Below are 288,358 nucleotides of genomic sequence, written 5' to 3' on the forward strand. Positions count from 1 at the left end.
GTGAGAGAGGACAAAAACAATCACAAGGTGAGGCACTAAAACGTATTTTTTTGTGGTAAATTAGTGGAATACTGTCTTCAAATATAATTTGCAACGAAATATATTATTCGGGTTTCATATTTGTGTTAAATATTGTATTTTAACTTTCAAAATGGCCGCCAAAAGACATTGACTGTATTATGTGCAATCGATCTGGGAAACCAATTTTCACATGAGTCAGCACCATAACATGCATATAATTGTGATTTAAGAGTAAAATATTGTCTGAAAACATAATTCCTAACAAGATATATCATTCATTCTGCCAGGTAGGTGATAAATAATGTATTTTGAAAGTCAAACTGGCCGCTACAGGCCCTAACGGTAGGCCTATTATGTACTTTGTGAATGGGAACATATAATTTAAACAGAATTTGGCTTTGCTTGACTAAATGGTGTTGCATGTATGAGTGAAATATCGTCTGAAAATATGATTTTGTAACCAAATAGATCATTTCTTATGTTATTTAGGTGATAAATGCTATATTTAAATTTCAAAATGGCTGCAATATGTTTCTTTGTGGAAATTATCTTTCCCCATTCAAATTTTACATATTAAGATAAGGGACTATGGCGGCCATTTTTAATTTTTAAAAGGCTGCATTCATCACCTTTATGACACAAGCTATGATATATTTCGTTAGAAATCCATTGGGTTTAGACAATACTTAACACTTACATCAAAATTAAGCCATTTTCATAGTAAAAAATTTGTCAAAATTATCAAAATATCTAGCTATGGCAGCAATTTTGAATTTCAAAGTAATGCCTTTATTACCTTCTCAACCATTATGTGATGTATTTAGTCAGAAATCATGTTCAAGACCAAATTTTACCTATACATCACATAGTTACGTGCGTTTTTGGTTCTCATTTTGGTGATGATTAGTTTCCCTATACGCATATTACAGAATTTGTAGGGGGTTGTGCGGCCGTTTTGAAAGTAAAAATACAGTATTTATCACCTATGGGAGAGGAAATGTTATATTTCATTAAAAAAATCACGTTTTCAAACAATATTTTCTTTATACAACAGAATTATATGGATTTCATAGTCAGGCAAATCCTAATTCTTTCAAAAGTATTTGTCCCCATTTACATTGTAGATAATACTGTAAGGGCCCATAGGGGCCATTTTAAATTTTACAATACAGCATTTATCTCATGCATGAAAAATGAAATGATATGTTTCGCCAGAAATCATGTGTTTAGACAATATTTCACTCGTATAGATTACAATTACATTCATTTTATTGTTTTTACTCTTGTGAAAATTAGTTTCTCCATTTGCTTTGTTCATAATACAGATAGGGCCTATGGCAGCCATTTTGAATGTCAACATGCAGCATAATTACCGAAATTGGAAGGGAAATGATATGTTTCGTTAGAAATCCTTGTTGTCAGACAGTGCTACACCAATATTTCGCAGTTATTGGCATTTTAAAGTCAAACAAATTCAAAGGTTGTGAAAATTATTTGTCCCCTTTTATATATTGTACACAGTATAAGGGGTCTATGACAGCCATTTTGAATATCATAATACAGCATTTATCACATTAGATAGTATACAAATGACATAGTTTTGTTAATAGTCATGTTTTCAGACAGTAGTCCACTCGCAGGTCACAATCACATGCAATAATAGTGCTCTTGTTTGAAAAAATATTTTACCCATTCATATTTTACATACTAAAGTATACAGGGGTTATGGCGGCCATTTTGAATATCAATAAAATAAATATTTTGTCAAATATCGCTTTTCCAATTGGTATTTCACTTCTGCACAACAACTACATGCATTTTATAGCTAATGTGTTGGCAATTTTATGATTTTCATGGGTAATTTGCATATTTTGGCGGCCATATTGGATTTTGCCAATTTGCGGAAAATGCTCAAGGTTACAAGAGTGGCATCATTCAGATTCGGAATCAGCACCCTCGAATTGACAAGAAACTATCAAAAAACATTGTATATCTAAAAAAACAAGGTTCGACCCCTTGTCTATGGGGCCTATCCTGGACTACTAAATGGCATAGTTAACTCTTTCTTAAACGGACTCCTGTCCATACCCTTAACCGTCTTATTATAATCTGGCACCATCACTGTAGCCCGTAATCTATAGGCGGAGGCTGCGGTTATTGTCTTTGTTGTTATGCTGAACAAAAGCGATACGTCTGATGTGGCAAAGACTACGAGTTGTGAAACAGCCACAATTCGTAGTCTTTGCCACATCGCTTGCGTTCGCGGCATAACAGCAAAGACAATAACTGCAGCCTCCGCCTAGATTATAGGCTATATAGCAGCACTCAGGGCACAGTCTTACTTATCAAAGTTAGCTTCCATACTTTTTATATTTTATATAGGCATATAGCATCATCAAACTTGATCAGCATCAATTCAACAAGCGTCAAAATATATTTTTTGAAGATTTTTTAAGAGGATCATTTTATTTATGAAATATTACAACATATAAGAGTAAATTTAATCAAATCCAATTCAAGAATTCATTTATCAAGTTCCATTTTAGTCGTGTAATCAAATGCGTTTATTGAATGAAAGTCTATGCATTCATAATCGAGAATATCGCGGAAACAGGGATTTTTTGCTCCGCGGCGCACGACAGATTTAAGAGAGGTCTTTGTCGGAAATTGGAAAATCGGAAGGGCAGATTCCGTTCTAAGTTTCGACGCTGACGAAAAATTACAAACGTGTCGTTTGTCCAGGGTCCAAGACAAAACTGCTCTTTTAATTCGCACATTTTCGACAGAAAATTCCTGATTGTTGTTCTTTGTCATGAAGGAAATTTGGCAATACATTTTCTATGTTCTTTAATTCGTCGTGTGTCGTCAAGCGACAAATCTCTATTATGTGTAGCGTGAATATTTTCCGTGACTCTTCATTAAACTACAAGCAAACTTTCAAATAAAAATCGGGAACATGCTTATTCTATGTGTATCCGAACCTATTCCGACGAAACGGTTGGTCCGTTTTGGGGTGTAAGAATTGACCCCTTTATTCGACAAGTGTGTCATTTGGGTTATGGGACGACAAATTAAAATAAAAATATCGAAATCAATTACAAAACTGAAACGTTCGTTTATCTTCACAGCTAAAGCTACTGAAAATTAGCTTCCATGGTTATCCTATTTGTATTTACACGGATGTTTTCTTGAATAATGGAGTTATGACCTGTTGTAAGTACACATAACGAAATTTTGGAGTTCTCATTATTCGAACGGATTATTACGGTCGGCGCGGCCAAAAATACTGCGGACGTTTCATAAAAGTTGTAAGTACTGACAGGTTGTATTTCTCCGATAGTTACTATAGTAACAGTCAGAGGCCATAGTACCTCTCAGCCAATCAAAACAAAGGAATTCACTGATATTGTCAGCACCGACAATTTATTCAGTTTTGATAACTTTCATGAAACACCCCTAGCTGGTGGCTGCCTGAATTTAAATCAGAACTTAAGACGTGTCTTTTTAATGAAGCATAATTTAGCCATTTGATTAAGTGATGTTATTTAAGTGTTTTTACACTGTTCTAATTTATATTTGTATAATTTTATTTCTGTAAAGCGAAACCTTACAGGTATAAAATGTGCTATATAAAAACTACATTATTATTAAATTCAGTTCTAGTTAATCTGATTTAGTTTCCTCCTCTTCATTTTGGTGAGTTTTCAAATGCCTTGAAAGAGTACAACTCTGTGTAAACCTTTTCTTGCATACTTTACATTCGTATGGCCGTTCACCTGTGTGTGTTCGCATGTGAACAGAAACATTACCAGGATGTGGAAAATGTTTATCACACACGGAACATTTGAACGGCTTTTCACCGGTGTGAGAGCGCATGTGCGAGGTGAGATGCACCTTCGCCAAAAATCTTTTCTGGCAAACCGAGCATTCAAAAGGTCTTTCTCCTGTGTGATGCCGCATGTGCGTTGTAAGAGCATGTCTTTGCGTGAACCGTTTCTGACATATAGAACATTCAAAGGGTTTCTCCCCAGTGTGCGTTATCATGTGTCTTTTGACTCCTCTTCTGTAAATGAACTTCTTCTTGCAGACAGGACACTCGTGTTGGCGCTCTCCATTATGAACTTTCATGTGGTAATGAAGACCTGTCGCAAATGAGAACTGCTTCTCACAAATGCCACACTTGTGCAATTTTTCTCCCGTGTGCGTTACGAAATGACTCTTAAGACTCTCCTTCTGCCCGAACGCCTTATCGCAGAGTGAACGTTTGAAAGGTTTCTCCCCGGTGTGGGTTCGTAAGTGGCGCTCAAGGTGAATACGGTATTTGAATTCCTTGTTGCAAAAGGAACACTTCCGAACATTCTCCATCGCACTCTCACTGGTACGCACTGTTCCCTTACTGTCTATATGTTCAGACGAGCTTGAATGATTCACCAAGTCACTTCTTAGATGTTGAGGTGAACTTGATGGACTGAACGTGTTAATACCTCCATTTTGAGACGAGTTTGAATGATTCACGATGTTACTACCTAGCTGTAGGGAGGAACTTGATGTACTGACCTTGGTACTATCCCCAAGATGTGACGAGTTTAAATGATTCACTATACTACTCAGATGTTGAGGCGAACTTGATGGACGGACCGCGTTAATACAACCTCCATACTGAGACGAGCTTGAATGATGCACGATGTTACTACCTAGTTGTTGGGATGAAGTTGATGTACTGACCTTGGTACTATCCCCAAGATGTGACGAGTTTAAATGATTCACTATACTACTCAGATGTTGAAGCGAACTTGACGGAAGGACCCCGTTGATACTACCTTCATGCTGAGACGAGCTTGAATGATGCACGATGTTACTCGAGTAACTTGATGTACTGACCTTGGTACTATCCCCAAAATGTGACGAATTTAAATGATTCACTATTATACTACTCAGATGTTGAAACGAACTTGATGAACGGACCCCGTTGATACTACCTCCATGCTGAGACGAGCTTGAATGATTCACGATGTTACTACCTAGTTGTTGGGATGAACTTGATGGACTGACCTTTGTACTATCCCATGCAAGATGTGACGAGTTTTGATTCACCATGTTACTACTCAGATGTTGAGGTGATGGACGGACCGCGTTAATACAACCTTCTGCTCTTAAAACACGGTTTGCTTCATGGTGACCTTGGTGGCTGGATGATGCCCCTTCCAAGTGTAACTCCCCTGCTATCGATGTCATGCTCTGTCTTATGGTTGCAAATTCATCTGCCGAAAGAAACGTTTTAACAAAACACAGGAAATAAGAATTAATGCTTTTAAAAACAAATAATTTAGTTTCTAGGGAGAGCAACAGTCAACCGTCTTCCAAAACAATACTAGGGTTTTTCGCTCCACGAAGCGCAACGGATTCAAGAACATATAAAATGTATTGTCAAATGCCCTTCATGATAATGAACATAAAAGAAGTCGTTGTCGAAGATTAGTGAATCAAAAAAGCAGTTTCGTCAAGAACTTCGGACAACCGACATAATCATTTGCAACATTTCGTCACCACCGAAACCTAGGATATGACACCGTTGTTTCATTTCACCTCCCAGCTGTTCATTGTCATTTGATGGGCATTTTCAATACATTACTGTGTTCTTGAATTAGCTGAGCGAAATCTCCATTATGAATTAATTGAGAACTCAAGCCTACGGAACTTGAAGGACCCAAACAACGCTAGAGTCGAAAATTTTCATTTTGATAAGGCATAAGTTTGATAGATATTAGAGGAAACTGGTTATCTAATACGCCCACTGGTTAACGCTAAGGGTACATATTCCTTTCATATAAGATTTTATTTTCATATACTGTACCTCGCGTGTCCCTGCCCCACCCCCCCCCCCCCCCGCCGAAAAAGGGGTTGACGAGCTTAAAGCAAAACAACAAATAATCAAAGAGAGAAATAAATATAAAAACTAAGAAAACTACATCCAGATCAACAATTCCCCTCTCACTATACTTGGCGAATTGGATGTAAAACGCAATAGGACAACAAATCATATTCCAGTATAATTAATGAAGACTTTATCGATAGCCCGACTCATCGGGGATGACAGTAATGGAACTTAGGATGCATATAGCATTGTTTCCTGTTTATTTTTTAATGTTTTTGTTTTGCCTTTCTTTTGTATTTTTTAAAAATCTGATGCGCTATATTACTTAACTCACTGTACTTCTAACTTGATTCGGCCTACATGGCCCAGGGCAATGCGACGACACGCGACTCAGTTTCATTTCCACCCTTCCCCTAGATGTGCTTTTCCCCCTAGGAGCATCGACTCTCTCTCTCTCTCTCTCCCTGTCTGTCTCTCTCAATCGATGGAACTCAAACAATATTATTCCGAGCAAGAGTTGCCTATTTTTCATCTCTCAATAAGGGTGCGTTTATCCGCCACTTTTTCACCCTAGAATCATGATCTGAATCATGATTCAAATCATGATTCTGCAGAATCACTATAGTCGAAATTGAATATAATCATGATTAGAATCACAAACATGAAACACGAAAAAAGGGGCGTTTGGAAAGACGTTTCTGCAGAATCACGTACGAAAATGTTCGAATAAACGATATCGTGATTTGAATCATGATTTTTTTTTAAAGTTTTTTCTCTGATATTTGTTTGTTAAACTCATCTGGTAGTGGTACGATGCAGTGTCTTAGAATATTATTTCATGATGTGCATAATGTATACGAGTTTAAGAGATTATTTTGTTCGAATTATTATTTACAATTATTACTTTGTAAACTGCATTGTATATGAAATTTGATTTGAGAGAAAAACAATAAAACATCTTAAAAAAAAAAAAAATGATTATATGACCTCACTGTGTCGGGCTACTTTCGGTTTGACTCTTGCCAAGCTCAAGGCTCTCTATATGCTCATTGTATGTACATGATTATGTACTATGCATGCATTTCTTGTCATGTTCAAGTTCTGTGTTGGTCATCGCATCGTCCACTACTTTTCATTTTTTGGTCATGTCTTCAACTTCAAGTTCTAGTAAATTAATTAACTGGACAGACAATGATCTCAGTTGTTGTTGAGTATAGAGCGTCAATATTAAATTGGATCTACGCTGAAATTCACTTCCGAACACCATTTTGGATAAACTAACAAGATGAATAGAAGCATATGGACCCTATATGATAGAATTAAACAAAATTAGGTATAGACTGAATTCTGGAAGCAAAAGATTTTTCGAGAGCCGAAACACGTGCGAAAAACTTCCTCTGTCAAACTGCGCACTAGTGATGCGCACTGGATTGGCCCGAATCTGAGGAGAAACAGCATTGGAATGAAGGTCGTCTAAACGCTGATTCTGTGATATCGTGATTCATGTTTGTGTTTTGAATCATGATTCAAATCATGATTCTGGATTGAGGTCGCATAAACGCAGCCTAAAATAAATATAGACATTAAGCTGTTTATCCTATCTCCATTCTACTAATATTCGTATAAATTCTGTGTTGTTCGATTGACTATCGAGATATATTATAATATAGCTACATCAATTACGGGCATTATCATAATTATCTATTTTAACTGCATATATAAGTGAACCTTTTTGGCAAATATATAAAGTTCGGGTATAATGAAAGTACGAAGCCTACATGCACTACCAGACTCGACTAACCATAATAATGCCATGTACAATATCTGTGTTTTTTTTAATCAAAGATAAACTTTAATGAGTTCAATTTTAGCACATTTTTATAATTTTAGCAATTTTTAGTTCAATTCAATCGCTGCTGCTTAACAGAAAACACTATTTAATTACCTTTGACTCTTGATCGTGCAATGATAGTCTGCAAGTGAAGTTTATCATCTTTCTCGAAGTCGTTTTCAGGGTCCAATTCCTTCATACACGTGTCTTCCAATTCTGCCATTGTTGGACAGTAGATCAAGTAGCCGACTTCTTCGGATGGTCGGGGTAGCCCAGCCGAGGCCGCTGCTCTGCTAATGTAGTTCATGTTGGAGATTCTATTAGAAATAAAAAGTACTTCATAAGAACATGTTCACTTCGGAAGGAGACAGATGTAGTAGGTATACCGATGATGGCGAAAACAATGGGCTGGATCTAAATTCATGTCAGTTCAGGGTAAATCAAATCTCGTCACTATGTGATCAAAATCATGATCGAGATAGTGTGGTGGTATACACTTCGCTTATACACACATGGAGATAAACTATAGTTCAGAGTAAATTGCACAGATTATATATAAAGTACAAGTCGAGTATGCACATGCGCACACACCAACGTAAATGGGACATTATTAGGCCACCAAAAACACAGCAGGCCTATACTAATAGAGAACAAAGAACACATGATAAAGCGAATTGTGGCCGTCGTGCCTGTAATCCTCAAATCTCCTTTCCATTCAGCTGGGTCTATTATTTTCCATTATCTTTGGTATCATAAAGAACAAAAGAAGTCTCCCAGGGGTACAATGGTGACCGCGTCTGGGATCCGCCCCACCCCAAAAAAAAATACAGCAGCTGTTCAACCAGCATGCAAAATGTATCGAGGTAACTCACACCCACACCCGTAATAGGAATTCATATCTTCGTGAAGAGAATTTTTGGTCCAATGACGTCGACTTTACCGGTTCCTAACAGTTAACCGATGTCAAAATACTTTTAGAGAGGACGATGCTCTAAATAAACATAATGAGCTAGCATTAGATTCAAACTTCCAATCAAATAACTTTAACAGAAGCAGGGAGTAGGCTTTGATATAAGATTTTTCTTCTTTTCTTTCTTTTGTTATGAATGAGTTATGCCAAACGAATATAGCAGGGTTCTGAATCATAACAATATGGGTATTCCCACTCATTCAATGAACAAGGTTATGATATAACCTTGTCCTCAGTTACATCTCCATGTGTGGCAAAATATAAGGGTGGCAATTTTGGCTTATTTTCTCTTTTTCTATGGGACAAATGCTTGTTTTTCTTACAATGTCAGTTTCCATTACAGCTATTCATCATAAAAATTGGCTCTTATGTAAATTTGATTCTTTAAATTACTTTTTCTTAATTAAAAATAGAGATTGAAAAATAAAATTTTTCTTGCCATATTACTATAATACTTTCCACCAATAGAGGGCGTACACAAAAATATGCCCAAAATTCAAGTTTTTGAGCGCTCTGGTGAATACAAAAACTATTCCCAAGTTACTAATGAAAAATAAATTGCAACTGTATGGAAATTAGTAATTTTGGTCACAAAAGTGATATTTTAATGATTTTTTAAAGTGTGTGCTATGTACAGCATTGGCATACCATAGTCCTACCTGTAGATTCCCCCACAGACAGGATGGTTGCAGTGAACAAGTGGGTATTCCTAACATTCCACTTGGCTTTGACCTTCCATGCGGTACATAATAGGCCTATCGATTTTCTGCTCAGGTGATTTTCGAAAACCCAGCTAAATGCAGTATATACCACTCATTCAATGAACAAGGTTATGATATATACCAGTTTCGAATTAATCAAGTTGATTAAATGAATTGCAATGATTGAATGATATGTTAATAGGACACCACGCAAGTTTCTCAAATTTAATTACCACTATGTTTTTTTGTACCAGAGCCGACCAAAGAAAAATTATATTCTTACAAAAATTCAGTTTTTTAGGGTGTCCCCATCAATCCGATCATTTTGCGCGCATTTTAATGATCTGTCTTCGATACGATGGATTTTGCTTGTGTCTATAATTTGCGCGTATTTTTTTCCTTGTTTTATCTTTCTACTTTTGCGCTTAAAAACTGTATGAAATAGTACACTCACATTTTGTCGGTCCTTGCTTGAATTCAGGTGTCTCGATAACGATGAACCTTACGTGTTCAAGTACATAGCTCGCGGCAATTGAGCAGCATCGTGTCCCTCTGTACGCGTATATTTATAGGCCCATCGAAGTTGAAAAGGGCGCCAAAACGGATCCATTAATAATATGGCAGAACATAACAGGACTCCGCAAGTACAGTATAGTAGTACTAGTAGACAATGCCTGTAAGCAGATAAAGGACGAGGATATTGCATTTTTTTTTGTCCTCTGCTAATTATAGAAGACTTCCTGTCTATACACACCGACTTACATGGGCGGAAATCCCAGGGGGGACGCGTCCCCTATACCAAAACTAGTAGGGGGACACAATATCAAATGTCCCCCTTACTATTTTTGGTCTTTTATGATGGAGAAAAATACATAATAGTAATAGAAATAATAATAGTTCTTGTATAGCGCATAACACATTTAAGTGAAAACCTTTTTTTGCTTGTCAATTTTTTATTAGTTAAAATGACCTTACATTTTGGGTGGTAACCTTTTTTTTTTTTGCTTGTCAAAGTTTCCAGCCAATGAGTGTATATACACCTAATGGACCGACATGCCCTTGCTTACCTATGGGGGGGGGGGGCAGGGCGGCAGTCTGCCCCCCTGACGAGTCACAACCCATGCAAAGGACGTATCCCTGCCCCCCTGATGAGCTTGAAGACCTTTTTGCCCTCCCCTGACGAGCTTGAAGAGCTTTTTGCCCCCCCCCCCCTGACGAGCTTGAATACCTTTTTTTGTGATTGAAGACCTTTTTTTTGCTTGTCAATTTTTTGGCGGACGGTTTTGCCCCCCCCCCCCCCCCTGTGGAAAATCCTAGGTACGCTACTGCCGACATGTACATGTAATCTAAATCTAGTATAATTATGCTAGGCGGATTCACGGGCTGCCCCCCCCCCCCCCCACGGCATGAAAAAACATTTGTAGTGAAAAATATCGAGCATACGTATACGCAGGTGAGGACCTTAATTTTTTCTCGTCAAATTTTCTGAAGAACTTTGACCCCCTTATGGAAACTTCTTGATCTGCCCTGCAAACGCAGACGGCAGTATCGATATGACTGGCGCTTATTACACTCTATTCGAGTTAGAGAATTATTCCGAATTGATTCGGAAGGGCGTGACATCGGGTTGAAAATCACTGAGTCAAAGTGGCATGGGGGAGACGAGTCACTTTGACTTGAAGCAGAGTCATATGACTCTCAACTGGCATCATTCCGATATAAGAATGTATAGTATATGCCTATAAAGGCCTATGTGAGACCGGCAACAAAGGTATTATATGTATCATTTAACTGGTTAGGAATAGGGGGAGACCGGGGAGAAACTGAATAAGACATGGTGAGAAATGAGACACTCTTGTAACTTGAAAAAAAATATCAGCCAATCAGCAAGCCGGTTACATTAGTAAAAAAAAAAGATGTACCTATATAATATACAGACATAGCTCTAAACAGGTTTATCAGTATCCTCTACAGCTCTACACAGTGGCGTAACTACGGGGGGGCATGGGGGGGGGCACGTGCCCCCCCCCCCCCCATCGGCTGGCCAAAAAAAAAAGGGGGGGAAAGGAGAAAAAGAGGGAGAAAGGAAGAGAAACGTAGTGGGAAAGAAGAAATTATTGTTCATTAAAATGTTATATTATAATTATGTTTTGTTATATTACATAAGAAACTTTTTTTTTCATTACTTTATATGAAACATAATTTGCTCAGGGCCTATGTCTTCATTGTTCCTGGTGCTCGCATTGTCTGTTTAACGAGATTTATCATCCTGTTGTACTCAAACCTCCCAATTTCAAGTCAATATAAGCCAAATATATTTCTCGCACTTCGAGTTATTATTGTTTTATATAGTGACATAATTATGCTTCGTTTTCATGACTACTTAAAGTGATCGCCCCATTATAAGGTCTTAATATTAAACATTTCTTGTCCGTGCTTACGTTTGCATCAGTGGATTGGTGAGATGTGTCTGCTCTTCATGAATTCCTAAAATCAGTCCTTAAAATGTCCCTTTTTCTGATCTGAATACCAACAATTTTCAGCTCGCGCTTCGCGCTCGCATAATTTGCTTAGTAAAATACGTATGGTCTTAGTGCATTCCTACAAAAAAGCCTTAAAATGCCCCTCTTTAGGTCTGAATTTCTTTAATTTTCCCTTCTAAAGTCCTTGCAATACTCGATTAGGGAGATGCCGTTGATAATCATGATTACAATGAGTGCAATTGCTTCATGTGTTTAGATGTACAAAATCAGCAAGCGCTTGGTACTCGAATAAGATGACTATGGTGATTGGTGAGATATGTATACTCCTAATGGATTCCTAAAATATAGTCCTTAAAATGTCCCTGTTTGGGGTCAATATATACACAAATTTCAGCTCGCGCTTCGCGCTCGCATTGTTTGTTTAGCGAGACAGGTACGAATCATCATAACAAAAATTTGCTTATAATGTCCCTTTTTTAGGTCTGAATATCAAAAATTTTCAGCTCGCGCTTCGCGCTCGCATTATTTAATCAGTGGGATACATATTTGTTTTATGGCACTGTCCTTAAAATGTCTCTATTAGGTCAGTAAACCTGGCAACTGAGCGCACTCACTAAGTGACTCAAAAATTTTCTGGTGCCCCCCCCCCCCAATGCCGTGACCCACGGTACGCCACTGGCTCTACATGTAAGTTATAAACGAGTTTCTTTTGATATCCCTTCTTAGATGCTTTTTCATCGTTCTTGTGAGTAAAATAAAGTATATCACATAGATATGGTAGGTCCTATATTATGCTATTTAGTAAGTTAATAAATGTGCAAACTTCTGAAGATAAAATTGTTTGATAAAAGACAGGTTAGAAACCGTGACTGCCGTTTGATTTTATTTTTTTATTATTACTAAGGGGGAAATGTCCCATTATTTTCTCCCCGTACTGTCCCATTTCCCCCAAGCACATGTAAGTTCTACTTCAACACCTCCCCTCTTATAAAGGGGACTCATAAGATCGTAAAGCTGAAGTCATTTGTACGTACCGAAACAAAATGGAACTAATATAGTACACAATATCATCTTCTTTTTATCAAGTGACTTACATCATGAATCTGAAAATGAACGAATGCTCTGGGTCATCGGGCAATGATTCTTTTCGGTATAAACTGCCCAAATATGTTACTATAAACTAGTTTATTGTCGGCAGTTGGATATCTTCAATGGCCTATATGCAAGATCTATACCCTCATCTGAACTCTAATATTTGTTATCACTTTGCAAATTTCATGGGCTTTCGACATTATATCTGCTGATAGTCCTATACCAATATCACAAGGGACCGATAAGGCTGTAAGAGAGTATGTTTCTAAGCAATTGATTCAGATGAAAGACCAGATGTCGTCATCGGTAGAGTCATTAACCTCACCTACACAATTAAAGCAACATTAATCAACTGAATGAAAGCCCATCTCATTCCATGGAGGTCACTGTCCCGAACGTCGAAGTAAACAACAGATACGATACTCTACTGCTTGATAACACTGATGATGAAGTAGAAGAAACAATCGCCATTGTAAAGAGATCTTGTGAGCGATTGGCAGATTACAGGCTGAAGAAAGAAATTGACTTCATATGCTAGCAAAGACAGTTGAGAATGAAAGAAGGAAGCTACAACAATGTGATGTTCTCACAATAGGAGATTCAATGATAAAGCCTCTTAATCCATCTACGATGTCCCCAACAAAGATAATTAATTGTAAGACCCTTCCAGGTGCAAAATAGAAGATTTGTTTGAACCAACAAAGAATATGGTTGAAAAGACCAAGGTGATATCTCCTTGAAAAGACCCTGCATAAAGAGGTCGTCATACATGTTGGATCAAATAATCTGGCAGCGACTGACTCGATTACTACTGAAAAGAAAATAGAGTAACTGGCCCTTTTAAGTCCAAGGTGAATGCACTTCAGTAGATGCAATGTCGATTAGTTCCATCATCATAAGCATCAGCATTTTTGCAATGATGGCATACAACTCAGACCTGAAAGAGATAGGCCTATATAATATGATAAACCAGATGGTGATCGAAATTGCGAATCTTCCAGACGATCTCAGACGATAATTAAAGGGGAATCCAACCCAAACAAAAACTTGTTTTTAGAGGAAAAAGGAAAATCAAGTTGATAGGTGAAAGTTTGAACAATATCGGACAAACAATAAGAAAGTAATGAATTTTCAAAAGCTGTGAATATTGGTAATCACTATAACCATGGAGACTTCAAATTGGCCGCATATGTGATGTCTTAGTAATGTAAGGCAAGGACTACTCTTCAATGTACTCCAATACATAAAATGGCTAAAATGACATTTTTTTTCAAAAGTTTTACTTCAAATTATATTTTTCTTTCATGAGGTCATAAAACAATATACTACCTGGGCTTTATTTAGATTACTGCCCCAGGGGAATTGGTAATTAGGAGAAAACCACAAATCACTGATAATAAAGTACATGGCCTATAGGAAAGTTGTCCTTGCCCCTTGTCATAATTTACTTACCCAGTTGCCAATTTGAAATCTACATAGTCTTAGGGATCTCAATTTTAAAACAGCCATAACTTTCTTATTGCTTGTCCGATTGCTTTCAAACTTTCACAATGCTGTTTTATTTATTTTTCTCCTTTCAAACACAACATTTATGACCAGGGCTGGATTCCCCTTTTAACAAAGGCACGAGAATCGTAAAACTTTATCTTCCACCTGTATGCTTCCAGACATCCCTTATCATCACCCCCGCATCCTATCTCCATGACAATGCAGAACCCACATCTGCAACTTGCCATAGATGTATCAAATTAACCTAAACTACAGTATATGGAATCACAAAATGAGTTATGCGCATGTTACCTCCTCCCAAAACTACTCTGGATGCTTTTATTGCGGAGAAACAAATCACAAGTACCAAAACTGCCACTCCGGATAAAAAAAAATCAAGTGCTACCTTTGTAATGAGCTTGGTCACAAACGTGAATTCTGCAAGAATATAAACTACAACTATTACTAAAAATCTGGCCAGGAAGGCTGTGCCGATAAAGATGCGCAGAAGAAACACTTTCCAATTAAACAACTTAAGAAAAACAATAAACACTCGAGACTCTAAAACTTGAAAGTGGCGCATTTCAATATTCGCAGTTTGTTTGATAAACTAGATGAAATCAATTTTAATTTGAAAACTATGGATATTGATGTATTGTGTCTATCAGAGACATGGTTGAACAAGAATATTACTAGTGAAATTGTGAAAATTCAAGGATACTCCCTCTACGTGATAGATGATGACCGTCGAGGCGGCGGTGTCCGTGTATCTATGTAAAGAGTACCCTAACATACATCGAAAGAGATGATCTTAGTGACAGTTCTTTAGAAGTAATCTGACTAGAAATTAAGGCCTGAAATTAGCAAAATTACTAATCTGTTGTATATATAGACCTCCAGGCACAAATGCAGCTTATTTTGAGAAAATTAAAGCACTTTGAAAAAGGCAAATAACACAAATATGGAATTACTTATTCTTGCATGGTGACTTGAATGTTAATTCATAATCCTATTCATTGAGATTGAGAATCTGTTCTTGTTAACGCAATTGGTCACTTTTGGCTCTGTATAGCCCCACTCCCCCTCGACAGTTCCGCAGCCCCTCATTGGCTCGATCTTTACACTATATAGTTTTACTTCTGTTAATAAACATAAATAGCCATGCGGTCGCCCCCGGGGTCGCCCTGACTATTAATACCATATATGCGGCGGAAGCGGGGGGGACGTGCCCTCCCCCCTAAATTTTAGGTGGGGGTACGGTCCCCCCTTAAATTTTTAGTTGATGACCTTTTTTTTTTTTTTTGCTCGTCAAAATTTTTTTGTGGTCCCCCCTAAAATTTTTGGCTTCCGCCGCCAATGATTAATACTAGCCGAATGATATCATTTTTGTTTCATTCCTTAACGCACCATCTCTATGTATGTTGCATCCGTGTATATGTCCCTTAATTGAACTCGTCCTCAATTAATTTCACATTGTAAAGCTAGTATACACTCTCCATCAGTATGTTCAGGAAAGTGGCAATTAGCAAATACGGAGCAGGCTAATTAGTAGTTTGCACAATGGACAAACCGTTATGCACAATGCTGTATTATAAAGAACGACTGTACAGATAGGGTGTACATTCATCAGATGCATGGCTTTGCGGGTACGGTAAGCATGCATGGTAGGGTCCCGCGGGTAAGGTTTAATTAAATTATATGTAGCATTCGAATAGCATACATATTTATGCATGTCCATTTAAATCCAATCCGTATTGAGAAGTTGATATGAATAGGAAGGGAAACAAAATCACATAGGCACATTTACGGCATTTCATCGAAATTGAAAATAAAATAAGAAATTTAAATCGTTTCTTAGTTCTGTTAAATTTTAGTACAGCGCTATAAAATGCGGGGGGGGGGGCAGATCGAGGACCGCGGCAAATTGGTAGAAGCGGACGGTGCGCAAAAAGAAATGAAATACTGCATGGCAAGAGCATGGTAGGATTTAATAAAGGAAAATTTACAGGATCGACCTGAGAGCAATTTTTATGTTTTCCAATCAATGTGATATAAGAATTAGATAACAACTTTGAAACTATTATATTGGAAAATTCGTATCAAGAATAATTGACAATTTGCTTAAACCGTCGTAAAACAAGTAAAAGAAATGTCATTAATGAATGCCGATTTACCTTGATTGGCGAAGAGATATGGCGTAAACTTCTCTAAGTAGCGGTAGTGTCCAATGACAACTAAATAATCATACTGGTGTAAGAAAAAAAATCGAAATCTGGCTCCATTGGCTAATCATAGTCTCACTTGCTTCGTGAGATGGCGCCCTGTTAGACAGCGTTGCCGTATTGGACAGAATTCAGAGTTGCATTGACCATATCATATTCACACTCGAGGTCAATGCCGAGGATCTGGGGCCCATTTCATAAAGAGTTGCTATCATAGCAAGTTGCTATCATAGCAACTCTGGTAGAATAGCAGCTTTTACTTGCTATGCTAGCAACTTGCTATGCTAGCAACTTTGCATTTCATAAAAGCACATTCGCTGGAAAGTCAGCTTGACTTTCCAGCTATTTATTTGAATAGTCATGTACGAGGCTGATTAGGGGGAAATCCCCTTTCTCTCCAGTTTTTTGTTTTCAATTCAAGTCATAAGTTTTGGTAGAAAGCACTGGCGGATCCAGGGGGGGGGGCACAGCCGGCCCGTGCCCCCCCCCCCCCCCCACCTTTGAGAAGCAAAATTAGAATAAGAAAAATTGAAAGAGAATATTATTATTGTTTTTTTGCTTATTAATTTTTTCGGGAGCGAAATTATTATTTAGCAGCTGCAAACAGGGTCTGCAGCATAAGACTAGCAGTTGAAGCAGAGTGATGGCTCTATGGCGGTAGTTTGCAATTCTAGAAGAGAGTAAGAAGAAAATATCTATTTGTCACAGGATGGCATAGCATTGTTTCTCCATTGTGTAAGTTTTCAGAGAATTGATTTCATTTAGCCCTATGCCAGGGAAAAAATTATTTTAAAAAGGGGGAAAATTTATTATTATTGCCGGTCGAAATTTCACCTTCAACAAATTTTCTACCGTACAAGTTTAATCCCAGTCCCACACTTGACTATTTGTGTCGGTAATGCAAGGTTGTATCAACAACAAGGCAGGCGGCGGCCCACTGCTGGTGCAGTGCTGTATGATCACCCTGAAGCAAGTAAATTTGTAGGCTCTAATTATGCATGAAACATCGAAAATGACCTTAAAAGATTATTTTTGTTCAAAATGGAAATGATTTTTAAGTTATCTGTTTCAACGGTGAATAACCATTCAGTAAATGGATTCAACAATGCCATGGCCACAACTTTTTTTTTTTGAGAAAGTCAGAAACAGAAAAAAAAGCAATCATTTTTTTATCGCATACATTCGTAATTCCGAAGCTTCATTATTTCGAAGGTTCGTTGGTCTGAAAACGAAGTGGGTTCGTAATTCCGAAGGTTCGTTAATCCGAAAACGAAATGGTTAACGAACGTTATTTAGTTTTCGGACTAACGAACCTTATTTCGTTTTCGGATTAACGAACCTTCGGAACAACGAACCTTATTTCGTTCTTGGATTAACGAACCTTCGGAACATCAAACCTTATTTCGTTTTCGGATTGTCGAACCTTCGGAATAACGCCACAAATGTTCGGATTAACGAACTCTTTTACGTTTTCAGATTAACGAACATCGAGGTATAGGCAATTTACGTGTTTCGGAATTACGGACCTTCGGAATTACGAAGTGTAACCTTTTTTATGGCCTAGGGCTTTTTTAATTTAGGCCTTGCATTAAACACTTCCACATAATAGATCTACCTTCCTCTATTTTTTCCCACAAGAAAAAAAAATCCTCTCAATTTTTTTTTTTTTAAAGTCTGTCTATAACTTGCCTCCCTTTTTTTCCCTTTGCCTGCCCTGGGAAAGACTGAAAAATTTGCTGTTTCGGAGGAATTTTTAGATTTTTTTTTTTTGGGGGGTAGGTAGAACCAAAAAAAAGAAACAGCATTTCTACTAGAAAGCATTACATTAATATTTTCTTTATTAGCATTATCACAGACATTGCTCTAAATATCTGTTCTCTTGTAAGAGCCCTTTGGGCATGCCTGAGCACAACGTACACCATTCTTAACAATGAAAAACCCTTTACAGTGTCAACTTGACGCTCCCCCATGACCAGCGTCAAATATTTAACCCTATTTGACGCTCCAGTAACCATACTTGTCGCTCCAGTAAAAAGTTGACGCTCCTACTGGAGCGTCAACTCTTTATGAAATGCGCTGCAGCGTCAAATATTTAATTTGACGCTGCAGGTGAAAATTTGACGCTGTTTTGGGACTTGACGCTGACGCTGTACCTTTATGAAATAGGGTTATTGTTAACGAAATTATTGTTAACGAAATTTATTATTTAACATGCCATGTATGTGATAAACCCTGTATTTTGATATTTAATATGACCGCCAAAGGCCCTAAAATTATGATCTACGATGTGAGAGAGGACAAAAACAATCACAAGGTGAGGCACTAAAACGTAATATTTTTTGTGGTAAATTAGTGGAATACTGTCTTCAAATATAATTTGCAACGAAATATATTATTCGGGTTTCATATTTGTGTTAAATATTGTATTTTAACTTTCAAAATGGCCGCCAAAAGACATTGACTGTATTATGTGCAATCGATCTGGGAAACCAATTTTCACATGAGTCAGCACCATAACATGCATATAATTGTGATTTAAGAGTAAAATATTGTCTGAAAACATAATTCCTAACAAGATATATCATTCATTCTGCCAGGTAGGTGATAAATAATGTATTTTGAAAGTCAAACTGGCCGCTACAGGCCCTAACGGTAGGCCTATTATGTACTTTGTGAATGGGAACATATAATTTAAACAGAATTTGGCTTTGCTTGACTAAATGGTGTTGCATGTATGAGTGAAATATCGTCTGAAAATATGATTTTGTAACCAAATAGATCATTTCTTATGTTATTTAGGTGATAAATGCTATATTTAAATTTCAAAATGGCTGCAATATGTTTCTTTGTGGAAATTATCTTTCCCCATTCAAATTTTACATATTAAGATAAGGGACTATGGCGGCCATTTTTCATTTTTAAAAGGCTGCATTCATCACCTTTATGACACAAGCTATGATATATTTCGTTAGAAATCCATTGGGTTTAGACAATACTTAACACTTACATAAAAATTAAGCCATTTTCATAGTAAAAAATTTGTCAAAATTATCAAAATATCTAGCTATGGCAGCAATTTTGAATTTCAAAGTAATGCCTTTATTACCTTCTCAACCATTATGTGATGTATTTAGTCAGAAATCATGTTCAAGACCAAATTTTACCTATACATCACATAGTTACGTGCGTTTTTGGTTCTCATTTTGGTGATGATTAGTTTCCCTATACGCATATTACAGAATTTGTAGGGGGTTGTGCGGCCGTTTTGAAAGTAAAAATACAGTATTTATCACCTATGGGAGAGGAAATGTTATATTTCATTAAAAAAAAATCACGTTTTCAAACAATATTTTCCTTATACAACAGAATTATATGGATTTCATAGTCAGGCAAATCCTAATTCTTTCAAAAGTATTTGTCCCCATTTACATTGTAGATAATACTGTAAGGGCCCATAGGGGCCATTTTAAATTTTACAATACAGCATTTATCTCATGCATGAAAAATGAAATGATATGTTTCGCCAGAAATCATGTGTTTAGACAATATTTCACTCGTATAGATTACAATTACATTCATTTTATTGTTTTTACTCTTGTGAAAATTAGTTTCTCCATTTGCTTTGTTCATAATACAGATAGGGCCTATGGCAGCCATTTTGAATGTCAACATGCAGCATAATTACCGAAATTGCAAGGGAAATGATATGTTTCGTTAGAAATCCTTGTTGTCAGACAGTGCTACACCAATATTTCGCAGTTATTGGCATTTTAAAGTCAAACAAATTCAAAGGTTGTGAAAATTATTTGTCCCCTTTTATATATTGTACACAGTATAAGGGGTCTATGACAGCCATTTTGAATATCATAATACAGCATTTATCACATTAGATAGTATACAAATGACATAGTTTTGTTAATAGTCATGTTTTCAGACAGTAGTCCACTCGCAGGTCACAATCACATGCAATAATAGTGCTCTTGTTTGAAAAAATATTTTACCCATTCATATTCTACATACTAAAGTATACAGGGGTTATGGCGGCCATTTTGAATATCAATAAAATAAATATTTTGTCAAATATCGCTTTTCCAATTGGTATTTCACTTCTGCACAACAACTACATGCATTTTATAGCTAATGTGTCGGCAATTTTATGATTTTCATGGGTAATTTGCATATTTTGGCGGCCATATTGGATTTTGCCAATGTGCGGAAAATGCTCAAGGTTACAAGAGTGGCATCATTCAGATTCGGAATCAGCACCCTCGAATTGACAAGAAACCATCAAAAAAACATTGTATATCTAAAAAAACAAGGTTCGACCCCTTGTCTATGGGGCCTATCCTGGACTACTAAATGGCATAGTTGTAACTCTTTCTTAAACGGACTCCTGTCCATACCCTTAACCGTCTTATTATAATCTGGCACCATCACTGTAGCCTGTAATCTATAGGCGGAGGCTGCGGTTATTGTCTTTGTTGTTATGCTGAACGCAAGCGATACGTCTGATGTGGCAAAGACTACGAGTTGTGAAACAGCCACAATTCGTAGTCTTTGCCACATCGCTTGCATTCGCGGCATAACAGCAAAGACAATAACTGCAGCCTCCGCCTAGATTATAGGCTATATAGCAGCACTCAGGGCACAGTCTTACTTATCAAAGTTAGCTTCCATACTTTTTATATTTTATATAGGCATAAAGCATCATCAAACTTGATCAGCATCAATTCAACAAGCGTCAAAATATATTTTTTGAAGATTTTTTAAGAGGATCATTTTATTTATGAAATATTACAACATATAAGAGTAAATTTAATCAAATCCAATTCAAGAATTCATTTATCAAGTTCCATTTTAGTCGTGTAATCAAATGCGTTTATTGAATGAAAGTCTATGCATTCATAATCGAGAATATCGCGGAAACAGGGATTTTTTGCTCCGCGGCGCACGACAGATTTAAGAGAGGTCTTTGTCGGAAATTGGAAAATCGGAAGGGCAGATTCCGTTCTAAGTTTCGACGCTGACGAAAAATTACAAACGTGTCGTTTGTCCAGGGTCCAAGATAAAACTGCTCTTTTAATTCGCACATTTTCGACAGAAAATTCCTGATTGTTGTTCTTTGTCATGAAGGAAATTTGGCAATACATTTTCTATGTTCTTTAATTCGTCGTGTGTCGTCAAGCGACAAATCTCTATTATGTGTAGCGTGAATATTTTCCGTGACTCTTCATTAAACTACAAGCAAACTTTCAAATAAAAATCGGGAACATGCTTATTCTATGTGTATCCGAACCTATTCCGACGAAACGGTTGGTCCGTTTTGGGGTGTTAGAATTGACCCCTTTATTCGACAAGTGTGTCATTTGGGTTATGGGACGACAAATTAAAATAAAAATATCGAAATCAATTACAAAACTGAAACGTTCGTTTATCTCCACAGCTAAAGCTACTGAAAATTAGCTTCCATAGTTATTCTATCTGCATTTACACGAATGTTTTCTTGAATAATGGAGTTATATGACCTGTTGTAAGTACACATAACGAAATTTTGGAGTTCTCATTATTCGAACGGATTATTACGGTCGGCGCGGCCAAAAATACTGCGGACGTTTCATAAAAGTTGTAAGTACTGACAGGTTGTATTTCTCCGATAGTTACTATAGTAACAGTCAGAGGCCATAGTACCTCTCAGCCAATCAAAACAAAGGAATTCACTGATATTGTCAGCACCGACAATTTATTCAGTTTTGATAACTTTCATGAAACACCCCTAGCTGGTGGCTGCCTGAATTTAAATCAGAACTTAAGACGTGTCTTTTTAATGAAGCATAATTTAGCCATTTGATTAAGTGATGTTATTTAAGCGTTTTTACACTGTTCTAATTTATATTTGTATAATTTTATTTCTGTAAAGCGAAACCTTACAGGTATAAAATGTGCTATATAAAAACTACATTATTATTAAATTCAGTTCTAGTTAATCTGATTTAGTTTCCTCCTCTTCATTTTGGTGAGTTTTCAAATGCCTTGAAAGAGTACAACTCTGTGTAAACCTTTTCTTGCATACTTTACATTCGTATGGCCGTTCACCTGTGTGTGTTCGCATGTGAACAGAAACATTACCAGGATGTGGAAAATGTTTATCACACACGGAACATTTGAACGGCTTTTCACCGGTGTGAGAGCGCATGTGCGAGGTGAGATGCACCTTCGCCAAAAATCTTTTCTGGCAAACCGAGCATTCAAAAGGTCTTTCTCCTGTGTGATGCCGCATGTGCGTTGTAAGAGCATGTCTTTGCGTGAACCGTTTCTGACATATAGAACATTCAAAGGGTTTCTCCCCAGTGTGCGTTATCATGTGTCTTTTGACTCCTCTTCTGTAAATGAACTTCTTCTTGCAGACAGGACACTCGTGTTGGCGCTCTCCATTATGAACTTTCATGTGGTAATGAAGACCTGTCGCAAATGAGAACTGCTTCTCACAAATGCCACACTTGTGCAATTTTTCTCCCGTGTGCGTTACGAAATGACTCTTAAGACTCTCCTTCTGCCCGAACGCCTTATCGCAGAGTGAATGTTTGAAAGGTTTCTCCCCGGTGTGGGTTCGTAAGTGGCGCTCAAGGTGAATACGGTATTTGAATTCCTTGTTGCAAAAGGAACACTTCCGAACATTCTCCATCGCACTCTCACTGGTACGCACTGTTCCCTTACTGTCTATATGTTCAGACGAGCTTGAATGATTCACCAAGTCACTTCTTAGATGTTGAGGTGAACTTGATGGACTGAACGTGTTAATACCTCCATTTTGAGACGAGTTTGAATGATTCACGATGTTACTACCTAGCTGTAGGGAGGAACTTGATGTACTGACCTTGGTACTATCCCCGAAATGTGACGAGTTTAAATGATTCACTATACTACTCAGATGTTGAAGCGAACTTGATGGACGGACCGCGTTAATACTACCCCCATGCTGAGACGAGCTTGAATGATTCACGATGTTACTACCTAGTTGTTGGGAGGAACTTGATGTACTGACCTTGGTACTATCCCCAAGATGTGACGAGTTTAAATGATTCACTATACTACTCAGATGTTGAAGCGAACTTGACGGACGGACCCCGTTGATACTACCTTCATGCTGAGACGAGCTTGAATGATGCACGATGTTACTCGAGTAACTTGATGTACTGACCTTGGTACTATCCCCAAAATGTGACGAATTTAAATGATTCACTATTATACTACTCAGATGTTGAAACGAACTTGATGAACGGACCCCGTTGATACTACCTCCATGCTGAGACGAGCTTGAATGATTCACGATGTTACTACCTAGTTGTTGGGATGAACTTGATGGACTGACCTTTGTACTATCCCATGCAAGATGTGACGAGTTTTGATTCACCATGTTACTACTCAGATGTTGAGGTGATGGACGGACCGCGTTAATACAACCTTCTGCTCTTAAAACACGGTTTGCTTCATGGTGACCTTGGTCGCTGGATGATGCCCCTTCCAAGTGTAACTCCCCTGCTATCGATGTCATGCTCTGTCTTATGGTTGCAAATTCATCTGCCGAAAGAAACGTTTTAACAAAACACAGGAAATAAGAATTAATGCTTTTAAAAACAAATAATTTAGTTTCTAGGGAGAGCAACAGTCAACCGTCTTCCAAAACAATACTAGGGTTTTTCGCTCCACGAAGCGCAACGGATTCAAGAACATATAAAATGTATTGTCAAATGCCCTTCATGATAATGAACATAAAAGAAGTCGTTGTCGAAGATTAGTGAATCAAAAAAGCAGTTTCGTCAAGAACTTCGGACAACCGACATAATCATTTGCAACATTTCGTCACCACCGAAACCTAGGATATGACACCGTTGTTTCATTTCACCTCCCAGCTGTTCATTGTCATTTGATGGGCATTTTCAATACATTACTGTGTTCTTGAATTAGCTGAGCGAAATCTCCATTATGAATTAATTGAGAACTCAAGCCTACGGAACTTGAAGGACCCAAACAACGCTAGAGTCGAAAATTTTCATTTTGATAAGGCATAAGTTTGATAGATATTAGAGGAAACTGGTTATCTAATACGCCCACTGGTTAACGCTAAGGGTACATATTCCTTTCATATAAGATTTTATTTTCATATACTGTACCTCGCGTGTCCCTGCCCCACCCCCCCCCCCCCCCGCCGAAAAAGGGGTTGACGAGCTTAAAGCAAAACAACAAATAATCAAAGAGAGAAATAAATATAAAAACTAAGAAAACTACATCCAGATCAACAATTCCCCTCTCACTATACTTGGCGAATTGGATGTAAAACGCAATAGGACAACAAATCATATTCCAGTATAATTAATGAAGACTTTATCGATAGCCCGACTCATCGTGGATGACAGTAATGGAACTTAGGATGCATATAGCATTGTTTCCTGTTTATTTTTTAATGTTTTTGTTTTGCCTTTCTTTTGTATTTTTTAAAAATCTGATGCGCTATATTACTTAACTCACTGTACTTCTAACTTGATTCGGCCTACATGGCCCAGGGCAATGCGACGACACGCGACTCAGTTTCATTTCCACCCTTCCCCTAGATGTGCTTTTCCCCCTAGGAGCATCGACTCTCTCTCTCTCTCTCTCCCTGTCTGTCTCTCTCAATCGATGGAACTCAAACAATATTATTCCGAGCAAGAGTTGCCTATTTTTCATCTCTCAATAAGGGTGCGTTTATCCGCCACTTTTTCACCCTAGAATCATGATCTGAATCATGATTCAAATCATGATTCTGCAGAATCACGATAGTCGAAATTGAATATAATCATGATTAGAATCACAAACATGAAACACGAAAAAAGGGGCGTTTGGAAAGACGTTTCTGCAGAATCACGTACGAAAATGTTCGAATAAACGATATCGTGATTTGAATCATGATTATATGACCTCACTGTGTCGGGCTACTTTCGGTTTGACTCTTGCCAAGCTCAAGGCTCTCTATATGCTCATTGTATGTACATGATTATGTACTATGCATGCATTTCTTGTCATGTTCAAGTTCTGTGTTGGTCATCGCATCGTCCACTACTTTTCATTTTTTGGTCATGTCTTCAACTTCAAGTTCTAGTAAATTAATTAACTGGACAGACAATGATCTCAGTTGTTGTTGAGTATAGAGTGTCAATATTAAATTGGATCTACGCTGAAATTCACTTCCGAACACCATTTTGGATAAACTAACAAGATGAATAGAAGCATATGGACCCTATATGATAGAATTAAACAAAATTAGGTATAGACTGAATTCTGGAAGCAAAAGATTTTTCGAGAGCCGAAACACGTGCGAAAAACTTCCTCTGTCAAACTGCGCACTAGTGATGCGCACTGGATTGGCCCGAATCTGAGGAGAACAGCATTGGAATGAAGGTCGTCTAAACGCTGATTCTGTGATATCGTGATTCATGTTTGTGTTTTGAATCATGATTCAAATCATGATTCTGGATTGAGGTCGCATAAACGCAGCCTAAAATAAATATAGACATTAAGCTGTTTATCCTATCTCCATTCTACTAATATTCGTATAAATTCTGTGTTGTTCGATTGACGATCGGGATATCATATTATGATATAGCTACATCAATTACGGGCATTATCATAATTATCTATTTTAACTACATATATAAGTGAACCTTTTTGGCAAATATATAAAGTTCGGGTATAATGAAAGTACGAAGCCTATGCACTACCAGACTCGACTAACCATAATAATGCCATGTACAATATCTGTGTTTTTTTTTTATCAAAGATAAACTTTAATGAGTTCAATTTTAGCACATTTTTATAATTTTAGCAATTTTTAGTTCAATTCAATCGCTGCTGCTTAACAGAAAACACTATTTAATTACCTTTAACTCTTGATCGTGCAATGATAGTCTGCAAGTGAAGTTTATCATCTTTCTCGAAGTCGTTTTCAGGGTCCAATTCCTTCATACACGTGTCTTCCAATTCTGCCATTGTTGGACAGTAGATCAAGTAGCCGACTTCTTCGGATGGTCGGGGTAGCCCAGCCGAGGCCGCTGCTCTGCTAATGTAGTTCATGTTGGAGATTCTATTAGAAATAAAAAGTACTTCATAAGAACATGTTCACTTCGGAAGAAGACAGATGTAGTAGGTATACCGATGATGGCGAAAACAATGGGCTGGATCTAAATTCATGTCAGTTCAGGGTAAATCAAATCTCGTCACTATGTGATCAAAATCATGATCGAGATAGTGTGGTGGTATACACTTCGCTTATACACACATGGAGATAAACTATAGTTCAGAGTAAATTGCACAGATTATATATAAAGTACAAGTCGAGTATGCACATGCGCACACACCAACGTAAATGGGACATTAAATTAGGCCACCAAAAACACAGCAGGTCTATACTAATAGAGAACAAAGAACACATGATAAAGCGAATTGTGGCCGTCGTGCCTGTAATCCTCAAATCTCCTTTCCATTCAGCTGGGTCTATTATTTTCCATTATCTTTGGTATCATAAAGAACAAAAGAAGTCTCCCAGGGGTACAATGGTGACCGCGTCTGGGATCCACCCCATACTGTACCCCCAAAATTACAGCAGCTATTCAACCAGCATGCAAAATGTATCGAGGTAACTCACACCCACACCCGTAATAAGAATTCATATTTTCGTGAAGAGATTTTTTGGTCCAATGACGTCGACTTAACCGGTTCCCAACAGATAACCGATATCAAAATATTTTTAGAGAGGACGATTCCATGATACATTAATGAGCTAGGTTTCATCCATTAGATTCAAACTTCAAATCAAATAAATTTAACAAAAGCGGGGAGTATAGGCTTTGATATAAGATTTTTTTGTTTTATTATGAATGAGTTATGCAAATTAACCCGAATACAGCAGGGTTCTGAATCATAACAACATGGATATTCCTAACATTTCACTTGGCTTTGAACTTCCATGCGGTACATCATAGGCCTATCGATTTTCTGCTCCGGTGATTTTCGAAAGCCCAACTATACATGCAATATACCAGTTTCGAATTAACCAAGTTGATTAAGTATGTGATAGGACACCACGCCAGTTTCTCAAATTTTATTACCACCATGCTTTTTTGTCACAGAGCCGACCAAAGGAAGCCTTACAAAAATTCAAATTTTTAGGGTGTTCCCAATCTGATCATTATTTTTTCGCGCATTTTAATGATTTATCTTCGATACGATGGATTTTGCTTGTGTGGAAGTGCCGTGGTGTAGTACGTGGTTCTGAATCTCTCCTTGTAAACAGAGGGTCGTACGTGTGTTCGAATCCCACCACGGTCGACTAGCGTCCTTTGGCAAGGCATTAATCCACACTTTGCCACTCTAGACCCAGGTGCTAAATGGGTACCCGGTGGGATGCGAAAGATATTGTATGTTTGAATTTGCCAGCGCCATAATGATCGAGGCTGCGATGAATGCAAGGAATGCTCCCCAGGGAGTGGAAATTGTGCACTTTTCGTGCGGGATTGAAATGAATCCAATGACCGGGGTAATAATAAGCCGTAACGCGCTTTGATTTTCTTGGAAAAGCGCTATATAAAAATTGGCTTTTATTATAATGTGCGCGTATTTTTCCTTGTTTTATATTTCTACTTTTGCACTTAAAAACTGTATGAAATAGTACACTCACATTTTGTCGGTCCTTGTTTGAAATAAGCCTAGATCCATGCAGGCGTCTCGATAACGATGAACCGTGTTTAAGTACATATAGCTCGCAATTGAGCAGCGTCGTTACCTCTGTACGCGTATATTTATGGGCCCATCGAACTTGAAAAGAAAGGGCGCCAAAACGGATCCAATTGTAGAACATATAAGCAGGATTCCGCAAGTACAGTAGTACTATAGAAGACAAAGTCCAGGCAGATAAAGGACGAGGATATTGCATTTTTCCTCTCCCAAATATAGGAGTCGACTTCCTGTCTATATACGCACCGACTCTTATTCACTGTATATAATACACCTAATAAGGGACCTAAATAATCTACACAGCAAAAACTGTGGTGTTAACCGGTGTACATAGAGGACCACACCAGTTGTTTTACACCGGTGTTAAATTGGTGGTGTTAGTTTTACACCCATAGGTGTTATTACAACACCTTTGGTTGTTACATTTACACTCTTTGGTGTTATGTTCAATCTCTAGGGTGTAATTTTAACACCTCAGGCATGTCAGGGTGTGGTCCTCTATTAACACCAACTGGTGTCAGTTTTAACACCACAGTTTTTACAGTGTAGCATGAATGGAGGGAAGCATCTTAACACCGTGGAAGAGCAGCTGTACATCGTATACTTGACGGATTTACGGGCTCCCCCCCCCCCGTATTAAAAAACATTTGTAGTGGAAAATATCGAGCATATATACGCAAGTGAATACTTTTTTTATCGTCAAATTTTCTGAAATTACTGATTCAAAGTGACAAGGGAAAACGAGTCACTTTGACTCAAAGCAGAGTTGATATGACTCTCAACTGGCACCATTTCGAAATAAGAATTATAGTATATGCCTATATAGGCCTATGTGAGACCGGTAACAAATTAGGTATGTATCCTTTAACTGGCTAGGAATAGAGGGAGATCGGGGAGCGCGTCCGGCGAGAAAGACATGGGGGGAAATGGGACACTCTTGTAACTTGAAAAATAATCAGCCAATCAGCACGCCGGTTACAGTAAAATGGTGTGCCTAGACATAGCTCAAAACATATATATCAGCTACTCTAGAGCTCTATCCAGGTAAGTTATAAACGAGTTTCTTTTTATACCCATTTTTATATTTTTCATCGTTTCTTGTGAGTAAAATATCAAGTATATCACATATTTATGCTGTCTAGTAACTTAATAAGTATGCAAACTTCTGAAGATAAAATTATTTGATAAAAGACAGGTTAGAAACAGTGACTGTCATTTTATTTTATTTTTTGTTACTCAGGGGGAGCTTACTGTCCCATCCCCCCCCCCCCCCATCACGTGTAAGTTCTACTTCAACCCCCCCTCCAAAAGTTCTTGACTCATAATAAGCTGAATTAATTTGTATACGTACCGAAACAAAATGGAACTAATATAGTACACAATATATCTTCTTTTCATCAAGTGACTTTATGTGAAATCTGAAAATGAACGAATGCTCTGGGTCATCGGGCAATGATTCTTTTCGGTATAAACTGCCCAAATAAACTAGTTTATTGTCGGCAGTTGGATATCTTCTAAAATCCTACATTACAAAAATACGGAAGATGAAATGTCCGGAAACGAACATATCTTCAATGGCCTATGCAAGATCTAGACCCTCATCTGAACTCTAATACACTGTACAAAACTGTGGTGTTAAAACTGACACCAATTATTGTTAATAGAGGACCACACCCTGAGGTGTTAAAATAATACCCTAGAGATTGAACATAACACCAAAGAGTGTAAATGTAACAACCATAGGTTTTGTAATAACACCTATAGGTGTAAAACTAACACCGGTGTAAAATAATTGGTGTGGTCCTCTATGTACACCGGTTAATACCACAGTTTTGCTGTGTATTTGACATCATTTTGCAAATTTCATGGGCTTTCGACATATATCTGCTGGTAGTCCTATACCAATATCACAAGGGACCGATAAAGCTGTAAGAGAGTATGTTTCTAGGCAATTGATTCAGATGAAAGACCAGGGCCCGTTGTACAAAGAGTTACGATTGATCCAATCAATCGCAAATATGGAAAGCCAGCAAAGTCAACATATGAAATGCAGGTTTGTTCAAAAATAATTCTAGATATGAATCCATATCCATAATTGATTTTTTGACAATTAGGAGTGTTCTCCTTTGATTACAAAGGACATTTTGCAAATTTCCTGTAGAAAAAATTATGACACTGATGGATTTTCATAGAGTTATGATTGATCGGATCAATCGTAACTCTTTGTACAACGGGGCCCAGATGTCGTCATTGGTAGAGTCATTAACCTCACCTACACAATTAAAGCAACATTGATTAATACTCAGTTGAATGCCAGCCCATCTCATTCCATGGAGGTCACTGTCCCGAACGTTGAAGTAAACAACAGATACGATACTCTGATACTTGATAACACTGAAGATGAAGTTGAAGAAACAATCACCATTGTAAAGAGATCTTGTGAGCAACAGGCAGAAGAATGAAAGAGACTCCATGCATGCTAGCAAAGACAGTTGAGAGAAAACTACAATGTGATGTGCTCATAATATGAGATTCAATGATAGAGCCTCTTAACCCATCTACGATGTCCCCAACAAAGATGTAAGACCCTTCCAGGTGCAAAATAGAAGATTTGTTTGAACCAACAAAGAATTATGGTTGCAAAGACCCTGCCTAAAGAGGTTTTAGGAAATTGGCAAAGCCGATCTCCTAATATAAATATAAAAGTTAGATCCTACCTTAATTCTTGCTCGCCAGATGATAAAATGGGGTCCAGCCGCTCAGATAAATTGCACAAATCCGTGAATAGAAATATATACACTTCACAATTTCAAATATAGTAGAAAAAGGGACAGATGTCACAAAATGTCTCGCGAAGTAATGAGCTCATTAAGTATGCAGAGAATATAGACTTCGAATGAGTGGAAGTGACGGTAAGGAATAAGATTGGAAAATGCAGAGAAATAATTAAGTATAAGTTGATCCTCCACAAGATTTGATTCAATCCTCACTAGCAGCTGGATGAGATGGTCAGCATGAGTGGATAGGACGAAGGCAGAGAGTAGAGTGATGATGTGGTAGAGAAAACAAGTTGTTTTTACCAACATCAGAAAAGATGAGACAAAGAAATAAGCGCCAAAAAGGGAGGCAAAACAAAGTTGAAAAGAACAAAGAAGAGAGAAGCAGACTGTGAGAAAAGCAAACATGCAAGCATCTTGTAGTGATGTTGTATACCTGCAAGTTCATTGTAATAAACAAGGAACAATTAAAGGATATTTGCTCCAAGTCTAGGAACAAAAGAAAGGTTGTTTCTCAATATAAGAATGTGTTTGCCAAGTAGATTTGGGCAAGAAATGAGTTGCCTTGTTCTGTGAATGTACAGTATTGTAGTACATGCACATGGCGTGAACAAGTGAGAATATATGAAATTGGAAATAAAAGAAAGAATTTATATACATATACAGAATGTTGAAATGTAAATGAAAATATATACAAGGAAAGAATATATAGATGTAGATATAGATATAGTCAAGTCACTACAATAGAATGAAAGTCTATGCATTCACAATCGAGAACATCGCGGAACATGGATCTTTTTTGCTCCGTGGCGCACGACAGATTTAAGAGAGGGCTTTGTCGGAAATTTGAAAATCGGAAGGGCAGGTTCCGTTCTAAGTTTCGACGCTGACGAAAAATTACAAACATGTCGCTTGTCCAGGGTTAAGACAAAACTACTGTTTTAATTCATACATTTTCGACAGAAAATTCTTGATTAATGTCGTTTGTCATGAAGGAAATTTGGCAATACATTTTCTATGTTCGTTAATTCGTCGTGCATCGATCGTCAAGCGTAAATCTCTATTATGTGTAAAGTGAATATATTCCGTGATTCTTCATTAAACTACAATTAAGCAATCTTTCAAATAAACATCGGGAATATGCTTATTCTACGTGTATCCGAACCTATTCCGACGAGACGGTTGGTCCGTTTTGGGGTATTCGAGAAGTGTGTCATTTGGGTGATGGGATTACAAATTAAAATAAAAATATCGAAACCAATTACAAAACTTAAACATTCGTTTATCTTACAGCTAAAATACTGAAAATTAGCTTCCATAGTTATTCTATCTGCATTTACACGAATGTTTTCTTGAATAATGGAGTTATATGACCTGTTGTAAGTACACATAATAAAATTTTTTAGTTCTCATTATTCGAACGGATTATTACGGTCGGCTCGGCCAAGAATACTGCGGACGTTTCATAAAAGTCGTTACTGACATGTTGTATTTCTCCGATAGTTACTATGGTAACAGTGAGAGGCCAGTGCCTGTCAGCCAATCAAAACCAAGGATTTCACTGATATTGTCAGCACTGACAATGAGTCAGTTTTTATAACTTTCATGAAACACCCCTAGCTGGTGGCTGCCTGAATTTAAATAAGAACTTAAGACGTGTCTTTTTAATGAAGTATAATTTAGCCAATTGATTAATTGATGTTATTTAAGCGTTTTTACACTGTTCTAATTTATATTTGTATAATTTTATTTCTGTAAAGCGAAACCTTACAGGTATAAAATGTGCTATATAAAAACTACATTATTATTAAATTCAGTTCTAGTTAATCTGATTTAGTTTCCTCCTCTTCATTTTGGTGAGTTTTCAAATGCCTTGAAAGAGTACAACTCTGTGTAAACCTTTTCTTGCATACTTTACATTCGTATGGCCGTTCACCTGTGTGTGTTCGCATGTGAACAGAAACACTACCAGGATGTGGAAAATGTTTATCACACACGGAACATTTGAACGGCTTTTCACCGGTGTGAGAGCGCATATGCGAGGTGAGATGCACCTTCGCCATAAATCTCTTCTGGCAAACCGAGCATTCAAAAGGTCTTTCTCCTGTGTGATGCCGCATGTGCGTTGTAAGAGCATTCCTTTGCGTGAACCGTTTCTGACATATAGAACATTCAACGGGTTTCTCCCCAGTGTGCGTTATCATGTGTCTTTTGACTCCTCTTCTGTCAATGAACTTCTTCTTGCAGACAGGACACTCGTGGTGGCGCTCTCCATTGTGAACTTTCATGTGGTAATGAAGACCTGTCGCCTGTGGGAACCGCTTCTCACAAATGCCACACTTGTGCAATTTGTCTCCCGTGTGCGTTACGAAATGACTCTTAAGACTCTCCTTCTGCCCGAACGTCTTATCGCAGAGTGAACATTTGAAAGGTTTCTCCCCGGTGTGGGTTCGTAAGTGGCGCTCAAGGTGAACACGGTATTTGAATTCCTTGTTGCAAAAGGAACACTTCCGAACATTCTCCATCGCACCCTCAATTGATCTTTTACGAGCACGGAGAGCTTCGTTTACATTCAGAATCGCACACGTATTGCAAGAACAATCGGTTAAATCTTCTACCGACAGTCCTAGGTGATGGGACGTCCGGGCGGTACACACACTGATCTGGGTACACATAGGATTAACTTGACGTGATTGATCAACCACTGTTCCCTTACTGTCTTCAGACGAGCTTGAATGATTCACCAAGTCACTTCTTAGATGTTGAGGTGAACTTGATGGACTGAACGTGTTAATACCTCCATTTTGAGACGAGTTTGAATGATTCACGATGTTACTACCTAGTTGTTGGGTTGAACTTGATGTACTGACCTTGGTACTATCCCCAAGATGTGACGAGTTTAAATGATTCACTATACTACTCAGATGTTGAAGCGAACTTGATGGACGGACCCCGTTGATACTACCTCCATGCTGAGACGAGCTTGAATGATTCACGATGTTACTACCTAGTTGTTGAGAGGAACTTGATGGACTGACCTTGGTACTATCCCCGAGATGTGACGAGTTTAAATGATTCACTATACTACTCAGATGTTGAAACGAACTTGATGAACGGACCCCGTTGATACTACCTTCATGCTGAGACGAGCTTGAATGATGCACGATGTTACTCGAGTAACTTGATGTACTGACCTTGGTACTATCCCCAAAATGTGACGAATTTAAATGATTCACTATGTTTCTACTCAGATGTTGAAGCGAACTTGATGGACGGACCCCGTTGATACTACATCCATGCTGAGACGAGCTTGAATGATGCACGATGTTACTCGAGTAACTTGATGTACTGACCTTGGTACTATCCCCAAAATGTGACGAATTTAAATGATTCACTATGTTTCTACTCAGATGTTGAGGCGAACTTGATGGACGGACCCCGTTGATACTACCTTCATGCTGAGACGAGCTTGAATGATGCACGATGTTACTACCTAGCTGTTGGGATGAACTTGATGTACTGACCTTGGTACTATCCCCAAGATGTGACGAGTTTTGATTCAATATGTCACTACTCAGATGTTGAGGTGAACTTGATGAACGGACCGCGTTAATACAACCCTCTGCTCTTAAAACACGGTTTGCTTCATGGTGACCTTGGTGGCTGGATGATGCCCCTTCCAAGTGTAACTCCCCTGCTATCGATGTCATGCTCTGTCTCATGGTTGCAAATTCATCTGCTGAAAGAAACGTTTTAACAAAACACAGGAAATAAGAATTAATGCTTTTAAAACAAATAATTTAGTTTCTAGGGAGAGCAGCAATCAACCGTCTTCCAAAACTATACTAGGGTTTTTCGCTCCACGAAGCGCAACGGATTCAAGAACATAGAAAATGTATTGTCAATTGCCCTTCATGACAATGAACATAAAAGAAGTCGTTGTCGAAGATTAGTGAATCAAAAAAGCAGTTTCGTCCAGAACTCCGGATAACCGACATAATTATTTGCAACATTTCGTCACCACCGAAACCTAGGATATGACACCGTTGTTTCATTTCACCTCCCAGCTGTTCATTGTCATTTGATGGGCATTTTCAATACATTACTGTGTTCTTGAATTAGCTGAGCGAAATCTCCATTATGAATTAATTGAGAACTCAAGCCTACGGAACTTGAAGGACCCATAGAACGCAAGAGTCTAAAAATTTCAGTTTGATAAGGCATAAGTTTGATAGATATTAGAGCAAACTGGTTATCTAATATGCCCACTGGTTAACGCTAACTTCGCTAAGGGTACATATTCCTTTCATATACGATTTTATTTTCATATAGTACCTCGCATGTCCCTGCCCCCCCCCCCCCCCGAAAAAGGGGTTGACGAGCTTAAAGCAAAACAACAAATAACCAAAGAGAGAAATAAATATAAAAACTAAGAAAACTAAATCCAGATCAATATCAATTAATTCCCCTCTCACTATACTTTGCGAATTGGATGTAAAACGCAAAAGGACAACAAATCATATTCCAGTATAAGAAATCAAATGAAGACTTTTTTTCGATAGCCCGACTCATTGGGGATGACAGTTATGGAACTTAGGATGCATATAGCATTGTTTCCTGTTTATTTTTTAATGTTTTTGTTTTGCCTTTCTTTTGTATTTTTTTTTAAATCTGATGCGCTCTATTACTTAACTCACTGTACTTCTAACTTGTTTCGGCCTACATGGCCCAGGGCAATGCGACGACACGCGACTCAGTTTCAGTTCTACCCTTCCCCTAGATGTGCTTTTCCCCTGGGAGCATCGACTCTCTCTCTCTCCCCCCCCCCCCTCTCTCTCCCTCTCTCTCTCTCCCGTCTGTCTCTCTCAATCGATGGAACTCAAATAATATTATTTCGAGCAAGAGTTGCCTATTTTTCATCTCTCAATAAAAACAACTCAATCGTTTTATAGACATTAAGCTGTTTATCCTATCTCCATTCTACTAATATTCGTATAAATTCTGTGTTGTTCGATTGACCATCGGGATATCATATTATGATATAGCTACATCAATTACGGGCATTATCATAATTATCTATTTTAACTGCATATATAAGTGAACCTTTTTGGCAAATATATAAAGTTCGGGTATAATGAAAGTACGAAGCCTACATGCACTACCAGACTCGACTAACCATAATAATGCCATGTACAATATCTGTGTTTTTTTTTTATCAAAGATAAACTTTAATGGGTTCAATTTTAGCACATTTTTTATAATTTTAGCAATTTTTAGTTCAATTCAATCGCTGCTGCTTAACAGAAAACACTATTTAATTACCTTTAACTCTTGATCGTGCAATGATAGTCTGCAAGTGAAGTTTATCATCTTTCTCGAAGTCGTTTTCAGGGTCCAATTCCTTCATACAAGTGTCTTCCAATTCTTCCATAGTTGGACAGTAGATCAAGTAGCCGACTTCTTCGGATGGTCGGGGTAGCCCAGCCGAGGCCGCCGCTCTGCTAAAGTAGTTCATGTTGGAGATTCTATTAGAAATAAAAAGTACTTCATAAGAACATGTTCACTTCGGAAGAAGACAGCTGTAGGTATACCGATGATGGCAAAAACAATGGGCTGGATCAAAATTCCTGTCAGTTCAGGGTAAATCAAACCTCGTCACTATGTGATCAAAACCATGATCGAGCTAGTGTGGTGGTATACACTTTGCTTATACACACATGGAGATAAACTATACTTCAGAGTAAATTGCACAGATTATATATAAAGTACAAGTCGAGTACGCACATGCGCACACACCAACGTAAATGGATTAGGCCACCAAAAACACAGCAGGCATAATAGAGAACAAAGAACACATGATAAAGCGAATTGTGGCCGTCGTGCCTGTAATCCTCAAATCTGCTTTCCATTCAGCTGGGTTTATTATTTTCCATTATATTTGGTAAAAACAAATGAAGTATTTTCTCCCAGGGGTACAATGACCGCGTCTGGGATCCGCCCCACCCCAAAAAAATACAGCAGCTGTTCAACCAGCATGCAAAATGTATCGAGGTAACTCACACCCACACCCGTAATAGGAATTCATATCTTCGTGAAGAGAATTTTTGGTCCAATGACGTCGACTTTACCGGTTCCTAACAGATAACCGATCGATGTCAAAATATTTTTAGAGAGGACGATTCTGTGATACATTAACGAGCTAGGTTTCATCCATTAGATTCAAACTTCAAATCAAATAAATTTAACAGAAGCGGGGAGTAGGCTTTGATATAAGATTTTTCTTCTTTTCTTTGTTTTGTTATGAATGAGTTATGCCAAACGAATATAACAGGGTTCTGAATCATAACAATATGGGTATTCCCACTCATTCAATGAACAAGGTTATGATATAACCTTGTTCTCAGTTACATCTCCTTGTGTGGCAAAATATAAGGGTGGCAATTTTGGCTTATTTTCTCTTTTTCTATGGGACAAATGCTTGTTTTTCTTACAATGTCAGTTTCCATTACAGCTATTCATCATATAAATTGGCTCTTATGTAAATTTGATTCTTTAAATTACCTTTTCTTAATTAAAAATAGAGATTGAAAAATGAAATTTTTCTTGCCATATTACTATATTACTTTCCACCAATAGAGGGCGTACACAAAAATATGTCCAAAATTCAAGTTTTTGAGCGCTCTGGTGAATACAAAAATTATTCCCAAGTTACTAATGAAAAATAAATTGCAACTGTATGGAAATTAGTAATTTTGGTCACTAAAGTGATATTTTAATGATTTTTTAAAGTGTGTGATATGTACAGCATTGGCATACCATAGTAAGCTGTAGATTCCCCACAGACAGGGTGGTTGCAGTGAACAAGTGGGTATTCCTAACATTCCACTTGGCTTTGACCTTCCATGCGGTACATAATAGGCCTATCGATTTTCTGCTCGGGTGATTTTCGAAAGCCCAGCTAAATGCAGTATATACCACTCATTCAATGAACAAGGTTATGATATATACCAGTTTCGAATTAATCAAGTTGATTAAATGAATTGCAATGATTGAATGATATGTTAATAGGACACCATGCAAGTTTCTCAAATTTAATTACCACTATGTTTTTTTGTACCAGAGCCGACCAAAGAAAAATTATATTCTTACAAAAATTCAGTTTTTTAGGGTGTCCCCATCAATCCGATCATTTTGCGCGCATTTTAATGATCTGTCTTCGATACGATGGATTTTGCTTGTGTCTATAATTTGCGCGTATTTTTTTCCTTGTTTTATCTTTCTACTTTTGCGCTTAAAAACTGTATGAAATAGTACACTCACATTTTGTCGGTCCTTGCTTGAATTCAGGTATCTCGATAACGATGAACCTTACGTGTTCAAGTACATAGCTCGCGGCAATTGAGCAGCATCGTGTCCCTCTGTACGCGTATATTTATAGGCCCATCGAAGTTGAAAAGGGCGCCAAAACGGATCCATTAATAATATGGCAGAACATAACAGGACTCCGCAAGTACAGTATAGTAGTACTAGTAGACAATGCCTGTAAGCAGATAAAGGACGAGGATATTGCATTTTTTTTGTCCTCTACTAATTATACAAGACTTCCTGTATACACACCGACTTAATTCACTATATACATGGGCGGAAATCCCAGGGGGACCAGGGGGGGGGGGCGCGTCCCCTATACCAAAAATAGTAGGGGGACACAATATCAAATGTCCCCCTTACTATTTTTGGTCTTTTATGATGGAGAAAAATACATAATAGTAATAGAAATAATAATAGTTCTTGTATAGCGCATAACACATTTAAGTGAAAACCTTTTTTTGCTTGTCAATTTTTTATTAGTTAAAATGACCTTACATTTTGGGTGATAACCTATTTTTTTTGCTTGTCAAAGTTTCCAGCCAATGAGTGTATATACACCTAATGGACCGACATGCCCTTGCGTACCTACGGGGGGGGGGGCAGGGCGGCAGTCTGCCCCCCCCCCCCTGACGATTCACGTACAACCCATGCAAAGGACGTATCCCTGCCCCCCTGATGAGCTTGAAGACCTTTTTGCCCTCCCCTGACGAGCTTGAAGAGCTTTTTGCCCCCCCCCCCCGACGAGCTTGAAGACCTTTTTTTGTGATTGAAGACCTTTTTTTTGCTTGTCAATTTTTTTGGCGGACGCTTTTGCCCCCCCCCCCCCCTGTGGAAAATCCTAGGTACGCTACTGCCGACATGTACATGTAATCTAAATCTAGTATAATTATGCTAGGCGGATTCACGGGCTGCCCCCCCCCCCCCCCGGCATGAAAAAACATTTGTAGTGAAAAATATCGAGCATACGTATACGCAGGTGAGGACCTTTTTTCTCGTCAAATTTTCTGAAGAAGAACTTTGACCCCCTTATGGAAACTTCTTGATCTGCCCTGCAAACGCAGACGGCAGTATCGATATGACTGGCGCTTATTACACTCTATTCGAGTTAGAGAATTATTCCGAATTGATTCGGAAGGGCGTGACATCGGCCGGGTTGAAAATCACTGAGTCAAAGTGGCATGGGGGAGACGAGTCACTTTGACTTGAAGCAGAGTCATATGACTCTCAACTGGCATCATTCCGATATAAGAATGTATAGTATATGCCTATAAAGGCCTATGTGAGACCGGCAACAAAGGTAGTATCATTTAACTGGTTAGGAATAGGGGGAGACCGGGGAGAAACTGAATGGGACATGAGGAGAAATGAGACACTCTTGTAACTCGAAAAAAAATATCAGCCAATCAGCAAGCCGGTTACATTAGTAAAAAAAAAAAAAGGTGTACCTATATAATATACAGACATAGCTCTAAACAGGTTTATCAGTATCCTCTACAGCTCTACATGTAAGTTATAAACGAGTTTCTTTTGATATCCCTTCTTAGATGCTTTTTCATCGTTCTTGTGAGTAAAATAAAGTATATCACATAGATATGGTAGGTGACCAGTGGCGTAGCTACGGGGGGGGGGGGGGCCTGGGGGGGGGCACGTGCCCCCCCTGAGATTTGATGTGCCCCCCCAGGTGCCACCCCCCTGAAAAAATTGGCAGAGCGAAAAAAATAAGAGGAGGAAGACGAGTGAATGAAATAATGTGAGGGGAAGACTAGCAAAAAAATTTTTTTTCATGTTTCCATATAAAATTTTTGCTTGCGCTTCGCGCCAGAATTGCCTGTTCGATGAGATTCATATCTTGCTCAATAGGCTGATATGGAGCAAGTTTTGAAGTCAATATACAAAACATATTTTAGCTCGGACATCGAGCTTTCATTATTTTTTTTTCATTTACAAATTTAAGTGCTCTGTAAAATGTCCATTTTATGGTCTACATATCAGCATTTTAAGCTCACGCTGCGTGGTCACATTGTTTGATTTGCCAAGTTCATATTGTTTATGTGTATTCCATAATGTTCCATTAAACAATTGCTTAGTTACATACCTATCCCATTTATTAATACAAAAAGTGCTTAGAATGGCCATTTTTATGTCGGAATGTTAAAAAAAAATTTGCTCGCGCTTCGCGCTCGCATTATTGAAATATATACCGTCTTCGTGGGTAACTGTGAGCAGTCCTTAACAGGTCCCTTTTCGATAATGCTAGAACAGTTAATACAATTTTTTGCTCGCGCTTGGCGTTCGCAGTAACCATCTAGTTACATACAAATCTCGTTCAGGATCACACATAACATTGCCCAGAATATTAAATTTTCAGGACAAACTACATGAAAGTAAAAACAAAATCGCTCGCGCTTCGCGCTCGCACTTTTTATAAGGCTTCTGAGATTATTTCATGTTTATGTTGTTTTATAAGAATAAAACTAAGAAGTGACTGATCGGGGAATATAAAGGTGAAGATAATTTCGGGCACCGTCCCCTATTGGCGAAAGTCGGATCCGCCCTTGTGAAACAATCGCCATTGTAAAGAGATCTTGTGAGCAATTGGCAGATTACAGGCTGAAGAAAGAAATTGACTTCATACGCTAGCAAAGACAGTTGAGAATGAAAGAAGGAAGCTACAACAATGTGATGGTCTCACAATATGAGATTCAATGATAAAGCCTCTTAATCCATCTACGATGTCCCCAACAAAGATAATTAATTGTAAGACCCTTCCAGGTGCAAAATAGAAGATTTGTTTGAACCAACAAAGAATATGGTTGAAAAGACCAAGGAGATAGGTGATATCTCCTTGAAAAGACCCTGCATAAAGAGGTCATCATACATGTTGGATCAAATAATCTGGCAGCGACTGACTCGATTACTACTGAAAAGAAAATAGAGTAACTGGCCCTTTAAGTCCAAGGTGAATGCACTTCAGTAGATGCAATGTCGATTAGTTCCATCATCATAAGCATCAGCATTTTTGCAATGATGGCATACAACTAAGACCTGAAAGAGATAGGCCTATATAATATAATAAACCAGATGGTGATCGAAATTGCGACGATCTCAGACGATAATTAACAAGGCACGAGAATCGTAAAACTTTATCTTCCACCTATATGCTTCCAGACATCCCTTATCATCATCCCAGCATCATATCTCCATGACAATGCAGAACCCACATCTGCAACTTGCCATAGATGTATCAAATTAACCTAAACTACAGTATATGGAATCACAAAATGAGTTATGCGCATGTTACCTCCTCCCATAACTACTCTGGATGCTTTTATTGCGGTGAAACAAATCACAAGTACCCAAACTGCCACTCCGGAAAAAAAAAATCAAGTGCTACCTTTGTAATGAGCTTGGTCACAAACGTGAATTCTGCAAGAATATGAACTACAACTATTACTAAAAATCTGGCCAGGAAGGCTGTGCCGATAAAGATGCGCAGAACAAACACTTTCCAATTAAACAACTTAAGAAAAAACAATAAACACTCGAGACTCTAAAAACTTGAAAGTAGCGCATTTCAATTCGCAGTTTGTTTGATAAACTAGATGAAATCAATTTTAATTTGAAAACTATGGATATTGATGTATTATGTCTATCAGAGACATGGTTGAACAAGAATATTACTAGTGAAATTGTGAAAATTCAAGGATACTCCCTCTACGTGATAGATGATGACCGTCGAGGCGGCGGTGTCCGTGTATCTATGTAAAGAGTACCCTAACATACATCGAAAGAGATGATCTTAGTGACAGTTCTTTAGAAGTAATCTGACTAGAAATTAAGGCCTGAAATTAGCAAAATTACTAATCTGTTGTATATATAGACCTCCAGGCACAAATGCAGCTTATTTTGAGAAAATTAAAGCACTTTGAAAAAGGCAAATAACACAAATATGGAATTACTTATTCTTGCATGGTGACTTGAATGTTAATTCATAATCCTATTCATTGAGATTGAGAATCTGTTCTTGTTAACGCAATTGGTCACTTTTGGCTCTGTATAGCCCCACTCCCCCTCGACAGTTCCGCAGCCCCTCATTGGCTCGATCTTTACACTATATAGTTTTACTTCTGTTAATAAACATAAATAGCCATGCGGTCGTTCTTTATAATACAGCATTGTGCATAACGGTTTGTCCATTGTGCAAACTACTAATTAGCCTGCTCCGTATTTGCTAATTGCCATTTCCTGAACATACTGATGGAGAGTGTATACTAGCTTTACAATGTGAAATTAATTGAGGACGAGTTCAATTAAGGGACGTGCCCTCCCCCCCTAAATTTTAGGTGGGGGTACGGTCCCCCCTTAAATTTTTAGTTGATGACCTTTTTTTTTTTTTTTTTTTTTTTTGCTTGTCAAATTTTTTTTTGTGGTCCCCCCTAAAATTTTTGGCTTCCGCCGCCAATGATTAATACTAGCCGAATGATATCATTTTTGTTTCATTCCTTAACGCACCATCTCTATGTATGTTGCATCCGTGTATATGTCCCTTAATTGAACTCGTCCTCAATTAATTTCACATTGTAAAGCTAGTATACACTCTCCATCAGTATGTTCAGGAAATGGCAATTAGCAAATACGGAGCAGGCTAATTAGTAGTTTGCACAATGGACAAACCGTTATGCACAATGCTGTATAATAAAGAACGACTGTACAGATAGGGTGTACATTCATCAGATGCATGGCTTTGCGGGTACGGTAAGCATGCATGGTAGGGTCCCGCGGGTAAGGTTTAATTAAATTATGTAGCATTCGAATAGCATACATATTTATGCATGTCCATTTAAATCCAATCCGTATTAAGAAGTTGATATGAATAAGAAGGGAAACAAAATCACATAGGCACATTTACGGCATTTCATCGAAATTGAAAATAAAATAAGAAATTTAAATCGTTTCTTAGTTCTGTTAAATTTTAGTACAGCGCTATAAAATGCGGGGGGGGGGGCAGATCGAGGACCGCGGCAAATTGGTAGAAGCGGACGGTGCGCAAAAAGAAATGAAATACTGCATGGCAAGAGCATGGTAGGATTTAATAAAGGAAAATTTACAGGATCGACCTGAGAGCAATTTTTATGTTTTCCAATCAATGTGATATAAGAATTAGATAACAACTTTGAAACTATTATATTGGAAAATTCGTATCAAGAATAATTGACAATTTGCTTAAACCGTCGTAAAACAAGTAAAAGAAATGTCATTAATGAATGCCGATTTACCTTGATTGGCGAAGAGATATGGCGTAAACTTCTCTAAGTAGCGGTAGTGTCCAATGACAACTAAATAATCATACTGGTGTAAGAAAAAAAAATCGAAATCTGGCTCCATTGGCTAATCATAGTCTCACTTGCTTCGTGAGATGGCGCCCTGTTAGACAGCGTTGCCGTATTGGACAGAATTCAGAGTTGCATTGACCATATCATATTCACACTCGAGGTCAATGCCGAGGATCTGGAGGGTTATTGTTAACGAAATTATTGTTAACGAAATTTATTATTTAACATGCCATGTATGTGATAAACCCTGTATTTTGATATTTAATATGACCGCCAAAGGCCCTAAAATAATGATCTACGATGTGAGAGAGGACAAAAACAATCACAAGGTGAGGCACTAAAACGTATTTTCTTGTGGTAAATTAGTGGAATACTGTCTTCAAATATAATTTGCAACGAAATATATTATTCGGGTTTCATATTTGTGTTAAATATTGTATTTTAACTTTCAAAATGGCCGCCAAAAGACATTGACTGTATTATGTGCAATCGATCTGGGAAACCAATTTTCACATGAGTCAGCACCATAACATGCATATAATTGTGATTTAAGAGTAAAATATTGTCTGAAAACATAATTCCTAACAAGATATATCATTCATTCTGCCAGGTAGGTGATAAATAATGTATTTTGAAAGTCAAACTGGCCGCTACAGGCCCTAACGGTAGGCATATTATGTACTTTGTGAATGGGAACATATAATTTAAACAGAATTTGGCTTTGCTTGACTAAATGGTGTTGCATGTATGAGTGAAATATCGTCTGAAAATATGATTTTGTAACCAAATAGATCATTTCTTATGTTATTTAGGTGATAAATGCTATATTTAAATTTCAAAATGGCTGCAATATGTTTCTTTGTGGAAATTATCTTTCCCCATTCAAATTTTACATATTAAGATAAGGGACTATGGCGGCCATTTTTAATTTTTAAAAGGCTGCATTCATCACCTTTATGACACAAGCTATGATATATTTCGTTAGAAATCCATTGGGTTTAGACAATACTTAACACTTACATCAAAATTAAGCCATTTTCATAGTAAAAAATTTGTCAAAATTATCAAAATATCTAGCTATGGCAGCAATTTTGAATTTCAAAGTAATGCCTTTATTACCTTCTCAACCATTATGTGATGTATTTAGTCAGAAATCATGTTCAAGACCAAATTTTACCTATACATCACATAGTTACGTGCGTTTTTGGTTCTCATTTTGGTGATGATTAGTTTCCCTATACGCATATTACAGAATTTGTAGGGGGTTGTGCGGCCGTTTTGAAAGTAAAAATACAGTATTTATCACCTATGGGAGAGGAAATGTTATATTTCATTAAAAAAATCACGTTTTCAAACAATATTTTCCTTATACAACAGAATTATATGGATTTCATAGTCAGGCAAATCCTAATTCTTTCAAAAGTATTTGTCCCCATTTACATTGTAGATAATACTGTAAGGGCCCATAGGGGCCATTTTAAATTTTACAATACAGCATTTATCTCATGCATGAAAAATGAAATGATATGTTTCGCCAGAAATCATGTGTTTAGACAATATTTCACTCGTATAGATTACAATTACATTCATTTTATTGTTTTTACTCTTGTGAAAATTAGTTTCTCCATTTGCTTTGTTCATAATACAGATAGGGCCTATGGCAGCCATTTTGAATGTCAACATGCAGCATAATTACCGAAATTGCAAGGGAAATGATATGTTTCGTTAGAAATCCTTGTTGTCAGACAGTGCTACACCAATATTTCGCAGTTATTGGCATTTTAAAGTCAAACAAATTCAAAGGTTGTGAAAATTATTTGTCCCCTTTTATATATTGTACACAGTATAAGGGGTCTATGACAGCCATTTTGAATATCATAATACAGCATTTATCACATTAGATAGTATACAAATGACATAGTTTTGTTAATAGTCATGTTTTCATACAGTAGTCCACTCGCAGGTCACAATCACATGCAATAATAGTGCTCTTGTTTGAAAAAATATTTTACCCATTCATATTTTACATACTAAAGTATACAGGGGTTATGGCGGCCATTTTGAATATCAATAAAATAAATATTTTGTCAAATATCGCTTTTCCAATTGGTATTTCACTTCTGCACAACAACTACATGCATTTTATAGCTAATGTGTTGGCAATTTTATGATTTTCATGGGTAATTTGCATATTTTGGCGGCCATATTGGATTTTGCCAATTTGCGGAAAATGCTCAAGGTTACAAGAGTGGCATCATTCAGATTCGGAATCAGCACCCTCGAATTGACAAGAAGCCATCAAAAAACATTGTATATCTAAAAAAACAAGGTTCGACCCCTTGTCTATGGGGCCTATCCTGGACTACTAAATGGCATAGTTGTAACTCTTTCTTAAACGGACTCCTGTCCATACCCTTAACCGTCTTATTATAATCTGGCACCATCACTGTAGCCTGTAATCTATAGGCGGAGGCTGCGGTTATTGTCTTTGTTGTTATGCTGAACGCAAGCGATACGTCTGATGTGGCAAAGACTACGAGTTGTGAAACAGCCACAATTCGTAGTCTTTGCCACATCGCTTGCATTCGCGGCATAACAGCAAAGACAATAACTGCAGCCTCCGCCTAGATTATAGGCTATATAGCAGCACTCAGGGCACAGTCTTACTTATCAAAGTTAGCTTCCATACTTTTTATATTTTATATAGGCATATAGCATCATCAAACTTGATCAGCATCAATTCAACAAGCGTCAAAATATATTTTTTGAAGATTTTTTAAGAGATTCATTTTATTTATGAAATATTACAACATATAAGAGTAAATTTAATCAAATCCAATTCAAGAATTCATTTATCAAGTTCCATTTTAGTCGTGTAATCAAATGCGTTTATTGAATGAAAGTCTATGCATTCATAATCGAGAATATCGCGGAAACAGGGATTTTTTGCTCCGCGGCGCACGACAGATTTAAGAGAGGTCTTTGTCGGAAATTGGAAAATCGGAAGGGCAGATTCCGTTCTAAGTTTCGACGCTGACGAAAAATTACAAACGTGTCGTTTGTCCAGGGTCCAAGACAAAACTGCTCTTTTAATTCGCACATTTTCGACAGAAAATTCCTGATTGTTGTTCTTTGTCATGAAGGAAATTTGGCAATACATTTTCTATGTTCTTTAATTCGTCGTGTGTCGTCAAGCGACAAATCTCTATTATGTGTAGCGTGAATATTTTCCGTGACTCTTCATTAAACTACAAGCAAACTTTCAAATAAAAATCGGGAACATGCTTATTCTATGTGTATCCGAACCTATTCCGACGAAACGGTTGGTCCGTTTTGGGGTGTAAGAATTGACCCCTTTATTCGACAAGTGTGTCATTTGGGTTATGGGACGACAAATTAAAATAAAAATATCGAAATCAATTACAAAACTGAAACGTTCGTTTATCTTCACAGCTAAAGCTACTGGAAATTAGCTTCCATGGTTATCCTATTTGTATTTACACGGATGTTTTCTTGAATAATGGAGTTATGACCTGTTGTAAGTACACATAACGAAATTTTGGAGTTCTCATTATTCGAACGGATTATTACGGTCGGCGCGGCCAAAAATACTGCGGACGTTTCATAAAAGTTGTAAATACTGACAGGTTGTATTTCTCCGATAGTTACTATAGTAACAGTCAGAGGCCATAGTACCTCTCAGCCAATCAAAACAAAGGAATTCACTGATATTGTCAGCACCGACAATTTATTCAGTTTTGATAACTTTCATGAAACACCCCTAGCTGGTGGCTGCCTGAATTTAAATCAGAACTTAAGACGTGTCTTTTTAATGAAGCATAATTTAGCCATTTGATTAAGTGATGTTATTTAAGCGTTTTTACACTGTTCTAATTTATATTTGTATAATTTTATTTCTGTAAAGCGAAACCTTACAGGTATAAAATGTGCTATATAAAAACTACATTATTATTAAATTCAGTTCTAGTTAATCTGATTTAGTTTCCTCCTCTTCATTTTGGTGAGTTTTCAAATGCCTTGAAAGAGTACAACTCTGTGTAAACCTTTTCTTGCATACTTTACATTCGTATGGCCGTTCACCTGTGTGTGTTCGCATGTGAACAGAAACATTACCAGGATGTGGAAAATGTTTATCACACACGGAACATTTGAACGGCTTTTCACCGGTGTGAGAGCGCATGTGCGAGGTGAGATGCACCTTCGTCAAAAATCTTTTCTGGCAAACCGAGCATTCAAAAGGTCTTTCTCCTGTGTGATGCCGCATGTGCGTTGTAAGAGCATGTCTTTGCGTGAACCGTTTCTGACATATAGAACATTCAACGGGTTTCTCCCCAGTGTGCGTTATCATGTGTCTTTTGACTCCTCTTCTGTCAATGAACTTCTTCTTACAGACAGGACACTCGTGGTGGCGCTCTCCATTGTGAACTTTCATGTGGTAATGAAGACCTGTCGCCTGTGAGAACTGCTTCTCACAAATGCCACACTTGTGCAATTTTTCTCCCGTGTGCGTTACGAAATGACTCTTAAGACTCTCCTTCTGCCCGAACGCCTTATCGCAGAGTGAACATTTGAAAGGTTTCTCCCCGGTGTGGGTTCGTAAGTGGCGCTCAAGGTGAATACGGTATTTGAATTCCTTGTTGCAAAAGGAACACTTCCGAACATTCTCCATCGCACTCTCACTGGTACGCACTGTTCCCTTACTGTCTATATGTTCAGACGAGCTTGAATGATTCACGATGTCACTACCTAGTTGTTGGGATGAACTTGATGTACTGACCTTGGTACTATTCCCAAGATGTGACGAGTTTAAATGATTCACTATGTTACTACTCAGATGTTGAAGCGAACTTGACGGACGGACCGCGTTAATACTACCCCCATGCTGAGACCAGCTTAAATGATGCACGATGTTACTACCTAGTTGTTGGGATGAACTTGATGTACTGACCTTGGTACTATTCCCAAGATGTGACGAGTTTAAATGATTCACTATACTACTCAGATGTTGAAGCGAACTTGATGAACGGACCGCGTTAATACTACCCCCATGCTGAGACGAGCTTAAATGATGCACGATGTTACTACCTAGTTGTTGGGATGAACTTGATGTACTGACCTTGGTACTATTCCCAAGATGTGACGAGTTTAAATGATTCACTATGTTACTACTCAGATGTTGAAGCGAACTTGACGGACGGACCCCGTTAATACTACCCCCATGCTGAGACGAGCTTAAATGATGCACGATGTTACTACCTAGTTGTTGGGATGAACTTGATGTACTGACCTTGGTACTATTCCCAAGATGTGACGAGTTTAAATGATTCACTGTGTTACTACTCAGATGTTGAGGCGAACTTGATGAACGGACCGCGTTAATACTACCCCCATGCTGAGACCAGCTTAAATGATGCACGATGTTACTACCTAGTTGTTGGGATGAACTTGATGTACTGACCTTGGTACTATTCCCAAGATGTGACGAGTTTAAATTATTCACTATGTTTCTACTCAGATGTTGAAGCGAACTTGACGGACGGACCCCGTTAATACTACCCCCATGCTGAGACGAGCTTAAATGATGCACGATGTTACTACCTAGTTGTTGGGATGAACTTGATGTACTGACCTTGGTACTATTCCCAAGATGTGACGAGTTTAAATGATTCACTATGTTTCTACTCAGATGTTGAGGCGAACTTGATGAACGGACCGCGTTAATACTACCCCCATGCTGAGACGAGCTTGAATGATTCACGATGTTACTACCTAGCTGTTGGGATGAACTTGATGTACTGACCTTGGTACTATCCCCAAGATGTGACGAGTTTTGATTCAATATGTTACTACTCAGATGTTGAGGTGAACTTGATGAACGGACCGCGTTAATACAACCCTCTGCTCTTAAAACACGGTTTGCTTCATGGTGACCTTGGTGGCTGGATGATGCCCCTTCCAAGTGTAACTCCCCTGCTATCGATGTCATGCTCTGTCTTATGGTTGCAAATTCATCTGCTGAAAGAAACGTTTTAACAAAACACAGGAAATAAGAATTAATGCTTTTAAAACAAATAATTTAGTTTCTAGGGAGAGCAACAGTCAACCGTCTTCCAAAACAATACTAGGGTTTTTCGCTCCACGAAGCGCAACGGATTCAAGAACATAGAAAATGTATTGTCAAATGCCCTTCATGACAATGAACATAAAAGAAGTCGTTGTCGAAGATTAGTGAATCAAAAAAGCAGTTTCGTCCAGAACTCCGGATAACCGACATAATCATTTGCAACATTTCGTCACCACCGAAACCTAGGATATGACAATGCTGTTCCATTTCACCAATTTTTGACAAACACCTCCCAGCTGTTCATTGTCATTTGATGGGCATTTTCAATACATTACTGTGTTCTTGAATTAGCTGAGCGAAATCTCCATTATGGCTTAATTGAGAACTCAAGCCTACGGAACTTGAAGGACCCATAGAACGCAAGAGTCTAAAAATTTCAGTTTGATAAGGCATAAGTTTGATAGATATTAGAGCAAACTGGTTATCTAATATGCCCACTGGTTAACGCTAACTTCGCTAGGGGTACATATTCCTTTCATCTACGATTTTATTTTCATATAGTACCTCGCATGTCCCTGCCCCCCCCCCCCCCCACCCCCCGAAAAAGGGGTTGACGAGCTTAAAGCAAAACAACAAATAACCAAAGAGAGAAATAAATATAAAAACTAAGAAAACTAAATCCAGATCAATATCAATTAATTCCCCTCTCACTATACTTTGCGAATTGGATGTAAAACGCAAAAGGACAACAAATCATATTCCAGTATAAGAAATCAAATGAAGACTTTTTTTCGATAGCCCGACTCATTGGGGATGACAGTTATGGAACTTAGGATGCATATAGCATTGTTTCCTGTTTATTTTTTAATGTTTTTGTTTTGCCTTTCTTTTGTATTTTTTTTTTAATCTGATGCGCTCTATTACTTAACTCACTGTACTTCTAACTTGTTTCGGCCTACATGGCCCAGGGCAATGCGACGACACGCGACTCAGTTTCAGTTCTACCCTTCCCCTAGATGTGCTTTTCCCCTGGGAGCATCGACTCTCTCTCTCCCCCCCCCCCCCTCTCTCTCTCCCTCTCTCTCTCTCCCGTCTGTCTCTCTCAATCGATGGAACTCAAATAATATTATTTCGAGCAAGAGTTGCCTATTTTTCATCTCTCAATAAAAACAACTCAATCGTTTTATAGACATTAAGCTGTTTATCCTATCTCCATTCTACTAATATTCGTATAAATTCTGTGTTGTTCGATTGACCATCGGGATATCATATTATGATATAGCTACATCAATTACGGGCATTATCATAATTATCTATTTTAACTGCATATATAAGTGAACCTTTTTGGCAAATATATAAAGTTCGGGTATAATGAAAGTACGAAGCCTACATGCACTACCAGACTCGACTAACCATAATAATGCCATGTACAATATCTGTGTTGTTTTTTTTTATCAAAGATAAACTTTAATGAGTTCAATTTTAGCACATTTTTATAATTTTAGCAATTTTTAGTTCAATTCAATCGCTGCTGCTTAACAGAAAACACTATTTAATTACCTTTAACTCTTGATCGTGCAATGATAGTCTGCAAGTGAAGTTTATCATCTTTCTCGAAGTCGTTTTCAGGGTCCAATTCCTTCATACACGTGTCTTCCAATTCTGCCATTGTTGGACAGTAGATCAAGTAGCCGACTTCTTCGGATGGTCGGGGTAGCCCAGCCGAGGCCGCTGCTCTGCTAATGTAGTTCATGTTGGAGATTCTATTAGAAATAAAAAGTACTTCATAAGAACATGTTCACTTCGGAAGAAGACAGATGTAGTAGGTATACCGATGATGGCGAAAACAATGGGCTGGATCTAAATTCATGTCAGTTCAGGGTAAATCAAATCTCGTCACTATGTGATCAAAATCATGATCGAGATATAGTGTGGTGGTATACACTTTGCTTATACACACATGGAGATAAACTATAGTTCAGAGTAAATTGCACAGATTATATATAAAGTACAAGTCGAGTATACACATGCGCACACACCAACGTAAATGGGACATTAAATTAGGCCACCAAAAACACAGCAGGTCTATACTAATAGAGAACAAAGAACACATGATAAAGCGAATTGTGGCCGTCGTGCCTGTAATCCTCAAATCTCCTTTCCATTCAGCTGGGTCTATTATTTTCCATTATCTTTGGTATCATAAAGAACAAAAGAAGTCTCCCAGGGGTACAATGGTGACCGCGTCTGGGATCCACCCCATACTGTACCCCCAAAATTACAGCAGCTATTCAACCAGCATGCAAAATGTATCGAGGTAACTCACACCCACACCCGTAATAGGAATTCATATCTTCGTGAAGAGAATTTTTGGTCCAATGACGTCGACTTTACCGGTTCCTAACAGTTAACCGATGTCAAAATACTTTTAGAGAGGACGATGCTCTAAATAAACATAATGAGCTAGCATTAGATTCAAACTTCCAATCAAATAACTTTAACAGAAGCGCGGAGTAGGCTTTGATATAAGATTTTTCTTCTTTTCTTTCTTTTGTTATGAATGAGTTATGCCAAACGAATATAGCAGGGTTCTGAATCATAACAATATGGGTATTCCCACTCATTCAATGAACAAGGTTATGATATAACCTTGTCCTCAGTTACATCTCCATGTGTGGCAAAATATAAGGGTGGCAATTTTGGCTTATTTTCTCTTTTTCTATGGGACAAATGCTTGTTTTTCTTACAATGTCAGTTTCCATTACAGCTATTCATCATAAAAATTGGCTCTTATGTAAATTTGATTCTTTAAATTACTTTTTCTTAATTAAAAATAGAGATTGAAAAATAAAACTTTTCTTGCCATATTACTATATTACTTTCCACCAATAGAGGGCGTACACAAAAATATGCCCAAAATTCAAGTTTTTGAGCGCTCTGGTGAATACAAAAACTATTCCCAAGTTACTAATGAAAAATAAATTGCAACTGTATGGAAATTAGTAATTTTGGTCACAAAAGTGATATTTTAATGATTTTTTAAAGTGTGTGCTATGTACAGCATTGGCATACCATAGTCCTACCTGTAGATTCCCCCACAGACAGGATGGTTGCAGTGAACAAGTGGGTATTCCTAACATTCCACTTGGCTTTGACCTTCCATGCGGTACATAATAGGCCTATCGATTTTCTGCTCAGGTGATTTTCGAAAACCCAGCTAAATGCAGTATATACCACTCATTCAATGAACAAGGTTATGATATATACCAGTTTCGAATTAATCAAGTTGATTAAATGAATTGCAATGATTGAATGATATGTTAATAGGACTCCACGCAAGTTTCTCAAATTTTATTACCACTATGTTTTTTTGTACCAGAGCCGACCAAAGAAAAATTATATTCTTACAAAAATTCAATTTTTTAGGGTGTCCCCAATCCGATCATTTGCGCGCATTTTAATGATCTGATTTGATTTGATTTGATTTATTTTATTTCCACATTTCAAAACAAAAACAAAGAATATTTTTCTTTCAATATTACATAATAGGCAAATATTTTTTTGAACATAATGAATAATGCACATAAATCATTATAAAATATCAACTGTACTGTGAAAATTATATCTATATATACATTTTCTTTAATTACTGAACATATATATATAGAAATGTGGGAGACCTCCATCTTAAGCTTGGAGCTTGAAAGTGATGGAGGCCTCGAAAGGAAAGGGGATAGAAAACCAGACTGTATAGTGCAATAAAAGAGACTTATCTTTTATTGCACAAAATAATAGGAATATATCAAAAGTGGATAGGGAAGAGAAATTTGATTGAGAGAAGATTAATAACGTTGATAAAAGTGAATGTGCAAGTGATATGTCTTCGATACGATGGATTTTGCTTGTGTCTATAATTTGCGCGTATTTTTTTCCTTGTTTTATCTTTCTACTTTTGCACTTAAAAACTGTATGAAATAGTACACTCACATTTTGTCGGTCCTTGCTTGAAAAGCCTAGATTCAGGTGTCTCGATAACGATGAACCTTACGTGTTCAAGTACATAGCTCGCGGCAACTGAGCAGCATCGTGTCCCTCAGCTCTGTACGCGTATATTTATGGGCCCATCGAAGTTGAAAAGAAAGAGCGCCAAAACGGATCCATCAATAATATGGCAGAACATAACAGGACTCCGCAAGTACAGTACAGTAGTACTAGTAGACGATGTCTGTAAGCAGATAAAGGACGAGGATATTGCATTTTTGTTTGTCCTCTACTAATTATAGAAGACTTCCTGTCTATACGTACACACCGACTTAATTCACTATATACATGGGCGGAAATCCCAGGGGGACCAAGGGGACGCGTCCCCTATACCAAAAATAGTAGGGGGACACAATATCAAATGCCCCCCTTACTATTTTTGGTCTTTTATGATGGAGAAAAATACATAATAGTAATAGAAATAATAATAGTTCTTGTATAGCGCATAACACATTTAAGTGAAAACCTTTTTTTGCTTGTCAATTTTTTATTAGATAAAATGACCTTACATTTTGGGTGATTACCTCTTTTTTTTGCTTCCAGTTTCCAGCCAACGAGTGTATATACACCTAATGGACCGACATGCCCTTGCGTACCTACGGGGGGGGGACAGGGCGGCAGTCTGCCCCCCTGACGAGTCACAACCCATGCAAAGGACGTATCCCTGCCCCCCTGATGAGCTTGAAGACATTTTTGCCCCCCCCCCCAACTGACGAGCTTGAAGAGCTTTTTGCCCCCCCCCCCCCGACGAGCTTGAAGACCTTTTTTTTGCTTGTCAATTTTTTGGCGGACGGTTTTGCCCCCCCCCCCAGTGGAAAATCCTAGGTACAATACTGCCGACATGTACATGTAATCTAAATCTAGTACAATTATGCTAGGCGGATTCACGGCCCCCCCCCCCCTCCCACGGCATGAAAAAACATTTGTAGTGAAAAATATCGAGCATACGTATACGCAGGTGAGGACCTTTTTTCTCGTCAAATTTTCTGAAGAACTTTGACCCCCTTATGGAAACTTCTTGATCTGCCCTGCAAACGCAGGTGGCAGTATCAATAGACCAGTTCGTAGTTACTTCTGGGATAATTTTGGTCAAATGACCTTTCATTTATTTCATTAAGATAGGTAGATTTCAAAGCAAGATATTACGTATGCATGCCTTACATAGCGGGATGAAGAAAATGAATAGACCAGGTGACTAGAATAGCACATAAATGAACACTCTATGAAGTTATTTGTTGCATTTCTACTTTGAATGCATACTAGAGGATGTTGTACAATGTACTTGGCAAACTGTGAAATATACCAGTCATTCGTGGACGCATTTTTTTGTGGATGTGAATGAAAAACACAATTCAAAAGAATATATGAATAATCAAGACATCGAATTTGCTGCTTATCTCATTAAATTTTAAACCACCATGTCACTTTAGTACAAATGACCTTCCTCTGATCATGCGCAGAATCTTCTGATCATGCGCAGAGTGGAACTACGAACTGGGCGCTTATTACACTCTATTCGAGTTAGAGAATTATTCCGAATTGGTTCGGAAGGGCGTGACATCGGGTTGAAAATCACTGAGTCAAAGTGGCATATGGGGGAGACGAGTCACTTTGACTTGAAGCAGAGTCATATGACTCTCAACTGGCATCATTCCGATATAAGAATGTATAGTATATGCCTATAAAGGCCTATGTGAGACCGGAAACAAAGGTATTAATGTATCATTTAACTGGTTAGGAATAGGGGGAGACCGGGGAGAAACTGAATGGGACATGGGGAGAAATGAGACACTCTTGTAACTTGAAAAAAAAAATATCAGCCAATCAGCAAGCCGGTTACATTAGTAAAAAAAAAGGTGTACCTATATAATATACAGACATAGCTCTAAACAGGTTTATCAGTATCCTCTACAGCTCTACATGTAAGTTATAAACGAGTTTCTTTTGATATCCCTTCTTAGATGCCTTTCATCGTTCTTGTGAGTAAAATAAAGTATATCACATAGATATGGTAGGTCCTATATTATGCTATTTAGTAAGTTAATAAATGTGCAAACTTCTGAAGATAAAATTGTTTGATAAAAGACAGGTTAGAAACCGTGACTGCCGTTTGATTTTATTTTTTTATTACTAAGGGGGAAATGTCCCATTTCTCCCCGTACTGTCCCATTTCCCCCAAGCACGTGTAAGTTCTACTTCAACACCTCCCCTCTTATAAAGGGGACTCATAACATCGTAAAGCTGAAGTCATTTGTACGTACCGAAGCAAAATGGAACTAATATAGTACACAATATCATCTTCTTTTTATCAAGTGACTTACATCATAAATCTGAAAATGAACGAATGCTCTGGGTCATCGGACAATGATTCTTTTCGGTATAAACTGCCCAAATATGTTACTATAAACTAGTTTATTGTCGGCAGTTGGATATCTTCAATGGCCTATGCAAGATATATACCACTGGCGTAAATCCCGGGGGGGATGGGGGATATACCCCCCCCCCCACTTTTCGAGGGGGGTGGCCTGTACAATCACCCCCCCCCCCCCCCACTTTTTACGAAAGAAATAAAAAAAAATCACAAGAGATAATTGTTTTATTGGTGAAAATTCTTCCTAAAATACCGCTTAACAAATAAAACAATATTATTGAATCATAAAATGCAAATAAAGAGCCAGTTCACCATTTCCAAACAAAATAATTATGTCCTTATTATAACATTGAAGAGAAACCCCCGTTTCTTCCAATTCATCAATGTTGGGGTCTTTGGGAAGGGATTAAGATGGAATGTCAAAAAATTTTGAATGTAATCTCTAATAAAACCATTAAACAATCATGAGGTAAAAAGATAATAATATTGGAGGGGTATTTGCCATATGGACATATACAGTGGCGTAACTACGGGGGGGGGGGGGGGCATGGGAGGCACATGCTCCCCCCATCGGCTGACAAAAAAACCCCGGGGAAATGGGGAAAAAGAGAAAAGAGGGAGAAAGGAAAAGAAACGTAGTGGGAAAGACGAAAGTATTATTCATTATAATGTTATATTATATTATAATTATGTTATGTTACATTACATAAGAAACATTTTTATGATAACTTTATGAAACATAAACATGGTGCTCGCATTGTCTGTTCAACGAGATATATAATCCTGTTGTACTAAAACATCCCATTTTCAAGTCAATATAAACCAAATACATTTCCTAGCACTTGAGTTATCATTGTTTTATGTAGTGACATAGGCCTATGCTTCTTTTACATGACTCAAAAAGTGATTGCCCCATGTTAAGGTCTTCGTAGATATAAAAACATTTCCTGTCCGTGATTACATTCGCATTAGTGGATTGGTGAGATATGTCTGCTCTTCATGAATTCCTGAAATCAGTCCTTAAAATGTCCCTTTTTCTGATCTGAATATCAAAAATTTTCAGCTCGCGCTTCGCACTCGCATCATTTGGTTAATGAAATACGTATGGTCCAAGTTAATTCCTACAAAGAAACCTTAGAATGCCCCACTTCAGGTCTGAATTATCTAACTTATCTAAATTTTCTGCTCGCGCTTCACGCTCGCAATATTTGATTAGTGAGATGCGTATGATAATCATGATTGCAATGACTACAAAAAGTGTTTCATGTGTTCAGATGTAATTCTAATAAAATCAGCAAGCGCTTGGCACTCGCATTAGATGACTATGGTGAGATATGCATACTCTTAATGGATTCCTAAAATATATTCCTTAAAATCTCGCTGTTTGGGGTCAAAATATACGAAAATTTCAGCTCGCGCTCGCATTGTTTAGCGAGACAGGTAACTATCATGATTACGCAAATTTGATTATAATGTCCCTTTTTAGGTGTGAATATAAAAAAAAATTCAGCTCGCGCTTCGCGCTCGCATTATTTGATCAGTGAGATACATATCCGTTCAATGACATTGTCCTTAAAATGTCTCTATTAGGTCAGAATAACTAGCAACTGAGCGCACTTCGCGCGCTCACTCAGTGATTCAAAAATTTTGCTGGTGCCCCCACAATGCCGTGACCCACGGTACGCCACTGTGGACATATCAATTACAATTCCTTGCATATCTAAAAACATGATTGCAAAAAAAATGCCAAAATATTTCAGTCATCCCCCCACCCCTCAACACGGATTTACGCCAGTGATATATACCCTCATCTGAACTCTAATATTTGTTATCACTTTGCAAATTTCATGGGCTTTCGACATTATATCTGCTGATAGTCCTATACCAATATCACAAGGGACCGATAAAGCTGTAAGAGAGTATGTTTCTAAGCAATTGATTCAGATGAAAGACCAGATGTCGTCATTGGTAGAGTCATTAACCTCACCTACACAATTAAAGCAATATTAATTAATACTCAACTGAATGAAAGCCCATCTCATTCCATGGAGGTCACTGTCCCGATCGTCGAAGTAAACAACAGATACGATACTCTACTGCTTGATAACACCGATGATGAAGTAGAAGAAACAATCGCCATTGTAAAGAGATCTTGTGAGCAATTGGCAGATTACAGGCTGAAGAAAGAAATTGACTTCATATGCTAGCAAAGACAGTTGAGAATGAAAGAGGAAGCTACAACAATGTGATGTTCTCACAATAGGAGATCCAATGATAAAGCCTCTTAATCCATCTACGATGTCCCCAACAAAGATAATTAAATGTAAGACCCTTCCAGGTGCAAAATAGAAGATTTGTTTGAACCAACAAAGAATATGGTTGAAAAGACCAAGGAGATGGGTGATATCTCCTTGAAAAGACCCTGCATAAAGAGGTCATCATACATGTTGGATCAAATAATCTGGCAGCGACTGACTCGATTACTACTGAAAAGAAAATAGAGTAACTGGCCCTTTTAAGTCCAAGGTGAATGCACTTCAGTAGATGCAATGTCGATTAGTATTTTTGCAATGATGGCATACAACTCAGACCTGAAAGAGATAGGCCTATATAATATAATAAACCAGATGGTGATCGAAATTGCGAATCTTCCAGACGATCTCAGACGATAATTAAAGGGGAATCCAACCCAAACAAAAACTTGTTTTTAGAGGAAAAAGGAAAATCAAGTTGATAGGTGAAAGTTTGAACAATATCGGACAAACAATAAGAAAGTAATGAATTTTCAAAAGATGTGAATATTGGTAATCACTATAACCATGGAGACTTCAAATTGGCCGTATATGTGATGTCTTAGTGATGTAAGGCAAGGACTACTCTTCAATGTACTCCAATACATAAAATGGCTAAAATGACATTTTTTTTTCAAAAGTTTTACTTCAAATTATATTTTTCTTTCATGAGGTCATAAAACAATATACTACCTGGGCTTTATTTAGATTAATGCCCCAGGGGAATTGGTAATTAGGAGAAAACCACAAATCACTGATAATAAAGTACATGGCCTATAGGAAAGTTGTCCTTGCCCCTTGTCATAATTTACGTACCCAGTTGCCAATTTGAAATCTACACAGTCTTAGGGATCTCAATTTTTAAACAGCCATAACTTTCTTATTGCTTGTCCGATTGCTTTCAAACTTTCACAATGCTGTTTTATTTATTTTTCTCCTTTCAAACACAACATTTATGACCAAGGCTGGATTCCCCTTTAACAAAGGCACGAGAATCGTAAAACTTTATCTTCCACCTATATGCTTCCAGACATCCCTTATCATCACCCCCGCATCCTATCTCCATGACAATGCAGAACCCACATCTGCAACTTGCCATAGATGTATCAAATTAACCTAAACTACAGTATATGGAATCACAAACTGAGTTATGCGCATGTTACCTCCTCCCTTAACTACTCTGGATGCTTTTATTGCGGAGAGACAAATCACAAGTACCAAAACTGCCACTCCGGATAAAAAAAATAAAGTGCTACCTTTGTAATGAGCTAATGAGCTTGGTCACAAACGTGAATTATGCAAGAATATAAACTACAACTATTACTAAAAATCTGGCCAGGAAGGCTGTGCCGATAAAGATGCGCAGAACAAACACTTTCCAATTAAACAACTTAAGAAAAAACAATAAACACTCGAGACTCTAAAAACTTGAAAGTAGCGCATTTCAATTCGCAGTTTGTTTGATAAACTAGATGAAATCAATTTTAATTTGAAAACTATGGATATTGATGTATTATGTCTATCAGAGACTTGGTTGAACAAGAATATTACTAGTGAAATTGTGAAAATTCAAGGATACTCCCTCTACGTGATAGATGATGACCGTCGAGGCGGCGGTGTCCGTGTATCTATGTAAAGAGTACCCTAACATACATCGAAAGAGATGATCTTAGTGACAGTTCTTTAGAAGTAATCTGACTAGAAATTAAGGCCTGAAATTAGCAAAATTACTAATCTGTTGTATATATAGACCTCCAGGCACAAATGCAGCTTATTTTGAGAAAATTAAAGCACTTTGAAAAAGGCAAATAACACAAATATGGAATTACTTATTCTTGCATGCATGGTGACTTGAATGTTAATTCATAATCCTATTCATTGAGATTGAGAATCTGTTCTTGTTAACGCAATTGGTCACTTTTGGCTCTGTATAGCCCCACTCCCCCTCGACAGTTCCGCAGCCCCTCATTGGCTCGATCTTTACACTATATAGTTTTACTTCTGTTAATAAACATAAATAGCCATGCGGTCGCCCCCGGGGTCGCCCTGACTATTAATACCATATATGCGGCGGAAGCGGGGGGGACGTGCCCTCCCCCCTAAATTTTAGGTGGGGGTACGGTCCCCCCTTAAATTTTTAGTTGATGACCTTTTTTTTTTTTTTTTTTTTTTTTCCTTGTCAAAATTTTTTTGTGGTCCCCCCTAAAATTTTGGGCTTCCGCCGCCAATGATTAATACTAGCCGAATGATATCATTTTTGTTTCATTCCTTAACGCACCATCTCTATGTATGTTGCATCCGTGTATATGTCCCTTAATTGAACTCGTCCTCAATTAATTTCACATTGTAAAGCTAGTATACACTCTCCATCAGTATGTTCAGGAAATGGCAATTAGCAAATACGGAGCAGGCTAATTAGTAGTTTGCACAATGGACAAACCGTTATGCACAATGCTGTATTATAAAGAACGACTGTACAGATAGGGTGTACATTCATCAGATGCATGGCTTTGCGGGTACGGTAAGCATGCATGGTAGGGTCCCGCGGGTAAGGTTTAATTAAATTATGTAGCATTCGAATAGCATACATATTTATGCATGTCCATTTAAATCCAATCCGTATTAAGAAGTTGATATGAATAAGAAGGGAAACAAAATCACATAGGCACATTTACGGCATTTCATCGAAATTGAAAATAAAATAAGAAATTTAAATCGTTTCTTAGTTCTGTTAAATTTTAGTACAGCGCTATAAAATGCGGGGGGGGGGGGGGGCAGATCGAGGACCGCGGCAAATTGGTAGAAGCGGACGGTGCGCAAAAAGAAATGAAATACTGCATGGCAAGAGCATGGTAGGATTTAATAAAGGAAAATTTACAGGATCGACCTGAGAGCAATTTCTATGTTTTCCAATCAATGTGATATAAGAATTAGATAACTTTGAAACTATTATATTGGAAAATTCGTATCAAGAATAATTGACAATTTGCTTAAACCGTCGTAAAACAAGTAAAAGAAATGTCATTTATGAATGCCGATTTACCTTGATTGGCGAAGAGATATGGCGTAAACTTCTCTAAGTAGCGGTAGTGTCCAATGACAACTAAATAATCATACTGGTGTAAGAAAAAAAATCGAAATCTGGCTCCATTGGCTAATCATAGTCTCACTTGCTTCGTGAGATGGCGCCCTGTTAGACAGCGTTGCCGTATTGGACAGAATTCAGAGTTGCATTGACCATATCATATTCACACTCGAGGTCAATGCCGAGGATCTGGAGGGTTATTGTTAACGAAATTATTGTTAACGAAATTTATTATTTAACATGCCATGTATGTGATAAACCCTGTATTTTGATATTTAATATGACCGCCAAAGGCCCTAAAATTATGATCTACGATGTGAGAGAGGACAAAAACAATCACAAGGTGAGGCACTAAAACGTATTTTTTGTGGTAAATTAGTGGAATACTGTCTTCAAATATAATTTGCAACGAAATATATTATTCGGGTTTCATATTTGTGTTAAATATTGTATTTTAACTTTCAAAATGGCCGCCAAAAGACATTGACTGTATTATGTGCAATCGATCTGGGAAACCAATTTTCACATGAGTCAGCACCATAACATGCATATAATTGTGATTTAAGAGTAAAATATTGTCTGAAAACATAATTCCTAACAAGATATATCATTCATTCTGCCAGGTAGGTGATAAATAATGTATTTTGAAAGTCAAACTGGCCGCTACAGGCCCTAACGGTAGGCCTATTATGTACTTTGTGAATGGGAACATATAATTTAAACAGAATTTGGCTTTGCTTGACTAAATGGTGTTGCATGTATGAGTGAAATATCGTCTGAAAATATGATTTTGTAACCAAATAGATCATTTCTTATGTTATTTAGGTGATAAATGCTATATTTAAATTTCAAAATGGCTGCAATATGTTTCTTTGTGGAAATTATCTTTCCCCATTCAAATTTTACATATTAAGATAAGGGACTATGGCGGCCATTTTTTATTTTTAAAAGGCTGCATTCATCACCTTTATGACACAAGCTATGATATATTTCGTTAGAAATCCATTGGGTTTAGACAATACTTAACACTTACATCAAAATTAAGCCATTTTCATAGTAAAAAATTTGTCAAAATTATCAAAATATCTAGCTATGGCAGCAATTTTGAATTTCAAAGTAATGCCTTTATTACCTTCTCAACCATTATGTGATGTATTTAGTCAGAAATCATGTTCAAGACCAAATTTTACCTATACATCACATAGTTACGTGCGTTTTTGGTTCTCATTTTGGTGATGATTAGTTTCCCTATACGCATATTACAGAATTTGTAGGGGGTTGTGCGGCCGTTTAGAAAGTAAAAATACAGTATTTATCACATATGGGAGAGGAAATGTTATATTTCATTAAAAAAATCACGTTTTCAAACAATATTTTCCTTATACAACAGAATTATATGGATTTCATAGTCAGGCAAATCCTAATTCTTTCAAAAGTATTTGTCCCCATTTACATTAAATTTTACAATACAGCATTTATCTCATGCATGAAAAATGAAATGATATGTTTCGCCAGAAATCATGTGTTTAGACAATATTTCACTCGTATAGATTACAATTACATTCATTTTATTGTTTTTACTCTTGTGAAAATTAGTTTCTCCATTCGCTTTGTTCATAATACAGATAGGGCCTATGGCAGCCATTTTGAATGTCAACATGCAGCATAATTACCGAAATTGCAAGGGAAATGATATGTTTCGTTAGAAATCCTTGTTGTCAGACAGTGCTACACCAATATTTCGCAGTTATTGGCATTTTAAAGTCAAACAAATTCAAAGGTTGTGAAAATTACTTGTCCCCTTTTATATATTGTACACAGTATAAGGGGTCTATGACAGCCATTTTGAATATCATAATACAGCATTTATCACATTAGATAGTATACAAATGACATAGTTTTGTTAATAGTCATGTTTTCAGACAGTAGTCCACTCGCAGGTCACAATCACATGCAATAATAGTGCTCTTGTTTGAAAAAATATTTTACCCATTCATATTCTACATACTAAAGTATACAGGGGTTATGGCGGCCATTTTGAATATCAATAAAATAAATATTTTGTCAAATATCGCTTTTCCAATTGGTATTTCACTTCTGCACAACAACTACATGCATTATAGCTAATGTGTTGGCAATTTTATGATTTTCATGGGTAATTTGCATATTTTGGCGGCCATATTGGATTTTGCCAATTTGCGGAAAATGCTCAAGGTTACAAGAGTGGCATCATTCAGATTCGGAATCAGCACCCTCGAATTGACAAGAAACCATCAAAAAACATTGTATATCTAAAAAAACAAGGTTCGACCCCTTGTCTATGGGGCCTATCCTGGACTACTAAATGGCATAGTTGTAACTCTTTCTTAAACGGACTCCTGTCCATACCCTTAACCGTCTTATTATAATCTGGCACCATCACTGTAGCCTGTAATCTATAGGCGGAGGCTGCGGTTATTGTCTTTGTTGTTATGCTGAACGCAAGCGATACGTCTGATGTGGCAAAGACTACGAGTTGTGAAACAGCCACAATTCGTAGTCTTTGCCACATCGCTTGCATTCGCGGCATAACAGCAAAGACAATAACTGCAGCCTCCGCCTAGATTATAGGCTATATAGCAGCACTCAGGGCACAGTCTTACTTATCAAAGTTAGCTTCCATACTTTATATATTTTATATAGGCATATAGCATCATCAAACTTGATCAGCATCAATTCAACAAGCGTCAAAATATATTTTTTGAAGATTTTTTAAGAGGATCATTTTATTTATGAAATATAACAACATATAAGAGTAAATTTAATCAAATCCAATTCAAGAATTCATTTATCAAGTTCCATTTTAGTCGTGTAATCAAATGCGTTTATTGAATGAAAGTCTATGCATTCATAATCGAGAATATCGCGGAAACAGGGATTTTTTGCTCCGCGGCGCACGACAGATTTAAGAGAGGTCTTTGTCGGAAATTGGAAAATCGGAAGGGCAGATTCCGTTCTAAGTTTCGACGCTGACGAAAAATTACAAACGTGTCGTTTGTCCAGGGTCCAAGACAAAACTGCTCTTTTAATTCGCACATTTTCGACAGAAAATTCCTGATTGTTGTTCTTTGTCATGAAGGAAATTTGGCAATACATTTTCTATGTTCTTTAATTCGTCGTGTGTCGTCAAGCGACAAATCTCTATTATGTGTAGCGTGAATATTTTCCGTGACTCTTCATTAAACTACAAGCAAACTTTCAAATAAAAATCGGGAACATGCTTATTCTATGTGTATCCGAACCTATTCCGACGAAACGGTTGGTCCGTTTTGGGGTGTAAGAATTGACCCCTTTATTCGACAAGTGTGTCATTTGGGTTATGGGACGACAAATTAAAATAAAAATATCAAAATCAATTACAAAACTGAAACGTTCGTTTATCTTCACAGCTAAAGCTACTGAAAATTAGCTTCCATGGTTATCCTATTTGTATTTACACGGATGTTTTCTTGAATAATGGAGTTATGACCTGTTGTAAGTACACATAACGAAATTTTGGAGTTCTCATTATTCGAACGGATTATTACGGTCGGCGCGGCCAAAAATACTGCGGACGTTTCATAAAAGTTGTAAGTACTGACAGGTTGTATTTCTCCGATAGTTACTATAGTAACAGTCAGAGGCCATAGTACCTCTCAGCCAATCAAAACAAAGGAATTCACTGATATTGTCAGCACCGACAATTTATTCAGTTTTGATAACTTTCATGAAACACCCCTAGCTGGTGGCTGCCTGAATTTAAATCAGAACTTAAGACGTGTCTTTTTAATGAAGCATAATTTAGCCATTTGATTAAGTGATGTTATTTAAGCGTTTTTACACTGTTCTAATTTATATTTGTATAATTTTATTTCTGTAAAGCGAAACCTTACAGGTATAAAATGTGCTATATAAAAACTACATTATTATTAAATTCAGTTCTAGTTAATCTGATTTAGTTTCCTCCTCTTCATTTTGGTGAGTTTTCAAATGCCTTGAAAGAGTACAACTCTGTGTAAACCTTTTCTTGCATACTTTACATTCGTATGGCCGTTCACCTGTGTGTGTTCGCATGTGAACAGAAACATTACCAGGATGTGGAAAATGTTTATCACACACGGAACATTTGAACGGCTTTTCACCGGTGTAAGAGCGCATGTGCGAGGTGAGATGCACCTTCGCCAAAAATCTTTTCTGGCAAACCGAGCATTCAAAAGGTCTTTCTCCTGTGTGATGCCGCATGTGCGTTGTAAGAGCATGTCTTTGCGTGAACCGTTTCTGACATATAGATCATTCAAAGGGTTTCTCCCCAGTGTGCGTTATCATGTGTCTTTTGACTCCTCTTCTGTAAATGAACTTCTTCTTGCAGACAGGACACTCGTGTTGGCGCTCTCCATTATGAACTTTCATGTGGTAATGAAGACCTGTCGCAAATGAGAACTGCTTCTCACAAATGCCACACTTGTGCAATTTTTCTCCCGTGTGCGTTACGAAATGACTCTTAAGACTCTCCTTCTGCCCGAACGCCTTATCGCAGAGTGAACGTTTGAAAGGTTTCTCCCCGGTGTGGGTTCGTAAGTGGCGCTCAAGGTGAATACGGTATTTGAATTCCTTGTTGCAAAAGGAACACTTCCGAACATTCTCCATCGCACTCTCACTGGTACGCACTGTTCCCTTACTGTCTATATGTTCAGACGAGCTTGAATGATTCACCAAGTCACTTCTTAGATGTTGAGGTGAACTTGATGGACTGAACGTGTTAATACCTCCATTTTGAGACGAGTTTGAATGATTCACGATGTTACTACCTAGCTGTAGGGAGGAACTTGATGTACTGACATTGGTACTATCCCCAAGATGTGACGAGTTTAAATGATTCACTATACTACTCAGATGTTGAGGCGAACTTGATGGACGGACCCCGTTGATACTACCTCCATGCTGAGACGAGCTTGAATGATTCACGATGTTACTACCTAGTTGTTGGGATGAACTTGATGTACTGACCTTGGTACTATTCCCAAGATGTGACGAGTTTAAATGATTCACTATGTTACTACTCAGATGTTCAGGCGAACTTGACGGACGGACCCCGTTGATACTACCTCCATGCTGAGACGAGCTTGAATGATTCACGATGTTACTACCTAGTTGTTGGGATGAACTTGATGTACTGACCTTGGTATACTATCCCCAAGATGTGACGAGTTTAAATGATTCACTATGTTACTACTCAGATGTTGAGGCGAACTTGATGGACGGACCCCGTTGATACTACCTCCATGCTGAGACGAGCTTGAATGATTCACGATGTTACTACCTAGCTGTTGGGATGAACTTGATGTACTGACCTTGGTACTATCCCCAAGATGTGACGAGTTTTGATTCAATATGTCACTACTCAGATGTTGAGGTGATGGACGGACCGCGTTAATACAACCTTCTGCTCTTAAAACACGGTTTGCTTCATGGTGACCTTGGTCGCTGGATGATGCCCCTTCCAAGTGTAACTCCCCTGCTATCGATGTCATGCTCTGTCTTATGGTTGCAAATTCATCTGCCGAAAGAAACGTTTTAACAAAACACAGGAAATAAGAATTAATGCTTTTAAAAACAAATAATTTAGTTTCTAGGGAGAGCAACAGTCAACCGTCTTCCAAAACAATACTAGGGTTTTTCGCTCCACGAAGCGCAACGGATTCAAGAACATATAAAATGTATTGTCAAATGCCCTTCATGATAATGAACATAAAAGAAGTCGTTGTCGAAGATTAGTGAATCAAAAAAGCAGTTTCGTCAAGAACTTCGGACAACCGACATAATCATTTGCAACATTTCGTCACCACCGAAACCTAGGATATGACACCGTTGTTTCATTTCACCTCCCAGCTGTTCATTGTCATTTGATGGGCATTTTCAATACATTACTGTGTTCTTGAATTAGCTGAGCGAAATCTCCATTATGAATTAATTGAGAACTCAAGCCTACGGAACTTGAAGGACCCAAACAACGCTAGAGTCGAAAATTTTCATTTTGATAAGGCATAAGTTTGATAGATATTAGAGGAAACTGGTTATCTAATACGCCCACTGGTTAACGCTAAGGGTACATATTCCTTTCATATAAGATTTTATTTTCATATACTGTACCTCGCGTGTCCCTGAACCACCCCTACCCCCCCCCCCCCTCCCCGCCGAAAAAGGGGTTGACGAGCTTAAAGCAAAACAACAAATAATCAAAGAGAGAAATAAATATAAAAACTAAGAAAACTACATCCAGATCAACAATTCCCCTCTCACTATACTTGGCGAATTGGATGTAAAACGCAATAGGACAACAAATCATATTCCAGTATAATTAATGAAGACTTTATCGATAGCCCGACTCATCGGGGATGACAGTAATGGAACTTAGGATGCATATAGCATTGTTTCCTGTTTATTTTTTAATGTTTTTGTTTTGCCTTTCTTTTGTATTTTTTAAAAATCTGATGCGCTATATTACTTAACTCACTGTACTTCTAACTTGATTCGGCCTACATGGCCCAGGGCAATGCGACGACACGCGACTCAGTTTCATTTCCACCCTTCCCCTAGATGTGCTTTTCCCCCTAGGAGCATCGACTCTCTCTCTCTCTCTCTCTCCCTGTCTGTCTCTCTCAATCGATGGAACTCAAACAATATTATTCCGAGCAAGAGTTGCCTATTTTTCATCTCTCAATAAAATAAATATAGACATTAAGCTGTTTATCCTATCTCCATTCTACTAATATTCGTATAAATTCTGTGTTGTTCGATTGACTATCGAGATATATTATAATATAGCTACATCAATTACGGGCATTATCATAATTATCTATTTTAACTGCATATATAAGTGAACCTTTTTGGCAAATATATAAAGTTCGGGTATAATGAAAGTACGAAGCCTACATGCACTACCAGACTCGACTAACCATAAAAATGCAATGTACAATATCTGTGTTTTTATATCAAAGATAATTAACTTTAATGAGTTCCATTTTAGCACATTTTTATAATTTTAGCAATTTTTAGTTCAATTCAATCGCTGCTGCTTAACAGAAAACACGGATAAAACACTATTTAATTACCTTTAACTCTTGATCGCGCAATGATAGTCTGCAAGTGAAGTTTATCATCTTTCTCGAAGTCGTTTTCAGGGTCCAATTCCTTCATACAAGTGTCTTCCAATTCTTCCATAGTTGGACAGTAGATCAAGTAGCCGACTTCTTCGGATGGTCGGGGTAGCCCTGCAGCCGAGGCCGCCGCTCTGCTAATGTAGTTCATGTTGGAGATTCTATTAGAAATAAAAAAGTACTTCATAAGAACATGTTCACTTCGGAAGAAGACAGCTGTATGTATACCGATGATGGCGAAAACAATGGGCTGGATCAAAATTCCTTTCAGTTCAGGGTAAATCAAACCTCGTCACTATGTGATCAAAATCATGATCGAGACAGTGTGGTGGTATACACTTCGCTGATACACACATGGAGATAAACTATAGTTCAGAGTAAATTGCACAGATTATATATAAAGTACAAGTCGAGTACGCACATGCGCACACACCAACGTAAATGGGACATTATTAGGCCACCAAAAACACAGCAGGCATAATAGAGAACAAAGAACACATGATAAAGCGAATTGTGGCCGTCGTGCCTGTAATCCTCAAATCCGCTTTCCATTCAGCTGGGTCTATTATTTTCCATTATATTTGGTATCATAAAAAACAAATGAAGTATTTTCTCCCAGGGGTACAATGGTGACCGCGTCTGGGATCCACCCCATACTGTACCCCCAAAATTACAGCAGCTATTCAACCAGCATGCAAAATGTATCGAGGTAACTCACACCCACACCCGTAATAAGAATTCATATTTTCGTGAAGAGATTTTTTGGTCCAATGACGTCGACTTAACCGGTTCCCAACAGATAACCGATATCAAAATATTTTTAGAGAGGACGATTCCATGATACATTAATGAGCTAGGTTTCATCCATTAGATCCAAACTTCAAATCAAATAAATTTAACAAAAGCGGGGAGTATAGGCTTTGATATAAGATTTTTCTTCTTTTGTTTTATTATGAATGAGTTATGCAAATTAACCCGAATACAGCAGGGTTCTGAATCATAACAACATGGGTATTCCTAACATTTCACTTGGCTTTGAACTTCCATGCGGTACATCATAGGCCTATCGATTTTCTGCTCCGGTGATTTTCGAAAGCCCAACTATACATGCAATATACCAGTTTCGAATTAACCAAGTTGATTAAGTATGTGATAGGACACCACGCCAGTTTCTCAAATTTTATTACCACCATGCTTTTTGTCACAGAGCCGACCAAAGGAAGCCTTACAAAAATTCAAATTTTTAGGGTGTTCCCAATCTGATCATTATTTTGCGCGCATTTTAATGATTTATCTTCGATACGATGGATTTTGCTTGTGTGGAAGTGCCGTGGTGTAGTACGTGGTTCTGAATCTCTCCTTGTAAACAGAGGGTCGTACGTGTGTTCGAATCCCACCACGGTCGACTAGCGTCCTTTTGGCAAGGCATTAACCCACACTTTGCCACTCTAGACCCAGGTGCTAAATGGGTACCCGGTGGGATGCGAAAGATATTGTATGTTTGAATTTGCCAGCGCCATAATGAGGCTGCGATGAATGCAAGGAATGCTCCCCAGGGAGTGGAAATTGTGCACTTTTCGTGCGGGATTGAAATGAATCCAATGACCGGGGTAATAATAAGCCGTAACGCGCTTTGATTTTCTTGGAAAAGCGCTATATAAAAATTGGCTTTTATTATAATGTGCGCGTATTTTTCCTTGTTTTATATTTCTACTTTTGCACTTAAAAACTGTATGAAATAGTACACTCACATTTCGTCGGTCCTTGTTTGAAATAAGCCTAGATCCATGCAGGCGTCTCGATAACGACGAACCGTGTTTAAGTACATATAGCTCGCAATTGAGCAGCGTCGTTACCTCTGTACGCGTATATTTATGGGCCCATCGAACTTGAAAAGAAAGGGCGCCAAAACGGATCCATTTGTAGAACATATAAGCAGGATTCCGCAAGTACAGTAGTACTAGTAGACAATGTCTAGGCAGATAAAGGACGAGGATATTGCATTTTTTCCTCTCCCAAATATAGGAGTCGACTTCCTGTCTATATACGCACCGACTTTTATTCACTGTATATAATACACCTAATAAGGGACCTAAATAATCTACACAGCAAAAACTGTGGTGTTAACCGGTGTACATAGAGGACCACACCAGTTGTTTTACACCGGTGTTAAATTGGTGGTGTTAGTTTTACACCCATAGGTGTTATTACAACACCTTTGGTTGTTACATTTACACTCTTTGGTGTTATGTTCAATCTCTAGGGTGTAATTTAACACCTCAGGCATGTCAGGGTGTGGTCCTCTATTAACACCAACTGGTGTCAGTTTTAACACCACAGTTTTTACAGTGTAGCATGAATGGAGGGAAGCATCTTAACACCGTGGAAGAGCAGCTGTACATCGTCTACTTGACGGATTCACGGGCTCCCCCCCCCCGCATTAAAAAACATTTGTAGTGGAAAATATCGAGCATATATACGCAAGTGAATACTTTTTTTATCGTCAAATTTTCTGAAATTACTGATTCAAAGTGACAAGGGGAAACGAGTCACTTTGACTCAAAGCAGAGTTGATATGACTCTCAACTGGCACCATTTCGAAATAAGAATTATAGTATATGCCTATATAGGCCTATGTGAGACCGGTAACAAATTAGGTATGTATCCTTTAACTGGCTAGGAATAGAGGGAGATCGGGGAGCGCGTCCGGCGAGAAAGACATGGGGGGAAATGGGACACTCTTGTAACTTGAAAAATAATCAGCCAATCAGCACGCCGGTTACAGTAAAATGGTGTGCCTAGACATAGCTCAAAACATATATATCAGCTACTCTAGAGCTCTATCCAGGTAAGTTATAAACGAGTTTCTTTTTATACCCATTTTTATATTTTTCATCGTTTCTTGTGAGTAAAATATCAAGTATATCACATATTTATGCTGTCTAGTAACTTAATAAGTATGCAAACTTCTGAAGATAAAATTATTTGATAAAAGACATGTTAGAAACAGTGACTGTCATTTTATTTTATTTTTTGTTACTAAGGGGGAGCTTACTGTCCCATCCCCCCCCCCCCCATCACGTGTAAGTTCTACTTCAACCCCCCTCCAAAAGTTCTTGACTCATAATAAGCTGAATTAATTTGTATACGTACCGAAACAAAATGGAACTAATATAGTACACAATATATCTTCTTTTCATCAAGTGACTTTATGTGAAATCTGAAAATGAACGAATGCTCTGGGTCATCGGGCAATGATTCTTTTCGGTATAAACTGCCCAAATAAACTAGTTTATTGTCGGCAGTTGGATATCTTCTAAAATCCTACATTACAAAAATACGGAAGATGAAATGTCCGGAAACGAACATATCTTCAATGGCCTATGCAAGATCTAGACCCTCATCTGAACTCTAATACACTGTAAAAAACTGTGGTGTTAAAACTGACACCAATTATTGTTAATAGAGGACCACACCCTGAGGTGTTAAAATAATACCCTAGAGATTGAACATAACACCAAAGAGTGTAAATGTAACAACCATAGGTTTTGTAATAACACCTATAGGTGTAAAACTAACACCGGTGTAAAATAATTGGTGTGGTCCTCTATGTACACCGGTTAATACCACAGTTTTGCTGTGTATTTGACATCATTTTGCAAATTTCATGGGCTTTCGACATATATCTGCTGGTAGTCCTATACCAATATCACAAGGGACCGATAAAGCTGTAAGAGAGTATGTTTCTAAGCAATTGATTCAGATGAAAGACCAGGGCCCGTTGTACAAAGAGTTACGATTGATCCAATCAATCGCAAATATGGAAAGCCAGCAAAGTCAACATATGAAATGCAGGTTTGTTCAAAAATAATTCTAGATATGAATCCATATCCATAATTGATTTTTTGACAATTAGGAGTGTTCTCCTTTGATTACAAAGGACATTTTGCAAATTTCCTGTAGAAAAAATTATGACACTGATGGATTTTCATAGTTATGATTGATCGGATCAATCGTAACTCTTTGTACAACGGGGCCCAGATGTCGTCATTGGTAGAGTCATTAACCTCACCTACACAATTAAAGCAACATTGATTAATACTCAGTTGAATGCCAGCCCATCTCATTCCATGGAGGTCACTGTCCCGAACGTTGAAGTAAACAACAGATACGATACTCTGATACTTGATAACACTGAAGATGAAGTTGAAGAAACAATCACCATTGTAAAGAGATCTTGTGAGCAACAGGCAGAAGAATGAAAGAGACTCCATGCATGCTAGCAAAGACAGTTGAGAGAAAACTACAATGTGATGTGCTCATAATATGAGATTCAATGATAGAGCCTCTTAACCCATCTACGATGTCCCCAACAAAGATGTAAGACCCTTCCAGGTGCAAAATAGAAGATTTGTTTGAACCAACAAAGAATTATGGTTGCAAAGACCCTGCCTAAAGAGGTTTTAGGAAATTGGCAAAGCCGATCTCCTAATATAAATATAAAAGTTAGATCCTACCTTAATTCTTGCTCGCCAGATGATAAAATGGGGTCCAGCCGCTCAGATAAATTGCACAAATCCGTGAATAGAAATATATACACTTCACAATTTCAAATATAGTAGAAAAAGGGACAGATGTCACAAAATGTCTCGCGAAGTAATGAGCTCATTAAGTATGCAGAGAATATAGACTTCGAATGAGTGGAAGTGACGGTAAGGAATAAGATTGGAAAATGCAGAGAAATAATTAAGTATAAGTTGATCCTCCACAAGATTTGATTCAATCCTCACTAGCAGCTGGATGAGATGGTCAGCATGAGTGGACAGGACGAAGGCAGAGAGTAGAGTGATGATGTGGTAGAAAAAACAAGTTGTTTTTACCAACATCAGAAAAGATGAGACAAAGAAATAAGCGCCAAAAAGAGGACAAAACACAGTTGAGAAGAACAAAGAGGAGAGAAGCAGACTGTGAGAAAAGCAAACATGCAAGCATCTCTGTAGTGATGGTGTATACCTGCAAGTTTATTGCAATAAACAAGGAACAATGAAAGGATGTTTGCTCCAAGTCTAGGAACAAAAGAAAGGTTGTTTCTCAATATAAGAATGTGTTTGCCAAGTAGATTTGGACAGAAAATGAGTTGGCTTGCTCTGTGAATGTACAGTATTGTAGTACATACACATGGCGTGAACAAGTGAGAATATATGAAATTGGAAATAAAAGAAAGAATTTATATACATATACAGAATGTTGAAATATAAATGAAAATATATACAAGGAAAGAATATATAGATGTAGATATATAAAAAGATATAGTCAAGTCACTACAGTAGCTCCCCCCTAGATTTGTACCGAATAGAAATGTAGTAACAAATCGACAAGGGAAAGTAAAAGGGAACTTGGCTATAGAAAACAAGAAAATAAAAGGAGTGGAAACATCAGTGAATTTTGAGAAATGTTTCAACCGTCTCCGAAAAATTGAACGTACTTGGCAGGAAACCTGACATGGCGACCAGAACGGGTCTTACGAATTTCGGGAGGCATATGCTTGTCATCAGGATCCCCTGCCAAGTCCGTGGAGTTGGATTGTTGATGAACTTGGTCAGGTGGATCTTGATAATGAAATGGATGAAAACACAGTTGAGAAGAACAAAGAGGAGAGAAGCAGACTGTGAGAAAAGCAAACATGCAAGCATCTCTGTAGTGATGTTGTATACCTGCAAGTTTATTGCAATAAACAAGGAACAATGAAAGGATGTTTGCTCCAAGTCTAGGAACAAAAGAAAGGTTGTTTCTCAATATAAGAATGTGTTTGCCAAGTAGATTTGGACAGAAAATGAATTGGCTTGCTCTGTGAATGTACAGTATTGTAGTACATACACATGGCGTGAACAAGTGAGAATATATGAAATTGGAAATAAAAGAAAGAATTTATATACATATACAGAATGTTGAAATATAAATGAAAATATATACAAGGAAAGAATATATAGATGTAGATATATAAAAAGATATAGTCAAGTCACTACAAGGTCATCATACATGTCGAATCAAATAATCTGGCCGTGAATGACTCGATTACTATTAAAAAGAAAATATAGTCACTGGCCCTTCAAGTCCAAGGTAAATGCTGTAGATGCGATATCGATTAGTTCCATCATCAAATTTATTTGAATTATTATTTACAATTGTTACTTTGTTAACTGCATTGTATGAAATTTGATTTGAGAGAAAAACAATAAAACATCTTTTAAAAAAAATCAAAAGAAGAGCTTATCAAAGTGAATTTCTAAACAAACAAATACTAATGCTCGACTAAAGTCAATGGCCTTATCCCATGGATGGGGCTTCATCAACAACGACTGCACCGAGTCAACCCAGCATCTATCTATGCAATGATGGCATATATCCCCCGGGGGGGGGGGGGCCTCAGTATACAATGCACAGTGGGTATGTGCCGCGGAGGGGACCCCCATTTTTACACTCAAATTTCCGTTCCAAGGCATAGCATTTTTGTCTTATTGAGAAAAAGAACAGAGAAAGCCTCTCCAAGGCATAGCATTTCCTTCTTATCGTGAAAAAAGGAAGAAAGAAATCCGCTCCAAAGCTTCGCATATTTTTCGTTCCGCCGTTCCGGTCGCATTGATCTGCTACAATAAGCTGCAATTTTGGTGAAAAGCGGCCGAGAGCGCTGTCCGACCATCGTCACGGCGCGAGCGCACTCTTCGGCCGTGCCGCTGGGCTAGCTGCATCATGCACGCATGCCCGTTCCCTGGGGATGCATACAAACTCACACGCTGGCGATCCGTTCCAAGGACCCCCGTTTTTACAAACATTGTCGTTCCGAAGCCCGTTCCGAAGCCCGTTCCGAGGACCCTCCTTTTTACAATAAGCCCGCTCCAAGGCCCCCGTTTTTTGTCTCGCCCGCGGCACGTACACCCCTACCACTTTTATGACATTGCAGAACCCACACCTGCAACTAGCCATAAATGTATCAAATGAACCTTAACTATGGAATCCCAGAATGAGTTTTGCGCATGTTACCTCCTCCCATAACCACTCTGAATGCTGTTATTGCGGAGAAACAAATCACAAGTACCAAAACTGCCTCTATATATATACGGAGAAAAAAATCAAGTGCTACCTTTGTAATGAACTTGGTCACAAACGTAAATTTTGCAAGGATGTAAACCACAACTAAAAATCTGGCCAGGAAGGCTGTGTTAGATGCGCAGAAGAAACACTTTCCAATTAAACAAACAAAAACAATAAAGCCTGTTCGATAAACTAGATGAAATCAATTATCATTTGAAAACGTTGGAAATTAATGTGTATCAGAAACATGGTTGAAGAATAATATTACTCGTGAAATTGTGAAAATTCAAGGATAATCCTAGCTTTACCGTCGCGATAGAAATGATGGCCGTCGAGGCGGCGCGCCGAAGCACAGTCTTACTTATCAAAGTTAGCTTCCGTACTTATCAAAATTGTATATAGGCATAGCTAGCATCATCAAACTTGATCAGCATCAATTCAACAAGCGTCAAAATATTTCTTTTTAAAAAAAGGATCATTTTATTTATGAAATATTACAACATAAGAGTAAATTTAATCAAAACCAATTCAAGAATTAATTTATCGAGTTCCAACTTAATCGCGTATAATCAAATGCGTTTATAGTTTAGGAAATTGGCAAAGCCGATCTCCTAATATTTATATAAAAGTTAGGTCCTACCTTAATTCTTGCTCGCCAGATGATAGAATGGGTTCCAGCCGCTCAGATAAATTGCACAAATCCCATGAATAGAAATATATACACTTCACAATTTCAAATAGAGTAGAAAAAGGGACAGATGTCACAAAATGTCTCGCGAAATAATGAGCTCATTAAATATGCAGAGAATATAGACTTCGAAGGAGTGGAAGTGACGGTATGAAGAATTGGGAAAGATAGAGAAATAATTAAGTATAAGTTGATCCTCCACAAGATTTGATTCAATCCTCACTAGCAGCTGGATGAGATGGTCAGCATGAGTGGATAGGACGAAGGCAGAGAGTAGAGTGATGATGTGGTAGAGAAAACAAGTTGTTTTACCAACATCAGAAAAGATGAGACAAAGAAATAAGCGCCAAAAAGGGAGGCAAAACAAAGTTGAAAAGAACAAAGAAGAGAGAAGCAGACTGTGAGAAAAGCAAACATGCAAGCATCTTGTAGTGATGTTGTATACCTGCAAGTTCATTGTAATAAACAAGGAACAATGAAAGGATATTTGCTCCAAGTCTAGGAACAAAAGAAAGGTTGTTTCTCAATATAAGAATGTGTTTGCCAAGTAGATTTGGGCAAGAAATGAGTTGCCTTGTTCTGTGAATGTACAGTATTGTAGTACATGCACATGGCGTGAACAAGTGAGAATATATGAAATTGGAAATAAAAGAAAGAATTTATATACATATACAGAATGTTGAAATGTAAATGAAAATATATACAAGGAAAGAATATATAGATGTAGATATAGATATAGTCAAGTCACTACAATAGAATGAAAGTCTATGCATTCACAATCGAGAACATCGCGGAACATGGATCTTTTTTGCTCCGTGGCGCACGACAGATTTAAGAGAGGGCTTTGTCGGAAATTTGAAAATCGGAAGGGCAGGTTCCGTTCTAAGTTTCGACGCTGACGAAAAATTACAAACATGTCGCTTGTCCAGGGTTAAGACAAAACTACTGTTTTAATTCATACATTTTCGACAGAAAATTCTTGATTAATGTCGTTTGTCATGAAGGAAATTTGGCAATACATTTTCTATGTTCGTTAATTCGTCGTGCATCGATCGTCAAGCGTTAATCTCTATTATGTGTAAAGTGAATATATTCCGTGATTCTTCATTAAACTACAATTAAGCAATCTTTCAAATAAACATCGGGAATATGCTTATTCTACGTGTATCCGAACCTATTCCGACGAGACGGTTGGTCCGTTTTGGGGTATTCGAGAAGTGTGTCATTTGGGTGATGGGATTACAAATAAAAATAAAAATATCGAAACCAATTACAAAACTTAAACATTCGTTTATCTTACAGCTAAAATACTGAAAATTAGCTTCCATAGTTATTCTATCTGCATTTACACGAATGTTTTCTTGAATAATGGAATTATATGACCTGTTGTAAATACACATAATAAAATTTTTTAGTTCTCATTATTCGAACGGATTATTACGGTCGGCGCGGCCAAGAATACTGCGGACGTTTCATAAAAGTCGTTACTGACATGTTGTATTTCTCCGATAGTTACTATGGTAACAGTGAGAGGCCAGTGCCTGTCAGCCAATCAAAACCAAGGATTTCACTGATATTGTCAGCACTGACAATGAGTCAGTTTTTATAACTTTCATGAAACACCCTAGCTGGTGGCTGCCTGAATTTAAATCAGAACTTAAGACGTGTCTTTTTAATGAAGTATAATTTAGCCAATTGATTAATTGATGTTATTTAAGCGTTTTTACACTGTTCTAATTTATATTTGTATAATTTTATTTCTGTAAAGCGAAACCTTACAGGTATAAAATGTGCTATATAAAACTACATTATTATTAAATTCAGTTCTAGTTAATCTGATTTAGTTTCCTCCTCTTCATTTTGGTGAGTTTTCAAATGCCTTGAAAGAGTACAACTCTGTGTAAACCTTTTCTTGCATACTTTACATTCGTATGGCCGTTCACCTGTGTGTGTTCGCATGTGAACAGAAACATTACCAGGATGTGGAAAATGTTTATCACACACGGAACATTTGAACGGCTTTTCACCGGTGTGAGAGCGCATATGCGAGGTGAGATGCACCTTCGCCATAAATCTCTTCTGGCAAACCGAGCATTCAAAAGGTCTTTCTCCTGTGTGATGCCGCATGTGCGTTGTAAGAGCATGTCTTTGCGTGAACCGTTTCTGACATATAGAACATTCAACGGGTTTCTCCCCAGTGTGCGTTATCATGTGTCTTTTGACTCCTCTTCTGTCAATGAACTTCTTCTTGCAGACAGGACACTCGTGGTGGCGCTCTCCATTGTGAACTTTCATGTGGTAATGAAGACCTGTCGCCTGTGGGAACCGCTTCTCACAAATGCCACACTTGTGCAATTTTTCTCCCGTGTGCGTTACGAAATGACTCTTAAGACTCTCCTTCTGCCCGAACGTCTTATCGCAGAGTGAACATTTGAAAGGTTTCTCCCCGGTGTGGGTTCGTAAGTGGCGCTCAAGGTGAACACGGTATTTGAATTCCTTGTTGCAAAAGGAACACTTCCGAACATTCTCCATCGCACTCTCACTGGTACGCACTGTTCCCTTACTGTCTATATGTTCAGACGAGCTTGAATGATTCACCAAGTCACTTCTTAGATGTTGAGGTGAACTTGATGGACTGAACGTGTTAATACCTCCATTTTGAGACGAGTTTGAATGATTCACGATGTTACTACCTAGTTGTTGGGTTGAACTTGATGTACTGAACTTGGTACTATCCCCAAGATGTGACGAGTTTAAATGATTCACTATACTACTCAGATGTTGAAGCGAACTTGGTGGACGGACCGCGTTGATACTACCTCCATGCTGAGACGAGCTTGAATGATTCACGATGTTACTACCTAGTTGTTGGGATGAACATGATGGACTGACCTTGGTACTATCCCCAAGATGTGACGAGTTTTGATTCAATATGTTACTACTCAGATGTTGAGGTGAACTTGATGGACGGACCGCGTTAATACAACCCTCTGCTCTTAAAACACGGTTTGCTTCATGGTGACCTTGGTGGCTGGATGATGCCCCTTCCAAGGGTAACTCCCCTGCTATCGATGTCATGCTCTGTCTTATGGTTGCAAATTCATCTGCCGAAAGAAACGTTTTAACAAAACACAGGAAATAAGAATTAATGCTTTTAAAAACAAATAATTTAGTTTCTAGGGAGAGCAACAGTCAACCGTCTTCCAAAACAATACTAGGGTTTTTCGCTCCACGAAGCGCAACGGATTCAAGAACATATAAAATGTATTGTCAAATGCCTTTTTGATAATGAACATAAAAGAAGTCGTTGTCGAAGATTAGTGAATCAAAAAAGCAGTTTCGTCCAGAACTCCGGATAACCGACATAATTATTTGCAACATTTCGTCACCACCGAAACCTAGGATATGACAATGCTGTTCCATTTCACCAATTTTTTACAAACACCTCCCAGCTGTTCATTGTCATTTAATGGGCATTTTCAATACATTACTGTGTTCTTGAATTAGCTGAGCGAAATCTCCATTATGGCTTAATTGAGAACTCAAGCCTACGGAACTTGAAGGACCCATAGAACGCAAGAGTCTAAAAATTTCAGTTTGATAAGGCATAAGTTTGATAGATATTAGAGCAAACTGGTTATCTAATATGCCCACTGGTTAACGCTAACTTCGCTAAGGGTACATATTCCTTTCATATACGATTTTATTTTCATATAGTACCTCGCATGTCCCTGCCCCCCCCCCCCCCGAAAAAGGGGTTGACGAGCTTAAAGCAAAACAACAAATAACCAAAGAGAGAAATAAATATAAAAACTAAGAAAACTAAATCCAGATCAATATCAATTAATTCCCCTCTCACTATACTTTGCGAATTGGATGTAAAACGCAAAAGGACAACAAATCATATTCCAGTATAAGAAATCAAATGAAGACTTTTTTTCGATAGCCCGACTCATTGGGGATGACAGTTATGGAACTTAGGACGCATATAGCATTGTTTCCTGTTTATTTTTTAATGTTTTTGTTTTGCCTTTCTTTTGTATTTTTTTTTAATCTGATGCGCTCTATTACTTAACTCACTGTACTTCTAACTTGTTTCGGCCTACATGGCCCAGGGCAATGCGACGACACGCGACTCAGTTTCAGTTCTACCCTTCCCCTAGATGTGCTTTTCCCCTGGGAGCATCGACTCTCTCCCCCCCCCCCCCTCTCTCTCCCTCTCTCTCTCTCCCGTCTGTCTCTCTCAATCGATGGAACTCAAATAATATTATTTCGAGCAAGAGTTGCCTATTTTTCATCTCTCAATAAAAACAACTCAATCGTTTTATAGACATTAAGCTGTTTATCCTATCTCCATTCTACTAATATTCGTATAAATTCTGTGTTGTTCGATTGACCATCGGGATATCATATTATGATATAGCTACATCAATTACGGGCATTATCATAATTATCTATTTTAACTGCATATATAAGTGAACCTTTTTGGCAAATATATAAAGTTCGGGTATAATGAAAGTACGAAGCCTACACGCACTACGAGACTCGACTAACCATAATAATGCCATGTACAATATCTGTGTTTTTTTTTATCAAAGATAAACTTTAATGAGTTCAATTTTAGCACATTTTTATAATTTTAGCAATTTTTAGTTCAATTCAATCGCTGCTGCTTAACAGAAAACACTATTTAATTACCTTTAACTCTTGATCGTGCAATGATAGTCTGCAAGTGAAGTTTATCATCTTTCTCGAAGTCGTTTTCAGGGTCCAATTCCTTCATACACGTGTCTTCCAATTCTGCCATTGTTGGACAGTAGATCAAGTAGCCGACTTCTTCGGATGGTCGGGGTAGCCCAGCCGAGGCCGCTGCTCTGCTAATGTAGTTCATGTTGGAGATTCTATTAGAAATAAAAAGTACTTCATAAGAACATGTTCACTTCGGAAGAAGACAGATGTAGTAGGTATACCGATGATGGCGAAAACAATGGGCTGGATCTAAATTCATGTCAGTTCAGGGTAAATCAAATCTCGTCACTATGTGATCAAAATCATGATCGAGATAGTGTGGTGGTATACCACTTCGCTTATACACACATGGAGATAAACTATAGTTCAGAGTAAATTGCACAGATTATATATAAAGTACAAGTCGAGTATGCACATGCGCACGCACCAACGTAAATGGGACATTATTAGGCCACCAAAAACACAGCAGGCCTATACTAATAGAGAACAAAGAACACATGATAAAGCGAATTGTGGCCGTCGTGCCTGTAATCCTCAAATCTGCTTTCCATTCAGCTGGGTCTATTATTTTCCATTATATTTGGTAAAAACAAATGAAGTATTTTCTCCCAGGGGTACAATGGTGACTGCGTCTGGGATCCGCCCCCCCCCCCCCCAAAAAAAAAGCAGCTGTTCACTACTAGTAAGCAAAATGTATCGAGGTAACTCATACACACACCCGTAATAGGAATTCAGATTTTCGTGAAGAGATTTGTTGGTCCAATGACGTCGACTTAACCGGTTCCTAACAGATAACCGATGTCAAAATACTTTTAGAGAGGACGATGCTCTAAATAAACATAATGAGCTAGCATTAGATTCAAACTTCCAATCAAATAACTTTAACAGAAGCGGGGATCGAGTAGGCTTTGATATAAGATTTTTCTTATTTTCTTTATTTTGTTATGAATTGAGTTATGCCAAACGAATATAGCAGGGTTCTGAATCATAACAATATGGGTATTCCCACTCATTCAATGAACAAGGTTATGATATAACCTTGTTCTCAGTTACATCTCCATGTGTGGCAAAATATAAGGGTGGCAATTTTGGCTTATTTTCTCTTTTTCCATGGGACAAATGCTTGTTTTTCTTACAATGTCAGTTTCCATTACAGCTATTAATCATATAAATTGGCTCTTATGTAAATTTGATTCTTTAAATTACTTTTTCTTAATTAAAAATAGAGATTGAAAAATGAAATTTTTCTTGCCATATTATTACTTTCCACCAATAGAGGGCGTACACAAAAATATGCCCAAAATTCAAGTTTTTGAGCGCTCTGGTGAATACAAAAATTATTCCCAAGTTACTAATGAAAAATAAATTGCAACTGTATGGAAATTAGTAATTTTGGTCACAAAAGTGATATTTTAATGATTTTTTAAAGTGTGCGCTATGTACATCATTGGCATACCATAGTCCTACCTGTAGATTCCCCACAGACAGGATGGTTGCAGTGAACAAGTGGGTATTCCTAACATTCCACTTGGCTTTGACCTTCCATGCGGTACATAATAGGCCTATCGATTTTCTGCTCAGGTGATTTTCGAAAGCCCAGCTAAATGCAGTATATACCACTCATTCAATGAACAAGGTTATGATATATACCAGGGGCCTGTTGCATGAAAGGGTCTTTCGTAGAACCATTCTACGTAAGAACGAGATATCGCTCAACTGTTTCACAAAGCCGATTTGGGCGATACGAAGAATGGTCCTTGGAAAGACACCTCCAGACATGTCCTACGTAGGCATGATCTTCTTTGCACACCGCCCGCCACCGTCGGCATTGAGATAAAATGCGTTTACGGCAAGCCACACTGACATATCACCTTTAAACATTTTTTGGGGTTGCACACTGATGCATTTTATCTGGGATGGCGCCAATTTATTTTTTATATGGGGGCTAGTTGTCATCAATTTCAGGTCGTCTTTTTGCACGGCAAGACGACCAAAAACAGATGTCATTTTAACTTCTCCGGGCATTATGTCCGGGGGTAATGTAGGCCCAAATATTTTTTTAATATGTTTTCTTTAATCTCCGTCCTATCCCCACACCATTTCCATTAATTTTTTTTTTAATATTGAATGCGGCGGCACTATCTCTCTGACCCCTCATGCTTTCTCATTATAGATAATTAAACAACATAAAATAAATTTCTTTAAAAGAAATTATGTAAAGTAAAAAACGTGTTTATAACGTTCAGCAAAAAAAAACACGATACCTAACTAAAATGTTAAACATGAAAAATCATTCATTTATTTCATTTTCATTTTTTTTTTTTGCTGAGATTAATTTTAATCAATGAAAATTAATTGTCGGATTTGGGCTAGCTTGAGATGTGAAACAGTGAAACAAAACAAAAAATCTGCAGTAACAAAATAGCTAATGGAATTTAAGATACAGATTAGGCCTATAGCTGCAGCTTACGAATCCATCACAATTATTACAAATGAAGATAAGCTAGTTCATGAAAGAAAAAAATATGGAAAGTCCATACGACTGAGAGGTGCATTTTAAATCGTAGGGTAGGCCCCTTTCGGCCCCTATGTAATGTTAAAGCAATAACGTAGTCGCTACTCCTCAACTTTGAAATGTTAAATATATATTTTTTATATTCTTAAACCTTATATTCTTATATAAGCTTCCATAAATTAAGTAATCAACTTTAAAGATGACCAACGTTTATGATCATTGTAATATTTAGCATTATTTCTGTAAATAGTATTTTTTCCATTGCGGATTGAAACACTACTTTATCCACTTGGACATGTTTGCAGCAATTTTCATGTTTTCCTTGTCTTCGGTTACTCATCATGCAACTGAGGTATGTTTAAATACTCTAAACACTCACATTTGTATTTCTTGCGTTATATCTGACAAATAAAATAAATAAATTAGATTTTTCACATGCAGCCTCTCATATTTTCCTTTTTAGTCTCATACAATCAGACACTGTTGATTTTGTTTACTCCATTCATTCAAACCCTATTTTTACCTCAACAGATAACATATTAACGCATAATTTGCAAAATTATCATTATATATATGTATTCTAAAAAAATCAGTATATTGAACTAATAAAATGTCGAAATTACTTAGTTAAATCAATTTTTATGTCGGACAAGGGTCTCTTTCGTTGAAATGTCAATGAAAGGTGTCTCTAAAAGGACACCGTGTTCTATATAAGGGAAATAATGAAAATTTCGATTTTATCCAGTTATGTTTGTGAATCTTGAAAGTTTTTTCTCTTTTTACCTCATAAAGTACGCTCCATACATCAATTCTACAATCAGTAATAAATAAAACATTATTTGATCCCCTTTTATTGAAATATATGATTTTATGAAAAGTCGTCATTCCGAAATAAAAGGTTCAGGTGACGATGAAGACTAAATATTTTTCCGATACTATCGATATCAAACGATGTCGCGGACTTGAAAGACAAAGTTGCCTTCGTGAAACGGAAAGCGCTGATTTGTCGCCAAGCTTCCTATCTCGGAAGAATGGTCCTAGGACGTTCCTACGTATCGCTCATCTCGTCATGCAACAGGCCCCAGTTTCGAATTAATCAAGTTGATTAAATGAATTGCAATGATTGAATGATATGTAAATAGGACACCACACCATTTTCTCAAATTTTATTACCACTATGTTTTTTTGTACCAGAGCCGACCAAAGAAAAATTATATTCTTACAAAAATTCAGTTTTTTAGGGTGTCCCCATCAATCCGATCATTTTGCGCGCATTTTAATGATCTGTCTTCGATACGATGGATTTTGCTTGTGTCTATAATTTGCGCGTATTTTTTTCCTTGTTTTATCTTTCTACTTTTGCGCTTAAAAACTGTATGAAATAGTACACTCACATTTTGTCGGTCCTTGCTTGAATTCAGGTGTCTCGATAACGATGAACCTTACGTGTTCAAGTACATAGCTCGCGGCAATTGAGCAGCATCGTGTCCCTCTGTACGCGTATATTTATGGGCCCATCGAAGTTGAAAAGAAAGAGCGCCAAAACGGATCCATCAATAATATGGCAGAACATAACAGGACTCCGCAAGTACAGTATAGTAGTACTAGTAGACAATGCCTGTAAGCAGATAAAGGACGAGGATATTGCATTTTTTTTGTCCTCTACTAATTATAGAAGACTTCCTGTCTATACACACCGACTTACATGGGCGGAAATCCCAGGGGGACCAGGGGGGACGCGTCCCCTATACCAAAAATAGTAGGGGGACACAATATCAAATGTCCCCCTTACTATTTTTGGTATTTTATGATGGAGAAAAATACATAATAGTAATAGAAATAATAATAGTTCTTGTATAGCGCATAACACATTTAAGTGAAAACCTTTTTTTGCTTGTCAATTTTTTATTAGATAAAATGACCTTACATTTTGGGTGATTACCTCTTTTTTTTGCTTCCAGTTTCCAGCCAACGAGTGTATATACACCTAATGGACCGACATGCCCTTGCGTACCTACGGGGGGGGGGGGGACAGGGCGGCAGTCTGCCCCCCTGACGAGTCACAACCCATGCAAAGGACGTATCCCTGCCCCCCTGATGAGCTTGAAGACATTTTTGCCCCCCCCCAACTGACGAGCTTGAAGAGCTTTTTGCCCCCCCCCCCCCGACGAGCTTGAAGACCTTTTTTTTGCTTGTCAATTTTTTGGCGGACGGTTTTGCCCCCCCCCCCCCCAGTGGAAAATCCTAGGTACAATACTGCCGACATGTACATGTAATCTAAATCTAGTACAATTATGCTAGGCGGATTCACGGCCCCCCCCCCCCTCCCACGGCATGAAAAAACATTTGTAGTGAAAAATATCGAGCATACGTATACGCAGGTGAGGACCTTATTTCTCGTCAAATTTTCTGAAGAACTTTGACCCCCTTATGGAAACTTCTTGATCTGCCCTGCAAACGCAGGTGGCAGTATCAATAGACCAGTTCGTAGTTACTTCTGGGATAATTTTGGTCAAATGACCTTTCATTTATTTCATTAAGATAGGTAGATTTAAAAGCAAGATATTACGTATGCATGCCTTACATAGCGGGATGAAGAAAATGAATAGACCAGGTGACTAGAATAGCACATAAATGAACACTCTATGAAGTTATTTGTTGCATTTCTACTTTGAATGCATACTAGAGGATGTTGTACAATGTACTTGGCAAACTGTGAAATATACCAGTCATTCGTGGACGCATTTTTTTGTGGATGTGAATGAAAAACACAATTCAAAAGAATATATGAATAATCAAGACATCGAATTTGCTGCTTATCTCATTAAATTTTAAACCACCATGTCACTTTAGTACAAATGACCTTCCTCTGATCATGCGCAGAATCTTCTGATCATGCGCAGAGTGGAACTACGAACTGGGCGCTTATTACACTCTATTCGAGTTAGAGAATTATTCCGAATTGGTTCGGAAGGGCGTGACATCGGGTTGAAAATCACTGAGTCAAAGTGGCATGGGGGAGACGAGTCACTTTGACTTGAAGCAGAGTCATATGACTCTCAACTGGCATCATTCCGATATAAGAATGTATAGTATATGCCTATAAAGGCCTATGTGAGACCGGCAATAAATGTATTAATGTATCATTTAACTGTTTAGGAATAGGGGGAGACCGGGGAGAAACTGAATGGGACATGGGGAGAAATGAGACACTCTTGTAACTTGAAAAAAAAAAATCAGCCAATCAGCAAGCCGGTTACATCATTAGTAAAAAAAAAAAAGGTGTACCTATATAATATACAGACATAGCTCTAAACAGGTTTATCAGTATCCTCTACAGCTCTATATACACAGTGGCGTAACTACGGGGGGCATGGGGGGGCACGTGCTCCCCCCCCCCCCCTATCGGCTGGCCAAAAAAAAAAAAAAGGGGGGGGGGGGAAAGGAGAAAAAGAGGGAGAAAGGAAGAGAAACGTAGTGGGAAAGAAGAAATTATTGTTCATTAAAATGTTATATTATAATTATGTTTTGTTATATTACATAAGAAACTTTTTTTTTCATTACTTTATATGAAACATAATTTGCTCAGGGCCTATGTCTTCATTGTTCCTGGTGCTCGCATTGTCTGTTTAACGAGATTTATCATCCTGTTGTACTCAAACCTCCCAATTTCAAGTCAATATAAGCCAAATATATTTCTCGCACTTCGAGTTATTATTGTTTTATATAGTGACATAATTATGCTTCGTTTTCATGACTACTTAAAGTGATCGCCCCATTATAAGGTCTTAATATTAAACATTTCTTGTCCGTGCTTACGTTTGCATCAGTGGATTGGTGAGATGTGTCTGCTCTTCATGAATTCCTAAAATCAGTCCTTAAAATGTCCCTTTTTCTGATCTGAATACCAACAATTTTCAGCTCGCGCTTCGCGCTCACACAATTTGCTTAGTAAAATACGTATGGTCTTAGTGCATTCCTACAAAAAAGCCTTAAAATGCCCCTCTTTAGGTCTGAATTTCTTTAATTTTCCCTTCTAAAGTCCTTGCAATACTCGATTAAGGAGATGCGGATGATAATCATGATTACAATGAGTGCAATTGCTTCATGTGTTTAGATGTACAAAATCAGCAAGCGCTTGGTACTCGAATAAGATGACTATGGTGATTGGTGAGATATGTATACTCCTAATGGATTCCTAAAATATAGTCCTTAAAATGTCCCTGTTTGGGGTCAATATATACACAAATTTCAGCTCGCGCTTCGCGCTCGCATTGTTTGTTTAGCGAGACAGGTACGAATCATCATAACAAAAATTTGCTTATAATGTCCCTTTTTTAGGTCTGAATATCAAAAATTTTCAGCTCGCGCTTCGCGCTCGCATTATTTAATCAGTGGGATACATATTTGTTTTATGGCACTGTCCTTAAAATGTCTCTATTAGGTCAGTAAACCTGGCAACTGAGCGCACTCACTAAGTGACTCAAAATTTTTCTGGTGCCCCCCCCCCCCCAATGCCGTGACCCACGGTACGCCACTGGCTCTACATGTAAGTTATAAACGAGTTTCTTTTGATATCCCTTCTTAGATGCTTTTTCATCGTTCTTGTGAGTAAAATAAAGTATATCACATAGATATGGTAGGTCCTATATTATGCTATTTAGTAAGTTAATAAATGTGCAAACTTCTGAAGATAAAATTGTTTGATAAAAGACAGGTTAGAAACCGTGACTGCCGTTTGATTTTATTTTTTTATTATTACTAAGGGGGAAATGTCCCATTTCCCCCATGCACATGTAAGTTCTACTTCAACACCTCCCCTCTTATAAAGGGGACTCATAACATCGTAAAGCTGAAGTCATTTGTACGTACCGAAACAAAATGGAACTAATATAGTACACAATATCATCTTCTTTTTATCAAGTGACTTACATCATAAATCTGAAAATGAACGAATGCTCTGGGTCATCGGGCAATGATTCTTTTCGGTATAAACTGCCCAAATATGTTACTATAAACTAATTTATTGTCGGCAGTTGGATATCTTCAATGGCCTATATGCAAGATCTATACCCTCATCTGAACTCTAATATTTGTTATCACTTTGCAAATTTCATGGGCTTTCGACATTATATCTGCTGATAGTCCTATACCAATATCACAAGGGACCGATAAGGCTGTAAGAGAGTATGTTTCTAAGCAATTGATTCAGATGAAAGACCAGATGTCGTCATCGGTAGAGTCATTAACCTCACCTACACAATTAAAGCAACATTAATCAACTGAATGAAAGCCCATCTCATTCCATGGAGGTCACTGTCCCGAACGTCGAAGTAAACAACAGATACGATACTCTACTGCTTGATAACACTGATGATGAAGTAGAAGAAACAATCGCCATTGTAAAGAGATCTTGCGAGCAATTGGCAGATTACAGGCTGAAGAAAGAAATTGACTTCATATGCTAGCAAAGACAGTTGAGAATGAAAGAAGGAAGCTACAACAATGTGATGTTCTCACAATAGGAGATTCAATGATAAAGCCTCTTAATCCATCTACGATGTCCCCAACAAAGATAATTAATTGTAAGACCCTTCCAGGTGCAAAATAGAAGATTTGTTTGAACCAACAAAGAATATGGTTGAAAAGACCAAGGAGATAGGTGATATCTCCTTGAAAAGACCCTGCATAAAGAGGTCATCATACATGTTGGATCAAATAATCTGACAGCGACTGACTCGATTTCTACTGAAAAGAAAATAGAGTAACTGGCCCTTTAAGTCCAAGGTGAATGCACTTCAGTAGATGCAATGTCGATTAGTTCCATCATCATAAGCATCAGCATTTTTGCAATGATGGCATACAACTCAGACCTGAAAGAGATAGGCCTATATAATATAATAAACCAGATGGTGATCGAAATTGCGAATCTTCCAGACGATCTCAGACGATAATTAACAAGGCACGAGAATCGTAAAACTTTATCTTCCGCCTAGTATATGCTTCCAGACATCCCTTATCATCATCCCAGCATCCCATCTCCATGACAATGCAGAACCCACATCTGCAACTTGCCATAGATGTATCAAATTAACCTAAACTACAGTATATGGAATCACAAAATGAGTTATGCGCATGTTACCTCCTTCCTTAACTACTCTGGATGCTTTTATTGCGGAGAAACAAATCACAAGTACCCAAACTGCCACTCCGGATAAAAAAAATCAAGTGCTACCTTTGTAATGAGCTTGGTCACAAACGTGAATTCTGCAAGAATATAAACTACAACTATTACTAAAAATCTGGCCAGGAAGGCTGTGCCGATAAAGATGCGCAGAACAAACACTTTCCAATTAAACAACTTAAGAAAAAACAATAAACACTCGAGACTCTAAAAACTTGAAAGTAGCGCATTTCAATTCGCAGTTTGTTTGATAAACTAGATGAAATCAATTTTAATTTGAAAACTATGGATATTGATGTATTATGTCTATCAGAGACATGGTTGAACAAGAATATTACTAGTGAAATTGTGAAAATTCAAGGATACTCCCTCTACGTGATAGATGATGACCGTCGAGGCGGCGGTGTCCGTGTATCTATGTAAAGAGTACCCTAACATACATCGAAAGAGATGATCTTAGTGACAGTTCTTTAGAAGTAATCTGACTAGAAATTAAGGCCTGAAATTAGCAAAATTACTAATCTGTTGTATATATAGACCTCCAGGCACAAATGCAGCTTATTTTGAGAAAATTAAAGCACTTTGAAAAAGGCAAATAACACAAATATGGAATTACTTATTCTTGCATGGTGACTTGAATGTTAATTCATAATCCTATTCATTGATATTGAGAATCTGTTCTTGTTAACGCAATTGGTCACTTTTGGCTCTGTATAGCCCCACTCCCCCTCGACAGTTCCGCAGCCCCTCATTGGCTCGATCTTTACACTATATAGTTTTACTTCTGTTAATAAACATAAATAGCCATGCGGTCGTTCTTTATAATACAGCATTGTGCATAACGGTTTGTCCATTGTGCAAACTACTAATTAGCCAGCTCCGTATTTGCTAATTGCCATTTCCTGTACATACTGATGGAGAGTGTATACTAGCTTTACAATGTGAAATTAATTGAGGACGAGTTCAATTAAGGGACGTGCCCTCCCCCCCCCTAAATTTTAGGTGGGGGTACGGTCCCCCCTTAAATTTTTAGTTGATGACCTTTTTTTTTTTTTTTTTTTTTTTTTTTGCTTGTCAAAATTTTTTTTGTTGTCCCCCTAAAATTTTTGGCTTCCGCCGCCAATGATTAATACTAGCCGAATGATATCATTTTTGTTTCATTCCTTAACGCACCATCTCTATGTATGTTGCATCCGTGTATATGTCCCTTAATTGAACTCGTCCTCAATTAATTTCACATTGTAAAGCTAGTATACACTCTCCATCAGTATGTTCAGGAAATGGCAATTAGCAAATACGGAGCAGGCTAATTAGTAGTTTGCACAATGGACAAACCGTTATGCACAATGCTGTATAATAAAGAACGACTGTACAGATAGGGTGTACATTCATCAGATGCATGGCTTTGCGGGTACGGTAAGCATGCATGGTAGGGTCCCGCGGGTAAGGTTTAATTAAATTATGTAGCATTCGAATAGCATACATATTTATGCATGTCCATTTAAATCCAATCCGTATTAAGAAGTTGATATGAATAAGAAGGGAAACAAAATCACATAGGCACATTTACGGCATTTCATCGAAATTGAAAATAAAATAAGAAATTTAAATCGTTTCTTAGTTCTGTTAAATTTTAGTACAGCGCTATAAAATGCGGGGGGGGGGGCAGATCGAGGACCGCGGCAAATTGGTAGAAGCGGACGGTGCGCAAAAAGAAATGAAATACTGCATGGCAAGAGCATGGTAGGATTTAATAAAGGAAAATTTACAGGATCGACCTGAGAGCAATTTTTATGTTTTCCAATCAATGTGATATAAGAATTAGATAACAACTTTGAAACTATTATATTGGAAAATTCGTATCAAGAATAATTGACAATTTGCTTAAACCGTCGTAAAACAAGTAAAAGAAATGTCATTAATGAATGCCGATTTACCTTGATTGGCGAAGAGATATGGCATAAACTTCTCTAAGTAGCGGTAGTGTCCAATGACAACTAAATAATCATACTGGTGTAAGAAAAAAAAATCGAAATCTGGCTCCATTGGCTAATCATAGTCTCACTTGCTTCGTGAGATGGCGCCCTGTTAGACAGCGTTGCCGTATTGGACAGAATTCAGAGTTGCATTGACCATATCATATTCACACTCGAGGTCAATGCCGAGGATCTGGAGGGTTATTGTTAACGAAATTTATTATTTAACATGCCATGTATGTGATAAACCCTGTATTTTGATATTTAATATGACCGCCAAAGGCCCTAAAATAATGATCTACGATGTGAGAGAGGACAAAAACAATCACAAGGTGAGGCACTAAAACGTATTTTTTTGTGGTAAATTAGTGGAATACTGTCTTCAAATATAATTTGCAACGAAATATATTATTCGGGTTTCATATTTGTGTTAAATATTGTATTTTAACTTTCAAAATGGCCGCCAAAAGACATTGACTGTATTATGTGCAATCGATCTGGGAAACCAATTTTCACATGAGTCAGCACCATAACATGCATATAATTGTGATTTAAGAGTAAAATATTGTCTGAAAACATAATTCCTAACAAGATATATCATTCATTCTGCCAGGTAGGTGATAAATAATGTATTTTGAAAGTCAAACTGGCCGCTACAGGCCCTAACGGTAGGCCTATTATGTACTTTGTGAATGGGAACATATAATTTAAACAGAATTTGGCTTTGCTTGACTAAATGGTGTTGCATGTATGAGTGAAATATCGTCTGAAAATATGATTTTGTAACCAAATAGATCATTTCTTATGTTATTTAGGTGATAAATGCTATATTTAAATTTCAAAATGGCTGCAATATGTTTCTTTGTGGAAATTATCTTTCCCCATTCAAATTTTACATATTAAGATAAGGGACTATGGCGGCCATTTTTAATTTTTAAAAGGCTGCATTCATCACCTTTATGACACAAGCTATGATATATTTCGTTAGAAATCCATTGGGTTTAGACAATACTTAACACTTACATCAAAATTAAGCCATTTTCATAGTAAAAAATTTGTCAAAATTATCAAAATATCTAGCTATGGCAGCAATTTTGAATTTCAAAGTAATGCCTTTATTACCTTCTCAACCATTATGTGATGTATTTAGTCAGAAATCATGTTCAAGACCAAATTTTACCTATACATCACATAGTTACGTGCGTTTTTGGTTCTCATTTTGGTGATGATTAGTTTCCCTATACGCATATTACAGAATTTGTAGGGGGTTGTGCGGCCGTTTTGAAAGTAAAAATACAGTATTTATCACCTATGGGAGAGGAAATGTTATATTTCATTAAAAAAATCACGTTTTCAAACAATATTTTCTTTATACAACAGAATTATATGGATTTCATAGTCAGGCAAATCCTAATTCTTTCAAAAGTATTTGTCCCCATTTACATTGTAGATAATACTGTAAGGGCCCATAGGGGCCATTTTAAATTTTACAATACAGCATTTATCTCATGCATGAAAAATGAAATGATATGTTTCGCCAGAAATCATGTGTTTAGACAATATTTCACTCGTATAGATTACAATTACATTCATTTTATTGTTTTTACTCTTGTGAAAATTAGTTTCTCCATTTGCTTTGTTCATAATACAGATAGGGCCTATGGCAGCCATTTTGAATGTCAACATGCAGCATAATTACCGAAATTGGAAGGGAAATGATATGTTTCGTTAGAAATCCTTGTTGTCAGACAGTGCTACACCAATATTTCGCAGTTATTGGCATTTTAAAGTCAAACAAATTCAAAGGTTGTGAAAATTATTTGTCCCCTTTTATATATTGTACACAGTATAAGGGGTCTATGACAGCCATTTTGAATATCATAATACAGCATTTATCACATTAGATAGTATACAAATGACATAGTTTTGTTAATAGTCATGTTTTCAGACAGTAGTCCACTCGCAGGTCACAATCACATGCAATAATAGTGCTCTTGTTTGAAAAAATATTTTACCCATTCATATTTTACATACTAAAGTATACAGGGGTTATGGCGGCCATTTTGAATATCAATAAAATAAATATTTTGTCAAATATCGCTTTTCCAATTGGTATTTCACTTCTGCACAACAACTACATGCATTTTATAGCTAATGTGTTGGCAATTTTATGATTTTCATGGGTAATTTGCATATTTTGGCGGCCATATTGGATTTTGCCAATTTGCGGAAAATGCTCAAGGTTACAAGAGTGGCATCATTCAGATTCGGAATCAGCACCCTCGAATTGACAAGAAACTATCAAAAAACATTGAATATCTAAAAAAACAAGGTTCGACCCCTTGTCTATGGGGCCTATCCTGGACTACTAAATGGCATAGTTGTAACTCTTTCTTAAACGGACTCCTGTCCATACCCTTAACCGTCTTATTATAATCTGGCACCATCACTGTAGCCCGTAATCTATAGGCGGAGGCTGCGGTTATTGTCTTTGTTGTTATGCTGAACGCAAGCGATACGTCTGATGTGGCAAAGACTACGAGTTGTGAAACAGCCACAATTCGTAGTCTTTGCCACATCGCTTGCGTTCGCGGCATAACAGCAAAGACAATAACTGCAGCCTCCGCCTAGATTATAGGCTATATAGCAGCACTCAGGGCACAGTCTTACTTATCAAAGTTAGCTTCCATACTTTTTATATTTTATATAGGCATATAGCATCATCAAACTTGATCAGCATCAATTCAACAAGCGTCAAAATATATTTTTTGAAGATTTTTTAAGAGGATCATTTTATTTATGAAATATTACAACATATAAGAGTAAATTTAATCAAATCCAATTCAAGAATTCATTTATCAAGTTCCATTTTAGTCGTGTAATCAAATGCGTTTATTGAATGAAAGTCTATGCATTCATAATCGAGAATATCGCGGAAACAGGGATTTTTTGCTCCGCGGCGCAAGACAGATTTAAGAGAGGTCTTTGTCGGAAATTGGAAAATCGGAAGGGCAGATTCCGTTCTAAGTTTCGACGCTGACGAAAAATTACAAACGTGTCGTTTGTCCAGGGTCCAAGACAAAACTGCTCTTTTAATTCGCACATTTTCGACAGAAAATTCCTGATTGTTGTTCTTTGTCATGAAGGAAATTTGGCAATACATTTTCTATGTTCTTTAATTCGTCGTGTGTCGTCAAGCGACAAATCTCTATTATGTGTAGCGTGAATATTTTCCGAGACTCTTCATTAAACTACAAGCAAACTTTCAAATAAAAATCGGGAACATGCTTATTCTATGTGTATCCGAACCTATTCCGACGAAACGGTTGGTCCGTTTTGGGGTGTTAGAATTGACCCCTTTATTCGACAAGTGTGTCATTTGGGTTATGGGACGACAAATTAAAATAAAAATATCGAAATCAATTACAAAACTGAAACGTTCGTTTATCTTCACAGCTAAAGCTACTGAAAATTAGCTTCCATGGTTATCCTATTTGTATTTACACGGATGTTTTCTTGAATAATGGAGTTATGACCTGTTGTAAGTACACATAACGAAATTTTGGAGTTCTCATTATTCGAACGGATTATTACGGTCGGCTCGGCCAAAAATACTGCGGACGTTTCATAAAAGTTGTAAGTACTGACAGGTTGTATTTCTCCGATAGTTACTATAGTAACAGTCAGAGGCCATAGTACCTCTCAGCCAATCAAAACAAAGGAATTCACTGATATTGTCAGCACCGACAATTTATTCAGTTTTGATAACTTTCATGAAACACCCCTAGCTGGTGGCTGCCTGAATTTAAATCAGAACTTAAGACGTGTCTTTTTAATGAAGCATAATTTAGCCATTTGATTAAGTGATGTTATTTAAGCGTTTTTACACTGTTCTAATTTATATTTGTATAATTTTATTTCTGTAAAGCGAAACCTTACAGGTATAAAATGTGCTATATAAAAACTACATTATTATTAAATTCAGTTCTAGTTAATCTGATTTAGTTTCCTCCTCTTCATTTTGGTGAGTTTTCAAATGCCTTGAAAGAGTACAACTCTGTGTAAACCTTTTCTTGCATACTTTACATTCGTATGGCCGTTCACCTGTGTGTGTTCGCATGTGAACAGAAACATTACCAGGATGTGGAAAATGTTTATCACACACGGAACATTTGAACGGCTTTTCACCGGTGTGAGAGCGCATGTGCGAGGTGAGATGCACCTTCGCCAAAAATCTTTTCTGGCAAACCGAGCATTCAAAAGGTCTTTCTCCTGTGTGATGCCGCATGTGCGTTGTAAGAGCATGTCTTTGCGTGAACCGTTTCTGACATATAGAACATTCAAAGGGTTTCTCCCCAGTGTGCGTTATCATGTGTCTTTTGACTCCTCTTCTGTAAATGAACTTCTTCTTGCAGACAGGACACTCGTGTTGGCGCTCTCCATTATGAACTTTCATGTGGTAATGAAGACCTGTCGCAAATGAGAACTGCTTCTCACAAATGCCACACTTGTGCAATTTTTCTCCCGTGTGCGTTACGAAATGACTCTTAAGACTCTCCTTCTGCCCGAACGCCTTATCGCAGAGTGAACGTTTGAAAGGTTTCTCCCCGGTGTGGGTTCGTAAGTGGCGCTCAAGGTGAATACGGTATTTGAATTCCTTGTTGCAAAAGGAACACTTCCGAACATTCTCCATCGCACTCTCACTGGTACGCACTGTTCCCTTACTGTCTATATGTTCAGACGAGCTTGAATGATTCACCAAGTCACTTCTTAGATGTTGAGGTGAACTTGATGGACTGAACGTGTTAATACCTCCATTTTGAGACGAGTTTGAATGATTCACGATGTTACTACCTAGCTGTAGGGAGGAACTTGATGTACTGACCTTGGTACTATCCCCAAGATGTGACGAGTTTAAATGATTCACTATACTACTCAGATGTTGAGGCGAACTTGATGGACGGACCGCGTTAATACAACCTCCATACTGAGACGAGCTTGAATGATGCACGATGTTACTACCTAGTTGTTGGGATGAAGTTGATGTACTGACCTTGGTACTATCCCCAAGATGTGACGAGTTTAAATGATTCACTATACTACTCAGATGTTGAAGCGAACTTGACGGAAGGACCCCGTTGATACTACCTTCATGCTGAGACGAGCTTGAATGATGCACGATGTTACTCGAGTAACTTGATGTACTGACCTTGGTACTATCCCCAAAATGTGACGAATTTAAATGATTCACTATTATACTACTCAGATGTTGAAACGAACTTGATGAACGGACCCCGTTGATACTACCTCCATGCTGAGACGAGCTTGAATGATTCACGATGTTACTACCTAGTTGTTGGGATGAACTTGATGGACTGACCTTTGTACTATCCCATGCAAGATGTGACGAGTTTTGATTCACCATGTTACTACTCAGATGTTGAGGTGATGGACGGACCGCGTTAATACAACCTTCTGCTCTTAAAACACGGTTTGCTTCATGGTGACCTTGGTGGCTGGATGATGCCCCTTCCAAGTGTAACTCCCCTGCTATCGATGTCATGCTCTGTCTTATGGTTGCAAATTCATCTGCCGAAAGAAACGTTTTAACAAAACACAGGAAATAAGAATTAATGCTTTTAAAAACAAATAATTTAGTTTCTAGGGAGAGCAACAGTCAACCGTCTTCCAAAACAATACTAGGGTTTTTCGCTCCACGAAGCGCAACGGATTCAAGAACATATAAAATGTATTGTCAAATGCCCTTCATGATAATGAACATAAAAGAAGTCGTTGTCGAAGATTAGTGAATCAAAAAAGCAGTTTCGTCAAGAACTTCGGACAACCGACATAATCATTTGCAACATTTCGTCACCACCGAAACCTAGGATATGACACCGTTGTTTCATTTCACCTCCCAGCTGTTCATTGTCATTTGATGGGCATTTTCAATACATTACTGTGTTCTTGAATTAGCTGAGCGAAATCTCCATTATGAATTAATTGAGAACTCAAGCCTACGGAACTTGAAGGACCCAAACAACGCTAGAGTCGAAAATTTTCATTTTGATAAGGCATAAGTTTGATAGATATTAGAGGAAACTGGTTATCTAATACGCCCACTGGTTAACGCTAAGGGTACATATTCCTTTCATATAAGATTTTATTTTCATATACTGTACCTCGCGTGTCCCTGCCCCACCCCCCCCCCCCCCCCGCCGAAAAAGGGGTTGACGAGCTTAAAGCAAAACAACAAATAATCAAAGAGAGAAATAAATATAAAAACTAAGAAAACTACATCCAGATCAACAATTCCCCTCTCACTATACTTGGCGAATTGGATGTAAAACGCAATAGGACAACAAATCATATTCCAGTATAATTAATGAAGACTTTATCGATAGCCCGACTCATCGGGGATGACAGTAATGGAACTTAGGATGCATATAGCATTGTTTCCTGTTTATTTTTTAATGTTTTTGTTTTGCCTTTCTTTTGTATTTTTTAAAAATCTGATGCGCTATATTACTTAAATCACTGTACTTCTAACTTGATTCGGCCTACATGGCCCAGGGCAATGCGACGACACGCGACTCAGTTTCATTTCCACCCTTCCCCTAGATGTGCTTTTCCCCCTAGGAGCATCGACTCTCTCTCTCTCTCTCTCCCTGTCTGTCTCTCTCAATCGATGGAACTCAAACAATATTATTCCGAGCAAGAGTTGCCTATTTTTCATCTCTCAATAAGGGTGCGTTTATCCGCCACTTTTTCACCCTAGAATCATGATCTGAATCATGATTCAAATCATGATTCTGCAGAATCACGATAGTCGAAATTGAATATAATCATGATTAGAATCACAAACATGAAACACGAAAAAAGGGGCGTTTGGAAAGACGTTTCTGCAGAATCACGTACGAAAATGTTCGAATAAACGATATCGTGATTTGAATCATGATTTTTTTTTAAAGTTTTTTCTCTGATATTTGTTTGTTAAACTCATCTGGTAGTGGTACGATGCAGTGTCTTAGAATATTATTTCATGATGTGCATAATGTATACGAGTTTAAGAGATTATTTTGTTCGAATTATTATTTACAATTATTACTTTGTAAACTGCATTGTATATGAAATTTGATTTGAGAGAAAAACAATAAAACATCTTTAAAAAAAAAAAAATGATTATATGACCTCACTGTGTCGGGCTACTTTCGGTTTGACTCTTGCCAAGCTCAAGGCTCTCTATATGCTCATTGTATGTACATGATTATGTACTATGCATGCATTTCTTGTCATGTTCAAGTTCTGTGTTGGTCATCGCATCGTCCACTACTTTTCATTTTTTGGTCATGTCTTCAACTTCAAGTTCTAGTAAATTAATTAACTGGACAGACAATGATCTCAGTTGTTGTTGAGTATAGAGTGTCAATATTAAATTGGATCTACGCTGAAATTCACTTCCGAACACCATTTTGGATAAACTAACAAGATGAATAGAAGCATATGGACCCTATATGATAGAATTAAACAAAATTAGGTATAGACTGAATTCTGGAAGCAAAAGATTTTTCGAGAGCCGAAACACGTGCGAAAAACTTCCTCTGTCAAACTGCGCACTAGTGATGCGCACTGGATTGGCCCGAATCTGAGGAGAAACAGCATTGGAATGAAGGTCGTCTAAACGCTGATTCTGTGATATCGTGATTCATGTTTGTGTTTTGAATCATGATTCAAATCATGATTCTGGATTGAGGTCGCATAAACGCAGCCTAAAATAAATATAGACATTAAGCTGTTTATCCTATCTCCATTCTACTAATATTCGTATAAATTCTGTGTTGTTCGATTGACTATCGAGATATATTATAATATAGCTACATCAATTACGGGCATTATCATAATTATCTATTTTAACTGCATATATAAGTGAACCTATTTGGCAAATATATAAAGTTCGGGTATAATGAAAGTACGAAGCCTACATGCACTACCAGACTCGACTAACCATAATAATGCCATGTACAATATCTGTGTTTTTTTTTTAAATCAAAGATAAACTTTAATGAGTTCAATTTTAGCACATTTAGTTCAATTCAATCGCTGCTGCTTAACAGAAAACACTATTTAATTACCTTTAACTCTTGATCGTGCAATGATAGTCTGCAAGTGAAGTTTATCATCTTTCTCGAAGTCGTTTTCAGGGTCCAATTCCTTCATACACGTGTCTTCCAATTCTGCCATTGTTGGACAGTAGATCAAGTAGCCGACTTCTTCGGATGGTCGGGGTAGCCCAGCCGAGGCCGCTGCTCTGCTAATGTAGTTCATGTTGGAGATTCTATTAGAAATAAAAAGTACTTCATAAGAACATGTTCACTTCGGAAGAAGACAGATGTAGTAGGTATACCGATGATGGCGAAAACAATGGGCTGGATCAAAATTCCTGTCAGTTCAGGGTAAATCAAATCTCGTCACTATGTGATCAAAATCATGATCGAGATAGTGTGGTGGTATACACTTCGCTTATACACACATGGAGATAAACTATAGTTCAGAGTAAATTGCACAGATTATATATAAAGTACAAGTCGAGTATGCACATGCGCACACACCAACGTAAATGGGACATTATTAGGCCACCAAAAACACAGCAGGCCTATACTAATAGAGAACAAAGAACACATGATAAAGCGAATTGTGGCCGTCGTGCCTGTAATCCTCAAATATGCTTTCCATTCAGCTGGGTCTATTATTTTCCATTATATTTGGTAAAAACAAATGAAGTATTTCCTCCCAGGGGTACAATGGTGACCGCGTCTGGGATCCGCCCCACCCCAAAAAAAAATACAGCAGCTGTTCAACCAGCATGCAAAATGTATCGAGGTAACTCACACCCACACCCGTAATAGGAATTCATATCTTCGTGAAGAGAATTTTTGGTCCAATGACGTCGACTTTACCGGTTCCTAACAGTTAACCGATGTCAAAATACTTTTAGAGAGGACGATGCTCTAAATAAACATAATGAGCTAGCATTAGATTCAAACTTCCAATCAAATAACTTTAACAGAAGCAGGGAGTAGGCTTTGATATAAGATTTTTCTTCTTTTCTTTCTTTTGTTATGAATGAGTTATGCCAAACGAATATAGCAGGGTTCTGAATCATAACAATATGGGTATTCCCACTCATTCAATGAACAAGGTTATGATATAACCTTGTCCTCAGTTACATCTCCATGTGTGGCAAAATATAAGGGTGGCAATTTTGGCTTATTTTCTCTTTTTCTATGGGACAAATGCTTGTTTTTCTTACAATGTCAGTTTCCATTACAGCTATTCATCATAAAAATTGGCTCTTATGTAAATTTGATTCTTTAAATTACTTTTTCTTAATTAAAAATAGAGATTGAAAAATAAAAATTTTCTTGCCATATTACTATATTACTTTCCACCAATAGAGGGCGTACACAAAAATATGCCCAAAATTCAAGTTTTTGAGCGCTCTGGTGAATACAAAAACTATTCCCAAGTTACTAATGAAAAATAAATTGCAACTGTATGGAAATTAGTAATTTTAGTCACAAAAGTGATATTTTAATGATTTTGTGTGTGCTATGTACAGCATTGGCATACCATAGTCCTACCTGTAGATTCCCCCACAGACAGGATGGTTGCAGTGAACAAGTGGGTATTCCTAACATTCCACTTGGCTTTGACCTTCCATGCGGTACATAATAGGCCTATCGATTTTCTGCTCAGGTGATTTTCGAAAACCCAGCTAAATGCAGTATATACCACTCATTCAATGAACAAGGTTATGATATATACCAGTTTCGAATTAATCAAGTTGATTAAATGAATTGCAATGATTGAATGATATGTTAATAGGACACCACGCAAGTTTCTCAAATTTAATTACCACTATGTTTTTTTGTACCAGAGCCGACCAAAGAAAAATTATATTCTTACAAAAATTCAGTTTTTTAGGGTGTCCCCATCAATCCGATCATTTTGCGCGCATTTTAATGATCTGTCTTCGATACGATGGATTTTGCTTGTGTCTATAATTTGCGCGTATTTTTTTCCTTGTTTTATCTTTCTACTTTTGCGCTTAAAAACTGTATGAAATAGTACACTCACATTTTGTCGGTCCTTGCTTGAATTCAGGTGTCTCGATAACGATGAACCTTACGTGTTCAAGTACATAGCTCGCGGCAATTGAGCAGCATCGTGTCCCTCTGTACGCGTATATTTATGGGCCCATCGAAGTTGAAAAGAAAGAGCGCCAAAACGGATCCATCAATAATATGGCAGAACATAACAGGACTCCGCAAGTACAGTACAGTAGTACTAGTAGACGATGCCTGTAAGCAGATAAAGGACGAGGATATTGCATTTTTGTTTGTCCTCTACTAATTATAGAAGACTTCCTGTCTATACGTACACACCGACTTAATTCACTATATACATGGGCGGAAATCCCAGGGGGACCAAGGGGACGCGTCCCCTATACCAAAAATAGTAGGGGGACACAATATCAAATGTCCCCCTTACTATTTTTGGTCTTTTATGATGGAGGAAAAATACATAATAGTAATAGAAATAATAATAGTTCTTGTATAGCGCATAACACATTTAAGTGAAAACCTTTTTTTACTTGACAATTTTTTATTAGTTAAAATGACCTTACATTTTGGGTGATAACCTTTTTTTTTTTGCTTGTCAAAGTTTCCAGCCAATGAGTGTATATACACCTAATGGACCGACATGCCCTTGCTTACCTATGGGGGGGGGGGCAGGGCGGCAGTCTGCCCCCCTGACGAGTCACAACCCATGCAAAGGACGTAACCCTGCCCCCCTGATGAGCTTGAAGACCTTTTTGCCCCCCCCCCCCCGACGAACTTGAAGACCTTTTTTTGTGATTGAAGACCTTTTTTTTGCTTGTCAATTTTTTGGCGGACGGTTTTGCCCCCCCCCCCCCAGTGGAAAATCCTAGGTACAATACTGCCGACATGTACATGTAATCTAAATCTAGTATAATTATGCTAGGCGGATTCACGGGCTGCCCCCCCCCCCCCCCCACGGCATGAAAAAACATTTGTATTGAAAAATATCGAGCATACGTATACGCAGGTGAGGACCTTATTTCTCGTCAAATTTTCTGAAGAACTTTGACCCCCTTATGGAAACTTCTTGATCTGCCCTGCAAACGCAGGTGGCAGTATCAATAGACCAGTTCGTAGTTACTTCTGGGATAATTTTGGTCAAATGACCTTTCATTTCTTTCATTAAGATAGGTAGATTTCAAAGCAAGATATTACGTATGCATGCCTTACATAGCGGGATGAAGAAAATGAATAGACCAGGTGACTAGAATAGCACATAAATGAACACTCTATGAAGTTATTTGTTGCATTTCTACTTTGAATGCATACTAGAGGATGTTGTACAATGTACTTGGCAAACTGTGAAATATACCAGTCATTCGTGGACGCATTTTTTTGTGGATGTGAATGAAAAACACAATTCAAAAGAATATATGAATAATCAAGACATCGAATTTGCTGCTTATCTCATTAAATTTTAAACCACCATGTCACTTTAGTACAAATGACCTTCCTCTGATCATGCGCAGAATCTTCTGATCATGCGCAGAGTGGAACTACGAACTGGGCGCTTATTACACTCTATTCGAGTTAGAGAATTATTCCGAATTGATTCGGAAGGGCGTGACATCGGGTTGAAAATCACTGAGTCAAAGTGGCATGGGGGAGACGAGTCACTTTGACTTGAAGCAGAGTCATATGACTCTCAACTGGCATCATTCCGATATAATAATGTATAGTATATGCCTATAAAGGCCTATATGTGAGACCGGCAACAAAGGTATTATGTATCATTTAACTGGTTAGGAATAGGGGGAGACCGGGGAGAAACTGAATGGGACATGAGGAGAAATGAGACACTCTTGTAACTTGAAAAAAAAATATCAGCCAATCAGCAAGCCGGTTACATTAGTAAAAAAAAAAAAGGTGTACCTATATAATATACAGACATAGCTCTAAACAGGTTTATCAGTATCCTCTACAGCTCTACATGTAAGTTATAAACGAGTTTCTTTTGATATCCCTTCTTAGATGCTTTTTCATCGTTCTTGTGAGTAAAATAAAGTATATCACATAGATATGGTAGGTCCTATATTATGCTATTTAGTATGTTAATAAATGTTCAAACTTCTGAAGATAAAATTGTTTGATAAAAGACAGACCGTGACTGCCGTTTGATTTTATTTTTTTTATTACTAAGGGGGAAATGTCCCATTTCTCCCCGTACTGTCCCATTTCCCCCAAGCACATGTAAGTTCTACTTTGAACAACACCTCCCCTCTTATAAAGGGGACTCATAACATCGTAAAGCTGAAGTCACTTGTACGTACCGAAACAAAATGGAACTAATATAGTACACAATATCATCTTCTTTTTATCAAGTGACTTACATCATAAATCTGAAAATGAACGAATGCTCTGGGTCATCGGGCAATGATTCTTTTCGGTATAAACTGCCCAAATATGTTACTATAAACTAGTTTATTGTCGGCAGTTGGATATCTTCAATGGCCTGTGCAAGATCTATACCCTCATCTGAACTCTAATATTTGTTATCACTTTGCAAATTTCATGGGCTTTCGACATTATTATCTGCTGATAGTCCTATACCAATATCACAAGGGACCGATAAAGCTGTAAGAGAGTATGTTTCTAAGCAATTGATTCAGATGAAAGACCAGATGTCGTCATCGGTAGAGTCATTAACCTCACCTACACAATTAAAGCAACATTAATTAATACTCAACTGAATAAAAGCCCATCTCATTCCATGGAGGTCACTGTCCCGAACGTCAAAGTAAACAACAGATACGATACTCTGCTGCTTGATGACACTGATGATGAAGTAGAAGAAACAATCGCCATTGTAAAGAGATCTTGTGAGCAATTGGCAGATTACAGGCTGAAGAAAGAAATAGACTTCATATGCTAGCAAAGACAGTTGAGAATGAAAGAAGGAAGCTACAACAATGTGATGTTCTCACAATAGGAAATTAAATGATAAAGCCTCTTAATCCATCTACGATGTCCCCAACAAAGATAATTAAATGTAAGACCCTTCCATGTGCAAAATAAAAGATTTGTTTGAACCAACAAAGAATATGGTTGAAAAGACCAAGGAGATAGGTGATATCTCCTTGAAAAGACCCTGCATAAAGAGGTCATCATACATGTTGGATCAAATAATCTGGCAGCGACTGACTCGATTACTACTGAAAAGAAAATAGAGTAACTGGCCCTTTAAGTCCAAGGTGAATGCACTTCAGTAGATGCAATGTCGATTAGTTCCATCATCATAAGCATCATCATTTTTGCAATGATGGCATACAACTCAGACCTGAAAGAGATAGGCCTATATAATATAATAAACCAGATGGTGATCGAAATTGCGAATCTTCCAGACGATCTCAGACGATAATTAAAGGGGAATCCAACCCAAACAAAAACTTGTTTTTAGAGGAAAAAGGAAAATCAAGTTGATAGGTGAAAGTTTGAACAATATCGGACAAACAATAAGAAAGTAATGAATTTTCAAAAGCTGTGAATATTGGTAATCACTATAACCATGGAGACTTCAAATTGGCCGTATATGATGTCTTAGTGATGTAAGGCAAGGACTACTCTTCAATGTACTCCAATACATAAAATGGCTAAAATGACATTTTTTTTCAAAAGTTTTACTTCAAATTATATTTTTCTTTCATGAGGTCATAAAACAATATACTACCTGGGCTTTATTTAGATTACTGCCCCAGGGGAATTGGTAATTAGGAGAAAACCACAAATCACTGATAATAAAGTACATGGCCTATAGGAAAGTTGCCAATTTGAAATCTACATAGTCTTAGGGATCTCAATTTTAAAACAGCCATAACTTTCTTATTGCTTGTCCGATTGCTTTCAAACTTTCACAATGCTGTTTTATTTATTTGTCTCCTTTCAAACACAACATTTATGACCAAGGCTGGATTCCCCTTTAACAAAGGCACGAGAATCGTAAAACTTTATCTTCCACCTATATGCTTCCAGACATCCCTTATCATCACCCCCGCATCCTATCTCCATGACAATGCAGAACCCACATCTGCAACTTGCCATAGATGTATCAAATTAACCTAAACTACAGTATATGGAATCACAAAATGAGTTATGCGCATGTTACCTCCTCCCAAAACTACTCTGGATGCTTTTATTGCGGAGAAACAAATCACAAGTACCAAAACTGCCACTCCGGATAAAAAAAAATCAAGTGCTACCTTTGTAATGAGCTTGGTCACAAACGTGAATTCTGCAAGAATATAAACTACAACTATTACTAAAAATCTGGCCAGGAAGGCTGTGCCGATAAAGATGCGCAGAAGAAACACTTTCCAATTAAACAACTTAAGAAAAACAATAAACACTCGAGACTCTAAAACTTGAAAGTGGCGCATTTCAATATTCGCAGTTTGTTTGATAAACTAGATGAAATCAATTTTAATTTGAAAACTATGGATATTGATGTATTATGTCTATCAGAGACATGGTTGAACAAGAATATTACTAGTGAAATTGTGAAAATTCAAGGATACTCCCTCTACGTGATAGATGATGACCGTCGAGGCGGCGGTGTCCGTGTATCTATGTAAAGAGTACCCTAACATACATCGAAAGAGATGATCTTAGTGACAGTTCTTTAGAAGTAATCTGACTAGAAATTAAGGCCTGAAATTAGCAAAATTACTAATCTGTTGTATATATAGACCTCCAGGCACAAATGCAGCTTATTTTGAGAAAATTAAAGCACTTTGAAAAAGGCAAATAACACAAATATGGAATTACTTATTCTTGCATGGTGACTTGAATGTTAATTCATAATCCTATTCATTGAGATTGAGAATCTGTTCTTGTTAACGCAATTGGTCACTTTTGGCTCTGTATAGCCCCACTCCCCCTCGACAGTTCCGCAGCCCCTCATTGGCTCGATCTTTACACTATATAGTTTTACTTCTGTTAATAAACATAAATAGCCATGCGGTCGCCCCCGGGGTCGCCCTGACTATTAATACCATATATGCGGCGGAAGCGGGGGGGACGTGCCCTCCCCCCCCTAAATTTTAGGTGGGGGTACGGTCCCCCCTTAAATTTTTAGTTGATGACCTTTTTTTTTTTTTTTTTTTTTTTTTTGCTTGTCAAAATTTTTTTGTGGTCCCCCCTAAAATTTTTGGCTTCCGCCGCCAATGATTAATACTAGCCGAATGATATCATTTTTGTTTCATTCCTTAACGCACCATCTCTATGTATGTTGCATCCGTGTATATGTCCCTTAATTGAACTCGTCCTCAATTAATTTCACATTGTAAAGCTAGTATACACTCTCCATCAGTATGTTCAGGAAATGGCAATTAGCAAATACGGAGCAGGCTAATTAGTAGTTTGCACAATGGACAAACCGTTATGCACAATGCTGTATTATAAAGAACGACTGTACAGATAGGGTGTACATTCATCAGATGCATGGCTTTGCGGGTACGGTAAGCATGCATGGTAGGGTCCCGCGGGTAAGGTTTAATTAAATTATGTAGCATTCGAATAGCATACATATTTATGCATGTCCATTTAAATCCAATCCGTATTAAGAAGTTGATATGAATAAGAAGGGAAACAAAATCACATAGGCACATTTACGGCATTTCATCGAAATTGAAAATAAAATAAGAAATTTAAATCGTTTCTTAGTTCTGTTAAATTTTAGTACAGCGCTATAAAATGCGGGGGGGGGGCAGATCGAGGACCGCGGCAAATTGGTAGAAGCGGACGGTGCGCAAAAAGAAATGAAATACTGCATGGCAAGAGCATGGTAGGATTTAATAAAGGAAAATTTACAGGATCGACCTGAGAGCAATTTTTATGTTTTCCAATCAATGTGATATAAGAATTAGATAACAACTTTGAAACTATTATATTGGAAAATTCGTATCAAGAATAATTGACAATTTGCTTAAACCGTCGTAAAACAAGTAAAAGAAATGTCATTAATGAATGCCGATTTACCTTGATTGGCGAAGAGATATGGCGTAAACTTCTCTAAGTAGCGGTAGTGTCCAATGACAACTAAATAATCATACTGGTGTAAGAAAAAAAATCGAAATCTGGCTCCATTGGCTAATCATAGTCTCACTTGCTTCGTGAGATGGCGCCCTGTTAGACAGCGTTGCCGTATTGGACAGAATTCAGAGTTGCATTGACCATATCATATTCACACTCGAGGTCAATGCCGAGGATCTGGAGGGTTATTGTTAACGAAATTATTGTTAACGAAATTTATTATTTAACATGCCATGAATGTGATAAACCCTGTATTTTGATATTTAATATGACCGCCAAAGGCCCTAAAATTATGATCTACGATGTGAGAGAGGACAAAAACAATCACAAGGTGAGGCACTAAAACGTATTTTTTGTGGTAAATTAGTGGAATACTGTCTTCAAATATAATTTGCAACGAAATATATTATTCGGGTTTCGTATTTGTGTTAAATATTGTATTTTAACTTTCAAAATGGCCGCCAAAAGACATTGACTGTATTATGTGCAATCGATCTGGGAAACCAATTTTCACATGAGTCAGCACCATAACATGCATATAATTGTGATTTAAGAGTAAAATATTGTCTGAAAACATAATTCCTAACAAGATATATCATTCATTCTGCCAGGTAGGTGATAAATAATGTATTTTGAAAGTCAAACTGGCCGCTACAGGCCCTAACGGTAGGCCTATTATGTACTTTGTGAATGGGAACATATAATTTAAACAGAATTTGGCTTTGCTTGACTAAATGGTGTTGCATGTATGAGTGAAATATCGTCTGAAAATATGATTTTGTAACCAAATAGATCATTTCTTATGTTATTTAGGTGATAAATGCTATATTTAAATTTCAAAATGGCTGCAATATGTTTCTTTGTGGAAATTATCTTTCCCCATTCAAATTTTACATATTAAGATAAGGGACTATGGCGGCCATTTTTCATTTTTAAAAGGCTGCATTCATCACCTTTATGACACAAGCTATGATATATTTCGTTAGAAATCCATTGGGTTTAGACAATACTTAACACTTACATCAAAATTAAGCCATTTTCATAGTAAAAAATTTGTCAAAATTATCAAAATATCTAGCTATGGCAGCAATTTTGAATTTCAAAGTAATGCCTTTATTACCTTCTCAACCATTATGTGATGTATTTAGTCAGAAATCATGTTCAAGACCAAATTTTACCTATACATCACATAGTTACGTGCGTTTTTGGTTCTCATTTTGGTGATGATTAGTTTCCCTATACGCATATTACAGAATTTGTAGGGGGTTGTGCGGCCGTTTTGAAAGTAAAAATACAGTATTTATCACCTATGGGAGAGGAAATGTTATATTTCATTAAAAAAATCACGTTTTCAAACAATATTTTCCTTATACAACAGAATTATATGGATTTCATAGTCAGGCAAATCCTAATTCTTTCAAAAGTATTTGTCCCCTTTTACATTGTAGATAATACTGTAAGGGCCCATAGGGGCCATTTTAAATTTTACAATACAGCATTTATCTCATGCATGAAAAATGAAATGATATGTTTCGCCAGAAATCATGTGTTTAGACAATATTTCACTCGTATAGATTACAATTACATTCATTTTATTGTTTTTACTCTTGTGAAAATTAGTTTCTCCATTTGCTTTGTTCATAATACAGATAGGGCCTATGGCAGCCATTTTGAATGTCAACATGCAGCATAATTACCGAAATTGCAAGGGAAATGATATGTTTCGTTAGAAATCCTTGTTGTCAGACAGTGCTACACCAATATTTCGCAGTTATTGGCATTTTAAAGTCAAACAAATTCAAAGGTTGTGAAAATTATTTGTCCCCTTTTATATATTGTACACAGTATAAGGGGTCTATGACAGCCATTTTGAATATCATAATACAGCATTTATCACATTAGATAGTATACAAATGACATAGTTTTGTTAATAGTCATGTTTTCAGACAGTAGTCCACTCGCAGGTCACAATCACATGCAATAATAGTGCTCTTGTTTGAAAAAATATTTTACCCATTCATATTCTACATACTAAAGTATACAGGGGTTATGGCGGCCATTTTGAATATCAATAAAATAAATATTTTGTCAAATATCGCTTTTCCAATTGGTATTTCACTTCTGCACAACAACTACATGCATTTTATAGCTAATGTGTTGGCAATTTTATGATTTTCATGGGTAATTTGCATATTTTGGCGGCCATATTGGATTTTGCCAATTTGCGGAAAATGCTCAAGGTTACAAGAGTGGCATCATTCAGATTCGGAATCAGCACCCTCGAATTGACAAGAAACCATCAAAAAACATTGTATATCTAAAAAAACAAGGTTCGACCCCTTGTCTATGGGGCCTATCCTGGACTACTAAATGGCATAGTTGTAACTCTTTCTTAAACGGACTCCTGTCCATACCCTTAACCGTCTTATTATAATCTGGCACCATCACTGTAGCCCGTAATCTATAGGCGGAGGCTGCGGTTATTGTCTTTGTTGTTATGCTGAACGCAAGCGATACGTCTGATGTGGCAAAGACTACGAGTTGTGAAACAGCCACAATTCGTAGTCTTTGCCACATCGCTTGCGTTCGCGGCATAACAGCAAAGACAATAACTGCAGCCTCCGCCTAGATTATAGGCTATATAGCAGCACTCAGGGCACAGTCTTACTTATCAAAGTTAGCTTCCATACTTTTTATATTTTATATAGGCATATAGCATCATCAAACTTGATCAGCATCAATTCAACAAGCGTCAAAATATATTTTTTGAAGATTTTTTAAGAGGATCATTTTATTTATGAAATATTACAACATATAAGAGTAAATTTAATCAAATCCAATTCAAGAATTCATTTATCAAGTTCCATTTTAGTCGTGTAATCAAATGCGTTTATTGAATGAAAGTCTATGCATTCATAATCGAGAATATCGCGGAAACAGGGATTTTTTGCTCCGCGGCGCACGACAGATTTAAGAGAGGTCTTTGTCGGAAATTGGAAAATCGGAAGGGCAGATTCCGTTCTAAGTTTCGACGCTGACGAAAAATTACAAACGTGTCGTTTGTCCAGGGTCCAAGACAAAACTGCTCTTTTAATTCGCACATTTTCGACAGAAAATTCCTGATTGTTGTTCTTTGTCATGAAGGAAATTTGGCAATACATTTTCTATGTTCTTTAATTCGTCGTGTGTCGTCAAGCGACAAATCTCTATTATGTGTAGCGTGAATATTTTCCGTGACTCTTCATTAAACTACAAGCAAACTTTCAAATAAAAATCGGGAACATGCTTATTCTATGTGTATCCGAACCTATTCCGACGAAACGGTTGGTCCGTTTTGGGGTGTAAGAATTGACCCCTTTATTCGACAAGTGTGTCATTTGGGTTATGGGACGACAAATTAAAATAAAAATATCGAAATCAATTACAAAACTGAAACGTTCGTTTATCTTCACAGCTAAAGCTACTGAAAATTAGCTTCCATGGTTATCCTATTTGTATTTACACGGATGTTTTCTTGAATAATGGAGTTATGACCTGTTGTAAGTACACATAACGAAATTTTGGAGTTCTCATTATTCGAACGGATTATTACGGTCGGCGCGGCCAAAAATACTGCGGACGTTTCATAAAAGTTGTAAGTACTGACAGGTTGTATTTCTCCGATAGTTACTATAGTAACAGTCAGAGGCCATAGTACCTCTCAGCCAATCAAAACAAAGGAATTCACTGATATTGTCAGCACCGACAATTTATTCAGTTTTGATAACTTTCATGAAACACCCCTAGCTGGTGGCTGCCTGAATTTAAATCAGAACTTAAGACGTGTCTTTTTAATGAAGCATAATTTAGCCATTTGATTAAGTGATGTTATTTAAGTGTTTTTACACTGTTCTAATTTATATTTGTATAATTTTATTTCTGTAAAGCGAAACCTTACAGGTATAAAATGTGCTATATAAAAACTACATTATTATTAAATTCAGTTCTAGTTAATCTGATTTAGTTTCCTCCTCTTCATTTTGGTGAGTTTTCAAATGCCTTGAAAGAGTACAACTCTGTGTAAACCTTTTCTTGCATACTTTACATTCGTATGGCCGTTCACCTGTGTGTGTTCGCATGTGAACAGAAACATTACCAGGATGTGGAAAATGTTTATCACACACGGAACATTTGAACGGCTTTTCACCGGTGTGAGAGCGCATGTGCGAGGTGAGATGCACCTTCGCCAAAAATCTTTTCTGGCAAACCGAGCATTCAAAAGGTCTTTCTCCTGTGTGATGCCGCATGTGCGTTGTAAGAGCATGTCTTTGCGTGAACCGTTTCTGACATATAGAACATTCAAAGGGTTTCTCCCCAGTGTGCGTTATCATGTGTCTTTTGACTCCTCTTCTGTAAATGAACTTCTTCTTGCAGACAGGACACTCGTGTTGGCGCTCTCCATTATGAACTTTCATGTGGTAATGAAGACCTGTCGCAAATGAGAACTGCTTCTCACAAATGCCACACTTGTGCAATTTTTCTCCCGTGTGCGTTACGAAATGACTCTTAAGACTCTCCTTCTGCCCGAACGCCTTATCGCAGAGTGAACGTTTGAAAGGTTTCTCCCCGGTGTGGGTTCGTAAGTGGCGCTCAAGGTGAATACGGTATTTGAATTCCTTGTTGCAAAAGGAACACTTCCGAACATTCTCCATCGCACTCTCACTGGTACGCACTGTTCCCTTACTGTCTATATGTTCAGACGAGCTTGAATGATTCACCAAGTCACTTCTTAGATGTTGAGGTGAACTTGATGGACTGAACGTGTTAATACCTCCATTTTGAGACGAGTTTGAATGATTCACGATGTTACTACCTAGCTGTAGGGAGGAACTTGATGTACTGACCTTGGTACTATCCCCAAGATGTGACGAGTTTAAATGATTCACTATACTACTCAGATGTTGAGGCGAACTTGATGGACGGACCGCGTTAATACAACCTCCATACTGAGACGAGCTTGAATGATGCACGATGTTACTACCTAGTTGTTGGGATGAAGTTGATGTACTGACCTTGGTACTATCCCCAAGATGTGACGAGTTTAAATGATTTACTATACTACTCAGATGTTGAAGCGAACTTGACGGAAGGACCCCGTTGATACTACCTTCATGCTGAGACGAGCTTGAATTATGCACGATGTTACTCGAGTAACTTGATGTACTGACCTTGGTACTATCCCCAAAATGTGACGAATTTAAATGATTCACTATTATACTACTCAGATGTTGAAACGAACTTGATGAACGGACCCCGTTGATACTACCTCCATGCTGAGACGAGCTTGAATGATTCACGATGTTACTACCTAGTTGTTGGGATGAACTTGATGGACTGACCTTTGTACTATCCCATGCAAGATGTGACGAGTTTTGATTCACCATGTTACTACTCAGATGTTGAGGTGATGGACGGACCGCGTTAATACAACCTTCTGCTCTTAAAACACGGTTTGCTTCATGGTGACCTTGGTGGCTGGATGATGCCCCTTCCAAGTGTAACTCCCCTGCTATCGATGTCATGCTCTGTCTTATGGTTGCAAATTCATCTGCCGAAAGAAACGTTTTAACAAAACACAGGAAATAAGAATTAATGCTTTTAAAAACAAATAATTTAGTTTCTAGGGAGAGCAACAGTCAACCGTCTTCCAAAACAATACTAGGGTTTTTCGCTCCACGAAGCGCAACGGATTCAAGAACATATAAAATGTATTGTCAAATGCCCTTCATGATAATGAACATAAAAGAAGTCGTTGTCGAAGATTAGTGAATCAAAAAAGCAGTTTCGTCAAGAACTTCGGACAACCGACATAATCATTTGCAACATTTCGTCACCACCGAAACCTAGGATATGACACCGTTGTTTCATTTCACCTCCCAGCTGTTCATTGTCATTTGATGGGCATTTTCAATACATTACTGTGTTCTTGAATTAGCTGAGCGAAATCTCCATTATGAATTAATTGAGAACTCAAGCCTACGGAACTTGAAGGACCCAAACAACGCTAGAGTCGAAAATTTTCATTTTGATAAGGCATAAGTTTGATAGATATTAGAGGAAACTGGTTATCTAATACGCCCACTGGTTAACGCTAAGGGTACATATTCCTTTCATATAAGATTTTATTTTCATATACTGTACCTCGCGTGTCCCTGCCCCACCCCCCCCCCCCCCCGCCGAAAAAGGGGTTGACGAGCTTAAAGCAAAACAACAAATAATCAAAGAGAGAAATAAATATAAAAACTAAGAAAACTACATCCAGATCAACAATTCCCCTCTCACTATACTTGGCGAATTGGATGTAAAACGCAATAGGACAACAAATCATATTCCAGTATAATTAATGAAGACTTTATCGATAGCCCGACTCATCGGGGATGACAGTAATGGAACTTAGGATGCATATAGCATTGTTTCCTGTTTATTTTTTAATGTTTTTGTTTTGCCTTTCTTTTGTATTTTTTAAAAATCTGATGCGCTATATTACTTAACTCACTGTACTTCTAACTTGATTCGGCCTACATGGCCCAGGGCAATGCGACGACACGCGACTCAGTTTCATTTCCACCCTTCCCCTAGATGTGCTTTTCCCCCTAGGAGCATCGACTCTCTCTCTCTCTCTCTCCCTGTCTGTCTCTCTCAATCGATGGAACTCAAACAATATTATTCCGAGCAAGAGTTGCCTATTTTTCATCTCTCAATAAGGGTGCGTTTATCCGCCACTTTTTCACCCTAGAATCATGATCTGAATCATGATTCAAATCATGATTCTGCAGAATCACGATAGTCGAAATTGAATATAATCATGATTAGAATCACAAACATGAAACACGAAAAAAGGGGCGTTTGGAAAGACGTTTCTGCAGAATCACGTACGAAAATGTTCGAATAAACGATATCGTGATTTGAATCATGATTTTTTTTTTAAGTTTTTTCTCTGATATTTGTTTGTTAAACTCATCTGGTAGTGGTACGATGCAGTGTCTTAGAATATTATTTCATGATGTGCATAATGTATACGAGTTTAAGAGATTATTTTGTTCGAATTATTATTTACAATTATTACTTTGTAAACTGCATTGTATATGAAATTTGATTTGAGAGAAAAACAATAAAACATCTTAAAAAAAAAAAAATGATTATATGACCTCACTGTGTCGGGCTACTTTCGGTTTGACTCTTGCCAAGCTCAAGGCTCTCTATATGCTCATTGTATGTACATGATTATGTACTATATGCATGCATTTCTTGTCATGTTCAAGTTCTGTGTTGGTCATCGCATCGTCCACTACTTTTCATTTTTTGGTCATGTCTTCAACTTCAAGTTCTAGTAAATTAATTAACTGGACAGACAATGATCTCAGTTGTTGTTGAGTATAGAGTGTCAATATTAAATTGGATCTACGCTGAAATTCACTTCCGAACACCATTTTGGATAAACTAACAAGATGAATAGAAGCATATGGACCCTATATGATAGAATTAAACAAAATTAGGTATAGACTGAATTCTGGAAGCAAAAGATTTTTCGAGAGCCGAAACACGTGCGAAAAACTTCCTCTGTCAAACTGCGCACTAGTGATGCGCACTGGATTGGCCCGAATCTGAGGAGAAACAGCATTGGAATGAAGGTCGTCTAAACGCTGATTCTGTGATATCGTGATTCATGTTTGTGTTTTGAATCATGATTCAAATCATGATTCTGGATTGAGGTCGCATAAACGCAGCCTAAAATAAATATAGACATTAAGCTGTTTATCCTATCTCCATTCTACTAATATTCGTATAAATTCTGTGTTGTTCGATTGACTATCGAGATATATTATAATATAGCTACATCAATTACGGGCATTATCATAATTATCTATTTTAACTGCATATATAAGTGAACCTTTTTGGCAAATATATAAAGTTCGAGTATAATGAAAGTACGAAGCCTACATGCACTACCAGACTCGACTAACCATAAAAATGCAATGTACAATATCTGTGTTTTTATATCAAAGATAATTAACTTTAATGAGTTCAATTTTAGCACATTTTTATAATTTTAGCAATTTTTAGTTCAATTCAATCGCTGCTGCTTAACAGAAAACACGGATAAAACACTATTTAATTACCTTTAACTCTTGATCGCGCAATGATAGTCTGCAAGTGAAGTTTATCATCTTTCTCGAAGTCGTTTTCAGGGTCCAATTCCTTCATACAAGTGTCTTCCAATTCTTCCATAGTTGGACAGTAGATCAAGTAGCCGACTTCTTCGGATGGTCGGGGTAGCCCAGCCGAGGCCGCCGCTCTGCTAATGTAGTTCATGTTGGAGATTCTATTAGAAATAAAAAAGTACTTCATGAGAACATGTTCACTTCGGAAGAAGACAGCTGTAGGTATACCGATGATGGCAAAAACAATGGGCTGGATCAAAATTCCTGTCAGTTCAGGGTAAATCAAACCTCGTCACTATGTGATCAAAATCATGATCGAGATATAGTGTGGTGGTATACACTTCGCTTATACACACATGGAGATAAACTATACTTCAGAGTAAATTGCACATATTATATATAAAGTACAAGTCGAGTACGCACATGCGCACACACCAACGTAAATGGGACATTATTAGGCCACCAAAAACACAGCAGGTCTATACTAATAGAGAACAAAGAACACGTGATAAAGCGAATTGTGGCCGTCGTGCCTGTAATCCTCAAATCTGCTTTCCATTCAGCTGGGTTTATTATTTTCCATTATATTTGGTAAAAACAAATGAAGTATTTTCTCCCAGGGGTACAATGACCGCGTCTGGGATCCGCCCCACCCCAAAAAAATACAGCAGCTGTTCAACCAGCATGCAAAATGTATCGAGGTAACTCACACCCACACCCGTAATAGGAATATCTTCGTGAAGAGAATTTTTGGTCCAATGACGTCGACTTTACCGGTTCCTAACAGATAACCGATCGATGTCAAAATATTTTTAGAGAGGACGATTCTGTGATACATTAACGAGCTAGGTTTCATCCATTAGATTCAAACTTCAAATCAAATAAATTTAACAGAAGCGGGGAGTAGGCTTTGATATAAGATTTTTCTTCTTTTCTTTGTTTTGTTATGAATGAGTTATGCCAAACGAATATAACAGGGTTCTGAATCATAACAATATGGGTATTCCCACTCATTCAATGAACAAGGTTATGATATAACCTTGTTCTCAGTTACATCTCCTTGTGTGGCAAAATATAAGGGTGGCAATTTTGGCTTATTTTCTCTTTTTCTATGGGACAAATGCTTGTTTTTCTTACAATGTCAGTTTCCATTACAGCTATTCATCATATAAATTGGCTCTTATGTAAATTTGATTCTTTAAATTACTTTTTCTTAATTAAAAATAGAGATTGAAAAATGAAATTTTTCTTGCCATATTACTATATTACTTTCCACCAATAGAGGGCGTACACAAAAATATGTCCAAAATTCAAGTTTTTGAGCGCTCTGGTGAATACAAAAATTATTCCCAAGTTACTAATGAAAAATAAATTGCAACTGTATGGAAATTAGTAATTTTGGTCACTAAAGTGATATTTTAATGATTTTTTTAAGTGTGTGATATGTACAGCATTGGCATACCATAGTCCTAAGCTGTAGATTCCCCACAGACAGGATGGTTGCAGTGAACAAGTGGGTATTCCTAACATTCCACTTGGCTTTGACCTTCCATGCGGTACATAATAGGCCTATCGATTTTCTGCTCGGGTGATTTTCGAAAGCCCAGCTAAATGCAGTATATACCACTCATTCAATGAACAAGGTTATGATATATACCAGTTTCGAATTAATCAAGTTGATTAAATGAATTGCAATGATTGAATGATATGTTAATAGGACACCACGCAAGTTTCTCAAATTTAATTACCACTATGTTTTTTGTACCAGAGCCGACCAAAGAAAAATTATATTCTTACAAAAATTCAGTTTTTTAGGGTGTCCCCATCAATCCGATCATTTTGCGCGCATTTTAATGATCTGTCTTCGATACGATGGATTTTGCTTGTGTCTATAATTTGCGCGTGTTTTTTTCCTTGTTTTATCCTTCTACTTTTGCACTTAAAAACTGTATGAAATAGTACACTCACATTTTGTCGGTCCTTGCTTGAATTCAGGTGTCTCGATAACGATGAACCTTACGTGTTCAAGTACATAGCTCGCGGCAATTGAGCAGCATCGTGTCCCTCTGTACGCGTATATTTATGGGCCCATCGAAGTTGAAAAGAAAGGGCGCCAAAACGGATCCATCAATAATATGGCAGAACATAACAGGACTCCGCAAGTACAGTATAGTAGTAATAGTAGGCAATGCCTGTAAGCAGATAAAGGACGAGGATATTGCTTTTTTTTTTGTCCTCTACTAATTATAGAAGACTTCCTGTCTATACACACCGACTTAATTCACTATATACATGGGCGGAAATCCCAGGGGGACCAGGGGGACGCGTCCCCTATACCAAAAATAGTAGGGGGACACAATATCAAATGTCCCCCTTACTATTTTTGGTCTTTTATGATGGAGAAAAATACATAATAGTAATAGAAATAATAATAGTTCTTGTATAGCGCATAACACATTTAAGTGAAAACCTTTTTTTGCTTGTCAAATTTTTATTAATTAAAATGACCTTACATTTTGGGTGATAACCTTTTTTTTTTTGCTTGTCAAAGTTTCCAGCCAATGAGTGTATATACACCTAATGGACCGATCATGCCCTTGCGTACCTACGGGGGGGGGGGGGCAGGGCGGCAGTCTGCCCCCCCTGACGATTCACGTACAACCCATGCAAAGGACGTATCCCTGCCCCCCTGATGAGCTTGAAGACCTTTTTGCCCTCCCCTGACGAGCTTGAAGAGCGTTTTGCCCCCCCCCCCCCCGACGAGCTTGAAGACCTTTTTTTGTGATTGAAGACTTTTTTTGCTTGTCAATTTTTTGGCTGACGGTTTTGCCCCCCCTCCCCCCCCCCCCCCCCTGTGGAAAATCCTAGGTACGCTACTGCCGACATGTACATGTAATCTAAATCTAGTATAATTATGCTAGGCGGATTCACGGGCTGCCCCCCCCCCCCCCCCCACGGCATGAAAAAACATTTGTAGTGAAAAATATCGAGCATACGTATACGCAGATGAGGACCTTATTTCTCGTCAAATTTTCTGAAGAAGAACTTTGACCCCCTTATGGAAACTTCTTGATCTGCCCTGCAAACGCAGACGGCAGTATCGATATGACTGGCGCTTATTACACTCTATTTGAGTTAGAGAATTATTCCGAATTGATTCGGAAGGGCGTGACATCGGCCGGGTTGAAAATCACTGAGTCAAAGTGGCATGGGGGAGACGAGTCACTTTGACTTGAAGCAGAGTCATATGACTCTCAACTGGCATCATTCCGATATAAGAATGTATAGTATATGCCTATAAAGGCCTATGTGAGACCGGCAATAAATGTATTAATGTATCATTTAACTGTTTAGGAATAGGGGGAGACCGGGGAGAAACTGAATGGGACATGGGGAGAAATGAGACACTCTTGTAACTTGAAAAAAAAAAAATCAGCCAATCAGCAAGCCGGTTACATCATTAGTAAAAAAAAAGGTGTACCTATATAATATACAGACATAGCTCTAAACAGGTTTATCAGTATCCTCTACAGCTCTACATGTAAGTTATAAACGAGTTTCTTTTGATATCCCTTCTTAGATGCCTTTTCATCGTTCTTGTGAGTAAAATAAAGTATATCACATAGATATGGTAGGTCCTATATTATGCTATTTAGTAAGTTAATAAATGTGCAAACTTCTGAAGATAAAATTGTTTGATAAAAGACAGGTTAGAAACCGTGACTGCCGTTTGATTTTATTTTTTTATTACTAAGGGGGAAATGTCCCATTTCTCCCCGTACTGTCCCATTTCCCCCAAGCACGTGTAAGTTCTACTTCAACACCTCCCCTCTTATAAAGGGGACTCATAACATCGTAAAGCTGAAGTCATTTGTACGTACCGAAACAAAATGGAACTAATATAGTACACAATATCATCTTCTTTTTATCAAGTGACTTACATCATAAATCTGAAAATGAACGAATGCTCTGGGTCATCGGACAATGATTCTTTTCGGTATAAACTGCCCAAATATGTTACTATAAACTAGTTTATTGTCGGCAGTTGGATATCTTCAATGGCCGGCCTATGCAAGATATATACCACTGGCGTAAATCCCGGGGGGATGGGGGGATATATCCCCCCCCCACTTTTCGAGGGGGGTGGCCTGTACAATCATCCCCCCCCCCCCACTTTTTACAAAAGAAATAAAAAAAAATCACAAGAGATAATTGTTTTATTGGTGAAAATTCTTCCTAAAATACCGCTTAACAAATAAAACAATATTATTGAATCATAAAATGCAAATAAAGAGCCAGTTCACCATTTCCAAACAAAATAATTATGTCCTTATTATAACATTGAAGAGAAACCCCCGTTTCTTCCAATTCATCAATGTTGGGGTCTTTGGGAAGGGATTAAGATGGATTGTCAAAAAATTTTGAATGTAATCTCTAATAAAACCATTAAACAATCATGAGGTAAAAAGATAATAATATTGGAGGGGTATTTGCCATATGGACATATACAGTAGCGTAACTACGGGGGGGGGCATGGGAGGCACATGCTCCCCCCATCGGCTGACAAAAAAACCCCGGGGAAATGGGGAAAAAGAGAAAAGAGGGAGAAAGGAAAAGAAACGTAGTGGGAAAGACGAAAGTATTATTCATTATAATGTTATATTATATTATAATTATGTTATGTTACATTACATAAGAAACATTTTTATGATAACTTTATGAAACATAAACATGGTGCTCGCATTGTCTGTTCAACGAGATATATAATCCTGTTGTACTAAAACATCCCATTTTCAAGTCAATATAAACCAAATACATTTCCTAGCACTTGAGTTATCATTGTTTTATGTAGTGACATAGGCCTATGCTTCTTTTACATGACTCAAAAAGTGATTGCCCCATGTTAAGGTCTTCGTAGATATAAAAACATTTCCTGTCCGTGATTACATTCGCATTAGTGGATTGGTGAGATATGTCTGCTCTTCATGAATTCCTGAAATCAGTCCTTAAAATGTCCCTTTTTCTGATCTGAATATCAAAAATTTTCAGCTCGCGCTTCGCACTCGCATCATTTGGTTAATGAAATACGTATGGTCCAAGTTAATTCCTACAAAGAAACCTTAGAACGCCCCACTTCAGGTCTGAATTATCTAACTTATCTAAATTTTCTGCTCGCGCTTCACGCTCGCAATATTTGATTAGTGAGATGCGTATGATAATCATGATTGCAATGACTACAAAAAGTGTTTCATGTGTTCAGATGTAATTCTAATAAAATCAGCAAGCGCTTGGCACTCGCATTAGATGACTATGGTGAGATATGCATACTCTTAATGGATTCCTAAAATATATTCCTTAAAATCTCGCTGTTTGGGGTCAAAATATACGAAAATTTCAGCTCGCGCTCGCATTGTTTAGCGAGACAGGTAACTATCATGATTACGCAAATTTGATTATAATGTCCCTTTTTAGGTGTGAATATAAAAAAAATTCAGCTCGCGCTTCGCGCTCGCATTATTTGATCAGTGAGATACATATCCGTTCAATGACATTGTCCTTAAAATGTCTCTATTAGGTCAGAATAACTAGCAACTGAGCGCACTTCGCGCGCTCACTCAGTGATTCAAAAATTTTGCTGGTGCCCCCACAATGCCGTGACCCACGGTACGCCACTGTGGACATATCAATTACAATTCCTTGCATATCTAAAAACATGATTGCAAAAAAAAAGCCAAAATATTTCAGTCATCCCCCCACCCCTCAACACGGATTTACGCCAGTGATATATACCCTCATCTGAACTCTAATATTTGTTATCACTTTGCAAATTTCATGGGCTTTCGACATATATCTGCTGATAGTCCTATACCAATATCACAAGGGACCGATAAAGCTGTAAGAGAGTATGTTTCTAAGCAATTGATTCAGATGAAAGACCAGATGTCGTCATTGGTAGAGTCATTAACCTCACCTACACAATTAAAGCAATATTAATTAATACTCAACTGAATGAAAGCCCATCTCATTCCATGGAGGTCACTGTCCCGATCGTCGAAGTAAACAACAGATACGATACTCTACTGCTTGATAACACTGATGATGAAGTAGAAGAAACAATCGCCATTGTAAAGAGATCTTGTGAGCAATTGGCAGATTACAGGCTGAAGAAAGAAATTGACTTCATATGCTAGCAAAGACAGTTGAGAATGAAAGAAGGAAGCTACAACAATGTGATGTTCTCACAATAGGAGATCCAATGATAAAGCCTCTTAATCCATCTACGATGTCCCCAACAAAGATAATTAAACGTAAGACCCTTCCAGGTGCAAAATAGAAGATTTGTTTGAACCAACAAAGAATATGGTTGAAAAGACCAAGGAGATAGGTGATATCTCCTTGAAAAGACCCTGCATAAAGAGGTCATCATACATGTTGGATCAAATAATCTGGCAGCGACTGACTCGATTACTACTGAAAAGAAAATAGAGTAACTGGCCCTTTTAAGTCCAAGGTGAATGCACTTCAGTAGATGCAATGTCGATTAGTTCCATCATCATAAGCATCAGCATTTTTGCAATGATGGCATACCACTCAGACCTGAAAGAGATAGGCCTATATAATATAATAAACCAGATGGTGATCGAAATTGCGAATCTTCCAGACGATCTCAGACGATAATTAAAGGGGAATCCAACCCAAACAAAAACTTGTTTTTTGAGGAAAAAGGAAAATCAAGTTGATAGGTGAAAGTTTGAACAATATCGGACAAACAATAAGAAAGTAATGAATTTTCAAAAGCTGTGAATATTGGTAATCACTATAACCATGGAGACTTCAAATTGGCCGTATATGTGATGTCTTAGGCAAGGACTACTCTTCAATGTACTCCAATACATAAAATGGCTAAAATGACATTTTTTTTCAAAAGTTTTACTTCAAATTATATTTTTCTTTCATGAGGTCATAAAACAATATACTACCTGGGCTTTATTTAGATTACTGCCCCAGGGGAATTGGTAATTAGGAGAAAACCACAAATCACTGATAATAAAGTACATGGCCTATAGGAAAGTTGTCCTTGCCCCTTGTCATAATTTACGTACCCAGTTGCCAATTTGAAATCTACATAGTCTTAGGGATCTCAATTTTAAAACAGCCATAACTTTCTTATTGCTTGTCCGATTGCTTTCAAACTTTCACAATGCTGTTTTATTTATTTTTCTCCTTTCAAACACAACATTTATGACCAAGGCTGGATTCCCCTTTAACAAAGGCACGAGAATCGTAAAACTTTATCTTCCACCTATATGCTTCCAGACATCCCTTATCATCATCCCAGCATCATATCTCCATGACAATGCAGAACCCACATCTGCAACTTGCCATAGATGTATCAAATTAACCTAAACTACAGTATATGGAATCACAAAATGAGTTATGCGCATGTTACCTCCTCCCATAACTACTCTGGATGCTTTTATTGCGGTGAAACAAATCACAAATACCCAAACTGCCACTCCGGATAAAAAAAATCAAGTGCTACCTTTGTAATGAGCTTGGTCACAAACGTGAATTCTGCAAGAATATAAACTACAACTATTACTAAAAATCTGGCCAGGAAGGCTGTGCCGATAAAGATGCGCAGAAGAAACACTTTCCAATTAAACAACTTAAGAAAAACAATAAACACTCGAGACTCTAAAACTTGAAAGTGGCGCATTTCAATATTCGCAGTTTGTTTGATAAACTAGATGAAATCAATTTTAATTTGAAAACTATGGATATTGATGTATTATGTCTATCAGAGACATGGTTGAACAAGAATATTACTAGTGAAATTGTGAAAATTCAAGGATACTCCCTCTACGTGATAGATGATGACCGTCGAGGCGGCGGTGTCCGTGTATGTAAAGAGTACCCTAACATACATCGAAAGAGATGATCTTAGTGACAGTTCTTTAGAAGTAATCTGACTACAAATTCAAGGCCTGAAATTAGAAAAATTACTAATCTGTTGTATATATAGACCTCCAGACACAAATGCAGCTTATTTTGAGAAAATCACAGCACTTTGAAAAAGCAAATAACACAAATATGGAATTACTTATTCTTGCATGGTGATTTGAATGTTAATTCATGATAATCCTGTTCATTGTCTTGAGAATCTGTTCTTGTTAACGCAATTGGTCACTTTTGGCTCTGTATAGCCCCACTCCCCCTCGACAGTACCGCGGCCCCTCATTGGCTCGATCTTTACACTATATAGTTTTACTTCTGTTAAAGGAGAATGAAACTCTTGGAGCAAGTTAGCTTTTGTGAAAGCAGAAAAATCAAAGAATAAGATCAACAAAAGTTTGAGTTAAATAGGACTAGCAATAGAAGAGTTATGAGCATTTGAATGTCGAGATCACTAATGCTATGGAGATCATCCCATTGGCAATGCGACTAAGATCTATGATGTCACAGATGAACAACTCTCCCCTTTTGGACACTGAAAATATACCCAAAAACATCTCTTTTTGCTCATTCTAATCATATGACAAACGATTCATCAATGATATAATGTTGTGAACAACGTTCTCGCTACCACGCGTCACGGTTGGCGGGCGCCGACAACCCTGAAAATTTTCAGGGCAAATCCGCCAACCGTGAACTTCCCCGACAACCGTGGCCGACAACTGTAAAACAGGCCTAGATCCACACAAAAAACTGAATAATATATTTAAAATAAAAACAATCTGCTTTTCAGATCCTAAAATAAACTTGTCGATTATTTCTTCCACGATTTCTTCCCGGGATTTCTTTGCTTCGCTACTATGCTGTATACGATACGACCTCGACTCGAGGCCCAATTTAACTCTCTCTCTCTTATCTGGGAAGTGCGAAGATGTTTACCTCGCATTTGCGTATCGCATTGCTCTCATTATTTACGTCTTTAAAATGGTAGTAAAATACGCTCAAAAATAAAGTGAGAAGAGAGGGGTACCGTGGGTTACTGGGTTGGGCAATGTAATTTAGATGTTACGAATTTCAGTTGATATTGTCATTTATTTTGTCAAAAGTAAAGTGTGTCAAAAAATAATATAAAAATTCGATCGAAATTTAGTTTCATCTCGTCCCAGGCCCCAGCCTTATTATAGCTACATCTACATGAATTCATTGAATGCATTTCTGATGACACTGCCGTAGAACGAATTGAGAAAATTATTAAAAGATCACGTTAATAATGACAAAGCCACAGCCACAGGAATGGATTGATATAATGTCCAACTCATTTACTTACAGCAAAATGATTATTCACATTTATATTCCAATTTTACTCCATAATTTCCAAAGTCTTGATCTCTACATCGATCTTTTGAAAGTGTTGATTAATTTCGCGACGGTGTGTCTACCAAGTTCTGTGTCACTGCACTAGCGCTCGCCATGGCCACATACATAATACAAATCGCACATGGCATCAAAATCTATCCGAGTCTTCCAAAATTAGATGGGATCCAAAACCGATTTGAATGTATTTTTTTTCTTCAGATATTCATTGAATCTGTTATAATTTTCTTAAGTAATAATCTTTATTAATTTTATTCACGCTTTTTATCATATTACGACTCATTTTTTAATGTGAGTTATACGTACAGTGTATTTTCATTTGTATTGTTCTTTATTACTCTTTGCCTGCCAATTAGTCATTACAGTGAATGCTTCATGAAAAAACAACTCCCGGTAACAACTACGATTTAAAATAAAATATTATTTGAAATTAATTTGTGTAAAGGAGAAAGAGAATAATGGGAGGTGGTCGTGGGCAATGTAAATGAAAATGATGGGATGTTTGTGACTTTGTGGGGGAGGGGATTGGCGAAAAGAAGTCAATGTTCGGAGCGAATTAAATTAATATTCTTTTATGGATGTGTCTACTGTGATTGTGGCTGCATAATCTTTATGGCGAGTGGAAAATCAACCCTTGGACTTGGTCGGGAGGGGTACGTGATTCAATAGATTTCAATAAAAGTACACATTCAACAAAGTGGAATTGACAATTCATTCACAGATATTCATTTCAGGGCCGCGGAAACAGGGGGGGGGGGCTGGGTGGGCTTCAGCTCCCCCACTTTTTTTTCCAAAACCATGTACAAAAACAGGACCACCTGATTGCGTTTTTTGCATGGTGGTCAGCCCCCCCCCCCCCTTTCAAGACCTTTCCGCGGCCCCTGCATTTCAAGTACGAATTATTGAAGTTGATATGTGTGAACGTTTTAGAGGATATGTATTTCGTTTGCCCACGCCCACATGAGTTGCTAGTATAATTTGAATATCGCTGGATGAATTTTTCAATTTCACTTATGTCGTTATATATGTTTTATATCGGAATTGTGTTTTATATATAGAGTTATCTTTACAACGTCGTTAGCCTAATTACTGCGAGTGGATTATATTTATGAAATGAATTGGAATGTGAACGAGATCGACGCCCCAAAGCCGATGGCACGTGATCTAATTAGTATTCACTTTCTGGGTTGAGCCAATCATTGTGCTTGAAAACGGGTTTCCCCGAATTCCCGCCCTTGGAATGACTGTGTACCATGTGCGTGACCTGTTAACCTGTTGTATGAATGCGAATCAGCTGGTTTCGTGACCTCAAATATTCTTCATGTTGTTTACGCTGGATGGGGGCTATAAAAAGATCTTTCTGACTCTTTTTTTTTTCAATTTTAATAATCTGTTCGTGAATTTCTGTAACTTGAAAACTGATGCAATTTATTGAATCACGTACCTCGATCTTCCCACTCATGGTGCAAGAAAATATTTTAAAAATTTAAAATCGCCAAAATATACATGTAAAGAAAGATTATTCAGCCGTCATCATCAGTAGTAGTATAGACATGTCTATAAATATGCATTCGCTTCGAATATTGACTTCTTCACCAATCCCACACACACGTACGATCTCAACATCCCCTTGTCATTGTCCACGCCACGACCCCTCCCCTTTCGCGCTCCCCCTTCGACCATCCTAGCTACAACCCCCCCCCCCCCTCTTCCTCTCTTTCACACACGCTGTATTTGTAGGCCTACATAGTGCATTATTTGAAAATACAAATCTGCTTTCCTGTCAATTAAGCTTTACTTTCTAAACATTTTAAATCGCAATTAATTATAATAAGAACAAAATCGTAATATTAAAGTATGATGAATGACTAAAAATATTTCTCCCGCTCGTGATGGACACATTCATTATTTTATAGGCGAGTATAGAACAATACAAATGAACATATAGCAATAATTGACAGTGAGTATAAATCTACTTTTCTGTCAATTAAGCTTTACTTTTAAAACATTTTAAATCGCAATTAATTATAATAAGAACAAAATCGTAATATTAAAGTATGATGAATGACTAAAAATATTTATCCCGCTCGTGATGGACACATTCATTATTTTATAGGCGAGTATAGAACAATACAAATGAACATAGCAATAATTGACAGTGATAAACGAATCTTGATTGGATATTATTAGTATAAACATCATCAGCAGAAGTCTTAATTATGAGAGTCATAGTTTCAGTGAGTATCTGAAAACAAAACAAACATGCAAATTATATCGTCTCATGAATACCGATGCCCATTATTTGGAAGCCTCGGAAGTTTTCTTCCGAGGCTTCCAAACAAAGTCGGAACAATCTTTGGATTGAGTAAGGGCGTGGCGCGGCGCGCATGCGGTCCGTAGATGCATGTAGTCGATCGGTCATTGACACGCATTCTCAAAATGAATCGCACTTTCTAAGGACGTAGCGATCTAGACATTGTAAAGTATGGAGTACATTATCGATGTCATTGATGTGAATAAATCTATAAACTGTAAGTATAAAATGAGATTGAATATAAATCTTTTCTTTTGACCTTTTTCATCAGTACTTGCCTTTCTGCTTCAATCGATCGCAATTCGCGCAACCGTTACGGCTGTGTGGCCGGAGAAGCATTAAATAGACATAAAATGTGGTGCATTTAGCAGCAATCTAAGCTCGTCGATATTGATATTTTCGATAGCTACCGCGCTCCGCGCGGGAGGGGGGACACCCCCCTCCCGCGACCCACCCCCCGTGCGTGCTTCGCACGCACACCAAGGCCGCTGCGCGGCTTGCGTATCATCGCTTCGCGCCGCCAAGCGTCAGAATGAACCTGGCGAGAACGTTGGTTGTGAAACCTCTGTACTTGTCCTCTCATAAAGAGAACACGTCACCTTGTGATAGACTCCATAAAAGTGAGAATATAAGTGAAATAAGTACTAAAGTAATGAGGGAGTTGTACGTGTGTGACATCACAGATCTTGGTCGCATTAATTGCCAATAGGAGGATCTACATGGCATTAGTGATCTCAATATTCAAATGCTCATAACTTTCTTATTATTCATTCAATCTTCCTCAAACTTTCAACAATATGTTTCTTTGATTTTTCTCTTTGATATGGATTCAGCTGGTTTCAAGGGTTTCATTCTCCTTTAATAAACATAAATAGCCATGCGGTCGCCCCCGGGGTCGCCCTGACTATTAATACTAGCCAAATGATATCATTTTTGTTTCATTCCTTAACGCACCATCTCTATGTATGTTGCATCCGTGTATATGTCCCTTAATTGAACTCGTCCTCAATTAATTTCACATTGTAAAGCTAGTATACACTCTCCATCAGTATGTTCAGGAAATGGCAATTAGCAAATACGGAGCAGGCTATATAATTAGTCGTTTGCACAATGGACAAACCGTTATGCACAATGCTGTATTATAAAGAACGACTGTACAGATAGGGTGTACATTCATCAGATGCATGGCTTTGCGGGTACGGTAAGCATGCACGGTAGGGTCCCGCGGGTAAGGTTTAATTAAATTATGTAGCATTCGAATAGCATACACATTTATGCATGTCCATTTAAATCCAATCCGTATTAAGAAGTTGATGTGAATAAGAAGGGAAACAAAATCACATAGGCACATTTACGGCATTTCATCGAAATTAAAAATAAAATAAGAAATTTAAATCATTTCTTAGTTCTGTTAAATTTTAGTACAGCGCTATATAGACAATGCGGGGGGGGGGGCAGATCGAGGACCGCGGTAAATTGGTAGAAGCGGACAGTGTCCTACTGGTGCGCAAAAAGAAACGAAATACTGCATGGCAAGAGCATGGTAGGATTTATTAATGAAAATTTACAGGATCGACCTGAGAGCAATTTTTATGTTTTCCAATCAATGTGATATAAGAATTAGATAACAACTTTGCATGAAACTATTATATTGGAAAATTCTTATCAAGAATAATTGACAATTTGCTTAAACCGTCGTAAAACAAGTAAAATAAATGTCATTAATGAATGCCGATTTACCTTGATTGGCGAAGAGATATGGCGTAAACTTCTCTAGGTAGCGGCAGTGTCCAATGGCAACTAAATAATCATACTGGTGTAAGAAAAAAAAATCGAAATCTGGCTCCATTGGCTAATCATAGTCTCACTTGCTTCGTGAGATGGCGCCCTGTTAGACAGCGTTACCGTATTGGGCAGAATTCAGAGTTGCATTGACCATATTATATTCACACTCGAGGTCAATGCCGAGGATCTGGAGGGTGGGGTGGGGGTGGAAGGGGGTGGCACTGCCCCTATCCCTTTGCCTTGGCTTTTTATTTCATATGTGCCCACCCCATCCCATTTGGTCAATCGTGGATCCTCCTTGTTGTCAAGCCCAACCCCCTGCAGCAAAAAAGTAATTTTAGATAATAAATAAAATCACATTTTTATTAGGCTTATTTAAGGGCTTTTCAGTTAAACGTGAATGTTCAAGCCTAAAATGCCATCAAAATTTCATTACATTTTGATGTGAAATAAGAGAAATTAAAATAAATGTAAAGTCCGCATATTTTCACAAACAGTTATATGCACATCGGCAATGACGGAATCGATTACGTCACACATGCACTGACTATTTGGATATGTTAACATTTTTTCATGCAAAATGTATATCTATATATATATATATATATATTCTGATAGAATAGTTTTAATATGTACATTTCTATGATTTGGTTGAGTTCTGTCACTGCTTGTATTGCGTTCAGATCGTCACTTTATGTTGGCAGAGATCACATAGAAGTAAGGGAGATCGGCCGGGGACAATAAAAACATATTTTTCCAAATTTGACTTTATTAAAACTTTATTAAAACTAAATATTTGCTTTATCAAAGGGTATTATGCACTTAACAGATCCAAGATTTTTACCATAAAGATATTAGCCCCATATATGATAAAACATGACAGTGTTTTACTCATTTACATAATATTTTCCACTTGCTATATGGGGAACGCTTTGGATTTTTGAGGTTGTTTTGGCTTCACCCTTTAACTGTAGAAATATACATCAATTTCTATTTGGGTTCTGCATCTATGTACATTAAATTATGTACCGACTGTGGTAAAACAATGCACATTATGCTTTTTAACTTGAATGCTGCATTCTTTGCCAAAGAAAGTTATAATATTTCTTAAAGGACAAGATCACCCCAACAAAAAGTTGATTCGAATAAAATGAGAAAAATCCAGCAACTATAACACTGAAAATGTCATCAAAATCGGATGTAAAATAAGAAAGGAGTGACATTTTGAAGTGTCTCTTAATTTCACAAAATAGTTATATGCACATCCCGGTCGAACTGAATCACTCACTCACTATTTCTTTTGTATTTTATGAAATATGAAATATTCTGATTTACTCATCATTGTCTTGTGTAACAATTGTGTAACAAAATTTAATTTCTCCCTAAACATGTGGCATTACCATTGTTTAACTTCATGGTTCAGTCAAGTTGGTCCTTATTGTCAAATCTCTAAAAATTGAAACATTGTATAATTCAAACAATAAAAAACAAAAGAAATAGTGAGTGAGGGACATCATCCATTCTCTCATTTGCATGTGACTAAACTATAACATAGTTATTGAAAAAAATTGTGAAAAATAAGCAAAACTTTAAATATGATAATTTTTTTATATCACATCCAATTTTGATGAAATATTCAGCATTATACTTGTCTATTTTTTCTCTATTGAAGCCCCGGGGATTGATGCAAATCAAAATGTTTCTGAGGTGGACTTGACCTTTAAAGAGGGTGAAAATTACAGCTTTGTCTGAAATCAAAACAAAAAAAATGTATATGCCTCTTTTTCGGACAAAAAGATCTTTAACAAAAGGTATCCATTCCCGAATTACTGTTTTATTCAGAGATCATGTGTACGAAAGACTTTTTATTAGATATGTAATATTATTGCAATGAAGATAAAATGACAAATAAGTCAAATGGGAAGTTTACTGGTATCAAGCCTTAAATAGGCGTGATAGGACAGCCATGTGGAGCGTTGTGGCCCAGTGGATTAGTCTTCGGACTTTGAAACAGAGGGTCGTGGGTTCGAATCCCAGCCATGACGTCATTTCCTTCAGCAAGAAACTGATCCACAGTGTGTCGCACTCAACCCAGGTGAGGTAAATGGGTACCGGTAGGAAGTAATTCCTTAAAAAGCTGTGTGCGCTATGAACGCCTATATAGCTTAGCCGGGTAATATAGGAGCGCCTTGAGCACCTAACAAGGTGGATATGTGCGCAATATAAATACCCTATATTATTATTAATTACCCAGTTTAAGAAGACATCACGCACGCAACTCAGGTGGTAAAGGAGTACCTTGAAGTTTATTCCTTGAAATGATTTCCCATTTCTGTAGTAGGCTTGCCAGACTAAAACCAGGGTAAACATATCAAAGTCCGTTAACACATACTGGAACATAATCGATATGCCCTTATATAAAGGAACTTAGTAGTACTAGTATTATTCTTTTTTTTAGATGATTTGTCCTCGGTTCCACACCCATACCATTTCAGTGACATTTAAATCCGATATGAAAACATATGCATTCACTCGATGCACTCGACGGTTGTAGCTCTCATCCTCTTTGAATTTGAATAACAGAAATCTGTCAATGTCACGGACTTCAACTCCCGCCTTCTGCAAGCACATTCCCAGGAAGACGTCCTCCCATTTGAAGATGGGCGTGGTTAAGGCAGCCCTGTAGGCCTTCTGGACCACGTCTGAAGACAATACATAGGCACCTCCGTTCAGGTATGGCGGGAAAGTGGGGAAGGGGTAGTCGTCTTCTGATACATAGAACTTCTTCTTTGCATTCCGCACCGGCGCTGTCCAGACCCATGTTTTCCCAGTGGCGTAGTCGGTAAGTGGTGCGTTGGTCAGCACTTTGTCATGGAAGAGCCGTTGGTTCATCATGGTGTCGTCGTCGATCTTCATGGCGTACTGGGCGTGTCTGCAGTAGTTGGTCACCCATTTCAACCCCATCACCGTCTTCACGGTCAGGTTGAGGTAGCTGTCAACAAAGTCCTCCTGGACGATGTCTCCATGGTGAGCGGACTCTGAATCAATATCTCGTTGCAGAGTTTCATTGGATGTGGCGCCGAGAAGGAAAACTGTCCGCACCACTCCCTTTCCTCTTAACATGCTTAAAGAGTCCCAGTGTCTCCGGTCCCCGTAAGTTTTTCGAATCGTCTGTCGTCTGAGAAAATGATGAGGTGCGGATATCGAATAGAAAATCACAAATACCTTCAATCTCTTTCCACTATTTTTCAAGCAAGTCCGTGATGGGTTGTGGATGTATTTGTAGTCATGTGGATCCGTCTGACCATTCAGTTGACCAGCATCGTTTTTATTTAGTTTGTCCTCTTTTTTGGGGACCACAGCATCGTCAGAAGAGTGTTTTTCACCTCCGGCAACCAAGTCAGCTTCTTCCTCAAGAGCCACCAGACGATTATCGCCTACCAGTCCTTTGACCACGGTGGCATGCTGGCGTCGGATGTGATCCGGGGCTTGTGAGATGCTGATCTGGATTTGTTCCTCCATTCGGACAACCTGACCAAACTGTGACAGAGAACCCAGCAGGAGCACACCACTCAAGAAGCCAATGGAATAAAGCATAAGACTTCTACGCGACATGTTAAACGATACTATTAGGTCATCAGCATGTAGGAATGAAGTTTCTATAGTCCATCGAGGTCGAAATTGAATATTCATCAAAATATGAGCAGAAACGCGTTTGTATAGGCCATATAGGGCATACACCAACAGTCACACCTCTTCCAATGTAAACTGTTCTTTGATTTATTTTAACACAAGATCCGATAGATACTTTCTTAGTGCGGAGATGTTGACGAGAAGGCGCATTCCGGTAAATAGCTTCCTGCTATTGTGTTGCACTTGCTCCCACTAAATGTTTAGGACTGATGGCTTTCGTTTGTTTGCTGGTGATTCAACCACCCTTTCACTGTTATTTTCTAACACTTTCTAACTAGGTCGGATGAGAAGTTAGCCTATGTATATTGGGATGTATAGCTGTAGTTGTTACTGCACAAAATTGACAACAAACTTGATAGAACATCATTCTGTAGTGAAAAAACGTCAGGGAGGAAACATTTACCGTGAATGAAGTCAGCTTGGTCAGAAAAGATGCATAATACCAAACAACATTCTGAATCATAGCTCTTTAAAATTGGACAGAAGTTTTGATTGGTGCAAAAATGATAGCGTTTTTTTTTTTCTTGTTCAACCGCCGAAAGATATAATTTTATTTTTTTGCACCACGCATGCCATGTAGATGAGTAAATACAATATTATAATGGCTTTCTGTAATTGCAAATTTGTTCGAAAGATGTAGATTATATTTCTTTTTATCTTCGTTCTCGACTACTTATGAAACTCTATATAATTTATGGCCATTGATATAATTTTATCTTTCATATCATTTTCTGCAAAGGTATAAATTTTCATATGGACCTGGTAAATAAATAGATAAATAAATAAATAAATAAGTATATAGTGAAGTCATATAAGCGATACAATTATATTCAATTGTATTTGAAAATAAAAGGAAAGGGATATTGTAAAAGGAAAAATACCTCTTTTTGCAGGTTATATTTTCATTTTGTTTATTTGCTTATATTCCTTGCATTGTATATTTGTCTTGTATCATTTTGTACTTCTTGTTATGAACAAAATGCTGGCAATTGCCAGTGAAGTTCTAATAAATTCAATTCAAATTCAATTCAATTCATGAAAACAGAAGTGCGTTTTAATGTTTTCTAATTTCATAATAACAACAGTTTTATTCTATTTTGTATCTAAATTGTCCATAATGATCCCCGGAATGATCCCAAACATTCTTCATGCAAGTTGTGATGTTTAAGCCTATTTCATTATAAAAGTTTTATTGAACTATACCGTGCTGGTTAACACGAAAGTCATCTACCTATTTCCGACATAATATGTCCGAATTAGTTTCTGAAAAATATGATTTAAAAGCAATTCCCTGATTGATGCTCAAATGATTGATTGTAAGTGAACTCTGCAGTATAGCCGCATCATACCACATAAGCAAACGAATTAGAAACAAACATTGTGTGAGGAAGTTTGTCTTCTTTGCTACCGAATAGAACATGTCTTCTCTTTTGTTATGGTATATTTGCTCGACTCTCTGTAAACATTATTTGCTACAAGTGGTCTCTACTAAAAAGACACAAATCTGTGTGTCTTCATTCGATCGTTCTGGTCTATAAGCCGTCTATCGTATCTATAAACGTCTCTCTAAAAATCTCTCCCTGAAAACAACTTTAACAGTCTTATGGGGCGTTGCAAGAAACTTGCGATCAATTGCAAGTCAACATTCTTTCCAAAAATCAAGCATAAGCCGTGCAATTAAGTGCAAATTTGCAATTGATCGCTAATATGCTCCATGAAACAAGGAACGTAGTCTGATTTGCTATAGTTAAAAGTTATCAATCAATTGTGAAATTGCAACAGAATATTTGCGATTGATTGCAAATATTTGAATATTATTGCAACACCCCCTAAGAAAACCAAGGTCTGATTATCTAAGCATCGAAGGTGGCGCTACACACTGTAAAAACGCTGTTTAAGCCCGTCACTCTAACAACTATTTCTTTAAATTTTAAACAGTTGTTTAAACTTTTTGTAACAACTTGTTTAAAGTTTAAACAACAGTTGTTAGAGTGATGGACTTAAACAATATTGCTTAACAGTTTTAACAGATAACAGATAACGTATAGTGTTAAGTATATGAGTTGTTAATGTTTCTATTACTTTGTAAAGAGATGATATTCATTTGCTATATGTATATTCTTTTGTATATGTCAAGAATTGAAGTTGTTATCAAATAAAAACCTTTTGATTAAAAAGAATCTTTCACCCTGAAAATTTTGAAAAATTGGTCTGAAAGGAGCCAGTTTTAATCCGGTGACAGAAATTTCTTATTTGTATTGTTATTGAATGAAATCATTCATTTAAAAAATTGTTACTGAGAAACAGGCGGATGGAAAAAGAATAAAATTCTAGGATGAAATATAATAATATGTTCATGTCAGGATTTTATACATGACATTATCTTTATAAACTTTACCCCTCCCGGCAACCAATTGCATTTGGCGTGCCCCGTTTATTTTACCACGTACCCTCTTATATGTCACTTCATTTTAGTTAGTATTATTGATCAAGGCTTATATGATGTAAAATAATTTGAGAACATAAAAAAAAAATGAGAATTGAAATTTAAAAGAGTGTATAGAAAGGAATTAACTTAAAAAAAAGACTATAGAGTAAAAATGGCTCATATTCAGGCCAATTTTTCAATAATTTCAGTTCGCGCCTCGCGCTCGCATTATTGGTCTAATCCTTACATATCCGTAGTTCCTATTTTTGTTGTAGAAATAAAGATAACATAATTTATACTTGAAGCTTACCCACCCACCCCGCTGGCATACAGATGAGGTTTGGGAGCCATGGACCCCACCCCCCCCCCCCCAAAAAAAAAAAAAAAAAAAAAAAAAATGAATAAATGAATAAATAAATAAATAAATAAATAAAAATGAATAATTATAATAATGAATATAAAATAAAATGAAAAAGTATCACGACCAAGAAAGAATTAGGAGAATAGGGAGAAAAGGAAAAGCAAAAATGGCGAAGTGACATTTATCACAAAATCATTTTTTTGTTTTTAAATATGTCTAACGCCGGCCCTTACACAATGTCTGAATACCCTAAATTTGTATACCGGTACTTGTTGCGCCACAGACACCCCCCCCCCCCCCCCCAATCAAAAAAGAGGGAAATCCCTCACTACATGATTGTGAACAATATTTTGTGAGCATGCAGTCATCCTCCCCCTCCCCCATCCATCGATAATTATAACCCATGGGTTTGTTACCAATGAATTTTCTTCATTTTGTTATAAATATTGCTAGGGGTTCCTAAAGTCACGAGAACCAAATAGTTTAAGTGACTTCATTATTTTCCTCTCTAGTAGAGTCTAGAGAATAAATACACTATTTTCTAACTTACTCTATTTGGCGAATACACCTGTTTGCTTGGTTACAGCGCATGCGTTTTGGCACTTGTTCAGCGGCACTTAGCAACGTATGTGTACATGCATTGTGACGTATTGGCGATGCGATGACTGGTGTGCCGCAGCGTTGGAAAACGAGGAAAGTTGAGAATATCAAGAAAACTGACTAAATATCATTATCAAACAGGAATATATTTGCAATATTTAATAACTATTAATTATCATCTACATCCATGGCTCAAGAGCAAGTACGGCATGGCCGAAGGAGAGGGCAAACAAAGAGTAAGTAACTGAAATAGTATTCATCTGTCTCCGACTCCGGGATCTGTCTCTGGCATCCCCGCCATAGCCCACGTCGCGCTGCCGCTGCGCCGGCGCGCCTGGCCGCGATATGTGCAAAGCTAGCATAATTGGCTTGGGCTGGCATGCAGCGACTGTTAGTGTTGGGATGGGGGGTCGGGTGTCCGTACACTTTATATTTTTGAAGCCTTCTTTTTTGTCTTTGGATTACACTAAAAATATGAATTCAAGGCCTTATCCTGAAATAAGCCGCCTCTCTTCTCGTGTGTGTCAGTGTGTGTGCGCTCGAGCTTGTTCATGTTGTGTACAAAGACAATAGACATGGGAGAGGAAAGAAGTCACCGCCGCTGACGAAATGAACGGCAGTTAATGGAGTGGTGACTTAAACCAGGATAATGCCGAATTCAATAGTTGTAATCATGTTCTATTTTGTTCTCTAGATCTATAATATTTCCTAACATTTTGTACTAAAAATTGATGAAACTTCGCTTGTATAAATTTTTCCAAATGACTTTCTAAAATTAATCGTCCGGAGTTTTTTTAGATGAAGCCAGGACAGGTTGTTTGCGCGCCTAACTGTTACTTAGTTAAAAATGACCGAACATTGGACATGACTTTGTTTAACGTTCCACGATAATCTTATTTGATTTTAAAGAGCAAGTGCGCCAAAAGTCTCATCCAATATAGACAGCTGGCAGCCGTCTGTTTCGAGGAGTTTTTAAACATTTTTTTATTTTTTAAATTTCTCCTCATACACAGACGGCTCGCTATCGTGCTGCCACCATTAGGGGACTTACAATGCAAAATCCCCCCGTCGGGGCTCTTCAATTTTTGTCTTTAATGAATCAAACTTTTGAAAATTAATGCGACTGAAATGCAAAGTAATATTCCCTCTTTTCATTAATTGCCCCAAAACGGGGAAAATCAAGTTAAAGTTGAATTAAGAAGACGATTCCAAATATTGAGATATTTACATTAATAGCAACCTTACAACCCCCCAAACACTAATAGGTGATTCGACCCCCCATTTTCTTTTTTCAAAATAGTGAATTTGAACGATTTATCCCTACCCATTTTCCTGAGTTCGCTCCTGCAATGCCTACCGAGACGGGTGTTCTTTGAGTGTGACGTCACCGGGGGGTATTCGGTCCCGGTTTAGTAAACAAGGCAGTGCCGTTTTGTGTACTATGCACGTACTCCTTCATATGGAATAACTGCAGTTGAAGTTGTATCTGCGAGCCATAGAACTTGCAAAGAGGAAATGATTAAAATATTTGTGGCCGTACTATTATTCCAAATATGTGAATTCCCTCAGAATGATACCATAGACCCTAAAGGAATAATTTCAAGGTGAATAATATGAAATTTGATCGAGATCTTCTCACCAGTCGATAACGTAGCAGACGTGTTATTATGACATATTTATCCGCGTGTGACGCGGCTCTTGCAAAAAAACACAGTTGGTTGCGGAATTGCTTTGTGCCGACCGGCCGCCCGCTCCGGCGCAGCTAGCTGTCGAGCTACCGTACCGTTCTTGTTGTCTTCAACCATAGAGCTGTATACTAATTACTATATATCTTTCTGTCTTCAACTCACTTCCGAATTGCGTTTGTATGTGTGACGGTGACCCCTAGCGTAATTAAATATAGAAAACAACTCAGAAGGCCGAGAAAGAATACTATACGTTTGGTTCAAGATTGTTCTGTGGAATGAGCTATGAGTGGAAATGATCCAGAGGATATAAAAGTGGAGTCAAAGACAAAAGAAAAGAAGAAAAAACGCCAGGGGATCGCTGCACGGCCATGAACTAAGTCGACATACCAGACCATAACAGTACACTCAATGCCTGAGTGTTGTGTGTACTAGTATTATGCGTTCAGCGCGCGCTGAGCTAGCCGCCGGAATTACTTTCCAGCTACTCACTTGATTGAACATCGTGATAAAATAAATGAGAAATAGTGAAAATATCATTCAATAACTCACTGTTTGCTATCTTACATCATGATTGAAGAGTTCATGGTGGTTATTCATACTGTTTTTTATACAGGGAAAGTAAAGATTTGTACATATCAGTCCTATTTGTTTGATTTGAGTTGCTTTGAAAAAAAATTGTAAAATATCTTTCTCTCTCTGCATAGCATTTCTGTATGACATTCAGGCACCTCTTATACTAAATTCCCCCCGGTGACGTCACACTCCGAGTGACTTTTCTGTACACTCGTCTCTCGGGCTCTGACAGGTGGCTAATTTCATAGACTTTCAAAGCAAAATATCGAGAAGGCAGAGGATTATTGTGACATGCTATGTGTTTGAACAACTTATATATACTATATATTGTATGTAGAACCTATATTTATGGAAACTCACCCCCTTCTTAATTCAACTTTAAAAGGAACAAAAACAGTGACTTACCTCGGCTGTCGCGCAACTTCACTGCCCTGTTTTATCCGAACTTAATACACATAAACATATGGCCATTGAGTCCCCTGTACAGATTGCGCTAGAACTTCGGTCTCTGTATTTGGTGAGTGAAGCCAACATGGTTCAGCTGAACAACCAACATAACAGAGACTGAAGCTATTGGTCTACATCCAATGAAGACCAAAAAGCCTGCCAGGCGTAACATTAGGCATACCGTAGGCCTAGATTTACGTTAGTCTCATCGTCTAAAGTGAAAAACAATGGTGTCCCAGCCCGAGGGCTGAGGCGAGAAGCCTGTGGCCTGCTGTGCTGTGTGCAGTGTTTAGGGACAGTGATTTTCCGCGATCGCGGAAAACGGACGGAATTCACGGAAAGGGCCTTTTGAAACGGAAAATGGCATTTCAAACGGAAAATCACGGAAAACGTATTTTCCCTCAAAATACACAGAATAGCAACAGAAATTACTCCAAAATCACAACAAAATGAGAATATTAAATGGCAAAAAAAACCCAGAAAACACGATCTTACTTCGCTACTATCATGACAATTCACACATCGTGACTGCACTCGACATCAGCACACTCGATTGTACCCCGCACCGTACCCGTACCCGGCCGGCCGGGTTGGGCTTCACATGCACACATGTATCGTTCAACTACATGTACACAGTTGTGTGTTGCTGCCCTCTACGTTTGAAGATGTAACAGCACGATATCGTGGTCTTAAAATCCAAGATGGCGGATTGGGAAAAGACGATGACTGATGATAACGATGTCCAAAACCCCCCAAAATTATCGATGAAATATCATTTCACCGTGAAATAATGCTAATAATATGAAAGGTGAGGATGTATGCATGCAAAATGGGTGTGTTAGAATATTTTATTCACCCGCATAGATCCGATTAGAACGGATTTTATTGTGTTGTTGGTACAGTAGCAGATACAAATTTTGACCAGTGCGAGTGTGCATGTAAATGTGTAAACGGAATTGTCACTTTTCCGTGTGTACAAAGTCTATGGGGAAACGGAATTTCCGTTTTCTGACATGCTGAAACGGAATTTGAGATTTTCTGAAACGGAAAAGGCAATTTTTTGAAATGGAAAATCACTGTCCCTAAGTGTTTCCACAGTCACAGATCCAAAATAAATTTCCCGAAACTGAATCCCAAATTTTCTGAAATAGATATTTTCTGGAATTATCAAATTTGATTTAAAAATCAGGCAATAATACAGCGAGCCTGAATTTGATTTGGTTCAGGTGGCCAAGGAATTAGCATTATTTTGTTCATGCCCTCTTTAAAAATCAGAACAAATTACAAAATGCGAGTGGAAAATTTTGAGCTACATATCAGTATGGAAGTATACCGCACAGTATAACCTGAATTTGTTGCTAGGTAGACCTCTAATTGTTTAATTGTAATTTTCAGATTTTACCTTTAATTAAGTTCATTAACTATTACACACATACACACTTAGGATGAAATATTGAGATTATCAATTCAAATTGAAAATTGTAACGAAAAATAATAGAGTGTAGATTAGGTTCTTTGTAATTATTTTACAAACATTGCTGGAAATATTTTTGTTATCAGTTTACTCTAGCCTCTAGGCCTATGTGAAAAAAGGGAATGTTTTCTTACCTAGATAGAGAAATACACATGTACTTAGTGAATCAAGTATGTTATTGCTTCCTCAGATTCACCGATGGGTAATCGGTCGAAGATGGCTCCCCAAGGCGGACCCGCAGGAGGCATGCTCCTTCCTGATGGCACAGATCTCCGTGAGGTCACTATTCTCTCGAAATCAGACTGGTCTCGTATTGGGGCTCAGCTGGAGCGGAAGCAGCGGGAGGAGGAAGCAATTCGAGCCAAGCGGGAAGCCAAAGAAGCCCTTCAACAACAGACAAAGGATATGGTCAAAAATTGGAGTAACACTATCGCTGTAAGTATTGGTGTCTCATAGAGTATCTTCAAAGGGTGCCAGGGTTGGAGGACTCTGCTACAAGTAGATCAGAGTCAAAGCTTTCTAATTTTCCCTCTTGATAAAGATATGTGAAAATTGCACGTTAGCATCAATGCTCGTTTTCGTATCCATGGTAACTGAAATATCTACCAGAATACAAATATCTATGTAAATGATAAAAAGTTTTCAACCGCAAGTTCTTTCATGCTAAAATTGAATGAAAATCGGTTAGATTATACCAATACTTACAAGTTTTTAAGTCATAGCAATGATCAAGCACATTTCAGAGAAGTTGAGTATTAAATTGTATAATTACTATACTTCAAACTTTTAGGGACATGAAAGAATATTCCCTGAAGGAAAGTGCAAGAATATGATAAAAATATAATGTTTTGAACAAATGGCAATAATTTCTCCAATTGCTTGAGTTTATAAGGCAGTGTTCACTATCATTTTAAGTACCCGCTGCTACCAGTAGCTGTTTCCAGTATGTATTTAAATTCTATGTAACTATACATGGTATTAAATATTTTTGGAGTTTTGACTATAGTTTACCCATCATTCTCACTTTCACCTTCAGGGTCAAAGGTTACAGAAGCTAGAAGCCCGCAAGATCAGAGAAGAGAAGGAAGAAGCAGAGCGGGTCCAAATTGACATTGAAGAAGCCAAATATCAAGCACAAAAGAGAAAAGAAGCCATTGAGAAAGCAAAGACGCTACAGTATTATCAGACAGACAGGGTTAAAGGATTCCATGTAAGTTTAGTTGGTAGATTGCTAATTGGTCTACACACACTTGCAAGTATTCTGAAGTCGGGTTTAAGTTAGACTACTGGCTAACTCTGTGCTAAAACTATGGAAAGCCAAAAATGTCAAAATTTTCCTTACATTGTATGTTTCTTATGTGCTCTTTCCTAACTCTTGTATGGTGAAGACAGCTGTCTTATTTACCCTTTTCAGACAATTAAGAATGATTTGAGAGCCAAAGGAGCCACGATTTATGCCATGATTGGCTATCCATAGTTAAACCACAACTTTCGACCAGAGTTTAATAAACCCGACGTCAAATTATGGGCCGCTTTGTCTACTTGGTCTCGTCTTAGATGACCTAATCAGACTTTGTCTACTACCAGGGCCCCATCTTACAAAGAGTTAAGATTCATCCGAGCAACCTCAAATAAATGGAAATTCATCAATGTCAGAAACTTTTCTTTAGCAAATTTGCCCTACAGATGTCCTTTGAAAAAAAAGAGACTCACACTGAATTTTCAAGAAAACAATGATTGTATGAATATACATGATCATATCTAAAAAATATTTTGAACACAGGTCTAGTTTAGATGTTGACGTTGCTGGCTTTCCCTAGTTGTGGTTGATCGGATCAGTCGTAACTCTTTGTAAGACGGGGTCCAGTTTGTCCATTAGAATGGATTAGCTATCTGAGAAGTTGACCATCTGCTTTTAGACCAAGTGAATATAAACCTGGGCCTCTTAACACAAAGCTTAACGATCATTGCAGAACATTGTTTCTACGATTGATTGCATTGACAAAATTGTACAATCCATTGTGAAAATCAAGCGTAAGATTAATCGCCAACCTTTGTGTTACGAGACCCTGAATTGAGTGACTGAAAATGATTTCGCTCATAGAGTGCATGCAAGAAAATTATATTTAGACGTTTTTTCAAGTTTATAGTTTCCTTTATGTAAATTCTAATTCTGATCAGTCTATAAGTAGTCGAAAATGGAAAACTTCCTAATTTAATTGTTTCTATAAAACTGCTTTCACTTTTATTTTGAAACACATTTACAACGTGTCAAGCGGGATCCTCTATCTCTCTCTTTTTTCTTCCTTTATCAGACCCTTAATTTAATTACATTTTACATATTTATAGATCTCTGTGACAACTTCACTAACTCTTATAACTGGCCATAGTACTTGACATGCATAAATTTTATCTAACTGCTTTTTATGTGTTCTTTGATATTCTGCTTTGTTTACTGTTTGACAGGGAGCCCTACTGCTTACCGAAGTACTGAAAGAGCGTGACGCACAGTTGGAACTGAAGAAGGCTAGAGAGGCTGCTATGGGAGGCAAGGACAAGGAGCTTTTACTCCGAGAACAGAGGGAGCTTGAAGAAGGTATACTAGCAGACCAGGAGAAAGCCCTAAAAAGGCTCCAGGATCGCAAAGTTATCGCAGATTTTCAATCCCAGCAGTAAGTCTACTTTTAAAAATCCATATTATTATTTTATTTTTATTATTTATATGTTAATCTTAGAAATGGGGGTCTTCACCCTGCAAGCTCTGCTTTTTAGTCGGGTCTCTTTCTCTTTCAATTTCATGCTGTTATTGTATTAGTGCTGCAAGTCAGGCGGCATGTTCGGGTTCTGTTCGGTTCGGCAGGGTTCGGCAAATTTTTTCCGAACTTTGGTTCGGTTCGGGGTTCGGCAATAAATGCGCAATTAAATTATTAACATATAAAACTAGGGATTGCCAACCCTCGAAAAAATTATCCTATTATAATTCTGTCGTATATTTATAATAAATTTTGTTTCTAAAAAGAATGGTTATAAAAATTGCTGCATAACTTTCTTTTATTTATTTCAATCTTGAAACCAAAAATAAGAGTCATTTCTACTTTCATTTTTAAATTGAATAAAAAAAAACCAAAGAAAATAATGTTGATAACGAGAGAATGAGGACAGAAACAGAATTACAAAGAACAGAATATTTTTTTGTTCATTGATTATTCCATGTAGATATGATCATGATCGATTACAATGCCATTGCAAACGCAGCTTCTCCGATTGGAAAGTGTTGATCGGGAATGTCGGAATAGTAGACAAACAACCTCCACTCAACTGTTATACTGGTAAAATTCACATTCCAAAGAATATGAAATCTTTTAAAAAGTCCCTATTTTCCGAAAAGTGGTTAAATCTGGTCAATCAATTACTTTAAAAAGATAAAATATCAGTCCATTCTTGGTCCCGAAAGATCGACACTAGAGTGACTTCAAACATATTTCCAACACGAAAATGAGTACATGGGACTGTACTGTGTATTTTAGTGTTATGAAATCACTCTGCGTTGATCGTCAGAACCAAGACGGAACTGAAAATTTATCATTTCATTTTCAGTAAATGACCAGATTAAACAACTTTTTAGAAAATATTGACAATGGAAAAACATTTCAAATTCGGAATATGAATTTTACCAGCATAATAGCAACTGAGAGCAGGTTGTTTGGACTTCCTGTTTCAACTTTCCTTATCAACCATTTCCGGTACACGATCAGGGAACATGCGTTGACTTGCTTTGAATTTTTATCTTTTCTGTTTTTTCTAACCTCATTCCTTCATCTCTTATTTATTTATCTTTGATATTGATATGTATATTTCAGAAGGTGAAATATACATACTTTACCATTACTTTGTCAGTCACAAGGAATGAATTTATGTCAGTTTTTTTTCTATTATTAAATACAAAACAATTACATGTACGCCCGATCACAATCATGATCGATTACAGTTATACGTAATTCAACTACACTTTTTAACCGAGTTTAGCTTAAAATGTTCCCACATTTTATGAGAAAAAAAAAAATTCATGGTAATAAAAAAACTGAGACTGATAAAAATTCAATCAAAGACAAGACCGAAACTGTCATACTTTGTCATTTACGAGGAATGAATTTATGTCTTGTCCTTTTTCTTAATTAAATAGAAAACAATTAGGTCCGATTACGATCACGATCGATTACGGCAATACGTAATTCAACCACACTTTTATACCGAGTTTAGCTTCAAATGTCCCCTCATTTAATGAAGAAAAAATATATTCATGTTAATAAAATATTCTTAAGTTGATAACAATTCAATCAAAGACAAGATGTGAGCTTAAATAGTGGATTAAAAAAATATTTTGTGTGGAATTCTTATTGTGCACAATCACTAACCAATATTTTTGTTTCATTTTATATTTTAATATATGTAGTCCCCGCTTTATTTATATTACGTAGTAAAATAAATGTGCCTAATTTTTTTCTTACCGAACCACCGAACTAGGCCTTTGTGTTCGGTCCGGTTCGGAAGTGCCAAGTTTGGCGAACTTCCGTTCGGTTCGGCTACAGCACTATATTGTATTGTATGAATTGATCACATGTTGTCTATATGTAAATTGCACTATCATTGTAAATATGAAAAGATAGAAAGAGGAAACGAAATGAATTGAATATGACTATTAGGGGCAGTGATTTTCCATTTCAGAACTTTGTTTTCCTTTTATAAAAACCTGTAATGCTGTTTCAAACTTTATCTATTAAAGTGGAAATTGCATGTTGTCATAGAAATGTACAGAGCGAAAAACATGATTTCTGTTTGGCAAAGGTAAATTCAATGAATTTTTACTTGATAGTAGTTTGTTCATAAATTTGATATTAGTGTCTAGTGTAAGTCCAGTAGTTTTGGTGAATCCTACAAACAAAGCGATTCTACTTATGATACAGTAGTGATAAGTGCTGTATAAGCATACATATTATAAATATCTAAAGGACAGTTAGATGAATAAATATTCGTTCAATGTAGTGTTCTAGAAATTTGTTATATTTTGTTAAATTCAATTAAATCTTAATTTTAATGTGTGGATGCACAAATATTCCTTCAAATGTTGTATTCTGGAATTTTTTTATTATTTGCTAAATTTATTTAAAACTTTTAACATTCCCCCCCCCCTCCAATTTTACATATTTGTAGGGTTCAAGAACACTTACAGCAGAGTGAAATTGACAAGATCCAGGATGTGCGCGAGGGACGGGAACTCAAAGAACAGGTGGATTACTACAACGCAGAGCGCGCCAAGATTGAACGTATCCGTCTCGGTGAGAAGCAGGACCTGATGCACTCGCATCTCAAGACCGTAGCCGACCGGGACTTGATCCGCGCCGCCCAGCAGCAGAAAGAGGAGGAGGAGGAAGAGGAGATCCGCATCTTTGCAGCAGCGAAATCAAAGATGACAAAGCTGAGGCGGGAGAGGGAGAAAGAACTTTGGCAGTAAGTGTACCCCTAATTGCACTTTCGGGTGTCTACAAATCAACAACCTTTTCTGATAGTTATTATTTTCAATCCAACCTAGAAGAATTTTTTTTTCCTCAGAATCAAAATGTCACTGACTTCAGAGCATCTTGTGTTTTGAGGTTTCATATAATCAAGAGCAATATACTAGCTAAGGCTAGCCAGCACGTGTGACATTTAGTTTGTTAAGTCATGAAAACTGGTGTTCATTTCCTCAGGAAAGTCATAAAACGTTAGAGCAGTTTGAGAAATCCTGGAATTTCAAATTTGACATAGTTTACATGTAGGAATGTTTAGACATTTTGACGAGACTGGCTACTTGTCCAACATAAATCATGTACTGTATTCCTTTCATAATACTTTTTTTTTCTATGAATTGTAGCCTTGTATCATACAATGTATACCCCTCCCCCTACAAATCCAGCAAATGTAGATTGCAATTTTACATTCTGTGTAAGATTTTGTAGTTTTCATATGCAAAACACGTGATAATAACATCTGCTATTCAAATTTTGTGTTTTGTTTTTTTCTTTAGTCCCTGTACCATGTATCCAAGTTATCAACTGATATCTGACTTCTTAAATAAGCTTCCTAAACCTTTTTTTTTCTTCTATAGACAAAGACAAGACCATGTGAATCGTATGGTGAATGATCTTGACAGCCAACATAAGGCAAAGGCTGATGATGAAGACGATCGAATCGCCAAGGCAGTAGCCGACCGGGAAGCCGCCAGGGAGAAGGAGATGCAAGAGAAAGAAGCCAGGCTGGAGGAAGATCTCAAACAGATGGCTATTCACAGGTCAGTTACAATTGCTTTCATTGTCAGGCGCCCTTATTGGGAAGTCGGTTAAACTTTGACCTTGGTCTAATTCAATGCTTTAATTATGGGAAGCCAAAATTTCTAAATTTGTTTGCAATGTATTTTTGCATTGTTTGTTCCCATAATTTTGATGTTGAAGAGACTTATTTATTTTATCTGCATGTAGACCATTACGGATGATCTTAGTGTCATATGAGCTAATGGATTTAGCTTTTTTTCTACTTTTAAAGATATGTGACGCATTTGGCTCTCCATATTTATATCATGACAAGAAAGGAATTTAACAACTTATTCATGATACATGTACATGTAGTGCTGCCATTTTGTTTTCATGTAATGAGGTACTCGATAAGCGTTGCATTCAACTTTAATACTTGTAACCAGTATTGAAGTTTAATGTAACAACACTTGTCAACAGTTGTTTGACCTTATCCTTCTTCTGGGGCCCATAACCCAAAGCTTGGCATTGTAGGACATTTTTGTACGATTGATTGACTACAACGAAGATTAATCGCTAGTGTTACGGGCCCCTGGATGCAGCTTTGATGGCTAGCATTGTTTGTGAGAAGGCTTTAGACAAACCATGTGGCCGGAACACAATATTGATTCCTGGGCCCTGTAACATAGCTTTATAGCGTTTGATCGCGGTGCTGTTTTTTACGACTGATCATGTACAATAAACAATGTAATCAATCATACAAATCAGCCCCATGTTCTATCGCTAAGCTTGATGTTACAGGGCCTTGATCTCGGGCTAATTAAAATGATTGGGTGCCACAAAGTTAATCTTGAGCTTCCGGCTCTTTTACTTTTCAGAACTCAGCAAATGAAGCAGAAGGAGAAAGAGGAACGTCAAGAGAGACGCCGCGAGCTGGAGGCCCTCCACCTGAAGATGGAGGCAGATCGCCTCTTCGCCAAGAAGCAGGAGGAAAAGATAAAGCAGATTAGAAGCGAGAATGAAAACCTCAAGAGCTTCCACGGCAAGCAGATCGAAGAGCATCGCGAGGTGGAGCTGATGAACCGTGCCGAACAACTCGAAATGGACAAGAAGAATATCGATCTGCTGGCCGTGGAGGAGCAGCAGTTCCAGGAGTATGCAGGAAAGGTCATCAAGCACTGCAAGGAAGGAGGACGCAACGTCTATCCTCTTGAGAAGGCAGCCAGGGAAGGACATGGCGGTGGCCACGGACCTGTCTTCGATGGCAAGGGTGGTATCCGGCCGAGCTATCTGACCAACGACAGAGTCGGGGTCGAGCTGCCTTACTACCAAAAAGGAAGCACTGACGAGGTTAAATACGCACATATCGGGAAGCCCTCCAACACAAGGAAGCGTCTAGGATTCGTTTGGTAGATGGCTAGATGTTTAAACCGCAAACTGGACTTGTTGGACAATGCTGCCATATTTGAGGTTCCCTGCACATTATTCTGTGTCTAAAAAGAATTTTTAAGCAACCGGTTTATCTACAATGTGTGGTATTTGGACCAACATATCTTTGTTAATAAGAATGAACGCGAGTGGTCGGAGAACTGGTTTATGACATCAGAAGTTGTGAACCTGCCTGGCCTGTAGATAAATGTAAATATCAGAAAATTTATCATACAAGAATGATTATGTGGGTATTATGTGAGTATTTCAGGGTGATATGATGTAAAATCACACCAAGAACTGTTAATTTCTTTCTTCCATGGTAATTTATGCTTCTTTGTCTCAAACCGTCCTCTATGAAATATCTTTACTATGCATTCTCTAAAAGAAAAGGACTCTGAGTGTTAGGTATACATGTATATGATGAACAGTAGAATTGTGCCTTGAAATGTAATAAATGGAAATTTGTTGAGCATTACATGATTTGCACCTTGTACAATAGCAACAAAAATAATTATTACCCTAAAATGATTTTGGTTTGGAGTCTATTCATTCCGTCCAATTTGTATTAAGAAAAATAATTATATCTGGCAAAAATACCTTGGATAGCAATTTATATTGACACAGAATAGATAAGAAGAATATCTGGTTGATTAAGTCACACAGTCAAAACCTGTTGAACAGAATCTGTATCACATAAAGGGTTAATTGGACTCAAAGAGCCAGTCACGTACATGTGCATGAATTTTTACATGTTTTGCAAATTTGTTGATAAATACCCAATATAGTGCCTGCCTGCCTCGTGGTCAAACTAATGAATTAATGCTGTGTCATGTTTTACATCAAGTTATGACTGAAGTTTACATGTAACTTGAGGAGGTGCTCAAAAGTTAGTGAACCCCACCAGAAAAGAAACATAGTCTTCACAAGTTCCGCCATGTTTTAGATATTTAATTGTGAAATCAGGTGATAAAATATTACATTTGATAAAAGCTTGTTTCTCTGGGTTCATTAACATTGTAGTGTTGTTGTCTACATTCAACACTCAGCATGAAAGAGTGAATTTTGTGGTGGGGTTCACTAACTTTCGAGCACAACTGTATTATCTCAGTAAAGTCCTTTCTGCTGAGAATGATAAAGTCACCCTGTCAAATGACATCGTTCCTAATTTTAAACCTTTCCCTGGCGTGTTCAAATGCTTAAAACATATGCTTTCTTTTGATTCTTCACTCCTGCGGCATTGTTAATGAAACTTTCTATATTAACACATCTGCAATTTCAGTATAAAGCTACTAAAGTCATTTAATTTGATTGGCTGATAGTAAACTTGTTATAGAAATTGTGCATGTTATTATAACAAGTCTTTATGATATGAGCCCGTGCCCTCAGATGATTGAACTGGGGTGTTTCATAAAAGGTTAAGTCCGACTAAATGTCAGGCTTGAGTGCCAATGCACACATAAGTCATTGATGAATATTTTAGAGAGTTTTTCATCTCATGTCCGTGATCTGACCAATGTGATGATGCATCATATGCTGCAAGCAACTGGAAATTAATCCCAAAATAGACTGGGCTATTTCGACGCCTAAGAATACGGGGGGGGGGCCTGATTCGGCCCCCCTTATGATCTCGATTGCAACTTCAGTATATTAAATTCAAATGAACAACTTCTTTATTAAATGTAGCATATATCATTCATTCTGATTATCCCATGCAATAGGTTAAATCATTTTATACCTGTCAATTCAAGGACCAAACAGATCTGAGGAAAGTTAGAACTGCGCTTATAATAATGGTTTGATGATTCACATAAAGAAAGAGATAAATACACTTTTTTTTCAGGAAGAGTTTTATTTGATTTCAAATGATGTGTATCACTAGGAAGCACACATGTACATGTATATAAATAAAATTCTACATATAATATAATTCAGTAGAAATTGGCAAATAGTAATACATAAATTTACCCACATATTTCCATTATGCATAAGTACACGTACTACGTTATAATAATGTATTCCACAAGGCCTTTAATATTTGGCAAAACTTTGTTCAGTGTTAAAACTGTAAATAATAATTCATGTTGAATAATTATCCATAATAAATATCCTGAAAAGGAAAAATGTTAAAAAACACGTGTTGCTTGTTGTCATTTTGTAAGTAGTTTGCTAAGATTTGTGGCTGTTTAATAGATAAAATGTGATATCACATACATCAAACAGGGTTAATCATAGATAAAGTGTGACACATTCAAGACTGGTTCAATAATGTAAGAAATCAAGGTCACATGGAACATACATTAATGTTTTGATGCAACAATGCAATGCATTTTGTTCTTATTTCTTTATCAAAATTACTGCAATTTGTTTCCTCTGTTTGAAAAAAAAAATGCATAGAGTAGGGGTAGTATACTATTTCATAACAAAAATATTCTGTTTACCTCCCTGAATCTTGCGAAGCTGTTCACAATCCTGGCACCTTGCTTTATACATATTTTTAAAAACAAAAACTGCAAACTTGACACAGAAGCACTCTTTTTTCTCATAAAATCAACTGCAATCAAAAAGTACACACACACACATTGGAAAAATTCTTGCATAATACTTCAACTCTCAAACCTATTACCATGAGAGTTATACAGACAAAGATACAATTTTATCTGAATTCTGAAAACCTCTAATGAAGAGTACTTTATGAAGTACTGGCAATAAAAATTATTTTGTTAAATTTCTCATAAAAATTATTTTCAATGTATTTCAGCTGAGAAGCAGATATCTTTGGATGTGATATGATATATACGATCAAATTTTAGCTGAAAATGGACAGAAAATCATCACACATGTTGAAAATAATACATACATTCCAGTAAAAGCCTGATTTTTCAAAACACAATATTACTATCACATATAAATGAATATAAAATCTGAGAATATATAATGTGGGAATAAGTTTTTTATGAAATGCATAGATTAACAGCAGCCACAAATCAAGGGTTAAAAAACACAAAAAAACTGCATCACCACTCACAAATTTGCCAGGCACAAAAAAGAACCCCCCCCAAAAAAAAAAAAAAAGTTGTCCCCACAAAGAGACCATTTTCGGCCTCGTCATCCCTAGAAAACCCCATTGAAGAAAATTGGCCTTTGCTACAAGTGAAACTTTATTGTAAATAAAGTTTCACTTGTATAATAAAGTGAAAGAAATGAAAATGAGAGAATAGATACGTAGAAGAAGCTTTAGTCAATGTCCCTCAGAGCTGTCATCCATTCTGAATCAAAGGTTGAAAAAATGCCTCTGCCGGGAATCGAACCCGGGTCTCTAGCTGAGAATGCCAAGAGAGTTGCCACAAGTTTTTTTCATTTATCTACTTTATTTCTATATTATATACATGTAGTTGTTTGGAGGTGTTGGAGGTTGGCAGATGGAGATATCCCCAAAAATGTTTTCAACAAAAGAATTTCACTTCTTCTTGTCAATTTTTTGTTATCTATACTATGGTATCATTTTTCAAAGAAAAAAAATATATAGAAATTTACAGTTGAACTCATAAAATATGTATACAAATCACTTCCTTTATATTATATAATAATGGTTACTTCATGTAATGCCAATAAAAAAGACATTAATCAATCAGTAAAATTATTTTGAATCTTAATTATTACACCTTTGATTTAATTTCATTTAATGTGAATTATATTGGCAAGACTAAGATAACCATATACACTGCATGCAAAAAAAAAAATGATCATGAATAAATCAACGGCATTAAACAAAAAATTGTAGGTGTTTTTTAATTCTTTCACCGTATAGGACTAGAAAATCAGAATGATTCATTGTTTAGTTCATCTGCTATGGAACACTTGAAACAATATTTTTAATTTTTGTAGATTTGACAAATAAGGACCAACTTGACTGAACCATTATGTTAAAACAATGGTAATACCACATGTTCAGGGAGGAATAAAAATTTGTTTAATAGGAAAACGGAGAAAATTTGAATATTTCAAATTTCATATAATAAAATGCAACAGAAATAGTGAGTGAGAGATGTCATCAGTCCCCTCATTTGCATACCGACCAGGATGTGAATATAACTGTTTTGTAAAATTAAGCAAAACTTTAATATGTCATAACTTTCTTATTTTACATCCGATTTAGATGAAATTTTTTAGTGTTATGCTTGTTGGATTTTTTTCTTTTTATTCGAGTAAACTTTTTGTTGGGGTGGACTTGTCCTTTAAATGAAAATAAAAACATTGGCGAAGGAAGGCATTAGATTTAATTCTAAACCTTAATAGCAGAGCAGGATACTTGTCATATTTGAATTCTGATAGATAAAAAAATACATTGCATGACTACTACACTTTCCCAATATAATTCACGTTCAATGCTACTAGAGCATAATTCAAATTACTGACCCTCTACGAAAGCTTTAGAAAGGCTTTGATAATAAAGCATTCCAAAACCTTTTACATTACAACTGAAAAAGAAAATAGTCATGACACTTACAACAAATTGTTTGGCCATTATCAACAAGATCAAAGCCATTATTTATATCTTGACAAAAACATTAAAAAATATTCCTGTATATTATTGCACCTTTTGAAATATTGTTGGCATTAAAACACTACGAAAAAAAATAGGTGGAACATGCTACCAAAAAAAAATAGAACATGCATGATAGAGCCTTTGCCATTGTGTCATATTTTTATCAAAGCTCCTAGACCTGGGGAGCATTTCACGATACAAAAAAATCTGTGATTTTCCACTTTGTACTGTTATAAGCTACTGAAATCCATACGTCTGATTGGCTAAGAGCAAATAAGTCACTGAAAATCACTGACTAAATTGATCGTGAAACACTCCTCAGGGAAAGGCTGGATAACTCGGCCAAAGATTCAGGTATATAATGTATAATAAATGTACCTAAATCTTTCCATACAAATCAAAATTGTATATTATCATGTATAGGTTAAAACTTTACATATATATATATCCATCCGTTTGCAATTTCTTTTACAAAATAAAGGTTCTTTGAGCTTCAAGCTGAATTCATCTTCTCATTATTTTATTCCTACCATTAAAGCATCACATGGTATGGAAAAGAAGATCTTTGGATAATAAGTAATTTTTACCTTATTTTGCCAGCATCTACCGCAATTATCTTTATACTCCAGCTTGTATTCAGACAAATACATGTATCTTTGTCTCCTCAATATTGGTCTTCTGTATTGCTGTTGACCTAGTAGTATTGCTTTTGTTTCTGAATTACTTACGTGGTCTACTAGCAGTTGGTCTGATCCTCAAATCATGTACACCATTAAGGCTGAACCCACTTGGTCTACTCTCAGTTCGTCTTACACCATCATGGCTAAACGCACTTGTTCTACTAGCAGATGGTCTAACTCTCAGTTCGTCTAACACCATCATGGATAAACGCACTTGTTCTACTAGCAGATGGTCTAACTCTCAGTTCGTCTAACACCATCATGGTTAAACGCATTTGGTCTACTAGCAGATGGTCTAACTCTCACCATCATGGCTAAACGCACTTGTTCTACTAGCAGATGGTCTAACTCTCAGTTCGTCTAACACCATCATGGCTAAACCCACTTGGTCTACTTGCAGATGGTCTAATTCTCAGTTCGTCTAACACCATCATGGCTAAACGCACTTGTTCTACTAGCAGATGGTCTAACTCTCAGTTTGTCTAACACCACCATGGCTAAACCCACTTGGTCTATTTGCAGATGGTCTAACTCTCAGTTTGTCTAACACCATCATGGCTAAACCCACTTGGTCTACTTGCAGATGGTCTAATTCTCAGTTTGTCTAACACCATCATGGCTAAACCCACTTGGTCTACTAGCAGATGGTCTAATTCTCAGTTTGTCTAACACCATCAAGGCTAAATGCATTTGGTCTACTAGCAGATGGTCTAACTCTCAGTTCGTCTAACACCATCATGGCTAAACGCACTTGGTCTACTAGCAGATGGTCTAACTCTCAGTTTGTCTTAACACCACCATGGCTAAACGCATTTGGTCTACTAGCAGATGGTTTAACTCTCAGTTTGTCTAACACCATCATGGCTAAACCCACTTGGTCTATTAGCAGATGGTCTAACTCTCAGTTTGTCTAACACCATCATGGCTAAACCCACTTGGTCTACTAGCAGATGGTCTAATTCTCAGTTTGTCTAACACCATCAAGGCTAAATGCATTTGGTCTACTAGCAGATGGTCTAACTCTCAGTTCGTCTAACACCATCATGGCTAAACGCACTTGGTCTACTAGCAGATGGTCTAACTCTCAGTTCGTCTAACACCATCATGGCTAAATGTACTTGGTCTACTAGCAGATGGTTTAACTCTCAGTTTGTCTAACACCATCATGGCTAAACCCACTTGGTCTACTTGCAGATGTTCTAACTCTCAGTTTGTCTAACACCGTCATGGCTAAATGTACTTGGTCTACTAGCAGATGGTTTAACTCTCAGCTCGTCTAACACCATCATGGCTAAACCCACTTGGTCTATTAGCAGATGGTCTAACTCTCAGTTCGTCTAACACCATCATGGCAAAACCCACTTGGTCTACTTGCAGATCGTCTAACACCATCATGGCTAAACCCACTTGGTCTATTAGCAGATGGTTTAACTCTCAGTTCGTCTAACACCATCATGGCTAAACCCACTTGGTCTACTTGCAGATCGTCTATAACACCACCATGGCTAAATTCACCTGGTCTACTACCTATCTGGTTCTAGTTTGGCCCAGGCATCACTTGGTCTAATATTCAATTGGACGAACTGTCATTTCGTCTAATGCCACGAAGGTCTAATCTGTATTTCATCTACTTATCATTTTTCACTTTGACAAATCAAAATTTTAGGTTAAAATGCAGTTCATAAAATCATACGTGTAGTTTCAGATGACGTCAAAGTGGAGGGGATAACATTGGGAAACCTGTGCATTAGATCATAAAAACAATGATTTATCACAGCTTGATGCACAGGTTTTTATTGTTTATCCTCTAACATGTCTGCATGTGGGATCTCTCTATAGAGTAAGTTGAGCTACTCCAAGAGCATATTAGACGAAATGGGTGTGGCCAATACTGGAAATAGACAAAATGGTACATGGGCCAAATGGCAAAGTTATGGTTGATCACATGGTTAGTAATAATTAATAACAAACTATATTGTGCAATTCATACATATACTCAACTGCGCCTTACAAAAATGTTATTATTATCATTATGACCCCGGCTATAGCCGTGCTGCCTACAGGCGCCCTGGCATTCAAGGAATTTCTTCCTACCGGGTACCCAGTCGCCTCACCTGGGTTGAGTGCAGCACAATGTGGGAAAATTTCTTGCTGAAGGAAAACACGACCACGGCTGGGAATCGAACCCATGTCCCTAAGATTGAAAGATGAGAGTCATCACCACAAGACCATTACGCCCCCAAATAGTAGACAAACCGGTTGTAGATGAAACCATTTGGGATTAGACCAAATGGATTGTAGACCAAATGAGAGTAGACCAAGTGGCAATGTACTCTGTCATGCCTCTTTCCTGAACTTGATTTTAGCGTTGTCCAAGTACAGACAATCATCGATAAAGTAACTGTATAATAAAAGAAAGAAAGGAGAAATTAGCAATGTGCAGAGACAATCATCAACAAAGTAACTGCATATTGAAAGAAAAGAAGGTTAAAAAAAGACATTCAGAATGGATTTAACTGATAGAAGAAACAAACGAGAAAGTTTTCATAAGCAAAATCATAGATAATGTCTGACTTCCTATTTACTAAACCTCCCTGAAAGGAATGAATTACTTTACACTCCACAAAAATATTATATAAATCATAATCAAATAAAGATGATAGGGAGTGTTGTATGACATCAACCGCTATCTCATATACGCATCTTATATCTTAGCCTTCTTACTTTTCAACCACTTTTGATGAAATTGTAGGCATTGAGCCTGTTTGACTTTCTCTACTTATTTATTATAATAAACATTTTGTTGGGGTAGGCTTAATTTTTTAACATATGATGCATTTCAGATTGACCAACCACACAGATATCACCAATGGCATCTTTGAGCCGTTGAAGCTTCTTGGCTTGCCCTAAACAAGAACTTTCATGACATATTACATTTGTAGAGGTGCTGTGACTCGGTGGATGAGTCTCAAGACTTTGAAACACAAGGTCCAGAGTTCAAGTCCCACAGCAGCACTCACGTCCTTTGGCAAGGCATTTATCTACATTTGCCACTCTCCACCCAGAGTAAATGGATTGTAGTAAATGGATAGCCGGTAAGAAGAAATTTCTTGAATGCTTGAGTCCCAATAAGGGTAGCCATGAAAAGCCGGGGGTGATGCAGTACTTAGAAACACTGTATTCCGCACTAAATAAAGGCTTGGTCCATCTGCACTTACGGATGCAGAGAGGATGTAAAACGGAAAAGAATCTTGCAATTCGTTGGAAAACATTATGTAACTGTTGTGTACTCTTTGCATACATGTTTTATATACACTGTATGTTTTCTATATCCATCGAGCATCCGTCTACTATGATTTAATTGTTCGCCCATTTTGTCCATTGTCTGGAGCGCTGTATTCGTTATGAATACGTTTTGTGTCCGTTGGCCAGTGGGACGAGGCCTTAATGTTGCAAATTATAATTACTTCATATATGTTTCTGGAACACCTACCTTGAATAGAGAAATGCTATTGGGATTGTGCTTGCATGCCAGAGAGAGTGGGCATCGAACGTCCACCAGAGAGGGGGAAAGTCCAACACTTCTAGCAAGAGACAGAGGTTGATCGTCACAACGGATGCGATGGCCTTCCATAGATAAGGCTGCTGTTTTATGTTCCATAAGCTCCACGCCACAATCAGGATAAAATTCAAAATCGCTGTAGATAAAATAATGTAAGAGACATGGAGGGTGGGGCGGCATAAAAGAGAGTAATATCTGTCGTCTATAAGGTCAGTGACTATGACTGATGAAACTAGACGTAAAATTTTTCCATTTATACCAGCTTGGCGTTTACCAGAAAAAAGCTGTCCTGCCGAGTTCCTACTGGAATTACCATAAACAGAAAAAGAAACAGATCTATTATTGATGGGGATTGGGATGGGAGCGTGAAGTCGGAAAGAAATTTTGATGCTCTGTAATAGTTCCATACTTTCACATATTGATATCATTGAAGTTACGAACTGCCAAAGAAGAACTGATCGAGAAATGGATAAGAGATCGAACTATTATAGTAGGCTACCTAAAAGAGGAGGGAAAAGGGAAAAGATGGAAAAAAATATGCAAAGTAAGCAAAGTCCAAGGAGAGAGAGAGAATATATATATATATATATATATATATATATATATATATAAAGGGAGACCAAGGGAGAGAAAGAGAGAAGAGAGGAAGGTATGAGATAGAACAAAAGGGTAATTACAAATTAAAGATAATTATAAAATAGGTGTATTATTTCAAGCATCGCGATTGGCCAGTACGCGTCACATGACATCCAACTTCTTTGGTGCACTGCACGGCAGTGCAAAAGGTGCGCAACGAAAATTGACATTGCACGCTCAAGCAAACCAATGCGGTAGAAGTCCCGGGAGAAGTCCAACAAAACTGTACTGTAACTTTTTAAGAATTTGTTTCTGTGTTGCTATTTTATAAAACTAATAATGCACTTGCTCTGTCGTGCGTAAAAGTAAATGCAGAGAAAGCTCGGTTTCTTCAGATGGTGCACACTGGGCACTCGCCGCCAGCGGCTCGTGCACAGTGCGGCACCTATCTAAAGAAACCTCGCGTGCTCTGCATTTCCACTAACGCTCTCGGCTGCATGCATTATTTGTATAATACCAGTTGTGGTAACGATCTCAAAATGACATTACGTCAAACCCCCGTTTGGAGAAAGACCGCAGTTCAGATTGCAAACTGCGGTTCTTTACCCCAAATTTCGTTAGAAAATCTCAATAACATTTCCAAGCCCTGATAAACCCATCTTGGCCAGGTAATCCCAGTTCACCTCCACAGGCCAGTAAATGCGTTGAGCCAAGGACGAAATGATAAACAACAGCTGTGCTATTACGTAAGACTTCTCTGACTGGAGAAGGACCTTCGGAATGAAATTATTGTATTCGATATTTAATCACGTTTTCAAAGGCATATTATATTCAGACATCCAATATTATTCCATTTTCAATTTCGAACGAATAAAATCGACCTCGAAATAAGGAAGAAAGAAAGAAAGAAAGAAAAAAAAAAGAAAGAAAGAAAGAAGAAAAAAGTTGCACTTTCACCGCGTGTATACATGGAACTCCATAGCAGGCTCTTAAGACACTCACCAGAACTACACACATTGCAATCCATCGTGTGTGCCCCCCCTGCTGTGACTGTATATGCTGGGCTGTTGTGTTATCTTCGGACCGAGGTCAAGAAACAGGTGTTTCTATACTTAAATTTCATGCTTGGGGCAATTAGGGTTTGTAGTACTTGGAGAAGAGAATTGAGGAAAAGGAAAACTGGGGTATAGTGTTCTCAAATGGAGGTTTTTCGTCATGGAGTGAACAGAATCTAATGAAATTACTACCAAACTGTTTGTATGTATAAATAAAAAAATATGTGCCAAATAGCTCTGGAAGAAAATGCGTAATTGCTGAGAAATGAGCAAGATAAGCACGGGATTCGATCAAATGTTGGGTATTTTTTCTGAAGCAATATTAATACACTGTCCCACATATGCTTTTCTGTGTTAGTGATCATCAGAATTATCGATTTTGAGCTAAGATTTCATGATTTGCAGAGATAATTTTACATTAATGTAACAGATCTAGATGCATGATAATATTTTGACAAGTAACCTTGATTTAAAAAGAATTTCTCATGGAATAATAGTTCGCTGCAACTACTGTCTTTTACCTTTACGGGAAAGGGAGTTGGTTGAGGGGGGTAAGAGAGGGAAGTGGAGGCAAATGCAGAAGGTATGAAAGGAAGAGAAGGAAGAACAGCTTAATATAATTTACTCTTCCAAAATAATGCTGATAGTTAATGTATCTTGCCAAAGAAGTATTTACTGTAGGAAAATTAAAAAAAAATCAAATTTTTTACATGCTACATCTCCGTCGGGAGTTTGCTCTTCCATATATTTACTTTTTCCATATGTATGAATATCAGTTTGCAATAACGTACAATTAACTTTGCTTTGTACCTTTGACTCACCTGTTGTAATATTGACCTTCATATTGTAACCATAATCAAAACGAATCAACGCCAGGAAGCAGACGTGTCTGAGGTAGAAAAGAGATGTGACAGCAGCGATTCCTACGGCTACTTTCATGTTCATCCCGTTGTCCCGAACAGCAAATATTCTAGAAATACAGACAAGAAATACCAGCATTTTAAATCAAAATTAGACAAGCATATTAAACCGCAGATAGGAGGGGGGGGCAGAAGATTTGACCGCAACCCATTAAATTGGAAGCAAAATTCATTTTGGAATGATGACCTCTTTTGTTACGCTTGTAAATTTTTTTTTTCCGCAGATGAAAAATGTGAGTGATGCCCCCCCCCCTTTTTTTGCTTGTCCAATATTTCTGTTATTATGTTATCATTCAAGTAGGCCTGTTTTTCAAGAATACTATGTTGCATTGTGGGTTAGAATCCTGGCTAGCTTTCAGTAACTGAGGACTTGAGATGGTGCTACACTACACAAGGCTTTTAGTTCGTATTTGCTTTAAAGAGGTTGCAAGTAAGTTCATAAACAAGTTTCCTCTCCACCAGAGAAAAACCTTTTTATTTTTAGTTTTGTCAAAATTAATTCATTCCTACTATACATGTACATACCTGTACATGTATAGCTCTATAGAGGCCTTCTCTTACTTCTATTCATTTCTATATTCTAATCAATATTCCTTTATTTCAACCTATCATTGGAACGCATCTCTTGATTTTATTCTTTAAAAAATCAATTATTTTCATTTGTTTATTCAGTACTTGAGTGACCGAACAGCCAAGTGCTGTTTTTCTTAAGGGTTCACACTCTTAGGGGGCGTTGCAAGAAACGTACGATCAATTGCAAGTCTATTTTCGTTCCCGAAATCAAGCGCCGGGCAATTAATTGTAAACTTGCGATTGATTGCTTATCTGCTCCATGAAACAAGGAGTGTAATCTTATTTGCCATAGTTAAAAGTGATCAATCAATTGTGTAAAATTGCAACAGAATATTTGCGATTGATTGCAAATATTTTCTTGCAACACCCCCTTAGACAATCTGTGAAACACCTACCTTAGTAATGTTGCTGTTAAGCCGGACAAGACAAGAGAATACGCACAATAGTAGTCCATTTTCTGGAGAAGAAAAAGCAGATCACAGTGAAATAATTTTGACATTTGTTTAGTTCACTCCCTTCAAGCCTTCTAATATTTCTCTTTCTTTCATTGGATTCGATGAAATTTCCTTTGCGTTCATCCTTTAAAGGACAAGGCCAACCCAACAAAAAGTTGATTTGAATAAAAAGAGAAAAATCAACAAGCATGACACTGAAAATTCCATCAAAATCAGATGTAAAATAAGAAAGTTATGACATTTTTAAAGTTTCGCTTAATTTTACAAAACAGTTACATGCACATCCTGGTCGGTATGCAAATGAGGAAACTGATGACGTCATCCACTCAATATTTATTTTGTATTTTATTTTCTAATGTTCTCATCATTGTCAAGTGAAACAACGATTAATTCCTAGGTTTAAAACCTAGGTTTAACACAAATTTATACAAGAATTTTAAAACCACACTTATATGGAATGCTGGGCTTCGTAAATTATCTTTCTTATTAGTAGCAATTATAATGTATCAATTCATTATTCAAATTCATAATATTTTTGCATTTTGTTATTCTTTCCATTTCATGACTCTGTGAATTTTTCATTTGACAACTTTTTGCAGCAGGATAAGAATAATTTTAACTGGTGAATGACACTAAGAACTTGCACTCCATAAAAGAGTGCCAGTTAAACCCGGTTTAATTAAACCATGGCTATCATAAAATACCAACCATTACATATAAAACTGTACAATACAGCTATCCATTCAAAATACAAAAATTTAAACCTGTCCCCATCTAAATATGCTGGCACTGCCACAGCTCTTTTTCAAGGAGTGATATTTAAAGAATGCAAGTGATTTCATGAGGCAAAACTAGTAGAATGTACAAATCAGGATACTTGAAAAATCAGAAACTTACAACCACAACACTAATCAGAACTATACTGCTACCTTATATACTACTTTTGATTCTTGTTATATTCATAATAAATATATAGAAATCGGGTTGACAAGAAAGAATTTTTCAAATCATGTAATAATTGTGAAAGAGAACAAAACACACCTCTGTCCAGGCTAAATCTCTGGAGTGGAAGACTGTTGACCATATCCAAGCATTTACTGCAATCTGTTGAAATCAGAGAGAGAGAGAAAGAGAGAGAGAGAGAGAGAAAAGAAAGTTTGAAAACCTATTGAATGTCTAGACAGGGTTCCCACAGTGATTTGAAAACAGAATTCCATGACTTTTCCATGACTAAATTGCTACTTTCCATGAATTTCCGGGAGTTATGTAGAATTTGGGATGTCACAAAACTGGGAAAAATGGAAATCATGACACCAATTATAATAGCAGAATATGATCACAGAGTATGAGAGTTGCGAGACATGACAAACTGGAAAGCTGCCATAGCCAAGAGGTAAATGCAATTCCATGACTTATCACAAATTTTCCAAATTCCCTGACTTTCCATGATCAAATTTTTTCCAGGATTTTCCATGACTGTGGGAACCATGCTAGATTGATGTCGAATGTCTAGATTGATAGGAGAGTCATTTTTAACCTATAACTTTCATATAAAGAAACCGAACACCGTTATTCCTATTTTCTTTGATTTGGCACCACAAGAGAAGACAATAGAACTGTAGAGACATACGATTTTCATTTCTAAATTAAGAACCCATTCGCCATATGACCAATGGGTGAGAAAGAAAGTTTGAAAACTTGTCGAATGTCTAGATTGATAGGAGAGTCATTTTTAACCTATAACTTTCATATAAAGAAACCGAACACTATTATTCCTATTTTCTTTGATTTGGCACAATAAGAGAAGATATGGAACTTTAGAGACAAACGATTTTCATTTCTAAATTAAGAATCCATTCGCCATATGACCAATGGGTCAGAAAGAAAGTTTGAAAACTTGTCGAATGTCTAGATTGATAGGAGAGTCATTTTTAACCTATAACTTTCATATAAAGAAACCGAACACTGTTATTCCTATTTTCTTTCATTTGGCACAATAAGAGAAGATATGGAACTTAAGAGACAAACGATTTTCATTTCTAAATTAAGAATCCAATCGCCATATGACCAATGGGTGAGAAAGAAAGTTTGAAAACTTGTCGAATGTCTAGATTGATAGGAGAGTCATTTTTAACCTATAACTTTCATACAAAGAAACCGAACACTGTTATTCGTATTTACTTTGATTTGGCACCACAAGAGAAGACAATAGAACTTTAGAGACATACGATTTTCATTTCTAAATTAAGAATCCATTCGCCATATGACCAATGGGTGAGAAAGAAAGTTTGAAAACTTGTCAAATGTCTAGATTGAGAGGAGAGTCATTTTTAACCTATAACTTTCATATAAAGAAACCGAACACTATTTATTCCTATTTTCTTTGATTTGGCACAATAAGAGAAGATGTGGAACTTTAGAGAAAAACGATTTTCATTTCTAAATTAAGAACCCATTCGCCATATGACCAATGGGTCAGAAAGAAAGTTTGAAAACTTGTCGAATGTCTAGATTGATAGGAGAGTCATTTTTAACCTATAACTTTCATATAAAGAAACCGAACACTGTTATTCCTATTTTCTTTGATTTGGCACCACAAGAGAAGACAATAGAACTGGAGAGACATACGATTTTCATTTCTAAATTAAGAACCCATTCGCCATATGACCAATGGGTGAGAAAGAAAGTTTGAAAACTTGTCGAATGTCTAGATTGATAGGAGAGTCATTTTTAACCTATAACTTTCATATAAAGAAACCGAACACTATTATTCCTATTTTCTTTGATTTGGCACAATAAGAGAAGATATGGAACTTTAGAGACAAACGATTGTCATTTCTAAATTAAGAACCCATTCGCCATATGACCAATGGGTGAGAAAGAAAGTTTGAAAACTTGTCGAATGTCTAGATTGATAGGAGAGTCATTTTTAACCTATAACTTTCATATAAAGAAACCGAACACTATTTATTCCTATTTTCTTTGATTTGGCACAATAAGAGAAGATATGGAACTTTAGAGACAAACGATTTTCATTTCTAAATTAAGAATCCATTCGCCATACGACCAATGGGTCAGAAAGAAAGTTTGAAAACTTGTTGAATGTCTAGATTGATAGGAGAGTCATTTTAACCTATAACTTTCATATAAAGAAACCGAACACTATTTATTCCTATTTTCTTTGATTTGGCACAATAAGATAAGATATGGAACTTTAGAGACAAATGATTTTCATTTCTAAATTAAGAATCCATTCGCCATATGACCAATGGGTGAGAAAGAAAGTTTGAAAACTTGTCGAATGTCTAATTTGATAGGAGAGTCATTTTTAACCTATAACTTTCATATAAAGAAACCAAACACTGTTATTCCTATTTTCTTTGATTTGGCACCACAAGAGAAGACAATAGGACTTTAGAGACATACGATTTTCATTTCCAAATTGAGAATCCATTCGCCATACGACCAATGGGTCAGATAGAAGTTTGAAAACTTGTTGAATGTCTAGATTGATAGGAGAGTCATTTTTAACCTATAACTTTCATATAAAGAAACCAAACACTGTTATTCCTATTTTCTTTGATTTGGTACCACAAAAAGAGAAGACTTATGGAACATTAGAGAAATACAATTTTCATTCCAAATAAAAAATCCATTCGCCATATATGACCAGTGGGTATCTCCTCTAAAAACTGTACCCACTCAAATAATTTTCCTGGTATCGGATTGCAATGTGCTCCACCTTTCTTTTTCTTAAAGACTGCTACACAAAAAGTAATTTGTGTAGTATAAATAGTTTACAAAGGACTGTACAGAAAGTAGTTGAGAGCTATTTTATGACCAAAATTCTAATCATATTTGGGGGAAAAAATATTCCCCATCACTCATCTGTTAATAACGCATCATGTATGCTATATTAAATGAAAAAGAAGACTCTTTTAAGGACGTTCCACAGTTAAAGTGAAATCCATGTCATTTTCACCAAACTTTGCACATAGATACTTTAGAACCTGAATATTCGAAATATGCAAGAATTAACATAGGTCCATGTGCTTGATTTTTTGCTAGAGGGCTTCAAAGTTCACCCAACTGGATGTTCTTAAGAATTGCGCATTCAAAAGAATTTGTCATTTTTAGACCTCGCAAGATCACTACAATGAATTTAAACCTCCATTACTCAGTCAAAATACATGAAAAAGTCATCAAATTTCACAAGAGAGTTAATAATTGTATCGTTAGAATGGAGAATCTGTTTATACTGCTATTTGTTTACAATAAACAGCACTGTCAGTTCTTAAAAATGGCGTAAAAGATAACAAAAACCCAATCTCAAAAATGTGAAATTTCAATAACTACAAAAGGACAATAAATGCTGCACTTTATTCAAAATCCATGTCATTTTTACCACCATTTGCAAAGTTGTAGAGGAAGGTATACCTAAGAGGTGCAAACATTAAAAAATAGGGGTTCATGTGCTTGTTTTCAAATTTTTACCATTTTTACTAGAGCAAATGTGCTATTTAAAACACCAAAAATGCGCCAAATGCTTTGTATCTATGTGCAGAAAAAATCAAATCCACTCTACCATTTATTCAAACTCGGGGTTATATTCGTGATTCTTGGCAGCACTGCAGAGTAAAGTATTATGAAATTGTAGAGATATTTTTTTTAATGGTCCATGGAATAATTCCAGTTTTTTAGCTTCATAAAATAACGCATCGGATCTGCAGTTCGAGTGCAGATGATGAGAAAAATCAGTTCATACCCACAGCTAATTAATCACCTGTTCATCCATTGTGACATCAGCGCGCAGAGTGTAAAATATGTGCTGATTATAATGCGCACAAACATAACTGTGGAACGTCCTTAAGATTTAATAATTATATTTAAGATATATACATGTATCATATAAGATTCTTTAAGATTGAATAATTATATTTTTCACTGAGTTATGATAAACATCAATAATTCTCAATTACATTCTCGTTTTGTTTTTTTAGTTTTTATGGACACACTGTTTAACACTTCTACAATACTTACCATACCCTGTGCTAAACCAACGTAATACATGGGTGCTGTATTAGGAACCTTCTTTCTCAACTGGAAAATATTGAAGACTTGAGCGAAACCATTAGCGATAGAAAAGATGACAGATGCCGGTTCCTGGACTCCTAATATTCTGATAAAGGGCCACTGAAAAAAAATCAAGTACATGGAATTTGTTACCTAAACTTATCTTACAATGAAGTATAAAACTTGAGTATTATATCACTGAAAATCACAAAATTCAAACTTTCCTCCTCCTAAACTTTTTCAACATTACTGTACCAGGGCAGTTCTGAAGCCAAGCAGTTTAAAAGGCAAATCCACTTATTTTCTTTCAAATGAAAATTATCATTTAAACTTATACTCATTTCAATGACATCTAAAATAAATCTAAGGTGGACACATTACATATATTCCAAAATATATCGGGCATTGCAAGCAAATGTAGAAGGAAATATTTTACTTCTTATTATCTTCCCCTCAATCCTTTCCTCATTTTCCTTCTCCTTCATCATTTTCTTTCTCCCCCTTCTCCTTCTTTTTCCTCACTCACCATCTTCTTCTTCCTCCTCCTTCTCTCCCTCTTCCTCCTCCTTTTTCTTTTTACTCCTACGTCATCTTCTTCTTCCCCCTCCTCCTTCTATTCCTTCTCCTTCATCTTCTCCTCTTCTTCTCTTCCTCCTCCCCTCCTTTTTTCCACCTTATTCATCTTCTTCTTCCTTCTCCTCATCCTATTCATCTCCTTCCTTCTCCTCCTTCTTCCCCCTCCTCCCATTTCCTTCTCCTTCATCTTCTCATATTTTTCTCTCCCTCCTGCTCCTCCTTCCCTTTTCCACCTCATTCATCTTCTTCCTTCTCCTCATCCTATTCACCCCCTCCTTCTCCTCCTTTTTACTCCTTCATCATATTCTTCTTCCTCCTCCTTCTACTTCCTTCTCCTTCATCTTCTTCTCTCCCTCCTTCTTTTTTCCACCTCATTTATCTTCTTCTTCCTTCTCCTCATCCTATTCATCCACTCCTTCACCTCCTTCTTCCCCTCCTCCTATTTCCTTCATCTTCTCATCTTCTTCTCTCCCTCCTGCTCCTCCTTTCTTTTTCCACCTCATTCATCTTCTTCCTTCTCCTCATCCTATTCACCCCCCTCCTCCTCCTTTTTACTCCATCATATTCTTCTTCCTCCTTCTTCTATTTCCTTCTCCTTCATCTTTTCATCTTCTTCTCTTCCTCCTCCCCCTCCTTCTTTTTTCCACCTCATTCATCTTCTTCTTCCTTCTCCTCATCCTATTCATCCCCCTCCTTCTCCTTCTTTCTCCTCCTCCTCCTTCATCTTATTCCTCCTTTTCTTTCCTTCTCCTTCACCACTTTCTTCCTCCTCCCCTCCTCCGTTCATCTTCTCCCTCCCCCTCCTCACCCTCCTTAATCTTCTTCTTCTTTCTCCTCCTTCTTCTTCTCTTCCTTTTCCTCCTTTAACCAGTTTATTCACAGATAATCACTCAAGAATCACAACCTTCATTTTCTCTAATATTTACCTTGCCATAAAACTGTGGAATGGAAGAAATGGGGGTCCCCTCCCTGATCAGATGACTGACTGTTGTCCACATCGACAGGTAGCGGCACTCATGTTTACAGTCCCAGCCAAGCATCCACAGTACTAGGGGTTGGTCTCCATGGAAGTGATTCAGCTGCTCCGGGGTGCTACAGTTCTGGTTCAGGCATGCACGAAGAAGGTTTCTGTGAACCTTGTGACGGTCACCTTCTGAAGCAATGACTTCTTGCAGAAGACACAGAATCGATCCCAGGATGAGGATTATGATGTATGGATAGGTCTTCCAGGTAGGCTTCATAGCGATTTATTTATATAAATTCATCATTTACGAATCTGAAGATTTTAAAAAGATGAAAACTCTAGTTTAGACATACAGGTCTAACAGTCATTCAATACTTTCAAATACAGCTAGCAGCAAACTCATTCCTCATCTTTCACAAAGTGTGTCCCCATTATATATCTCACTCCACTATTTTCAACACATATAGTCTATGCATATTTTTTTTTTCCATATTTCCCTTTCTTCCTTTTCAGGAAAATATATAGTGAGTAATTGCATTACTGAACGACCTTGTATTACTGAAATGTGCACATTTACTCATCAGAAAATAATTCCACAATATCATGCTTAAAGGGAAATCCAACCCAAATAAAAATTTGCATTTAGAGCAAAAAGAAAAATCAGACTAGCTGATAGGGATGAAAGTTTGAACAATATCGGACAAACAATAACTGAATAAGAAAATTATGAATTTTCAAAAGTTGTAAATATTAGTTATCACTATATCATGGAGACTTCAAATTGGCCGCATTGTGATGTGGTAGTAATGTAAGGCAAGAACTACTCTTAATACCGTACTCCAATACATAGGCCTAACATGGCTAAAATGTCATTTTTTCAAAAGTTTTACTTCAAATTATATTTTACTTTCATGAGGACATAAAACATATACTACATATTATATTTAGATTACTGCCCCAGGGGAATGGGTACTTAGGAGAAAACCTCAAATCTAGCTAGATTTGACAAACTTAATCTTAAACATGGTAGTGGATCTTATTAGCAAACACTTTTCATAAATTCAATCATATCAATCATAATATTGTCACAAAATTCATCAAACTTTCATCATAAATACATACAAAATATATTATAAATATGTAAACATTTTGCCAAAATCTTTTTTCTCTTTTATCAGCTTCCAATCACACCCCTCTTCGCATATTAGTCACTTGAAAATGGTAAATAATACCGAACATGTGTTTTCTGTGGGAAAAGTTGGAAAAACAGCAAAATCACTGATCAGGTATTTTTACAATATTTTATTATTTTGAGAAAATAAACACTTTGAAAATGTGCTTTAACCAGTTTTCATCACCTTTCTATTCAAGATCCCTTTGGAAGGATGTTGCGAAGTTTTGAGCTATTGGAATCATTTTCAGACGTGTATGATGCACGCATTTGGTGGTAACACAAGGCCAGTCGGTAATGCAATCACTAACTAGATCTATCTAGGTATACTATAGATCTAATGTTAGTTTTCAAGATTTTTGAAATCTTGTTGCTTTTTAGTTTGTTTTTTATTCCCTTTTATTTCCTTCAATAACCATCATCTGTTCGGAGAACATGGAGAAGAAGGCCTACTCCCCCTACACATTTGCTGATGAAAATTTCACTGTACTTTGTTCCCTTGTGTTGATTTTTGTCTTTGTTTTTCTCTCTCATGCTTTTTATGCTCAAGATAGGTTTATCGCTAATCAGAACCGCAATGCATCATGGGATAAAAAAGGGGGCAAGGACAAGGTAGCTAGCTCCGGCCTCCGGTCTCTCTCCTTTTTAATCCCATCATGCTTTGCACTGTAGCTACCTCTGTTGATATTTGCCGATTTGCGATAAACCTATTTTGATGATCAAATTTTTCAAAATTTCAAAAATATGATTTTTTGAAATTAGATGTAACGCTGGTATACCGTATATAGATCTTGATGAGTCGAATAAATTTTGCTTAGATTCTAAATCTAATTGATCTAGGCCCACTCACACGTATTGCGAGGCCAGGTTAGTATTAGTAAGTATACTAACCTCGCACCACGAACCGCGTTTGGCAGTGGATTTCTAACTAGTGGGTCGCGCGTGCTGGGATCTCACTTATTGGGTCCACAACACACGACTTCTATGACTAGGCTATGACTATGGCTTGAATTTTCTGTGCGCAGCGGCATGTAATGAACCCTTGGCTGGGTGATCTAGGCCTAAGCTAAGGCAAGCAAAATTTATTCGACTCATCAAATTTTGAAAAATCATCTTACCCAAGGCTCGACATTAGCGGTGGCCCGGTGGCCCAGGGCCACCAGAAATTCACCTCGGGCAACCATTATTGAAAAAATATTAAGTTTTGGTGGCCCGAATCGGGCAACCAATAATTTTCAGAAAAGCGCAATTTTTCTCCCCATTTTGCATGCATTTATCAACTTTCTACAGTTCAAATTGCAAGCCAGTTCGTCATGCGCCCTTTTTGTTGATCTACACACAAACACACACACACAAAGTTGGCCTACCGCTATACATGTAGCATTAAGTAGCTTTTATCCAGCCGGCCGGGCCGGCCGGCTGGCTTGAGCTTTGCATGCTTGAAGCAGCTGTGCGCGCGTTAGCAGCCTATTCAGACTCAGGGAGCTGCAATACGAAATGTTGCTGCTAAGAAATCTTCCACAGAACTGTGAAAATCCAAGTCAAAGTCACATTTTACACCAATGAAATGCCCTTCTACAGACCTTTTTGCTAAAATCTGGTGTATCCTGATTATTTGCAAGCATTAAAAAGAGGAATCATGACCTCTCTTTTGACTCAAAAAGACCGATTTCCAAATGAAAATAATACACATAAAAACACATAGGTGAGTACATCACAGTCCCACATGTGCATTTGTATGTATGTTGTTACTTGGTTTCTTTCGAAGCTGTGTCTTTTCCGGTCTTTTCTAGCCAAAAATAAACAGACAGTTACTTTCATTCTTTCTTGTTTATAAATGACTTCTTAAACAACTCTTGAGAAAGTAAATACTTTGGGAAGGCATTTCATTAATATGAAATGTGAATTTTTCCAACATACATGTATTGGCAAATTTAGGGAAGGAATTTTCTCACACTTTTTTTTGCCCTTTTATTATTTTCTTTCATTTTTTTTGACAGTGGTTAAACCATTTATACCCATTTATTCATTTTTAATGTTTTTCTTTATATTTTTCGGGCCACCAAACTTTAATATCGGGCCACAAAAAAAAATTATTTGAAGGTTTTGGTGGCCCGAACGGGCCACCACCAAAAAAAGTTAATGTGGAGCCTTGTCTTACCTAATAGATCTATATAGTATGTGTGCCAAAAATGGCTTCTCGTGACTAATTGCCAAATAGACATAAATTAAGAAGAAGGGTAGACGATCGCGATGCAAATGCAATCCTCCTTTTTTTAGAAATTGGCCAACATCATGAACATCAAATGAAATAGGTGGGACTGAGCAAAAATCAACAGCAACAACTAAATGACTCTCAAGTAACAATTTCGCCAGAATATCACATAAAATTGTAATACTAATATCTTTAAAATTACAATGCCCATAAGACCTTAAGAAATAAGTTAATTGCCGGGAAAAAAAAGAAGAAAATGCTCATTTTACCTTATTCCTAATTTTCTTGCACTGCGGCTCTTAAACTTAGCGACAAATAAACGTACCTTGTGCTCGCTGCATAAATTCCTCTTTTGTCTTTCGTTGTATGGTATTGGCAATTAGTCATATTTGGCCATAACTGGGCGTTGTGGCGTGCGCCTGTAATCCAAGCTGAGCTGTGGGGAGGGGAAGTTACAAATTGATGCAGAGGTTCGAGCCCTGGTCACGTCTTTCGGATGGTGACGTTAAAGGTCGGTCCCAGACGTAAATAATCATATCTGATTGATACACGTCTGACAAAACTCAAATACACACACACACACTGACCACAGAGAGTTATTTGTCTACTACGCCACTGACATAGTTCGGTTTATTTGATTGTCTACATAATTATTTGTACATCAGGAATTATGATTTACATCCGGCCTCCGACCTTTAACGTCACCCCATTCTAAAGAAATACCACTGTCGTATAGATGAAGGGGGGGGGGTCAGGGGAATTAAGCCCCCCCCCCCCCAAAAAAAAAAAAAAAAAAAAAGCTCACATAGTGACAAAGGAAACAATTAGGATAAAAAGAAAAGGAATGGAAGAAGTTGGAATGTGATATTATTTGCTGAATATCACAATATTAGCTTTTTGATCGAATCAACATTGTCGAAATTCTAGCTCTTGAATTAATTGTACTGACTTTTTAGAAGTTTGGTCGGTGGATCCCGGCGGTCCCTCGAAACGTTGGCTCACTTTGAAAGACGTTGCACTGGTCTAGACCTCTGTATAATATTCGTAACTGTGTTGCTTGGATTACGGGCATGCAAAGTTTAGGTGTCCTGTGAATCAATTCATTTATTTTCCGCTTGCATTCTTTTTTCATATTTAAAAAGTTCGACATTTATATTACAAAAATCCAATTTTGCCATAGATTTTCACATAACATTCAGAAAATGATATCATATTTCAAGCTTTTCTGTTTCCTTCAGTTCTTTCCTTTTCTCTTGGTCGTAAGAAAATGGGGAGGGGCAAATAAGCGCCCCCTTCCATCTCAGTATGCCACAGTTACTGGATATATATCCTAATAGTTGCACACAAGCGCGTTTCTATATCGACTAAAAAATTTGAAGTGCTTAATCAGGTGGCTAGTATGATGTGACGATATCCTATGACGACATTGCCTAAACAAAGGGATGAAATATACTTACAGAGTAGGGAATTGACCAAGTTTTGGGGTTTTCTGAATTGTTCATGAAGAGGAAACATTATCTCAATCAAATAGCCCTATATAGTGCGTACGCGAAGCGCGAGGTGATTTATTATTTTTTTATTTTAATTCAGACATGAAAATGGGGCATTTAAATCGACAGGCAATCCTCTCTTATTTTCAATTTTGTCCCTTCTCATTTTTCCCCAACGTTTTTTTAACCTCTATATACAGTCTATACTCTTAAGAGTTGTCTCTTCACTTTCCCCCATTTTATATGCGCCGTCATGCAGCGGACCGCGGCCCCTATATTGGTATCACTAATTTGGCAAACAAATCAGTTAAAACTTGAAAACTAATCGGGAAGTCGCTAAATTCCCCAGGCTTAATTCGATTATTTCAGCTGAAACAACTACAAGAGGGCCTATCCTATAAAGGACGCACCATTAATCCAGGGGAGGGGCTTGAAGTAATAAAAAAAAAACTTTACTCGCCATCAGAGTAAAAAAAAACTTGGTCCTCTTGATCTACATCTGAAAGGTGAAAAAAAATCTGTCTCAATGGAGAAAGGAAAACAAAAACTTTGCTCAAAGATGAAAGGGAAAAAATGCATCGACCCAAACTTCTAGCCCCCCCCCTGAGTATCTAATGGTGCGTCCCTAAATCGATAGTAGATAGCATATCAGATTCGGTAGGCCTATACGTGGGGGAAACCTTGGATACGTTTGAAGACTGGAAAAAAATGTAGGCTTTATAATAATTATATAATTAGTGAGCATTATCTCGTTCACACAGGGAGACCGTGGCGACATGGTATCGTAGGTATGCTATTGAACTTTGTCTTTTCTAATTGAGATAAAAATTCGATCAATTTCTGGAGAAAATAAAATCATCCCTGAAATGGGGGAACAATTATATATATAAAAAATAAAAATCACTCTTTCCTTCCCATCCAGCAATCCCTATATCCTGATTGATCGCTACTCGCCTGGCCTTTTTTTCATGCAGTCTTAGTTTGCTTGGAGGTCTCAGTGGATCATGCCTGGTTTTGATTTAGCTAGACATGAACGATTTTATGAAATAATTTGAGTTTGTTATTTTAAATTACATTTTGTTACCAGTAAAATAAATTGATTTAAAGGAGAATAAAACCTTTGGAACAAGTGGGCTTGTGTGGAAAGAGAAGAATGAAAGAATACGATCAAAGAAAATTTGAGAAAAATCGGACAGATAATGAAAGAGAGTTATGAGCATTTCTTTGGGATCACTAATGCTATGGAGATCCTCCCATTAGCAATGCGACAAATATGTCACATGTGAACAACTTTTTCTTTGATGGACTAAGACACCCCCAAAATGTCTCTTTGTGCTCTTTCTTATGGTGATTTAAACGCTTTATCCATAATGTATTCTTTGAAAATCTGTATTACATGCCTATATACAGAAATAAACATGATCTAAACTTTAAATGCTCATAACTTTCTTATTGCATAGGCCTATTCATATTTTCTCAAACTTTTGTTGATCTGTTTCTTTAATTGTTCTGTTTTCAAACAAGCTATCTTGTTCCAAAGGTTTCATTTTCCTTAAATATTTAATATGACCATAGCATTTTTAAAACTCTATCTAATAGGGAAAATCACCTGTCTGAAAAAGGGAAAAAACTTTGTTTTTTTTTTCACACATTTTTAAGAGGCCAGATTAAGCTTTTTATAAAATATTATAATTTTCTCCTCCTTGTCAAGTGAAACAAAGTTTCATTTCTCCCTGAACAAGTGGAATTACCATTGTTTGATACTATATGGTTCAGTCAAGTTGGTCCTTATTGTCAAATCTATAAAAAAAATGAAATATTGTATAATTCAAACAATAAAAACAAAAGAAATAGTGAGTGATGGACATCATGGACTAACTCACCTAGTTGTGCATATCACTATTTTGTGAAAAATAAGCGAAACTTCAAAATGTCAATACTTTCTTATTTTACATCCGATTTTGATGAAATTTTCAGCACTATGCTAGTTTGATTTTTCTCTATTTATTCAAGTCAGCATTTGTCTGTCGTGGACTTGACCTTTAAATATGGTGGTTTCTTTCTTTCCCCCCACCCCCTATTTTTTTTTCTAATTGGAATACAGTACAGTTTGTTTACAGTATCCGTTATTTATTTACATTTTGTGACTTTTCGTACACCGTGTATAGTCGGTCTTCTACTTTTTTACACGCTACTTTCACCATCTCGAAATTGGTCGCTAGTAATAGATAAGACCGAGCACCCGCGGCAATTATGCCATGAACGTGAGTGTGCTGCTGGCCGCCGGGTCAGCGCCCCGCTAGCTAAGGCCCGGCTTCCCCATGCTATACTGTACTGTACTGTAGCTATAGCTACTAGCACTCGATCGCTGGCGCAACATTATTCTTGCTTTGGGACTGGGAACGTTGAAGAACGGAGCGCGAGTTCGAGGTGATATTTAGCTATTTCTTCGAGGACCGGTATTGTATTGTGGATATATATTCGACTCTGAAAACTTGTCATCCCCAATCAGAAATGGCAGAGAGTGACTTAAAAGACAATGAAGAAAAAGACTCTGGAGAATCAGATGATCGCGGGTCAATTTTGCATGTTGTTGTGGTCGGTTTTCATCACAAGCGAGGATGCCAGGTACGAATTTACGATTGCTCTCTCGCCTCGTCCGCGCCGCCGGTGGACGTAGCGGCGGATCCGGTGCCTGGTACCTCAGCTCAGCCTCAGGCGATCGGGTTCTGATATTACTAGGCTCCACTACACTTCACTACCGCTACCCTCCGCTCTAGCCTACCTCAAGCGATGTTCGTACAGGCTCCACTCCACTTCACTACCGGCTACGCTCCACCTACCCGAACATCGAGCCTGTGATTCACAGGAGTTCACAGTGTTCACAGTGTGAACTCGTTTGGATACTTTGTCTTTGAGAGGCAAAGCCAAAGGTGGGAAAAAAAAAAATTATTGTAAAAATTATAGTAGGCCCTAGGCCTAGGCCTAATCCTATACCTACCGTAACGATAAAAAAAATAGCTTAATTTCTTACTCTACACCTGTCCCTAGCCTTATTTCATTCCGTGTCCATCCTCCGATTATCCTCAAAATTGGTGATTTTGGGCCAGTATCTAATTCCTCACATGTAATTATTCACGGCCGATTTCAAAACATCGCATGCGATCATGCGAGGGTCGCAGGTCAAACAGCATGAATATATATTGGATGGCTCCGAAAATACCAGAAATATTCTAAGTAAGAGTTTGGGAAAATATTCCACGAATCAGTGGAATATTTTCCCAAACTCTTTTTCTCGTATTTTCTGAGCCATCCAATATATTATAATATAAATATTCATGCTGTTTGACCTGCGAACCTCGCATGCGATGTTTTGAAATCAGCAGTGAATAATTACGTGTGAGGAATTAGATACTGGCCCAAAAGGCCAAAATCACCAATTTTGAGGATAACCGGAGGATGTACACGGAGTGAAATAAGGGTGTAGACTAGAGTAAGAAATTAAGCTATTTTGCTTTCTCGTAATATTTTTTTCTATAATTTTTACAATAAATATCTTTTTTTTCCCACCTTTGCCTCTCGGAGTATCCGAACGAGTTCACGGGCTCGATGTTCGGGTAGGTGGAGCGTAGGGTAGCGGTAGTGAAGTGGAGTGGAGCCTGTACGAACATCGCTTGAGGTACCCTCCGCTCCACCTATGAAAGAATGATCGGAGGGTAGCTGTAATGAAATGTAATGGAGCCTATCCAAACCCTCGCCTGAGTTGAGGTAGGTGCCTGGCGTGGCAGAAACGGTATTAGTACTGGCCATGGCCATGCCGGCGGATCGTGGTCCAACATTCACAACTCCAGCGGATTCAGTACCAATTTCTCTTTGGCAGATATCGCTCTTGCTATTATTCATGCACGTATCGTATACGTCACGTGGTACGTGTCTGCGTGCGATAGATCTATCTCAAAGACAAAGACTTGAAAGAGTCAAAGTCAACGATCAACCGGGTCAACCCCCGCCCCCCCCCCCCCCCCAGTAGAGGTGCACAGCCAATATAGGAGACTATCTCCCATGAGAGAGATTATCTCCAATGTCAGAGACTTTTGTAAAGAATTTGGGTATCCAATAGGCCAATTTCAGAGACAGTGTCCAGTTTGGGTGACCAATTTCCTTTGTTTACATTTGCTGCAAAAGGATTACCTTGGCGGCAAATAAAAATGTGATAGGCAGATTCCTCATGAAAAATTACCCCTTTTCACAGTCTACTTCAAAAATTCACCGTCTACTTTTGTTTTGATAAGGATTGTTGTAATGTTGTCATCCACACAAAACAAATGGGCTTCTGACCTCAGTGAGACAAATTTTAGATGGAAAAAATTATGCTTTTGTTGGTGTTGTTCTTTTGTTCTCTTGCAAAGCAAGTCTCCAATATGGGAGATTGTCTCCTGTATTGGAGAGTCTCCCATATTGGCTGTGCGCCTCTACTGCCCCCCCCCATCGCGATATTGCCAGAGCCGCGCTGCCGAGGCACTACACTAGACTTGTGCGAGGTTGGTAAGTATTAGTATTTTCTAACCTCGCACACAGATCCACGTTTGGCAGTGGATTTCTAACTAGTGGGTCGCGCGTGCTGCGATGCGATGCCACTTCTGGCGTGCATTACACACGACTTCTATTGCTTGATTTTTCTGTGCGCGGCGGCATGTGATGAACCCTTGAAGGCTGCCGAGGGTGACGTCATAATTAATAGATCTGCACATAGTCAATCTGAACCAAATCTGCAAACATCAAACCCGGCGGACATGGTTCCAAGTCATGCAAGTAAACTATGAACGATATTTGCCGTTAAGAACGATATCTGCCAGCGCGTGGATACCGTATCCGCCGATGGACAAATCCGCCGCTACACCGGTCCGCGCCGCGACCCTAGTGCTCGCTTGCACTCTAGTCAGTGTGGCTTGAAACAATGGCACCAATAAAAATCTATGATGGGGGGGGGGACCTAAAGATACGCACTTTGTTACAACCAATAAAACTATGACATTTAAAATATATTTCCAAGTTGTCTTTCATACTCTACTTTGTCGTAATATACTTTGTGGTAATATTCTAAACCCAGACATTATTGGACCAAGAAAAAATATCACAAAACTCGCGTTCTAACTTTGCAGTGTAATACAAAAATCTTTCCGTGTTTTCCGAACACCTCTTGATTTTGCCGCCCGATATAAGAAGGAGTCTTAAAGCTACACACTCGATTTATCATGCAAAGAAAAAGTATTTCCTGAGCCTCAATTTGTAAAATATGTTCAAATTGTTAGGTACCGTAGATAAATATTAAATTATAGTGAATATAACTCAAAAATTCCAAACATTTACAGGTTTTCTCTGCTTTTAGTGATTTTATGCAGCCTCTGCTGAAAAAACTTGATAGGAATCATTCGTTACATTGCCACACAGATAGTGCACATTTGATATTGCATGCGCAATGAGTGGTGCGTAGCTTTAGGACCCCTTGCCTCACGATACAACACAGAGACAATCAGATGTGAACATTTGTGATAACATTATCACTTTCGTCAATGTTTCTCTGAGCTCTTTATGAAATCTAATTTTAAGTTCACAATTACATTGCAAATAAAAAGAATTAAGATTTTTGTTTTGAATTTGGGATCATTTGACTTTATTGTATGATGAGTGCATGTTTAAATGCTCATGTCCATGTTCATTAATATTGTTAATGGTTCCCCCAGTATTTAGTTTATGATCTGTTGTTTATTAGTACTGTGCATTTAATTTATACATTCTGCTCCATATACCTTGTTCATTGAATGAGTGTTCTGCTCCTTTGATCTGAACATTTCTTTTCCAACTTTTCTTCAAAGTTCAAAGAAGTTGATCAATGGCGTTAACTTGAGGTTGAAGCTGCCGTCATATTAAAATGATTCAAGAACGAGAGACAAATATGGAATACCTCTGTTAATCTCGCCTGTCTTATAAATGCAAAGTATAGAATCAGTGCTGACTTTATATTTCAAGATAGAGAAAAACATTCATGAGTTTGATTCCCAAGATCTGTACTTCTATGTTGTTTTTGTTCCTGTTGGAACTCAGCAGCTTTCTGCTGTTCACTTCACCCCAATGACCTTTGACCTTTAATCTGAAAAATGCTATTTCATATTTACATGTAAGATTCAATTATGTCAAAAATATCAATTTTCATCAAACATTTGACCTTTATCCCAGTATCATGCGCAGGGGGGGGGGGGGGTTACAGGTTAAATTTTTTTATACCCCCCAAAAAAAAATTGTTGAAGACCTTTTTTTTTTGGCTTGTCAAATATTTTTGAGGTAGGAAACAACCTAAAATTTGTGGTGAAGACCTTTTTTTTTTTTTTTTGGGGGGGGGGGTTGTCAACATTTCATTCATCTTAACCCCCCCCCTTTCGAAAATCCTGTGTACGCTACTGCTTCATCCAACGACCTGCAATCTTTTCTCATACAGTGTACATGTTTACATGTAACAGCTGATACTTGATCCTCGTAATGTATAAGCTTCATAAAACATCAAAATGAATTCAGATCTGGATATTTTTTTAAACATATAATTTTATCATTTATTTTCAAGATAACAATATAAAGTTAAAACCCAAAATGTATTAACCTTTTGTCTGACCTTGACTTAGAACACATTGTTCATATTTTTTTATATTATTCTTTTTAAATATCCAATAACCATCTTGCAGACAATAGATAAACATGTCTATTTTCATAAAGGTATCTGAAATGACCTTTGGGGTATATCGCCTCTGGCTTTGCACTTGAACGACACTCATTCATGGACAAGGTTGCGATATAATTGTGTTTTGTCAATGGGACTCCCTGTGTGGTGAAATAAGGTTGGCAATGTTTGGCTTAGTTTCTCTTGTTCTTGAGGACAAATGCTTGATTTTTGACGCTGTAAGTTTCAATTGCAAAGTTCTAAGTCCAAGATATTGCACAAATTACGTATGGGTCATTCAGATATTTTCAACTTCTGAAAAATATTTAAAAAAAGCATTCAGATTTTTCTGTATGATAGATACCTATAAATGTATGAAAAGAATATTGTTTTAATGTTTGATAACATATGATCTTGGATTAAATATTGTACCAACTTCCCCCTCAAAATGAGATTTTCAAAGTATCTTATTGATGAATATGTGTTAAGCTGCAAATGAAGAAAGGTGTAATACTGAACTATATTTCAGTAAAGTTTTAATTAAAAATAATAAGGCATGTATTGTTTACCTTATGAAGGGGACTTTGTAGCACACCTTACATGTACATAGATTGTATGGGACAGTAGTCCCCCACGCATGTAATTAAGAATTTCCTCATAGCTTCGTATTCAGTACGACACTTTGTAAGAAATAAAACGGACTACATGAGTGGTCACCTCCCAAGTTATTTGTTTTGTTTTTGAGAATTAATTAAAAAACAATTGAGAATCTTATTTTTATGCTCAAATTTGTTTGTGTATTGTACACTCCTCAATAAAAAGCTCTCACCGTGACATTTCATGATTTGTTATTTTTAAGACAGGTTGAATAAGTTTTGAGACCAGGTTCCCGACAATTGAGACCACGGTTCTGAAGTTACACATAATTTTCAAAAAAGCTGCCGGCCAAAAATGCTCAAAAACATGATTTCATGTATTTCAATATAAAATGTGTTTTAAGCCAAAATTCACAAATTTGTGATTATTTGTGGTTTACTTGTCAAAATTCATTAAATTTATGCAGTTTATGCTTGTAATAATGTCACCGATAAAAATCATTTTTTTAAATGTGAAAAATGAAAAGAAATACATATAATTCCCCCCCCCAAAAAAAAAAAGAATACATAAGAAATTAGTTTGATAACACTTTTTTTATGAATGAATTTGATAAGAACATTAAAAAGAGTTGACAAAAAAAAAATCAGTTAATTCGTTCCTTCATAAAGATGAAAATAACCTATTTTACTGTTTTATAAATTCCCCATTCTCTTTGTACATGTACATGTAGGTAATGTCCCATGCGTAATAAGGCAATTGTCCCATACGTATTGAAGCATTTTTTAATCAGTTTTATGTATTTAAAAAAGACTAATTAAATTTCAACAACTAGTAAATTCTGAAGTCAAAGTGAATAAATTAGAACTTCTAAAAATATGAATCTCCTGTTTCAAATTCCTACATGTACATGTACATGTAGATCAACTATTTCCCGAAGGTGATCAGGGGACATGTATTGTATGCATTGTTTTGCTTTGACTTTTTGGTCTTTTCTGGTCTGTAGTATTCTATTTCTACCAACATTCTTCTATTTCTTGTTTATTTTTCATTTTTTGAAAATTTCAGAAGGTGAAACATACATGTATAATTTACCATTACTTTGTCAGTTATGAGGAAAGATTTTGCTTTTTATAGATTATGACATTAAAATTACAATCGATTATGGACACACTTCTTCAACCATATTTTTACACTGAGTTTAGCTTCAATAGGCATGATATTCTCCCGACTAAAATCGGAATTCCAATTTTTTTTTAATAACTTTTTTTTTTAATTTTTTATTTTTAATCTTTTTTAAATTTCTTATTTATTATTATTTTTTTACGTGAAATCCTTTGCCTATTAGAACATTGTCGTGCTGTTTTTTACTGCTTTTTAAAGTCAAATGATAAAACTATCATGCAGACTCACCTTGAAAAATCACTTCTGATTTCTTTACTATGCAAGAGCTTGTAACCCTGATTGGGGCGCCTCAGACTTCGTCGGTGACTTAGCGACCCTTGGCTATTTTTCAGATTTTTTTTCAGAGGGGAATGTCATGCCAGCTTTAAATGTTGTGCCTTTAAAAAAAATAATTGATCTTTATAATAATTCTGAAATTGATACTTGAATGATTTGAATCAAAGATGAGGCTGAACCTTTCATAGTGGATTTCTGTAATATTTTATATAGAATTCTAGTGCACAATCACTAACCAATGAAAATATTAATTATTTTATTATTAAAGTTATGGAGGCCCTTCCAAAATTTTGGTAAAATTAATGCGCCTGGATTTAAAAAAATACCGAACGAAGCTTTTGTGTTCGGTCCGGTTCGGAAGTGCCAAGTGCCGTGAACTTCCGTATGTTTCGGCGGTTCAGCTACAGTACTAAAGCCCATGTCCATAATGCAAAAGTCGAAGCAGGGACTGGTTGTTTGTACACGTTGCAAGTGTCACTTGTTAAAGTGACAGGTCTGTCTTGGACTCTTGGTTCTTGCTATGAATCAGCCGTTACTATTAAAGGGAGGTCTTTCTCCTAGAAAGAGGCTCATCATGACTCAGAAAGGTTTCAAGTTGGCAATGCATCCCCACATTCATACCTCTAGCCTAGTATTACTGTATGGGTGTGTTCTTACTTGCAAACTTGTATTTTGAGGTCAAATACCTCAAAATATGGCTTTTAATAACTTTTTAAAGTCTGTACATATAAAGTGCATCCCAGAAAAAGCGAAACAGGGATTCCATGTCTTTCTCCTTCAAATGCAATAAAAAAAATTATTCCATTTACATCATAAAATCATATTCATCTACAGGTATATTTTGATACCCAATATGAGATGAAAACTTTATGCATTCATGAGCAAGACAAAATTATAATATTTTTTATAATGTCAGTATCAGGTTGCACAGAAAATTTGGACAGGGTTGGTTCACGATGCGACGACCACGCTTATTCGACGATCGGCTCATTAGCATTTCTTTTGTATTCTTTGTTCAAGTTTTTCTCTCTGATCTCTGAAATGAGAGTGGATTTAGATTTACTCGTGAGTTTCTGCCTAAATTGTTTCTGATAGGCCTCATTAAGTTTATAATTTGCCATGCGTGAACGGTTTGCTAAGCTGCTGGTCTCAAATTAAAGAGAAATTCCAGTAGTTGCAGTAAACACTGATTTCATGAGAAAGTCTGTAAAACCAGGCTTAATTGTCAGTATATCATCGAGGATCTAGATCTGGTACAGTTACATATACTGAACTTTGTGAAATCTTGAAATCTACGCTGAAAAATGTTCAGACTGAACTTCCCCAACACAGATAAGCGCACGTGGGACAGTGTATAATTATTGCTTTGAGCGTCGGGCCCGACGCTCTACCCGAATCCTGTGCTTATTTGCTGATTTCTCAGCAATTACACAATTTCTTCCAGAATCCTTTGGCACATGCGTTTTATTTATACAAACAGACACTTTGGTGGTCATTTCATTGGATTCTGTACGAACTCATTTTGATATCGTTACCAAAACTAGAATTTACCTTTAAAGGCGAGATTCCACTCTTACCATACATGTAACTTATCCATAACTGTCAAATTTATAGTAAGAATATTTTTCATAATTGTGAAATCTATTTCTGAATTTCAAAAAGGTTTCCTTTTTGGTTTGGGGTGCACTGTATAATGTTACTATTTAATGTGTCTCATTCACCTTTTTAAAGATCAAAGTGTTTTTTTTTTAATCAAATATCGGCTCTATCCGTCCTATTTAATGTACAGTTGAGGCCAAAAGTTTACATACATGTACACCCATGGAATTCAGTGAAATTTGTTCACTTGCAAAACATCATAAAATTTACTAAATCTTCAGAAATATAAATACTACCATGAAGAATTTGGTATCAAATGAGAGAGCGTATTAAGCTCCTTCACATGATTGAAATGCTGTTGGGATCAAAGTATATTTCAGGTGGAATTTTCTTTAAAGAAAAAGAGTAATATTCATGCAAAATGTATTCTATTATTATATTTTCAAGCATTGTTTCATAAAAACATATAAATGTCAAGTCTATGATTTACATGTATATTACATTTTCTATCATGACATGTCTCCACTGAACAAAAATGTGTAATCTGAAATGTTTGTGTTGAGAAGTACAAGCACAAATATGAAATGTTTTTGTCAAGTTTTTATTTTAATTTGTCTAAAATAGGAAGATTTATGGGGAAATAATGACACATAAATATTCTTCAGCTCCTGGTGACAAATCATTGTGATGAAGGGGCATGACATACCGTACTCATTAATTTGATATCAAATTTGTCATGATAGCGCAAATATTTTATAAGATACAGTCAATTTTATGACGTTTGACAAATGTCAGCTTTTCTTTGCATTTCCTGGGTGTACAGTGTTTGTAAACTTCTGGCCTCAACTGTATCAGGAGTAAATTTGAAAACTAGTGAGGTACACATACTCATTTGGTTGAAATTTTAAAGACCCCCAACACTCCCTCAAAAGTCCCCAAATTCTCCAAGTAAACAGAGGTAAATGTACTGTACATGTACACTACATATTTATGAGGCTTATTTTCATTCTGTTTTCCAGGTTGATTTTTCCTACCCTCCTCTGGTAGAAGGCAGTGCTGAAGAGAGTCATGATGTACCGAGTGAATGGAAACATCTCCCCTTCCTTGCCCTGCCAGACGGGGCTCATAACTTTGAAGAAGGTGAGATGGACACCTCATATTTCCCCCTCATTCCTTCATTGCTTTAAAGCCTAAATATCCTCCATTTCCCCCAATACGATTATGGTGTGAAGGATGTACAGTATTAACTAAAAATGTGTTTTAATTCGATCAGGTACCCGATAGAATTAAAATGTCTTGTCCCTTCTCGAGCATGGAACATGGAATTTGAATATTGAATGCATTCAATGACCTCTACACTTTTGAAATACAGTAAATGTTTGATGATGCTCTGAAAGTAAAGTTTATATTCCTGACCTTTTACCATTTGATGCTTTAGACAGGCTTTAACATCTTAACGCATAGTTTTGTATGTTGCACACTGAATGAATGATAATAGCATTCTCAGAATATAGACTTGTTTTATGCAGCTTTGCTCCCATTAATCATTTAAGATTAGTAAAGCCAACCTGAATAAAAATTTACTGTGGAATTTAAGTTTACATTATAGAATTTGCATGATATATTACGTTTAAGGAATAGTGTAAACACCACTAGACTGTACTGTACATGTACATTGGCTTGTTTCCATATTGAATCCACTTCAAGATTCCTTGCTAATAAGCTCCTATTACATTGACATAGATTTGATTACTGTACCATCTGAAAATCAAACCTTGAAAGTTATTTTTCTTAAATTAAAACCTTCAGTATTGACCAAAAAATAAATTGAATGGTAATTTGCCCATGCTGTCCTAGTTTGAGAGTTTCCCAACCCTACCTTGAATTGTTGACACAACAATTGAATTTGAATCTCGACAAAATACCCTTAAACTCAGCTGTTATGTACAATAAACACTTTTTTCTTTTTCTCCTTTGCAAAAAGCAAGATCATATGATATAGTGTGCTATTATTAAAAGATAATTAATCTGTAAAGCTTTCACATCATGTTCTATCATATCTTTCGTACTTATATTGTTTTTTTCAGATACCATATTTTTTCATTTGCCTGGCAGAGGGGAGTGTAATTCTACGATCTATGGAGTATCGTGCTACAGGCAAATCAAGGCTCAGGTAGGCTGTTAAGGTCTTATTATAGGTGGTTTCAAATTTCGATCACAAGAATCCCTGTTAAATTATGAAAACTTTTTGGGGCTAAAAATACCTGGTAATTATTCCCACATTCACGCCGCACCGAAACTTACCCTCGGGAAAAGCTCTTGAAGTTACGAGCATGCGGAGTATGGTCTGATAAGCAGACAAGGTGTGAGATTCAAAATCACTAGCTCAGCAGCCACCCATTGCACCCGCCCCTTAAATGTTGGGCTATAACAAACTGCTAAACTACCTGCGACCTTAGAAAAATACCCTCGAAAGTTATCGTAATTTTGACAAGTATCTACCATGTAGCGCCTTAGCGGGTGTTTTCTTTGGGGATATTACACATAATTTGCTTTCACACTGCCAAAATTAGGGGTAGACCAGGACAAAAATCAGAAAATACCAGGAACTGACAAACTTCAAGTGGTCTGAAAACACCTATTGTTGTCAGTCACCCGCAAGACACCACTGATAATACTCCCTGATTCCTCTACAGTTATAAATGTTGATATGAGCTGGTAAATTCAACTTTTACTGATACACCTGTCACAATTAAAGCAGAACTCTCAACCAGAGTTTGAATTAAACCCGCATTCAGTATGTGGGCCAGTTTTCATTGTGTACATGCATGTACACTGTACAGAAAGATTATTTGTAACACTAGTATGAGAGGGACATGTTATTTGAGACACACTAAACCTTCATGCGTTACACTTTGTAATCACCAACATAGAAGGAACATACTGTATCTCCTACTTTTCAGATCATGAATTTCTCCCAAGAATTAATCCATGTCTAGCCTATCATCAGTTTCATTTGATACTGCCCAGAAGAATAAAGACCTAAATTGAGGAAGTGAAAGATTATTGGTTGTCATGTGATACATTGTAGAAATCAATCTTGTTAATTTGTTATTCATGGAAATACGTGACATTACATGCATGTACAGTACATTGGAGGGATTCAAGTTCAGTATTGAACAGTGTTGGTGTTATTTAGAAGCACAATTTATTTTGCCATCCTTATAGCTTATTAAGTAGTCTACATGTAAATCAATAGCCCACCATGTCCATAAATTATAGCTCTGTAGCGGGATTAGAGTCCAGTAACACAAAGGTTAGCGATTAATCGTACGCTTGATTTCTACGATTGATTGTACATGTATGTTGTAGCCAATGGAATCAATCGTAGAAAATGTTCTACGATCATTGCTAAGCTTTGTGTTATGGGACCCAGATACATGTAAGTTTTAAGATTGACTTCCAGTTAACACAAGGAAATCTCACTAACAACAATTCCCTGTAGTTTATAATTGCCCTTGAGCAGCTAAAATTTCAATTTATGGTTGCCCTGTAGATCGCATTTCTATATCTCCCACAAACAAGAATATGTTATGTAACGTCAGTCCATACTGTTTTTTTTCATTGAAACCGGTAGCTTGTGTGTGGGGTTCACATTCATGTACAGTGTACAAGGGGACATTATGTAATTATGAAACTGATTTTTTTCACTTTAAATTATAAAGTTCTACTCTATAATAAATCTAGTCATGGCATTTTCTAAATTAATTTGAAGTAAAAATGAGTACTGAAATTTAGTCATGGGGCTTTACTTTACTTATAAATACTGTAAATTCCAGTTTAAATCCATGGATAGTTTAATTTATGATTAATAGCCAAATGTGACACAATTTTTTTACAATTGATTTATCAGCACATTTTGGACTCAAACAATTGGTGCAATGAGGACTACAATATTTTTTAACCAGATACATGAGTAACCACACAAAGCGTTAGTCAATTTACTCCCCTTTATTAGAAACAAAAGGTGCTGACACTTCTTGCTTCCTGAAATTTGAGCATAAACTTTAGACCCATTGACTTCAGATCCATGGTGTCTAACATTTGAAGTTAAAGATAAATACCAGTTGTGGTAATGATCTCAAAATGGGTTCAAACAGAATCCAATGAAATTGCCACCAAAGTGTTTGTATACATTTTTTGTATAAATAAAAAATATGTGCCAAATACATGCAGCTCTGGAAGAAAATGCGTAATTGCTGAGAAATGAGCAAATGTAGCACAGAATTCCATCAAATGTCAGGTATTTTCGAAGCAATATTAATACACTGTCCCACGTATGGCTTTCTGTGTTAGTGATCATCAGAATTATCGATTTTGACCTAAGATTTCATGAGTTCACAAAGATAAGTATACATTAATGTACCAGATCTAGGTGTATGATAATATTTTGACAATTAACCTTGATTTAAATGACTTTCTCTTGAAATGATTGTTTGCTGCAACTACTGTCTTTTACCTTTAAGTTTTTGTAAATTATTTATGTTGTAATCTCTGTGTGATAATGTGAACACATCAATAAAAGCCATGGTGTGACTGCTAAATGTGCTTCATCAAAATTATTCAGGGTTTTTTCTCCTCTGTTCATAGGATCTTCTTTCAAAGACTGCTGATATGACTCGAGGAACTGTTCAGAAGTGTGTCTGTGTCCTCAGCAAGTTGGTAAGCGTTAATGAAATTCTAGTTTTACCAGGGAACAAATTTACAAATTGGAACCTGGGCCAGATTCGCCCTTGAAATTCCCCTGAAGGCCCTGGAAAACGAAATGTTAATCTGTGTTAAATGTAAGCTTCATTATAATGTAGCAAATTTGGGCAGTTGAGCTAAAAAAGTAGTCCAGGGGCCCGTTGCATAAAAGTTACTATTATACTTTAATAGCCATCCAATTGTTACTTCCATGAAATCCTTAGTTGATTTTGATTGGCTGTTGAGGCGTGTAACCATGGTAGTTACCATTGGATGGCAGAGTTTACTTGTTATGCAAGAGGCCCCTGAATGTGGTTCCCTTGCGTAGTTGCGTTTTACCAGCATGATTTAAATTCATAATTTTTTGCTGAAAATAAGGAATCGTGGAGTATAAAACATTAAAGTGTGAAAGCTGTTCATAAGTTAAAGGGATGGTCCGGGCTGAAAGTATGTATAGCTTAATAAATAATTCACTGAGCAAAATGCCAAAAATTTCATCAAAATCGGATTACAAATAACAAAGTTATTGAATTTTAAAGTTTAGTTTAGTTTAATATTTTGTGAAAACAGTCATCATGAATATTCATTAGGTGGGCTGATGATGTCACATCTCCACTTGTTCTTTTGTATTTTATTATATGAAATTAGGTTTATTCAAATTTTTTCCTCCAAGAACTAGAAAATTGGATTGACAACTGATTTGGTGCATTAGGTATTTATTGCTGCAACTTATTTCATTATAAGGAAAACATATTATTCACACAAATATGAAATAATGAAAAAATTATGATTTTATGTACATGTAATAACATAAGAAAACGGAAAGTGGAGATATGACATCATCAGCCCACCTAATGAATATTCATGACTACTGTTTTCACAAAATATTGCCAAACTTTAAACTTCAATAACTTTATTATTTGTTATCCGATTTTGATGAAATTTTTGACATTTTGATCAGTGAATTCTACTCTATGTACAGTATTAAGATTTAAATATTTTCAGCCCGGACCATCCCTTTAAGAGCGAATTTAAGAACGGATGGTGATCCTTTCTTATTAAATGGTAAATGATATTCACCATTTAATGTTCATTGTTGACTATTTAGCGTATAAGAAAGGTTTAACAGTCGTTCTTAAAGTCGCTCTTAACGTACGAATAGCTTTATGAAACACCCACCAGGTTGTTGCATTATGATACATGTGCGTGTACAGGTCTTTACAACTACACTTCTATTTTTCAATGTAAACATTAAATTATTAATTTGAAAAGGGCCACAGTTGGATGTGTGACTGTGTATGTCAATTTCATTTACAATTTTAACTCATATTGTTTTTTTCATGGAACAGTCATGAATCAGAATTGCATATTGATTAGGATTTTTAGTTTATGTACAAGAAGTGGTAATAGAAACAAAGACAATAAATGGGTATAAAAACAAGGAAATTAAAGTTAAGGCTTTAAATATTAATATGAAACTGACGTTTTCTTCAGAGAATGCATGAAAGATTCGCTACACCACAAATTGTCATTTTTTTTAAAGATTCCTTTTAATAGTTACATGTATTTAAGGAAAAGGTGTGTTTTGTTTATAGATTAGCAAATTATTTGAAATAATGTAGCATAGAATTACAGAAGATGCAATTATTTTGGTAGAAATTTACACATTTTTAGGCAATAAGCAAAGTAAAAATAAACCAACACAATTTTAAGTTGATCCTCTCTCTCATAGTTTCCTGTGCACCAAAATATCCATCCATAAATAGCTGATTGAGTCTCTGGCGAAGATTTGAATTTAGATTGAAATTCTCTTGTGAAACATGGGAGGATTTAATATGTACATCCATGAATGTGTATTCAGAGTAGTGTTTGAAGTTCTGTTATGTCAAGGATTGTACTACCGGTAGATAAAATTGTCAAAAGATTATTTCAAAGTCAATAAACCCATATATCTATCCTGTCCGTCTATCCGTGGCATTGAATATTTGATTGTTTTTTATTTGAAGTTGGAAACTGGAAACCAATGATTCACTATCATTTGGCAAATTCAGTGGTACCCTTCACATCATTTGAAATGCATACAAAGGATGCTAATACTCATACCTTTACACAGACATTAGCTTTTTTGTATTAAAGCCTTCAAACTTTCAAAGTTTATTGAAAATGTCCTTTTGTTATTTGTGCCAATCAGGCTCAGCTTTACTACACTTCCTTTATTTAAATTCCTTGATAAATGCTCATAATTTCACTTGAATTGTTTTGTTTTTATTTCCTGAGTTTTTTTTTTTTTTTCACTACATATGTATAATTAATTTTGTTTGCAACGGATACAAATATTTATGTTTTATATATGGTATACAATTTGTTTTTGTTTGATGGAAGTGAAATAAATGAATTTGAATTTGAATTTGAAAGGGGAAGTTCTTCCTGATACTGTAAGATTTGTTTTGATAAAGCAGAAATCCAAAGGAAATATAAGTGAAGGTTTGGCGAAAATCTGTCAAACTCTCTTTTTTTGGAAAATTTATATTGACATTGCAGTGTACAGAAATGCCACCTATTTTAGTTTCATACAGACTACAGTACATGTATTTCCTTTCAGGGGGAAAAATACATGGGGGCTGGGGGGGGGGGGTGATTTAGCCCCCGAAATGCTCAAAAGATCCCTGGAAACTAAGAAAAAAAGGAGCCCTAGAAATACATGTACCTATTCATTGCAATGTTAAAACTTATAAAATGTTGCAGATTTGTAACATGCAGTATATTATGAAAACTACCCTTGAAATTATTATTATTATTTTTTTTTTTGGGGGGGGGCCTGGTTCCTTCCCAAAACTGTATTATACACAATGTACATGTATATTGCAGAGAATTGAAAGTACAGTTTTTCTACCCAAAATGTTTTTTTTAATCCCTCAGAAATACTGCAAAAGAGGTTTGCATCCCTTATGTGCACACTGTATACTTTATAAAGATTTACCTTTACATGTAAATGAATGAAGACTGTATCTTGAAAGGAGGTCTTTCTAAGGATTGGCAAATACCCAAGAGACTGATTAATCTAGGAAAAACACACCCAATTAATATAGTAGTCTGCCAAGAAAGCAGATATGACAAGATATTTGATCCCATATACATGTAAAGGACGAGTTAAAGTGACGGCTGGGTACCAGATATAATATCCTCCTCCTCCTCCCCACCTTGTTGAAATGTTTTTCCTATGTCAAAACTGTTTTATTTTTTTATTTATTTATTATTACATCTTTATACAGGATAACATGTTCAGATAAAATACACTGTTTTTCAACACGGTCCTGTTACATTGAAAATATCAAACAACAATAAAAATGCATACAAACTTAATTAAGTTAAAATACTGGGTATACTTAATTTACAATAAAAGTTGCACAAAAAATAGAAAGAGCAGGAAGATAGAGATAGTGTAGTTAAGTATATGGCAGAAGTAGAGGGAGAGAGAGAGAGGGAGAGAAAATGAGAAAGGAAAGAAAGGAGTGCAACAACATAATACAGAATTAACTATAATTACTCAAAAATCATCTAATTTGTGAATACATGTGGTGAACATGTAAAAAATTATATATGTTTTTAAATGAGCAGTTGAGAACTATATAATGAATGCAGTGCCCCAGAGAAAACCCCAATTAATCATTGAATGAGATGCGTTATAGGTAAATGGGGGAAAATGAAAGAAGAAATAAGATGAAATTGAAGGTAAAATTTGTTTTAAAAAACCTTGAATGAAAAGTGAATTTTGAAATGATGAATAATATATTAAAAGGAAAATGTACATGTGTGTGTTCCTGTTTTGTTAAATACAACAGAATTTCCTTGTTTGAAGCATTTGAAAATCGTTATTGTCATTTATAATATAACGTTGCTGATTATCCAAGATTTTTTCCCCTCCATGCAGAGAAGTCAAATTTTATATACTTTATTGTATTTTCATTATAAAAAATAAATTTTCTTTATGAAAGAAATGTTGTTGTTTTTTTTCTTTCATTATGTTCCACTTTTCAAAGATTTATTATTCGATGTGACATTTACAAGAGAAATCTCACAAGTTTGAACAGTGGTACATAAAATTTATATTTGAATAGACCTGAAGTATTGTGCGTTCATAGGAATTCAACAGAAAAAAAATTAATTCAATATTAACTATCTTGAGAAGAATTGATATTACTAATTTTCAGGTTGTACATGTAGTTGTATTAAAATGCTTTACTTTTCAACCGAAATTGCACTCTTCCATCTTTATAACCCACTTTTCCCCTTTTTACCCTTTGTTTTCTTTAAATTTCAGCCATTATATGGATTGATCCAGGCAAAGTTAGAGCTCATCACTCATGCATACTTCTGTGAGCGGGATTTCTCCAAGACAAAAATACTTCAGGTATGGATTGAGAATTTAATCTCCAGTGATCGTTAATCCAGACAGATTAAAGTACCAAGGTCGATAGCCCAGACACAAATATCCTTTATGGAATTATATCTAGAAATTTTTATTGCAGCAGTGGTTGGAGGGGAAGTCTTGAATTGAATCGTACACAATATGCAATAGGCTTTATATACACATAATAATAAATTTTTTCGTTATGTGAGCCTGTCCGACTAGTGTGATGAAAATCAGGACTGCAAGAATACCTGCAACCTAGAAAAATCCCTGCAAACCTTCTCACAATTTTGACAAGTACCTACTAATAGCTGGTACTGTTTCCGGGATTATTATACAGGTAGTTTGCTTTCACATTGCCCAAAATAGCTGGGCCCTGTCTTATAAAGATTTGCGATTGATCCAGTCGATCGCAACAATGGAAAGCCAGCAAAGTCGACATATAAAATGCATGTTTATTTCTAAAAAATTCTAGATATGAATGTAAATCCATAAATTCATTGATTTTTCTTTACAGTTTGGTGAGATCTCCTTTGTTTACAAAGGACATCTTGCAAATTTCCTGTATAAAAAATTATGACACTGATGGATTTCCATACAGTTACGATTTATTAGATCCATCGTAACTCTTTGTAAGACGGGGCCCTGGTGTTTTGTGATCTGGGCAGAACGGGTAAATTTCCAGAGCAGAGGATGCCTGGTATTCTTGAATTTCGAGGTGGTCTGAATGCGCATCGACTGTATTGTGGACTGGTGGTTTCATAAAGCTGTTCGTAAGTTAGGAACGACTGGTGATCCTTTCTTAAATTATAGTATATTGAATTGGTGATGGTTAGCGCATAAGAAAGGTTCACCAGTCGTTCTTAAAGTCGCTCTTAACTTACATGTACGAACAGCTTTATGAAACGGCTCCCCGGTCTGTTTTCATGATGCAGCAGCAAGATCACAGTCGATTTTCAAACCCTGGCCCATCTTCTCTGCTTGTTCACCTTGTCTTCATTGGCAAATCCTAGGAAGTGTTTCATGAAACAGAGCGATTTTTCACGGACTATTGTTATAAGCTACTGAAATCCTTGCATCTGATTGGCTCAGAGCAAATTAGTTAGTGAAAATATCTGACAAAACTTTTCATGCAACACGATCCGCTGGTATTGTCTTGGGATATTCCCAGGCCAAATCCAGACATGGCTTTTATTGTGATGTGACTGACTTGGCAGCCTGCCCCGTTTTATGAAGAGGTTGCACGAGACGTCTCAGGACTCTCTGGTAGTTATTTGTTGATATCTGACCCACTTTAAATGGAGACTAATTAATTTGTACAGAGTGGATGCTATCTACATGGGTAAAGTGCCGATTCATCTATTGCATCGTGAACTCGTCCACTCATCACATGCACCTCATTTAGTCTAATACCATTCCGTCCAACATTTCATCTAACAGCCATTTGGGCAATAATCACTTCCTCTAATCACCAGTTCGTCTATGACCATTTAATACCCATTTTCTTTTCATTAATTTTGCCCATTTAACACCTGGTCCAATTAGACCAAATGGTATATGGACTAAATGGCCATTAGACCAACTGGGTTATTGGACGAATTGGCAATTAGACCATGTGGATAGTAGATAAACTGATGGTAGACCAAATTAGACGAGTTAGTAATTGGACGAATTGGCATTAGACCAATTGGAAATAAACTTCTACATCTACTGATCAAGAGAAAGGAATAAAGGAGGAGGTTATTGAGGAAGAGGGGGAGCTAGTCGGGAAAGAGGAGGAAGAGAGAGAATAATGAAGGGAACGGAGGGGGGGGGGGAGTGGAATGAGAAAGAGGAAGATGAGGACAAACTAGTAGAATACACATATTTTCGGCAGGAAGTGAAGAAGGTATAATACAGTGTAGGCCAAGATGTATAGATGCATGGATTTTCCTGAAGGGGGGGACCCAAAGACAGACCAAAAAAACAAAAAACCAAGGGGGTCAGGAGAAAAGGAAAGAGGAATAATATTAAGAAATTCCTGATAGGATCTCATTCAAACATAATGTACCTGAGCCTGGTTGCTTCTCACACCTGGCAATGAAATAAATGTTTTTGATGTGGTAGGATGTAGGCCAATTGAAAATTTGAATTTTGAAGAAGCTAAAATGTGAAGAAGGTAAACATATATCTTATAATGTCCATAAACACTCTTTCGAAATATTTGTATTGACCCTAAAGTGCAAAATAATTAGTAGTAAAAGTGGAAATTAATTAGGCTGTTTGCACATTATACTAGTTAAATGACAGTTATCTAGACCGAGTGAAGTTTGGGCATAATAGCAATTACATGTAGGTCAAACTGATATTAGGCAATCCATAGAGAAGTCTGAGCCAGCTTTGTTTCTTGGAAACTTTGCTATTCAGTATTTGGACTTCAAGATTGTTGGTTGAAAAATAGCACTTCCAGAAGCATGTATTATGACACTTATCCTTCTGAAGTTGAGAGAAATATGTGGAAGAGCAGGCCTATAAAACTTGGGAAGCTGTTTACACTGAAAGTGATACTGATTACAAGATGGTATCAAGAGGTCCTCATGACTTACAAGGAGATAGATGTGGTCACATGGTCATCATACTTTCAAAATGTGATGAATTACAAATGTTTTGACAAGATACATGTACAGATCTTCATAACAATGGATCAACTTAAAGCCTGCCATTATACATACGTGTACATGTAGCTTTGGTAAATTCCCCAAATGCGTTTGTTGCTATTCCAATTCATTTGAATGAATGAAGTACATTTATTTCCAACGATTAAAGCATCAACAGTACATTTCATGAACATGAACAAAACAATGGAGGTAGCAACTCAGAAAGCACGGCTTGTGATGAGTGCACCGTATGTAGATTAGTATGGCAGTGTATCCTATTGCCGGACACCTTTATTTCAGTGCTTTAAAAATGACAACTAGAGGAAATACAATCAAGAAAAATTCGCACTTGCTATTCCAAATATTATGAAAATTATTAATATGATAAAATTATTTTGTATTTACCAACCATTTTCTTTGCATCGCACTTGCCGCATACCCCTCCACGAAAAACAATTATTTTCGTGCGCGACAAATTACATCATGATTCCGGACGCGCGCCGGACGGGTAAAGATATCCTTGATTATAATGATGTAAGAATAAATTTCTGTGATTTTTTGTCTCACCTGCATAGCAGAGTGAGACTATAGGCGCCGCTTTTCCGACGGCGGCGGCGGCGGCGGCGGCGTCAACACCAAATCTTAACCTGAGGTTAAGTTTTTGAAATGACAGCATAACTTAGAAAGTATATGGACCTAGTTCATGAAACTTGGCCATAAGGTTAATCAAGTATTACTGAACATCCTGCCTGAGTTTCATGTCACATGACCAAGGTCAAAGGTCATTTAGGGTCAATGAACTTAGACCATGTTGGGGGAATCAACATCAAAATCTTAACCTAAGGTTAAGTTTTTGAAATGTCATCATAACTTAGAAAATATATGGACCTAGTTCATGAAACTTATACATAAGGTTAATCAAGTATCACTGAACATCCTGCATGAGTTTCACGTCACATGACCAAGGTCAAAGGTCATTTAGGGTCAATGAACTTTGGCCGAATTGGGGGTATCTGTTGAATTACCATCATAACTTTGAAAGTTTATGGATCTGATTCATGAAACTTGGACATAATAGTAATCAAGTATTACTGAACATCCTGTGCAAGTTTCAGGTCACATGATCAAGGTCAAAGGTCATTTAGGGTCAATGAACTTTGGCCAAATTGGGGTATTTGTTGAATTACAGCCATAAATTTAAAAGTTTGTTGGTCTAGTTCATAAAACTTGGACATAATAGTAATCAAGTATCACTGAACATCCTGTGCGAGTTTCAGGTCACATGATCAAGGTCAAAGGTCATGTAAGGTCAAAGAACTTTGGCCACGTTGGGGGTATTTGTTGAATTGCCATCATATCTCTATAAGTGTATTGGTCTATTCCATAAAACGTGGAAATAAGAGTAACCAAGTATCACTGAACATCTTGTGCGAGTTATAGTAGTTTTCAAAATCAGCACTGCGGCTATATTGAATCGCGTGATGCAGGTGAGACGGCCAGAGGCATTCCACTTGTTTCTTCTTATATCATATCATGAATAAATTCTAACTTTTTGTTTGCTTTTTTTATATCGAATCTGAGCAGATGTTGGTAATAAATTCGTGTTTGATAACTTAATTTATTTTTTATTTTTTGGTTAGCTGCATGTTTCATGGCACTTTCCAGTGCTCGTTCGTATCGTGACGCTCATCAAGTTCTATCGATGCGCAGCCGATCGTCGACGGCTCTACTCACGGTAAACCTCGCGCACGGTACCTTGAGAACTAGCCATCGACGATCACCCACAATACACCTCACCTCATCATTCGATCGAAGGAGCCGACGAGATTGAAATTCGGCAAATCAGGCCCATATTTCCGTTAGAAAATATATCAATTCATTCAATTGTTAATGCAAAACTATGTTATATGATATTTTAAGCATTTTCTGTCATTTTAGAGATAAATAAGGTAGAAATTTGATTTTTTCGCCTTGTTTTTGCAATCTTGTTCTATGTATTGATCTGTGAAAATGAATTGCGGAAGTCTTACGGTACGAAATTGTTTTCGAACGCATTTATATGCGCGTCCGGAATCACAATAGTGTCCGGTAATACAATACGTGACTATACATGGATTGCATATGCCCTAAAACTGCTGTGATGTGGATGAAAGGAAATGAAAACATGTTCTAGTTGCTCACGCAGTAGAAGCTTACACATTATTTGGAAAAAGTGTGGCTCAGGGTGCACCTTTCTTTTGATGGGTCAAATTGCACAGCTGCGCTTATGTAAATTTAAAGACGATCAATGTACATGTACACGTATAATCAGCTTTAGTTTGACTGTGAAGTGTGAACAGTGCTCTGCTGATCGTGTATGTGTTCTGTGTTTTTTTTTTTAATTGCGTTTTGTATCATGATTCATGTTGCTGTTGAAATTTGAAAATCAGCATTGAACTCACCCTTTCATGCACACCAGGGGCCCGTCTTACAAAGAGTTACGATTGATTGATCCGATCGATCACAACTATGGAAAGCCAGCAACGTCAACATCTTAAAATGCATTGTTTGTCCAAAATATTTTCTAGAAACGATGTATATTCATACATTCACTGCTTTCTTGACCATTCAGTTTGCTTCTCTCTGTTTTACAAGGACATTAGGCAAATTTCCTAAAGAAAAAATTATAACATTGATGGATTTCCATGTACTTGAGCTGGATGGGATCAATCAATTAAAAAAAAACTTGAGGGCTACTTCTTACAACCTACATGTACTGCGTAAATCTGCAATATTGGATAAGCTGTAAAGGGATGGTCTGGGCTGAAAATATATCTAATTAAATAGGGTAAAATTCACAGAGCAAAATGCTGAAAATTTCACCAAAATCGGATAACAAATAAAAAGTTATTGAATTTTTAATTTTATCAATATTTTGTGAAAACAGTTATATGCACACCATCATGATTATTACATGAAATCATGAATATTTCATTTTTTCATACATGTGTAAATGATGTGTCTCCATTATGATAAAATAAGTTGCAGCAATAAATAATAATGCACTTTAATCAGTTGTCAATCCAATTGTTTTAGTTCTTGGTAGAAAAATGTTGAATAAACCTAATTTCATACAATAAAATACTCTTTTTGAGCATTTCCAGGGGCAAAATTACCTTGAGCCCTCGTGTAATTAATTTTCCCCCTTGATTCACACTTCATTTTATGTGTTGTGTTTTTTCTTTAACAGGAGTTCTATGAGAATCTCAACAATTGCATACCGAGGACGATACCTGACGATTCTCAAGTGTTTCTTGGTCTGTCCTTGAGGGACTTGGTCACAACCTTCAAACACAAGGTAGGTTTCTACATTCACATCCTATGCCAAAGGTACGAGAGGTAGATTCACATAAAAGAGTGCCCCCGTCGGCAAGCTGTGATTGGTTAATATGTCAGAGCTTGGGTAAATACATGTATAGCTCAGAACAGGAAGAGTCTGAGTGCAGTACTCGTGCTACCCAGTTTCACTAGAATAATTTTGGACATATTCTGTAATTTCTGGATAAATCTGATAATATATATATATGCTGATGATGATGATACTAATAATAATAACCAGCATATAAACACACACATGTAGTAGTAGTAGTATATGTATGTATCCCACTATCACACTATTTACTAAAAAAAAAAGAAAAACAAAACTATCTTCTTAATGACATGAATGTGATACAAAAAAGGGAATAAATTACTATTTAACCAATCGGGGAAGAAATATGTTAATAGTAATATTAATAGGAATTTCTTAAATTAATATTGTGATTGCTGCTGTCATGTACAAATTGGTAGGGTTGGGTTGTTGTGATGTGATGTAATTACATCAAATCCAGTTCAAACTTGTCTGTTTCACCTGCTTTAGATCTTGGTATTGTTCAAGTTAATGATGCTGGAGAGAAGGATCCTCTTCTACACTTCTCCCGTTCATAAACTCTGCAATGCACTTCTTGCTATCGTCTCATTGTTCCCAGGTAAACCACTCTTCGATGTAATAACTCATTATATTCTGAACCTTTGCCTGGTAGGGTCATTTGAATATTCATCAATCACATGACATTTCTTTAAGAATGGTATAATATTCAACTTTTTGTCATGTAATATTACTGTACTTTTCTATTTGCTTTATAAATGAAATAAACTTTTCTGTAAGGACCATTCTTAATGGACAGCAAGTTATTGTATTTCATATGAGGACAGGAGATATATTATGAGTCACTGTCCAGGTCAATTGTTCCTTTAAATGTTTCCTTTAAATGTAATGAGACAACTGCCTTCTTCTTGTCAATTGATATTGATTGAGACTGTGTTACATTTCTGTTTTGCAATTCTTTCTTTCTTACTTTAGATGGGCATTGCAGCTCAGGCATACATTTATGGTTTAACATTTGACAATATTGATGCAGTTTATAAACTCCAAAAGTTGATCTTCAAATGAAATCATATTGTGTAATTGAGAATTTACAGATGTGTGTCATTGAGATATGAGTATTTACATCTGGGACCAAACTTTATGGTCACCATCAGAAAGATGTGGCCAGGGATCAAACCTCTGCATCAATTTGTGAGTTTCTCTATTATGTAACTTGGATTGATGGTGCATTCCGCAATGCTCAGTAGATTAATATCATAGGCCCGTATTCTTTAAGTCTGGTTTGATAAACTCTTGTTTAAAATTGTGGTTTAACTATGGATAGCCAAAATTGGCATGAATCTATACCAGAATGTCAATGTATTAACTCCTTTTTCTCTCTAATCATTCTTAACTGTTCGGAAGGATAAATAAGATAGCTTTCTCCACCATTCGCGAGTTAGCAAAGTGCACAGTAAATATAAGAAACATGTAAGTAAAATTTTGACATTTTTGGCTTTCCATAATTTTAGCACAGAGTTTATAGACCATGGTCTACATGTAAGTTTAACCTGACTTCAGAATACAGGCCATTGTATTTACATGTATGTGTAATGGTTTTATATCATCTAATTATGTTATATTTCTGTTTATTACCAAGGTATGATCGAACGAGGTCTTGAGAATTCGGCCTGTCCCAAGCACTACAACCCTCGTATCTCATCCATTGAGCTCACAGATTATGGTATCAACACGGACGACTACCTCGATGTGAAGATGTCACATGTGCCCAATTACAGTCACCAGAAGAGCCAGGAGAGCACTCCGGAAAAGAGCTGCGATAGCGGTGAGAAGTGCTTGAGGACACCTCTGGGAGACCCTAATGCAAACTCGATAGAGGACGAAGGTGTGGGCACAACAAAGTCTGAAGGAAAAATGAATGACAACCTGTCAAGGACAAGTTCATTTGATAAGGAAAACATTCCTGTGATTCGACGGGACAGTGAAAGCAGGAAAGCCAGTCGGTCGCCTTCTCAGGGGTCAAGAGGTGGTGATGAATCAAAGGAGAAGGTTACGAATGATGTCTCACCTGAAGAAGAGCTCCTAGATATGATTGACCAGGAGCTCTATGGAGACTTCTTTGAGAACTCCAAAGGCAACAGTGAGGGCAGGTCAGATTTGAACTCAGAGGAAAGGGACAAAGTCAGCGACTCTTTGGAATCCAGGAAAGAGAGCAATGCCTCCGACGAAACCAAAGAAGACAGTGAACTGCGGACGCAGAACCGGCTTCACCAGCACTCGGCTAGTATTCAATCCGGCGACAGTGGCATTGGTAGCTGCCAAAGGTCATCAACGGTCAGCAGTGGTCAATCACAGGCATTTGAAGAGGGTGTCAGGGAGATGAAGATGGAGAGATTAAGCGGAGCTGAAGATTATGTAGTCCTTCCAAATATGCCACAGCAAGAGCCCATGGAGCTGGATCGCTTTGGCTTTCCACTTGCAATATTTGGAAAGGTAAGACAAGAAAATTGTATCATATCAATAATAAAAAAATGGCATGTTAGGGTATTTTTTCTCAAAATGGGTATCTTGAGTTTATTGAAAGAGAACAAGCCTCAAGAATAGGGATGTGTTGGTTGCAAATGTAGATGGGTAATTTTCTTTTCATTCTGCACTTAGTTTTAATGAATCTTTCCAATTTTTGTGACTTGTTATTTCTGCATGAAGTCAATCAGTCAGTACATGTAGTTCAAATTCTTACATTTGTCCCTGTTGAAAGGGAATCGCTGGAATCACTTCACACTTGCGGCCATCACCATCACTCCTCGCCACTGTCCACTATGCTTTGCATCCTCCATCTTTGAACCTACCTTCCTTTACTTCTCCATGAAACACCAATCTCAAGCTCAATTTTTTAATAAATATGTTAATTATTACATGTTCGATGTTTTTCAGGGTTCCTTGTGCCATCCGTACATGTCTCTTCAGCAGCACGACATGCTACAAGACGTCAATGTCAGGTCGTTTGTCATCGGAGCAACAAATGCTCTCTTCAAACACCATAAGCATCTCATGGACGTCATTGTGGAGGTTAGTCAATTGGTTTCACTAGGTCAAATGCCAATTCATCTAGTTACTATTATTCGTCTACTATCATTTGATATACCATCAGTTCTTCCACTATCCACATGGGTCTAATTGCCGTTTCGTCCACTGACCATTTTGTCTAATAAGCAGTTGGTCCAATAGCCATATAGTCTGTATACCATTTACTCTAATTGGACTAAGTGTTAATTGGGTGAAATGAATGAAAATAAAATGGGTATTAGACCAACATGGGAGCGTTTAATCAATATTTTGGTTCGACAAGTTGTCAGATCTGGCCGAGAAGCAGTGTTACTATGGAAACTGTCAGATAAAACAGGACTTATTGGATAAAACGTCCAACAAATCCTTTCGTGAAATGCTCCTCTGGTTATGAGACGAAACGGTCATAGACGAACTGGTGAATAGACAAAGTGATGATTGGACCAATTGATTGTTAAACGAAATGTTGATGGATGGACGGATGGTTGATGGATGTAATGGCATTAGACAAAATGAAGGTAGACTATGTGATGAGTGGACGAGTTGGCAATAGACGAAGTGGCAATTTGCTGTCAATAAGGGTACTGTCACTGAAAGAGTTGCGCTGAATGCAAATCTAAATCAAGAAGGTTATAACAGCATCTTACCTGGGAGGGGGTGTTTCACAAAGATTGAAGTGTGACTTAAAGTCAAAAGTCATGCTTAACGCTGACATGCACATGATATTTAACACGCAATCTTATTGATTGATATGCAGTAGCATGCGTCTTCTTGGCATGATCTGACCAATGCTTTGATGCGTTATATACAGCATGCAACTATGAATGTAACTGCACCTTTTAACCCCAAAAATGGCCGGGGGGGGGGGGGGGTTGAATCAACCCCCCCTCAACATTTTCTGCGATCATTCCGCCGCGCGAAATTTTTTGACCGCGCCACTCGCAGAGTTTATACTTTTAAGTCTCGCGCATCTTTTGAGACCAAATTTACGACGCCCGGGTACGCGGTTCCGAAATTAGGCAACATTTTGTAAGTGCATATCAGACCAAAAATTGTTCCAAAACGTGATTTTGTGTACAAAGTCAATGCAAAGTGAGTTTTCTCATCATATTCATAAAGATATGATTATTTTTACTTTAAAAAGCTGAAAGCTATTGATTTTAGCATAATTATGCTTCAAAAAGGTTGTGCAATAAATCTGGTGAAAAAAACAAAGAAAAACAAAAGGTTGAAAAAACAAGGAAATACATAAGAAATTCATAAAACAATAAAATACATAAGAAATTGATTTACAAACCGAAGTTTTTTTCAATTGCCATTGTTAAGAATGCTACAAAGAATATTTTTACAAAAAATTAGCATTCTAGGAGCTTTATTTAGTGAATTAGAGCAAAAAGTATGATTTATGCATAAATTAGCATAATTAATTCATATAAAATTAAATCTCATTATTTTGGAAAATTTTACCATACAGCCTTGTAGATTACATCGCACACTACCAGCGTGCAAATTCTTGCGGTGCTCGCGCGATCGGCGGCCGAGATCTCAGGGGGGGGGGGTTGAATCAACCCCCCCACCCCCCCCCCCCCCCCGGCCACAGAACAGCCAAAAAAGCCCGGCCTAGTTAGGGTTAAGGCGACCGCACACCTTACGACTGGTCTGCGACCCGATTTCAGAATTAAATGTAGTAGAATTTGATGCTAATACTGTATTGAGACTTGGAATATCTTACTGTGTAATGTTCTAAATCATTGTACGAATACCTACATGTATGTTCAAATCTGTGACTATGCTATCATCCTTAGAATAAAAGTAAATTTAATATCTAGTCGTAATTACGTCATAGCAGTCATACAATTGGCTACGATTTGAAACTAATTTGGCCTATACTCCAAAATAAAGGCTTGGAATCTTTCAAAATGGTTATAATATTATTCTTTGAATTAATCTTAACCTCAAATGAAATGATATGTTCCATTCACATCTTCAGAAAATGAGCAAAATGCGATTTGTTCCAAAATTGGATCGCTAACAGTCGTAAGGTGTGCCTTTAGTCACACATAAATCTCTGTGAAAACACCCCCAGATTTTATATTTGGGGTGCATTCCATGCAGTACTTTTTGGAGTGGTGAATAAACTTACATAAAACTTTACATTGGAAGGGTTCCAAAACAAGGGAATAATATGAGTGTCTGGTGCCATTGAAATTATTACCAAATAATGTTTGATTATTATTATATATGTTCCATGTGTAAAAGTTCCAGTAATCCAATTAAGACTGAAGTTACATAACTTGTTGGTTTGAAGTAATAATAATGATATTCCGCTTTTGTATTGTGCTTATCATATCTGGACAACGTCTCATAATACACTGTACTTTACAGATATAGTACCGGGCAATTCCATAAAATGATCAACCTTTTTGTACATCTGACCCCCATTTTTCTCAAGTCTTCATGGTCATTTGAGAGCATTACAGACTGCCAAAATAACAAGAAATCAGAGACAGAAAATTTCATGAAGGTCCCACATATACATGTAGAGGGTTGGACGTAGACTACATATTTAATGAAATTACCCTTATAGCCTTTCCTACATTAATAGGTGTATGAACAACATTCGATCCCTGTAAGTATTCTAGCAATGTCATTCAAGGTGCTTGAACCGCTAAGTCATTTTCTTCCTATTTATCTTCTTTTTTTTTTTTTTTTTCTTTTAAAGGTTGAGGAAGGTAAAGTAAATATCTTAGACAATGAACTGAGGAAGCAGGTGTCTTTAAGCACAGCTGATCTGAGGTTTGCAGACTTCTTAATCAAGAATGTAACAGACCGCAGTGATGTATATCTAGATGGAACAGGTAATATGATCTAGGCATATGAAAGATATTTTTTAATTAATTTTTTTATTATACATTTTTTTTTAACAAGTGCACACCTAGTTAACAAGAATGCGTATAGCATTCTTATGTATTTGAATGCAGGATAAAAGAGCATTGTCGATGAAATACCTTGCTCACAGGCACGAGTGTCGCCGGCCGGGGATCGAACCCCGGACTTTCTATGTACAGTCAGGCGCCCTAGACCACTCGGCAACGGCACCTCTGTGATCAATTATATGATTAATTACCCTTTTACGTACGTTTGGTCTATGATCACGGTAGAGTGCCTGAAGGGGGCCCTAGTCTGTAGGCACAGACCCTTGATTTTCACTCTTTGCATAGTACATAATGCAGAGTCTGAAGTAGTGAGACTAGATTCAATATGCACTGTGGCTGGCTCTACACAGACAGAGAGTTTGGAGTCTAGTCTTCACTCTAGACATGGATCTGGATGTATACGATGCAGGGCCCTCCTGGGCATGAACGCATTGGGTACCTGACCTGAATTTTGGCGGGACCGGCAGGTGCAATACACCGGGTGAACACCCTACTCTTTGACGAATAGTGTATTGGTTTTAACGTGCATAGGTTGTGACTCTCCTATACTCGGGACCAACATTTGCGTCCTTTCCGATGGACGATGTGTTTTCCAACTGTATTCACACCTGCACTGAATACAGTGATGAGGCACGCTAACACACAACGCTTTAGCATCAGATTTTTTTGTTAGACGTGTTTCGGCATGAGCGGGACTCGAACCCCTCACGTTGAGATCTATGATCTCATCCGAAACATGCGCTCTAACCGACTGAGCTACACTACCACCCTGGTTTTGGTTAAAGTGTCAAATTTGAGTCTGTGCTTGCAGACTAGGGTGCCCCTCGGGTGATCGCTTCCTGGTAATCATCTCTTCAAGTTTGCATACGATGATCGTGTGATTTTCATACGCATCCCCGATCGTCGTAGGGTCTATGATTTTGTTTATCTCGGATTCGTACAAATCTGTCAAATCTTCAGTTCGTAGCCCTTAAAGGGGAAGTTCACCCTGACTTAAAGCTTATTATAAAAATAGCAGAAAAATTAGTAGAAAAATCTCTGTAAAGTTTTGAGATAAATCCATCAGAGATTGAGAAAATTATGACAGTTTTATATTTTTGATTTGTGACATCATATGCGAGCAGCTTCCCCATATATCCTGTAGTAAATATTTAGTGAAATGTAATTTTCTAGAAAATGATTTTTTTTTTCATTTTACCTTCAAAATATCAATAGACAAATCAGTTCACACCCGCTCCTGAAAGAAAATAAAAAAACAGTCTTCATGAACCATAAAAAGGGAAGTTTATCCATTTTATATCACATAAGTGTACATAATATGTGGCTTGTTTCTGACATCACAAATCGAAAATTAAAAACTGATTTTATATTTTTTGTATCCATCAATCCATTTTTTTTCTTCTCTTGTATGTTTAGGATGGGAAGGAAGTGATGAATGGATAAGAGCACAGTTCAAACTCTACATACTCTCTCTCTTATCAACATGTACAAGTATTGGTAAGTAAGAGTTTGCCTTACTTAGCAATGGAAACATGTAACAAATTTGACATTCGCTTTTTAAGAGCAAATTGCATCAGTCATTTTACAAGAAACATATTCAACTTGATAATGAAGTGTATTGCGGAAATGGTTTACGGTACACCATGCGTAAATTCCTGGAAGGAATCGGGTAAGAAAAGTGGATAGAAATGGAGATGAAATGGAAAGGCGAGAAAGTGGAGATTTGAGAGTAGAGTATTCTTTTCAAAGTGAGTGTAAACTCCTTGGCCCGTATTCAGAAGTCGGGTTTAAAGTTGTGGTTTGAGTATGGAAAGCCAATTGTTACATAAATCACTAACGGTATCATATTTCAGCTCATTTGGCTCTCAAATCATTCATAATTGTCTAGGAAGTATAGATAGATGATTGTCTTCACAATCGATGTATCAGGAAAGAGCACAGTAAACATAAGAAACATACAACTTAATATAAATTTGGACACTTTTGGCTTCCCAAAATTTTAGCACAGAGTTAGACCATGGTCTAAGTTAAACCAGACTTCAGAATACGGGCCATTCTGGTTTACAGTCCTTTCAAGGACTACACTCGTTTCGAAAAGAATATTCTACTTTCAAATCTCCACTTTCTCGCCGTTCCATTTCACCTCCATTTCTATCCACTTTTCTTACCTCAGTCCCTCCAGGACTTTACACATGTTGTACCGTAAATCTCTTCCGCGATTGCTCATAACACCATGCAAACCTTCAAACGTCAAATGAAGTGTATGTTCTCTTTTCACTGTTCTTTTTTTTTATTAATCTTTACTGTGTACATTTGTTCCATGGGCGTAAATATGTGATGTCATTTCATTCAAGTGGGGGAGGGGGGAGGGGTGAAACAATAGTTCCTCCCCCCCCACCATAGATTCACCGATTGAATTTACGCCGGTGATTTGTCCCCATTGAAAAGGAGATTAATATATGAATATCAATCAGTGAATTCATGCATCGACACTACTCCAATCATTTCAATACATCCTTTTTGTTGAATCTTTAAAAAAAAAAAGTTTAATGCAACAAAATATAAAAGAAATTGTGTCTGCATAAAATTATTTTTCTATATTTCTTTAAATCATCTCATATTTGTTTGGTTGACTTTAACGTTAAGCAACATTATGTGATCATTCATGGTGTACTTGATTCAGTTCTCTGATTTACATTGGTGCTCAAGTATTACATTCAATAAATTTTGTTTATCAAGGCTTGCCAAACAGTACAATGTTCGGCAAGCCCTGAGAAACAAACTTTATCGAACTTGTCTACATTCAACACTGGGCATGAAGGAATGTATTTTGTTGTGGGGTTCACTAACTATTGAGCACAACTGTACATTGTAACATGCTCATTGTTTATTCAGGAACCTATTCAGTGAGTGAAATAGGAGACTTCAATGAGAGTTTTGTGCAAGCTTGGAAAACAACTCATAACTTCAGAATGTGGAACAGTAAGGTTCATCCTGGCATCGATCAAATACATACTGGGTAAGATCTTCTCTACTTATTATGAAATACACTAAAGGGAAAGTTCACCCTGACAATAATTTGGTTTTAATAAAATCAGAAAAAACAAAAACATTGGTGAAGGTTTGATGAAAATTTGCTGAGGAACAGCAGAGTTTTTTTTTTTTTGACGTCACAGACAAGCAGTTCCCCCATTTTAATTGAACATTATGAGTAAATTGATTTTTTCCATAGAATAATGTGTGTGATGACATATCCACCACTCAAATTACTTAACTCTCAACTCTTGAGAAAATGGAATTTATATCACACAATATATAGAAGAGTTGCTTGCATATGACGTCAAATATTGAAAATTTTCGGAAATTCATAACTCTCTTATTTTTTAATGGATTTTCATCAAACTGTCACCAATGTTTGCTCTATTTTTTTATGTTTATTTTAAAGCCCAACTTATTAAACCTTCACCAGGTTATGGTGTTCAGTTAGGTAGATATTATGTAGAATACAGTATATGAGAGGTAAAGGTGTCAGATGAAAACAAAATATCAGACATGAAATTTTTGAGGAAAGGATTACCTGCTGACTACATGTATCTGTTCTTTGAGAGAAATTGATTTTACCCATTACCAACTTGAAGCACGTGGTCACTGTACAAAACCTGTAGGAATTAAAAGGTGGTCTCTCTACTCATTGGCTGGTTTGGAAATCGTTTCGCAGGGTGATGCAATTTTTAATCACCTGAAAATTTGGGTTTATTGCAGCATTTTGTTATTAAAGAAGGGACAAATTTCCCCAGGTGGATTTTGCAATTGACATTTACACTCTTTTTGTGTGTGTTGCTGATATTTGATTTGAGTGTTGCATTACTCCATAATTCTTCTTTTTCCTTTCCCCTAAATTTTCTTATGTTTTTTGCTTGTTTTAGGCATCCCTTCCACGGTCACCTCAGTGTCAGCGATATGAAGATTAGATTATCAAGGTGAGTATTCACAGCAAACACTATACACAGATTTAGAAAGGAAGGCTACTAGGTAGATTCTAGACCACAATCCAATTAGAATTAGCTCGGACTTATCTCTTTTTCACCTCACCTGAGATTGCTCATGTGGGGGCGTCGTGGTCTAGTAGTTATGACTCTCGTCTGTCATTCTGAGGGATGTGGGTTCAATTCCCAGCCATCGCATGTTTTCCTTCAGCAAGAAATTTACCCACATTGTGTTGCACTCAACCCAGGTGAGGTGAATGGGTACCCGGTAGGAAGAAATTCCTGGAATGTCTGAGCTCTTAGGTAACCGAGCTAATGCCGGGGTAATAATGATAGCAGGGCCAGCTGGGAGAACAGTTTTCAGAATTGAAGTGGCTGCCCTGGGTCAATATACAGATATTTTTATAATTATTATGATTTTTTTTTGTGAATGCTTTATTGTTGAAATGACATTGGAAGGCAAAAGTCTGTGGAGAAGACTACACAAAGCCTTAATTGAAATATACTCTAACTTATAGGCCCGTATTCTGAAGTCAGGTTTAATTTAGACCACGGTCTAACTCTGTGCTAAAATTATGGGGAGGCAAAATTTCAAAATTCCCGTTTATATTGTAATTTCTTATGTTTACTATTTTTTCAAAATACTTCAGTTATCAGTCCCAGACAATTATTAACAATTTGAGTGTCAATTTAGTTAAAGTGGATTTTTACTGTTAGGGATTTGTGCCCCAAATGGCTATCCATAGTTAAACCACAACTTAAAACCAGGGTTTAATTTAAACCCGAGTTCAGAATACGGGCCATAGAGGCTTACCCTATGAACTAGGGACAGGTCCTGGATTTACAAGACAGGAGGGCAGGGGAGCACTTTAAAAGAACGAAAAAAAAATTGATAAGCAAAAATTAAGAAGGAAATCACTTCACTTCTCAAGGAGAGCATTTTCCAATTAAGAAATTTTGACAGGAAAGAAAAGATAGGGATGGGCAAGGGTTTTCCATGACATTTGCTGTGGCGACAATTGCTCTGTTAGAAAATCTGCACTTTAATCCCAAATAAAACCTAACCTCCAAAGCTAATTGAAGCTTAATCCTTATCTTTGAATTATTCTTAACCCCACAAGCCTATGACAATCCTAACTCTAAAAATATGCCCTCTGAGATATAAAGACATGAGCAAATGTCCCAGGAGCATATGTCACGTCAGCCCAGAGGATCATCGCTGTCCCATCCCCTGGATCTGCACCTGCTATGAACTCTTCTTCTTTTAAACCTCTCTTCTCTATCTCTCGCTCTCTGTTTGCTTCTCTACATCCATCAGTGTGATGCAGACGACCGATCGAGGGAAGAGACTGAACAGCGCCCTCAACCGGACAGGTGTGGCTGTCATGCAGACGGGGAAGGTCGTCGGAGAGGCGCTGACCACGGCCAAGTCAGCGGTGTCTTCGTGGCTTTACGGGCTTGCCAGCGAATGGAAGGAGGAAGGAGAAGATGATACGAATGCTGAGGTGAAATGAGGAACAACCACCAGCTCAATGCCCTGTCTTCGATTATTAATAATAATAATAATTGGCTTTTATATACATGTAGCGCGATATCAATCTACGACTGCTCAGAGCGCTTCACAATTATTATTACAGTTACTGGATTCATAGCTAAATATTGAATGACTTGGCTCATTCTGTGGAACTTTTCATCAACATATTTGTCGGAGAATTTGTCAGATCTCTTTTCCTGATTTTGATTGGCTAAAAAGCACTGTTACCATGGTAATTGTTGGATAAAAAGACTTGTCAGATAAAACTTTTGACAAGTCCTTTCATGAAACGCACCCAAGCGATTCCATGCTGTGTCTTATGGGACATTTTGACAACATTTTACTCCTTTTTGACATGAAAATAAATAAATATTTTCTTGGTTGATGATGATTCTAAGTAGTACCAGAAGGAAAACGAGAACCAAGACTAAAACCTTGGTCACATTTGCTCTACGGCGGCCGTACGGCGAGTCAAAAACAGCCGTTTTATTAATTTTACTTCAAACCACCTATATGCAGCTGGTACAAAAATGTTAAAACGGCTGTTTTCAACTCGCCGTACGGCCGCCGTAGAGCAAATGTGACCAAGGTATTAACTTGATAGGTGAATGACTTGGCTCATTCTGTATCTGGGCGACTCCATGCTGTGTCATACAGCGCACTTTGACAACATTTATATCTTTTTTATATGAATATAAGAGAATATTTTTCCTGATTGTTGGTGATCCTCAAGTAGGAACAGAAGGGGAGTAAGAACCGAGACTGAAGTCGCCTTGATTTCACATCATTTGCAATGGCATTCACCCTTAAATAGTATGTGGAGCATTGTGGCAAATTGGATTAGTCTCCGAACTTTGAAACAGAGGGTCGTGGGTTCGAATCCCAGCCATGGATTAATTTCCTTCGGCAAGAAATTTACCCACTTTGTGCTGCACTCGACCCAGGTGAGGTGAATGGGTACCCGGTAGGATTTATTCCTTGAACGCTTTAGCGCCTATTAATATGGCGGCTCAGCTACAGCCGGGGTAATAATATGATGCCAAGTATCAAAGCGCAGTTGAGTATATGCACATAGTAAATGCGCTATATATAAATGGATATATATTATTATTTATTATTATAAGGTGAAAGGGTTAGTGGTGAACCAAGAATCTTAAGAGAGGCTCTTCTGTTTCCATACTGGTCTATGGGTTGAATCTTCATCAAAACTCCCAAGTCCTACAATGATTTCAATCCATTAAAATGTAGAAAAAGTATTAACCCTCTTTTGTGATATGAATTACGATCATTAAGACAATTTTTGGCGTCTGTTTGTTATTTTAGTAAAATGAGGACACTGTTTAACATGATTGCATCTCTCATAGGGGAGAGATACATGTAAGTAAACCTTGTCATGCCATCTTCCCCGTGATAATATGGGCGCGTCGTGGTCTAGAGGTTCTGACTCCCGCCTATCAAACAGAGGGTCGTGGATTCGAATCCTAGCCGTGGCGTGTATTCCTTCAGCAAGAAATTTATCCACACTGCTGCACTCAACCCAGGCGAGGTAAATGGGTACCGGCAGGAAATAATTCCTCAAAAAGCTGTGTGCACCCGAATCGGTAGCCTAGCTTAGCGAGGTAATAATAATATCATTGCCTGCTGAGAGAACAGATTTTGGAACTGAAGTGGCTACCCTGGGTAAATATGCCGTTATTATTATCATAAGATCTGCACCTAAGCAGTGTGTGTTCCCTAGAGCTTCGTCCGCTTTGGAAAAGCCTATGTTGTCGGGAATGTGTAAAATCATGAAAAGTTGATGGAGAGGGCCATTCACATAAAATGGAAGCAAAAGTTCATAATCTGTTAATGAAGCATGGTGGCTAACTTCGTAGTTTACATGTACTTCTGACCCTTGAATAGTATGTCCTTTCCCTCATTGCTTCCATTATCAAAATCAATTATCAACTAGTTTTGCATAAAGGGCATTGCGGCCACGTCTGCCATTGATACTTTTTTTTTTAATGCTTGAAGGCTTTTCAGACTATTTAAGCCTAATAATTATTGGCAGTAATAATGATATGATAATTACTGCCAATAATGATAATTATTGGCAGTAATAATAATAATAATATTCCGCATTTATATCGCGCTTAACACATCGGAACGACGTCTCTTAAGTGCTTTACAGATATATTATTACCCCGGTCATCGGATCCTTGCATGTCCGCATGCAATGTATGCACTTTTTCCACTCCCTGGGGAGCATTCCAACAAGAGTTCCAAGACTCAATTTCTAGGCATACTACATAGGCTTTCGCATCCTACCGGGTACCCGTTTAACACCTGGGTGGAGAGTGGCAAATTGTGGATTGACGCCTTGCCAAAGGACGCTAGGCCATGGTGGGATTCGAACACATGTAGTAATGGCTACATTATGGTGCATGTTTGTGCTATAAGGCATTAAGTATCACCAACACTAGGTTCGAAATTGCCTGATGTGTGGATGAATAATTAGCAGTCTGTTTGGCTTTTCAGATTATTTTCCCCTCTTGCATGGTAGACAAAAATTATTACCGGTACCTTCTGTATTAAAGTGGAAGAAATGTGAATTTTGTGATTTCTGATTTTCCTCTCATACTGCATTTAACTGTACAGACAGAATTGTATCTATCAATTGAATATCATTGCTGCTTCAACATCTAGATAGTACTCCATTTTTTTAACAGATGAATGTATATTTGTTTTGAATCCATAAGTTGTTTAATACTACAGTGTATGTATGATATGTGTAAATGTTTTAAATTTGATATTTCTTGTACAGATTTGTATGTACAGTGAACCCGTAATTCTACTCTCTGTTTGACAGTAGATGACAATTATTTTCTGTAAAGTCACTGATATTTTTTGTCAACATTTTGAAGTGTGATGGCACTAGAAATTTAAGTCATTAGTCTTTCATTAAAAAAATATATATCCTAATAGTCATGATTTTAGTTTGAATTTTGTTTTCATAGAAATTTGAAATATCTTATGTTCTTTAGAATTATGCTGCATGAAAGATAAAAGAAAGAAGAGGGATTGAATAGTTTTTTTTTAGTATAAATTTTTATGCTTAAAATCCATATACAGTGTATGTGATAGTTTCTGTGTAACAGTACATTTGGATAACTCAAATGATTGTTTATGTTTCTGTTACTATGTTTGGTTCTTTAATCTCAATTATTTTCTAGCTGGGCAATATGAATTATGGCTCATATTTGGTACGTGTATATTTTATTTTCATTTGTATTACTTCAGTTTGGAGGGAACATATACAATGTATGTTTTCATTTTTGTATATTGCCAAACATGTACATTGTACATATCAAAACTGATTTGTAAGACCTATAGTATTAAGTATGGATAGTAAACAAATCCAGTTTTTGTGTATTCTGTTTGCTTTAAAGGCAGGCCCACACTACATGATCCGATACAAGACAATTTTATTTTAACCAAATCTCATTTTGCATTTATTGTGGAAAAATCCATGAAGTAAAGTTATATTATTTGAAGTTTTGCGTAATGCTAGGAGTACTTATAATAAGAATTCTGCTTTGAGCAAGCCTCTTTGTAGAAGTAAAGCTCAAGTCCAGCTGATATGATAATGTTATTTCGATTTGGAATTGAATTTGCTTTTATTCCTAATAGACAGGAATTTCAGTTTTTGTATTCATAGCATTATTCAAAACTTTGACCATGCGATTGTACAGGTTGGAATGTTCACATCAAAGGCTATTACAATTTCTTTGAAAATTGGATCGCAACGGATCATGAATTGTGTGCAGGGCTTATTTAATAAACATGCACTTCATTTCATCTAGAGTATGTACATGTAGGTCAAAGATTAGGTTTATACCAGTGCCGGCCGTAGGAAGCGTCGTTAGCCTAACAGAGCGCTAACAGTAAGCCCAGTCACATCTTTCGGATTGTGAAGTCAAAACATTTCATTTCAATGTGTAAGTAATGCATTGTTGTAACACTAGGCATCGCTGCCACATTACCGGTTGTAACGGGGCATCTGTTAGCGCTAACAACGTTTCTGTGTGGTCAGTACAGGGAAACGTGTGATGAAAGTACAATGCAGTCTTACTGACAAGTTGTCATTTTTTGACAATTTCTGTGACAGTGTTGATTTGGGACATGAGGGTCACCTTTAAAAGACACCGTTCACACTAGCGATATTAAAAAGTTCTTTTTGGTGAAAGAATAAATGCTAGAAAATGAATATTGGTGAAAGTTTGATGAAAATCGATAAAAGAATAAGAGAGACATGAATTTTTAAAAATTTGATCTGTGATGTCTTTTGCGAGCAGCTCATGTAATAGATTCTATGGATTCCAATTATGGAATGAAACATGATAAATGAAAACATTTGTCTTATGTAGAAGGGGATATGAAATTATGTGTCTGGTGATATATCCCCTGCAGATATAAAATTACTTTCAATATTTTGAGATAATTGTGTTCAAAATTTTTTACATCACATGACATCAGGAGGAGCTGCTCATAGTTGAGGCCGCAAAATCTAAACTTATTCTTCCATGGATATTCATCAGACCATCACCAATTATTTTCTCTCTTAACTTTTTCTGCTTTGATTGAATCATAGTTATTGTCACAATGAACTTATCACCAAATATCATCTACACACATTATCACTTCAAAGCACCCATAAACAAGAAAATGAGCCTCATTATTATTATTATTATTGATTTAAATTGTTTGATATATAAACCTGCTATTAAAAGAAATTGTGACTCACCAAACTATTCATTGAAACTTCAGGGAGTAAAAGTTTACATCTTATCAGTTTATCTTCCTTGTAGATAAGCAAGTGATGGTATCTGATTCTGAACAGTTTCAAAGCCATATTGCTATATATAAAATACCCTTCATCTGATATGAATACTATATTTCTTTTGGAAAAAATAAGGAAAAAAAAAAAACCTTTCCTGAATATTCTGTTATTGTTTTGTAGAACTGTGCATATTTTTGTAAACATATTTTCTATGTTGGTGTATTAAGAGCTACATGACTTAGATTATTCGAAATTGTGTGCAATTTTATGATATTTAAAACGAAAAAAAAAAAGATGAACAACTTCATATGCATGTTATTTCAACATGTAGGACAATCAAACTAATACATGTAGATATCGATGGTACACAATTTTGGCTTTTCTCTGTATTATGTATTTTTCTTACTTTTTTTTCAATTTGATTACTATTATACCCCTGTAAGTTTTGTATTCATCAGCTATCCTTTTTTTTAAGTTTCTCCTAGCATACCTGAGATATATATTCAATGTCTATAATATTTTAGCGTTGGAGAATGAAAACTGAAACATATATGCCAATTGAAAATTGGATTTTCAGTTGTGTCAAACACCATGTGTCAAATACCATGTTTGGCAACATCGACATCCCCCCCCCAACACAATTAATTTAGCCTTGTCTAAAAAACAAACAGGAATGTTAGAAATTGCTGAACCTTTAAAATAACTACAAGCAACTGTGCCCAAGCTGAAAAAAGGAGTTTTTTGTTTCTAATGCCACATGATGTTGCACAATGGCTCAATATTTGCTTATCCAAGAATATGAGAGTACGGCTCCATGATATTTGCTCTGGCGACAATTGCTCCGCTGTAAATTCCACACAGTAATGGAATGGCCAACTTCAACCCTGGATTTAATACTACACCTTATCCTAACCCTGTATCTTCGACAAAATAATGCCAGGAGCAATTGTCGCCGGAGCAAATGTCGTGTCACTGAGAGTACACACGTGCGGTGAGAATACCTCATAACACACATACTCGACTTAATGGTATTAGTGACCAGTGAATGCACATTTTAATTAGGTGATGTCATGAAATACAATCTAGATCTATTCAGGAAAATGATGAGCTCATGGGCCTCATAAAAGTACAGTGTACATGTATATACTGGTGTGTGTTTCATAAAACTGTATTATTAAAGTTAAATAGCCGATGAAATGAAACAAAAATTAGAATCTATTTTGGAAAAATAATGTACTAATGGGCCTCATGAAAGTACATGTACCATATATATACTGGTGTGTTTTATGAAATTGTTTGTATTAAGTTAAATAGCCGATGTTAACAAAAAAAAGAATCTATTTTGGTAAAATAATGTACTACTGGGCCTCGGTGAAAGTACTGTGTATTTTGGTGGGTGTTTCACATAGTAAAGTTATGAGTGACTTTATGAATGACTGGTGATCCTTTCTTGTGGTAAATGATATATATGTACCCCTGATCCTTGTGGATGTTGATTTCCTCGAAAGGGTCACCAGTCATTTGTAAAGTCGCTTGTAACTTTTGAACAGTTCCGTGAAAGACCCATCAGGGCCCATAAACTCAAAGGTTAGCGATTAATCGCGAAATGAAATGGCCTATCAAGACCATCGTTGCATGCACACTTCACTCAGTAGACTGACTAGGAACCAATCCGAATTGTTCTTTTAAATAAGTTATTAATCTCTAACCTTTGTGTTACGGGGGCCCAGGTGTTCTTTGGGGTGGTGGCAAACATCGGCAAACATCAACTTTCACTTTTCCTGACAAAGTGCATGATATTGCCCGACCCTGTCAAGTAATACATGTATATGACAAGGGGCTTAATCATGTTCCCTTAATCTGTTATTGTATCAGTTCCAAATGCAATTTTAAAACTTCAGAATATTGATTTATATCTTGATACTTGATAGAATAAACCTGTAATGTTGTCATTGGTGGAAAAAGGTGGATTAGACCTGTAATGTTGTCATTGGTGGATTAGCTGGGGATGATTTAATTACTTTCGAAAAATGATATATATACAAGTATCATCAACTTTATAGACGTACAGGTGATTTAGTTTGTCTTCCTTCTCAGTTATAGTTTATTAAGTGCAATAAATTATGTTATAGTTATTGTTTTCAACAAATAGTGTGATGGCTTCTACTTTCCATGTCAAACATTGAGTGTTGCGACTGTTGTATTGAATCGTCAAAATGGGAAGTCCCCCCCCAAAAAAAAAAAAAAAAGAGAGAAAAAAAAGTTCATTTGAACTTAAAAAGAAATTCAAACAAATATAGCAAATGGGTATGAATGTTATGGTACGAGATTTCGAATGAGGTGATGAAAGATGTGCTATTTGCCTCTTTCTTTCACAGAATGCAAAATGTTGTACCACTGCACAAATAAGAATATTCACTTTTTTTTTTTTTACAATGCCTCAAAAATTAGCGAAAATGCGCACAATAATCACTTTTTTCACCTCCGTTAATCTATGAAAATGAGGAAAGAATGAATGAATGAAAGCAAATCTCTCAAGCGCACATCTGCAGCAGCAGTGCAAATTTAGCCAGTGGGATCATTATGTTTCGCACCTATGTTTATTTACAAAGCTTGGGAAACGTTTCAGTCTGACACCTTAGATCGATTGGCCACGACACCTCCACAATTTGATCATGCATTTTGTCTGAAGACTGCCATCTGTTGGCAAAAGTTGGTACATGTATGTTGCTATCAGGTCGCATGGACCTAAAACTTTTCCCATATTGTGTTAAACTGGCACTAAAAATCATAAAAAATAAGGATGAAATTTTGGGGTCGAATGTTTACTACCAGTGGATAGGATATATATATCCGACAATCATATATACAGTTAACAACAGAATTATTCATACCCCTACTGAAATTTCAATGTTTCGTGTTTTTCTGAAAAACGACAGGTCGACACAAAATATTTTGGCCGTAGTTGCATACCTTAACTTGAAATGTAAACATTCTGAATGGGTTTTGTATAACCTCATTTGCATAACAAAAAGCAAATTACTTTATTTGTATTTTGACTCGCTCAAAATTATTCATACCCTTTGTTAACGCATGGCATTTGGCCATATCCATCTGATATGCACATGCTCCAGACATTATGGATGTGTTCATGCATGTTGTTTTGTTCACATGCAAAGATGTGTAGGTCTGTATTAATGATTTCCAAGGAGGTAAGTGAGTTATGGAATGCCATTCTTCTAGAGTATAAAATCAAGTGCAATAATGGATTTTTCCTCAGTTGTTATGATCATGGTGAAAACTAAGGAACTTGGCAACAACTTCCGCATGAGTATTTTGAATGCCCACAAAGATGGGAAAGGCTCTAAAGCCATTTCCAAAGTCTTCAGAGTACCGGTACCCCACTGTACAGTCCATTGTCCAAAAGTTAAAGAAGATCAATACAGATGAAAACATTGACAAGCATGGACGGTAGTCGAAGATATCTCCACGTCTGGCCATGAAATTATGCCGAGAGGCCCTTTGCAATCACAGAGCAACAGTCAAGGCTCTTCAAGGCAACTTGGGTGAGATGGGCACCAAGGTTTCACTGCAGACTATACACCGCACACTGCACAAGGAAGGACTACACGGCTGTCGCCCAAGGAAGACCCCTCTCCTGACTCGGAAGCGTTGTAAAGTTCGACATGCATATGCCAGAGAGCACCGAGACAAGGATCAACATTTCTGGTTATCAGTTCTATGGTCAGATGAGACAAAGATGGAACCTTTTGGCCACAGGGGTGTTTCCTTCGTTTGGCGCAAGGCAAGGCATGCAACCCAAAGAACATTGTGCCAACCCTAAAGGTGGTGGGAGCATCTTGCTTTGGGGCTGTTTCACTGTAAGTGGGCTTGCCAATCTTGTAAAAGTAGAAGACATCATGAAGAAAGAGCTGTACATTCAAATTCTGGAAGACAACATCATCAGGCAGTCTGCTGAAAATATTCATCTCAACCCAAAATGGACATTCCAATAAAACAAGGATCCTAAACATAATGCAAAGGCAGTAAAAAAAAACGGTTCAAGAATAACGGTGTGGAGATGCTACAATCGCGAAGCCTGAGCCAAGAAATGAATCCCTTTAAAAACCTGTGGAAACCCTCAAGACTAGGGTGCTGTCACCGTATTTTTTCTAACACAGTAGTCTATGGGGGAAATTAATATAGTGGTTCCAGGCCATTCTGGCCACTTGTCTATTTTCACTCTTTTGAAGCACTTAAAAAAGGTTTTTAAGTACCATTTTTTTCAGGGCTTACTTTCTGCACCTTACCACAAACACTGAAACCATCAAAGACTGTGCAGTTCAGATTTGTTTGAAGTGAAACGGTATTAAACGATGCCTTTACAGTTTTATTGACCAAGGGTATGAATAATTTTGAGCAAGTCAAAATACAAATAAAGCAGTGTGCTCTTTGTTATTCAAATGAGGTTGTACAAAACCCATTCAGAATTTTTACCTTTCACGTAAAGGTATCCAACTACGGCCAAAATATTTTGTGTCGACCTGTCGTTTTCCAGAAAAACACGAAACATTGAAATTTCAGTAGGGGTATGAATAATTCTGTTGTTAACTGTATATCCGACAATCCATATCTGACCAGTAAGGGTCTCTCGACAGGCTCATTTTAGAAATAGATCAGCATTTATGAAGACATTTGTAATGTTTTTATATTATTGTGGAATAAATGATTTGATTTGACATCTCCCAAGGGATCAAATGTATCACCTGAAACAGTAAAAATAGCCCTAATCCTTCCGCCAGTCAAATATAGTCCTAAAGTTGGTGATATTTCTTCCCAATAATATTTTGGAAAAAGAAGTTCAGTAGTTACCCCCCTTGAATCAGTGTTAGATGGACAATCATATTCATACACTTTGTCAGTCAATATCAAACTGAAAAAAATAATTGAGAAATGAGTTGGCTCGGCGAAAGAATATCTTTTGCCTTCCCATTTTTAATAGCCCGTGCAACCATCAGTGAGACTAGAAGCTGCTTCCTTCATTGCAATCTACACCTCGAGGGGAAGACCAACCAACTGAAGTCTCCCTAAAAATTAAGATTTGCAAGATTCCAAATATGAGAGAACAATGCTGATTGGCCTGGTCCACGTTCTGACCAAAAGCACACACTACAATGTACCTGACTGGCTGTCATATATCACTTGCTTGCAAGCTTTCGTTTTATGGGGCATTCGATTTCAAACTGCTGTTGTAATGAAAAGCAAAATACAATTTTCTCCCTATAAGAAGATCATAAATTTTACCAAACACTTCTGTTCCATCCACAGTTCATTTACTACTAAGTTTATCATCATTTGAGTATCATGCTCCATTCATTTGGATGCTTCATGTGTCTTTTTATTTGATGTGAATTACAATCTCCAAATCAACTGATATTTTACTATTTATGAAAGAAAATCATATCAGATAATGGCTCGCTTGTCTACAATAAACTGGCAATCTGTGTAGGCCAACGAGACTTACATGTAGGTCAGCTGTTTACCCTCGTCGTGTCACATTTTCATCAACTTCTACATTAGCCGATGATAGAACTTTCACTGTATGGGCTTCAAAATACTGGAATGAATTTGCCACTTGCACTTGAGCAGTCTCCTTTACTCGCAATTTTCAGAAAAAATAAAATAAAATTCTATCCTTTTTGTAGTTTGGATTTTTAAGATTAAATAATTCCATTCAATTAAATAATTGTAATCGCTTCGGGCCTAATGGAAAAATAATATCATATTAGGAAAGTCTATTAATTGCATGATGTGGGGATGTACTTTGTGTAATTATGAAGGGGTGTCCGTCAGTTTTACTCACTGGCATTTAAAAGAAGCCAGTAGTTTTAATGATTTATAATGTGTTGTACTACTTGTACAATATTAAGTCTGAAAAGCCTGAAATGGGAAGTTTTCAGAGCCTGAAATCTGGCAAAACCTGAAGACTGTCATCTCTGCTTATGCACATAAGCCTAAGGGCCCCATTGCATAAGTTACAGTTACGGTAACTTTGCCATCCAATGGTAACTACCATGGTAACAATGATCAACAGCCAATCAGAATCAAGGATTCCATGACAGATACCATTGGATGGCAAAGTTACCATAATAGTAACTTTTGAGCAATGGGACCGTTGCATAACTAAATGCCATAAAAATCTCTGGTTTTTTTTTTTTTGGGGGGGGGGGGGGCCAGAGTTTTTAATGTACAAGTTTCAATTGAATAATTATGTTTGCCAGAGTATTTTAGGGCAAAAGTTTTACTCAACTGGTTCAAGGTGTAGTCATATGGCTGAAGTCTGATTTCTACATGTGCAGGGCTCCGTAACACAAAGATTAGCGATCAATCGCTATATGAACTGACCAATCAATATTAATGTTACATGCGCATTAGGTTTAAAATACTGAGCAGGGACCAATCAGTGCGGTTCTTTCATATTTGCAATTAATCGCTAAACTTTGTGTTACGGAGCCCAGATCTCACAAGAAAAAAAGAGAGTACAATTAAATTCATGAGAATGGAAATAACATTTTATTTCAGCATCTTCCTTTATTGAAACACTATAATAATAATAACAATTATCATTATTACTATCATTATTATTAATAATAATAATAATTATTATTACTTTATTGAAACATGAGGTAAATGAATTCCTGACATACATGTAATGATAAATACCTTTTGACAGGAATTATTCGATTTGCATCTTCAAATATTCCTCTCCCATCACTTCAAATCAATACTGTAGCTTTATATACATGGACAACCGAATATCGGCCAACCTCTTAAAATGATGAAATATTATTGATCTTAATAAAATAACATTATTTCAAAAGCAAATTAAAACATCAAGCATAGTGTAGTAAAATTTGTCAAGGTTAAAAAAACGACAATATTTTTGTCTTACACAGCATATGCTTGTCCATTTTTTCTCTTGATGTTAGAGTGATCTATTGATGTCATTAATTTCCTTTAACTTTTAAAACAAATAAAAACACATGTAGGTGTATTACACTATTAGACTATTGACCCTAACCCAATTTAAACTCTTTAAAAGGAGGTGTTGATTGCACAGTTTTCAACTTGTTACAAAATAAGCATGTGTTGAATGTTGATAGTAGAAAATAAATGGTAATCTGAATACGTGCGCAAAACTAGAGTAAGTATAATACTAGTATATTCCCATGGAAAACTAACAATGAAAACCATTCTCGTATGAATAATGTAATTTGAAGGACTATCATACATGTACACTTGGAAACTCGTAATCAACAAATTGACAATATCTTTCCAATGTATAAAACTATTACAATCTTTCCTACAGATGAGTTGAATTGATCATCATAAAATCATCCATAAACAGTACTCATGCTATCTTTCAAAGCATTATGAGCTTCAACATGTAGACACAAAAGAAAGAATCTTTCATACTTATTTGAAACCATTTAGTGCTGGAAGATCACTTATGGCAAAACTACAATGGGTGATTTCAAGTCCGGTGTTGGCCTTGGTGTTGGTGTTAGTGTTGGAATTTGGATTGCTTCCCCTAGCTCCAAAACTTATTCAGATTTTGTAAAACTGATCCAGATCACATTATTGACATCTCAACAACTAGTGAGTGACTTTTCGGGACCATCTTCATGTTATGTTTGGTGTTATAATCGTGTAAAAATTGACCTAACACCAACACCAAAAGGTCGACACCGGACTTGAAATCACCCATTGTGATTTGTCTTAAGAGCTCAATAAATTTGAATATAGCAGCGTAATGCATAATCATAGGCACATCTGTAAATTGGATTGAACCATCTTGAGTATCAACTTTCAGCTATCTCACTAAAAAGATAATTTGGTGACACAGAAATAGCGAGAAGCAAGAGCGGATGCTTTAATCGCTTCGCTCTTAATATCTCAGTAAATTACTTTACCGTGTACAAAATTGGTTAATGACTTAAACACCATTACAGAGACATGTGTACAACATATCAACCATAAATTGAAGGATAATTCTCCCTCGATGCGAGAGGGTAGTTTACAAACAACTTCACGAATGTGGAACATTTCCTTAGATGAATAATCATATTCTCAGTCGTTCTTTACGTTTGCCACATATAGGCAAAATTTTGACCAATGCCCGAGTAGTTGATCACATGTGCAATTCCTCAGCCATCACTTAAGTGCAATTTCTTTAGGCAAAGGAATTACGTAAATTTGACAAATGTTTGCCTACACCCAGGGTTGTATTCTAGAATCGAAAACTGTCATTTCTTTTTTGTCATAAATTTTGCTATTTCTCTCCAAGATATGACACTGCTATGATTGTCACAACTTGGTATTCTAAAGATTGTCTTTTCTCTTTCATATCTCTCTATAAAGTACCCGCCCATATTTTCACAGACATGCCAATCAAAATCACTGCTGGTTCTGAGTGAACATACTTCTAACCAAAAGGAAGGCCCATCTACCAAATACCAATTCTGTCATATCTCTGAGAAAAAGAGGCAATATCAAGAAAAGTCAATGTTCAGAATTCTTCCAAATAATGGCCAAGGAACGGTACATACATGTAGATGACAATTGTGAACATTTATTCTTTCAGATAAAAATAACTTTGCAGCATTCATTGCCAAGAATCTTGTAACACTTTTCAAAGATTCAACCCCAAACTCTGGCTTCATTTTGTATATAAATTCAATGTACACACCATTTCCTCTTTATTGTATGAAATGAAATATAATACTGTCAGGACTAATGAAGAAATTTGCCAATATGCAGGACTTGGGAGGATTGCATTGATTTGAGAGAGCAACAATGAAAATAACTATACAACCTTTCTAATAACAAGTTACATACCATCTGTTTAATAATCATATTCTTTGTATGAAGTAAAATTCAGCAAAACTGTTTATATATTTTAAATATGATAACATTTTGAAGTGTTTCCTTTAGCTTAGTAATTCATTGCGAAACAATGCGCATTTACAACTAAACCGTAGGATTGTAATTTTGAGCAAATAATGAGGTATGGGTAAGATACTTACATATATGACCACCAAATTCATGAAATAAATACACATTTAAAAAAACAAAATTCATGAATTTAATACCCAAATTATCCAAGAATTAATTTTGTCATATTGAAAATCTGTAAAATTGAATTGAATACTAGCTAAGGAGACATACCACACGTACGCAAATGAATGTTGATATACACTGTACAGTGAACATAACAAAGATAATCCAATTTTTGAAGGCTATAAATATTCAGAGATTATTGAATGTTACATTTTAAATTTGATACCAGAATAAATTAGGAAAATTTGAGCAACTCTTCATCTTTTTATTGTTAGCCTATTTGTAGCTCTTACACTACTCATGACTCAATGATGTTGAAGACTTCAGGCACAAATTCCATTTTTCAAGTTTTAGTATCAGGTTAGGCTGAGATTAAATGCCTCAGCAATAAAGTGATTGTTTTTTTCAATTTGCATAGCCCTGTTATGAATTCTAGGCTGAAAAGGTTGCAGTTCCTCAGTTCCTCAATTTCCATTTTCTTCACCGATTCCCCAAAACTTGAAAAAATTGAATCTGTACATGTAGCTCGTCTTCCAAATTGATTTATTCAGTTGATGATGATGATGCACAGCATTTGTATAGTGCCATATATCTGTCAAAGACATTCAAAGGCGCATTGGAGGAGCCAGCCAATCTGGGTCGCCAAGAAGGGCGCGTACACAGAACTGTGACCCGCAGGTCTCTCCTCCCGATAACTGGTTGGGGAATGCAGGTGGACCACTACACCGGGGTTTCCCCTACTCTTATTCGAATAGTGCAGTGGGTTCTTAACGTGCAAAGGTGGTGATTCTCCTCCACACGGGGCCTCCATTTAACGTCCTATCCGAGGGACGGAGTGTTTTCCACTGTAACATAGCCTGCATTTATGAAACAGGGGAGAGACGCACTGACTTCAGTCATCCGCCCGGGTGGACTCGAACCCACGATCTTTGGTTCGACGGGCAGACGCTTTACCGACTGAGCCAACTTCGCTCTCAACTTCAGTTCTGCATGTCACTTGTATAAATAAGGTATTAAAAAAGGATGAAGGACTGCTCTTTTCACATTCTGGTAAATGTAAATTGTAACATTCGATGATTGATTCATACGAGCCGTCTGAGTTCCGATTACCATTCTTTTGATACACACTGTAGGAGGCCCTAATCTACAAAATACTCTGTCATTTATCTTTAAAATAATAAATCCTTTTAATTCCCCTTGATAATAATAGTTACATCAGGTGCACGGCCTAGAGAACACTATCTTAAAACTACTTTAGCTAACTAGTCTTTGGCGGTACATCGGTACTTGATCCCTGCTTCAGAATAGATTTGACAAGATCGCAGTTGTTGGGGGCATCCGTGAATATCGCCCCCACGAAGATGTTCGTCCCCCACACGGCATGACGTATACATTTGCAGCATCCGAGGTCCTCGATATCGAAGCCAAGCTGCTTGAATCTCTCATCTGTCTCAAAGAGGGAGGTGTTCGGGTTCGGGTCGCCAAGGAACTGCATTGAGACAAAAAGAGAGAGAAAAAGTGTGATGAAAGGCATCATAATAATAAAGATAAACTATTGAAGAAAGAGAAACAAGAGGAAGAGGGAGTGGGAAATGGGGGGGGGGGCAGAGCAGATGGGGTGAGGGAGGGTGGGGTGAAAAGGAAGGACTAGATTGGAGGGATAAAGAGAGAGAATACATAAATAGTTTCAAAGACCTGGGGGCCGTTTCATAAAGCTGTTCTTAACTTTAAGAATGACTGGTGATCATTTCTTATGCGCTAAGCCATCGCCAATGAATGTACCATTTACCACAAGAAAGGATCACCAGTCGTTCTAAAAGTCGCTCTTAACTTACGAACAGCTTTATGAAACACCCACCAGGAGAGAATAATCTTACAGATACAGTTTTAAAAGCACAGACAAATAATCAGAGTAGAAGATAATGAGAGAAAGGAATGTAGAGAAAGGGACTGTATGAGAGATAGAGAGGCAATTAGATATTGGCATGTTAATACAAGAGATAACCGAATAAATAACGAGGAAGGGGCTGTAGTACACTTTGAAAGAGAGCAATGAACTTTCAATCCCTTCCTCATACACAACCACACACGTACTATGAATAAAAATAGGCCTCCGGCATCAGGTGCATAACGGTAATTATCATCAGCCTAATCTCATCATGCACATAATTTAGAATATTACAAAATATGATTGTCACTTGGCACTAAAGTGTCTTCATCAAGGAGATTACCGATTCCATTCTATTTTTATCGCATCATTTAATGGCACGCATGTTCCAGGAGCATTATGCAGCGAGGCAACCCACACAATTCTGGGCCCTGTCTTACAAAGAGTTACAATCTATTCAATCAATCAAAACTCTATGGATATCCATCAGTGTCATAATTCTTTCTACAGGAAATTTGTAAAATGTCCTTGGTAAATGAGAACACACCAATTTGTCAAGAAATCAATGACTTTCTGGATATGCATTCATATCTATAAACTCACCAATACCATTTGTAGTCTCTTCAACAGTGCGCTATAATGACTAGCCTTGAAAGATATCTTCTCATTCTTCTGAGATTTCAATTAGCATAAAGAGTGAAACTCAAATGTTTTAAGAGGAATGTAGTCCTTGTTTTGCTATGTGGTACATAACCATTGTGATATGAATGCATTGGGTAGTATATGTAGTTTTAAAACAGTGGGTCTATGTTCTATAAGACTACACTGTCTAGGATGCGGCATTACAGGTTAGGAACAAAGTTGAGGACTTGCGGTGGTGCCTTTAAGGCTCCTAGTTCCTACATGTATCTGCTTTAAAGGGGAAGATTTTAATGAAATCCGTCAAAGAATATTAACAAGGATTGTGTATTTTCTAAAGCATTGATTTTGTGATGTAACAGGCAAGTACCTCCATAATCATGTGATATGGAAAAAACTCAATACTTTTTTTCTGGGGCTATTTTTGAGCTATCCAGCCCAATTTTGCTACATTGTTTTACAGTTTATGGGAATGTCAAGGGTTACTGGTTTTCCAAGGCTCTAGCTATAGGACATTTCTGGGGCAAAGTGCCATAAGCCCCAGCAGGGACAGATCCAGGAATTTACATAAGGGGGGCACAATTTCCAATTTTCAAAAAAAAAAGAAAAAAAAAAGAAGGTTTTTCACCTATAACACTAAACATCATTTTGACAGCAGAAAATTTGATAGCAAAAAAAAAAAAAAAATAAGGTCCTCACCTTTTAGAGGGGGAGGGGGGGGGCACAATTGAGTAAAACGGCAGATTTACATTTCAAATTTTTATTATGGCTCTCAAAAGGAGAGGGCATGGGACAGATGTGCCCCCCCCTGGATCCGCCACTGAGCCCCAGTGTAATTTTTCCCTGGCATGTGAAAAAAACACCATTAATATCTTTATGAGCAGAGTACTAAACTTAAAGTGATGCTGGTGCTGGAGTGAATTTAACAAGGTGTTTAGCTATATCCATACTGTGATTTGCTTTATTCTTTAGAAATGTTGTAGAAGCTACAGGAAAGAAAATCAGAATTATGCCTCTTAACACCAAGACAAACACTAACACTGAACTTGAAATCTTGCAATGCACAAGAATCGAGGGCCTACAGATGGGGGGGGGGATGCTTGTGGGACCATGGACACCCCACCCCCCCACAAAAAAAAATCACATCCAAGAGAAAATGGAGAAAAGAAAGGAAAAGGGGTGAAACAACCTACTTTTATCTGAATATTATGTTAAAATCTATCACAAATTATATTCTGTTATAAAAGGCCTAAATTGTTGCTTGCTTGCTCACAGCCTTTTAGAAATTTTGCCCCGTGCGCTATGTCTTGCCCCCTCAAAAGGTTTTGCTCATTGTGCTACTCCTAAGAATGGTACGAAGGTTGTGACTCTAGTTAAGTTGGGCTGTTCTTTTAAAAAAAAGTGAATGGCGATGCCCATTGATCGTTTGAAATAGAAAAAGAAAAGTACAATATATGAAAAAGAGAACAAACAAAAACAAAAACCAGCATTTGCACCTCTATTTGAAATGAACTCAAAAAGACAAACAGATCGTTGGCAGTGTTCCACGAAATACGGCAACTGCCTCAATTTGTTCAAATTAACTTGGGAGCCTTTAAATATAGCCTTCATATTATGGCTCATATACTTTAATGAAGCAGTAATTGAGTTGATTAATTGCTCATTACTCATGCATTGTTTGATTATGCCTTGGCTTAACTTTAGCCAGGTGAGATATTACAATATTTATATGTCATATGCCATACATACTTTTATTACCTAAATTTGGATGGGAAGAAAAGGCTGTTCGATATACTGTGGAGTGCCAAAATATCAGCCACATTTTTTTTTATAGAGTTTGACAGTTTATATCATAACCTCACTTTTTAATGAATCAAATTATAACGCATTTTTCAATATGTAATCAAATGGGTTTATAAATCTGTTTGGCTTGTTGCAACATTCGAGTCATACTTTGAGAGTTTTTAATAACTCCTTGTTAACAACTTCACGAATGAGAATACGACAAGCTGATAATAATGCAAATAAATCATTGAAAATACATCCCAAGAAACAGTTTGGGGGCACATATCTTTTGGCACATCATAAGCTAGGTGCTTGCGGGTTTCAACCAGCCTACAACATTTTCCACAGACTTGTGTGTTAGAGTGGCACTTTAAAAAAAATATCACAAAAATAAGGACAAAATTCAGGGGTCAAATATTCACTAGCAGTGCAAAGGACATATATCTGATCAGAAAGGGTCCCTTGTCCGGCTCATTTAAAAGATAAATCGGCATGTATGAAGACATCTCTTGAATTCATCACCTAAAACAGTAAAAATAGACCTAATCCTTCCACCAGTCAAATATAGTTCCAAAGTTGGTGATATTTCTTCCCAATTTGGGAAAAGGAAGTTCTGTAGTTATCCTCCATAGAATTAGAATCAGTGTTTAAATAGGTTGACAACCATATTATTGATACACTTTGTCAATCACCTACATGTATATCATAATAAAAAAATTGAGAATGGGTTGGCTCAAATTAATGTCTTTTGCTTTCAAGTAGTTAAGAGGCAAGTGCAACTGGCAAGCTTATAAACAGCTTCATGAAATATCTTCCTCAATAATTGTTTCATTGTACGAATGTAGAAAAACTCAATTTGTCAGGTAATATATGTACTGTACATGTATATACAATTCAAATATGTTGGTAAATGAAAAAATCTGTATAAAGTTAGAAACAGTTTTACAGTGAATTAAGTTACAGATCTTTTTATCCTTACCATATTGAATCTAAAAAAACAGATTTTGAGGTTTTGTAAATTTTTGTTCATTTTCATTCATATCATCTTGCAACGATCAAGGCAAAAACGATACCTTCAGATTAAAAACCTTCTCTGCATCAAAACACGTACACATCAATCATAACAATATTAGACGAGTAACTAGATACTATTGTACTGGTATACAGAGAGAGCAAGATATATACAGATGCTGGTATAAACAAGAGGCTAATATTCTAAGTCTTTCCCTGAATACCTCATAAAAGAAGGGGTTCAAGTCCGCTTCGAATATACCTCCAATAAAATGATGAAGAACTGGTACACGAGCTTATTTTCACATCGCTTCCTGTTCTGAAACGACAGACAGGCACAACTTTGCAAACAATTATGTTGCATATTTTTTATCGTACAAAAGAGTCTTTGAAAAGGATTTGCACGAGTGAAAAGTTTAGAGACAGGAGATAATTTGCTTTTCAATTGACAGACTTTGAATCGGATGCTAGCTAGCAGAGCTAGAAACTCGTCTGACAAAAGAGACTTTGAAAATTATTTGGTCTAAACCAGGTAAGAAATTGCTCATTTTGATTTTTAGTATTTTTTTCATACTTTTTTTTTCTTTTCGCATCATTAAGACACCGGGGGACTGTTGTATAAAACTTTTGCCATAAATAACTCTGAAAAATAAACAAAAACTGTGGCAAACAAAATACTGCCATTGACAGTAACACATTGAAAAACTCTGGCAAAAAAATGCCAGTTTTTCTTTTACGCTACAGGCCCCGAGAGTGGACCTTTTGAGGTTACAAAATGTACATTCATTCAAAATAATTAAAAGCCACATGAAGCAGCAAAAATATGTGTATATTAAGAGAGAAAAAAAATTGTGAGAGGGAGAGGTGTGAGACAGATAGAGAAGGTAGGTTTTATTCTCCACCCGGGAGGCTACATGACATACATAAAAAAAGCATAGTGGCTATCATTTTAGATTTAGATAGATAGATAGTGATAGATAGATAACCAGACAGACAGACAGACAGACAGATAGATAGATAGATAGATAGATAGATAGATAGATAGATAGATAGATAGATAGATAGATAGATAGATAGATAGATAGATAGATAGATAGATAGATAGATAGATAGATAGATAGATAGATAGATAGATAGATAGATAGATAGATAGATAGATAGATAGAAAGATAGATAAATAGATAGCTATATAGATAGAAAGATACATAGATAGATAGATAGATAGATAGACAGACAGACAGACAGACAGACACAGACAGACAGACAGACAGACAGACAGAGAGACCTAGACAGACAGACAGACAGATAGATAGACAGATAGATAGAAAGAAAGATAGATAAATAGATAGATATATAGATAGAAAGATACATAGATAGATAGACAGATAGACAGACAGACAGACAGGCAGACAGACAGACAGACAAAGACAGACAGACAGACCTAGACAGACAGGCAGACAGATAGATAGATAGACAGATAAATGGTTTATCAATAAATATCAAGACTGCAGCTAAGACCGAATTGCGATGTATTTTTAATACAAAGTAATAAGGTCACAAAAATTATTCAAACAACAACACAGATAATTACAAAATAGATAAAACAAATATAGTATGGTATTAAAATTACTTGTCATATTCCTGAAAAAAACATGCCCTCTCCATGCGCACACATGATAAGTATTTCAATGAAGTCTTGCAAGCAGTATTGCCATAACAGAAGAGTCACTGAGCAGACATATATATAAAGGGGTGTATGTTTACACATTATATTAACTACACTGTACTACTATTAAATGCAATCTAGTATAAGAGCCTGCAAAATGATATATGCTTTAAATAAACCTATAAGCCTACAGACAAAAGTGACCAACCAAAAATGGTCAGGACTTGGGGAAAGGGTTTTTAATTTGATAATCTCTATTAAGGCAATGCCATCCTATATCATACATTTTTATGGCACCAAATTATACAAAATGTCATATTCTGTGTGCTGTTGTATTTTTAAAGTACAAATTTGATCATTTGATGAGGAAAAAAATATATATCCACTTCTTCATCAACCTGCTCTCAACCTAAATTGAGACAAAGCAAGAACACAGCAAGGACGTACAGACTATAGAGGGGAAAAGGTTATGCACAGTGCATGACCGCAGACAATCAATAATGGTTAAAATAAACAGAAAAAAAAACATATATATGAACTTTCCATACACCTGATCTCATTCAAGCACAGTTGCCACGCCCCCTTTCGTATGACAACACAAAAGATTCCCACATCAATCTATTCTTTGACAGTCCTGAAGGATATGTGGTTAGTCTTTCACCAAGACCAATTTGCAAAAAAAAAACACTCTACTCTACTACACTTGTACTTAAATACCCATGGGAGACTCATCATCAAAATAACAACAAAACTCCTTTTCATACGGAACAACATTTTCATTGACTTCCTAACTTTTTTTCTCAGAATTACATATGGCCAATAAAATATGTATTTTGCTAATTTTTCTTCTTTCTTCCTGCAGTATTGCAAAATAAAAATATGAAGAATCTGCATGAGAATGGAGTTATACCTAAATATGTATGTATTTGTGAAGAACATAATTTTATTGAATTTATTTCCTTTAATAAGCCTACAGAACTTCCTTTTACATTTAAATCTGTATTTTTCTTGTCTACACATCCTCTTGCTTTACATCAAATTTCCCTGAAACAGAGTGATGGTTTGGACTAAAGCGACACTGCACCTACAGGTAGGGCCTAAATACAGGTAAGCCTATCTGGTTATTTCCTGTATGAATATCATATCTGGGACCAACAGTCGCAACTTACTCATGTAATAGAGTCAATCTGGGGTACATGTTTCACTTGAAAGTTGAAAAGTGAATATATAGAACAGAGCAAGTCAGTTCAAGTAATTATTGGACCTTGATCCCATTCAAACACACTACAAACACAATCATGGTATGATTTCATGCATTGCACACTTTGGCATTTTGTACAGACCGAATGTCGGATTTTTGTTAAGACCTACCGATTCAAATTCAAAGCAAAACGAGTTCTTACACTTGCAGTGGTGGCAACAATTAATCAAGCATTGATTTTGTGATGCTTTCAAGAAGGCTGAAGCAAGAGACTATATTTGACTGGGTATTAAAGCTTGAGAATACATTCCACGCTGCTGACACCATTCAGATCGAGAATCGAGACAAGGACGCAGTCACAGGCGAGGAGTAAGCAGCATTCATTGCTTTTTCTCCATCCAAAGATAAATTGTGTGTGCACGCGTCTTTAAGAGGGAGATATGACAGCGGCATGGGAACTGTGTACGCTATCTAGAAATGATCAACATGTCTTCTCAGACATATGGAATTGTAATACCACCGGGTGACGGCGGCATCATGGAGGGGAAATTGTGAAATCGGGTATGAAAGAGGATTTTCTTTTTGTGGAGCCAGGAAGTGAGGGTCGCATGGGGGGCTGATGCCGGGTGAGACCGAATTACCGCTCCTGATTGGATTATATGGATGCGGCACCCTGGTTACGGGGTGATGCGGTTCAGTCCTTGGTAGCATCTCCCTTCAACGTGCAGGAGGGAGGATTGCGATACCACATGTGAATGATGAGGATGGTGAGGAGCTCTGCTGGATATTACGGGTGTATAGCGGAATAGTTTGGATTCTGAAAGTTGGGTGCTGATGGAGAGAGCGGAAAGAGACGCTGCTGATGGACTACCCAGCCGATGTCACTCTACTGCTGACAGCTGCATCGTGTGACTTCTATAATAGATGCAGTAGGGGGAGATATCCACAAAGTTGGTTGTAGCATGGAGGTAACTCCGTCTCCTTGCTTATACTGTAGTAAGCTTCATTCCTCTTGCCCTTCGTGCTAACACGGAACTAATTCAGTGAACTTGTTCCTCTCGCCAACAAACTTCTGACCCAATGTCACAAACAGCTTGGATAATGGAAAAGTCATTACCCCAGATATGCATGACGCCATGACCACAGAGCAGGGGTCATTGACCTTTTTATTTGATCCTCGTCTCCGCACTGGAGATTGTTTCCTCAATTACGAGATGCTTTGAATGTTACTTCCTTATTCCTAGAGCTAAATTTAGGCCTACAGTGTACTTGTTTATTCAAAATGGAATGATTATTTTCTGACGTTGCGACAAGTATCATATGACGACGTAGATCATCAATGGAAACCAGTTCAATTACGTCGCACCTTGATATTTAAGCTTTATCAGTCTTCACTACATAAGAGGAACTACAGATTATCTGTGACAGCTAGTAGAACCTATAGAAGGATAGTTAGGAAACCATGCTTGCATCATTGATGACTGGACAAGACAGATACCATGAGCAATGCCACACTCTTTGATATTCGGTAAGACAAGACATGAATGTGGGGGGAGAATTATAAAATACTGTAGGCCTACAGAAATTATCTGGCTTTCTGGCCACAATGGCTTGGTCGGTGTTGGCTGGCTGGAAAAAAATCCCCCTAATTGAATAGAGCCTATATACATATATTGTTTTCAAGAGTATTGTGTGTGTCAGTTGATGTCTGGAAAATCGGGGGTTGAATACTTGAAATAACCTGATTAAACATTTTATTATCATTAGTACCAATACTTTCATCTACTGAAACAGATCTGTACATGCCAATTCTTTTTCAGCCATGGCAATTTATATTCCAATCAAATACAAACTTAATGCTATGCTGTAAACAATGTACATGTATAAGAAATTCAATTCAGTGACATGTTTCAAGTCTGATTTCACTACTGTCTTTTTATAACAGAAAACCAAAATAAAACTTTTACACTGCCAACCCTAATACTAATATTAAAACAGGCTACTTCATTTTCTAATTTTCTGAGTATAGTATGTGTCAAGGTTTGCATTTTTAAAGACACAGACAGAGTGAACAACATGCAATATCAATATTATACCAAAAGCAAAATGAATATGAATATAATTTCGGAGACTAGACGTTTTTCACCAATATGATTATGAAATGGTTGTTCAATGTATCGATTGCTGCAATTTAAACTCTGAAGTATGATAACGTGAAGTGTTACAGTGGTCCCATTGTTACAGGCTCAATTTTTTTTTATAGTAGAAATTTAATTGACTGTATGGTGATGCACTGACTTTATACGCAGGATGTAAGCTAGACCTTGAACAATCTGCCCACTCTCTCACCAACAAAAAAAAGATTGAATTCATCCACCAAAATGACATTTTGCTATATGGGAACAATGACAAAAATACTTGAAAATGATCATTAAGGAATCCCATTCCTAATTATTTTCAGAATAAAATCCCTCTACAATCCCCTAAAAATAAGTATAACACACAGAAGCCAGAAGCTGTAAGTTACCAGGGGGGGGGGGGTTGTATGTGAAAGTCACAATAAGATTGTAATTTCCAAGTTTTTGTTCATATTTATCTCCCCCCCTAATCGTTACTGCTGCCTTTGGCACACACTTTTTGCCACTTTAAGTGTTTACTTTAATATAGAATAAGAAGAGGGAAATAAAAGGAGAGGGAGGGGGAGGAATAAAAAAAAGAGAGGAGGAAGAGAGGGGGGGGGGGCAAAAATAGAAATGAGAGAGAGGGAGAGACAAGATGAACTATACGTAAATCTACTTTTTTATTAACATTCAGAAAGCTAAATATACATTCAAATTAGGCCTCTGAATGAGCTAATGGATTTACGACTAATTGACAGCAATCGGAAGCATGTTCATATTAACCATGTATGTACATGTACATGAACATGCACTCATAATTGAGGAAAAATTCGAGATCAGAAACACAGATGGTTAAATACCACATTAAATTTTCTTGTTTATTTACTGAAAAGCCAGATCCTTGACATATCCCCTTCCGTCAATCTTGTGATATTTATCTCCTGGTTATCAATCACTTAAAATTCAACTTCAAGTCATAAATAATACACATGGACATCCATTCATAAATAAATAATAAACATCCACATCCTTCTGTAGACCATAAAACTTTGTTTAATTTATATTTCACAATCACATAAATCATTGGAACTATATGTTTTTGTAGAGTCCATTTGAAGAATCATTTTCTCTCACTGAAATGTTCAGAAATGTTTACATAATACCTGCTGTTGCAGTGCAAGCTGTCCATGTTTATACAAGTGAGCTTTAATAGCTCAAAAGAAAAACAGGAATATGGTTATAAGCCTACGTACACAGCACATGACCATATGATCCAATAAAAAGGACATGACCTGATCAATTACATAATATGTAGGGCCTAACTTGTGTTGAGAAAAGTAGTTCGATAAATTGAGATTAGAAATAACCTGTTAATCTGAAAAAAGATTAGGCGAAAGCTTCTAGGGTGGCTGACAAAAGGCTTCCTTCGATAAAACAAGATCATTCTGATTCTGATAGTTCAAAGACCTTGTTAAACTCCATTTCCACTCGTGTGAATAAGCCTATGATCTATGAAAGAGCCAATAATGAAAAACCCACGAGCAGGTTGCGTTGGATAAACAACCTGTAAATAACGAGGGCTTTCAAGAAAAACATCTTCACAAGTAGAATGAAGACATCCCTCATGCATCAAAAGATCAGCTTGTCTCTATACATTAGGTGGGTGCATCCTTTTCTTTAATATTGGTATTTCAAACTTTATTCAGCTTGCGACATTGAGGGGAGAGGGGGGGGGGGGTTACACATACATCAAAAGTGGACCTCAGGTTGTACCTGGAGGCGGCCTTATATTTAAAATCCAGGTACAGGTAACATGCAGCAAGGGCTCCATAACACAAAAGCTAAGTAATTGATCATAAAACTACTGTACTTTGCAACTGTATTTTTCATGTTTTGAGAAACACATTGTATTAAAGTAGAACATCACACTGATCAGCTCTCACTCACTATCTCATGTCTATCAAGTTTATCATCATCATATGAGTGTTGGTTCTTTAATATGACATTTTTCCATGATTTCATCATGAGCCCACCCCTCCCCCACCCTCCCCAAACCAACACCTTTAACTTAATGGACAAGTCCACCCCAACAAAAAGTTGATTTGAATAAAAAGAGAAAAATCTAACAAGCATAACACTGAAAATTTCATCAAAATCGGATGTAAAATAAGAAAGTTATGAAATTTTAAATTTCACAAAACAGTTATATGCACATCCTGGCTGGGGTGCAAATGAGGAGAAAATGACGTCATTCACTCACTATTTCTTTTGTATTTTATTATATAAAATATGAAATATTCTAATTTTCTCCTCATTGTCAAGTGATACAACGATTAATTCCTCCCTGAACATGTGAAATTAGCATTGTTTTAATAATACTATATGGTTCAGTCAAGTAGGTCCTTATTGTCAAATCTATAAAAAATGAAATATTGTTTAATTCAAACAATAAAAAACAAAAGAAATGTGAGTGATGGACATCATCGACTGACTCACCTAGTTGTGCATATCACTGTTTTGTGAAAAATAAGCGAAACTTTGAAATGTCATAACTTTCTATTTTACATCCGATTTTGATGAAATTGTCAGCACTATGCTAGTTTGATTTCTCTCTATTTATTCAAGTCAGCATTTTCCTGGGGTGGACTTGACCTTTCTCTTTCGACTTCTCGGATTGCCTGAGCTCTTGTCTACATGGACCGTACATGTACCTTCTATCTCACTCCTCATTCTCTTGCTCCCCTCTTCTCTCTCTCTTTCTTTTGCTCTCTCCAACTTTCCCTGTCTCTCTCTCTCTTTCTTTTGCTCTCTCCAACTCTCCCCTTCTCTCTCTCTTTCTTTTGCTCTCTCCAACTCTCCCCTTCTCTCTCTCTGTCTTTTGCTCTCTCCAACTCTCCCCTGCTCTCTCCAACTCTCCACTTCTCTCTCCTCCTCTCCCCTTCTCTCTCTTTCCATCTCTAATTCAATGCCTCAGGGTGTAGCTGGGCATCTGATTGGATTAAAATTGCATCAAGTTCACACCAACTGGGACGGCTCTCTCGAGACAGAAAACAAGCATTGAAAACATACTCAAAAACATACTCAAAAATTGTTGAACCTCTTCCACAATTTCAGCTAAAAACACCATCCATAGTATCATTCTGAGAATACAATAATACTTGGCAGTAGTAGTTGTTTGCATGGTGTACCAATCTCTCTCCCCATTAGAGTGACTATATGATACCATTTAGGAAAATATATGTAATTCTTTTCTAGTCTGAGGGTGCAGACCCTTGATTTTCGCTACTTGCTTAGTGCATAATGCAGAGTCTGAAGTAGTGAGACTAGATTCACTATGTACTGTGGCTGACTCCACAGTCAGGGGGCCCCGTATTCTGAAGTCAGGTTTTACTTTAATAGACCATGGTCTAACTCAGTGCTGAAATTATGGGAAGCCAAATGTGTCAAATTTTTTACTAAGTTGTATAGTTTCTTATGTTTACTGTGCTCTTTCCTGATGCATCCATGGTGAAGACAATCATCTTTTTATACTTCCTAGACAATTATGAATGATTTGAGAGCCAAATGAGCTGAAATATGATATCTCTACTGTTAATGATTTATGTAGCAATTGGCTATCCATAATTAAACCACAACTTTAAACCTGAGTTTAAAGTGATTGGTTAACATTGGTTTGACTTTTAAAAAATCTGAGCTAGAAGGTCACACTTGTCACCTGTGACTGTGATATGTTACAAAAATGAAGCCCAGAAAAAATTGCGTTCGAAAATAATTATTTAGTGCTTCAAAAATTGAAATATAAAGTGACCGAAAACACCATCTTAATTTCATCCCATACACTTATGTGTACTATTTAGGCGTCTGTAAGACGCCTTTTTACAAAATCGGGGTTTGCCTTGTAGTTTTAGCTTTTCATTCTCAATAATGGTTGTCTTCAGGGTTTATTAGTTCTAATACATGCACTTGTACACATGTTTCATCTTGGTTTGAGAATTTTTTTAATCGGCTGCTCACAAAGTTAAACAATACCTTTAAGTTAAACCTGACTTCAGAATACAGACCAGGGAGTTTGGAGTTTAGCTACATGTAGTCTTCACTCTAAACACGGTTTTGGCTCAATTGTCAAATTCATGTCTGAGCTTGCAGACTAACTCTTTTCCTCAATAGAAACCATAAAGGTAGTGATATCTATGATACTATATACCGTACTAACAGGCATACATTCATATCAATCTGTCTCCAGTGCATGTCCGTTTGCCACTAATCGGAAGTCATGAGAGATTTGTTTCCCTCCTCTAATGTAGGTACATGTATTTTATCCCCAAATTCTACGATGCACTTTTGTAGTTGAAAATGTTGCACATGTTTTGGTGACTACTGACTCTTTAGATTGATTTGTATTTAACACATCTGATATATTTTTTCCTGATATACTGTATCCATTCAGTACATGGATTAACAGCTCCCAGTTGGTATTAAGTGATCATTTATATGCTTTTCACACTGCACTTTTTGTCCTAAATTGGTGGGGCTAAGGGGGGGTCTTAGCCCCACCAATTTCCCGGGGTTAAGCTTAGCCCACTTCGTTTTCACACTACGTTTTAGCAAAGTGGGCTAGCACGGTAAATAGTACGGTACTATCTGGCCCTGCAAAAAAGCAGGGTTAGCCGGCATATTGCGGTGCTAGCACCACAATTGCGGTTCTAAGAGATGCAGTGTGAATCGAAACCGGGCCAAGGAAAAGTGGGGCTAAGCATTAGCCAATCACAAAAGTCGAAATTGCACGTTAATCGCGCTCTGTATGGTAAAATCATCAATATTAATGAGCTGTGTGATTGCCCGGGGTTAAGGCGTTAACCCCGGCTAAGCAAATATGGGGTTAAGAAAGACAGTGTGAATCGAAAAAAAGATAGTATGGGGTTAAGGATAGTCCGGGGTTAAGGATAGTATGGGGTTAAGGAAATGCAGTGTGAAAAGCATACATTGATGGGGGAAAAAGTCTACGTAGTATGGTCAGACACCAGCCTTCCGGCTGTAGGACAACATATGTACAGTATGAGACAAAAACTTGTTTTTCATGGAAATGCGGCAAAAATGACTAAAATACATCATTATTTGCTCTTCCTCAATATCATGTATCACTTTTTTTTCTGACACAAACAATTAGTGGTTTTGAATAATGGTATCTAAATGAATGTCAGCACACATAATAAAAAAATTCGTACTCACTAAGTATCTCTGATACATGTACTTTTTCCCCAAAAAAAGACTGAACATCTTGATCAAATTAGAAACGGGAAAGAGGAATATGGAAAATAACTGCAATTTGTAAATATCAAATATTTTTGACATCCACAGCAAGCAGGTAGATCAGGTAGACCATCACATGTACATGTATACAATGTGAAATTAAATTTTACTTTTTATCAAGTCTGGCTAATAAGATGATGGGGGGGGGGAGGAAATGGAGCACCCAACCCCCCCCCCCTCCAAGAAAAAAAAAATCATTACCAAGGAAACAAAAACGAAAAAGGAGAAAAAGAATAAGAAGGAAAAGGACAGGGAAAATTGTAGAATATGATCCTAATTTCAAAATCACATGAATGTCAAAGTCTACATCATCAAATTAGTTAGATTTTCATTTTAAAATGGTGGAAAATTTAGCTCGCTCACGTCATACTCTTGCAACATTTTAGAAACTTTGCCCCATGCACCATGTTTGGCCCCCTAAAATCCCATTGCTCATTACAAATTGCTTTAGGTCTTAAAATTCAAATGGATGCTTAACTATTATCTTCACATCATTCATATAAAGAAGTAAACATACAATGCATTACATGTATGGATATGTTGCGCTGGCTTCCCAAAGGGTAGAGTCTCACATTCATCGTGAATCATCATTGAAAAAGGCGACGGAGTCGTCTTGATTATTTCCACTTAGCCCACCACCTTCCGCCCCCAGCTTCGACCTCCGCATCTTCGGAGCTAGTTCCGCCTGGGGGCACGCGTGGCTTGTTTGTTCTTTCGAGCGGATGGGATGCCGATTCAACCATGGGGTATCGGGGTAGAGAAGTCGACTCGTCCGACGAGAAATGTGTCACGCCCCCTCTGACCATGTTTCATTCTTAATCATCTTGGGGTTACTGTTACGTCATCTTCTCAAATTATCGACTTGCCATCAGTTGATTGAGATTTTGATCTACAAGTGCGTCTTCACACAAGGCTAGCACAAATACAACTTGCTGTTTCAATTTCAGACCCTGATTGAAATTTTGATCTAAGTGGGTCTTCACACAAGGCTAGCACAAATACAACTTGCTGTTTCTGAACGAGAGGAGGCTTCTCTGCACAAGTCATTGGCAGGGACCTTAGGCTCTATATTCAGACCCCTGAAGTTGAGTAAAGGATTTGCACTGCAGACGAGGCACCACTCTGTTTATCATCTCAAAGAGATCGCAGCATTCCTTGCCGTTATCCCTAAATCCAATATGTTCAGCCTCGTCTTCCCAACAGCCACCCTAGTGATCCTATATACCCTATCTCATTCCCTCAGGGTTAAACGAAACGTGAAATGAAATAATCTAAAATCCCCGCACACCCAACATGTACACAACAGGCACATTCATAAGACCGGTAAAAATCCCCAACTTGCCCGCCTTGGATTTCCATACTAGACAAGCATCCTTGGAAAAGAATTTACATAATTATGTTCCTTTTGCTTTCATGTCTGGTTGAATCTAGATATATAGATTCTAGATAGAGGAAGATTTCCATTTAAAGGAAAATCAATGAGAAAATATTCATTTCCCTCACTGTGAAAATCATAAATTTCTTCAGAATATTCTTTGAAACTTAAAAATCCCTAAAAATTGATTGAATAGAGTAAGTTAAACTTAAGGTCCACGATTAAAGCTAACTGAAAGTACTTCAAAAGAAAATCCGAGAACAAACAAAGAAGTTGCTACATTTTGAACTTTTGCACATTTCTTGTCTTTTACTGCTACATTAAAGATCTAAAAGTGAGAAAATATCATCAAAGCAAAACAAAACAGAAATACATTATACAATAAAGCACATTAAAAAAATAAACAAACAATAGGAATGACCCTTGTTTTCTTACCTACCTTTACATGTTCATAGTTCAATAGAGCAGCACAAAGACTTTGGTCAAACATACATGTATTCTCTCTTCTTGATAGGCATGTGATTCCTAACATGCTCACTTTGGATCAAATGATCTTTGACCATGATCTTGTGAATTTCACTACAATTCATGCCTGAATGGTATTAAGGAACACTGGGTAATTTGTATGCTCATTTTTTATTTACTCCCCCCCCCCCCAACAAAAAAAAGTACAAGGAGATCTACATGTACATGCACATGCTAATAAAAATCTGTGAAGACATTTAAAAAACTGAACCTCAGGTTAAGAATTGAATTTTGATGCCACCCCATCAGAAAAATTGTGTTTATGGTGTGTCTCAGTTCTGGTAAAGCCAGGCCAAAAAAAAAAAAGTGTACAAATGTTGAAAGTTTAGATGAGGAAGCTAAACTGAGGAAGCTAAACTGAGCAAGAAGATTTCACCTTGTTTTGACCTACAACAATTGTGTGCTGAAAATTGCGATATCATAGTGCAAACCACCACTCTGATGATCATTCACAATTATTCATAGTCACAAGAATATTTTAGTGCTGACATGGTGAAAATAAGCACATTTGAGTTATTTTTGTTTAAATTGATCCTAGACAAATAAAACATAATTCTTAAAAGGCTGGAAACTTATAGAAAGGTCTATGGGCACTTCTGTAACATTAACAGAGTCAAATTAAGTGCGTCTTAAAGTGAAGAGAAGGAAAACTTTTAGAAATAGTCCAGGGGTGTTGTGAGTGGTCACAAATAAAAAGATCTGAAAAAGCTGAAGAGTGTTAAAAAGTCTGAAAAAGAAAGAGCTCCCATACTTTTTGCACAGAGGAAAGCCAACAATAAGCTGAAAATAAAAACCAAAAAAATCCGAAATCAGATAAAAATCTGAACTCTCACACCCCTGAATAGTCTTACCTGTCAAGATTTGATTTTTTATTCTTTAACATGGGTTTCCGTACTATTTACCGCATATATGTACATGTAACCTACATAACATATTAAGGAAAACACAAAGCTGAACCTTATATTCAAGGAGGTATACAGTAAATCAAATTACTAAGGCTGCACACAAATGCCCTGCTATGAAGAAAATGACAAGCAGGATACAGCGGAAAGGGGATTCCCCCATTTCACTACAGCCCTTGATGAATTTAAAGGGTAGGGGCGGTGCTATTGATATCATACAAACAGCTTTAATCTATGATGATTTTAATCTATTAATTAATCAATTAATCAATCAATTAATTCATTCATTCATTTATTTTATATTCAATTATTTATTATATTTATTCATTTATTTATCAATCAATCAATCAATCAATCAATCCATTCATTCATTCATTCATTTTTTTAATTTTTTTTATTTACATATTTATCTAATTCATTCATTCATTTATTTATCTATTTATTTATTCATTTATTTATTTATTCATGTATTTATTCATTTATTTATCCCTGTTCTTTCAGTAGGATGACTTAAAAAGTAAAAGACAATAGGCTCTACTGTAATCCCTCGAGACCATACAACATACATCTACAATCATTATTTATTTATAGAAATATATATGATACAAAATACATGTTGGCCAATGAAATCTACCAAATGTATCGCAATCATGGGGGAGTGCCGGGGGGGGGGGGAGTCAGGTCATAAATCACAAACTATGTATTGAGAAGAAAGAACAAATTGTGGATGTGCTCTTTGTACATGTAGAGCTCAGATCGGAAACTAATCATAATCATGATCAGTTCATTATAAATTTAAACTCCATGTTAAATCCAAATTGTACCAAATTGTATTGCAATCGGGGGGGGGGGGGGGAGTCAGGTCATAAATCACCAAAATATGTGAACAAATAAACAAATTATGGATATCAGATTTGTAATGCCCGTCCAGATCGGAAACTAGTCATGATCAGAGAATATACCTCAGAAACTAAATTTGTCAAATGGTATCCGTATCACTACATGTATATCTAAAGGTGATAGTATGATAGTAATATCATGGAATAGTAATAAACTATTTCCTGGTACTGTTATGACACCAGGTAATTAGACTAACATAGGAAGACCATTTTGTACACAGGGGAAGAAATATTGGGGGAAGCCTGTAATTTGCAATTTCATTGTTGTGAATTTGGGGAAAAATCAATTAGTTTGAAATGATAGTCTTCACAACAAGACTATTTTGTCTTCTTTTTCACATGTATAAATCTTTCATACAAAAACAGCCTGAGGATACAGACTACATATGGAAAATAAATCTGGAAGTTTATTTGATAACAAAGATATCAGGTTATTTCTAGTTTCTTAAATCAACCACAGATGTAATTCATTTTGTTTTAAAAAAATGAATTTTTTCTTTTTAAAAAATCTTGAAGGTCACACCCACTTGGTTGCAGTCCTTTCATATGAATTATTTTCATTTAATAAATCTATGAAGAATTTGTGCATGATTAATCGGAGAACCATTTTGTACTGCATTTTGAGACCAAGTTCAACAGCTCAGTGTAATACAGATTAGGCTATATTTCAATATTTGTTTTTGTAACTTTTCAATAACCTGTTATATTCCGGTCACACAAAGAGAGCTCAGGCTATAAAGCGATTTCTTATTCCCAATTTTATAAAGGCTATTTTCTCTGAATGAGTGTTATTTATTTCTAATTATCTAATGAGTTCTTGGTTGGGTTATTATTGACAAAATTAGCCCAAAGTCATGTATGTATACCATTAGAAAGAACAGAATCATTCTCAACATTTCGGACTGAATTCTAGAGTAATGAAAAAAATGAAGAAAAAAATATTTTTGGTGACTTATTTGTTTTGAGGTAGCAGTTCACTTTCACAATTTACAACACAATAAAAGTAGCACCAAGAGTGTTGCCGACACAATCAATAGCTTTCTACCTCACTGACGAAGCCATTTTTCAGAGCCATCTTGGACATGTTGATAAGTAATATATGTACTAAACCTTATTGATAAAAGGTCTGATCCTGAAGACTAGAGGACAGTTCAGGGTACCAGAAGTACCAATCACTGGTGTTCATTTATCATACTAACAGGACATAGTCATACTTATAATCGTCCAATGAACAAGCCCTAGTACGTGTGCCAAGCAGAATCCTATAAAAGCCAAAATACTTCCCTTCAGTTCATTATTTCAACTTTTAGCTGAATGATTGGGAAGGCCATTATTTCAAACTCAACTTATGATTGGACCAAACTTGTGGATTTTACACTGACATAATGGTGAAGTTTGTGAGCGGAAAGACGGGTTACCATGATGAAATCTTCAACATGTGGCAAGTGTATTTTACTGCTTTCAAGTATAAAACTCGTTAAAAAGAATAAAATCTAATTATCAAAGTGAAACAACTGCCTAAAAGTGATACAAATGTTCGATAAAACCAACTAGGAATCAATGTATTGATAAAATTTATTTTGCTAAAACTTGAAGGCACTTGTAAGCACAAAACATGCACATGTTTTGTCAAAGAACTAGCCATGCATTGTTTCCAAAGTACTTATAGCATCCAAAGATAAATATTTTCACAGAACTTGTTTATTCTTCTTATTGTAGTTTGAAAATTCATTTCCATTCAAGAAGATACAGATGATAAAGAACAATATATTATAAAACAAATAATAGGTATGAAATGAAAGCATTTGGAGAGGAGAAAGGCTGGGTCTTCTATAAAAGAATGTGACCTGTTCTCACCTACATGTATGAGCATCACAAACTGGCACCGCAAATACATGTAGTGTTATAATTCATTTGGCATGTTAAAGCTGCACTAATAATAAGTCATTTTAAAAGGAAGTACATGAGAATATTAAAGAACCATCCTGCAGAGTAAACAATCCTCTTTTCTGAGCAGGAGAGGTGGTGGTTCGGTGGTATGATAACAGTGGTCTTGTAACTAGATGATTAGGGTTCAAACTACATGTATTAAAGCCAGCACAATTATGATATACAAGGAATTTTACCAGTCTCTTCTGTCAACAAAGAGGACTTGAAATTGGACTCTCTAAATTCCTAGACTGAAATACATTGCAATCAGGGACCAATCCAAAGATGGATTGAAGTTTTTAATCTACAGTTTAATAATGAAATCTTATTCGACTGAAACTTTCAATCCAATTTTGGATTGGTACCTGACCACAATCTAAAAAATTTACTTTCAATCTAGAGAACAGACTTTAGAGAGAAGCAGTACATGTATCAACTGCCAAAACTCACAAGTATTCTTTTACGACGATGGAGTAAAACCCATTTAGTAATGCCCCAAAATAATGGCTTTTGGTATCGCTTCGATTTTTAAACAAAATTTCAAAACAGAAAAACAAAAAAACAAAAAAAGAGTGAATGACACCATGATGAGGATTAAGTGGATTACAGATAGACTCTCACCCTTTTCAAAAGATTGGTTTCCTGTTTATTATGATCTAAATACCATGTCTTGGAGTCTTTTCAAGGCTTAATGTTGTCATTTTGTATGTTGACATGAATGTTGAAATATTAGTTTTGATTCTCCAATACTCCATTGAAATGAAAGTAAAAGTTTAATTAAAGTGCTTAATCTCTCTTCAGATATTTATCTTGAAATGCACGTGCATTCTACACAAATCCTTTGATCAAATATGACAAGTTGACAATCACATATTTCACGGATGTAGTCATGTTCTCATTTCAAATTCTTGGACATGCCCATCTTTAAAGTTCGACTTTGCTACATGAAAATATTGTACTAATATAATTATCTAAGGGCAGCTTATACTCTACCTGCACTGAAAACATACAGACTACAATTGTCCTCCAACCCTAATATTATATTTTCCACGCTATCAATAGCAATGTGTAATGAGTTAAAGCCTTCCCTTTTAAATCAGTATGTACATGTACAGGCCTCATTCTTTGAAAGCCGGTAGGAAATGGGGTTTGTTTTCGATACAAACTTCCTTGGTCAAACTCACCAATCTGTGATGTATGGTTGGTGGGCTAAATAACATCATCTTTTTCATTTTTTGTATAATTATGTTTTTATTGAAAAATTCAACATCTTTCTCAGATTTACATTTATTCCAAAATAAAAATCTGGATAATGCAAAATACCAAAAAGTTTCAATCATGAATGTTAACTCTTTTTTCTTCAGACGTAACCATTTCAAATCTTAGCCTATTTTGTGTTGCAACTACAAGTAAATTAAATGTCAAAATTGATTTGATCATTAATTTCTTGAAATCTCCAAGTCGTACAGTTTGGTCATTATTTGCTTGAAATTAAAATTCATACAGTTCGGAAGTCGGTTACTTGAAAATTACAAATTCATACAGTCAGAGTATTCCAAATCTGACAATTCTACTTCATACATTAATGTATAATTTCTGGATCTGAACGTAACATGCACAAACACCAGAGATTTAGGGCTACATGTTTTGTGTGTTATCAAAGAAAAGATCAGCAAAAGCAGGCCCAGCGGACGGGTGCAATTAACTCGGCCAAAACGCCCGCTTTGTTTTGAATTTTTGACGGTCGTCCACGCACATGGAGAGTTCATTTTTTCATGAAAAAATTCACTTGCTTATTTTTTCGCTGAATGCAAACAAACCTTTCTCATATTTTCAGGACTTATCCAAAATGATAATATTATTCTTTCCTGAAAAAATGATATCACACAATCAAATAGTTTTAATTTCTCGCTTAATTTCATTTTCGTTGTCTCCAAACTTACTCTCGAACTTTTTCCTGACATACCTACATGTATACCTCGCATTGAATATTCATGAGATTCGCTGTGCATATTCATGAGATATAAACGGATTTGCCTGTCAAGTTTATTCGCTGTATGAAAATGAGGTTCTGACAGGAGCTCCAGGAATGAGAGTTTCCTATCAAAATGATTTCACATCGACAAATACCAAGAAAACCATACTGACTATTAATTTTAAAATGTACATAGTATGATTGTGGGCACTATATATCTATTTTTGCACTTTCAAAAACATTCTACATGAAATTATCACAGGAGCAAATATCCTTTGACCACATACGTATCCAAATACACATCAGGGGCGGATCCAGGATTTTCGAAAGGGGAGGGGGGCAATTTTCCCAGAGGGAAAATTTGACAAGCAAAAAAAAAAAAAAAGTTTCAACCAACAATTAAGGGGATTTCGTCCACAAAAAAAATTTGACAAGCCAAAAAAAAACAGGTCTTCACTTTCGAAAGGGGGGCACACTTCTGTTTTCCCAGCATTTTTACATTAGGCCTACAAATTTTAATTGTGCCTCTCACAAGGGGGGCACGGGCCGGCTGTGCCCCCCCCCCCCCTGGATCCGCCACTGATATACATGACATCGTATAGTTTTTTTCTTGTGATACATACAAGTACATGTACACACAGATCTATGAGGGAAAGGGCAAAAAATTCATTCTATATTTTGGGGGTATAATTTCACAACTTAACACTCTACCTGCATCTGCAACATTGGATAAGTTTTAACATTGCAACAAATGGGGATTTCCCTTGACTCCTATAGTTGACAGGGCTCTCTTGACCATTCCAGGGGCAAAATCGCACCTAGCCCCCATACATTTTCCCCCTGAAGTTAAGGGATCATCTGAATTGACTACAAATTTACACAAAACATGCAATGCAGAACAATAGGAGATACAATGGAATACTTTTCCTTGAAATAAATTTCCTTGTTGCACGACCTGGAAATCAAGAATACAGATATTTTCATTCCAATTTACTTTCTATTGTGGTTAGGATTCCAGCCTTTAGCATGGAGGAACTCCGAAAACTGAAGAGGGAATGACTGAAATCTGATTCAATTAGCCTGCATTTTTTTATAAATAAACTAATTTCGAGACATTGCCATATCTTTATTTGTGCAGGAATCGTGAAATACAGCAAGCTAATAAGATGGAAGGAGATGAGACGCACATCAGCACTGCTCACATCGACCTCACCCCACCCACATCACCTAAACCTACTGGGGATACCCCACCCCAACCTACTCCTAGTACTACTGCTACTCCTACGGACGTTTCAGAGAAGCCCATTGACAGTATGGAATCAGTCAGAAATGAGGTTGGTATGAAAATTCATTTTCCAAAGATCATTTAAATCCCAAGTTTAAAAGAAAATGAAACCTTTGGAACAAGTTAGTATGGAAAAAGATACATAAAGCATAAAGGTCAATGAAATTTTAAGAACAAATGGATAAGCAATAAGAAAGTTATGAGAGTTAAATGTTGAAATTACTATGACTTCAGAGATCATCACTTTGGCAATGCAACCATGATTTGTGATGTCAATGCAACTTTCCCATTTGAGCACTGAAAATATAAATGATATTATTAGCTCAATAACATAATTTATGAAACCTCAATTCTCTCTTGAAAAAAAAAACCTGATCTATGGATAAATTTGATAAAAGTGACAATTTGTGTAGAAAAGGTAATGGGGGAGTTGTACAAGTGAGACATCAGACATTTTGGTTGCATTGCCAATGGGAGGATGTTTATATCATTAGTGATTTTAACATTCAACTTTAAGGCTCATATCTTTATTATTATTTGTTCAATTTTTCTTGAACTTTCATTGCTTTGTTTCTTTGATTTTTCTTCTTTCATAAATGTGCTAACTTTTCCCTATGTAGTATCAATCTCCTTTAATTCAAAGACTGGCCAGAGAAATTAATTTCATCAAACTTGAAATATTCAGAGAAAAAAATTGAGCTCAGGTACATGCTTACATACTTGTATAAAGTTAAGTTTGACTTTTTCTTTAAAGTTGTTTTGCATAAAAAAGCTAAAATTATCGATGTACATGTATGTCATATAATGTTAATCATCAATGTCAAGGATAAGGAGCTTTTCAGGGAAACATGCATTTATGCATTCTACAGTGTACATGTACTTGTATATTGTTGACCCAGTAAGTGAAAATTCTGATGTATTCCAGCGCAACACCCCCCCCCCCCCCCCCCCGATGCCAAATTGGCCTACACTATGTTATATCATCAGATCTATAATCTTATTTAATAACTTAATACAGCATGCTTTATAGCTTAAATACGAGGCAGGAAACGACTGCTAATTTTAGACACTTGTTTTCTGTTTTCACAAAAATCATCAAAATATAAAGATGACCTGCTTTATTCACCCCGCTTGACATTCTTTGTCGCTTGTCAGATTTAATTGAATTAAAGTTACAGGTGCAACTCTCATCACACTCATGGGTGTACATATCTAATTTGCAGCATAGAGTATAATGGAATATAATGTAGGGCCTACATGTACATGTATATGTATCTCAATGTGCATTTTGGGCCTACTATTTTATGCGTGAATGAAGACATGAACTGCAAATTGACACCAGTCAACCACCAGATTTCAAAACAAAGAGTTGTAAATGTTACCAATTTGAATGTTAAAAAACAATTGTTGTTGTATCAGACAAGTCCAAAACAAAATTAGGAAAAAATAGGAATACAAAAATCATCTTTTTTTGTTGGGGGGGTAGGGCTAATTGCAGTCTTCAAAGTTAGCTTTTAAGATATAATCCCAACTCTCTGTTCTAATGAACTGACAGAGTTCTAGAAAGACTTCATGTGTGGCCCACCAACAGGTTTGAAAAAACAAAGAACCAAGATTCAAACAATTATTTGGACAGTATGCTTTGAATTCCATTTTGAATGTTCACACCAAAAACATACATTGTTACACAAGATGTATGTTTTTCTTCAATTTATCGGACTGGAGGCCCGTCATGTAGTAGGCCCTACACTGTGAGCTCGAGAATGCATTCTTCATTCATTCTCATCCCCTTTTCTTTCCACCCCCCCCTTCTCTCTCTCTCTCTTTCTCTCCTTCTCAACAATCTTTTGTGTTATTTCCCTTTCAATTTTCTCTTTTAAACTAGAGAAATATGATCCCTCAAAAAATATCCATGCCAAATAAAGATAGACATGGCTCAATAAATCACGGTGAAAAGATGTATGCATCAACTGCTACATATTACATATTGGTTGTTAAACATCACCTCCAGTTTATAATGTTCTAGATTAGTCACTCAGAAGCAAGAAAAAACCCACAAAATTAAAGTGCTTTGAGATGGTTTTCCATCAAGATGAAAAGTAAAAGAAAATAGGCTAAATGTCTTTTTGAAGGAAGCTTGAAGGCAACTTTCTTGAAGTAATTTGCAAACTTAAGAAAGAATGAGAATCACAAACAATTTATGATGTGACAAGAAGCATGCATAAATCAAATTTTCTCAGTTTTTCAGAATTGTTAAATATAAATGTAATGCAAAAAAAATGTAAAGGGTACCAGTAAAATATGCCAGTCTGTTTGAGAAGGCAAAGCAATTATGGGAAGATCATTACCTCTTTGCCCCATAAGGTCAGAATGTCAGTATGTCAGAAATGTCATGTTGCTAGGCAACCAAGCATGGGATAATCGTTAGTTTCATTTTTCTGCCCAGCTGGATATCTCACAGGTCAGGGGAAAGAAGCTTGCTAAAATTGAAACAAATTCCTAATTCGAACGTGTCAAAAGTTATCCATGCTGAGTAAAGCAAGCGAGGATATACATGTACACAAATGCAAAACTATTGAAATTGGTTTCACTCTGAAAGTTTATATACAGGGGAGCGTTTCATCAACACTTGTCATCCGTCAAGTTGTCATATCTGACAACTTTGCTTGACTTTGATTGGCGGAGAAGCACTGTTACTATGGTAACTGTCGGATGAAACAGGACTTGTCTTATAGAAAGTCCAACAAGTCCTTTCACTAAATGCTTTCCTTATGTATTTTCATAATTTTCATTGATATTGGAGACACCCCCTATAAAAAAAACCCTTATATACATTGTGTTTTTGTGCCTCAGTGTACTATCCATTTGTTGACTTCCAATTTCGTAAAATAAAAAGAATGGAAAGAATATAAATCTTGACATCTTCATCCTTATCTCTTTTCTTTGGTTCTCTTATATTTTCAGGTCAGGGAGTTCTTCCGGAGATGCAGAGAAATGCTTGACAGCAGAGAACAGGCCCTTCTACAACAGCTATCTGAAGAGAGAAAAGTCATAAAGCCCCCTCTATTGACAAAGAAGAGAAAGTCGGTCAAGAACCACACACATCAGCTCAAGCTGAACCCACTGGGGTCGATAGAGGAAGGTAGCGGAAGCGATGAGAACGGGAGCAAACCCTTGAACAACAAGGAAGAAGAGAAGCAGAACGGATGCGAGGTGGAGCTGAATGCCAAAGACACTCTGAAAAGAAAACGTGGAAGAAAGCTGAAAACTGCCAGGCACGTCGACATCAAGGATGAGAATGGATATCATCCCACATCAAATATAAACAAGTTTCACTTGAGTAAAGTAGACAAGAAGGAAATGAAACAATACGAAAATGCTGTCCAAAATTTGGGATTGATCTATGTCGGGAATGCGGATCCTTCAAAAACAATCGCGGTGGCAAGGCCAGCGTTGGTGTGCGCAAAGTGCACTGCTAAAGTGAAAGCCATTGATAAGCGAGGTAAAGAATGTAAGCAAGGAGGGGACAGCTTTACTGCTAACATGCAAACCCCTGATGGAGGGTCGCTCCCATGTGAGTTCTTTGATAACGACAATGGGACCTACACTATCACCTTCAGACCAAAAGTGGCTGGGACACATGAACTGAACATTCTAGTCTCTGGACAGCCAATCAAAAGCAGCCCTTTGCAGGTAAAAGTACAGCCAGTAAGGTTACAGGCCAAGAGTTCCTTTGTTGGTGGTCCGTGCATGTTCGGGTTGGACATTCCTAACAGGTATAGGGTTCCTTTTGGGGACAAACGCGATGAGAGCGAGACGGAACGGGCCTGTCTCACTCCTGATATGATGAACATTTTTGTAAGAAATCAGGAGGGGAAACCTGTGGATTCCTCGGTCATAGGCTGTGTTTGTAATGACAGGGAAGTCTCAACCTACAATGTTCGCTTCTTGCCAGCATCACCAGGGGATTATGACATCAATGTGCTTCTGAAGACAACAGGTGATGTCATCGCTCAACAGGTTATACCAGTTCACGAAAAGGAGCAGATAGGACGCAGCGGAAGTGGTGTAGGGGAACTGCTCAACCCGACAGACCTCACCATAACTCCGCACGGGGACATCTTTGTAGCGGATACTGTGGAGAACTCTCGCATCCAGCGCTTCTCCTCAGACGGTAGATACCTCAGTCAATTCCCAGTAGACTTCCAAGAACCAGCCTTGATAGGTTCTGACTCTGCTCACATAGCAGCAGTGTTCCTAAGCTCAAAGCAAGTAGTTGTTTACACCTACGATGGCTACCCCGTCCACCAATTTGGACATGACCAGCTTACCCATCCTCACGGTATAGCTCTCAACTCCCTGGGAAACATCTACATCATTGACCTCACCCTACAATGCCTTCTAATCTTCACCAAGGTCGGCAAGCTTCTCACCCGTCTTGGACAAGAGGGTTCCCGTCCGGGAGAATTCAACCATCCCCATTTCATCGCCATCGGCTCCGATGATCACATATTCGTGAGCGAAGCCCGTAACTTCCGCATCCAGGAACTCAGCAGCATTGGCTCTTATGTCAAAGAACTCCGCTCAAAGGACAAAATGGCTGAACCCGGATCCATCGCCATAACGACTGGAGGTCATCTTCTGGTGCACGACGAGAAGAGCCAGAAGATACAGATTGTTAACTTGGATGAGAATCGATTTGCAGGGAATCTGCCTCTAGAGCTTATCCAACCAAACACTGGACGCATCGATGTCACACATGATGGTTACATAATCATCCTTGACATGTTTCATCACTGCCTTTGGCGATACCGTATACCATATGAGTCTTGATAAAAACATATTTGTTTGTAAGATAATATGTCTATATCTATTGTACATAAAAATTGTGTGGAATATACAGTGAACAACAAAGATACATTGAATTGTTTGTGCCTATAAACCAAAGTGAATGCAGTATTGTAGGTATCTTGAATTGATGTACCGTAAGTAACGGACTATAAACCGCATCCGTGTTTTAACCGCACCCCCAACTTTGGACTAAAAAAAAAAAAAAAAATCCTTCTCACATTTACATGCATATTTGAGGTACGAAGAAACAAAAACTCAGTTAAAGATTTCAAGGTATCCAAAGAGATTACCGGTATGCGGAAATCTGCTGTTCTTGATCAATTTACACACTCACTCACCTCACAGTCACAGTGTACACACACACAGCACTTCTGTTCTTACATTGCAAACTACGATACGGTACCAGCACTGCAGTACATCTTATCAAATTATGATGTGTCTTTCCCGGCATAGGAAGAAGAAACATTCACATTTCTTGCATCACAACCTCACAATCACTTTCAAAATTTGACAATATTTGCTTAAGATCGTAATAATCGCTTCCCATTACCACGGCTCATACCCCTCTAAATGACATTGCCCTGGGCGGCTACGCCCGGCCACTCGATGTGTTGTGAACTGGCAGAAGTCTTTTACAAGTTCGGGAGGTGTTACGGCGGGCTGGCTCCGACCCGTCACCGTGGATAAACCGCACCCCCGACTTTTGCTTCTATCCCGCCGAGAAAAAGGTGCGGTTAATAGACCGTTACTTACGGTACACGTATTTAGTAAAAATATATTTGGGTGTGAGTTTTACAAGTCAACATGGCAAGTTAAAATAAGCATGTAATGCATTCTTTTCAGGCAAGCTGTTGTCTGGGGTATTTAAATAATATCATGTACAGTACAATGCCAGGATTATGTACTGCTCCTCTGATAATACATACTTTTTAAGATTTATTTATTGTCATTTTTTCCCTCTGAACTTTGTTTGGAGTTTTAAAGTATCATTTTAGGTCAAGGTTTTAAGTTATTGAGAATAATCAAAGGAAAAATTGTTGTTAATTTAAAACTACAAAAAAGTATACAATTTTAAGTGTCTGTTCCTCCTAATACCTATATTTCAAATATTTTTATTAATTCAACAAAACTTGACCAAAAGGGCCCATCTTTGCGACTATCTGAAAGTATTTGATCAAATAATGTGAAAATGTGCCATGTGCTTTATTTTTATCTAAAATAAATGGGTGAGTGGAAGTGTTTGTTCTGAATATGTTTTGAAAGTAGTAAAGGTGTCAGTGCTCTGCAAGTGTTAAATGTTCATGCTGCACAGAAGTGTTCCTTGTAGAATGCTTTAAAAAAAAAAGAAGACAGGAACAATTGCCAAAATGTGATCTACGTATGATTAACGTTGCTAGATTTCCTTTAACCCTGAAGCCGTGAATCAACCCCCCCCCCCTTGACATTTTCCACGACCAGTCTGCTGACTTATTACTTTGAAGTCTCGCGCATCTTTTGAGACCACATTTACGATGCCCGGGTATAAGTTGAAAAATTATGCAGCATTACATACAAGTATGTCTGTCAGACCCAAAATTGCTCCAAAACATGATTTTTGTGTACGAAGTCAAATGTAAATTGAGTTTTCTCATCTTATTCATAAAGATATGATTATTCTTACTGACATCAGCCGAAATTAAATGATTGTAGCATAATAACGCTTCAAAAAGGTTCTGCTATAATAAAACAAAGAAATACATAAGAATTTCATAAAACAATGAAATACATAAAAAAATCATTTTCAAACGAGAATTCTTAGTAATTGTATATAGAATATTAACACCAAAAATAAGCATTCTACTAGCTTTTTTGTGTGAATTAGAGAAAGAAGTATGATTTACACATAAATTAGCACAATTCATAATAAAAAAATCTTATTATTTCAGAAAATTCACCATACAGCCTTGTAGATCATATCCCACACTATTATCATGGCAATTTTCATGGCATTCGCGCGATCGGAGGCCGAGATCTCGAGGGGGAGCAGGATCGATTCAAACCCCCTACCAGCCCTACATGTTTTTTTTTCTCATCTTGTTGATCATTGGTTGGAAGAGAAATTGAAAGTATTGCCCTATACAAACATTGTCAGCTAATGTACATGTATGTGTCGTAACAACGTTTAATGAGCCTGTGAATGTCCGACATTTGAAAATGGATTAAATTATCAGAAGAGAGAAAAAAAACCTGTTTTATGTGAATTTTCTTTTAACTCTTACTCTGCCAGGCCCAATACCCCTCTACTGCCAGGGATATTCGAGGGAATCCTAAATTGACCGAAATGTGAGCAGCGACTGATTTTAAAACGGTCATAATTCTTTACCCGTACGTTGTATAATAAAACCTTCTACACATGAAATGATGCATGGTTCATGGGCTTTATGGTCGTGTTATTACCTTTCATATTCGCGTTTGGAAAAATTGAGAAAAGATGTAATATTTTACATCATTTTTTTAAATAAGTAAAACCTAGAAAATTATGATTTCATGAACATTTCAAAGAGTAAATAACCTGATGACTTGTAGGGTATCAGGACAACTACCCCCTGGACAATCACCCCCCGGACAACTACCCCCCGGACAATTACCCCCCTAGGACAATTACCCCCCGGACAATTACCCCCCGGACAATTACCCCCTGAGGACAACTACCCCCCGAGGACAATTACCCCCCGGACAATTACCCCCAGGACAACTACCCCCGGACAACTACCCCCCGGACAATTACCCCCCGGACAACTACCCCCCGGACAATTACCCCCCGGACAACTACCCCCCGGACAATTACCCCCGGACAACTACCCCCCGGACAACTACCCCCCGGACAATTACCCCCCCGGACAACTACCCCCCGTACAACTACCCCCCGGACAACTACCCCCCGGACAACTACCCCCCGGACAATTACCCCCCGGACAACTACCCCCCGGACAATTACCCCCTATATAGACAAAGGGAGTGCACAGAGTCATACGTCGGCCGTACGTTTGACGTAAGAAGTACTCAAGGCATTCTCGAGTATCTTGGAATCAAACGTACGCCGTAGGAAAGCTGTAAAATTGAGCTCCATCCATAGGCGGATCCAGGGGGGGCGAGGGGCCCGCCCCCCCCCCCTATCGGCAGAGCAAAACAAATGAAGAAAAAAGGGGGAAAGAAAGAGAAAAGAAAAAGAAGGGGAAAGAAAGGAGGAAAAATAAGAGTTAAAATAAGAAGGAGACGAGTGAAAAAAAAAAAGGTCAGGGGATGACTTGGATAATGATAAAAAAATATATTTCATGTCACTATATTAATTTTTTCGCTCGCGCTTCGGGCTCGCATAGCCTGTTCGATGAGATACACATCTTGCTAAATAGGCTGATATGTAGCTTAAAATGTCAAGTTTTGAAGTCGATTTTACAAAGCATATTTCAGCTCGGACATTATTCATAATTTTGTTTGATTTACAAACTGATTTTTAAGTGCTCTGTTAAATGTCCGTTTTATGGTGTGAATATAACTTGCAGCTTGCGCTATGCGCTCGCATTATTTGATTTGCCAAATTATATAACAAACTACTTAAAACCCCCCTTTTATGACAGTTTACCAAAAATTTCGTCTTACGATTTGCGCTCGCATTTTTGTTAAAAATGTATCAACTCACATATCCTATTCATGATTACAAAAGTGCTTAAAATATCCAGTTTTCAGGCCTCAGTGCCAACACATTTTACTCACTCATTTAGGCTTATTACATTAATAAATATGATAATAAAATTTTCATGAATTCTTAATGACTAAATTGTCCCTTTTCAGAAAAGAATATCGACAATATCACAGTTTCATATGTTTCATATCGCGCTCAGGAAGAGGAATAAGAAAGTTGTCATCATTTTCATATGATGACAAAATGTCCTTAGACCTAGAATGTCCAGGTCCTAGGTCAAAATAATAATGAAGATATCAGCTCGCGCTTCACACTCGCATCATTTATTAAGTGCTTTCCACATCCACTTCACAATTTCCATACACAATGCTTTAGATAGTGCTCAAATTCACCATTTTCATACCGGAATATCAAGTATTTTCCGCTCGCGCTTCGCGCTCGCATTGCTTTTTCGATGAGATTAATATCATGCTCAATATAGGCTGATATGGAGCTTAAAATATCAAGTTTCGAAGTCAATATACAAAACATATTTCATCTCGGATATCGAGCTTTCATTATTTTTTTATTTACAAATTGATTTTTCAAGTGCTCTGTAAAATGTCCGTTTTATGGTCTAAATATTAATATTTTCAGCTCACGGTGCTCGGTCGCATTATTTGATTTGCATAGGCCTACTTCTTTATAAATTCTTACAAACCGTCCTTAAAATGCACCTTAAACGAATTGTATACTATCATGATTGCCAATTTGTATAGAAAAAACACTGTATTTGATTATGTCATATTGTTTACAATTTAGTAAATTTGGTACTTAATTTCCTTCTTTAATGTTCAATTGCTTTCACCCAAGAATAATACACACAAACACACCTTGTAATTTACAATGTGTTCTTGTGTGTATTATCTTTGCATAAAGTTTTTTAGCTAACTGTATTAAGTTATAAAGCCACATCTTAATCTGGAATGTGCACCAATTGTTTCATAATTCTTAGCTTCTTGTTAGTTGAACTGTTAAAAAAACAGATTTATAGGTCTACTTGACAGTGTTAGTGTTCATAGTTGCGTTATCGACTTTCAATTTGTCTACCTATTAAGGTGTTTTTTTTACGTTTTATCTATTTGCCTGATTTCTTACCTGAAATTAAACCCAAAATAAATATTTAATAAAATCAGATCAGTTGGAATCAGGGATATTCAGCATATGTGATTATTATGACTAATCGTGTTCAATTGTTCTATGAAAACTTAGAATGAGGGCCAGTTTACAAATTTTCTGATGTATATATGCATAGCCAAACGGGAGGTTTCGGGTGCAAGCCCCCCCCCCCATTTTTCATGATGCAGAAGGCGCCGCTAAACAAAAACAAAAAAGGAAAAAAGAAGAAAGTGAGAAAACAGGAGAAAAAGCAATATAAAAGAGAAAGAAAAAGTTATTAAAGTAAGATAAAGTAGAAAATATTTCGGAAACCTGTGCCACCAACCAAAACTTACAATGGGTCCCGCCTTATTCTAACATTGATGCTGGAGAGAAGGGGGGATTTTCTGAAGGTAATTTTCCGGGGGGTAACTGTCCGGGGGGTAGTTGTCCGGGGGGTAGTTGTCCGGGGGGTAATTGTCCGGGGGGTAGTTGTCCGGGGGGTAGTTGTCCGGGGGGTAATTGTCCGGGGGGTAGTTGTCCGGGGGGTAATTGTCCGGGGGGTAATTGTCCGGGGGGTAATTGTCCTCGGGGGGTAGTTGTCCTCGGGAGGTAATTGTCCGGGGGGTAATTGTCCGGGGGGTAATTGTCCTCGGGGGGTAATTGTCCGGGGGGTAGTTGTCCGGGGGGGTGATTGTCCAGGGGGTAGTTGTCCTAGAACCGACTTGTAGAGATACCAAGAAATTAAGAAGATAAAATGAAAGTTCAATGTTTACCCTTTCAAATGACGTATCTATTGATGAAATTGAACAAACAGAAATAACGAAAAATAATGCTCTTTTGAATGAAATACTATTTTGCTATTCAAGTTATTTCCTCTGAAGTACGAGAAAGCGACCTGTTCCAAAAAAGGGCATTGTCGCCGATCAAGTGACCAATCACAGCACAGCTGCGATCCCCACGCAAACACACACAATAATATATAAGAGCCATGTATCTTCAAAGTGCGGCCAACCGTACTCTTTCATTCGTGTAGTCTTCAAAATAAGACTCTGTAATATTTTTTATTCGTAGTGTAACAAACAAAGTTATTGCCAGTCAGAAGGAGACAAAATATAAAAGAACTAAAGATGATATATTGAAATATAGATAAAGAGGGGTCGGACAGATTCAATACTTTCAAGTTTGGGGTATAAAATCCCACAAAATAATATGGGCGTTCTTGGCAAAGTGCACAGAAGTAAGAAAAACAAGTTTATTTTTCGTGAATCAAAGAAGAGGGAATGCAAATCAGTTACAAACAAAAAAATCAATACAAATTTTCAAAAAGAAAATAGGCCTATTTTTTCTGTATTACTGGTCTGACCAAAGTAGCCACCTGTTAACATTCTACGTGACTACATTCTTTTGTTCATGCCACCAAGTCATGAACAATAGATGCCCAGACTCTCTTTCATGAGGAATCTCTAATCCGCGCTCCCTCCTGACCTATTATCTAGGAGAGTAATTTAGCACAGGATGTTCATAGAAATCGGGGCTTACGCGCGTCTTTTGATTTGACTTTTGAATACTTTCAAAGGTTCCGGTATTGATTTCTTATGAGTGACCCAGGTAAAGAGAAAACAATTTGCCCCCCTACAGAAAACTCCTGCATCCGCCCAGGGCCTCCCCAGCTCGTAGCACTATCCGTGGTAAAAGAAATAATTTGTTCAGATAACATAGTGTACAATAATATGCGTGGTATAAAGAAACGTAATATTCAACCCGTTATCATCGTTATCATTTTCATTTCTACTCTCTAAAGTCGTTTTAAAATCCCCTTGATAGTGACGTCAATGATGCAGCAACTAACAGGTCGGTATGATCGGTTTTGTTAATGTATCCCTTTCTTTCTTTTCCTCAAAACATCCGATATTACTGTATATACTCCGTTTACTTTTTCTCTGACCGATGGTTTGATTTAGCAAAGGAAAAACATCCACCTTGAAAAAAAAAATCTTGAGACGAATAAAGCTGATGATTCTGATGGCAATAACATTAATAATAAGAAGGTGAAGGAGAAGAATAATGATAATAATAATAACAATAATGATAATAATGATTACGATAATAGTAATACTAATAATGATAATAATGATAACAATAATAAATGAATAAATAAATAATGACTGTGATGATTGCAGTGCGATGAGAGTTGGAAATGACAGCCTTCTTCACTCATATATTTATAACGAGAACAATTTTGTGAGAATGGTAATAAAACAAAGTATAAGACCTTTTCCCCCACCCCCCCCCCCCCTCCCCCCAAAAAATCTCCCCGAAACCGTGCACATTTGCAGGCAGAAAAAGGCCTTGACACAAGAATACTACCATACCGGCCTGCAAAAGAACCGATCGATAGCTCATGAATATTCATAAAACAATAGCGAATGGGCGAGTAGCGTTGGGTGAGAGACATCGTACCGCTCTGTCATTGGTCAATTCTGAGCTGAATGCCTTCGCACACTCGCCTTTGCTCTGCCCATAGAAGTACGTGTATTGCTACACACAACCTTTATATCACACGTGTCTATAGGGGAAATTTTGACTCAGATCGCGGCAATATCCGAAATCAACTCTTCAAAATAATGATGCAAAAATGCCATTTTACTCAAAAAATGTCTATGTAAACAACTATTTTTTATATAACAAAATCAATTGTGAATTCCTTGCCAATATAACAACATAAAAAACACAGAATATGGTGTTGATTTTCTGGTTGTAAAATTGGTTAAACAAAAAAAAGTTACTTGGGCAACTATAGCTGCCAGTGGCACTAGAGGGCTATGGGCAACTATAGCTGCCAATGGCTCTTAAAGAGTTAAGTAGTGAGTGTATCTCTCAGTTAAAGGGATCGTTTAACTTTGTGAGCAGCTGATTTAAAAAATTCTCAAACTGAGACAAAACATGTGTATGAGTGCATGTATTTGTCCTCAAAAACCCTGAAACAAATCACAATATAGAATGAAAAACTCTTATTTAGATACAAGTAGCAATTTATTAGCTTGATTTTGAGAACCGTCTAGTAGACAGGTTAAGCTTATGACCAGTTTACTCCAATTCAAAAAGTCCGTTGGCTATTTTGACTGCCTTCTGTTGTGTGTATCTCCTATTTACACACACACGCTATTAGCTGCACTGAACATTCAGTGTATACCTAGTACACACTGTATGTAGGCCATGCTGTGTTCATCTAGAGTTCGTGTGTTGTGGTGCACAGGTTCACTGTATACACATAGTCATTGAAACCAACTCCCAATTATTTTCAAACTTTGGTTTACATCTTTAAGGTTTTAAAATTGATCCTGTGGATATAATACTTTGAAACTTTTGGGATGGTATGTTTACACTATAAGCCTAATGTTCAGCCCATTTTCAAGAACCAAAAGGATAATTTTTTAAATAAGAACAAAGTGAAATGATCACTTTAATGCATGTATCATTAAACTTTATGTAGCTATTCAAATTTTTTGAAAAACTTTGAATTCAACTGAAATATATGCCTGTGTATGTCAAGAAACAGACAAAAATAAAATAGTTTAACAGGGTTAATGGCTTATATAGTAGGGTAATTATACCATAATAAGTTTGGGCAAATATTGCTCAAAAGAGGGCGTCATTGCAATATAGCATTTGAGGTAAATGGATCATGCCAAGTGGTTGGACATTGCACACTACAAATACTTGCATTTAATTTTAAAGGAAAATGAAAGGATAGATTTATTATCTGGTCATAAACTGATTACATTTCACTAATTAAAATAAAATTAAAATGAGGCAGAACGGTTTCCTATTTCCCATGATATGCCAAGTCAAAGTTATCAATATTTTGATATTCGAAAGACCCGTGGAGATCGCAATTTTGCTCATACTCCCTACATGTATATTTCCATGGAGGGTTGACGTCAGCGACGAACAACTCGGTGTTCGACCCATGGTCCGACCCCTGCGCTCGCCTGTGATTGCTAGCGTAAAATACATGGGCGTATCAGCCAGGCGTATGGCTGCCGAAATTGGTCAGAAAGGGGCACAAAATGCAGCTTTTACCAAATTCCCGATCCGCAGAAGAGGCCAGAAATCTCTAAAAAATGGGTGGCTGGACTAAAGGTGGAGAAATACACCAAGCCTTCCTCCAAATTAACGAGGAATGATGTTGTTCGTAGCGAGCATTTTACCGATATCTTCGGCCGAGTATTGGGGCACAAAGTCGTAAGCTCTCTGGCCTTCTAAGTTCTATTTCAATACAAACGTCCGCGATAAGTTTTGTTTTACTTAGTATCGACGGTAACAAATAATAAACAACGTTAGATATATTGAAACATAGCACAATTAACAATTTCACTATATTCAAACGGGATAGACAACCAAACTACCAACATAACACGATCACTCGGTTCAGGGGCCGGCGGCCGCGGACGGCTGTACTGTCTGTACGTACAAATTTAGCTTTGTCAAATTTGCCATTTTGGATATCGTAAATAAATGTGTAAACATTTTCATCAAAACTCATCAATTTGTGTTTTTAAACCATAAATAAATTTACGAGCTTTTTAATAATATTTTCAAGTGTTTTATGAGTATATTTTATTTATTTCTTGTAAAAAAAGTATCTATATTATGCAAACTTGGGGGTGGTTTCAGCCCGTGTATAGCTGCACATGGAAGTTAGTACCGAGAGCAGAACTTTGTTCGTCGCTGACGTCACAATTTTGAACGAACCCCACAACTATGGCGATCTCCATTCAGAGACTTCGAACCTGAAGAAGCCTAATTTTGAAAAGGTGGTACATGTACTCCACTCTGGGATATCGGATTTGGGTATAAGTGGATTCATTTTCATTATCATTTACTTATCAATGATATTATGTGGTATTACATTTTGGGTTTCATTCTCCTTTAATATGTAAAGATAAACTAGTAAGTTTTCAAATGGGACTAATAAATCTGCATTTTTTTTTTTTTGGGGGGGGGGGCAGAAAAGACAATCCATGGCTTTGGAATCATTTTTTTTTGGGGGGGGATAGCAGGAAAAGAATGAGTAAACAGAAATGTCAAAACTTACAGGTGCTGGCCCTGTTATACACTACTCAAAAAAAGTTAAGGACCACTTTTTAAGGTGTGTATACAATTTTCAAACCGGGTGTTGTATTTCTAGAAATACCCGAATATGGCTGTCTTGAATCTCCTCAAACACCCTGTAACAATTTCACACATGGGTGGTTTCAGTTGTTGCATGATGTCTCTCGCATTATTGCATATCCTGAAAAGTGGGCCCATTGTGAAGTGGTACAAATGTGGATTCAAATGCATTTTCTGTCTTTAGTCTCTACAATCAACAAATTGCTGACAACAGCAATGCCAAGATACAGCTGTCCAGGATGCCATCAAACACAATGAAATCAATTTCACACATGCAGTTATTTCATGTCTCTTGCATCATTGCAATGTGCCCGTACAAAAGTGGCTTCCAAAGCATTTTCTGTCTTTAGTCTCTACAATCAACAACTTGCTGACAATAGCAATGCCAAGACACCACCTAAGTGAAACAGATGTAGCCAGAGACCTAGGGATGCTGGAAGCTGGCCTCAGTCAGCGAAGAGTAGCCAGAATGATGGGCGTGTCACACAGTGTCATTAGCAGAGCAAATCAAAGACACCGAGAGACAGGGCTATACTCCGAGAGACCCCGCAGTGGCCGACCAGTTTCGACAACCCCTAGAGATGATCGCTACTTGACGAATCTCAGCCTCCGCAACCGCTTTCACAGTGCACGCCGCCTCAACAATGACTTCGCTGCAGCAACTGGAGTGATTGTTTCCACTCAAACAATCCGTAACCGACTTCACAGAGCCAATATGCATGCCAGACGGCCAGCTCAGTGTGTCCCACTCACCCCTGCTCACAGAAGAATCCGTCTCAACTGGGCCCGGGAGCATGTCAGATGGACCAGACAGCAATGGCGTAGAGTTCTGTTCACAGATGAGAGCAGATTTTCCCTTGACCACAATGATGGACGTTCGAGAGTCTGCAGGCGACCAGGAGAGAGATTTGCAGACCCCTGTATTGCAGAACATGACCATTATGGGGGAGGCAGCGTCATGGTGTGGGGAGGCATCACCTACGCCAACCGTACTCGTCTCTACGTGGTCCCAGGGGGAGCAATGACAGGAGTGAGGTACAGGGATGAGGTCCTTGAACCTATAGTGGTGCCATTTGCAGAAAATGTGGGACAAAACATCCTTTTCATGGATGACAATGCCCGTGCCCACCGAGCTAGGGTGGTGACCGAGTTCCTTGAGGGCCAGGGGATTGAGCGTATGGAGTGGCCAGCGAGGTCCCCGGACTTAAACCCGATAGAGCACGTCTGGGACATGATGGGGAGGAGTCTCGACCAGCTCGAAGCCCATCCACTTGGACTGCAGCAGCTGGGTGTGGCTCTGGAGGCTGCATGGGATGCACTGGACGTCAGAGACATCAATCGCCTCATCAGCTCCATGAGACAGCGCTGTGAAGCCGTTATTGCTGCAGGAGGTGGTTACACTCGTTACTGAACTGCCTGAAAGACACTCAGACATTCGTTTTTACCACTTCATGTCGGTAGCTGATACCCCTCGGGGCCCACTTTTCAGGATGTGCAGTGATGCGAGAGACATTGTGCAACAACTGAAACCAACCATGCGTGAAATTGATTACAGCGTGTTTAAGGACATTTAGGACAGTTGTACTGAGGTATTTCCAGAAATAAAACACCTTGTATAAAATCTTTATGTACGTTTTAAAAAGTGGTCCTTAACTTTTTTTGAGTAGTGTAATAGAAGCATGCTAAAGTTAATAAGACTATTTTTCAAGAGAAAAATATTCTTGCCAGTCATAGGGCTTCTCCAACTTTATTATAAAGAGAAAAGCCTTCCATGGGCAGAGCCTACAGATTTTTATCTTCACTGGCAACAATTACCTTTTAAGCAATAGACATGAGTCAATCTTCAATTTATTGTTCAGCTTACTAAACATACACATATATTTAGAAAAAAAAGAAGATCTATGAGACAAGGGAGGGGAATGTCAACATGCAACCCATACTTCTGTCATCTGCCCGCGGTTCGGACTCAAACCCACAATCTTTGGTTCAAAGGCTTTACAGACAGAGCCAAAAATGAAACTTTATTAGACCATTTCTTGCTTCTTTTGTCGTTTGCATAAGTGATACATGGGCGGGACAGGTGATTTTGCCCTTATCACACCCAAATCGCGCTTAAAATTCCCCATATCAAAATGCTTGTCCCGGACAACTGCCCTTTTTAAAAGTGGCCCTGGATCTCCTACAAACAATACTCAAGAAGATTAGAAAATTTATTTTCAACGTACATGTACAGCAGATTAAAGAGACTTACAGCATAAATGCTTGTCGCACAACAAATAGGCCTTGAAATGAATAGTCCCCCCCAAAACATCAGTTATCCCCACAACGCCAAAAAAATAGCCCTTAAAATAAATATTTCCTACCATGTTCTTACCCCTAATCACCACAATCAGTCTTGTTCCGGGAGGGAGGGGGGGGGGTGTTTCACCAAGATTTAAGCTGGTAGAGCGGGGGTTTCGGATTCAGGTGACCCAGGCTCGATTCCCACTTGTTGCGCTACTGCCCTTTGGGAAGGCATTAATCCTCATTACTAGGTCCCTCGGAGAGGACCTTAAGCCGTCAGTCCTCTGGTTGCTTGCTTGCAGGCATTCAATAGCAATCAGGTAAAAAATCACCACCAGTTAAAATTTAGTTGCGTGTGGTATATAACGCATGATGGCATTGGTCAGATGATGCGCACGGGCTGCACACTACCACGTATCGATCAATCAGATTCCTTGTTAAATAACATGTATGTGTTGGCGTTTAAGCACGATTCTTAAGTCACACTTCTCTCTGTGAAACAGCCCTCGGAGAGTAAACAGATGAAAACAAGGTTCTAAGTGTACTTACAGCTTGTCCTGATGACGGATCTATAAAGTCAGCCCAGTAACCAGCATCTCTAAGGATCTTACAAATCTCCTTAGCACTCATCACAAACTAGGAAAAAAAAACCGCACAAATAACAAACAATTAGAAGAGAGACTTTATAAGGAGGGGTGTTAACCACGGTAAATTGCCAATTCATCCACTGCCAACTCGTCCACTCACCACATGGTCTACCTTCATTTTAATAGTCTAATGCCACTCCGTCCATCGACATTTCGTCTAACAACCATTTGGTCCAATCATCACTTCGTCTAATCACCATTTCTTCTATTACCATTTCGTCTGATAACCGGTTGGTCTAATACCCATTTTCTTTTCATTCATTTTGCACAATTGACACTTAAGTTTGATTAGACCAAATGGTATATGGCTATTGGACCAACTGGTTATTAGACATAATGGCATTAGAATAAATGAAAGTAGACCATGTGGTGAGTGGACGAACTGATGATAGACCAAATGATAGTAGACGAGTTGGCAATTGGACACAAAATGGCATTGGATGAATTGGAAATAAACAGTTAACCACCAGTGCAATCTTGCATATGTGACCAGCCAACCCCAAAAATAACAATAAGTCGTCAAAAATGAATATTGAGAATGAGATTTGCATTGAACTTGAAAAAAAAAAACTTCATATTCTTAAAACTGATATATAACATGTGGAAACTGATCAAAAGTAACCCTCACAATTACTTGAATGAATGCTGAGGATTTTTAGCGACACGCTTCAAAAAATAAGGAGAAAACGTATGAAGATTCATTCTTTCATTCTTTCATTCATTCATTCATTCATTCATCCATCCATCCATCCATCCATCCATCCATTCTTTCATTCATTCATTTATCCATTCATCCTTTCATTCATTCATTCATTCATCATTGACTGGCTGATTGATTGATTGACTGATTCATTCATTCATTTATCTATTCATTTATTTACTTATCTACTCATTTATTATTTATTTTTATTAATTATTTATCTTTATTCATTGGTGGTTGATATTGGCCTTTAAACTGCCCCTCAACTATCTGAAATGATGCATAACGGGAAGTATCACTTGTACTCTTTTAAAGTGCTCACATGTTCTAGAAGTTCCTCTCTCTCTTCCTCCACGTCCGATGACCAAGTTGACATGTCGTGCTGTGTTCTTTGACACATGGTGACTACTGTTAAACTGGCATCTGATCCTATATCGCTGCTTGGGAATAACTCATAGAACCCTACAGAAATCAAAGCAAGAAAATCACGATAGATGTTTAAATTGTCATACTATCCAAATCATTGAAATTGACCTATTTTTAAATATACATTTTAAAGGACACATGAATCAGCAGTCTTAATTAATAGGCCCACTTCAAGTCGTCAACTACTCATATCTGGCCAGGTTCAATACCCATAATGCAACATTCTAAGCAGTGTGTAGGCCCACTTGAGTGATAAGAGTTACTGCTCAATACATTCATATGCAATGATGGTGGTGGTGATTGATGATGATAATTATGGTGGTCGTGGTGGAGGGGATGGTGGTTGATGGTGGTGGTGGTGATGATTGCGATGATGGTGATAATGATGATTGATGATGATACAGTGATGGTAGTTGATGATCAATAATGATGATGATGATGATGGTGATGATAATGATGATGATGGTGATGGTGGTGATGATGATGGTGATGATAATTGATGATGATTCAGTGATGGTTGTTGATGATGATGAATAATGATGATGACGATGATACTGATGGTGGTCGTGGTGGAGGGGATGGTGGTGGTGGTGATGATCGCGATGATGAGGAGGATGATACTGATGGTGGTCGTGGTGGAGGGGATGGTGGTTGATGGTGGTGATGATCGCGATGATGAGGATGATGATGATGATGACGATGATACTGATGGTGGAGGGGATGGTGATGATCGCGATGATGAGGATGATGATGATGACGATGATACTGATGGTGGTCATGGTGGAGGGGATGGTGGTTGATGGTGGTGGTGGTGATGATGACGATGATACTGATGGTGGTCATGGTGGAGGGGATGGTGGTTGATGGTGGTGGTGGTGATGACCGCGATGATGAGGATGATGATGAGGATGATGATAATGATGGTGGTCGTGGTGGAGGGGATGGTGGTTGATGGTGGTGATGATCGCGATGATGAAGATGAGGATGATGATGATGATAATTATGGTGGTCGTGGTGGAAGGGATGGTGGTGGTGGTGGTGATGATCGCGATGATGAGGATGATGGTGATGATGATGATGATGATGATGATGATTTAGGTGGTGGTTGTTGATAATGATGATGATGATGATGGTGATGATGATTGATGATGATGGTGATGATAATGATCATGATTGATGATGATTCGGTGATGGTTGTTGATGATGAATAATGATGATGATAATGATGATAATGATGATGATGATGATGATTTAGGTGGTGATTGTTGATGATAATGATAATGATGATGATTGATGTTGATACAGTTGTGGTTGTTGATGATGATGATGATGATGTTGTGTTGATGGTGGCATAAGGGATGCTAGTTTATAGTGGTGGTGGTGATGATTGCGATGATGATGATAAGAGTGAAGACTATTAAGATGATGCTGGTTGAGATGAAGAAGATGAAAATGGTGATGATGATAATGGTAATGATAATGAAGAAGATGTGGAAATCGGATGTAAAAAGAATATCATGTCTTTTTTTTTTGCTTATTTCTACAAAACAGTTATTTGCACAACACAAGTGATATGCAAACAAGAAGGTCACATACTCGCTATTTCTTTGTTCATTTTTTGAAATATGGAATATTTAATCTTTTTGTAGATTTCACTATTAGGTAGCTCTTTCTTTTTAAATTCATATAATCAAATACAAAAGAAATAGTGAGTGAATTAATGACGTCTGTGATCAGATTGTGCATGTAACTGTTTTGTGAAATAAACTAAAGCAAAAGTTAAAAATATCATAACTTTCTTTAATATTTACATGTACTTCCAACTTTGATGAAATTCTCAGAGTTATGATTCTTTGTTTTTTTTCTGTTTTTTCAAAAATACAATTTTTTGTGGTGGAGTTGCCCTCCAAAGTCAAATATCAATCTTCCAAAAATACTTTTTTAATTTTCTGAAGCCACTTCAAAAAAATACATTTCAATTTTCTGAAGCCATTCAACATACATCTTTTTACATATTTTGTAGTGATTAAAATAATTTCAAATCAACTATGGCTTCCCTTTTAATTAAACTCTAATTAATTGAAAAATAGTTTCAAGGCAAGAAAAACAAGAGATAAAAACAAGATATTACGAATGCTAAATACAAATTTTCATTACTCAAGCAGTATTTATAGCCTAAAGGCCTTGTACATGTATACTCTACAGTGCTGTTCACAAAGTATATCCTTACCCTGGCAGCAAAAAATCTGCTGCCAATATTAACGCTGAAGCATTCAAGGAAAAACCACTATCAAGCACCTAGTCACCTGTGTTGAGTGCAGCACATTGTAGATAAATATATCTCCCTGATCATATTCAACACCCAAAGTAGGATTCAAACCTATAACTTTCCGATTAAAAGACGAGTTAAAACCACTAAACCATAATAGGCAATGATCGGACAGATTATGCAGTATTCATGTCCTTTGAAAAGGCGTTTATCTACACTTGCCACTCTCCACCCAGGTGTAGTAAATGGGTACAGGGTAGGAAGAAATTCCTTGAATGCTCAAGCGCCAGATAAGAGTAGCCGGGGTAATAGTATGCAGTCCTTAGAAACATTGTATTATAAAGCGCTATATAAATGTTGCATATTATCATGGCTGCTGGTCCATTATGATCTCCTGTGCAAACCCTTCACTCGAGTTCAGTGGTCTGAAAATATGCAGCCTACATGTATATACATGTAGGTCACTGCCAATGCCTTTGTCACAGAAGGTGCCTGTCGCAAGTTGTATTTGTACTAGTCTTATGAGAAGACCGACTTGTTGATATACGTTTCAATCAGGGTCTGTGGGGTCAGACTACTATTGAACCCCTGTTTAATATGCTTCATTAATAAACTATCAGACACGTGATTCAGCATCACGTGTGTCAACCTCAAATGCAGTACAATTTCCCGACTGATAAAGCTTATATTTTCCCTGCCCTTTCGATATTCATTCCTGCTGAACCCTAAATGCCAAGGATATCAAAAAGTCATGGTTGTTTTTATATTGTATTTTTTTCTCCCAATTACTGTACGTACAGTATGGCTGAAAAATATTTGAATCAAATGTGTTTTTTTTTAGGAATGTGTGTTTGTTTGTCTATTTGCCTTTATTTCTGCATTCATAAAATAAAATACATGAATGAAATACAAGGAAGGAAATTACATGGGGGGCCCCAAGGAGGATTTTGCCCCCTAAATGCTCAAAAGAGCCCTGGAATATTCCTATTCACTGCAATGTTAAAGCTTGTTCAATGTTGCCAATTTATGCATTAGGTTGTGAAAACTAGCCCCCCAAATAATAATAATAATCAGTAATGAAAATAATAAAAATAATAATAATAACGATAATAATACATGTAAATGAATAAATTAAATAATAAATACATTAATAAATAATAAATAATAAATAAAAAAAATAAAAAAAGTCAACTAAACTATTACATTTTCAGCTTCCCATTATTTTGGTAAGGAGTTAGACCATGTAGTCTGGTCTGTTAGCGGAATTATGTGGACACGGTGGACAAAAGCATGATTTTTTCTCCAGACCTTTGTTTATGTATGAGAATTAAAAATGGGGTATGCTCCAAAAAATCTGGCTGCAGGAACAGTGAAAAAATGGGTGAAAATGTCAGAATTTATGAGTTTAGATTGGTCTGATATATAGACTAGCGCTAGTGCAAAACTCGATAGCAGTGCATTATTTTGCATTGGTTTAGTTCTTGAATTCAGACCCTTTTTGAACAGATATTCTGTTTGTCCTCGCATCTCAATGCACTAAATATCTGAATGCAGATGCTAAACAAGCCGAAGGGTGGTGATGGAGGGGGTTGAATGTTGGTGTGTATGTACATATTTTGGTCTTGGGGTAAAGATGTGCAAGACACATTTTTTTGCATGTGTTGGAAATTGTGTTGCCATGGTAACAGTGTATTATGGCAAAAATAAGGTACAAATCTTGCAGTTAGAACTACTTCCTCTGTTGTCACCCGATTCTCATGAAATTTGGCACACACATTGGTCTTGAGGTGAAGATGTCTAAGACACATTTTGTGTGTCTTTCAAAAATCTTGTTACCATGGTAACAACATATTATTTGGTGAAAATTGGGGAAAAAATTACAATTCAAACTGCTTCATCAGTTTTAAATCAATTCTCATGAAATTTGACACACACATTGGTATTAGAGTAAAGATGTACAAGGCACTTTTTGTATGTGTTTCATAAATTGTGTTGCCATGGTAACAACATATTATATGGCAAAATTTAGGTAAAAACCTTGCAATTTGAACAACTTCGTCAGTTTTTAACCATTTCTCATGAAATTTGGCTCATACATTTGCTTTGAGGTAAAGATGTGCAAGAACCATTTTATGTGTGCATTTGTCAGAGTATATTGCCATGGTAACCACATATGATAGCCAGAAATGCAGGAAAACTCATTGTGGATCAAACAACTTCCCCTTTTTTTAGTCAGTGCTCATAAAAGTTGGAAGAAATATTCATCTTTGGGTAAAGATTCATATTAAATTCTAAACTGCATTAAAATATATGAGTGTGGGGGTATTAATCACCTTCAGTAATATTTCTAGGTTTTGGGGGAGGAGCGGGATTGGTCCTTAAAATCTGACCTCAAAATAAAGGTTAAAGGCGGTGTCCATTAACACTCTTGAAATAAGCATCCCCTCAAGGGCATAGGCTGGGGGTACACTGGGTGAATGTGAAACCTTCCGCTCTGGCAAAGGAGTTCCAACACTGGCAAGCAAAACAAAATGTGTACCCCTTCTACTTTCAACGGCTGATTTTCCAAACCTTAGTTCCACCTTCCCAAGATGTGCACCCCTCCCCATACCACTTCTATCTCCCTATGCTCAACCAGTCTACGCCTTTGCCCCTTAGGGGTCTTTGTATTTTAAAGCGAGACATTACTCCCTTTTTTTTGGGGGGGGGGTCTTTAGAAAATGACCTCATAAAAGTAAAAGTTAAAGGATTATGACTAAGAATTTAACCCCCCCCCCCGCAAACAAATGGGGCTGATATATTTTTTGAGCAGAAAAATGCCCCCCCCCCCCCATTAAAAGGTAAGAAGATTCATTTGCACTTCAGAGTTCAGACCATTCATTTGATGTTTAATGCATTCTGCTTTGTTAAAACATTGTTTACAGTAGCCAATTAATCATTGTTTATTTATATTCTCATACTCAGTCTTTTATTCATATTCCATTCCTACTCTTTCTTTTTAACTATATCACATCACTCTTGATTTTGAGCTTCACCATACCATCTTATGTTTCATCTCTCCTTTTTTTACCCTCTCTTCTCTCCAAGTATATTTTTTCTGACATATTATAAAGTGAACCTTTAATCATGCAACTAATTATAGAAATATATATATATATATACAAAAATCTCTGCACTTGTTTTAGAAATTCACTTGCAAATCCATGACTCAATAGCATACCATATCAAAAATATGCATATGTGCACAATAATTTTTTGCCTTCAATTTTATTTCATTTAATTTTTTCAGTATAATTGTCAAAAAATGAATATTATGTTTCAGTAGCAAAATTGTTGGATGCAAGATCTGACTGTCACAAAAAATGCAAATAATTTTGCATTGGAGTAAGGACGAACGTATTCACTGTTCATTGAGCAAATGATGACTTTTATTTCTCTACATATATTCTAGTCATATCCCTTTCAGATGGTGGTAACTGCAGGAATGGGAAAACTCAGTGATATAACTAAAATTTTCACAGAGGATTTTCGGAAAACATCTAAATCCATTTTTTTTCAAGCAACAGTTATTCCATTCTGAATGCTGCAACTATGAATTTGATGCACCTTTACCGAAATATAATATCATGACAGCCATTTCTTCAATTCTTTAAACTAGACATTAAATATAGCTAATAGTATTATTTAGGACAGAGTGTAGCCAAAATAGAGTTTAGAAGATTATGAAGAAAAGAATAAATGTCATGGTATTATATTTCAGTGTAGGTGTAAGCATTCAAAATGGAATAATTGTTGCTAGATAATAATGAATTAAAATAGCAAAAAAATGTACTTAGAGAGGGAGAAAAAGAGGGGGGGGGAGGAAACAAAACAAGAAGGTATGGTAAAGCTCTAAAGTGCAAAAAGTGCAAAAAGTGATGTAAGAAAGTCAGAGTAAACACTGAAATGAACAAAGACTGAGTAGAAGGAGATAAATAAAACGTTGATTAATTGGGCACCGGAAATGATCTTTTATCAAACCAGAATGTTTTAGGCTTTAAATTAATACGCTGAAGTGTAAAGGATTTTTCTTCCCCCCCTTTTTTTTTTTTTTTTTTTTTGGGGGGGGGTCAGTTCCTAGTTGTAATTATTTCCTTTTACTCTTTATGTGGCAATTTTCTAAAGGCCCCCCCAAAAAAAAAAAAAAAAAAAAAAAAAAATTGGAAGGGGTGCTTTCTTTAAGAGTGTTTAAGTTCCTAATGGCCATGTCCTTTAACCTTCTATATTTTTATGTTGTCAGTTTTTAAGGACCTCCTCCGCCCCCCCAAAAAAAAAGAACATATAAATATTATTGAAGGTGATTAATACCATGAATACCCTGCGCTATTTTATGATGTTAAAGGGGAATCCAAACCAAATAAACACTTGTTTTTATGAGGAAAAGAAAAAATCAGACAATAGGTCAAAGTTTGAACAATATCGGACAAACCATAAGAAAGTTGTGAATATATAAAAGTTGTAAACATTGGTAATCACTATATACCCATGAAGACTTCAAATTGGCCGCACATGTGATGTCATAATGATGTAAGGGAAGGACCACTCTTCCATGCACAGAAATAATTAATTGACTAAAATGTCTTTTTCAAAAGTTTTACTTCAAATTGTATCTTTCTTTCATGAGGACATGAAGCATTATACTAACAGGTTTATATTACGGCCCCAATGAAATTTAGGAGAAAACCAAAAATCAAAGTACAAGGCCAATGGGAAAGTTGTCCTTGCGGCCTCACCCCTTGTCATAATTTACTTACCCATTATCAATTTGAAATCTACATACTAGTAGCCTTAGGGATCTTAATTTTAAAGCAGCCATAACTTTATTTTGCTTGTCCGATTGCTTTCAAACTTTCACCATTCTTATTTTTCTCCTTTTCCACACAACATTTTATGACCAAGGCTGGATTCCCCTTTAACACTGAATGTGAATCTTTACCCAAAATGAATATTTGTGTAAACTTTTCTGAGCACAGGCTGAAAACTGAGAAGTAGATTGATCCACAATTGATGAGTTTTCCCTGCATTTCACATATATGTGGTTATCAAGGCAATGCACTCTCTGACAAATGGAAAAAAAAAGGTTCTTGCACATCTTTATCTCAAGGCCAATGTGTGAGCCATATCATGCATGAGAATTGGTTTGAAACTGATGAAGTAGTTCAAATTGCAAGGTTTTTACCTAAATTTTGCCATATAATATGTTGTTACCATGGCAACACAATTTCTGAAACAATCACAAAAAGTGCCTTGTACATCTTTACTTTAATACCAATGTGTGTGCCAAATTTCATGAGAATTGATTTAAAACTGATGAAGCAGTTTGAATTGTAAGGTTTTTTCCCCAATTTTCACCAAATGTTATGTTGTTACCATGGCAACAAAATTTCCGAAAGACACACAAAATGTGTCTTAGACATCTTCACCTCAAGACCAATGTGTGTGCCAAATTTCATGAGAATCGGATGAAAACAGAGGAAGTAGTTCTAACTGCAAGATTTGTAACCTTATTTTGCCATAATACACTGTTACCATGGCAACACATGCAAAAAATGTGTCTTGCACATCTTTACACCAAGACCAAAATATGTACATACACACCAACATTCAACCCCCTCCACCGCCACCCTTCGGCTTGTTTAGCATCTGCATTCAGATATTTAGTGCATTGAGATGTGAGGACAAACAGAATATCTGTTCAAAAAGGGTCTGAATTCAAGAACTAAACCAATGCAAAATAATGCACTGCTATTGAGTTTTGCACTAGCGCTAGTCTATATATCAGACCAATCTAAACTCATAAATTCTGACATTTTCACCCATTTTTTCACTGTTCCTGCAGCCAGATTTTTTTGGAGCATACCCCATTTTTAATTCTTATACAGAAACAAAGGTCTGGAGAAAAAATCATGCTTTTGTCCACTGTGTCCACAAGTAGGGTGTTTTTTACGCTAACAGACCGGACTAATGGTCTAACTTCAACCAGAGCCCAGAACACAGGCCTATGAGAATTGATCACCCCCCTGCCCACAAAATAGTAAATAAATAAATAAATAAATGCAATTAATGAATAAACAAATAAATACATAAATAAATAACTAAATTAACAAACAAACAAATAAATAAATAAAACAAATAAATATATAAATCATTTTTAAAAATTAGCAGATATTGACCCACCTTTCCTGAGGCTATCTGGACAAGCCTGAGCGATACACTCTAGTGCTGTGGGATGGTTACGAAGAGTATTGTAAGCTTCCTTGATCTCAGAATCAGATTGAGCCTGAAGTATGGATGAAAGAAATATCGTATTATAGTTCTACCAAGTGCCTGTCCCTATATGGCCACAAATATGAGCACAAAGTGCAAAGACCTTCTTTTCCTGAAATATTAGTGAACAAAGAGTTATGAAATTTGTTATGAAATAGAAGATTTTCTTGTTGTTGTAGACAAGGAAAATTACCAGGGCCTCCAAAACCCATGAAAACTAAAAAATAAATAAATAAATAGTCACGAGAACTCAGATAGGGTGAAAATATTCACTGTTTAAAAAAAGACAGGTGAGCTATACAAATATTAAAGAAAAAAAAGACATAAACTATATACAGTGCGTCCCAAAAAAAACTATACACTTTTGAAATGGCTGCCAAATAAAAAATATAGCACTTTGGGGGAAAAGACTTACATATATGGAAAGCCAATAAAGTCAACTTTCAAATGACACCAAAAAGTTGGAAAACTATTCAGGCTTGAGCGAGCACTGCCCACTGAAACAAAGGGTATGAAAATTCGGGTGGGCTGGAATTAGCCTTCCAATTTATGTCAGTTTTTGAGAGGCAGCAAATCCTTTCGAACTTGCAAAGTTAAGGGCGTTGTGATAAATTAATGATCAACCGTGACCAGTTTTGGTTGCATAAGCAAATTTTATAAATTATTAAATTGAACTTTAATGCATGAGTGAACATAAATTACACTTTTTGGGCAGCATTTCAACTTTATTAGTTGGATATATTTTTGGGCAGCATTTCAACTTTATCATGTGGATTTCAGCAATGTGTTCATGGGAGTCGGGAGAATAGGGGGTGAGATAGAACTTAAGTGGGAGAAGTAGGTTGATGGAATAAGGCTCAACAGAACATTCAGCCCCTGCCCCCTCCCTCTTTCCCGCCCTCCCCTCCTGTTGAGAGACTTATGGCTATTGTCATGTACGCGTGAAGTCCAGAGCAGAATGTTGATTTAATGATTAATTCTGAATTGGGGCATCAACTTTTTCCTATCAATCATTTAATCAACAATTTATCAGTAAATCAACTCATTCAATGTGCAATGTGATCAATCAATCATTAATATTTTTCAATTAATTATTTCATTAATCATCATAATCATTAAATTTCTTGGTAATCATTCAATAACAAAACTGACCATCAGCCACCGGTCACTTGGCAGTTATAAGTTTTGAATACGCTACAATCCAGGAAGTGAGACAGAGAGAGAGAGAGGGGGGGGGGGCTGGGAAATGGTGGTGGAGAGGGGAGGGTACATATGACTTTTAATTTGTAATTTTTAAAGGACAAAAGGAAGAGGAATGCCCTTTTAACCAAGTCTTAGCATATCTCGCCCTTTTGCTTGTAACAGGTACCATCACATTACTCTGACTCTCACGAACACACTTCTGATGTCCACAAGATGAATATGCTACACTAAAATTACAATTGCTGTTTCAATTTAGTAACTCATGAAATTTGCCTAAGAAACCAAAACTTATCTCACTCATTAATTTAGCTTAGCAAGTTCCACAGGACTAACCACTAAAAAAAAACTGTAATGCTAATTCCTGCCCAGCCTAGCCGAGCTTAGTCTCTCAGGAGAGAAGCGGGGGGGGGGGGGGGGGGGGGAAGGGGGTTGAGATGGAGAGAGGGGTTGCTAAAAAATGTTCTGTTGACCTTTATACCATCAACGTACTTCACCTACCTAAATCATATTACCCCCTCTTCTCCTGGCTGTCATGAACACATTGTTGAGATCCACATGATAAAGACAAAATGCTGCACTAAAAATTGCAATTCATGATCACTCATGCTTTAAACTTCAATTTAATAACGCATTAAATTTTCACAAACAATAAACTGATCACAACTAATCTTTAATTCACCAAATAACCCTCAACTTTGCATGTACCAAACAAAAAACCTGAAAGAAATTGGAAGGCTAATTCCGGCCCACCCTAATTTTCATACCCTTTGTTTCAGTGGGCAGTGCTCGCTCAAGCATGAATAGTTTTCCAACTTTCTGGTGTCATCTGAAAGTTGACTTTATTGGCTTTCCATATCTATAAGTCTTTCCCCCCAAAGTGCTATATTTTTTATTTGGCAGCCATTTCAAAAGTGTATAGTTTTTTTTGGGACGCACTGTAGAATAAGCTCAATATAGAAATACCAGGGGTGTGAGTGGTCACAAATAAAAAGATCTGAAAAAAGCTGAAGAGTGTTGAAAAAGTCTGAAATAGAAAGAGCTCCCATATTTTTTGTACAGAGGAAGGCCAAAAATAAGCTGAAATTAAGCTGAAAATCAAAACAAAAAAAATCTTAAATCAGATAAAAATCTGAACTCTCACACCCCTGAGAAATACATTGATGATGATCATCATGATGATTGATGATACCAATAATAATAACAATGACAATACTACAATTATCATGATCATCATCACAATCATGATGGTGATGATCAAGATGATGATGATGATCGTCATCATCGTCATCAATGTATTTCTACATTGAGATTTATGTTTCAGTCATAAACATGTACATTTGTGATTTATTTCTAGTGCTAGGGCTAGGACCTACATAACAACCATTCAAACTGTCATTTACAGTAGTTACTGCTTGTGAGGTGGTATTGTATGAAGACTTCTAATTAATGGTACATAGTTTATGGCAAGTTGCATTGCTTTGTGTATTGTTATGCTTATTTATGCCTCCTGTGACATCACAAGAGGCAAAAGATGATCTAGTAGATTTATAGGAGACGGGGCCTAGCATATTGCAGACAAATGCAAGACAAATTAAATTTAAAATGTTGAAATTATATGATGCACATTTAAACCCAGTAGAACCCCGTCTTACAAAGAGTTACGATTGATCCAATCAAATGTACTTCTATGGAAATCCATCCATACCATAATTTTTTATACAGGAGTTTTGCAAAATGTCCTTTGTAAACAAAGAAGAACACACCAAATTATCAATAAATTTATGAATTTATGAATATACACTCATATCTAGAATTTTTTTTGAACAAATATGCATTTTATATGTTGACTTTGCTGGCTTTCCATAGTCGCGATTGATCAGATCAAACGCAACTCTTCGTAAAACGGGCATGACTTGGTGAAGTAAAGACTCATACACATTAACAGAAAGTATTCTGTATTTTCATGTCAGGGGACCTTTAAACCAAGGTTTATTGTCACCATATCATCCAAGACCTAGATCAGGGGCCCGTAACACAAAGCTTAGCAATGATCATAGAAACACTTTTCTACGATTGATTCCATTGACTACAATACATAATCAATCGTAAAAATCAAGCGTACTATTAATCGTTAACCTTTGTGTTACGGGACCCTGGTCAGTTACATTAATTGAACTTTGTGAAATCTTGAAATCTAAAGGCCACCGCACACCTTACGACCAGACTGGTCTACGACTGGTCTGCGACTGAGTGAGGGGACATGGATCGCAAGGTAGTCATAAGCCTCGACACCGCACACCTTGCGATCCGACTACTCTTCTGTCTGCGACTCACGCATGCACTATTTGCTTTTTGCCATAGCAACTGAGAAAAATGACGCTTACTACTGCGTATGCGCGTTGCATATCATGTGCACGACGCGAATCTGCTGTCTAATCGGCTGGAAGGTCGATTGAGGTTGCGATTCAGTTGTAAGGATTCGACATGTCGAATCCTTATGATTTTCCTTGCGATTTGTCTATGACCGGTCTGAAACTCTCAAGCTGACAAGAGCTGTGACGTCACATTTCCCTTCACTCAGTCGCAGACCAGTCGTACACCAGTCGGGTCATAAGGTGTGCGGTGGCCTTGAGCAGAAAACTGATCACATGACAGATAAGCACACGTGGGATGGTTTATTATGATTGCATGGAAAAATACCCAGCATTGTGCTTTAATACCATGCTTATTTTGCTGATTTCTCAACAATTATACAAGCTCGTGAACTTGTAAGCTAGTGAACATTTTTTGCGAGAGTGATCACAAATTTCCTAGAAAGCTACATGTAGTGAACACTTTTTGCGAGAGTGATCAAGAATTTCCTTGTTGACCATAGTAGATTGCGAGACAAATGAATACCCTCTAGCGATTAATTATACAATTTCTTGAAAAATAATGGCACTTATCATTTACAGACAGTTGGGCGGTCATTTTGTTTGGTTTCTGTATGAATCTTTGAATTTGATAACACTGCACTTACCTCTGACACAGCCTGTACATAGTAAGCCCACACAATGGCATGTCGGTCTGACGGTAGGGGTTGTGTTAGAACATCTGGACCTGCTGATGGGCTGGGGATCTGAAATCATTAGAATAATCAGTAAACTTGTCAAATGCCACTGTGACACAGATTACCAATATTGTGAAGAATCCATATGAGGGATTGACAGATCATGCATTCGGCGTGTAGACAGGAGTTTGACAAGGATGTATACTCTCATCCTTTTTCTTCTTTTGTAACTTGTTAAATATCTTTTCTTTGACATGTCATACATGTATAAACCCACTTTTTTTCTTCTTTTGTTCCTTCTTCTTCTTTCTTTCTCCTATTCCCTCTTCGGTTTTCTAGTGTACTTCCTATTCTTTGTATCTCTTCATTTTTCTCTATTTACTTGTGCTGAACTGCTGATCCCTTTAATATTTTGTCCTAAAAGTCACTCTTCTTTTTCCATTTGTATATTCAATTGTGCTATTTTCATATGTATGCAATATATTGTAAATAATACAACTGTCCTAGTTGCAATGAATGAATAAATAAATAATAAAACTGTATAATGCTTGATACATTGAACTATTTGTATGATAAAAATACACGATAAATTCCAAACCAGTAGCGATTCAATGCATTCAATGCAGTGTTAAAGCTTATCCAATGGTTTAGGAAGTAGGTTGTGAAAATTAGCCCCCCAAAATTAAAACTTGTACATTTTCCCCTGCATACTACTATAACAACCTACATTTACCTCAGACTGCGGGGGCTGCAGCTTCAATCCAAGGCCGACGTTGCCCGGGAGAGGAAACCGTGGATCCTGTGGGGCTAGCGGACCTAGCTTGGCATCGGGCCACAGGGTGTACGGGGTCCTACCAGAGTTGTCCTCCCCGTTGTTCTGCTTGTGTTTGGTGGACTCGGAGAAAGTGCGATGACCTTGGATGATGGCGGCCCTGAATGCCGACAGCCCCGAGGTGTAGGACAGGAAACCCGTCCGGCTGATCAGCTGGTGGAAAGGAATCAAAAGGAGGGCATAATTAGGATCTTTCATAATGTATTATGGTAAGTATACAGGTCTCCACCAGCACCAATCCACCCCCTCCCCCACCCATTTCTAGTTTTACAATACAACAGTATGGTTTCATATAAGATAGAATTAATTTGTACTTCGATATTATATTTCAACTCTAAATCTAAATCACATCCTAACTCTTTAATTTCCCTTAAAAATATATTTTTTTTTCAATAATTCATAGATTCATCGGATAAAACATCAATACAATTACATGCACCTTATGTTTTTTTATGCACTTTAAAAAAAAATCAAAGCACTGACCTTCGCACATGTTACCTCAAAGAAAAATCAACAATTCATGTGTTTAAAAAGCAGCATAATAGAAATATCATATGAATGTAGAACTTTATATTAATATCGTAACATGAAATGACAAAAAATCCCCAAACATTGTGTTACTCATGAAACAATATGACTGTATACGATAGATTACGGTAGAATAAGAGGTTAACTTACTTTTGCCATTCCTCTCTTGAAAGCTGTGTCTGGTACCTGAGGTTAAAAAATAATAATAGAATACTCATCAAAACAACAACAAAAAAATAATTATAATTACAAAATGTGTTTACATCAAGATACAACCATTAAGTCACAGGATCAAGGGTGCAAACTCTTAGGCCCGTCTTCTGAAGTCAGGTTTAACTTAGACCATGGTCTAACTCTGTACTAAAATTATAGGGAGCCAAAAGTTTACATTGTATATTTCCTATGTTTACTATTTTGTTCCCTTTTGCTTCCATAATGAAGAAAAATACTTCAGTTATCATTCCCAGACAATTATGAATAATTTGGGTGTCATATGAGTTGATACATTGAATGTGTACTGTAAGGGATTTGTGCTCCAACTGGCTCTCCATAGTTAAACCTCAACTTTAAACCAGGGTTTAAATTGAAACTGAGTTCAGTGTACTTACCTTTTGTTTTAGCATGCAATAATTTATATTACTTCTGGTCAATCTGAGGATTCTGAGCTGTTGACAAGTAGCTTGTAAACAAAGACGCAGTGGATGAAAAGACTTCAGAGTTTATGGCAGTATACAAGTCACCTACAACAAATAGCAAAGGAATGCATTAAACAACTTACAATGTAACTTTGGCAAAGCGCATTTTAATAATTCCATATTAATCAGAAAAAAGTGCTATCTCAGTGTCTGACAAGTAAGCCCAGTTATAGTTTTACGGACACGATTTCAGGAAATGACATGACTTTCGGAAATGAAAGTTCTAGCCCCTTTACATTATTCAGGGCTTGAACTTTTACAGTGAAAGTAGAATCTCGGGGTGGGGGTGAAAGTTCCAATTTTGCCCGTCCTTTAAGATGATATACATGTAGGCACAATCCCTGGCTCCGTGGAGGGTAAGCACACGTTAGTGAATGATTTTTACTCTCTAGGCAAATAGAGAAAATGCATTTTTGGCAAGCCATACTGACATATCACCTTTTTTCAATTGTTTTGTCATTTAATTGCACGCTGATGCAGTTTATCCGGGATGGCGCCAAGTAATTTTTTGTTTGGGGGCTTGCATCACACCTAAAACTCCAGGGATAATCTGAGAGCAATGTTTTCTCGGCTTTAAGCCGGGATAATCTAGGTCCAAACAATATTTTTGAATGTTTCCCTTTATTTTTCTCACATTTTTCTCCCACCACTTTTCCAGTTTTTTAACCAAACTTGAAATCAAAATGGATTTTAACTTCTCTAACCAGCATGCTTTATCAATTAATAGTTAAAGGTTAGGAGAACGCATTTAAATTAAAGAAAATGTATGTATGGTAAAGAAAACATGCGTTTATAAGTTCATTTTAAAAAAATGATAAAAACTAAGATGTTAGTGTTACTAAACATGCTAATTTTTTTATTCATTTTCATCTTACTTTATTTATTTTGCTTCCTTGTGGACTTTTGAGAGATATATAACTGTTAAACATTTTAAACGAATATGAATATACTAAATACCGTAGGCCTACATTTTTTTCTTCGCCGGGGAAGTGAGAAGTTCGCCAGGAAAAATGAAGAAGCACAATTTGAAATGGGTATTAAGTTTATTTTTTCCCAGTTTTCCAGCATTTCAGGCCAAAACGGAATAATAATCTTTATTTTGGTCCAGTTGGCAGTTTTTTTTTAAGTTTTATATCTTTGACTTTGAGATTTAAATAAAAAGAAGAAAGTCAAGTTATTTAAATAAAGACAAAAATCGATGAGCTCTGTAGGCAGTGTAGGAGGGATTTTGCATTGTTAACCCCCTAATGGCGGCTGCATGATCGCGAGCCGTCTGTGTACGAAGAGAAATTTAAAAAAAATCAAAAATGTTAAAAAACTCCTCGAAACAGACGGCTGCCAGCTGTCTAAACTTAGTCTTGAGGACTCCCATGATGATGTTTTATCAATCTGACATATACTTCTTATCATGGGAGTCTTGAACAGGGTTTCATATACACGTAAGCGAAGGAAGTACACAAAGATGGATTTCCCCAGGAAATCCATCTTTGTGCACTAGAATCGCACGAAATAGGTTTATTTTATTAATTTCTACACCTTCCCACGCGTAATGCGTAGGAAGGTTTTACAAATGGTCACTTAAAAAGTATAAAAAATAGGGTTTCTTACCAGACTGATGTCGCGAAGACCCCCTCGTTCCACATGTAAACAACGCAAATACAATGGCTACTCACCGGTTCTTTTGTTGCATTTTCAGACCATTTCTAAAACTCCAGGGATAATCTGAGAGCAATGTTTTCTCGGCTTTAAGCCGGGATAATCTAGGTCCAAACAATATTTTTGAATGTTTCCCTTTATTTTTCTCACATTTTTCTCCCACCACTTTTCCAGTTTTTTAACCAAACTTGAAATCAAAATGGATTTTAACTTCTCTAACCAGCATGCTTTATCAATTAATAGTTAAAGGTTAGGAGAACGCATTTAAATTAAAGAAAATGTATGTATGGTAAAGAAAACATGCGTTTATAAGTTCATTTTAAAAAAATGATAAAAACTAAGATGTTAGTGTTACTAAACATGCTAATTTTTTTATTCATTTTCATCTTACTTTATTTATTTTGCTTCCTTGTGGACTTTTGAGAGATATATAACTGTTAAACATTTTAAACGAATATGAATATACTAAATACCGTAGGCCTACATTTTTTTCTTCGCCGGGGAAGTGAGAAGTTCGCCAGGAAAAATGAAGAAGCACAATTTGAAATGGGTATTAAGTTTATTTTTTCCCAGTTTTCCAGCATTTCAGGCCAAAACGGAATAATAATCTTTATTTTGGTCCAGTTGGCAGTTTTTTTTTAAGTTTTATATCTTTGACTTTGAGATTTAAATAAAAAGAAGAAAGTCAAGTTATTTAAATAAAGACAAAAATCGATGAGCTCTGTAGGCAGTGTAGGAGGGATTTTGCATTGTTAACCCCCTAATGGCGGCTGCATGATCGCGAGCCGTCTGTGTACGAAGAGAAATTTTAAAAAAATCAAAAATGTTAAAAAACTCCTCGAAACAGACGGCTGCCAGCTGTCTAAACTTAGTCTTGAGGACTCCCATGATGATGTTTTATCAATCTGACATATACTTGTTATCATGGGAGTCTTGAACAGGGTTTCATATACACGTAAGCGAAGGAAGTACACAAAGATGGATTTCCCCAGGAAATCCATCTTTGTGCACTAGAATCGCACGAAATAGGTTTATTTTATTAATTTCTACACCTTCCCACGCGTAATGCGTAGGAAGGTTTTACAAATGGTCACTTAAAAAGTATAAAAAATAGGGTTTCTTACCAGACTGATGTCGCGAAGACCCCCTCGTTCCACATGTAACTGCTTGTGTATTACGTACTTCCGATGCGCGATGCCGTTTTGAAAAACAATTCATAGATAAAAAAAATATTTTATGAATATTAAAACTTATTACGTGATTATAAATAATTATTATCTTACTATTAATTATTTATAATCACGTAATAAGTTTTAATATTCATAAAATATTTTTTTTCTTCTATGAATTGTTTTTCAAAACGGCATCGTGCATCGAAAGTACGTAATACCTACGTAATACATAAGCAGTTCAAGGGTCGTAGCCATTGTATTTGCGTTGTTTACATGTGGAACGAGGGGGTCTTCGCGACATCAGTCTGGTAAGAAACCCTATTTTTTATACTTTTTAAGTGACCATTTGTAAAACCTTCCTACGCATTACGCGTGGGAAGGTGTAGAAATTAATAAAATAAACCTATTTCGTGCGATTCTAGTGCACAAAGATGGATTTCCTGGGGAAATCCATCTTTGTGTACTTCCTTCGCTTACGTGTATATGAAACCCTGTTCAAGACTCCCATGATAAGAAGTATATGTCAGATTGATAAAACATCATCATGGGAGTCCTCAAGACTAGTCTAAACTCTAACTTGTTATTTTTTAAGCTGACCCCCGCAGTCACTCTAGGCGACACCCCAATACTTACCCGTGCTAATAAACTGGGACTCCACTCACGCGCATTTGGGCCGCCCTAGCTTAGAACTAAGCAATATTATCTAGAAATTGTTACATTGTAGTCATTAAATATGTTCTATTAAATAAATTGATAATGTTTAATCGGTACTCACCGGTTCTTTTGTTGCATTTTCAGACCATTTCTCACAATTCTTCGTAAATATTTGCGGCAAATTTTGTCGCCATAGACAGCTTAGCATCCATCTTTATTGATAAATGGAGCGCCCTTTACGATAGTTGTTAATGCCGCGGAGAAATCGTTAGGCATTTTGGCCTGTGTTCAAGGCGTTCTTTCTGTTTTATTTTTTATATTGAAGATTGTGCATTTGTTGAATAGCGCCGTCTACGTCAGGTATGAGATCGAGTGTATAAATACACTCTTCCAAAATAATTATGATTCCGACCTGGCGCTGTTTAACTTCAATCTCTTTCACCTAAATTAGCGATGAATGCTAGCATTATAAAATATATATTATTAACGTCTGACGAAAAGAATAACCAACCGATCAGCTGACGAGAACGCGAATCACGTGATCTTCATATCAGCTTCGATCGCGAGTCAGAAGAGAAGAGCAGCTGCCCAGAAAATCAGGAAAAAGCCGTGAAAATGTAAGTTCCCCTTCATTTCTTTCATTTTTTGTTGTTGCTAACGATGCATTTACACTATAAAATCACTTGTTCACTGCAACCACCCTGCCTGTGGGGAAACTACAGGTTGGACTATGGCATGCCAATGCTGTACAGAGCACACACTTTAAAAAATGATTAAAATATCACTTTTGTGACCAAAATTACTAATTTCCATACAGTTGCAATTTATTTTTCATTAGTAACTTGGGAATAATTTTTGTATTCACTAGAGCGCTCAAAAACTTGAATTTTGGGCATATTTTTGTGCACGCCCTCTATTGGTGGAAAATAATATGGCAAGAAAATTTTCATTTTTTATCTCTATTTTTAATTAAGAAAAAAATAATTAAAAGAATCAAATTTACTTAAGGGCCAAGTTGTATGACCAATAGGTGTAATGGAAACTGTTGGTGTAAAAAAATAAAGCATTTGTCTCCCCAAAAAAGAGAAAATAAGCCAAACATTGCCATCCTTATTTTGCCACACATGGAGATGTAACTGAGAACAAGGTTATACCATAACCTTGTTCATTGAATGAGTGTATAAAATTATAATTTAAATAAGAGAAAGGAATATAGCTTGTACTTGTGATATAATATATAAATATCCTGTTCTCAGAGATTTCTAACCAAAAATACTACTGATGTCGCCTATGAGGTCCATACATGTAATGTTGGACCTCATTGGTACTAGGAGTGCCCGCAGTCCGCTGCACGGTAATTGTTGACTGCATCTGCACCATCATCATTGTGAGTAGGTGGGACCACACTCAAATCCGGGGTAGCAAAAGTGCACTTGAAAAAGACACTTCTCTTTAACTTCTTCTCGACTAAACACCTCAAATCATAATGCGTCATTATCTCTCTTCATTATCAATTATTTTTCGTTCAAAATTGTGAGAAATTACCTGATTCCAAGGATTTTAACGTGTTGTCATGATCATCTATCTGCCCCAGTTAAGTTGCTGTGTTGTTAAATTGCGTCATATAATAAATTAGTCTTAATAATCAGCCGGCGCGTTGATCAGCTCGCTCTATTTAAAAACGGGGTCACTCGGGTCCAGTAGGAACAAATGGGAAGGGGCTCAGCCTTCAGCCCACTGATCTGAATACAGATAAGTTCTTCAGCCCCACTTTTTCCCAAAAAAATCCTGGCTATGGGCCTGCAATTACCATACATAATTAGATAACACAATAAAATGTTCAGCCTATAACTATAGCATGTATAGGGGGTACTAGTATTGGGGAGAAGTGGGACATGCACCTCCGGATATCTGTAAAAGTATAGAACCAATCAGTAAATAGGACTTATATACCTACGATTCGTCTGGAAATTTCAATTCGAACATACTTTTTCCCCCTGTTTTTACCTATTTTTGTACATTTATTGCCATTTAAATTACAGATTAACTACATAGACCTATATTATAATACCCTAATATAATTTAGACCTAATCATGCCTCAATAATTTGATGGTGAATATTTGATGATAAATTGCGTTTATAAAATCTCAGACGCCATTTTAATTTTTGGGAATGGTGAGGAGAAATGGGACGAAATTTCCAAGCTCTTACTTATATTGTTCCACTTCTCCCCCACATTGTCCCACTCCACCCCCATTATGGCAGATTGGGTACAAGGGAGCTCCAATATTAAAAGAGAATGAAACCCTTGAAACCAGCTGAATCCATATCAAAGGGAAAAATCAAAGAAACATATTGTTGAAAGTTTGAGGAAAATTGAATGAATAATAAGAAAGTTATGAGCATTTGAATATTGAGATCACTATAATGCCATGTAGTTCCTCTCATTGGCAATGCGACCAAGATCTGTGATGTCACACACGTACAACTCCCTCATTACTTTAGTACTTATTTCACTTATATTCTCACTTTTATATAGTATATCACAAGGTGAGGTGTTCTCTTTATGAGAGGACAAGTACAGAGGTTTCACAACATTATATCATTGATGAATCGTTTGTCATATGATTAGAATGAGCAAAAAGAGATGTTTTGGGGTATATTTTCAGTGTCCAAAAGGGGAGAGTTGTTCATCTGTGACATCATAGATCCTCGT

The 288,358-nt window shown here is 37.0% G+C and overlaps 14 protein-coding genes across 24 annotated transcripts; 3 read left to right on the plus strand and 11 right to left on the minus strand.

Moving 5' to 3' along the window:
- Positions 1-2,452: 2,452 nt before the first annotated feature.
- Positions 2,453-16,764, minus strand: LOC135156296 (zinc finger protein 260-like). 2 transcript variants are annotated; one of them, XM_064108221.1, is made up of 4 exons: positions 16,636-16,764; positions 9,853-10,072; positions 7,842-8,044; positions 2,453-5,282 (listed from the first exon to the last, which is right to left on the minus strand). In XM_064108221.1, the coding sequence occupies exons 3-4, from the start codon at positions 8,032-8,034 to the stop codon at positions 3,685-3,687; spliced, it is 1,791 nt and encodes a 596-aa protein (XP_063964291.1). In that variant the 5' UTR covers positions 8,035-8,044; positions 9,853-10,072; positions 16,636-16,764; the 3' UTR covers positions 2,453-3,684. The 2 variants fall into 2 exon arrangements, with proteins under 2 accessions (XP_063964291.1, XP_063964292.1); XM_064108222.1 differs by lacking the exons at positions 9,853-10,072; positions 16,636-16,764 and having other exon boundaries at positions 7,842-8,339.
- A 4,665-nt stretch (positions 16,765-21,429) lies between these two features.
- On the minus strand, positions 21,430-28,703 carry LOC135156361 (zinc finger protein 84-like). Its single transcript, XM_064108628.1, has 3 exons — positions 28,394-28,703; positions 26,598-26,800; positions 21,430-24,261 (listed from the first exon to the last, which is right to left on the minus strand). Exons 1-3 carry the CDS (start codon positions 28,468-28,470, stop codon positions 22,664-22,666), a joined length of 1,878 nt encoding a protein of 625 aa, XP_063964698.1. The 5' UTR covers positions 28,471-28,703; the 3' UTR covers positions 21,430-22,663.
- A 3,439-nt stretch (positions 28,704-32,142) lies between these two features.
- Positions 32,143-43,971, minus strand: LOC135156360 (zinc finger protein 260-like). 4 transcript variants are annotated; one of them, XM_064108624.1, is made up of 4 exons: positions 43,871-43,971; positions 38,547-38,766; positions 36,549-36,751; positions 32,144-34,965 (listed from the first exon to the last, which is right to left on the minus strand). In XM_064108624.1, the coding sequence occupies exons 3-4, from the start codon at positions 36,739-36,741 to the stop codon at positions 33,050-33,052; spliced, it is 2,109 nt and encodes a 702-aa protein (XP_063964694.1). In that variant the 5' UTR covers positions 36,742-36,751; positions 38,547-38,766; positions 43,871-43,971; the 3' UTR covers positions 32,144-33,049. The 4 variants fall into 4 exon arrangements, with proteins under 4 accessions (XP_063964697.1, XP_063964694.1, XP_063964696.1 ...); XM_064108627.1 differs by lacking the exon at positions 43,871-43,971 and having other exon boundaries at positions 32,143-34,962; XM_064108625.1 differs by lacking the exon at positions 38,547-38,766 and having other exon boundaries at positions 32,958-34,965; positions 43,871-43,938.
- A 2,803-nt stretch (positions 43,972-46,774) lies between these two features.
- Positions 46,775-61,822, minus strand: LOC135156359 (zinc finger protein 468-like). The gene is made up of 3 exons (XM_064108623.1): positions 61,759-61,822; positions 51,573-51,775; positions 46,775-49,960 (listed from the first exon to the last, which is right to left on the minus strand). Exons 2-3 carry the CDS (start codon positions 51,763-51,765, stop codon positions 47,916-47,918), a joined length of 2,238 nt encoding a protein of 745 aa, XP_063964693.1. The 5' UTR covers positions 51,766-51,775; positions 61,759-61,822; the 3' UTR covers positions 46,775-47,915.
- A 2,800-nt stretch (positions 61,823-64,622) lies between these two features.
- LOC129275003 (uncharacterized) lies at positions 64,623-73,971 on the minus strand. 3 transcript variants are annotated; one of them, XR_010295486.1, is made up of 4 exons: positions 73,493-73,971; positions 73,048-73,169; positions 68,931-69,136; positions 64,623-67,375 (listed from the first exon to the last, which is right to left on the minus strand). XR_010295486.1 is itself a non-coding variant. In XM_064108633.1 (3 exons), the coding sequence occupies exons 1-3, from the start codon at positions 70,801-70,803 to the stop codon at positions 66,966-66,968; spliced, it is 693 nt and encodes a 230-aa protein (XP_063964703.1). In that variant the 5' UTR covers positions 70,804-71,057; the 3' UTR covers positions 64,623-66,965. The 3 variants fall into 3 exon arrangements, 1 of the variants encoding a protein (XP_063964703.1); XR_010295485.1 differs by having other exon boundaries at positions 73,048-73,254; positions 73,493-73,883; XM_064108633.1 differs by lacking the exons at positions 73,048-73,169; positions 73,493-73,971 and adding an exon at positions 70,727-71,057.
- Positions 73,972-76,797: 2,826 nt separating this feature from the next.
- Positions 76,798-92,210, minus strand: LOC129275004 (zinc finger protein 37 homolog). 3 transcript variants are annotated; one of them, XM_064108630.1, is made up of 4 exons: positions 92,141-92,210; positions 85,414-85,637; positions 81,454-81,656; positions 77,680-79,859 (listed from the first exon to the last, which is right to left on the minus strand). In XM_064108630.1, exons 3-4 carry the CDS (start codon positions 81,644-81,646, stop codon positions 78,586-78,588), a joined length of 1,467 nt encoding a protein of 488 aa, XP_063964700.1. In that variant the 5' UTR covers positions 81,647-81,656; positions 85,414-85,637; positions 92,141-92,210; the 3' UTR covers positions 77,680-78,585. The 3 variants fall into 3 exon arrangements, with proteins under 3 accessions (XP_063964702.1, XP_063964700.1, XP_063964701.1); XM_064108631.1 differs by lacking the exon at positions 92,141-92,210 and having other exon boundaries at positions 85,414-85,652; XM_064108632.1 differs by lacking the exons at positions 85,414-85,637; positions 92,141-92,210 and having other exon boundaries at positions 76,798-79,859; positions 81,454-81,860.
- A 2,728-nt stretch (positions 92,211-94,938) lies between these two features.
- Positions 94,939-108,379, minus strand: LOC135153089 (zinc finger protein 260-like). Its single transcript, XM_064108629.1, has 3 exons — positions 108,316-108,379; positions 100,312-100,514; positions 94,939-97,768 (listed from the first exon to the last, which is right to left on the minus strand). Exons 2-3 carry the CDS (start codon positions 100,502-100,504, stop codon positions 96,171-96,173), a joined length of 1,791 nt encoding a protein of 596 aa, XP_063964699.1. The 5' UTR covers positions 100,505-100,514; positions 108,316-108,379; the 3' UTR covers positions 94,939-96,170.
- Positions 108,380-111,126: 2,747 nt separating this feature from the next.
- Positions 111,127-118,762, minus strand: LOC129275005 (zinc finger protein 260-like). Of its 2 annotated transcripts, XM_054911771.2 has the most exons (3): positions 118,539-118,762; positions 116,529-116,731; positions 111,127-113,956 (listed from the first exon to the last, which is right to left on the minus strand). In XM_054911771.2, the coding sequence occupies exons 2-3, from the start codon at positions 116,719-116,721 to the stop codon at positions 112,359-112,361; spliced, it is 1,791 nt and encodes a 596-aa protein (XP_054767746.2). In that variant the 5' UTR covers positions 116,722-116,731; positions 118,539-118,762; the 3' UTR covers positions 111,127-112,358. The 2 variants fall into 2 exon arrangements, with proteins under 2 accessions (XP_054767746.2, XP_054767745.2); XM_054911770.2 differs by lacking the exon at positions 118,539-118,762 and having other exon boundaries at positions 116,529-116,971.
- An 11,999-nt stretch (positions 118,763-130,761) lies between these two features.
- Positions 130,762-135,877, minus strand: LOC129274502 (beta-1,3-galactosyltransferase 5-like). The gene has a single exon (XM_064108433.1). The coding sequence runs from the start codon at positions 133,690-133,692 to the stop codon at positions 132,454-132,456; it is 1,239 nt and encodes a 412-aa protein (XP_063964503.1). The 5' UTR covers positions 133,693-135,877; the 3' UTR covers positions 130,762-132,453.
- Positions 135,878-137,112: 1,235 nt separating this feature from the next.
- LOC129275007 (cilia- and flagella- associated protein 210-like) lies at positions 137,113-151,112 on the plus strand. The gene is made up of 7 exons (XM_054911773.2): positions 137,113-137,317; positions 141,454-141,698; positions 142,300-142,473; positions 143,730-143,935; positions 146,475-146,771; positions 147,409-147,591; positions 148,429-151,112. The coding sequence occupies exons 1-7, from the start codon at positions 137,269-137,271 to the stop codon at positions 148,961-148,963; spliced, it is 1,689 nt and encodes a 562-aa protein (XP_054767748.2). The 5' UTR covers positions 137,113-137,268; the 3' UTR covers positions 148,964-151,112.
- On the minus strand, positions 150,811-171,705 carry LOC129275008 (post-GPI attachment to proteins factor 3-like). The gene is made up of 8 exons (XM_064108229.1): positions 171,617-171,705; positions 167,924-168,273; positions 166,389-166,541; positions 162,390-162,452; positions 161,289-161,350; positions 160,222-160,370; positions 157,701-157,905; positions 150,811-156,608 (listed from the first exon to the last, which is right to left on the minus strand). Exons 2-8 carry the CDS (start codon positions 168,236-168,238, stop codon positions 156,545-156,547), a joined length of 1,011 nt encoding a protein of 336 aa, XP_063964299.1. The 5' UTR covers positions 168,239-168,273; positions 171,617-171,705; the 3' UTR covers positions 150,811-156,544.
- Positions 171,706-175,175: 3,470 nt separating this feature from the next.
- LOC129275009 (late secretory pathway protein AVL9 homolog) lies at positions 175,176-209,982 on the plus strand. Of its 2 annotated transcripts, none has more exons than XR_010295465.1 (14): positions 175,176-175,465; positions 184,223-184,343; positions 185,291-185,376; positions 187,854-187,925; positions 192,271-192,360; positions 198,226-198,333; positions 198,895-199,003; positions 200,042-200,895; positions 201,337-201,471; positions 204,191-204,326; positions 205,821-205,901; positions 207,300-207,423; positions 208,331-208,908; positions 209,197-209,261. XR_010295465.1 is itself a non-coding variant. In XM_064108551.1 (14 exons), the coding sequence occupies exons 1-14, from the start codon at positions 175,352-175,354 to the stop codon at positions 209,902-209,904; spliced, it is 2,280 nt and encodes a 759-aa protein (XP_063964621.1). In that variant the 5' UTR covers positions 175,176-175,351; the 3' UTR covers positions 209,905-209,982. The 2 variants fall into 2 exon arrangements, 1 of the variants encoding a protein (XP_063964621.1); XM_064108551.1 differs by lacking the exon at positions 209,197-209,261 and adding an exon at positions 209,709-209,982 and having other exon boundaries at positions 208,331-208,384.
- An 11,332-nt stretch (positions 209,983-221,314) lies between these two features.
- Positions 221,315-287,270, minus strand: LOC129273983 (cobalamin trafficking protein CblD-like). Its single transcript, XM_064108198.1, has 9 exons — positions 287,187-287,270; positions 282,073-282,204; positions 281,615-281,650; positions 280,838-281,089; positions 280,075-280,173; positions 275,763-275,865; positions 267,174-267,313; positions 266,054-266,140; positions 221,315-225,352 (listed from the first exon to the last, which is right to left on the minus strand). The coding sequence occupies exons 2-9, from the start codon at positions 282,085-282,087 to the stop codon at positions 225,122-225,124; spliced, it is 963 nt and encodes a 320-aa protein (XP_063964268.1). The 5' UTR covers positions 282,088-282,204; positions 287,187-287,270; the 3' UTR covers positions 221,315-225,121.
- Positions 244,389-255,435, plus strand: LOC129275011 (tripartite motif-containing protein 2-like). The gene is made up of 3 exons (XM_054911778.2): positions 244,389-244,625; positions 248,227-248,422; positions 251,338-255,435. The coding sequence occupies exons 1-3, from the start codon at positions 244,570-244,572 to the stop codon at positions 253,204-253,206; spliced, it is 2,121 nt and encodes a 706-aa protein (XP_054767753.2). The 5' UTR covers positions 244,389-244,569; the 3' UTR covers positions 253,207-255,435.
- Positions 287,271-288,358: the final 1,088 nt, after the last annotated feature.

This window comes from Lytechinus pictus, chromosome 13 (genome assembly GCF_037042905.1).
Source record: "Lytechinus pictus isolate F3 Inbred chromosome 13, Lp3.0, whole genome shotgun sequence".
In the NCBI taxonomy this organism is placed as follows: Eukaryota; Metazoa; Echinodermata; class Echinoidea; order Temnopleuroida; family Toxopneustidae; genus Lytechinus; species Lytechinus pictus.

Coding starts and splice junctions, on each gene's coding strand:
- LOC135156296 (XM_064108221.1), bottom strand. CDS start 8,034: ATGAACTACATTAGCAGAGCAGCGGCCTCGGCTGGGCTACCCCGACCA. Junction 5,283..7,841: donor TGCACGATCAAGAGTCAAAG/GTAATTAAATAG, acceptor TTCTTTCGGCAG/ATGAATTTGCAACCATAAGA.
- LOC135156361 (XM_064108628.1), bottom strand. CDS start 28,470: ATGTACTTAAACACGGTTCATCGTTATCGAGACGCCTGCATGGATCTA. Junction 26,801..28,393: donor CAAACAAGGACCGACAAAAT/GTGAGTGTACTA, acceptor TATTTCTAATAG/AATCTCCAACATGAACTACA. Junction 24,262..26,597: donor TGCACGATCAAGAGTTAAAG/GTAATTAAATAG, acceptor TTCTTTCGGCAG/ATGAATTTGCAACCATAAGA.
- LOC135156360 (XM_064108624.1), bottom strand. CDS start 36,741: ATGAACTACTTTAGCAGAGCGGCGGCCTCGGCTGGGCTACCCCGACCA. Junction 34,966..36,548: donor TGCACGATCAAGAGTTAAAG/GTAATTAAATAG, acceptor CGTTTCTTTCAG/CAGATGAATTTGCAACCATG.
- LOC135156359 (XM_064108623.1), bottom strand. CDS start 51,765: ATGAACTACATTAGCAGAGCAGCGGCCTCGGCTGGGCTACCCCGACCA. Junction 49,961..51,572: donor TGCACGATCAAGAGTTAAAG/GTAATTAAATAG, acceptor TTCTTTCAGCAG/ATGAATTTGCAACCATAAGA.
- LOC129275003 (XM_064108633.1), bottom strand. CDS start 70,803: ATGTACTTAAACACGGTTCGTCGTTATCGAGACGCCTGCATGGATCTA. Junction 69,137..70,726: donor CAAACAAGGACCGACGAAAT/GTGAGTGTACTA, acceptor TATTTCTAATAG/AATCTCCAACATGAACTACA. Junction 67,376..68,930: donor TGCGCGATCAAGAGTTAAAG/GTAATTAAATAG, acceptor TTCTTTCGGCAG/ATGAATTTGCAACCATAAGA.
- LOC129275004 (XM_064108632.1), bottom strand. CDS start 81,646: ATGAACTACATTAGCAGAGCAGCGGCCTCGGCTGGGCTACCCCGACCA. Junction 79,860..81,453: donor TGCACGATCAAGAGTTAAAG/GTAATTAAATAG, acceptor TTCTTTCGGCAG/ATGAATTTGCAACCATAAGA.
- LOC135153089 (XM_064108629.1), bottom strand. CDS start 100,504: ATGAACTACATTAGCAGAGCAGCGGCCTCGGCTGGGCTACCCCGACCA. Junction 97,769..100,311: donor TGCACGATCAAGAGTTAAAG/GTAATTAAATAG, acceptor TTCTTTCGGCAG/ATGAATTTGCAACCATAAGA.
- LOC129275005 (XM_054911770.2), bottom strand. CDS start 116,757: ATGAAGTACTTTTTTATTTCTAATAGAATCTCCAACATGAACTACATT. Junction 113,957..116,528: donor TGCGCGATCAAGAGTTAAAG/GTAATTAAATAG, acceptor TTCTTTCGGCAG/ATGAATTTGCAACCATAAGA.
- LOC129274502 (XM_064108433.1), bottom strand. CDS start 133,692: ATGAATATTCAATTTCGACCTCGATGGACTATAGAAACTTCATTCCTA.
- LOC129275007 (XM_054911773.2), top strand. CDS start 137,269: ATGGCTCAAGAGCAAGTACGGCATGGCCGAAGGAGAGGGCAAACAAAG. Junction 143,936..146,474: donor GCAGATTTTCAATCCCAGCA/GTAAGTCTACTT, acceptor ACATATTTGTAG/GGTTCAAGAACACTTACAGC. Junction 147,592..148,428: donor AAACAGATGGCTATTCACAG/GTCAGTTACAAT, acceptor TTTACTTTTCAG/AACTCAGCAAATGAAGCAGA.
- LOC129275008 (XM_064108229.1), bottom strand. CDS start 168,238: ATGAAGCCTACCTGGAAGACCTATCCATACATCATAATCCTCATCCTG. Junction 166,542..167,923: donor TTCCACAGTTTTATGGCAAG/GTAAATATTAGA, acceptor ATTTTTTTTCAG/TGGCCCTTTATCAGAATATT. Junction 156,609..157,700: donor ATAGCATTTCTCTATTCAAG/GTAGGTGTTCCA, acceptor TTTATTATACAG/TTACTTTATCGATGATTGTC.
- LOC129275009 (XM_064108551.1), top strand. CDS start 175,352: ATGGCAGAGAGTGACTTAAAAGACAATGAAGAAAAAGACTCTGGAGAA. Junction 199,004..200,041: donor TATCGTCTCATTGTTCCCAG/GTAAACCACTCT, acceptor TTTATTACCAAG/GTATGATCGAACGAGGTCTT. Junction 208,385..209,708: donor ATGAAGATTAGATTATCAAG/GTGAGTATTCAC, acceptor TACATCCATCAG/TGTGATGCAGACGACCGATC.
- LOC129275011 (XM_054911778.2), top strand. CDS start 244,570: ATGGTGAAGTTTGTGAGCGGAAAGACGGGTTACCATGATGAAATCTTC. Junction 244,626..248,226: donor GATGAAATCTTCAACATGTG/GCAAGTGTATTT, acceptor TTATTTGTGCAG/GAATCGTGAAATACAGCAAG. Junction 248,423..251,337: donor TGGAATCAGTCAGAAATGAG/GTTGGTATGAAA, acceptor TTATATTTTCAG/GTCAGGGAGTTCTTCCGGAG.
- LOC129273983 (XM_064108198.1), bottom strand. Junction 267,314..275,762: donor TCCAGATAGCCTCAGGAAAG/GTGGGTCAATAT, acceptor TGATTTCTGTAG/GGTTCTATGAGTTATTCCCA. Junction 266,141..267,173: donor GAGAGGAACTTCTAGAACAT/GTGAGCACTTTA, acceptor TTTTTTTCCTAG/TTTGTGATGAGTGCTAAGGA.